The sequence below is a fragment of the Nomascus leucogenys genome, chromosome 3 (assembly GCF_006542625.1).
Source record: "Nomascus leucogenys isolate Asia chromosome 3, Asia_NLE_v1, whole genome shotgun sequence".
NCBI classification, from domain to species: Eukaryota; Metazoa; Chordata; class Mammalia; order Primates; family Hylobatidae; genus Nomascus; species Nomascus leucogenys.
This window is the reverse complement of record NC_044383.1, coordinates 37,122,537-37,366,662: the sequence shown is the minus strand read 5'-3', so window position 1 is coordinate 37,366,662 and position 244,126 is coordinate 37,122,537. Positions and strand designations below refer to the sequence as shown.

The 244,126-nt window shown below is 44.9% G+C and overlaps 3 protein-coding genes across 11 annotated transcripts; 1 reads left to right on the top strand and 2 right to left on the bottom strand.

Annotated features, from left to right (window-relative positions):
- Nucleotides 1-30,423: 30,423 nt before the first annotated feature.
- On the top strand, nt 30,424-66,295 carry DNTT (DNA nucleotidylexotransferase). 2 transcript variants are annotated; one of them, XM_003255265.4, is made up of 11 exons: nt 30,424-30,728; nt 44,286-44,460; nt 45,197-45,325; nt 46,544-46,714; nt 48,589-48,660; nt 50,217-50,340; nt 53,719-53,851; nt 54,955-55,060; nt 60,084-60,329; nt 63,622-63,705; nt 65,869-66,295. In XM_003255265.4, exons 1-11 carry the CDS (start codon nt 30,526-30,528, stop codon nt 65,953-65,955), a joined length of 1,530 nt encoding a protein of 509 aa, XP_003255313.1. In that variant the 5' UTR covers nt 30,424-30,525; the 3' UTR covers nt 65,956-66,295. The 2 variants fall into 2 exon arrangements, with proteins under 2 accessions (XP_003255313.1, XP_012361266.1); XM_012505812.2 differs by having other exon boundaries at nt 30,462-30,728; nt 63,625-63,705.
- A 4,645-nt stretch (nt 66,296-70,940) lies between these two features.
- OPALIN (oligodendrocytic myelin paranodal and inner loop protein) lies at nt 70,941-87,080 on the bottom strand. 8 transcript variants are annotated; one of them, XM_003255266.3, is made up of 6 exons: nt 86,607-87,050; nt 82,956-82,991; nt 79,115-79,147; nt 77,461-77,580; nt 75,991-76,047; nt 70,941-73,820 (listed from the first exon to the last, which is right to left on the bottom strand). In XM_003255266.3, exons 1-6 carry the CDS (start codon nt 86,607-86,609, stop codon nt 73,644-73,646), a joined length of 426 nt encoding a protein of 141 aa, XP_003255314.1. In that variant the 5' UTR covers nt 86,610-87,050; the 3' UTR covers nt 70,941-73,643. The 8 variants fall into 8 exon arrangements, with proteins under 8 accessions (XP_003255314.1, XP_030664944.1, XP_030664953.1 ...); XM_030809084.1 differs by having other exon boundaries at nt 77,461-77,623; nt 86,607-87,006; XM_030809093.1 differs by having other exon boundaries at nt 79,129-79,147; nt 86,607-87,006.
- Nucleotides 87,081-94,042: 6,962 nt separating this feature from the next.
- On the bottom strand, nt 94,043-242,163 carry TLL2 (tolloid like 2). Its single transcript, XM_003255270.4, has 21 exons — nt 241,748-242,163; nt 208,719-208,829; nt 174,270-174,347; nt 159,821-159,973; nt 155,651-155,768; nt 149,644-149,822; nt 148,057-148,162; nt 140,433-140,557; nt 137,614-137,729; nt 132,444-132,546; nt 125,119-125,235; nt 123,804-123,949; nt 123,116-123,311; nt 114,587-114,712; nt 113,709-113,869; nt 112,232-112,412; nt 106,430-106,555; nt 104,154-104,281; nt 101,107-101,320; nt 97,586-97,836; nt 94,043-95,762 (listed from the first exon to the last, which is right to left on the bottom strand). The coding sequence occupies exons 1-21, from the start codon at nt 241,920-241,922 to the stop codon at nt 95,628-95,630; spliced, it is 3,045 nt and encodes a 1,014-aa protein (XP_003255318.2). The 5' UTR covers nt 241,923-242,163; the 3' UTR covers nt 94,043-95,627.
- Nucleotides 242,164-244,126: the final 1,963 nt, after the last annotated feature.

Sequence of the window (244,126 nt, the reverse complement as noted above, 5' to 3'; positions counted from 1 at the left end):
GCCTCGGCCTCCCAAAGTGCTGGGATTACAGGTGTGAGCCACCACGCCCGGCTGGGGAAAACCTTTTTAAGCAAAACACAAAAAGGAAAAACAGTGATAAATCTAGATATATATAAATTTAAACTTTTATGTGACAAATGCACCATAAACGAAAGTCAAAATACAAATGACAGGCCACCATAACTGGATTACCAAAAAGGTTAATGCAAAGATGGAAACTGATGATACCAAGTCTTAGTTGGTAACTTATGAAAGGAATGAGACCACACAATGTGGTTCCACAGCACACACAGAACAATATACCATGATAAGCCTTCAAGGTAGGTCTACATAGCGCAGTGGACATGGAAATTAATGAATCACTAGATTCACAGATGAGAAATTGACAATCCCAACCTTAAAGAAAATTTGGAGTGCCTATACACTGTTGCTAAAAGTATAAGGTGCAATCACTTTGAAAACAGTTTGGTATTTTCCAATAAATTTGATGGCATACATACCTATGACCCAGCATGGACCACAGATGTTGCGGAGCACTCCTAACTGTGTATATCAAAGGCATGTGCTAGAATTTTCACTGAAGCACCATTTCTTTACTTTTCTTCTCCTTCTTCTTTTTTTTTTTTTTTTAGACAGAGTCTCGCTCTGTTGCCCAGGCTGGAGTGCAATGGTGTAGTCTTGGGTTACTGCAACCTCCGCCTCCCAGGTTCAAGCAATTCTCCTGTCTCAGCCCCCCTAGTAGCTGGGAATAGAGTTGCATGCCACCATGTCTGGCTAAGTTTTGTATTTTTAGTAGAAACAGGGTTTCACCATATTGGTCAGGCTGGTCTCGAACTCCTGACCTCAGGTGATCCACCCGCCTCAGCCTCCCAAAGTGCTGGGATTATAGGCATGAGCCACCGTGTCCAGCCTAGCCACCGTGCCCAGCCACCATTTCTAATAGGAGAAAAAAATGGCCCTGGAAATAATCCAATTGTCCATCAACTGGAGAACAAATAAATTAATTGTGACATCTTTTCATAATGGAGTACTATTCAACAGTGAAAATGAGTGAACTCCAATTGCATCAGTATGGATAAATAACAAAAATAATTTGAGCAATAAAGGCAAGCTAAAGAAGTGTATGATCCCATTTATATTAAGGTTAAAGACATGTAAAACTAAGTAATATGTTATTTAGGATAAGTACATCTATGGTAAAACCAAGCAAGGGAATGAAAAATGAATAAGTCACCAGGGAGCAGGATTGGAGCAAAGGGACATGCAGGGCTTCCAAGCAATTGTAGTATATTTCTTAAGTTGAATGGTGGGTATAAATGTTCATTTTATTGTTATTCTTTATATCTTATACATATTGTAGGTATTATATACTTAACACAAATTTTAAAAGATCTGATCTATCTTTGAACTTGTGTTGTAATAACAACAAAAAAAAAAAGAAAGAAAAAGAAAAAATATCTGGTCTAGAATTATGGCGCAAAGTCAAGACAGCATGCCTAAACCTAAGTCAGATGGTGGTGATCCACCATCTCTGTGAGATGATGAGACTTGAGAACAAGAAGTCGGATTGTACTGCTTCTTGGGGTTGAGACCCAACCAGCCCTGGTTTTTCATGGGCTCTTTGCCTTGCATCTGTGGATGACAACTACAGCACCATGTTTATTGAATGCTTTCTGTGTTTCCTTTAGTATGATGACATTCATTTTACATGTGAAAAAATTGATTCTGAGAGAGGCTAAGTAAACTGGTCTAAAGTTGCACCACTCATCAACGAAAAACCTGGGATTCAAACCCCAGTCTGTTTCCATAGTCTAAGCTACTAATCATAGACTCTGCCACTGCAAGAGAGATTTTCTGTGATTCAGCAGACAGCCCTGCTCTGGCATCAGGCACCAACTTAACCATGACCTTGGGCAAGTCTTTTAGTCTCCCTCACCTCAACTTCTTACCTCTAGAGCAAGGGATTCAAAGAGGGGCTGGGGATCCATCTGACTTGGAATGTGGACGTTGCCAATGTGCACAGAAACTGGTTAGTGCCAGTGAAACATTCTCAGAGTTTTTAGAAGAGAAGTCTTGAATTCTCTTTACTAGACTGCTTCCCAAAGAAGGGCTCAGTGGCTGTGGAGTTTACAGTGCCTTGGAGGGAGTCCAAGTCCTCACTGGGACTGGAAAGTCAGGCACAGTTCACTATCTTCTCTGCTACCCACGCACTGATGGCTTTTCCCTTGCCCTGTTTAGGCAAACTGCCACAGGAAGTTGGCAAGGTGTGATGTTGGTGCTATGCAGTCTGGTTCTGTGCAGAACTATAACCTGTTTCCAAGAGGCTCAGCTTCACAACAACTCCATGGGGGCAAAGGGTACTATGGTCATTCCCGTTTTATGATGTGAAGTCTGATCCTCAGAAGGGTGACAAAACTTACTCAAGGCTGCCCATCTTCTTGACATCTGAGCTAGGGCCTTTAGCCCCCAAACCATTCACCCTCCTTTCCTTTCTTGTGCTGGCCTCCTTTCTCAGGGTTGGGACAGGGATGCATCCTGCAGCAACCACAGACCCAGTAGCTTTCTCACACATGCGGGCCAAAGTGGCAGGAGCTTGCGGATGGTCAGGCCCATGCCTGGTTTTCTCAGCCAGTGCCAGTGAAGAGCCAGAGGGAAAAAGGTTGGGAGGAAGCTAAGGAGCCTGGGTAAACCAGTGGAGGAAAACAGCAGAAGAGACTAGGGAAAGGCAAAGACAGACAAGGAAGTGTGGCAGATGCTGGCAGTGGTTTTTCTGTTCTTCTTTTTTGTGGAGACAAGGGGTAGGAAGGGAGAAAGAAGGAAGAAGAGAAGACATCTGAGACTTGAGCAAATGGGCAAAGGCCCTTTTAGGCTCAAGGCTTTACTTTCTGTGAGACAAACTGGTTCCCTATTTTATCTGTTCAGTAAACTCAACATTCCATACATCAGATTGGCATGGAGTGAGCATCTGTTTTATTAAGAGAATGGCTCAGATAAAAACACCGTTTACTCACTGCATCCAGCCCAGCCTCTATTGGCAAGAACATTACAATAGCCTAATATTGGGATGGACAACTCCTGGCCTGTGTGTCATCTCTACCTCCTCCCTTGCCTTCTGTCCTCAGAGCCAATCTGCCAACAAGATTCTCCTTGGAAATATTTCCACATTGACTCTGCTCTCACTATAGCCCAGGCCCCCACTTGGTTCATTGATCAGCCTCTTGCTACTTCTCGGTAGTGAGATCCACCCCCAATCTCATCCCCATGCCTCCAGCTACTGACCCTTCTTAAGGACCTCAGAGGAATTTCCTTTCTTCTAGAACCAAGTACCAATGTCATTCATGCCTCACTGTGACTGAGTCTCCTCGATGGTCCATCTTATTCCTCACTAATTCCCAGCAGGTGACCATCCCTTTAGTCAGACGGGTCATCAAACACTCTTTTCTCCTCATCAGTCACATGGCCCAGCCGCTAGTCAGAACCACCACCCAGAAGTGAAGAAGCAGATACACAAGGCCTTACGAAATCAGGAGTCCAGGTAATTTCCATCAGTCAGGGCCATTATGGAGCCAAAGAGCAGGCAAGGGTGGAGAGGCAGTTTTCGGTCCAAGGAATGGGTGTATCAGAGATGAGGAAAGCTGAGATAACACTCGTGGCCTCCAAGAGGTGAGGGTCTATGATATGGTTTGTCTGTGTCTCCACCAAAATCTCAACTTGAATTATATCTCTCACAATTCCCACGTGTTGTGGGTGAGACCCGGGGAAAGTAACTGAATCATGGGAGCTAGTCTTTCTCATGCTATTCTTGCGGTAGGGAATAAGTCTCATTAGATGTGGTGGGTTTATCAGGGGTTTCCACTTTTGCTTCTTCCTCATTCTCTCTTGCTGCTGCCATGTAGGAAGTGCCTTTCGCCCCCTGCCATTATTATGAGACCTCCCCAGCCATGTGGAATTATAAGTTAAATTAAACCTCCTTTTCTTCCCAGTCTCAGGTATGTCTTTATCAGCAGTGTAAAAATGGACTAATACACTCTATCTGCCCTATGTCCTCAGTAGCAAATGCTGTGGCTGTTGATTATCATTTTCTGTTACCTTTTATTTGATGAAGCTTGACTAGTCTCCCAGTCTTTCTACTTAGGCAGTCCATCTGGATTCAAAGGGCCCCCAAACAAAAGCAGAGCAGGCTTGAGCAAATACTTTATGTTCTTAAAGATTCCATTGTCTCCAATTCAATATATATTTGTGATCCCAATCCCATCATAAAGATATCATAAAGATTTCCCTTATTTCCAGTTCAATATGTAAATTTAACGTGATCCCAATAAAAACACCAAGAGGATCCTCTCCCTCCTCCCAAGCCAGATCTAGACAACTTGGTTCTAATGTTTCTGTATAAAAATAAACAAGCAAGAATAGCCCAGAAACCCTTGAAAAACAAAATCAAGGAATGGGAAGGGACTAGCCTTCCTAGACATTAAAGTACAATATGAAGCCTCTCTAATAAAAACAGCATGGTATTGCTGCATGACCAATGGAAGTAATGAGAAAATATGTAGATAAATAGAAGATTATAAGCAAATTAAGTATATTATGAATGTGGCATATCTAATGGAGAAAAATAGGCTTTTCAATAAACAGTACAATTGCACAGCCATTGGGAAAAGTACAAAACTTAGATTCATACCTCAAATCACTTCCAAGAGTGAACTGAACTCCCAATGGATCAAAAATCTAAATGTAAAACATGAAGCCATAATATACCTGAAGAAAACACAGTTAAATTTCTTTATAACCTTATCTATGATTTAAAATCTTAATAAATTTAACCGGAGAAACATAAAAATTTTTTCATAGCAAAAAACACCATAAGCAGTATCAAAAGATAAAAGATAAATTGGGAGTCAAGAGTTGCATCATATATCACAGAACCAAAGGCTAATATCTCCTTAATAGAGATCCTAAAATTTGAGATTAAAAAAAAAAACCGACTAGACAAAAAGTGGGCAAAACCATGAACATGAAAGGCAGGAGGCCTTTAAATGGATGAAAAGTATGCTTAACCACACTCCTATTAAGAGAAAGATTATTATAATCATGCTGAAGAAATATTTCAGATAAGCAAAAATCTAAAAGTCTGATGACGCTGTTGTTAAGGCTGTGAGGAAAAGACACCCTTTGCTTGCAAACTGTTATACTCCCCTAGGAGGGGATTTGGCAATGAAGTAGGAGGTGGGGCTTGGACACCAGACCAAATTGAGGACTAAAACAAGTCAGGCTGGAAGCACCTCCCCATAAGACACACCCACCAGTGTGCCATGTCAGTTTACCATTGCCATGGCAACACCCAGAAGTTACCACCCTTTTCTGTGGCAATGACCTGACAACCTGGAAGTTACCATCCTTTTCCTAGAAATTTCTGCATAAACTACCCCTTAATTTACATCTAATTAAAAGTGGGTAGAAATATGAGTGTAGCTCTGCCTGTCAGCTGCTACTCTGTGCACACGGTCTATAAGTAGTCCTGCTCTGCAAGGAGCAGTACTTCTGCTGCTGCTGTAGGCTGCCGCTTCAGTACAAGTTGCTGTTTAACACTATTGCTGGCCCTTGAATTCTTTCCTGGACAAAGCCAAGGACCCTCTGGAGCTAAGCCACAATTCTGGGCTTGTCTGTCCTACATCAGCAATACCTAATAAAATTACTTGAATTTACCTTATAACCCAAGCAACCTCAATTCTAAGAACCTATCCTGAAGATACAACTACATATGCAACATCTGCACACATTTATTGCAGTTTTATTGGCAAGAGCAAAAGATCAGAAACACCTAAATGTCTAGCAATGGGAGACTGGTTGAATACATTTTGTGTATTCACACACACACATACACAGGCATTTGTTATTACAACAATAAACACCAGAAGGGTAAATCAGAAGCTAATGAAAGTAGTCACTCATGGGAGGCAGAAGGGAGCTGGAAATAGTGGGGACGTGATAGGGATTAGATAGATTCTCTGGATCTATCTGGATCTATCTTTTTTTTTTTTTGAGACAGAGTCTCATTTGTCACTCTGGCTGGAGTGCATCAGGCTCACTGCAGCCTCAACCTCCTGGATTCAAGCGATCTTCCTACCTCAGTGCCGGAGTAGCTGGGACCACAGGCAGACACCACCATGCCCAGCTACTAGTTTGTGATTTTTGTAGAGATTGGGTCTCACCACTCTGCCCAGGCTTGTCTCAAATTCCTGGGCTTAAGTGATCTGCCCGCCTTGGCCTCCCAAAGGTGTGATTACAGGCATGAGCCACCGTGCCCTGCCTGGATCTATCTTTTTATTAAGTTTTGTCTTTTAAACTAGGTAACCGGTTGACATAAACTAAAAAAAAAAAAAAAAATTAAGGCAAAGAAAAAAAGGCAAATCTTAAAGACAAAAATGAATTTAGATGGTAACATATCACAGAGGAGAGAATTATTTCAAGTGACTCTTGAACACAGTCCTGTGAGCATTCTCTGTGAGACTTATTCTAAGAATAAAAATAACTGCAAAGAAATCTTGAACTTTACTCAGTATTTTTATTTTTAGTAGTAAAACTGAGTTTTGCTGTTTGAAGTGAAATTTTATATATGGTATGAAAAATTAGTAGGAATGAAGATTTTTGGTATAGGAGAAAAAAGTAAAAATATAAAATTAAAGAAGAAAAAAAGTGGTAATTTCAAATTTAATGGAAAATGTCAATCTGAACTTATGATTTTTCTAGCACTAGACACTGAAAAGTCCTAGAAGTAATGATGGTCCAAATTTTACATACATCAAATATGTTCAATTACAAATATAGTAAGAAAAGGATTCTCCACTAAAAGGAACCAGGTTCTCCTTGAAGAAAGGGTTGACTTCAGGGAAAATAGAAGGTGAACCTGGACTACCTTGTGCCATAAAAGTAATCACTCATGGGAGGGAAAAGGAGCTGGAAATAGTGGAGAAGTGATAGGGATTAGATAGATTCCCTGGAATTTTTTTTTCTTTTTTTTTTCTTTTTTTATTTTGAGACAAGTTCTCACTTGTCACTCTGGCTGGAGTGCAGTGGCGCCATCATGACTCACTGCAGCCTCAATCTCAATCTCCTGGGCTCAAGCAATCCTCCCACCTCAGTAGCTGAGTAGCTGGCACCACAGGCACACACCACTATGCCCAGCTAATGTGGTGCAGATCTTTGAAAGAGGCACATAGGAGCAGATCCTCGAAAGAGGGTCCAGTAGACAATTTGGGGACAATTTGAGCATTTATAAAAAATGACTGTAATTTATTTTAAAACATGGAACAAATAAAAATCCACCAGTCCATAAAAACATAACCCAAAACCAAAGTCATTTGCCAACACTGAAGGTCACTATTCCATCAACTTTTTAATTGAAAATTTAAAAAATTAAACCAGTTGGAAATTAATGAATAAAGCAATTTTCTGATGTTTTTAGGAGAAATTAAAAATCCTCAATTTTCACAGAATACTAGCTAATAAATGTAGAATGAATGATAGAATTAGAAAACTACCATTTTGCAACCCCAAATGAAGAATTTGTTTAGGCAAGTATCATCAATTAATGCTAAAACCAGTAGGTAAAATGTTGTTGGGGAGCATCATATCCTTATGACATCACAAGGTATCAAAGTCCCATGCCCGAGGCTGCTGGCTGATTGCAAAGCTGACCTTTACAGAGTTGACAGCTGACTGGTACTCACGTGATCAAATTCAGCATTGTCCATATTGCTTCCTGATGCAAAATGAAGTACATCTCATCTATGAAATATGTCAATTTAATCAACTTTTAAGTCTAACTTCCAACTTATACAGAGTGAACATATAATGAATCATCCAAAGTAGGGCATCTCTGGGAGTGAAAGAAGACTCAACCAACAATTATAGCAGGACCGCAGGTGTAAACAGAGAGGACATTCCTAGGCAAACTGGAATGTGAGATCCTGCCAGGTTTATAGGAAATAAAGGGGACACAGGAACAGTTTGAACAGCATTAAGAGAAAACAATTCTAATAATTTGAAAATCCAGATGTAGAAATTCTACAAGACTACCACTTGGTCTTCTTAATGTTAGAAGATCAAGAATGCTAGATGGTATTAGGGAATTGTTAATGTTCTTACGTATGGTAATGGTACTATGGCAATGTAGAGGAAGATCCTTATTTGGATACTTTTGGGAGGTGCACACTGATGAATGTAAGGTTTAAGTGTCATGATGTCTACAACTTATTTTCAAATGGTTCAAAACAATGTTAGCAATGATCAAAGTTGGGTGATGAGTGTATGGGTATTCATTGTACCAGTCTTTCAACTTCGCTACATATTTGAAAATTTCATGTAAGAGTTTTAAAAATGGCAGGACTTGAAATGTCTCTAACCTTCAACCCTTTCTAGAGAGCCATCTGGGATATTGGAACTGCCTGGTGCCCCAGGCCTCCTCATCAATGCTGTTTCCATCAAGGAAGAATCCTGGCTGGGGCTCTCGTGTCATAGTCATCTCATCTCCCAAATATTGTTCCAATCTTGACCATTTTTTTATATCTCATGGAAATCTCACTCACCATCAAGGCCCACTCTCTTTTGGAAGCTTTTCCTGTTTCCTTCTAGTCCACTTGGGCCTCTACTCTGATCTCCTCTATCTCCCTGTCTTTTCCATAGTTTTGACTTATTTTTCATAAGTATATATCCTGTTACCATGATAAAATTATAAACATCCCTGCGAAACGACTATATTCTATTTCTTTGGTCTTTCTCTATGGCAAGCACAAAACTAGACCATTCTTTGTATAGAATAAATATTTTCTGAATTAAATGTGGAAGTTATTAAAAGACATCAACAAAAAAAAATAGTTGTGAGATGCAACTACTTTTCAAACTCAGGAACTGAATTGATGTTGAAAATCATTGAAGTTCTAATAGTTTACCTATGCCGAATGGGGAGCTACATGGCCATGGAAGCCCTGCTTTCCAATCACAGTGTTTCTTTCAACTGAGCCTGATCATAAACTAAGAGTGCTTTTCAAAACGTATTCAGGAAGTCACTGCTAAGTTCTCAGAGCAGACAGTCCAGCAGAAATGTATTTGTCAGACTGTCCAAAGAGAAGAGTAAGGAATCAAACTTCCATCTCCTAGAACTCATCATCTGTCATTAACGCCAGTACTATGGTCTCTTTCATATTGTCTTTCTGACTCCACTTGCACGTCTTACCTACCTCCAAACTCTACTTCTAGTTCCCTAACTGTCCAAACGGATCCCTGGACTCTCCAGGCTTCATCAGCATTTCCTTTGCTATCATCCCTGGAACAGTCTCCATTGGACGATGGTATCCCCTGCAGTATGGGACCCAGATTCCCTCGGCTTCAAAGTGCTGTGATATTGGACTACATTTTATGCCCAGCATTCAGTCATAATTTGACAGATCTGGAAGAGGCCTTTGAGAGAAAGCTGCCAGATTTAGCAAATAAGAATACAGGATGCCTAGTTACACTTTAGATAAACAATGCTTGTTCAGTAAAAGCACATCCCAAATATTGCATGATGTCCTGTCCTTTATCTGGCAAATCCGAGATGAGAAAACCAAGGCCCAGAGAGTGAACCGACTTTCAAAAGTCCATTTTAGAGAAAAACCCCAAGCCAGAAAAAAACAAGAGCAGAAAGAACTAAGATCTCCTTACTCCTGACCCATGTATAATGTTTTTTTGTGTGTGTCTGTGTAAAAACAACAACGTCTGTGGTCAAGATGTGTTGAATCAGTACAAGGAAGCAAATTTCTCATGAAAAAAATTTGTACATGTTTTCTATTAATTATTTAGCCAAATAATTTGGGCCCGTAGGATGAAATGGCTTAAGGAAATTCTCAGATCTCCAACCTGAGATTATCTGAGTGGAATAATTCAAATTCCTTCTTAAGAAATGGCAAACCAAAGACTGGACAGACTGGAAATATCAAAGAATGTATGGGGAGCTGGAGTGAGGGAACTGAATGCGTCACTACCATCCTTCCAGACCACAACTGCCAATCTGTGTGATTTCAACGTTCTGCTTTTTTACAAATGAGAAGACCCGGTATATAAAGTGTAACAAGTGTTTATAGAAAACCACTTTTTATGAAGAAATCTTTTTAGATATTCTATAACATTACTGTCTTTCAAATCAGTAAGTAACTGGCTAATATTCCAACAGAAAAATGAGCAAAGAACACAAAAGGTTAATTCACAAGAGAAGAGATCCAGATGGCTGATAAAAATATAAACTAGCTCACAATCCCACTAAACCAAAGAAACACAAATTAAACCAAGTATAAAATATCACTGATTTTTTAACCTACCAAAGTAAGCTTTTAAAAAGTTATAAAATTCAGGTTTGGCGAAGGCATCGTTAAATGGGTGCTCTTGCCACTGACAGGACAATAAATTGATAGAAACTTCCCAGAAGGCAGTTCGGTTCTAGGTATCAGGATTCTTAAAATGTTCATATGCTTAAAAGAAAAATATAAAATTTTATTAATTTTTCCTAAGTGTAGAATTATTTATACCAGTATAGAATTAGAAACGATGTAAACATTCAACAATAACTTCATAAATTATGATATAGCCATAAGTGGAATGTTCTGCAGCCATTAAAAACAGTGTTTTCAAATAATCTATAACCATATAGGAAAATCTTTACAATGGACAAAAAAAAAAAAAAAAAGGGCAGGGCCTGAAACTGTCCATATAGTTTGATTCAGGTTTTATAATCACACACAAACACAAAGGAAAACACACTGATATATTAAGTCTAAGTGTGATTCTCTCTGGGTGATTATCATATCCACTTAAAAAATGTTCCAAATTTAAAGAATCTTATAATCTTAAGATCTTTGGATTTATTTTTAAATTACAGTAAAAATGCGAAACATACTCTGTGTACAGGTAAAATGTAACTGCTTTGTATAAGTTCCTTACAGCTGCCATAACAAATGACCACAGATTTGGTGACTTAAAGAAACAGAAATTTGTTGTCTCACAGTTCTGGAGACCAGAAGTCTGAAATCAAGGTGTCAGTAGGGCCATGCTTCCTCCAAAGGCTCTGGAGAAGAATTCTTCTTTGTCTCTTCCAGCTCCTGTGGCTCCAGCCACTCCTTGTCTTGTGGCTGCATACCTCAAATCCCTGCCTCGGTCTTCACATGGTCTTCTCACTTCTTTCCAAGTCTCTCCTCTGTTGCTTATCAGGACACTTGTTATTGAATTTAGGGCCCACCCACTTAATCCAGGATAATCTCAAATTGGCATCCTTAATATAATCAAATCTGCAAATACTCACTTTCCAAAAAATGTCACATTCACAGGTTCTAAGGGTTAGGCAGTAGACTTATTTTTTGGAGGACTGTCATTCAACCTGGGGTGGGAAGTGAGACTGGACTCTGGAGGCGGGGCTCTGACACCAGACCAAATTGAGCGACTAGCTAAAACAGGTCCGTGGCAAAAGCACCACCCGCTAAGGCACGCCCAACAGTGTGCTGTGTCAGTTTACCATTGCCATGGCAACACTCAGAGGTTACTGCTCCTTTCCATGGCAATGACCTGACAACCTGGAAGTTACCATCCTCATCCTAGAAATTTCTGCACAAATCGCCCCTAAAAGTGGGCATAAATATGAATGCTGCCCTATCTCTGAGCTGATGCTCTCGGCACACTGCCTATGGGGTAGAACCTCTGCTGCTGCTGTACACCGCTGCTGCTGCTGCTGTACACCGCTGCTTCAATAAAAGTTGCAGTTTAACACCACTGGCTCACCCTTGAATTCTTTCCTAGGTGATGCCAAGAAGGCTCCCAGGCTAAGCCCCAATTTGAGGGCTTGCCTGTCCTGCATCAAACCCACTATATACCATAAGATGGTAGTTTTACTTACAAATGTCAAATATATAAAAAATATTTGTGTTTCATTTAGGACTCTTTTAACTGCAAGTAACAGAAAGCCCAACTCAGGCTGGATTAAAAAAGAAAGGAAATGGTTGGTATATCCAAAAAATGTGCTGCATGTGAGCAGGCTGCAGCAGGACCCAAACGCTATGGCTAGGACCATTTTTTTCACTCTCTGTGAGTCTTAGCTAATTTATTCCTTAAAGGTGGCCAGCTGGCTCCGGCTCAATGGGCTGCTGGATCTAGCTCATATCAACTATTCAGAGAAAATTGTTAAATTTTCAGAAATTTTGTGAATCTATTGTTAACACAGCCATTATTTGTAAACAATAAATTATATGATTACAATTCAATAAATTATATTTTTAAAATGTAATAAATACTCAAAATTCATGTCTTCCTATTTTACATTTTATATTTTCTATGCTCTTGAGGTGAGTTTCATCTATTGTACCTATGTCTACAATGGAAAGACTATAATGGTTGGCAATATTATGTTAGAGCTTGAAATCAGCATGGTGGAGGTGTTTCCACCACACGAATTGGCAAATGCTACAAATCAGAGCTGTTTTTTGAGAGCCAGTTGTTAAATATTCACCACCACACCACCATTCCAGCTGCCCCAGACTCAACAGCTCCTCAGGTTCAAGTACAGCAGGATAAAGACAGCACCCTCAAAAGTAATGAGATTCACCCTGATTGGATATTTTGTCCATCTTTCCATCTCTGAGCCAAACACCAAAGCCAGAGGGAAAGTGATACCCTGTCCTCCATCCTGGAGCTAGGTTAGCACACACCCAAGCCTATATATTTAGGGTGATCACTATCAGGAGATGTCACTGGAAGAAGGGAAAAATGGCTGCTGGGGAAACGTCAAAGTATATCCACCAGAGTTGTCAAGCAGTAGCTTACACATGGTCTCAAGGTCTCCTTCTTTCATTCCTCACTGATAAGAGGTACATGGTTCTGGACCAATGAAGCTCTGGTAAATGGGGTGAGATGGGCAGGTTCTGGTGCAAGATCTCTTCCCCATAACCCCCAAACCTCTCTTTTTGGTGGGATGATGTCCCCACTCTCTTCTCCCTCAGGCCTGTTTTTTTAATGCTCACAGCCTGGCTCCAACTTAGATGAATGGAGCATGCATTTACAGGTTGTGTAGGTTCCCGAGATTTTTTAAAAAATGAATTTATTTCTTCCTTTTGAGGGGTTCCTAGTCAAATGGAGGAGACATATACAAATAAATAATGACCAAATGATATAAAGTGTGCTTTCACAGACATATGAAAAGCCTGCACTGAGGAAGTTCAGAAAATTAGGGACAGACTCCCAGAGAAGAGGACATGTGTGAGCTGGACCTTTACATCCAAATAGGAGGTTTCCTGTGTGGCTAGAGGAGCACAGAGAAGACGTTCCATTCCAAAGGAACACAGAGAGCTAAGGTACCACAAGGTCACCTGGGTTCCTTTACTCCCCCCTTTTTCCAACACCCTAGACACTCCAGAAAGATTTCCCTTCCTCTCTCACTCTTTTTACCATTCTGAGCCAAAAATGGAACCCAAACATGGGAGTGACACAAAAGCACTGCTGGATGCAGACTGGCGTGGAGGATGAAGAACACGCCTAGGCTTTAAACTGAACACGCAAAGAGCCTGGGCCATTGGAAAGACCCACAGGCACGTTGGAAATCTCCAGGTGCCTCCACCACCACATCAGGTGAAATCCATTCCTCTTCCAGCGTAAGCACTCAAGGCCAACCATTCCTTGCTTTGTTAGCTTTTCTTTTTGGCTCAATTACTGTATCAGCACAGAATCATTTTCTATTTTCATCTCCAGGGCAGACGTTTCTCCAACAGTCTTTTGAGCCTGGGGACCAAAGCACCATTTATAGCTTTGCTTCTATGGGAAAAAGTGCTTTTAAGTACCAAACAACTGACTTACAAATAAATGATTAAACTCAACTGCCCTTAAGCAATGAGCTTCCTGTAATGTTTTGCACAGTTCAGTGCCAAAGGCTAATGTGTGTGTGCATGTATGTGTGTGTGTTTTAACATTTCTAAATATGGGCGCCAGGTGTTGCATTTTCACACTGACCGGGTGTAACTTCTTTCTTCTTAAAGCAACAGAGTCTTTTTTTCGTGAACGTGTATCTGTTTAAAAGAAAAGGTGAAAGAAACGGCAGGGGCCACAAAAGAAAAGCAACACTGAAACTTTAGTGGAGAAAGATATATTTGCACAATATAAGAAAAGAGGTCAACTTATTTTTAAAACTTTATTATTACAGATTAAGGCAAGCCTCCAAGCATAGGGAAAGTTCAGAGATGAAAGCCTCCTGCACAGCTTGGTTTTACTTTGAGTCCAGCAACCTAAAGAGATCTCCCCAATGAGGTTTCTAGTCTCTTTCAAAGCAAGCCCAGATGAACAAAAATTTTAAAAGCACACAGTGAAGATAGTACATAAACTGTGTCCCTGATAAATCAGTACAGGGTGACCCCATCAGAAGGAGTGACCATGCAAATTGCTTTTTTGCATCAGACGACAGGGCTTAGTGCTTGATTCATTTCAATCTCCCACTCCTTGATTCCTCTCTATTTCTTTTCTACACCCTTGACTGATCTTCTGTTCTCAGTCTTTTCTTTTCTCTCTCACTTCCTCTAACAAGAGGGTATGATATAGTGAGAATTAATACCCCCAAACAAAAAAAAATTAACTATAGTTTTTTTTTTTCCTTTCAAAACAAAACCATTTCTTTACTGCTGTTCTTTCAAGATTCATGACCTTTGTGTATACTGACATGATGAAGCATTTTTCCCTGTATGCATTGGTATATGATTTTTCTATATCCCTGAATGGTAGGTATTTTAATAATACTGATAACTATCAAATTTTTTAAAACTTGCTTGTGGCCAGGCATGGTGGCTCACGCCTGTAATCCCAGCACTTTGGGAGGCCGAGGTGGGTGGATCACCTGAGGTTAGGAGTTCGAGACCAGCCTGGCCAACAGGATGAAACCCCATCTTTACTAAAAATACAAAAAATAAGCCGGGCCTGGTGGCAGGCGCCTATAATCCCAGCTACTCGGGAGGCTGAGGCAGGAGAATCACTTGAACCCGGGAGGCAGAGGTTGCAGTGAGCCGAGATCAGGCCACTGCACTCCACAGTGAAACTTCATCTCTAAATAAATAAATTAATTAATTAATTAAATTAAACCATAAAAACTTGCTTGTGCTTTTGAACAAAGTCCAATATTTCATGGAGAGCAGGACCGGCTATGTATGTTGTAAGATCCAGTGCAAAATGAAGACGTGAGTCCCCTTCTTCGAATTGTGAGACAAGGCGAGAGTCTTCTGAATGTAGGGCCCTCTGTGACTGCACAGGTCCAGGTCCATGGAGCGGGCTCTGTGGATGAGTTTTTATTCATGAGAGCACATACACATGGACACATGTACAATTCTCTAAACTAGTATAGAATTAACCAAACTTCACCGTGAAAATTAAATCACGTGACCCCCATCAAAAAGGCCAAAGTATCCTGTGCTGGTTTCTAGTACACTTCCTGAGAATTCCCTTACCATCACTGACAGAGAGAAAATATTGTTGTAATTCGTTACAGCACTGGGACCAACTGATGAGTGGGGTGTTTTGGGTAACTTGTTTTCAAATTTTTAAAACTTAATAAACATATGCAAAATGTGCTCAACAGAAAAGGAATTTTAGAGCCACCTTTCCCTCAGGGCTGGGAGCATTTGTAATACTGTGTGTGGAGGGCTCCAGCTCAGGGAACCATGATTGACAGCAGCCACCATGTGATGGATGGATGACCAGATTGATGTATTGATAAGGCCAGGCTTGCAGAAGAGAACTCTGAAGAGCAGGTTTTTCTGGTTCCAACAAATTAAATTACAGTCACATTTTTCTTCAATTAGTGACCCATATCTGTTTTCACTTTCTCCCAGTCCTTCTGCTGGTCCCATGGATGCCCCCTCCCCCTTAAGCCCCCACTCATTGTCCCCACCCCTTGTCATCTGGACACTTTTCCTTCCCATCATCCCATGTCCTTTCTTGCAAACTTGACAGGGTATTAGAGGAATCTTCTTCCTCCCAGGCTTCTGTTGCCTTCGAAGTGGGGTGGAGCATTTGTCTATGGGACGGGGAAGAGTGAGTGTCCGGATTCCAGTTGCACCTCTCAATTGCAGATGGCTTCTACTGCATCTCCCAAGGGCAAACACAAGTCACCATCATGAATTTACACTTTGTTCTCAATTGCCCATTCCAACCTCCTATCTAGAGTCACATGAGCATGAGAAATGAATGTTGTCTCATTCAGTCTTTATAATCCCTTGGGCACAGATGAGAAAAAGGCTTTGGAGAGGTTAAACAACTATTAATAAGAAGAGGGATTGTGATTCGATCACTGCATTAACTGACTCTCACCATTGTTCTGTACTGTCCACAAAACTTTGCTATAAAGTAAATTATAAAACAAAAGTTTAACTAGGTAATCATTATATATACAAGATTCTAAATAAGCTAATTCATTCTCCCTATGGTTTCCTATTTTCTACCTCCTTCCAGATTATTCTTCCAGGTGCAGCCTCAGCTACGTCTCCCTCGAAACCCAGTGGATGATTCTAACTTCCCAGTCACCTCTTCCTTTCCTACCAACCCCCCACTGCCACTCAGATGCTGTCAGAAAACACATTTAACCAAACTAAAAATAGCAAACCCAGAATACTCCCCAGCAAGGAGAAAGAAGCTAACCATCTTCAAAGAAGCTGAAAGGATTTCAAGATTGGTGAAACATTCACAAACCTAGAATTGTGTTGTATAAGTTAACTGGAACTGCTGTACCACCTTGTAAAAATTCAAATAACAACTCATGTGCCTGTAGCCCTGTATAGTTTATAAAGCACTAACGCACTTTAACTGCACAGCGTATTATGGCATAGATGCCATTATTAGGTCCATTTTTACAGAGGCGAAAGCTGAGGCACACAGCAGTTGCATAACTTCCCCACAATTAGTCAATATGAGAAGTGAAGTCAGGTTTTCTAACTTAAGAGCCTGTGTTCTTTCCACTCTCCCACACAGCTATTTGTTGAATTAAATATTCAGATCAATGCACTTTTATTTCTTCTTTTTCCAAATAACAAGAGACACAATTCAGAAAGAGCTAAGAGCCTCGTCTAACATTCTGCAGCTTAGACATCCTCCTGCTGCCAAATTTAGAAGTCATGGACCTTCGTGTATTCTTTCAAAAGTTAACTAGGTTTTAAATAAGTGGAGAAAATATAGATTATTTAATAAAAGAATCTAGGACAAGTAGGAAGCTACTTGGGGGAAGAGAAACTTGGATCCAATACCTCACTTGATACACACAAAAAAAATTCCAGTGGATTAAAGATTTAAATGTGAAAATAAATCCCTAAAAAACCTAGAAGAGAACATCATTCCCATCCCTCACCATCCCACTCCACCCCATCCCACCCGCTGCTGCTTAGGGTTTAGAATCTCTGAGTGGGAAAGGGCTAAGTATGACACAAACAGAGAAGCCACAAAGAATAAGATTGATATTTTTGACTACATTTAAAAGATCTGCATGTTTAAAAGTCACCACCATTAACCAAGTCAGAAGTCAGAAAACAAATTGGGGGAAGTATTTGAAACCTATACGCAGGAAGAAGACTAATTTTGTCATATATAAGCAAATCACACAAATCAATAAGGAAACACCACACACTCAATAAAAAATATGCAAAAGATAGAAAGGATGGTTTATAGAAATACCCATAGCCCTTAAATAGATGAAAAGATGCACAACCTCACTCATATTGAAGAAAAAGCAAATGAAAACTCCACTGGGATAGCTTCTTCTACATTTCATATTTGCAAACAACCCAAAGTTTGACAGTACACCGTGTGTGATGAGCGTGAGACAACGGGCCCATCACCTCTCCAGTGTGTAATCTGAGTGTAAACTGGTACATTGTCAATGGAGAGCAATTTGCAGACTGGCAATAGCTATACAAATTTAAACGCACATATAGAGGATTTAAGCAAATTATCTGTCATAATTGTGTAAATGATGTGTAAATGATGGAACTTAGATTTGACTCCAATCCCCATGCTATTGGCACAGCCCAGAGCTGGAAGACTACACAACCAGAGCAGCCTCTACCTACACATTAAACAGCTATTTAATATGTACCTATGAATGCAAGTAACATTTTCCATTTTTAATGTTTAAATTTTTCTATAGATTTAGGGGGTATAAGTGTTGTTTTATTACATGGATATAATGCATAGTTATAAAAAGTCCAGGCTTTTAGTGTAGCCATTACCTGAATACTATATATTGTACTCATTCAGTAATTTTATAATATCTCCCCCTCTGTCCCACACCCTTCCAAGTCTCCAATGTCTATTATTCCACTCTTTAGGTCCATGTGTACACATGATTTAGCTCCCACTTATAAGTGAGAACATGCAGTATCTGACTTTCTGTTTCTGAGTTATTCACTTAAGATAGTGGCTTCCAGTTCCATCCATGTTGCTGCAAGAGACATAATTTCATTCTTTTTTTCATGGCTGAGTAGTATTCCATTGTATGTATTATATATATCACATTTTCTTTATCCAGTCATCCGTTGATGAACACTTAGGTTGATTTCATATCTTTCCTGTTGTGAATAGTTCTGCAACAAACATACCGTTGTAACACCTTCAGTTTTTTAAAACAGACTTATTTTTTAGAGCAGTTTTAGGTTCACAGCAAAATTGAGCAGAAGGTAAAGAGCTATCTCACACACCTTGTGCCCTCACAAATGCATAGCCTCCCCCATTCTCAACATCCCCCACCAGAGTGGTACATTTGTTACAGTCGGTGAACCTACGCTGATACATCATTGTCACCCAAAGTCCGTAGTTTACACGGGAGGGTTCGCTTTTGGTGTACGCTCTACGGGTTTGGGTAAATGTATAATGACCGTTATAAGTGTCATACAGAGTAGCTTCACTGCCCTAAACATCCCCTGTGCTCTGCCTAGGCATCCGTCAACATCTTTAATTTTCATGATAAAATTGGAAGAAAAGTGTTTATTATGTATGTTTTATGTATGAAGAGACTGCAGCTCAGAGAGGTTAAGTTTATTGCCCACAGCCACATAGCTGCTAAGTGGCAAAACCAGGCTCAAAGCCACGGCTAGCCTTTCTTTCTAAAGAATTGCTGCCTCCAACAGCTGCCTCTGCCCTGAGCATGCTGCCCTCTAGAATCCGAAAACCTCTGTAGGCGGAGGGACTTGTGTTACAAGATACTGTCCTCAAGATTTGTTGGTCAAATGAATGAATCATGTAATTCTGATGTTCGCCTTTGCAGATAAAGAGAACGCTGCCTTTTTTCTGCACAAAGAAAAACAATTACAAAGCAGAAAACAAAGCAGTGAAGGCTAAAAGGAATATTAAAATCTTCTGAAATAAAGTTATTATTCACAGTAAAATACTCCAGACTTTCTCCAACAGGGCCTTTGCTTTATAACCCAGAGGCCTTTTAGGATAGAAAATACTGACACCAAATGGTGACAAGTAGAACTCCCATGTCTGGGACAATAGAAACATCGGAAATGAACTCTGCTCTCTGGCCAGCTCACTGAATGACTGCACTAGTTCCCAGAAAAATTGTCTTGTCAACAGCGCCCAGCGAGTTTCATTTTGCAGCATTTCCCACATGTGTATGTCAGGATTTGCTCCCAAGAATCCGATATTCCTTCTCTTCCACCAGAATCCCAGAACATGCCAGGTGCGGCCGACTGTTGGCTGCACTCCTAAGTCCTAGTTTTCTCTGCCTTAGTCTACAGTGCATGGATGTGCATATCCGCATATGCACATGCAGATGGATGTATGCATGTGTATATTCATAAACTCATGTTTCAGGTCCAAAATCCCTTACCTTTCCTTATGTATACAGAGAAAATGTGAGCTTTGTTATTTTGTCTGTAGAAGAGCTGATTTACTTTCTTCTTGCTGGGATGTGGGAAAAGAACTAAAGCTTAGTTCCATCTTGCCATTTCAGTCCAATCCAATAATTTTAACTGTCCCATCAGATAATTCAGTTTTCTCTGCTTTGATAACTTCAGGAAATGTAATATCTTTCAAAGTTCTGTCCCCTCCCTTCAAGATGGTATCTGGGTACATGGGAGACGCATGTGGCTATTTGTCTTTGTGGCATTGTAGAACACTGTCTCATGGGTTGGCTGGTGAAGTGGAGCTGGTACTCAACGGGGAGGCAATACCTTCCAATGCCCTGCTTTCTGCCAACTGGCAAGGGCTTGGTGGTGCAAGTTTGAGTTGTCCAGACTATAGAGGAAAATGCCCCACCAATTAACAGTAGTTGTTTCATTTAACAAACCCAAATATCAATAGAGAGTAGGGGAGGAGTCTATGCCTCTCTATCTTTTTAGCTTTACATGAAGGAGGACAAGTGGAGTTATCCATCTCAGCCCTGCTCAACAAATATTCTAAACCAGTGGTTTTTCAAGGTTGGTGGCACAGGAGGATAACTACGGAGTTTGTAAAAAACATGGATTCCCCCCCATCCCCACCCTTTGGGATTCAGATTCTATTAGTGTGCAGTGGAGCCTGTTCACTGATATTTAAAAAACTCAGGTAGTTTATTGTGTAGCCAGCGTTGTGAACCAAAGTTCTACATAGAGAACAAATATTTATGTAACAATGTATTCATGTAACAGGCAAACTGGTTTTTTGTTTGTTTGCTTTTGCTTTGTATCCATTGCTCTGGACTGAATGTTTGTTTCATCCACAAATTCACGTGTTGTTGCCTTAATCCCCCATGTGAGATTAGGAGTATTTGGAGTTATGCCTTTGGGAGTAATTAGGACATGATTATGGAGCCCTCCTGAATGGGATTAGTGCCCTTAAAGGAAGAAACACGAGAGAGATGATCTCTTTCCCCACCATGTGAGGATACAGCAAGAAGGTGGCCATCTGCAAAGCAGAGCCAGAGCCCTCACCAGGAAATTTATCAGCTGGCACCTTGATGTTGGATTTCCCAGACTCTAGAATGGAGAGAAATAAACTTCTATGGTAATTTTGTTACAGCATCCCGAAGTGATTAAGACACCCTGGTGATCTAGGAGACTCCAATATGTGGAATTCACCTAGTTTTCCTCTAAGAGCTGCCAGCCTCCTCTTGGATTTTCCCGGCACTCTTCCCCTTCTCTCCCTGTGCCCTCCTCCTAAGTTGTCTAAGGCAAACCTCTTCCTCCAGTAGAAGTTCTTTCTGTTGGACACTCTTCTGCCCTTTCTAATAGAACTGAGATTTACTAGTATTACATAGGTTTACTTCCTCTGTGAATAAGTAACTTGCTCTCTCAGAAGCTTTGGAAAGGAGCTAGGCCCTTTTTTACCAAGTTAAAACATTTTGGTTAAATATAATCACACAATTTAGCACCTAATTATAAACTATTACCTCCACAATTTAAAAATATTGAATATGAGATTTTGTTATTTTTAAAAAGTGAACAATTACTCACAGAGCTTTATAAAAACAGATTACTATGTTGAAAGTGAGTCCCCACATCCCCCTACCCCCATCAAATTATTCTCTCTGAGAAACACAGGTTTAAAATAAATCTCAAATTCGTTACATTGAGAGCTGAGTTTGGTACCAAATTCAGGATGTGACATTGTTTCTGCTGGCCGTTGAACCCCTTTTTCCTCCCAGGTGGTGATGAAAGACTTTCACTTCCTGGCAAAGAATAAGAGAGAGTTTTGGCTGCATCCCCAGCAAAACCAGCGTTAGATAAATGGTTTGGCACAAATACTTGTGGGCCTGAGCTCTCCCCTTCTAAGCATTAGGGGTGTGTCATTGACAGAATTCTCACTGGTCTCTCTGGATGGAAGAGGAATGCTGTTCACAGCCTACACTTTGGGCCGGTCATCCATGTACAAAGACACGTGCTAAGCCCTAGAAGGCATACAAAGAAGGTTACACTCTGAATGGGAAGACGAGCCATACTTGTCTACATAAAGGAAGGTGGTCAGGGGCAGAAGGCAATTAAAATAGGGTAAGCATCAACAATGTGTAATTAGAGTGAGTTCCCAGGAAGCGGCCCTGAGATAGGAGTTTGTGTGGAGAAGTCTATTGGGGATGCCCTTGGGATCATCATCTATGGGGGCATGAAGGAGTAGATTGGGCAGAGAAAGAATTGAACCACGATTTGATTATAGTATAGATTTCAGCCAATCTAATAGGATGCTCTAGAGTCAGGCTGGCCCTTCAGAGTTGTCACCCCTTGAAATGAGATGACCTGGCCTTTGTAACCTTCCCCCAATCATTGACCAATAAGTGGAGGGGCCTGTCCTTAGGCAGATGTCTCTCTTTGTCAGTGAGCCATCAGCTCTGCCATTGTCGGTGGCAGAAGGAATGGTGACTCCATCCTGAAGGGGTCTCTGGGCAGCTCACCACAGCATCCACTACAGTGGGAGATCTGTGACCTTAAGGATAAATGTGGTTTTTTGTTGTTGTTGTTTTGTTTTTTGTTCTTTGAGACGGAGTCTTGCTCTGTTGCTCAGACTGGAGTACTGCAGTGCGATCTCAGCTCAGTGAAACCTCTGCCTCCTGGGTTCAAGTGATTCTCCTGCCTCAGCCTTCTGAGTAGCTGAGATTACAGGTGTGTGCCACCATGCTCAGCTTATTTTTGTATTTTTAATAGAGACAGGGTTTCACCATGTTGCCCAGGCTGGTCTCAAACTCCTGACCTCAATTGATCCTCCTGCCTCGGCCTCCCAAAGTGCTGGGATTACAGGTGTGAGCTACCATGACTGGGCCAAGGATAAATGTTTATAGCACGAGGGGAAAAAAGTACATTACTAAGGCACTGGGAGTAACTGGGGAATCTAAAGCATATTGTTATGATCAGTCTCTATTTGCTATTCATTTCACTCTGATAAGACCATCTCAATCCCCTAGTGTTATAAACACTACAAATACTACTATAGCATAAAATGTCCTCCATAAGATCCAGTAAAGAATAGCTGAAATATTTAACTGATTCCTTTCAAACCATAAAGGTCAAACACATTTCAGGTTTGGTTTAATTCTATTTTGCAGTTTTGGTTTTATAACCCAAAACTATTGTTTTCCAATTCACTGCCTAAATAATTGTGAGATTCTCTCTGTCTCTGTCTTTATTTATTTATTTATGAAATAGGATCTGGCTCTGTTGCCCAGGCTGGAGTGCAGTGGCGCAGTCATGGCTCACTACAGCCTCAACCTCCTGGGTTCAAGCAATCCTCCTGCCTCAGCCTTCTGAGTAGCTGGGAAGACAGGCATGCACCACCACACTCAACTAATTTTTTTACTTTTATTTTTGTAGAGATGGGGTCCTGTTTTGTTGCCCAGGTTGGTCACGAACTCCTGATCTCAAATGATCCTCCTACCTCAACCTCCCAAAATGCTGGGATTACAGGCATGAGCCTGGCCTCAATTTTTTTTTTAAGGTAGACTTTTTTTTTTCCAGTAGTTTTTGGGGAACAAGTGGTGTTTGGTTAAATGGATAAGTTCTTTAGGTGTGATTTCTGAGATTTTTGATGTACCCATCCTCTCTCCTTTTACAATGATTTCTTTATGATGTGCCTCCTTGGTCTGGCACATTTATGCCTGTTTCCATAGCTACCATCATTAGTTTCTTTCAGATCTTTGCTAAAATGTCACCTCCTCAATAAAGCCTAATTGGGTAATCTTAGACTGCCACCCAACCCTGTCATGGCATGCCCTGTCCCCTTTATTTCTCTCTACAGCGTTTATCACCATCTGGCCTGCTTGAGATTCTTAAATAATTTTATTTATTGTCTGTTTCCTTCTAGTAACAGACAAGTATGTAAGTCCCATGAGGCAGGGGTTGTTTTATTCACTCTGTATTACGAACGCCTAGAAGTGCCTGGCACATAGTAGGCGCACAGTCAATATGCGTTGAATGAATGAATGGTCCCAGCTGAGGCTTCCATGGTTCTCTTCTGGCCATTTGCAATAGTGACCCAGCTGGAGTAGCAATTTCAGCTCTCTGCACCTTCAAGGCGTCCCATTTTGGACCATGGTACATACACATCACTACAGGGCTGCCCCTCTGTGGCCCTGCCTCGGGCCTACCACTGTCCTGCTTAGAAGCTCCCATGACTTCTCAGTGCCAGCTCAGGCTCTGGGTGGTCTCCGAGTTCTGCTCCAAACCTAGCTTCTCTCGGTTTCCCCCATCTGCTCAAATCCTTCTAGCCCTCCTGGTCCTTGACAGGGTCCCTCCCCCGTGAGTGCCGTTCCTGCCACCCTTTCCCGCCCTCCTCTGAATTCCTCCAGCAGATGAGTGTAAGGGGGCAAGTTAAACATCTTCCAGGGCCTTCTGAGGAAGGTGAGGATAAATGGTAAAGCATTTCACAAAGCCTAACGTCTTTAGAGATGACTATTATTACCAGTATGTCGTGATAGTATTATTGTATCATAAACTTCTCAATTCAGTAATACATGTCTGGAAGGTTGGAGCTAAAGCATCAAGCCAGATTCTCCAGTTTACCATTAATAAAGCTGATCTTGTGACTCTGGTCACAGTGGTGTGCTGGAGTCAGCTCATGCCAGCTCACAAGAACCCATGGCTAAATGTTCTGGAACTCTGCGAGCCGGCTGCTAAACATTCACATGCACCCCACTGCCAACTGACCCCTGCTTGTTTTGCAGTCAGTTCATAAGCCGCAGGAGAGAAAGATGTGTTTAACTGCTTACCTTAGCGACATAATCGGTCAAGAAAAAGAATTAAAAGGATCTGGTGACAGAAGTGAAGGAGCAGTTTGGGGAGTGATGATGAGTAGTTCTGTTTCAGGCATTTTGAATATTTTTCAGTGGAATGTAAATGGGCCTGGTGCTCAAGAGAGAGAAATGGGCTAGAGACAAAGATTTGGAAGTTATGGGGTATTGGCAGGACTGGAGGATTTTACCCCCGGATACCCAGGACCCATGGCCCCAACCACTGATCCACAGCACAATGTCTATCATCTCACCCAGGCTCTGTTCTCATTCTCTCCAGGGGCCCCAAGTCACATCTTATTATAATTGTCTCCTGATTCCTTCCCTTCTTTCTCCCTCTTCAATTCACCCCATTCATTATTGCCTGATTAATTTCCCTAAGGCACCATTTTGATCACTTTCTGTGTTTGCTTAAACACCTACAGCAGCTCCTAACTCTTTGCAGATAAAATCCCAACTCCCCTATTCAAATTTGTCCTTGAGGCAAATCCCTGTACTTTCTCCCCTCCATGGCTGATATTCCTGCTCTCACCCATAATTTTGTATACAGCTAAGTTTAATAAACATTTTGGAATAAAGACTAGAAGTCACAAATAAGCTGCTGTTGTCCATCAATTCCATTGTTCTATCACTTCTCACGTTGTAGATGAAGGTGAACCCCTGTTATAACTAAAATATAGAATTTCTTGTACTTGTTAGGCACCCAATGTATATAGCCATCAAATGCTTCTTAATGGCAATAAAACAAATTTTCCAAGGTTTATTTTTCATTCAAGACACTCTACACATGTTCCTGGCAAGGCAGTTCTAAGCTCCAGAAGACACTTGCTGCCAAGAACCAAACACAGCTGTTCAGGCAACAGAGGAAGCTGGTGCTCGGTGAAAAACCAAAACAAAACAAAACCCTGCCCGCACATTTGAGGATGGCACAGGTCCCAGATCTACACCTTGAAATGAAGAGATGATACAAGATATTTGAAATAAAAGAAAATAAAAGTGCCGGAAACAGAAGTTTTCTCTCCCAAACTGACTTCCTCCAGTGTGCACAGAGAATAACAACAGGACTCCTAAGGATGAAAATAATGTTTGCTGATGGGAAGAGGCCTGCTTCTCCACTGAACCATGGAAAACCTGAAATCCTCCCCATTGTTTCCTGCCCCATACACTTGTACTCCATAAAGATCTCTAAGAATGATCATGTGGAGACTAAATATTACCCAAAATGGAAAAAATTTAAAAACAATCCCGAACAAAGGGGAGAAGCAGCTGCCTGGGAGCATCAGTATGGAAGCCAGTGAGCAGCTGTGTTCTTTGTTTCCTCATAGCCATCATCACCTGAACAGGCAGGAGCATTGGTCACATCTGCCAGCATCATGGGAGTGGCAGCATGAAGGGGAGGACAGAACAGTGGCCCAGCTCCTATGTGGACCAGGCAGGCAGTTGTCATGCTATCTTATTCATCACTTATAATGTGAAGAAGTTGGCACTATGACTGCTATTTTACATGTTGGAAGCTGTGAACCCCCCATGGGGTAAGGGAATGGCCCAAGCTCATACATCTGGTAAGTAGCAGGTGGTTCAGGCTTGTGTAGCTCCTGAGGCACCAATACTTCCAGTTGCATTCAAAAGGGTGCTGTAGGTGTTCTACAAAACAAACAAAGAAAAGCCAAGCATGTTGAGAATACAGTGGGTGAACACAGTTTATTACAAACCTTTAATGTTCTAACACACATTGTATAGAGTTTCTCTGGTTTCCCTACACTTAATTCACTACAGAATTTTTGTTTTGCCTGGAACACTTCATGGGACCAGTGTTCTCATGAATCATTGCAGGACACCCCTCTGGTCTCATTAGTCTTGGGTCTGTTTTTTTTTTTTTTTTTTTGTCTTGTTTTGTTTCCTTTTTTGAGACAGGGTCTCACTCTGTTACCCAGGCTGGAGAGCAGTGGCATGGACAGGGCTCTCTGCAGCCTCGACCTTCTGGGCTCAAGTGATCCTCCTGTGTCAGCTGTTTCTAAGCAGGCTGGCACCACTTTTGGAAGAGTCTAGGGAAAGCAAAAGACCATTGGGAAGGACTGTGACAGGATTACCTACAAAGTATATGGGAACACAGGGAAGGGAAGGGGGAACAAGGAGAAACCTGCACTATTACAATAGCAATGGACAGTTCTTGGAACTTGCATGCCAGTGGTCTTTGAAGTGCTTTAGTCCTCATAGCCACCTGTAAGGTAGAAATCATTCTAACCTCCATTGCAGAGATAAGGGAAATGAAGCAAAGAAAGGTTAGGTTTTGAATTCAGGTAGTCTGGCTCCTAACACCTGTATTCGACTTGCTCATATTGAAGAGTCTTAAATGGAGCAGAATTCTCCACCAAGTAGCATAACAAATAAACTTTTGTTAAGACACTGAGATTTGGAGATTATTGACCAATCTAGTAGATCAAGGAGAGTGCTCAACATCTGATGCAAAGAGCTTCAGAAAATTATAGTATAGTAAGAAGAAATCAATTCCTGCTATTGGCAGCAATACCAAAGAGGATAAGAGAACTCTGTATAGTGTTGTATTATTTTCAAGGCACTTCATGAGCACGATTTAATTTAGTTCCTGAAAAGGCAATGAGACATCTGTGCTCTCAGACCTTATTTCACACCTCCCTTCACCACAGGGGATTGGTTTAACAGACATTAATGGCTGAAAAAGCAAAAAGAGGACATTGAGGTAACTCAGAGAAAGAAACTGCAAGAAGCACACTACACCACTGGGCTGGAGCAACAAAGGGATGGAGCTGGAATTGTTGAAAACTGGAAGTTTGGAGCAGGGCTCCCATGGAGCTGGAACACAGATCTTTAACAAGGAAGTGCTGCCTGTTGCCCCTGGTGCCATAGAAGTTCATAGGGAAACCTCTGCAGAGCTGGGACTCAGATCTTGGAGGAGATGTCACCTAACTGGTATTGATACCTCTGAAGGGTACAGTAAGGCTAGGTCTGGTTGTGCAGAAAAGAAAAAAAGAAAAAGAAAAAAGCTAAAGACTGGAACCAACCACTGCTGTCTCAGTAGAGAACCATTACTGCGAAGACCCTGACCTTTGTAGCAGCAAGCAAACAAAAAAGGTCACCTCTTTCCTCTTATCCAGCCTTTCGGTCTCCCTCTGGTTTCACCATTGGCAGAGCCTGACATAAAGTCAGCCGGCAAAGGAGAAAGAGAATTTGCTCAGTCCTGGCCTCAACCTCATGGAATCCACCAGAAAAAAAGGTAGATTTGCAGCTGAGAGATGATAGCCTGATAACCAGACAGGCATCAGTACATTTGAAATTTTTGTTGATAATCTTCTCAATACCAGTGACTCAAAGCAAATTAAATATGACATTGGTTAATATGATATTTTGATGATTTAGTAGTTTTACAAAACATATATATCCGATTTCAGATTGAACTGGAATGTCTCTAAAAACAAAACATAAATTACTACTAACTGACATTTATTGAGTGCTACCTTTGTGTCAAGCACTCCGCCCAGCAGGTTATGTGGGCTATCTCAGTCCTCATTTTACAGATGAGGTAAAGCTGAGGCTTAAAGAAGTTAAGCAACTTGCTTTGAAGCTTCAAAGCAATAGAGACAGAATTTTTATGGGCAGTCTGACGAAGCCTGAGCCGTTACCCACATCTCAGTACTACCTCCCCATTCTCTTTACTGCTTAGGTGGCGCACCTTTACCATTAGGTGGCTATACCTTGGGAATGAACACAACAATCCCAGACTCTTGCTAGAATCATTTACTTACTCCCTGCTGCAGCACCATTTGGTAGCTAAGACTGCATTCTAACATGAAGCATTCAGCTCTTCAGTAACCAAATACCTAATAGTGATTGTCAAAATGAACTTTCATCTTCCAGTTGATCTCTAGCAAACAGTCATAGCATCCGGGAATTTCAGAGCTGCATTATAGGCCCTTACCAAATGTCTGAATTCCCTTCTGTTACAGCTCAATAAACAGTTATCCAGCATCTGTTGAATACTTTTCATGACTTGTAACATACAACTGTATAAAGCTGCTCTCTGTATATTTTTAGACAGCTGAGTTACTAAACGATTCTTACTTGCAGAGAACTGGAATCTATTACTCTACAATTTCCATCTGAAGATTTCTGATTTTGCTTTCTTGAGCAACACAGAGTGCTTTGCCCATGCCTTAAGGCAGCTGTCACATCACTCTTCCCCTAATATGGTGGTGAGGTGCCCGCGTGCTTTTGGAGATAGCAAAAGCCTCAAATAATATGGCACAGTTGGCCAGGCATGGTGGCTCACACCTGTAATCCCAGCACTTTGGGAGGCTGAGGTGGCCCAGTCACCTGAGGTCAGGAGTTCGAGACCAGCCTGACCAACATGGTGAAACCCCATCTCTACTAAAAATACAAAAATTAGCCAGGCGTGGTGGCATGCGTCTGTAATCCCAGCTATTCAGCAGGCTGAGGTAGGAGGATCGCTTGAACCCAGGAGGCGGAGGTTGCAGTGAGCTGAAATTGTGTCACTGCACTCTAGCCTGGGCAGCAAGAGCAAAACTCTGTCTCAAAAAAAAAAGGACAAAAGGTAAGCAGAGCTCAGATTAGTTATTGGAGAAGACAATACAGAGGAAGGCTCCTTGGTGGTTAAGAGTATGTCTTTTAAAATCAGACAAATCTGAGTCCAAATCCTAGCTCAATGATTTCTCAGTTGTGAAAATTCAGTAGCTCTGTGACCTTGGGCAAATTGTTTAGCCAAATGAGAGAGGTAGGACCACCTGATTGTGGTATTATGAGGATCCTGTCAGCTAAGGCTGGTAGGTGCTTGCCTTGGCCATGTAGTAGCTGCTCAGGAAATGAGATCTATAGAGTGTATTAATGAAAGACAAATTTAATTTTGCACATAAAGTTATGAAAATGTCTCCTTATGGTAGTGATTCTCATCTAAAAGTCATACCATCCCACTGAAGAAGATCTATTTTAGGGTTTATTACAGACTACTCTCTGGACAACTTTAATCCACTTAAAAAACTAATATATGTATACAGCATTTGGAATCCAAAGAACTAAATTCAAGATCTGGCTTGGCCCCTTATTCTGTGATCTTGAATAACTGAGCCTTGGTTCTCTTGTTTATAAAATGTACCTATGTAAGTGAACAGGTGGTAATACCCACCATGAAATACTATGGAGCAGTTAGAAGCAACAGAGCAATTAGAATACGGACCTGGAAAACATAGTTCAAAGTGAAATAAAAAGGTGATTGGCAGAATGAGAAATGTAACAATGCCATTTATGTAAAATCAAAACAACCACAAGCAGAATGTAATACCCATACAAATTACAGACATCCAGTACAGTGTAATGATTGTCTACAAAAGGAGGAGAATGCAAGTGAGTTGGGAGGTTTAAAAGGCATCAACAAATAAAGACCACAGAGGGGCCTCAGTACATTTAGTAATAAATAACATGCAAACAATGATGCTTCCCTACCTTCCTCACAAGGTTACTCTGAGGAGCTAATGAGATTGTGTGTATGAAAACAAAAGTAGATTGACTGTCCTCATTGTGATCTCCATATTGGACAAATGAACTGAACAGAGATAAAAATTCCCCATCATACTTTGGCAGGAAGCTGTTGCCAGAGCAGCACCCGTGAAGCCCTGCCCTGGCTTCAGAGTCTGGCGGTGAGATGACATCAAAACCCTTCGTGTAGGAGGGTGGCAGTCTCCCTCCCTTCTGGAGACACCACCTGATGGGCCAGCAAGAGGCAGCAGCAGCCTCTTCCCATGGATCCACCACAAGCGTCCCACTTGAGCCCTCGGAAGAAGAGACCCCGGCAGACAGGTGCCTTGATGGCCTCCTCTCCTGAAGATATCAAATTTCAAGATTTGGTCGTCTTCATTTTGGAGAAGAAAATGGGAACCACCCGCAGAGCGTTCCTCATGGAGCTGGCCCGCAGGAAAGGGTTCAGGGTTGAAAATGAGCTCAGGTAGGACAGCATCGATCTCGCTTTGTAAATAAGCAGGGGCTTTGTGAACAGCTTCTTGGGAACCCAAGGAACCTGTGTTTTCTTCCACGTGAGGAAGAGGTGATCTTCCCACTGGGAGAACAGCCGATTTGAAATCAAAGAACAACTAGTTAAGGAAAATGAGATAAGTGGGGACTGAATACAATTATATTGAAACTAGTTGACACCAAAAATGGGATAAATTTTTTGTTTTTTGCTTTTCACTCCTATGAGATGCGTTATTTAGGGATGATAAGCAGAACACTAATTGGAAAATTTAATGCTGAACCACTCAATTCTATTCTTGACCAAATTGAACAAAGTATCACTGAGTTCAATAAAAAAGTTTTGGCTACTTTGATGCAGAAAGCATGATTTGGTTGCTTGGTTCTTACCTATACATCTGGGCGTGCTAAGGCAACTAGCATCTGTGGTGGGCTAGGATGACTAGCCAGCTTACCACAGGCACCCAGATGTGGCCTTGATCACATTTTTCCAAAGAGTGGTCCTAGTGGGGTTCTTAGAAAGAGAGATGCTAGGTAAAGATGTATTCACTGTTAAGACAGCTCTGTCCAGGGGTGACAGACATCACGCTGAGTGAGATGTAATCAGAGCCCAGGCAAGGAGGCAATAGAAGCATTTGGACCACCTAGATTGGTTCACTCACTAATCTACTCACCTTGAACAGCAATTATTCTTGTTGTTTTTCTAACTGCTATATAAGCTCTTCATTGGTCTCAAATGGAGAGAAAACAAACAAAATCCAGAAACAAATGGTATTAGAACCTTGACATAAGTGATGGTTCTGGATTAAACTGTTAAGGGGCTTGCAATGAAGGAGTAACCATTTATGCAATTGACTGCTTTGACTGTGCAAGGAATAAATTGACCACAAATTTTCAGGCAACACTATAAAAATGTTATGTGAAGACATTTTGATTGTAAAAATAGTCTTTGATATTTGAAAATAAAACTGACAAGCATGTCATGCAGAAGAAAATGTCAGCTCCCAAGTGTTGAGGAGACATATTTCAAAAGTCAATTTTCAGATATGTTAATGTTCACAACACCATGATTCATATGACATTGGCTTTTCATTCATTTTTTGCTAAAATGCCCCATTCAGAAATTCCTGAGTTTCCTATGGCCTTTCTTCCACCTGATTTCTCTTTGCAAGGCCTCCTTTTCTCTCTTGCTGCCTCTTCGTAACCTCCTACAGCCACTCTGAATCTCATTTTCTAACATCCTTTCCAAGAAAATCCTAGATTTCATCTAACTGTTAAGCCTGCCTAATCTTACAGACTTACATAGAAGGCTAGAGTTGGAGAAGACAGGAAGATTATATAGGTAAAGAAGCCAAAAAAAATAGATTTTTTTTTTTGAGACAGAGTCTTGCTCTGTTGCCCAGGCTAGAGTGCAGTGGCACAATCTTGGCTCACTGCAACCTCCACCTCCTGGGTGCAAGTGATTCTCCTGCCTTAGCCTCCCGCGTAGCTGGGACTAGAGGCACGTGCCACCACAACCGGCTAATTTTTGTGTTTTTAGTAGAGACGGGGTTTCACTATGTTGATCAGGATGGTCTCTATCTCTTGACTTTGTGATCTGCCCCCCTTGGCCTCCCAAAGTGCTGGGATTACAGGCATGAGCCACCATGTCTGGCCAAAAATAGATTTTTAAAAAAGAAATTAAAAGCCTTAGCAAATATGGAACTGCTTTTCATGGTAAAGAAATTTGGCAAGGGTTAGGCAGGAAGGAAAGAACCAGAAGCACCACTAACTGGAAAGCTCTCCATTGAAACGTCCAAGCTTCCAGCAAGGACCAGCAATGAATACATACATGGTGGCTGAGGCAGGCACTCAGGGAGATGATGGGAGGTAAGTTTCTTCTGTTGGCAGGACAGCTGAAGAGGCAGCTACATGCCGCAGATGCCTGCTGCCAGGGACCAAGCCCAGGTGGTCAGGCGGCAGAGGAAGCTAACTGGTGCATGGTGAGCAAACTGCTGCTGTGCATGTGATGATGGCAAAGTTCCCAGGCTGGTAGCTCAGAAGACACATTAAATACAAATGTGCTCTATGGCGCAAAAATAAACCACAGGAAGTAGAAGTCCTAGGTCTCAAACGGAATTTCTGTGCATAGATATATAGACTTCAATTGGATAGAAAAATAAAAAGTATTGTTGGGGAAAAATCTCTAGATAAGAAATTCAGAAACCTCAAATCCTGGCTCTGAGCCTCCCCAGCCATGGGGTATGGGACAAGGTCCCCTCTCCCCCCATTGATCTTAATATCCTGATAAATGGCCTATCTGATGTGATCACCAAATGAGATAATGCATGTCAATGTGCTTTGATAAATTAAAACAATTAAACAAATGTAAAGTGTAATTATTTTCTTGTGAATTGCTGGATCCATTGACCTTTACAGCAAAACCCTAAGGAATGGGCTCTCCCTCCACAATATGAGCTAGGTCAAATGATATCAACAAATAGAACAAAGACAGGAAGGAAACCCGTCAACATGTTGTAAGTGGTTTTTTGGGGGTGGGGGTTAGTAGGGAGAGATTATGACTGTTTTTTATTTTCTATGTTTTCCAATATATTTATTTATTTATTTGATACGGAGTCTCGCTCTGTCCCAGGCTGGAGTGCAGTGGCACAATCTCGGCTCACTGCAACCTCCACCTCCCAGGTTCAAGCGATACTCCTGCCTAAGCCTCCTGAACAGCTGGGACTACAGGCGCGTGTCAGCACACCCAGATAATCTTTTTTTATTTTTAATAGAGATGGGGTTTCACAATGTTGGCCAGGATGGTCTCGATCTCTTGATCTCGTGATCCGTCCGCCTCAGCCTCCCAAAATGCTGGGATTACAAGCGTGAGCACCGTGCCCGGCCTCCAATATATTTTTTATAATAAGCATATATATATATATATATGCATATGTGTGTGTGTGCATATATATATAGTTGTTGTTGTTGTTTTTGAGACAGGGTCTTGTTCTGTCACCCAGGCTGGAGCGCAGTGGTGCCATCTCGGCTCACTGCAACCTTCGTCTCCCAGACTCAAGGGATCCTCCCACCTCAGCCTCCCAAGTAGCTGGGACTACAGATGCAGGCCACCATGCCCGGCTAATTTTTGTAAAGATGGGGTTCCGCCATGTTGCCCAGGCTGGTCTCGGACTCCTAGCTCCCGCCTTCACCTCCCAAAGGATTACAGGTGTGAGCCACTGTGCCCAGGCTACAATAAGCATGTATTTTAAAAATAAAAATAACAAAGAAAGCTGTTTTTTCAGCAGATAGGCAACAGTTTTCATTGTTCCTAACACATTCTTTGGCTACCAGGAGGATTAAATTAGAGAAAAAACCTGATTCCTGCTTTACCTGGGCCTGAACACACAAATTAGAAATGGTGTACCTCAAAGTATTGCACTGTCTGGAGCTATTTCATTCTGCAACATGCATGCAACATAATTGGGTGGAGCTTCGCTAACATTTATGCTATATTGCAAAATACGTGCCATTCAATGTGCCATAGGAAGCTGGTCTTAAAATGTAGATCAGGGAAAGTATTAAAACCCTTGAGGCATTTTTGCATATTTATGAAAAGAATAGTGAATTTTATTCCATGGCTAATTTAGAGCAATTTGTCACCCAGGTCAAGCTGGAGAAGGATCAGAACCTACTGCTTGTCACTTTCTTATTTCATCCTGGGTTCCAATACATGGAGCTATTTTAAAATTTCATTCTGTCATCAACCCTCCTCCATAAACACATTAGTGTCACGCGAGTCCATGTGAAGAGACCACCAAACAGGCATTGTGTGAGCGACAAGGCTGTTTATTTCACCTGGGTGCAGGCGGGCTGAGTCTGAAAAGAGAGTCAGCAAAGGGTGGTGGGATTATCATTAGTTCTTATAGGTTTTGGGATAGGCGGAGGAGTTAGGAGCAATGTTTTGTGGGCACGGGGCGGATCTCACAAAGTACATTCTCAAAGGTGGGGAGAATTACAAAGAACCTTTTTAAGGGTGGGGGAGATTACAAAGAACATTCTTAAGGGTGGGGGAGATTACAAAGTGCATTGATTGGTTAGAGTGGGGCAGAAACAAATCACAATGGTGGAATGTCATCAGTTAAGGCTATTTTCACTACTTTTGTGTATCTTTAGTTGCTTAAGGCCATCTGGATGTACACATGCAAGTCACAGGGGATATGATGGCTTAGCTTGGGCTCAGAGGCCTGACAATTAGTTAAGCTTACTCTCTGTGTCTAGACCTAAATCATTGATGTTGAGGAAGAAAATGCACGGCCAGGAAGGTTGGCTCTCCACCTTTGCATCTACCTAGCTGTTTAACACAAGTTCCATTGTTCAAGCAGCTTGACACCCACCAGAGGATGACAATCCTTCCTAGACTTCCATAGTTTATCTACAAGGGTGCCACTCGAAGGCATTGTCTTCAGTGAAAGCAAGATGCAGCATCACGACATCACCAATAAAGGGCTTTGTTAGTACCCACTCTGTGCAGTATTTGTCAGGTTGTGGAGACACAAAATAGTGGAAGACATGAGTCCTGCAAACAAGGAGTTTACAGTCAGACAGGGAAGTCAGGAATTGTACCTTTGTTGTCACCTGGAATTAAAAAAGTAACATAGCATATATTCCAAGTTTGAACAAGTTTTCTCTAAAAAAAAAATAAAATAGAATTTACCTGCTCATTTTTTACTTTTAGTCTTCTAGTATTATTTTGGTCTAGTTTTATCTAAACTGGCTGCTTGCCCTTCCCATACAGTCATTATATAATGTTTGACATGTGGATTCTGTCTCACTCATTATCTCAAAACCATTGCCTCCAAAAGTCCCTGGCAATCTCATGGTAGTAAAATGCATTATTTTTTTCCACCTGAATGTTGGTAAAGACTCTCTCCTTGACCAAACTGTAGCATGGCTTCTAGCAGTTAAGGCCATGTGCCTAGGATGGCCCCCTTTAAAATGCCTGCCTGAGAAAGTTCATCACTGCCGGGAGAATGTCCTGTTTATTCTAGCCAAACGCTGGCAATAGGCAGCTGGCCCGTGAACCCTCTCTTAAAGCAGTTACTTTAGAAAGTTGCAATGATAAATCCTTTCTCTGTCCCTTTGAGATGTAAATCTTCTAACCATCCAGAACTGTCTTCCAAGGGTCTGAGAAAAGCAACCCTTCAAGGAGATAACTCTGACTTTCAGATTCTGTGGGAGGGAGGGCCTAACTTCAGAGGACTTTGCTCTAATTTACACCACAAAAGTTTGCTTCTCCTCCAGATAAGCTCCAATTAACAAACCCAGATGGCCTAGTCACAGGGACCATCCCCCCTACTACCCCTCAGGGGCACACCCTTCCCCTAGCAGCATACCCCAGTTTTTAAAAGTCTCATGTCTTTTGTTCCCATAAAGTTGAGTTCACTGCACACTGGAGCCTCTTTCCTATTGCCATCATTATGACTGAATATAACCATCCTTCCCACTTTAACTAGTGTCCAGCTTTGTTAATCTTTGGCAATGTTCTATTCTACACTTCAAATTTATGGTGTCTGAAATCAAAATATTCAAAGTCATTGCAAAATAAACAGAACATCAGTTGAAGGAGGTCAGTTACCTGCTCTAGAAAATAAAAGTTGAACTGGCCACTCTCCAGGCCAGGCCCAGAATCCAAATACAGATTCCCTGGTTTTCTTTACAGTTTTTCTTGCTTTTTCCCCACCACCTTGAATGCCTTCTCCCTTTACCTCTCTGCTTCCCAGACCTCAGACTCCTGAAAGCCCCCAGAGAGAAGCCTTCCTCCGTAGAATGCTGGTGGGAGTCACTGCCTAGGATGGGCTCCCAGCTTTTCCTTTTGATGAGCAAAGGCTCTTAATCTCATCCAATTACCCCTCTCTGACTCCACAAGGCCACGTGTAGACCTCATCTACAGACTTAGACAATTTTCTTTCACATAAGAGGCCTCAAGAAATATTTGCTCAGAGAATGATTTATCTGGTGAATATAAAACCAGCCCAAGGAACTTGTGTTTACCAAGAATAATTTTTGTAATGAATTTTTTTTCTGCAATGCGTGAGTATTACTTTTGTCATCAGCAACATAATAAATATTTTATTTTTATAAATTCAAGAGCATGAGCATGGGATGTAAACTTTTTTCTTGCTCTGATCCAAATTACTTTGTATTTCAAAATTTGTGGCTTTAAATTAATAAAAATTTTCTTAATCCCATTTAAGGTGGGCCTCCGTCTCAGTCATAAGTACAGCAGGGCTGGAGACAGAAACCTGTCCTTAGTGGTGCTAGGTGCTAGTAAGAGTTTGCGATTAAAACCAAACAAAACTGCATGATCTTTCTGTTCCAAGGATCCTGAAACAGATCAGTTGCTACGTGAAATTGGTAGAAGGGTTTTTAAACTGTAAACAGGTCAGTTTAACTGTAAATGACCACTGAAGACATTGTTTACAAATAAGTTCTATCTTAGATGGGAAGAATCAGGAATGACCTCTCCCTGGGAAGAAAACAGCAGGTGACCAACCATGAGGATCCAGAAAGTCAGACAGAGGGTGGGAAGGAGTCTATACCCAGGCAAATAAAAATAGCTGCCACTTTCCTCGTGGAGGGTTTTTCTAATTATACTTCGTGAGAGGCAGGACCAACTAGGAAAAGAAAGACAGGAAGAACAGGGAAATTGTTGCCTGAAGAAAAAAATGCAGAACTGAAGTCTGTGAGTTAATTCCATAACCCAGGGCTTCTCAGACATCTGAGTGCCACAGTCACGATTCTCGTAATATCTTTTACCACATCTGTTATTATAATATATACGTAATCTGTTTCTTCTGTTTGTTTTTGTTTGTTTGGGGGGAGACAAGGACTTGCTCTATCACCCAGGCTGGAGTGCAGTGGCGGGATCTCAGCTCACTGCAATCTCCACCTCCTGGGTTCAAGCGATTCTCATGCCTCAGCCTCCCGAGTAGCTGAGATTACAGGCGTGGGCCACCAAACCCAGCTAATTTTTGTATTTTTAGTAGAGACGGGCTTTCACCATGTTAGCCAGTCTGGTCTTGAACTCTTGACCTCAAGTGATTCGCCCACCTGGGCCTCCCAGAGTGCTGGGATTACAGGCATAAGCCACCACACCTGGCCAGTGTGTTTCTTTTAATTGTCCCTAAACTGAGTCATTTCAAATAAAATTAGCCTTGTTCTAAGGAATAATATCCGTAAAAACTATGATCTGAGATGCATAATTTAAAATATAGATATAAATAAACACATAGGCCTTTTAAATGTTCAGTTGTATACCTCCTAAAATTATGTCACGTACCTGCAGAGAAATGAGTACCATTTGGAAAACACAGCTGCCATTGAGGCCAAAGACTCGAGTGGGAGTCAAATCTAGGCTGGGGCAGTTCAATAGAAAAGATCTTTCTCTACACTGGTGTTTCTCAAAGTGGAGTTCTTGGACTGTGGGGTGGTTTTAAAACATAGGTCCTCCTGTGGAGAGGGAGGGGCGATTTCCCTGTCCTTTGCGTCTGAGAGGGCTGGTGACTGATTCAACCAGTAAGGTACAGTGGAAGTGACACTGTGTGACTTTCTCTGGAACACAAGCTCTGGGACCCCAGAGACTCATGTAAGACATTGGTGTCTCCTCTTAGACCACATAAAGTTGCTTGGGTCCCCAGTCCCTAGCTGCACTGAGCCCAGCTTTCCAGCCATCCTCACCAAGGTGGCAAAATGTAGAACCACAGGGAACATCAGCACCTCAGCAGAACAATGCAGGGCAGAGAGATCACCCAGCCAAGCCTGCCTGAAGTCCTGACCCACAAAATTGTGAGATATAATAAAGTAGATGCCTTTTTAAGCCATTACATTTTGGGATCACTGGTTATGCAACAGTAGATAATGAAAACAGACTGACTATATCAGAATCACCAATGGAGCTTGTCAAAATGCATATTCCTGGGCCCCAGGTGCAATTCCCCAGGGATTCTGAAGTCTGGTAATGGGACCCAGTAATCTGAATTTTAACCTAGCTTCCTGGATGTCTCTGGTAGACACTAGAGTTTGAGAGACATTCCTTTAGAGCTATTCATTCATTCATTCATCTATCCAGTCTACCATCATCTTTTTACCATTACTATAAATCTGGCCATGTGCTGGGCTTCAGGCATAACCCAGAGACCGTGCCACTGTCCCTGCTCTCAGGGACACCAAGGACCAAGCTGGGCACCTGACAGTCAAGCACTAGTTGAAGGAGGAGACCCTGAATCTTCTTCCCTGTAGGAGGCTGAGGGACCAATGCCACTTCCCTCAGAATTGCTATAATTGGTTCAAGACCTCCCGAACTTAGTCCAAAGCACTAACAATTGGTCGTGGCCAAGAAATTAGGAGAAGATTGAATTCATTGATATTTCGGAAATAGCCATCTCAGTAGAACCTTGGAATCTCTGAGGTTGAGGTTGGCTGCTGGAGGGTTTCTGTCATCTTTTATTATAAGAAGGAAGCCAAGGTCTCTGTGGGCAAGGCAGAAACAACTTCAGCCACAATCACAGATTTATTTGCCCTTGAAAATGACATTCATGTATATTTTCCCCCAACTAGAAAAGTGACCATAGATAGTTCATTACAGAAAATGAGAAAATAAAGAAAAGCATTTCAAACACGCAAACAAAGCCCCCCTCAGGCAGCTAACCACAGTCTAGCAGAACGTTAAGAGGTTGCTTGAGTCAGGCACACCTGGGTTTGAATCCCGGCTTCATGTAAGCTCCCCCAGGCTTAGTTTTCCCCTCTGTGATTATACTGCCTACTGTGCAAGACTGTTGTGAGGATTAAGTAAGAATATCTGCACATGGGTGTATGTCGTTATCATTATCTTTGCTAATAGTCACGAGTATTTCTTTCTAGTCTGATTCCCTTTATATGCCAGTATTTATTGTTGGTTACTTAATAGTGCCTTGAGCCCCCACCCCTCTGTACCCCCCAGCATTCTAATGTTCCCATCAGAGGCAGGGCTGTGTCCAGAGGAATCCTAGGTGAAGAGATGGTGGCGATGGAGCCGGGGGGTAGGAGTGGATGGTGACAGGCCAGAATTTGGACGATGAGTCCAGGGCTCCCCCTTGGCACATCCATCTCCCTCAGAGGTTTAGGGAAAAGCCAGAGCCCAGAGAGCCTGACAGCCCCCCTGTGGCTGCTCCGTCTTGATGTGTGGCTATGGCAACTATTCTTTGAGGTTTTCTGGGGCAGTTCTGCATGTCCTGTAGTCTAGTTTAGTCCATATAATATTGTACATAAAATAGCAAAACACAAATTCTATGTGGCAGCAGCAAGGCAATACATTTACTGGTGTTACATAGGAGGTGCTATTCCATCTGTATTTCTGCCCTTGGGAGGAAATCGGTTTTCTTCTTATTATGATACCCATCCAGATGTTACTCCCTCTGCAACAAGAGGAAGTGAGCAGCTCCCTCCTTTTCCAAAGAACACAAAGTCATGGATGGCCAAGCACATAGACTTTGATAAGAACAGCCATAAGATCAAATCCCTGCTCCACCAACTAATTATTCACTGGGTGAAATTTTTAACGTCTCCAAGGCTGTCTCTTCCCTTTTTTTTTTTTTTGAGACGGAGTTTCACTCTGTCGCCCAAGCTGGAGTGCAGTGGCACAATCTCAATTCACTGCAACCTCCGCCTCCCAGGTTCAAGCTATTCTTCTGCCTCAGCCTCCCGAGTAGCTGGGACTACAGGTGTGTTCCACCACGCCCAGCTAATTTTTTGTATTTTTAGTAGAGACAGGGTTTCACTGTGTTAGCCAGGATGGTCTCGATCTCCTGACCTCATGATCTGCCTGCCTCAGCCTCCCAAAGTGCTGGGATTACAGGCGTGAGCCACCGCGCCCGGCCTCTCTTCCCATTTTTAGATGGGAATGATCATATCTATCTCATGGCATTATTGATAATTAAATGATGTATAAAGTGTGCCTACCAGAGTATCTAGCACATAGTAATATTCTAACATTGTTAACATTTTCAGTATTGGAGGGTTCAGAGCAGAGAAAAAACCACTGTACCAGCAAATAGACAAACAGCTGCCACAAGACAGTGATAAGAAAGTATCAGTAGAGCACACTAGAGGCCGTGGGTCTCCTTAGTAATACTGCTCGGTAAGGGCTCGGAGCTGAAAGTGAACAAAACACAGAGACTGTGAATTGTCTGTGAGGGGCCGATGGCAACCCCGACACAAGGAAGCACATCACAGCCCAGATCTAGCTGGCCACATGCAGAGGATCAGCTGAACTCAGGCAACACAAGACGATGGGAAATACAGTCTGGGCCACAACAGAGATTATTCTCTCAACAAAATTCTTGAAATCATTTTTGGCAAAGGACCAATTTTCAAAAAATGTTTTGAAGACCAATGCTGCTTCTTTTTATTTTTTAAGCCACAATAAAACTATTTTGGTGATGTCAAATTACAATTAAAGTTCCTAAATGCTGACTTACAATTTCTGAACTTACCTTGTTGGGAACTAGTGGCAACCAATATTGAGCTCTGAGTAGCATTGGCTTAAGAGGTTTTGTTTGACTTTTTGGTTTTTGTGTGTGCTTAAGATTATTGTTGCTATTTTGTTTTGTTTGCTAGTTGCTTAATGAGCAGGAAGTGGGCGTTTGAATCAGAGTCTTCTTTCATATGACGTACAGCCTGTCATCCACAAATTTGCTTGTATTAATTAAGAAATGCATATGGTTCTCACCCAACAATGTGAGCGCGGACATTCCCACACTGTCTCAGAGAATCCTAGGAGAAGAGGCAGTAGGGGACGTGGTAAGAGTGTAGGTGGTTAGGGGTCCCAGGGTTCCTCTTTAACATGCCCTTCTCCCTCTCAGGGTTAGGTAAAACTCTATTTATTGTAATAACATTATAATAAATAATAATGTATCATAAGTATAATAATATAATAATAATTTTTCCCTCCAAAGGGCAGAAATATAGATGGAAAATATAGATGGAATAACACTTCCTATTAATCTTTGATCCAAAGAATCCTTCAGGAATTTTATTATAAATAAATTTTGAAATAATATGGATCTACAATAGGGAAGTGGTTATCCGTCTTCCTTTAATCCTTGTAGAATGTTGCTTTGCCATGACTTATTTCTGCTTGGGCCTGCTGCACATCCTGCCGTCCAGATGGTCTCAGCTCTGACCCCAGCCCCACACCTCTCTCCGAGCACCAACCTCAGATCCCAACTGTCAACCAGATAGTTTAACTTGGATCTCCTGCTGTCCTTCAAATGCAGCATGCCTGAAATAAACTTCAATTCCACTGCTCCACCCCTTCCCTCAAAGAGACACAACTCCCTAAATCTCGATTTCTACCAAAAGTGCCATTACTTTACTGTGATTAATACGCTGGAGTAATATTTGACTCCCTCCCTGACTTCATCTTTCATAGATGAGCTGATGCAGATGTCCACCATGTTTCTCCTCTGCCTTTCTGTGCCAGACTGGGTTAAAATCATCTCACACTTACACTATCGTTTCATCTTCCTAAGTAGCTCCCCAACCCTCCCTATCCCATTATGCTCCCCTCCAAATCATTGTAGGTACCAGACTTGTCTTTTAAAATAACACTGTAATGCTATCAATGTTCTGCTCACAAAAGCCTTTACTGGCTCCACAACCCCAGAAAAGAAGATCAAACCTCCTCAACAGGCTTCTAAGACCCTCTAGAATGTAGTTGTCCCTACGAATTCAGCCACATCTACAATTACTTCCCAATATAAACTCTCCACTCCAACCCAGGCCATTCTCCTCCCTGTCCTTCTGGCCCCTGACCCTTTTCTTCCAGGAGAACCCTAAGTTCTGCCTTTTAAGTGTGTCATTCAGGACTAGACACGATCCCAGCTCTTCCACCAACCAGCTGCCTCTCCCAGCTCACACCATGTTCTTTTTCCTTCTCTGAACACGGCAGATCTTCATGCCTCATGTCTTGTCATAATTCACATCATAAGCCATCTGTTTTGTGTAACATACTAATGTCCAGGAACTTCCTTTTTCTTCTTTGGTACCCAACCTCCTACTACCATCACCACCACCACTATCACAAGGAATCTAGGGTTGTGCATATAATAGTAAATAAAAAAATACCTCATGAATCAGATTCTATCAAAAAAAGATGGAGAAAGACGAAATCAAGGAAACGAAATAGGAGGAGGAAGAGAAAATATTGCTATGTTTTCTATTCAGTGCTTGGGTATGTTGTGTGCTCATGCTATTGCTCAGATTTATAGACTATTTGAACTGAAAGGATCTTAAAAATCACTGGGTCCAATAATATAATGCTGACCGTGAAGATTTATTAAAAACTAGAAATAACATACCTGGCCCAGAGAAAACAATAAAAAAAGATGAGTATCATTTACCAGCTGTGTGACCTTTAGAATGTCACTTGACCTCTCTGTTCCTCAGTTTCCTCATTTTTGAAGTGTGAATGATGTCATACTCATTGAGGAGCTAAATGCGATGATGTAGGTAAAGCACTTGGCCAATGCCTTAAACATGGTAAGTGCTCAGTACCTGCTAAGAAAAAGATCCCTGTCCATGCTTTGAAAACATGTAAAGCAAAATTTCTTGAAGGCTGGTTATAAATAATTAATTTATTATTAATAATAAACAGTGAAATCATTTAATGGGGTGTTTCTATGGTCTGAATATTTGTGTCACCCAAAATTCATAAATTGAAACCTAATCCCCAAGCCGATGATATTAGAAAGTGGGGCCTTTGGGAGGTGAGTAGGTTACGAGGGCTCCACCTAATGAATGAGATTAATGTCCTTAAAAAAGAGGCCAGAGAGCTGCCTTCTCCTTCTGCTATGTGAGGACACATAGCGGGTGCCATCTATGAAGAATGGGCCTTCACAGGACACCAAATCTGCCGACCCCTTGATCGTGGACTTCCCAGCCTCCAGAACTGTGAGCAATAAGTTTCTGTTGTTTATAAATTACTCAGTCTAAGGTATTTTGTTATAGCAGCCTAAATGGATTAAGACAGTTGCTTAACCCATATAAGCATAGCTATATCTGTACCTATTTCTATGTCTACTTTGGATCATGATATAAAATGTATTTCTAACTGTGGGTCACAGTCAAACAAGTTTGAAAGCCATTAGATTATTAAAGTCCTCCACTAGTAAAAATGGAGCAGCATGCCAAAACCTCATGTGAAATGCTAGGTGCTACTTTAAGAGCAATTTCATCTTCCATCTTCTCTGGACCTTGGTTTTCCACCAACACCTCAGTCCTGCTAATGTTGTCTTTATTTTTCACGCATCTGACATGTAACCCCCAGACCACTGTTGCCATACTAATTAATGTAGAGAGAATTCCCTTGCATGGAGGCCTAAATTCTCCACACCTATGGTTAGGTCTAGCATGTGTCTTTTTCCATCAGATGGAATGCTCGGAAACCTTGAGGAAAGAGGGGAGCTTCTGATTTTGAAAGATGCTTCAGCTGGTAACTCTGTCTAGCATTTTGCAGTGATTCCGTCACCCACATCGTAGCAGAGAACAACTCGGGTTCGGATGTTCTGGAGTGGCTTCAAGTACAGAAAATACAAGTCAGCTCACAACCAGAGCTCCTTGATGTCTCCTGGCTGATAGAATGTATAGGAGCAGGGAAACCAGTGGAGATGACAGGAAAACACCAGCTTGTTGTAAGTGTCATGGATGTGATTTTCGCTGTTCTTTGCTTGATGGTTAAGAACATAGGCTTAGAATCAACGGAGGTGGGGTAAACCCTAGATTCTCTGCTTACTTCCTGTGTGACCTTGGGCAAGTCACTTAGCTTTACTGAGCTTCAGTTTCTTCCTTTATAATATGACATAACAATAATGCCAGCCTCACAAAATGGTCATGAAGATTAGAATAACATACACGTAAAGCACTTAACACAGTGTGTTAAGTATAGTAGGCATCTAATGAGTGGTAGCTATTTTCCTGAACACACTTATACACAAATATTTCAAAATATTTAAGCCTTGATACTCTGGCAGCCAGAAAAGCAGGAGATTCCTTTTTTTCTCTCACTGTGATCGTTCAGAAAACAAAACAAAACAAAATAAACAAAACAAAAAGTTAAGCTCTCAATTCCAAATATTTGAGCAATTGTGCTAGAATCTTTGGGAAGAGGGATTGGACCATAACTACATAAGTTCATAGAAAAGGAAGATGATATTTAATTGATAGGTCTTTTCATGTTATTTTTCTGATTTCAAAAATAATACATGTTGATAATAGCAAGTTCAAATATTAGAGATGTATATAACATAAATTTTGAGTCTCCTATAATTTTATCCTCCAACCACAGACAACTACTTCCAAATTTTTTCCATACATATCTATTATTACTATTAATTTTTATTGAAAATGGATGCTTATGCATTTGTCTAGGTGAGAAGAGACTATTCAGATAGCACCAACCCAGGCCCCCCGAAGACTCCACCAATTGCTGTACAAAAGATCTCCCAGTATGCGTGTCAGAGAAGAACCACTTTAAACAACTGTAACCAGATATTCACGGTAACGAGACTTTACATCAACACCCAGGGCAAACGAAGGGCTTGCAGCTTCTTTCTGTGGACCGCAAATTAAACTATAAATTTTTCTGAAAACCTGGGAAAGTTTTCCTCCCACCTACCCACAGCCCTAGCCTGATCTCTGATCCTTCTATCCTTCTTTCTATCGAGAATGGGTCTCCTTCCTTCCTGGAAATGGACAAATACATTTAAGTTATATTCTTTAGAGACAGCGGATTACTATTTACAGAGAGTTGTCATTAATGGGCACAACACTTGTCAAAGGCAAATATTCTGAAAAACCAAGTACTGGAATTAGTCCAAAACATAGTAAGAGCAAATTACATAGAAATGGTAACAATGCATCAACAGCCTTTGCGGAGAAACCAAAAAATTGAACAAACCTAGCCTTTCTGATATTCGCTAGTTTGGGCAAGTCAATTTCTCTCTCTGAGCCTGTTTCCTCATCTATTCAAAAAAAAAATTGGAAGGATCATATCTAAAGCTCCACTCAGCCCTCAGATTGGTGATTGTGTTTTGAATGGCCCTAAAACCCACAACTGCTTGTCTGCTAGCCTAGAGTCAGTGGTTAGCTGGATGAAACATGTAGTAGTAGATCAATACAGAGCTTCTCATTTCTAGACTTCCAGCTCCACGTCTGTGTTGGAAAGACCAGGAAATTGTAGCTACTGGATATGCTGAGCATGAGATCATGCAGCTACAGCTGCTTCCTCCCCTGCTAGAAATACAAACATGCCCTACCTTAAATAATCTTGGCTCTGGGTCTGTGTGACCTAGGACTACACTCATTCATTCAACAAGCCTGTGTTAAGTGCTGTGTTTTATGGGGATACTCAGTGATCAAGGCAGAATTCTAGCCACAGGCTAGTGGGAAGATACTACAGAAGGAGGGATTATGCTGAGTCATGACTAGCAAGATGCTGTGAGCACCAAAGCATTTTTTAGTTAAATCATCTGTGAATGTTTAATAGCAGTGTACTCCAAGTTTCCGTATAATGCACTCTGGTACCTGTCTTTTCAATTCAACTCTACTCCATGCCACCAGAGAGGAATACAAGGGTATGGGAGACCCCCTCCTGACCTAGATGGAAACATGCAAGTGGTATTCCAATATTTAAAGAAGGGCAAGAGGCGTTTGTGAGTGACCACTGTCTCAGGGGCTTGGAAGCAGATCTCTTGCTTATCTGGTTTTATCCTTCAGGATGCCTTTGATATATTGGCTGAAAATTGTGAGTTTAGAGAAAATGAAGACTCCTGTGTGGCATTTATGAGAGCAGCTTCTGTATTGAAATCTCTGCCATTCACAATCATCAGTATGAAGGACACAGAAGGAATTCCCTGCCTGGGGTCCAAGGAGAAGGGTATCATAGAGGTAAGTGTGAAATGGGATTTGTCCCACTTCCCAATGGGTAGGTGGGGATGGGGGAGAGAGAGATGTAGCTAACAGATTTTCCTGTCAACTATGTAGATGTGGTGTACATCACAAATTTTCCTTTATACATATTCCTCTCTCTCTCCTCTGTCTCTCTCTCTCTCTCTCTGTGTTTATTTATATATACACACACACACACACACACACACACACACACACATATATATATGTTAGGGGTTGTGAATATCCTAGTCACATGGCACCAAAATACGTTAGTGGTGGCAGGTGTCAGAGTTACTGATAGTGAATCCGTTGGGGTCTGCAGCAACCCCAATTATTGCTTCCCCAGAAGAAAGAATTCGACTGAGGGGCATAAGGCAGAAAAAGAGACTGAGGCAAGTTTCAGAGCAGGAGTGGAAGTTTATTAAAAAGCTTTAGAGCAGGAAAGAAACGAAAGCACACTTGGAAGAGACCCAAGTGGGCAACTTGGAGGACAAGTGCAGCGTTTGACCTTTTGACTTGGGGTTTTATACGCTGGCATACTTCCGGGGTCCTGCGCCACTTTTCCCATGATTCTTCCCTTAGGGTGAGCCACCCGCATGCACAGTGCCCGCCTTGTGCTTGGGAGGGGAGCATGCCCAGTGTGTCTACTGGAGTTGTATGCATGCTCACCTGAGGCATTCTTCCCTTTTCCCGTGGAATGCTCTGGAAAGTTATACTCTGCCATTTTGTTTCTTAATGTGCACGCTCATGCCCACTCGCCCAATTCCTGAGATTTTAATGGAAGCTGCTGATTACCAATTTCAAGTGTTTTCATCTATTGGGAAATTGCCTCTCCCTGGCACCTGCTGCGACTAATCATTTTATAGGGTGACAACTGCCAGACCATCAAGGAATTGCCTCTCTCTAGCACTAGCTGCAACTAATTATCATTTTAGAGAGATACTGTGATAACTGCTGGACCATCACCTGATGGTCGCCTGACATTCCTGGTTTGGAGGGGGAGCCCTCTCCTGCCCCGCTCATGCCTGACTAGCTACCTACTGTAACATATAAATAGATAAAGGCATGTTATTTATAATCCATACCCTAATATTATCACAGCTGGAGCTACATGGAACCAGCTAGTAGAAGGAGAACTCTCCCATATTGTTACTAATCATAGTGAAAGTTTCAAGTGGCCTAAATCTTGACAGCAGGGAAATGGTCTGATTTCCGTCAGTTCCACCTGGGGGCGCCACCTTAGAGCAGTGGTGCGTTTGACATGAAGTGGAGGTGGTTCTACAGCTCTGCAGGGAGAGCGCCAGAGGTTGTGCTTATTTAATGAACGGTGTTTAGGGATTCCCCAGGAAAGCAAGTTGGTCATCTGGTAGTAAGTTTCTGTATAGTCAAGTGCAAGGTATATTATTCAAGGACAATCATCCCAACTCTACTCAGAGGAAGGGGGCTCTGAGCTAGACATCACAAGAGCTTGAATGTAGATTGGCTTTTTTGTGGGTCCAAAATTAACCTTCTCAATGGAAAAGTCTTCTTATTTCAGTAAGGTCATATTCACTGAAGAGAAAATTATCACTAATATTTGGACATACATTTTTCAGTGAATATTTTGGTTTGGGATTCTATAGATCTGGATCCTAACCATTTGTATCTTTGTTCATAAGGATCGTAAAGGGGTCCTTGGATATATGATGAGCTAGCATTTTCAAGATTATAGGGAAATGTCTTGTTTTCTCCAGATCAATTGGGGAAATACCCCTGCATATGATGCATGCACATTTCATGAGAAACCAAACTACTAGGTCCATGAATTTGAGAGTCTTGGACAGTAATTGTCCAACATCACTAATTTAAAATATTTTTCAACTGTCCATTAGGAGATTATTGAAGACGGAGAAAGTTCTGAAGTTAAAGCTGTGTTAAATGATGAACGATATCAATCCTTCAAAGTAAGTGATTTTACATATATTTATTGAAAATGGTTTTTCAGTTAATCTTATTACTTATTCTGGCTGGTTGTATTAGTCAGCTTGGGCTGTGATAATAAAATACAGAGATGGGGTGGCTTAAACAACAGAAATTTATTTTCTCACCATTCTGGAGGCTAAAAGTTCTGGATCAAGATGTCAGCAGGGTCAGTTTCTGGTGAGGATTCTCTTTCTGTCTTCTTGCTGTGTCCTCACATGCTCCCCTGCTCACGTGGTGAGAGAGAGACAGAGAGAACAAGCAATCTTTCTGGTGTCATAAAGACACTAATCCTGGGCCAGGCACCATAGCTCATGCCTGTAATCCAAGCACTTTGGGAGGCAAAGGCGGGTGCACTTGAAGCCAGGAATTCGACCAGCTTGGCCAACATGGTGAAACCCCATCTTTTTACAAAAATATAAAAATTAGGTGTGGTGGGGCATGCCTGTAATTCCAGCTCCTTGGGAGATTGAGACATGGGAATCGCTTGAGTCTGGGAGGCAGAGGTTGCAGTGAGCTGAGATCACACCACTGTACTCCAGCCTGGGTGATAGAGTGAGACTGTCTCAAAAACAAAACAAACAAAAAGACACTAATGCCATCATGAGAGCCCCACTCTCATGACCTCAAAAGCCCTGTCTTAAATGCCGTCATACTGGGGATTAGGACTTCAACATACAAATTGGGTTGGGAGGGGGAATTCCATCCATAGCTTTGGTCTAGGAAGAAAATGCCTAAATAAATTCACGTGCCCAGATTATTGCCATGCTGTCGTGATGTACAAATTGCCTTACCCTCCAAGAGTCTGTCACTCATGGGTACAAACATCATGGGACATGAGGACCATGGGGGGGTTGTTGGGGACAGGACGGAACTGCTCTTAAAGAGCAGATTTGTGTCTGAAAATCTCCTTACTGCATCTCCATTTACTTGGAAGCAGGGTTTATTACCTCCCAATTTTCCCTACCTTAGACTTGCAAGTGGAAGGGACTTCCACCAGTCCCTTCAAAGCAAAAGTGATGTACAGGCCTAAAATATGGCCATGAGCAGGAGCACGGGCTTGGAGTGTAAATAGACCGGGGTTTAAGTTTGGGCTGTGCCACTTCCCACCTGTGTGATGGTGGAGAAACTATATAACCTACATGAGCATCTCTTTTCAAAATGTGAGGGTACCTATGCAGAGCATGAGTGTCTGTAAGAGACCCAGCAAAGGGGAGAGCCCTATAGAGATAGCATATCACTCACGGACAGTACAGGCAGGCCGTCAATTAGACTATACCTAAGCCCTGCACAGGTGCCAGAACCTGCTTGTTACTTCCGGGTTTCATTTTGTAATGCCACATGTCAAGAAAGGACTCACCTGAAATAAAAACTGCCCTTAAAAATAACCATCACACACCTGCTCGTCATACTCAGGAGAAACTAGGTCAAAGATTTGCTTATACTTTCTCTTCCTTGCCTGAGACCTGGAAAGCGTCATGACTCGGATGTCATAATGATTATCTTAGAGACTGATGGCATGCCTTTCTCCCCATTTTAGCTCTTTACTTCTGTATTTGGAGTGGGGTTGAAGACTTCTGAGAAGTGGTTCAGGATGGGTTTCAGAACTCTGAGTAAAGTAAGGTCGGACAAAAGCCTGAAATTTACACAAATGCAGAAAGCAGGTAAATTGTCTCTCCTAAAAGTCATTGTTGCTATGGGCTGGTCAGGTCGTGGTGGAGCTCTAAGTCAGTTACACTGCAATTCCAATCTGGGAGAGCTGGGACACTTCTTTGAGGTCCGTTGATGCTTGGATCTAAATCTTAGCTCCAGCAGTTTCAGCTGTGTGATCTTGAGCAAGTTGGTTAAAATCTTTGAACCTTAGTTACCTAATCTATGAAAGGGAGATAACATTGATACTTAGCTGAGAAGTCAATCAGATAATGCAGGCAATGCCTCAGCACTGTGTCTGGCACTGAGCAAAGGCGCCCTCCATGGTGGCTGTTGGTGGTTCTTCACCCAAATGTCAAGCCAGGTTGTGCTGCTGATCTGGTCCTTACTGACTCTTCTGGACATTGGGTCCTGGCTGTCTCCCTGGGTAAGAGTTGTGGGTGAAGAGTCAAAGACAGAAGGGTTGGCTGCTAAAGAATACTTGAACAAACTAGAGTTGTTGCCTGGCACAAATGTGAAGATGCTCTAGAAACTGTAAAACACCAGGAAAATAGAAGGGAAATGGTGGAAATCTAGGCACAGGGTTGATATACCCAACCAGGACTCTTTAGCCTAAGAGAAGACCGTGGTGGGACACGAGTGCTGTCGTCACCCACCTGAAAGCCTGGCACGGCCTCTCAGAGATTGAAGGTAGCCTGGTCACTTCCATTTATGAGGCTCCCAGTAAGTTTTTTAAAAATGAAGGAATGGCAATACAGTGTGAAAAAAATTGTGTGTTTAAAAAAATGTTTACTTTTAACAAGCAATAAAAATACAATACAGTTGTGATTCAAAAGTGAATCACAGCCACAGTCCCTACTCATTTTTTGTAAAGTTGCTAATCTTTGAACGATTGCTAATAATACAATGCCACATAGGAAATAAAAGAGTCTAAGAAAAAAAGATCCAGTATTTATATTCCAGGACCCTGAAAGCACACGTTTAATAAGCATGATTTACACCAGTTCTCAAGATGCCATTCAAAAGAAATTTAAATAAGTATTAAACATAAGTAGCAAGTAAATGGTTTGGAATGATGAGTAAAGACTCAATGCTTACAGAGAAATTGGGAGGCAATATAGTGTTTCATTTGGATGAAACCCTTATCAAATGACGTCCAGTGCTCTCAGGATCTAAGGGCTTCCAATTCCCTAGCTTTGTAAACTGGATTTTTGCTCTTCCTGTTGAGCTTTTCCAACCCTTTGAATGAAGCAGCTTTATTCATTTAGTCAATCGGTGATTTCCATCGAACTGTTTAATGCTACCAGTTCTATGCAGAAATCAAGGAATGCCCTCCCATTATACTTATACCCCCACAAGTAGTTATAGGCACCCCTTGGAGCAACACTACAATGAATGGAATTGCCAATGGGAATAGCTTAGAATACTATGAAGGGTAAGCTAATTGAACATACTGAAAGGACAATTCATGAGTCAGATGGATAACCTGATTCGGTTTTACTTATATTTGCACTTGATTGCAGTTCCCTGAGGCTTGAGCATGCACATGCCACGTTTGCCTTGAAAAGTCAATTTATGAACTATAGCAGCACATATTTAACCCTATACTGTGCGACAAGTTTCCTGTAATAAGTTAGTCGCCCTGCCATACCAAAAAGGAAAGCCAATTAAATTACTTTCATGGATGTCAACAAATCATCATAGTCTTACATGTTCATTCTTGATAGTTGCATATCTTCTTAAAGAAATAGTTGTGAGGCCGGGTGCGGTGGCTCACACTTGTAATCCCAGCACTTTGGGAGGCCGAGGCGGGCGGATCACGAGGTCAGGAGATCGAGACCACGGTGAAACTCCGTCTCCACTAAAAATACAAAAAATTAGCCGGGCATGGTGGTGGGCGCCTGTAGTCCCAGCTACTCGGAGAGGCTGAGGCAGGAGAATGGCGTGAACCCGGGAGGCGGAGCTTGCAGTGAGCCGAGATTGCGCCACTGCACTCCAGCCTGGGCGACAGAGCAAGACTCCGTCTCAAAAAAAAAAAAAAAGAAATAGTTGTGAATCCTGACTTTTGGATCATGTATATCACTGCATAAGCACCGCGTTTGTGGTTACCCAGTGAGTTGTACTTTGAATATTAGTCATGATGACAGTTTCTGTATTAGAGCCTAATAGAGCATTGCTTCTTAGATCAAACTCCTCATGCTCACAAAAATGGCCATGTTGCAATAATTTTTAGAAATGTGGCTTTTTAATAAAAATAAAAAATAAGTATCATATTGAAATAAAGAAAGTAGTGTTCCACAAGTGGTGTGGTTTGGTATTGGACACAGTTTATAGGTGTATTCATATGAATACCGTTTTCTCTTGGTCTTGCCAGCATGTTTCTGTGACTGTCCCCATTAGAGATAACATGGGAAATTTGGCAGGGTGTGCAAGCCAAATGCAACCCTGCTGCCTCCCTTCCACAATCCCAGGGTGAGAAACAAGGACCAATGGATGTACTCTTGTCATTTCAGAGGGCCAGTGGTAGGTGAGATCGCAAAGAAGTAGACTTAGGCTTTTCGAAAGAAAGAACTGGAGCAACAGAGTTTACAATTAGGAAACAGGCTCCTCTGGAGGTATCAGAGTTCCCCATTATTAGAGTCCAGCAGAGTTTGAATGGCCCCCTCTTGGAGACCCTATACAGGAGAGCAGTGATGCTGAAGCATGATTTGATGTCCCTCAGGCTCTATGGATCTAATCACCAGGCTCATCTCCTCGCCAATACTTCACCCCAATCCTTGGAGATAAGCCTCCCTTCTCCTTTGCTCTTTCCCTCCAAATCTCCCTCCACACCGCTCTGTGGGAACCACCAAGTTAGCTTTTCATCATAACAACTCTGAACTTTCATTAATTCATGCTGGTCGGGCAAAGAAGCAACAAGCTAAACCACCTAAGATATTTCCTGCCTTGCTTCAGACACACATCCACCGTGCTCCTATTCTTGACTTTAATTTTTGAATGGATCCATCACCTTCCAACTCTAAACCTCCTCATCCCAAATCTTTATGCTTTACCTTTTGAAAAATAGTAGGACACAGCTTATTGATCAAGAACGCTGGTTCTTCAGTAGGACGTCAGATCTGAACAGTTTGGATTCCAGAAGGATGTGATATATTGTCTCCTTCTTAGGAAATTGTAAGCCTCTGGGTTAGAAAACAAAGAACCATTGTTACCCTGAAAAATTCACAACCAGGAAAACCACATGGATTATTCTGTCTCTATGGGAATGGAGTTTGGTGTTGATGCTTGTAGTCATGTTAGCTCTATTGTGGGGACAGAATCCCCTTCTACTGAGGGCTGGTTGTTTCACACATGCATCACTCTCTCCATTGACCTGTCATATGGCCTCTCAGGATTTCTGTATTATGAAGACCTTGTCAGCTGTGTGACCAGGGCAGAAGCAGAGGCCGTCAGTGTGCTGGTTAAAGAGGCTGTCTGGGCATTTCTTCCGGATGCTTCCATCACCATGACCGGAGGGTTCCGGAGGTAAATAACTTGGGTGGCTTTGCCTCCTCTGCCCTAATACTTCAGTGGCTCCCTGACTCGGACAGGCATCTGAAATGGCACAAAAGGCTTTTTGTGATCTGGTGCCAGCTTCTTTCTGCAGCTTTATCTCCTGCCCCCCACATTTCATTTCGGCAACCCCAAATGGCTTGTCATCCCCTGCACATTCAGAGCTGTTTCTTGCCTTGTTGCTTTGCTTACTCAGACTTTTCTGCTTTGACTGCGTTCCTCAAACTTTCGCTTGGCTGACTTCCCCTCATTCTTTAAGACTCAATTTAGATGGCACCTCCTCCAGAAAGCCTTCCTTGACTCCCTCCTTCTCCATGCTGAATTAGTGCCCCCTCTTCCATGCTCCCCGAATACCTGCAAAGCCCTTGATCCACAGAGTTACAGTGATTTGTTCCTGTGTATGGTTTCTCCACTAAGTTTGTAGAGCTTAGTTCTCAGCAAGACTAGTGCATGATGCCTAGCACAAAGAAATCTTGAGTCAATAAATGACTGACTGAATGAGTTCATGAATGAGTGAACACTTCACAGGGATGTGTGTGTGTTCTGACCTACATTTCAGAAAGGGATTTCTTTCCTCCAACAGCCTCCTCCACCTCTTTCTCCAGCCCTCCTACCTGGTGGCTGTTGGCCATTCTAACAAAATAGGTTTGGGGCAAGGAAGAAAGTAAGAGAAGATCAAATCTAAGATAACGCCTTTACTCCATGTCATAATTCCAAGAACACTACCTTGTATTATGTGAATACAATTCTTGGTTTGCTTGTTGTCATGCTTGTCTCCATGTGTGTATGTGTGGGTGCATGTAGGTTTGTGTGAGTGTGTAGAATAAATAATTTTTTGTTATTTTTTGCCCAGATATACATAATCACATACATGCTATATATGACTTTTTCTGTGTCATAAATTTATTTTGTAAGGAATAGAGATGTGTAACCAAGGATATTTTGTTTCTTAAAAAAAGGTCAAGATCCTTCTATGTTGCAAATCTTAAGCATAAGGCATAGAAACAAAGGTGATTTTTTAAAAATGAAGACTAAAATCTAATTGATTTCCATTTTATACTGCTTTTGAAAATTAGGGGTAAGAAGATGGGGCATGATGTAGATTTTTTAATTACCAGCCCAGGATCAACAGAGGACGAAGAGCAACTTTTACAGAAAGTGATGAACTTATGGGAAAAAAAGGTGAGAAGAAGAAAGATGAAAAATACATGCACACTCAAACATTATGTTAACACTTGAATTTTGCACATTACTTGCCTTATATTTGTGTAATGACCATCTAATCAATTGCAGCAGCTTATACAAGGCCATATGACCTACAATAAGACTTTCCTGTTTTGGGTCCCAGAGTACATGTTATGAATATGTCCTGTATTCTTGTTTATTTATACTTATCCTATTGCCAACAGGGCCAAGGGTGGCTATGCATTTGTGTTTGACATGCAGAGGCATTAAAGTACCCAAACAAAGTGAAAAGTATGCACTGTGAAGACCTGGGAAATGTGAGCCGGAAAGCTGCAAGCTTGAGTGAGGGGGCAGGACTGCAAAGACTGGGATAAAATCAGTCTAAAAGGTGTTGATAGTGCCTCGAATTCTATGCTGGTCAATTACCACCTTGACTTTGTGCTGAGATGGAATGAAGGAAACTAATGAGGGCAAGCTGAGCCCTGCAGAGGTCATGGCTCAGAAGCCCCCATAAATTGCAGAGATCAGACTTGTGACAGGCCTATTGCCTGGTGGAGGAAACCAAAGTAAGCTAAGCTAAACCTGCAGCCAGAGCCACATGCAGGCCCTGACTCCTGTCCAACTCTAGTGAGAGCCTCACTTCCTAGAGAGACCAGAGGGTCCTACCCTTGGGACCTGTAGATAGGTCTGGGTGGGCTGGTGTTTCTCCTCACAGCTTCATCCTTCCTGAGTAGTTTGCATCTGTTGGGTGTGGACCAAGCTTACTGATATCCCAGAAAAGGAAAACCTCAGATAAAGTGAAAATAAAAGCTAGAAACACAAACCTAGGGCCAGGGGCACTGGAAGTGAAGACTCAACTTTAGAACCAGATCCAAATTCATCTCTGAAGCCATCCCCAACTCACTCTGTCCCTCTCAGGAGAATGAACACAAGGCAGCCTGTGGCCCTAGGAGTGAACATAATAGACAAAGCCAGGGGATGGCAGCACAAGGAAGGGTCAGCAAAGTGGCCCACTGGTCTGCTCAAGATTTCATTTATAATCTTTCTTATCAACGAAAGATTCTCACTGATAGACAAGGGAGCATGGCCTGTGGACCCTGCTAGCTGAGGCCTGGTGGAAAGTGGGCTGTCTGGCTCCTTACGTGGAGGCCCTGCAAAAATGGACCTATCTGACCTTGGCTTATAGGCACCCTCCCCTCCCCAGGCCAACACTATTAAAGACTGGAATGGGGTAGAGATAGCAGCAGAGAGTCCTCTTTCCATTGGTCTTTCCTTAGTTTCAACGAAGTCATGCTTACTGCTGGTCCCCAAGCAGGGATGGGCATTTTACATGCAGGTGCCACAGCAGAGGCTGATGTCAATGTAAGCACGTGGGTTTTAGATTTGGGATTTTAAAAGCACGGCCCCACCATTCACTAGCTATATGAGTTGGGATGGGTTACTTAATCTTTCCAAGTTTCACTTTCCTTATCTGTAAAACAGAGGTAACAAGCTTCTTTCATTCATTAAAGGAGCAGATTAAATGAAAGAATTAGATAAAGCACTTGGTGAAGTACCTGATGAATGGTAAAAGCCTAGCAAATGGTGCTGACTGTTATCATGATCTTTTATGCACAATTGTTTATTGAACTCGGCCTGAAAGCCTGGCACTGGGCCAGGCAGGGAGGCTCAAGAATGGGTAGGGGCTTACCCTTCCCCTTCACTCACTGACAAACATTGACAGCAGAGAGAAGCTGTTTGCAATTTGGTGTCTCAGCCCTGACTAGATCCCTGCAGCTCCAGGCCTGCCCACAAAACCTCGGTTGTGAAATCGGCAGATGAGTTCTTCTTATTTAATTTCCCCCTCTGCCTCACTCCCATGCCCTGCCATGCTTACCAAAAGCTGCACTTTCCAAATTATAAAGTCTATGCAGGTACACACATGCACATTCTGTCACAACATGCACAACATGTGCATCCAATGTTTCAAAACACCTGCGGAGCATAGTGAATAACCAATGGTATCTGGTCGAGTCACCCATCAGATAACTCTGAATGTGATCTTTGTAGGAAACCCCTTGGTCAGGGGTGGGAGACAGGGAAGCAAAAATCTTGGAAATATTGATCTTGAGGGGAGGGCTGCCATCCCCAAAGACTCCATTAGCCTGAGTTCTCAATAGCACCAGTGTTTCCACCCAAAGAGAGGAGGTTAAATGACTCTGGTCTTGGTTCCCACCCAGTGGGTGAGACCTTGGGTATAGGACCCTAACTGTTCCGTGTGGCCACATCTCCAGTTCATGGAACTGCTGGGAGGTGGAATGTATTGACAGACATTAGAGGGTAAAGAGTATATTCACTTTGAGAAACTGACATGAGTTTGAATACTGGGCATCGAGTCTTCCCAGAAGGAGTTGGAGGGAATTAGAAGCGAAGGGCAGGGAAGGGATCCTGGCTAGGGAGCCTCACACTCAGCCTTGCAACACTCCTCAGAAGGCACCTGAAACTAAATTTGGATGGAGCCTTCCTGTGGGAGTTGAAGCTGAGTGCATCTCCCTCCTGCCCCACAGCTCTCTTCCTGAGAACTGGCCGCTCTGTACCCTGGGGAGGATGGGAGGGACGGAGAGGCAGCGAAATGCCTCCTCCTAGTCAGGAGTTCCTCAGTGTCCAGTAGGAAAAATAAAAGAACATGCTGATGTAAATATTCAGTCAACGAGTGGGTATTGATGGGGAAGCCAGAGTCCAGAGGGCTGCCCTGTAGATAGCCAGGGCTGGAGATCTAGAGGTGGCATCAGGGGTTATGTGCATGTTTGACAACTGTGGCCTGTTGCAGACAACCTTCTGAATATGCAGACAGGAGCATTTTGTTCAAGGATGCATTCTCAAACACCTTGCAAAATTCAAGACAAAACCCAATAAAGAATGGCCCATTTCTCTCTTAGCCACCAAGTGACTCCACCATGTGGCAATAGCACAAGCACAGTTTACTGTAAGGAATCCAGCTTTGTGGGCTTTTTTTTTTTTACGGGAAGGTGTGTTATTACAAATTTGGCTTTCATGTGAGACTTGTTCATATTTTTTATATCTCCTTTTTCAAATTTACATAATTGAAATTTACACAAAAAGCTGCTATTCTGTACTAGTTTTAGCAAGTTTCCTTAAAAAGTGGAATTGTGTTTTCCTGAGCTGGTAATTAGAGGTTAACTATGGCAACATCTACCACCTCCTCCAGAGGTTCTTCCTAACACTAGTGCTTCCCCCTTCAAATGGTGTTTTTTCTTCAAGGCGGTGAAGGGTGAAGAATTCCCTCTATTGAGGTCAACAAAATAAAAATTATCTTTTTTAATTGAAATAATGTCTTGTGCAGGTTTGTAGAAGAAAGGCAAAGCATGATTCCTAACAATAATCAATTTACCAATGATGCTCAAAGTGTGGTCCCTGGCCCAGGAACACCAGCATTGCCTGGGAACCTGTCAGAAATGCCCTCCCTGCCCCTCCTGCATCACTCTGGGGACAGAGCCCTGCAAACTGCGCTTTAGCAAACCTTCCAAATGCTTCTGATGATAGAGCTTTTAAACATCTAACCTAAAGAGTACATGGTAACAAATCACACATCCCAGTAGCTTGATGACATTATTTGAGGGTTACTTGCTGTTTTTGTTGCCAGATTTAGTGGTTGCTAGCATGTTTCTCTCTGCCGTCCCCACATCTGCCCTGTGCCATCAGGAACTCCCACCAAGAATGGCAATCCGATTGGGCACGTCTTAGAATCACTTGTCCACTTTCTGGATAGGCAACTTTAGGTGAAACATGTGTGGTTAACTTTATCCCACTTTCTCCAAGGCAGGTGGAGTAACACTCTCATGAGAAAGAGCCTCCCAAGTGCTACCTAGAAATAGCAAGTCATCCTGCCCCAAAGTTAGACTCAGCCTCCAGCCACAACACTTTCAGCTTGTTAAACCTGGTCATCAGTATAATATAAAGGGACACTGCCTTTGTCCATTTACATTGCTATAAAGGAACACCTGAGGCTGGGTAATTTATAAAGAAAAGACGTTTACTTGGCCCATGGTTCTGCAGGCTGAGTAAGAAGCATGACACCAAGCATCTGCTTCTGGTGTGGCCTCAGGGGGCTTACACTTATGGCAGAAGGCAAGGAAGAGCTGGCAGGTGCAGAGCTCACAGGGTGAGAGAGAAAGCAAGGCAGAGTGGGGAGGGGCCAGGCTCTTTGCAACCCCCAGCTTTCATGGGAGCTAACAAAGTGAGAACTCACTCATTACCATGAGGATGAGGACGGCATCAAGTCATTCATGAGAGATCTTCCCTTGTGACCCAAAGACCTCCCATTAGGCCCCACCTCCAACATTGGGGATCAAATTTCTACAAGAGGTTTAGGGGGACAAACATCCAAACTATAGCAGACACTAACTCAAAGCTGCCCCCCCAGAAACAATATGATTTTTTAAATTTTATTATTTATTTATTTTTGAAACAGGGTCTTGCTCTGTCTCCCAGGCTAGTGTGCACTGGTGTGATTATAGCTCACTTAAGCCTCAACCTCCCAGGCTCCAGGGATCCTTCCACCTCAACCTCCTGAGTAGCTGGGACTATAGACGCATGCCATCATACCTGGCTAATTTTAAAATTTTATGTAGAGATGAGGTCTCATTATGTCACCCAGGCTGGTCTCAAATTCCTGCAGCATGGCTTTTTTGTTTATGGTTGGTTTGTTTTTAAAGGACTGAGGAGAGCCCAGAGCACTAGCTGAGGTGGAGAAGTGGAGAGGGAGATTTTCTTGCAGTTTTGTCATTAAGTGGCTTTGCCTCAGCCTCTCTCATCGCTAAATTCCTATTCCGTAAAGGGAAGATAATGCAACCACTTTCTTAGTGTTTTCTCCTAGTGTTTGCAGGTGGGCCTTTAATGCAAGCCCAAACACATATCCATGTTCTGCTCAAATCTGTGAAGATTTCATTAAGAATCCAGTGTTAAATCATAGATCCTCTTCATCAGGGCCTTTTCCTGACACCATTCTGTTTCTTTCCAGGGATTACTTCTATATTATGACCTTGTGGAGTCAACATTTGAAAAGCTCCGGTTGCCTAGCAGGAAGGTTGATGCTTTGGATCATTTTCAAAAGTGCTTTCTGATTTTCAAATTGCCTCGTCAAAGAGTAGACGGTGACCAGTCCAGCTGGCAGGAGGGAAAGACCTGGAAGGCCATCCGTGTGGATTTAGTACTGTGCCCCTATGAGCGTCGTGCCTTCGCCCTGTTGGGATGGACTGGCTCCCGGGTAAGTGCTACATGGACCCATGGGATGACGTTAGCTTTCTGAAAGACGTAAGTCGAGTCTACCTGGGCCCAGGGGAGAGATGATGGCAACAGGGGCCGGGTGACAGGGGAGGGGCCAGTACCAGAAAACTCTAACTCAAGGCGTCCTGTCCACACATGGTCAAGTATGACAGATTGATTTAGAACAGTTATTCCCAGTGTGTGGTCCCCAACACCAGCAGCAGCAGCCTTACCCAGGAACAGGTTAGACATGGAAATTCTTCACCCCACTCCAAACCTATGGAATCATATCAGCATCTCTGGGGATTTCAGCCCAGAAATTTGTGTTTGGAAATGGCCTCTAGGTGTTTCTGATGCAGCTCAAGTAGGAGAATCACTGAAGTACAGAAACCAGAAAGGGGTTGAAATAGGAAACAATTAATAAAGTGGGGAGGCAACTCACAGATTGGGAAAAAATATCTGCACATCATACATCAGATAAGGGCCATAATCCAGCACATACAAGGAAACCAAAAGACTCAATAACAAGAAAACAAATAACCCTATTTAAAAATGGGCAAAGGACTTGAATAGATATTTCTCAAAAGAAGACATATAAATGGCAAACAGATAGTGCCATCTTGCTTAACATCTCTAATCATCAGAGAAATGCAAATTAAAACCACAATAAGATGTCATCTCACATCTGTCAGATTGGCTATTTTCAAAAACATGAAAGACAACAGGTGTTGGTGAGGCTGTGGAGAAAAGGGAACCCTCTTATATTGTTGGTGGTGTTGTAAATTACATATTTTGGAAAATAGTATGGAAGTTCCTCAAAAAACTAAAAATAGGGCTACCATATGATCCAGCAATCTTACTTCTGGGTATATATCCAAAGGAAATGAACTCAGTGTGTCAGAGAGGTCTGCACTCCCGTGTTCATTGCAGCATGATACACAATAGCCAAGATATTATATAAAAACAACCTAAGCATCCGCAACAGATGAATGGATTTTTAAAACGTGGTATATACACAGCGGAGTATGACACAGCCTTTCAAAAACAGGACATTCTGTCATTTGAGATAGCATGGTTGAACCTAGAGGACATTATGTTAAGTGGAATAAGTCAGGCACAGAGAGACAAATACTGTATGATCTCATTTCTGTATATGTAGAATCTAAAACAGTCAAACTCGTAGAAGTAGAGAATAGAATGTAGGATGGTGGTTAGCAGAGGCTGGGGGTTGAGGGCAGAAAATGGACAGGGAAAAGAGTCAATAAGTACAAAGTTCCAGTCAGACAGGTGGAATAAACTCTGTTCTATTGCACAGTATGGTGACCATAGTTAATAAAAATGTATATTTCAAAGTAGCTAAAAGAGAGGATTTTTAATGTTCTTACCACAAAAAAATGGTAGATGTTTGAGGTGATGGACATGCTAATTAGTCTGATTTTATCATTCTGCAATGTATATAGATGTATCAAAATATCATATTATAACCCACAAATGCATACAATTATTATATGTTAATTAAAAATAAAATCAAGCTATAAAATTTTTCTGAAAGAGCACAAGTTGAGTTCATCCCAGACCTGGTTGCAAGCTCCTGCTCTGCTTCTTACTGTTGGGTGATCTTGGACAAGTTCCCTATATCCTGTAAAACTCAATTTTCCCATCAGGAAAATGAGGACGATGACCTTAGCTACTTCCCTGGGTTGCAGAGACATTAGGTGACATGATGTTCTCAAAGCCTCAGCACCAAGCCAGCACGTGGCCAGTACTGGATAAGCAGTAGCTCCTATCTCCTGTCACTCACAGGAGAGGACACCTGTGATTTGAGTCCCATTCACATGTGTTCCACCCTCCCAACTAAACACCTCACCCTGTTTCTCCTGTTTTCCCAGGTAGCTGGTTGTTGCTTTGAGTGAAATGAGTTCGTAGAGGGTTTTTTATACAGATGAATGACACAACACAAATTAATTGTTCTCAGCCTTGGGTTAAATGTCAGGTGTCTTTGCTTTGGACTGGAACTAATTCAGCACAGCATCTTAGCACTGGGATTTCTTACTCTAATCGCAAATGTTGACTGACAACTAAATGCTTCTTTCATTCTTAAAAAAGGGGGAAGAAAAGAAAACATATATCATAAATGCAACTTGTCTGATAGACATAAATCTTTGGGAACACATAGTTGACTGAGAAAGGGGAAAGTTCCAGAAAGAAGTCCTTGGTTATGCAATGTCATGCCAGTTAAGCATCACTGGCTGAAGCGGTTGACCTTTGCCCATTTTATTTTTAAGATGGACATGTTTTCAGCACATTCGAGTCTCTTTTCTCCAAGTTCCCAGAAATTGTTGCTGTTGATTCTGCAAGGCACTGGCAGAGCACTAAGCTCTTTTGCTTTTTAGCTGGGTGACTTTAAACAAATAAAGGACTTCTGATTGCAAAGTCCATCTCCTCACCCATCCAGGGTTAGCTTTCCTAAAATAGCAAATTGTTCCTTACCACTAGAGGGCACCAGTATCCCAGGCTTGCTCCCTAATCCCACATGAAGAGGACAAAATTTCTAGATTGTGTTTCTCTCAGGAAAACTAGTCTTGATGACAATTCATTGCCCTCCTTTCCCAAGGTGTTCCTGTCCTCTGTCTTAGGCTTCATGTATTGCTCCCTTCAGTCTCAGCGCCCATTCCTGACTGTGGGAGATGTCATCCAAGAGCAGTTGACTTAGATGATCAGTTTCATGGCATCTCAGTGTGAAAGGATGTTAAAGCCAGAGGGAGTCTTAATCATGTCCTTCCTCCATCCTTTCATTCACTCAACCAAGATTCAGGGAGTCTGGATGACTTGACAGGAGATGCACAGCCAGGTAAGGACAAAATCCAGGCTGGAATGGGTTCCCTGACTCCTCCATTCTCTTTTACAATAATAATATTCCAAATCATTCAAAACCCACCAAACTAGTATTTATCCAGCATTCACTCTGGACCAGGCATTATTCTGGTACAATGCTCACGCTATTTATTTATTCATTCAATAAAACATTTGCTATACATCTTCTACATGCGAGGCACTATTTGAGGGAATATGGTTGTGGACAGAACAAACCAGGTTTCTGCTCTCACAGAGCTTACATTCTGGTGTGCTCATGGGAGCACGGACTTCTGTCACCAGAGAACTTGGCCCTGGGGGAGGAAAATCACTTTGAGAATGTTTAGTGGAGTTAGATATTTCACTAGAGGGATGTAGCCACCTAATACTGAAGACATTCTAGATGTGTTAATAATTTATTTTAACTATCTCCTGTTCAGCAGTTTGAGAGAGACCTCCGGCGCTATGCCACACATGAGCGGAAGATGATTCTGGATAACCATGCTTTATATGACAAGACCAAGGTACAGTTCTCTTCCTAAAATGGGCTACTTTGATCCTCATCCCCAAGGCTGGCCCCTGAGCTCTTTTCATGAACTGATTTTAGTATCCAGGTATGGTTTCCTTTGTTATGCGTGTTCTATTTCCAGTTGATCGTAGTTGAGGGCAGCAGGAAAGATTTCCACAGATTCATAGTTTCCACCCGGCCCAGAATGCACTTCGAGAGCTTTTGGCTGAAAGATGATGAGCTAATTGGGCTTCCAGAACGAGTCCAGCAGTGAACATTAACTGGGTTTGGTATATCCTTGGTATTGGCAATGAGTAACTCCAAAGTAAACCAGGGATCCCCAGAAATCACAAATACTACTTGTGTACCCCTCAAATGCAGGGGGCAGTGGCATTTTGAGTGGCCATGTAGGCCATTAACAACAGTCTCCTGCAAGAAAGAGAGCAACAGAGCTACCCTGAGACATAAATGAGTATCCAGCTAGTCTCATTCACTAGCCATGTCACTCATTTGGCGTGCTAGTCTTACCGTGGTCATGATCCAATTCATCCCTCAGCAAAACGATAGATGCCTGTCGAAGTTATGAAGAGTTAAATATCCAACTGCTAAAACCACAGTACTAAGGGCTACTCTTCTTACAGTGATCAAGGACACCAAAATAGGCTCCGGGGGGAAGAAAACTCAAAATAACTAGAAGTAATGGTACTGGCCAGGCGCAGTGGCTCACGTCTGTAATCCCAACACTTTAGGAGGCCGAGGTGGGTGGATCACTTGAGGTCAGGAGTTCAAGATCAGCCAACATGGTGAAACCCCGTCTCTACTAAAAATACAAAAAATAACAAGGTGTGGTGGCTCTCACCAGTAATCCCAGCTACTTGGGAGGCTGAGGCAGGAGAATCACTTGAACCCGGGAGGCGGAGGCTGCAGTGAGCCCAGATCACACCACTGCACTCCAGCCTGGGCAACAGAGTGAGAATCTGTGCCAGAAAAAAAAAAAAAGTAACGGTCCTTTCCCTCTAGGAGCTTGTAGTCTAAATGAGGTGTATTCAGTTAGAGTTGTCTCAGTTACAAATATCAGAAATCAAATCTAAAGTGACACAAATGAAAAAGGGAACTTGGGTTATATACTGCAATACCTAAGGGTTCAGGGGCAGCCGAATATGGGTGCTCAGGGAGGCTTCCTGCAGTATTGCCTTTATTCTCAGGCAGGTTTTCCCATAAGTCCCACTCTTCTAGTTACTTCAACAGAGAAGAGCCTGTTTCCTAATAATTCCCCCAAGAATCCTACCTGATGCTCATTGGCCAGGCCTGGGTCATGTGCCTATCCCTGAACCCATTACTGTGGCTCTGATTGGCCAGACTTGGGTCATGTGCTTCTTCTTGGAATTGGGAGCAGCTCCACCTAACCCTCCTGGACTAAGAGTCAAGAGGAGTGGTTTGCCATAGGAAAATCCAGGTGCTGCTCACAGAAGAGGGGGCTGTGGATGCTGACAGGAAAGCTTCGGATGCTAAGCGTGTGGGTGAAGGCAGATTCACAAAGTACAATGAAGGAACACTTACAAATTAATACATTCTAAATAGTTCAATGTAAGCAAGTACCTTCTCTGTGCCTAGCACTGTGCTATGTACAAGAAGGGATGGAGGAGAAGAGCTGCTTGGTCTTAAAGAGATCACAGGGTGGGATCCTGCCGGGGTTAGAGGCAAGCATGGAAAGCTAGAGGAAAACCCAACACATGCAAGTATCCTGTAATTACCAGCAGTACATAATTATGACTGCATGTTAGAATTACCCAGTGTGTTCAAATAGATTGATTACAAGACCTCTCCTGAGCTTCTGACTTCACTGGGCTGGGATATGGCTCAAGCTTCAATGTTTATTTTTTAAACTCCATCAGGTTGTTTTAATAAACAGCTGTGGTTCAGAACTACAGCCCGTAGAAAAAATATCCAAATGGCCTTTGCTGAATATGTTAAAGCTGTTATGATTTTACTTTAATTCATTTAGTACCATATTTTGGAAAGTCAGTTAAAATGACTTTTCATACTCAGAAGCAGGGAATTATGTTTGGGCTGTAATTCATTCTGACAAGGCAGTTTTATAAGTAACACTTTCACTGTGTCCACACCATGGTGCTTATGAAAAATATCTGAATGCAGATATTTCTTGTTATGTTTTCAGAGGATATTCCTCAAAGCAGAAAGTGAAGAAGAAATTTTTGCGCATCTGGGATTGGATTATATTGAACCATGGGAAAGAAATGCCTAGGAAAGTGTTGTCAACATTTTTTTCCTATTCTTTTCAAGTTAAATAAATTATGCATCATATTAGTAAAAGATGCCATAGGAGGGTTTGGGGTTATTTAGGTCTTATTGAAATGCAGATTGCTACTAGAAATATACAGCTTTGGAAACATGGGAAGGCAACACTGGTAATGGGTAAGGTTCTAATAGGCCATGTTTATGACTGTTGCATAGAATTCACAATGCATTTTTCAAGAGAAACGATGTTGTCATTGGTGGCTCATTCAGGGAAGCTCATCAAAGCCCACTTTGTTCACAGTGTAGCTGAAATACTGTCTATCTCTAATAAAAACACGCGGAAACAAGATGATGGAATCTGTTTTTCTTCACTCAAATATTATAAACTATTTTAAAACACAAGTGTAACTAAGTGGAAGAATAAAGAGCTTACAGTTTGTCTTAAGGGGACAAACAGGTTTAATTAGAAGATGCAGAGATTCCAGAGGGGATTTGGGTCCCTTCTGGAGCTTGTGGAGGAGGAGTGCTGCCTCTGGACTGGCTCAGCTCGGCTCAGTGCCTGCTCCTTCCTGGCCATTGTACAGCTGGTTCCCTAAGCATCCCAGCGCAGGACCACATAAAGGATGTATTCTCCCTGCCATCATGCTGAAGGAAAGACAATGTCCTAAACCACCAAAGAAACATCTCCCTCTTTTTTCCATCTTGGAGCTTCTGTCTACACCTTATGGCTCAGTCTCTCTCAGGAAGTCAATCTCTCTTGGCTTCTTCATCTGAGGGCACCCAAGGGAAGGGAGGGAGCCCTGGCTGAGGGAAATTTTGGAACTCCCAGACTCCAGACCCGTTCTTTCCTCCTGCCTCCTCCAGGTGGCATAGACCCTTTGCCTTGAAGGGAATTAACAGGTCATCTGTTCCAGCTGCATCATGTCTTCAGCCTGCTAAAGAGCTGGGAGGCCCAGGACAACCCTTTTCCCTTCCTTCCAGTCCCTCTGGGAAGAGGATATTGGGAGATACAATACCTTTTGGCTATTGTGACTAATGCTGCTGCGAACATTGGCCTACAAGTATCTGTTTGAGTCCCTGCTTTCAATCCTTTTGGTAGGCACCTAGTAATAAAATTGCTAGATGCAATGGTTATTCTTACTATGTTTAACTCTTTGTGGAACCACTGTACTGTTTTCTATAACAACTGCACCATATTACATTCTTAACCAACAGTGCTCAAGCGTTCCAATTTCTCCACATCCTCAACACTTGTTATCTTCTGCATTATCTGTTTTATAATAATAGCTATCTTAATGAGTCTGAAGTGGCAGGTGAAAACTTTTGCCCATCCTGGAACCCAAAGACAGTCCAGGCTGAAACTAACACACTGAAAGGGCCTCAGGTTGTGCTTGTGTGTGTGTGTCACATCTTGCGTTGATGGCTAAAAAAAACTGGGAACAACAAGAGGGTGGACAGCAGCCACCCCCACTGGCCTCAAATCCCAAAATCCACAAAGTATTCTAGTCTTTTCTGCTGCCCAGTGTTTCCCAGTTATGATATTCAGGATTATTCTAGGTGGTAAGTAGATGAATATTTTCATACTGATATGATCAATAAATATTTATTGAGTGCTTACCATGTCAGTCATTTTTCCAGGCACAGGGCATAGAAAAGATAACAAAACTGTCAAAAATCTCTGCCTGTATGATTATAAGCATAAAGCTTATGTTCTAGAAAGGTGTTTATTTGTGTTCGAAAGGTGTTAAGAAAATGGTTCCTTATTGACGGTAGTGATATAAAGCTTCCTTTTTGGAGTAGGCTTATTTATATAAGAAAAGCGACTGAAGGTCAGGGAAATCATTTAGGAAATATTACCAGTGGAATGGGGGGTGTGGCAAGAATGAGGAGAGAGGGACGCAGGTGGCTGACATTTGGGAAATGTGCAGGTGGCCTTGTCACCTTCACTGAGCAACTCCCCAGCCCTGTTCTCTGGAGGTCCCCACCACACAATAGCCCCAGGAGGTCCACGCCAGAGGAGTTTCCCCATCAGAGAACCTCACAGATTCTAAATGCTGCTTTCCTTATTTGAAAAGGCCTGTTGGAGATTTCACAAATGCCCACGTCTTTTTTTTTTCTTTTTTGCTGTAGGCCAGAATTTTTATCAGTTCTGGACATGTTTTTTTTTTGCTGTAGGCCTAATTTTTTTTCAATTATTGTGACTAGTTACCAGAACTCAGCCTTCGCCAGTGCTTCCTACTTTGGGAGTAGAGCGCCCTCTGATGGCTGACAGAAGAACCCTTGGAGGCAAGCACAGTATGATATAGCAGATCAAGTAGGAAGCAGATTATCTGTTAAAAACATTGGAACTATATGTAAGAAGCCATGGATTACCGATGCTCTATGTGTTCACTTTTTTCCCAGCCTTTTAAATCTGTGTTTTATTTGGGGTAGTTTTTATTGCTGTATCTTCAAGTTTACTAATATTTTCTTCTGCAATGTCTAGTTTCATTAATCCTCTCCAGTATTTTATCTCACACATTATAGTTTTCATCTTTAGATGTATGAGTTAGGTTTTAAAAACTATCTTCCATGCTTCTATTTAACATATTCAATTTTTCCTCTAGCTTATTAAATACATGGAATATAGTGTAACTGTTTCAATGTCCTTGTCTACTAATGATATCATCTGTGTCAATTTTGAGTCAGTTTCTATTAACTGAGTATTCTCCTCATTATGGGTCACGTTTTCCTCCCTCTTTGCAAGTTTGATAATTTTATATTGGATTCTAGACATTGTGAATATTGTGATTTTTTTCCTGGATATTTTTGTATTCCTGTTAATATTCTTTAACTTTGTTCCAGGATGTGATTAATTTACTTGGAAACAGTTTGATGTGTCCTCATCTTGCTTTTGAGCTTTGTTAGGCAGGACTCGTCTTACTTTGGAGCTTTGTTAGGCAGCACTAATGTAGTCTAATCCGGGGTTAATATTCTTCCCCACTACTGAGGCAATACTTTTCTCAGTGTTCTGCCTGATGCCTGGTGAATCACGATGTTTTCTACTCTGGCTGTTTGGGAACAGGCACTGTTTCTGGCCTCCCACTGAGAGGCCTGGCCCATTAGAGCTTAGGGTATTGTTCCCTCTAATCCCTTTGTGTGGTTCTTTCTCCAGCCTTGGGTAGTTTTCTCACATGCATATGCTGATCAATAGAATAATCAAGAGGTCTCCTCTGTCTCTGTGCAACTCTCTCTCCAGTACTCTGCCCTGCAAATTCTATTCACCTTGGCCTCCATGGACTTCCAGCTCTGTCTCACTAACAGCATGTGCAAAGGCCATGTGGTGCAAGGACCATGGTGTCAGAGAAAAGGCCCACATGGCAGGAGGGCCATGGCATAAAATGAGCAGAGAGAAAGCTCTTGCAGCTGGAGGTTCCCACGTGTCTGAGTTGCAGAGAGAAAGCCTATATTTGTGAACAGACCATGGCATCTGAAGGGCAGAGAGGAGGCCTAAGTGGTTGCGGCAGAGAAACTAGAAGAGGTGGGACACAAGACTAGGCTCTCCCCAGCTCTCAGAACAAAGACCCATATCCTTACCTTGGCTTGCATAAGTGGGTAATCCCTGGCCAGGTGAGTCAACAGTAATCACTGTTTGACTCTTCATGACAAAATCAGTCACATTTATGGTAGAATTTTGTCAACATGGTTTGTTCTCGCTCACAATCAAATCTTTCAAATCATTTTAGCCTGGAAATGAAAGTCTATGATAAATTGATTCTCTGTCATTACAAATCAGATTTTAAGCCCCAGGTTACACTCAGCCTGTCCTCCAGAGGCCCCCTTCAGTTTTAGAAATAGTTCTACAGCCTATTGGACAGACTCAGCCAACTTCCAAAATGTTCCCCAGTCTCACCTGTCCAGTTTTAGTATTTTTCACCCCTTAACTTATTGGAGTTCAGGTAGCCTCTCTATAGGATGGAGGAGAGAGGTTTTTTTCTGAGTTTTACTTGGAGGTACAGCACTTTAATATACGCCCTGACATAACCAGACTTTTCAGCCATTTGGAATTCTCAGAGGATTGCAGTGCTATGCCCATTTCTTCTTCTCCTCTAACTTCAGGTAAAGGAAAAAGAAGGAGAGTATAGATTCTTATCTCATTTGAGCCCGAGAGAGAGAGTTTTATGTCTTTGAGCTTAGAGGCAAAGCACCTGTATAAAAGCTTTCCTGATATTATTTCCTTGGATGGAGAGTCACATTCAATTGGGTAGAGAAACGTTTCCACAAACACCCAGTTTAGCATTTTCATTATGCCCCCAACATTGTCTTAGGACCTGGCAGACTGTCTGACATTGGAAGGAAGCCAGTGCACATTTGTTAAATCAATTCACGCATTAAGCAGTAATTCTCATCAAGATGGTGGGAGTGCGAAGATTATATGACTTTGCAATCTTTCAAAAACTAGTTATCACTTTTTTGTCTTCGATTAACATCGCAATGTTGCAGGGATAAACGCCTTAAGCAAAATTAATAATTGTTATTTCTTGGCAAAATAAAGAAGAAGTGAGTATCTCTCTCCACCAGCAAAGTCAGGAACTGAGAAGAATCATAGAGTGTATAGAAGGCTGTGCTGATGGGAGTGAGGAACAGGCAGGCAGAAGGAGTGCTTTGCAGGGTTTGGGGAAAATCAAAGTAGAATGTTTGGACTGGATGGATGTAACATTAGCGATAAACCAATTCAGACACCAGATGATACAGGAGGAAATGAGACCCACACACATCATGCAACCTGCCTAAGGTCACTCTTAACTTACCAGCAGCCCTGGGTTAGGGAAGCAGAGCTTCTGACTTTGGGTCTCATCATTTTGCTTACCACACAGGGCTGCCCTCCATGAAAGACTGAACGTCTTCTAGCCTGGCAGAGAAAGTGCCAATATTGGGAATATCCCTGGGATAATCTTGCTTCCAAGGACAGGGCCAATGTTCTCTAATATAAGCAAAGAAAAGCCACAAACATTTTGTAGGTTCATAAGAATGGCCATTTTACTTTTCACTTCATTCCAACATAAGTTCTTGTGTATCATAGCAGAAGTAAATGACAGAAATGCTGGGCCTTTCTAGTTTAATAGAAACAATGTTTAAATAAAGATTCTAAGCCATGGATTATAAGTAGAATTAAAATAACTGACCTAAAATACAAATCGTCCCTCACGTTATAGCTACATGGCTTAGTCACACGCATATTTCAATCCAGCTTCACAACCACCCCATGGGCTAGGAGGATGAGAACTGCTGTCTCCACTTTACAAGTACAGAACTGAGGCTCTGGATGATCAACAATCAGCCCAAGGGCTGACATCTATAAGTATCAAAGCCAAGGCCACGGCTGAGTTCTCAGTAAATCCAAGGTCTGTCATGACATGTAGGAGAAGTACAAGCACCAGGATGACTGGGAGCATCTGTTTAAAAAGGGCTAAATCTGCTTGTTTAAGGTAATTAGATCCAGAGGACTTGGCACAAAACTGAGTTTCAAAAGGGGCTTTGAAGAGCAGGTGTTGACATGTGGCAGAGATTGGATTTATAGAACATGTTCTTGGTTATTCAGGGAAGAGGGGCATGTTTCTGAGTAATCAGAAGCCCTGTGTGAGAAAGGAATATTTTCTAGGATATCTGTGTGGCTCATGGAGCTGGTGGATGAACTTAAGATGCCCTGGACCCAGGCCTTCCCACTGGGAGGCCTGGCCTGCTCGAGGGCAATGGCTATACGTGGGGGAACCAGGCTGCCTGGAAGCCTCCTCATGGGAGTGAAAGTGAAAGCTTGTCCCAAGCTGGCTGAATGGCAGGCACATTGGTCCTTGGCCCATTCCTGTGGTCCTGTCTCCATCCACTTGGGTCCTCTTGATTTTTCTTTCTGCCAAACAGCTTTCCCCATGATATCCAAGGACTTGGTTCTTTTCTCCATTCCCACAGAGTAGATACAGCCCTCATTTCTAATAATCTCTTGGGGAAACTCTTGCCTTCCCCGCTCCCCCCATCTTTACTTTCAACACACACACAGTCCATCGCAGAACTGCCCTCCTTAAATACTCTCTGATTACAGACACAAGTAGGAGCAATGAATGATGCGTCTCCTAGGCCAGGTGGGTGGTAGGGTAGCTGACACATGCTAGAAGGAAGTCTGCCCAAAGTCACTGAGGAAATGAAATTCATATTGAAGGCAAAAGAAGAGTACAGAAAAAAAAAAAAAAAAGGCTGGGGACGGATTGGAAAATGGGAAGAGGAGTTACTGGGATAAGAGAAAGCTGGAAGGTGGCCTATCCTGGAGTAATCCACACAAAATATGGCAACCTGGTTATAGTTTGCCCAATAGGCTCAACGGGCCAACACCACTTGAAGTGGCCTCTCGTTTTCCATTTGGCCTCCTTGGAGAGAGTCCTCAGCAAGATGAAGCGGCAATGCTATGCATGGGCTTAAGGGCTCTTGTTTAATCTGAAGCCTTTAAAAAATTAAAATAAAAGAAGCTGTAACTTTAACAGCTATCCCTAAAGCACAAAAGTTAAAGTTATTTGAGGAACTGCCATCAGAGGTATCATAATGTCTTACTTTAAAAATTAAGCAAAATGTTTCATTGTAAAGACAAAGTGTTGTTTTAATATGAAACATGAATTTCCATCAATATTAACATCTTTAAGGTTAAATGTAACACCACCAGTCTCTGTATTTGGAATTTGGAACTTGTAAGAACATGCCTTTTCCTGATTCATATGAGGACACGATCACACCGAGATTGGAAGATTCACATACTACCAGCAACACCCAGAATCATCTTTAGATAACAATTTGGATCACAGGCCATGGAGAAAATTTGCCCTAAATGTTCCCTTTTGTGACCCTGTGACTATGGGGAACAAATGCTGGTGATTAGCTATTTTATGAGGCAAGCAATATGGGAAGAGGTAGGAGGAAGGGGGTAGAGAGAGAGAACTAACATTTTGACTGGCAACTAAGTAGCAGACACTTCCCTTTATTTCTTATTTAATCTTTTCAATTATGACATGAGGCAAATATTTCCCTCCTTTAAAAAAGCAAAAACTGAGGCTTGGAAATGTTAAACAACTTCTCCAAAGTCGTACAGCTGCTCAGTGGTAGCTGTGACTTAAGAGTCCATATTCTTTCCGCTGCTGTGTGGCATGATTGAGCCATGTGCTTCCCTGTGGTCAGGAATGTGTGGCTCCACATGATTTCTACCCTGAGATATTCAGAAACAATTAACTGCTTCCTCTCACACATCCTGCGTAAGTTTCATTTGTATCCCAACTTGCACCAGGCTGACCTCGGTAACACTTCCATGAAAGTCAGATCTGATGGCTTTTTTTAGAAAAAGGATATGAAAAAAAAAGATGAGAAGGCAAAACACTCAGAAACCAAGCCCCTTTCCCAAAATGACAAAGAAAAGCAAATTCCCATTGGGAGCTGGAACAGGATCTAAGGACCCCATCTGGTGAGTTACATGTACTAACTAAAGCACAAGATCTGAGAGTTGGAATTAACCGTGTTGGCGATGTCCCCTAAAGAGACAAATCAGCCCCAAAGTGTTCCAGAGCTGTAAATGAAATTTGGATTGATTAAGAAGCAGCTTGGCATCTCTCCTCTCCAAGTACAAAACCCTGGGTTTTCAACCCTGTTCCAGTGCCAGGTCTGCTCCTTGACTGAGCTGCATCATTCCAGGCTCAGTCTGGGCACAAGCCACCACAATCCCCTCCTTCTTTCCATTTCTATAGTAGGACGGTAAGGGTCATGCACAGGTTCCTCTCTTCCTGCTACTGTCTTCACATATATGTGGGCCTCTTGTGCTCCCATTGTATTCTTCTCATGTGTGGGTGATCTCCTAGGATTCTTAAGGAAACAAATAGGTTTTTTAAAAACTACAACAGAGAATTCTTCCATACAAGATGGACTAACAGCAACCACATTGACCCTCCCACCTGAAATAACCAAAATCAGACACAACATTTGAAGCAATAGTTTTCAAGACACTAGACAACAGGCAAGGAGGGACAATGGTCCTGGAGAGACAGAAAACAAATGAGGAGAGACCCACAGTTGCCTGATCTTACTGCTTTGGGAGAGCTTTCAGGCCACTCAACTATCTTTTGTTTATTGTTAACAAAGTTTTTCATTTTTTGTCTTTTAACTTTTAATCTATTTGTGTATTTATATTTAAAGTGAGTTTTGTAGGCATCATATGATTGGACCTTGTTTTTATAGCCAATGTGAATGTCTCTTCCTGCTAATTCGGGTATCTAGACCATTTACATTTAATGTGATCATTGATATGGTTGGGTTTAAATCTACCATCTTGCTATTTGTTTTCTGTTTGTTCTACCTATCTGTTTGCTGTGTCTTTTTAACTCTTTTTCTACTTTATTTCATATAGATTTTAGAAGAACCTCATTAAGTTCCATGAAAAAAATTGATTGGGATTTATATTGAAATTACATCTGTTATATAGATCAACATTGTTTGACATCGTTATGTTATTAACACTTTCTATCCAGGAGCATGGTATGTAACCCCATTATTTAGGTATTATTTACTGGGTTTTTTAACCAAAGTTTTATTATTTTCCATAAAGGTATTACCTATTTTTGTTAGATTTATTCCACAGCATTCTACATATTTTAATACCAATTACCATCACAAATGGTAATTTTTAAAATCACTTTTTCTAATTGTTGTTGATGTTGAAAGTGTAAATTACTTTTGTATATTGATTTTTGTATCCAGTAAACTTGTTAAAATTTCTTGTTAATTCAAGTAATTTGTCTGTAGATTTAGCTTTTCTTTTCTTTCTTTCTTTCTTCCTTTCTTTCTTTCTCTTTTTTTTTTTTAGACGAAGTCTCGCTCTTGTCCCCCAGGCTGGAGTGTGATGGCGTGATCTCGGCTCACTGCAACCTCCACCTCCCAGGTTCAAGTGATTCTCCTGCCTCAGCCCCCCACCAAGTAGCTGGGATTACAGGCACCTGCCACCACACCTGGCTAATTTTTGTGTTTTTAGTAGAGATGGGGTTTCACCATGTTGGCCAGGCTGGTCTAGAACTCCTGACCTCAGGTGATCCACCCACTTTGGCCTCCCAAAGTGCTGAGATTACAGGCGTGAGCCACCGCACCCAGCCAGATTTAGCTTTTCTATGTCGACAATCATACCATCTGAAATAATGACAATTTTGTTTCCTCCTTTTCAGTGTTACACTTTCTAATTTTTTTTTTGAGATGGAGTCTTGCTCTTGTCACCCAGGCTGGAGTGCAATGATGTGATCTCAGCTCACTGCAACCGCCACCTCCCGGGTTCAAGCAATTCTCTTCCCTCAGCCTCCCAAGTAGCTGGGATTACAGACGACCACCACCACACCCAGCTAATTTTTTGTATTTTTAGTAGACACAGGGTTTCACCATGTTGGCCAGGCTGGTCTCAAACTCCTGACCTCAGATGATTCACCCACCTCAGCCTCCCAAAGTGCTGGGCTTACAGGTGTGAGCCACTGCACCGGACCTATACTTTCTAATTTTTTAAAATCCTACTTCATTAACTAGGATCTAAAGTATAATATTGAATAGAAGTGGTGTTAGTGAAGATCCTTGTTTTATTTCTGATCTAAAGAGAATGCTTTCAACATTTTACTGTTAGGTATGATGTTAGCTGTAATTTTTTGAAAAAGACGTCTTTCAAGTCAAGGAAGTTCCCATTCTATTTTTAGTTTGCTGAGAGTTCATATCACTGTTAAATTTTTTTGAACTTTCTTCCCCTATTGAGATGGTCACATGAGTTTTCCATTTTAGTCAGTAAAATAAATTACATTAAATTGATTGTCTAATATTAAAGGGAGCTTGAATTTCTGTTCAGCCAATAAAAATGCACTGAGAACCTCCTTTGTGCTTGAGCTTCCTCTTGGTCATCTCTTTTCCACATGTGCTCATATTGTGCTTCTTTTGGTGAAAGGCTTTCAAACACTTAGCTTGTTTACTGTGTGAATGGTATATAGAGAGTATAACCAAGAGTTCTTACCTCAGATATCTTGGGATTGTCATCAATTTCTGAAATTTCACATGGTCTGTCACTTTCCTAAATTGGAAAAAATATAATAATAAAAGAAAGAAAGAAAAAGAAGTGAAGGGTTATAGCATTTGACCGTAACTATGATTAAAATCAGTGGTTTTAAAATCTGAGTGTACATTAGAACAAACAAAACAAACACCGAGGCATCTAATAACATCCCCCCTCAAACCAAACCAAACCCATACCTAAGCCAAGAAATATCATTGTGAGTTATCAAAAATAATCCAGGGTGAGAGTAGAGGTGAAACGATATTGGCCATGAGTTAATAATTGGGTTCATTACACTATCCTCTCTACTTTAGTATATGTTTGAAATTATAATTAAAAAGTTGTTTTTGTTTTTTCAAGATCAGTGCCACAGCTTTGTCATCCAGAAATTCTGATTTAATTGGCTATGGTGATTGAAAATTTTGAGCTTCCTAAATAATTTTAAAGTGCACTAGAGGTTGAGAAACTATTACTTAAACAATACCACCACTAACCACAATACTTCTTGATGTGTTTAAAATTTACAGCTTGTCAACACGTCTTCACATGTAAAGATGTTCATCATCCATTATCTCATTTCATCCTTATAACTTTCCCTACTTCTTAAAATAGGGAGGGTAGTTTCCATGACTCCTGTTTTGGAGTTGAACTAACCAAGACATATTAAATGTTAAGTCACTTGTCCAGGATCATATAAATCATAAAGTGGCAGAGTCAGGTTTAGAACCTCAATTTTCCATCTCTTAATTAATGTTTACCCATATGATAACAACCATGAATGTCAATAAATAGAGAATGGAATTAGAACCCAGAGTCCACATGACACAGTTGTGTCACAACCATGGAACCTTGTTGGATATGGGTCTAGGTGGCCTTTGAATTCTAAGCACAGTCCCCAGAACAGTCTGGCATTGGAGGGGTGGATTGGATGGGGAGGATATAGATTCCCTTGTGAATTATACATTTTCAGATGTGTGAAAAAGACAAAGACAGATAGAGCCACGTACTTCTGGATACCTCCCTACCATGGACACCTCAGCCCCTCTTCATCTCCTATCTTTCTTAACGTTATCTCCATCCTCTCTTTGTGAAGCTTGTGTGCTTTTGTTTCTCAACTTTAGAAAGCACACCCACTGTACAGACATGTGTTTGCCATGGCAACAGACATCCCTCTCCACTGCTACTTTTTGTTACCCCAAATACCATCCTTGCCAGGAATTCCTCAACTGACCTGAAGGTTTTATGACAAATCAGCTCTGTCTCGTGCCTAATGTCGTGTCTGCAGTAGAAATTATGACCCAGAAACTTCCAGCATCCTGTCCTCAGGAAATAGACATGGGCCCTGAATTCTGACACCCTTAGTCCAAAAGCCAGTTCACTGAAATACTGATGCCTGCCTATACATCTGGACCCAAAGAAGCTGGTAATCACCTCCATGGCCTCAATGTTGCTTCTTCTTCGGTGAATCAAAGTAAATAGTAAAGCCACCAGCAGGGCTGTGGCCACCAGGGATGGGATGCCCGCCGCTAATCCAAGAGAGGGCCCGCAATCCTGGCACAGAATGAAAAGCACAGGGTCAGGGGAAGCCCAGAGTCTTCAAGAATAAAGGAAAAGTTCAATAGAATAAAAATAAAACAAAAAATCTGCATAGATCATAAACATCACATACGAAATCATAAGGGTAATGAAATACTGTGCAAAAATGTTTGTAACACGCATGACAAATGACTTACTTTCATAGGACTTAATTTAAACAGTTTAAATCTATTGGAAAGGGTAATGATCAAGTAGAAAAATCCACAAAGGATATGAACAGGTATTCTTTAGAACAGAAATACAAATGTCTCCTCAACATAGGAAAAGCTGAGATACAATTCAAAGCAAGAATTAGATGCCATTTTCACCTGTTTGACTAAAAATAAAAACTTTTATTGCATAACACATTTTTTTTTTTTTTTGAGATGGAGTCTTGCTCTGTCGCCCAATCTGGAGTGCGATGGCACAGTCGGCTCACTGCAACCTCCGCCTTCTGGATTCAAACGATTCTCCTGCCTCAGCCTCCCGAGTAGCTGGGACTACAGGTGCGTGCCACCATACCCAGCTAATTTTTGTATTTTTAGTAGAGATGGGGTTTCACTATGTTGGCCAGGCTGGTCTCTAACTCCTGACCTCGTGATGTGCCTGCCTTGGCCTCCCAAAGTGCTGGGATTACAGGCTTGAGCCACCGTGCCTGGCCATACCATACTATTTTAATATGAATTTTAAAAAATTTATTTGCACTTAATGTAAATGACGAGTTAATAGGTGCGCATACCAACACGGCACATGTATACACATGTAACAAACCTGCACGTTGTGCACATGTACCCTAGAACTTGAAGTATAATAAAAAAAAAAGGAACTTTACCCTTTCAAAAAAAATGTATTTGCACTAAATGCATTAACCAATTAATTTTCAAATTCCTATTTTGCTTTGATCAGAGTGGAAATAGTCATGATTTTAGTCACATAAGTTTTCAGATTTGCAGACTATCTGGAAATATTGAAGATAATCAGCAGAATCCCTATAAAAATGCAACTCCTATTTAATAATGGATTCACCTCCACTTTTGGGGGGAATTGATTTTATTGAAGAATAATAAAAGTATATGAATCATAAATATATAAGTTGATGAGTTTTCACATGAGGAATACACCCATAAGATCAACACCCAGATCAAGAAACAGAACATTAGCAGCATCTCAGGATCCCCCTCAAATCCCTTCCAGCCAACTTGTGTGTGACCATTATTCTGAAATCTATTGCTGTAGAGTAGTTTTGTCTGTTTTTCAGCATCATATAGATGCAAATATAAGATATGCACTCTTTGTGTCTGGCTTCTTTTGCTCAACACTTTGTGAAATCCATCTGTGATTTTGCATGTTCTCCCTCACTTTTGAGCTGAGCTGGTCAAGAATAATTGTTGAGCCAGGTTCTGTGCTTAGTGACAGTTCACCTATCAAACTTTAAAGCTCAAAACAAACGCACAAGATGGATGGAGCATTATTATTATCCCCATTTTATAAATTTAAGTGATATAGTTACCGTTTCTTTCCCACCTGTAACAGGAGAGGAAGTCTGCATGGAAAAAGAAAATATATTGTAAAAGAACAAAAAGTCTATAGAATACACATTATACAAGACAATCTGACAAAGGTTAGGCTATAAGGCCTAAAGTTTATCCCTTTGCTAAACTTTCTGTTAACAACTACCAAACAGAACCTAACTTGATTGCCTCCCAGGTAAGAATTGGAATAAAATTTGGCTACAAGGAGAAAAGAATTAGGAAATTCAGGCAATGTCTTCATTATTCACCCTATGGATGTGCCGTGACACATTTTACAACTCAAAAGGGCTTCCTCCTGTCCCTAGTCAGCACAGCTGGCACACTTTGGGCCTACTTGTCCCCATTGCTAGAAGGGAAACACATATAAATACTGGTGGAAGCAAGGCTGTTTAAGGAAGCCTTGCTTGTTTTCAAGTAAGTATGTGATGAAACAAATGGAGGAAGTTATCAAATATCCATGCTCCCGGGGATAATTCCACATGAAATAAATGTATTACATGTTTCTGGTCCACCTTTTAAGCAAGGTTATTGGATTTCACTCATCAATAAGATATTTCAGGCAAGAGTTTACCTTGATTAAGAAATCTAAAGGAACAAAGTTCTGCATGAGAAACTATGTGAACTACACTAAGTGGTATGCTGTGGGATTAAGAGCACAGGTCCTGGGCTCACACTGCCTGCCATAGAACAGCCTTTTCTCCATTCACAAGCTAAGAGGCTGCATGTCTCCATCTACACAATGTCTACAGGGATAGTAGTAGCTGCCTCTAGGGTTATTAGGAGGATCGAATGAGGAGCAGAAGTATGAACTCTTGATATCCCTTTACACTTTGCAAAGCTCTGTCCAGATCTGTTATTTATTTAATACTCTCAGCAATCTCATCGAGTATATTGGAGTCCTGGGGCTTGGACTTTTGACAATTATTAACTCCATTTTACCAAAAAAAAAAAAATTAATAGATCTCAGAGAAGTTATGGGACTTGTCCAAGGTTTCATAGATAATCATATCTCTAATCTGAACTTGGGTATTTGACTTCCAAGCCCAGACCTCTTTCCCAGAGAGCTCCCATCAAAAGAAGTTCCGATGACCAGGCACTGGTACTTGGTACTTAAATGGTTGTATTTTGACCTAATCACAATCTCCCCCACCCCCACCCCCACATTACTTTAATCCTACATTTCCCTAAGGTGTTCTGTTTCTAAGGGTAGTAGGAAGAATCAGCCATTGTTTCAGGTAAGGCTCCCTGTCTTCAGAGTATAGAAATATACTTAAGGTGGCTTTGACTAAAAAAAAAAAAAAAAGGAAGGCGTTAACTCTAAGAATATGGGAGTGTCCCATGGAGCCCAAGGACAGGTGGGAAGCTGGTTTCTCCAGGGACTGGAGCTCGGAATGGGGAACTTGTGTGAACCGAAGGCACCCTCCTTTCTCCTTCACTCCAGAGCAGCATAGCCTCTGCCTGTACTGTTCTCTGATGTTTGCTTCTCTCTTTCTCTCCAGATGGATTTTTCTGCCCTCATAAACTCCTGTTAATTGTACCAGCTAATGCCATGGAGCACTTAGGATGTGCCAGGCTGTTCAAGAATTTTTCCCATATTGACTTATTTATTGTATACAACTGCCAGTGAATAGTAATGGGACTATGATGATCTCATTTTACAGATGAGAGGAGCAAGGCACAGAGAAGTGAAGTAACTTGTATAAGGTCACACAGCCCTAGGTGACACCCACCCAGGCAGTCTGGCTCTGGGATCCATGCTGTTAACCACTGTGCTACATGGCCTCCATGGCCTAATGCAGTCTTAGCCCCATTTTTCATACTTGACAGTTCAGTATAGACTGAACTGACAAATTGACTGAACTTGACATTTCAGTCCTCAGCAGGGACTGGCCAGCAGGGAGCCCTGTTCCAAACTCTCCGCAGAGAGAGATCCAGGTGCCCACCTCTGTCCCACTTCCCAGGGCACTGGCATTCCCAGGCTACCCGGCTGCACTGAAGTGGAAGGGTTATGCAGCTGAAACGTGACTTCCAGGCAGGATGACCTACCACCCCATTGTCCAGAGAGCTGCCCAGGACTTTCAGTGCTAAAAACAGACAACATCAGGCAAAGCAAGATGGTTGGTTGCTCTACACAGGATCAAAGGGGTGAAGAGACAGTTCTCAGAGAAACGAGCTATTAACCAAGAGAGTACTCCAAACGGTGATGACTGGCCACATAAGGGCCCTCTTCCACCCCACTCACCCCCACTCCCCAAGAAATGGCGTCTTGCTTCTCTGCATTCTCTTGATGTGATGGGCCAACATAACACAGAACCTGGAGTGTCTATGGACCTGCAGGGTTCCAAGAGCCAGAGGAAAGTTCCAGCAGTGATTGAAGGAAAAGGTTTTGACAGGAAAAAGAGGAAGAATTAAGGAATTTGCCTGAAGCCAACAGGCAGAAGCTGAAGCAGGGAAGCAGAGCAAGTTGGGGAGGTTCAGAAGTGTCCCCCACCAGACGCTGGAGCAGGTGCCAGTGTATTCATTTCACAGAGGTCTGGGCAGACAATGGTGGGCACCACAGGTCCAGCCATAAGTCACAAGGTTCTAACTTTATGCTACTCTCTAGAACTAGACCCCCATGTTTCAGTAAAATGAGCACTGGCTTAGGAGTCCTCTTACGAGTAAGATTCAGTTTATTCTCTTTGAATAACCATAAAACTTATCAGAAAAACGTGGCACAGGCAAGCCCACTAAAAAACTGGGCCAGAAAAATGCCTTGCTCAACCATAGCAGCACTACTGATCAGATAACAACCTTGGCTCTTAGTGTTATCTATACACAATGTGCAAACAGAAGGAGGATCAACTGTGGATTGAAACTCTACCATTGACGATTGAAAACCTCAATTTTGTCTTGCAACTAAATGCCATAATCAAGAGCCATAAAATGTTCATTCTTGTTGACCCACTCATTCCCGTTTTAGAATACATACAAGGAAATTATCTTAAATGCAGATAAGGATTCTCTAAGATGCCATGTATCACAAAGTTATTCCTAATGATAGTTAATCCACTAAAGAAATAATTAACTTGAAAAAATATTATGCGATCATAATATGATCACATGATTATGTGATCAACCATATAACAGTTATAGTTATAAAGACTAGTGGAAGACATTTAGATATAAAATTATATGTAGAGTAAGAAAACAATAGTACAAAGGCAACAAAAGTCAAAATTTATGTAACGCCAAACAGGACAGGAAGGGGTTACACCAGTTTTCTGCTGATGAGAGTTTAGGTGTTTTGTTGTTGCTGTTGTTTTCCTATTTTCCTTTTCAAAATGTGTATTTATAAGTTTTACAATGGAAATAAATTCTCTCAGCATCTCTCAACTATTCCTGAGTGCATTTTGAAAGTCTATGTAAATGGCCGGGCACGGTGGCTCACACCTATAATCCCAGCACTTTGGGAGGCCAAGGTGGGCAGATCACCTGAGGTCAGGAGTTTGAGACCAGCCTGGCCAACATGGCAAAACCCTGTCTCTACTAAAAAGTGCAAAAATTAGCCGGGCGTGGTGGTGCACACCTGTAATCCCAGCTACTCAGGAGGCTGAGGCAGGAGAATCGCTTGAACCCAGGAGGTGGAAGTTGCAGTGAGTCGAGATCATGCCACTGCACTCCAGCCTGGGTAACAGAGCAAGACCTTGTCTCAAAAAAAAAAAAAAGTCTGTGTAACTTATCACCGTGTGTGAGGTTTATGTGAGTTCTGGAGACCTACTGTAAATTCTGCACTGGTCTTCTCTGCGTTGCCTGGTGAATGGGGGCTGCTGTACTTACTGTGTTCGCCGGCAGGGTGAAGTTCAGTGAAAAACTCTGCAAGATAGAAGTAAACATTAAAGCTCCCAGGGACAGTCAGCCAGCTCCTGACTTCCTCAAACTCACTGACCCTGGTGGATTCCGAGAGGTCATTGATCCTATACACTCAGCCAGCCCCCATCATCATGCACAGTCTTGGTCCCAAAAGAAGGAAGGGGAGACAAGGAGCCTGTCATGAGTTCCTCCCTCAGCATCAAGTCAGTCTTGCCACCGCCCCCAGCCAGGTGCCCGACCAGGATCAGATGAAGAGGCAGCCTGCAAGGCTATTGCCTGAGGGGTCCCATTCACAAGGGCAGCAAACACATTACTAGAGATTCAGCAAAAGGTTAAAATTATGTTTATTTCCCCTAGAACTCCCCTGAGAGAGAAAACTGTTGAATTTAGAAGTATTTTGTGTTTTCTCCTTGGAGTAGAAGGTAAGACCCCCAAAGGGCATGGTCTAACGAGAACACCTGATCCTTACCTGGGAAAGGCAAGGCTTCTGTTTTTGCTGCAACTGAGGCAGAGGTTCTAGGCTGCTGGAGCTGAAGTGGCCAGGAGGACAGGGGAGCAGCAAACCCTTCTCTTTCCTCCCCTCACTTAGTAGCTGGTCTCACCTCTCCCGCAGATATGGAGTCCAAATTTAAAGATCGTGGGCTCAATGGAGCACCAAGTAGCTTGCCCAGGGTCTCAGGTGGCTCCTTTCTCCTCCCTGTCCCCAGCCCCTGTTACTCCAGCCTTCCCAGGCTGCTCCTTACCAAGTCCCTTCCCTACCTAGATTGGAATGATGGGTGGACCTGTTCTGACTCAGCCGGTGAAACTATTTTCCCTCTTTCCCTGGGTGGAAGTTGTCTTGTTCCCACTTTCTGAACTCTCAGCCCCTTGGGTCCAGCCACCCTGGATTAATGCCTCCTGGCTGGGCCCTCCTTCAGCCTCGGTCTCCCTGACCCCCAGATATTTCCCTGGGCTTGGTCTACACCACAGCTTCCCATCTTTCCAGCATCCCAAGACCAGATTCTGTCATTCTAGAAACAATGCATTTACTAAGTTTTAAAACTAAATGTTATCCAACAATAGGAATGTTGTGAAACATTAAAGAATCCAAAAGAATCATGTTTCACACCTGAATTACCTGAAAGATCATCTCTCTCAAAACCCTCATTTTCCAGCAGAGGAGACTGAAACCCAGGGACTCATCAGAAATCACCTCATGGACAAATGAGAACAGTTGGAGCCTATGTCTCAAAACTGGCCAATGGGCCCCGGTCTGTGACTCAACCCCAACCCGAAAGATGGTAACAGAGGAGCTCGTCCCGACATATGCAAACTAACAAAACACCTATTTCAGCTGACTTACTGATGGATTGGAATTCAGATGGGTTAATGAACAAGAAAATCTTTTGTGAACCAGAAGTGTTTTAAGCACCTAGAATGTGTAAGTCCCCCTAGCTTTTGCCCCAAATATTATGTCCTTCAATCAAGGTGGCCCTGCTCGGCCAGCACGCTTCAGTGGTGACTCTGCTCATTTCTCTGTCTCTTGGCAATAGGACACCCACATTTTATAGAGAATAAATCAAGCCTCAAGAATTTGAACAGGTTTCCCAAGTCCAAACAACTACTTAGCTGTCACCAGAACCTGAGTGTCCTGGTGACAATCTCTTTCCACCACTCTGCAGGGCTTCCAAGCAACTCCAGTAGTCTCTGTGGATGAATCAGAGCACCTAGGCAGACAGCATGTGCACCTCTGCTTCTGGGATGACGGTGGAACACAGGGATGTCTGGGCCTCTTAGATCAGGGTCCTCTTGCTCAAGGGACCTAACCACTGCTCTTCACGCTAGCACCAGACCAACAGGTGCTGCAAGGACACTGGATGGTCGCTGCACTGAATGCAGCTGCCCAGAACCTTATCTCATCAGTGGGCACTGAGGACTGATGTCAGCAGCCCTAAGACAAAGCTTCCTTTGGGAGGACAGTAGAAGAGGGGGTGCAGCAACAAGTGGACCATTGCATGTGTTGTTTATCAAGATTTGGATGACGGAGATTTTGGCCAATTTTAGAAAGACACTCATATTTTGTAGAAACACAGTACAGTGCTCTCATGGAGAGAAAAACATCTCACAAATTGGGGTGGAGAAGAATCTGATGTAGTGCCCTTCAGAGACACAGCTGAGTGGGGTGATGCAACCCTGAGCTTGGAGCCACCTGATCTAAATTCGAGCCCAGACTTAGCCACTTAGGAGCTGTGTAGTCTTGGATAAGTCACTCAAACCCTCTCGTCTCCATTTTCTCACAACAAATCTATTCTCCAAGGCTCAGTTTTCCCATTCTCAAAATGGGATACTATTAACTTGCCTTGCCCACTTCACAAGGGAATACCGTAATGTCATCTGCGGCAGCTCCTTTCTCCCAAACTGTAAAACACCCTCTGTGTTTTAGGGATCACGTGGTAGCATATTCTTTATGGCCTGGCCAGCGCAGGGCTAAGGATAAGAAAGTTCTTGTGGAATGGAATTGCAAGCATGAGTTAGCGATAATCAAAGTACTAGAATTTAATACAATGCAATTATTGCTTACTGCTAATCTGAGCACTATGCAGTATCTACACAATAACTCTGAAGGCATTTTGGGATCTCAGTGGCTGAACGTCCTTCATTGTAAGTTTGCAGTTTGTGAGAGGAAGGAGGAAGAGACAGGATAAAAACTTACTGCTATTGAAGGTGTGCTGGGTATAAGACCCCATACTCACAACCTCCCCATGAAGGGAGCACTATTATTCCTATATTATACCTGTGGAAACTGAGACCAAGATAGGTTTTTGCTCACCAGCTTATAAGTGGTAGAGATCAGGTTAGATCACAGATCTTCCTAACTCCAAAGACCAAGCTCTACTACTTTTAATAATCCTTTTTGTAAAAAATAAACATAAAAAAATAAAAATAAACAAATTTTAAAAAAAGATTCCACAAGAAAGTGAGATTATGCAATATTTTTCTTTTTGTGTCTGGCTTATTTCACTTAGCATAATGTCCTCCAGGTCCAAACAGGACAAACGTGGCAAATGGCAGGGTTTCCTCCTATTCTAAAGCTAATATTCAGTTGTATATATACATATAAACCACAGTCCCTTTATCCATTCATCCACTGATAGACACCTAGGCCGTTTCCATAATTCTTTGGTAAATCACAGAACCCTCTTCTGTTTTCTAACTTAGCAAACTTCATTTGATTGAGTCACAACCAAATATATATCACAAGTAAACAAGAAAGATGGAAAATTTCTGATCAATGATGACCATCCATGCTGCTGATAATGGAGCAAAAACCCAGATTAAACAAGTAAGACAGATAAAATCATTGATTAGATCCATTGCTTCAACTAGAAAGTGAACACAGCTGAAACATCTACTCTGTACTCTTGTATGTGGGGGTTTAAAAACAAACCTTAATATCAAAATAAAACACAAGATCAGCAAACATTAGGTGAGAAGTTTAAAAAATTATTAGTATTTTGCATATAGGAAAATAATTTAAAATCAAGTCCCTTTACTTCATTGTACATTTAATTGAATTTGGAGGTTTTTTATAGTAAGAAATGAAAGTTCGATTGAGAAGAGATGCCAGCTCTCACTCACCATTTCTGACAGTCTCCCAAGAACCTTCTTCGTACACTGCCTTTGGCAAGCTCCTTTCTCACTGGCTTTATTGGCTTGCGTCTTTCATTTGTAGGAACAGTTAGCTGACAAAGCTGCAGAGGCAGGCTGAGAGGTGGCTCCAAGAGAACCCTGGCCAAGCCATTTATGGTCAGGGGTGTAGCCAGCCCTCAGTCCATCCCTCGGGAAAGATGGGCTGCTGCTCCATGGCCACCGTGTATGGCCTGGTTCACCCACCCTCTTTGCCTTGATTTTCTGTCCTTCTTACTTTTCGGGCTGCTTTCTTGGCTATACCTCCATCTCAGCAAAGAAGCCACAGCTGGCCTGAGAGCTTGGGGGCTTCTGCAGCCTGCAGCCCTTTGGAAACAATGGGTTACACAAGGCTGAGGCTGGCCACTCCATCCCCAGCTGACAGGAGTCCACATTAACCATGTTACTGATCATGATGGAGTCATTGTGTTACATGGACAGCATGGACATTCAGGATGTCTGGAGGAGGGGTGGGGGTCCATTCTGTTGCGGGAGTCACACTGCTGGGGGCTCCAGCCACCACGAGGTGCTGCACTCACTGGACGATGAGCTGCCTGGTGTGAGTTTGGCCTCACCCCCTGTTTTTGTATTTTGGGTGGGAAGCTCTCTAGACCTGGAGGAAGCCATGGACTTGGGCTGCTTTGTAACTTACAATTTCCCTGTTAGGGATTTGCCTCTTTAAAATGGTGAATGAGTTGCTAATAAAACAACAGAATTAAACCAATAATTTGGCCATTGAAATGAAAACCACTGTGAGAGGAGCAGATAGGAGTGTAAGGAGAGGGCGACTCAAGTGACAGAAAAGGCCATTGCTTTAGATGACTCTGGGAGATGGCACTGAAGCTGTGCATGAAAGATGAGAAGAGGGCAGACATGTGAAGGGTTGAGGGAGGAGAGTCCCAGGCAGAAGCCACAGCAAATGCTAAGCCCTGCAATCTCGATGCACTCGCAGAACCGGAAGGAGGCCGGTTGGCTGGAGCAACATAAACCAGGGAGTGAGCCCAGAAGGGGCTAAGGACGGAGTGAGTTTGAGCCCTTTTGATGCGGCATGGAAGGGCATGGTAAGATTTTCATCCTTAGAGCCTTTCCCAAGGGTTTTTCAGTGGGAGAGATGCATGATGTAATTGCTGGTGACCAGGATTGCTAGGGCTTCTCTGCGGAGCGAAGATTACAGGGGAAGAGAGTGGAAGCAGGTGGCTGGCTAGTGGAGTCCAGGTGAGCGATGAAGGTGGCTGCTGTAGGAAGAGAGCAGTGAATGAGTGTGCGACTTACTGCGGAGGTGGAGCCGCTGGGATTTGATGATGAAAAAAATATGGGGCAGGGGAAGGGAGAGGTGAGGGAAAGAGAAGAATAAAGCCAACTCCTGGGTTTGGGGCTTGACTAACAAAAATAGAGACACTATTGGCTTAGGCAGGTAATACTGGGGAAACAGATTGCCCTTACACCTGAGTAGCCTAGGGGCTGTCCAAATGTAGGTGCCAAGTAGGCGATTGGATAAAGGGGATCTGGGGCTGAAGACGTCCGTTTGGGAGTGGCCGGCCTGTGGATGGTTTTAAAGCCACCGGCATGCATGAGCAGGTAGACAGGGCAGAGGGCCAGGACAGCTGCCAGGGGTTCACAGACATTTAGCAGCCTGCAAGAGGGGGTGTCACTAGCAAGGAGAGTTGAGTGAGGCAGGAAAATCAGAGAAGTTTGGGGGTCACAGGAAAGAAATTTGATTCAAGAAGGGGAGTGGATGTTGGTTAATTGTATCAACTGCTGCTGAGAGGTAGCCTCCGAAGAGGTCAGAAGAGCCTTCTGATTCCCAGTATGGGGGGTTGCTGGTGGGCCTTGACAAGAGCAGTTTAGTGGCACAGTGGAGACCAGATTGCCTTTAATCAGGTGGTTCTTCCATCCTGGTTGCATACCTGAATTACCTAGGTGGTGGTAGGGGGCTGGTTATAAAAACTCTTGATGCCTAGAATCTGCCCCCAGAGACTCTGACTTAATTGATCAGAGTGAGGCAGGGGCATCCCCAGGAGATGCTAGTGAGCAGTCAGGGGTAATAGCTGCTGTTCTAATCAGTTCTCAGACTGTGGTAATCAGCCACCTGCAACATGGCAGACACTGATGCTATCCTAAACAAGACCAATGTGGCCTCTGCCTCGTGGGCTTCCAGTTTCCAAGACTCCACAGTGACAGCCTAAACTGAACCTACTGGTGACAACATGGTCTAGAGAGACCTCTGTTTAGAGCCACAGCTGCCCTACTGGAAGCTGCATGGTTTTAGGCAAGTGAAATAACTTCTTCCATTCTGAGTCTTAATCTACAAAGCGGGGATGATACAATTTACAGCAATTAGACTACTTGAATCAGCACAGCTCGTACAAGTGATGCTTTTAATTTTCCTTGACTGGTGTAGAATCAACCTGGACCACAGAACTCCAGTTTATGACCCCAGCACTCTCTGGCAAGGCTGTTTGTGGATGGGGAGGGCCATTGAGGTCCTTTTTGGCACTTTTGTTTGCTGTGCATCCACTGATCCATAACTCTGCCTTCTGATGGACACATTATCTCTTTAGAAGAACTGTTGACATCTTCAGGCAAGTGGTACCCCTGCCTAAGTGTCCATCAGTCATGATTGCCCAGTCACAAGCATCAAAACCAGACTCTGCTTAATTTTTTAGAAACGAAAATTTGGCCGGGCACAGTGGCTCACACCTGTAATCCCAACACTTTGAGAGGCCTAGGCGGGTGGATCACCTGAGGTCAGGAGTTCGAGAACAGCCTGGCCAACATGGCGAAACCCCATCTCTACTAAAAATACAAAAATTATCTGGGCATGGTGGCACATGCCTGTAATCCCAGCTACTCAGGAGGCTGAGGCAGGAGAATTTCTTGAACCTGGGAGGCGGAGGTTGCAGTGAGCCAAGATCATGCATTGCACTCCAGCCTGGGTGACAGAGCAAGACTCCATCTCAAAATACAATACAAAATACAATACAATACAATACAATACAATACAATACAATACAATACAATACAATACAATACAGGAGAATTTATTGACTGGGTATAGTGGAGCTCTCAGAAAGGAGAGAGGGCTAGAGAACCAGGCTCTGGAAAGACAGAGTGAGGTTGCTCCCAAACCTTCAGCAGCAGCAACTCCCAGACAGTCTTTTGGAGGTGTCCTTCCAGGGAAACTGAGCTCCAAAATATCTCAGCCCTTTTGCCTCTCTGATCAGGACTCCAGTCCCAGGAAGAGGATTTGGTTGGTCTGGCTTGGTTCATATGGCCAAGGATGATGTACCACCTGGCTAACAGTCCCCCCAGTGAGGGTCCCTCCAATGGAAGAAGAGGTGGTTCTGCAAAATGAATTTGGCAGTTACCTAAAGGAGAAGAAATGGATGAAGTGAGTAAACTCTCCTTCTTTGGAAGTTGGGCCTGAGAATCATCTCCTTAGAAACCATAGATGGAATGTCCTTAGTGGGTGAAAGATTGGGGCCACCAACTCTGAGAATCTCGGATCATTTATATTTTGTCACCATTTAAATTTGTACAAGCCCAATCACATGGATGGTCTTCCCTGCAACAACTGGTCAGCTTAAAAAGCTGGACCATTCTAAATGACAGGTGGCTGTCTTAGTCCGTTTGGGATGCTAAAACAGAGCACCACAGACCAAGTGGCTTATAAGCAACAGAAAGTTATTTATCACAGTTCTGGGGGCTGGGAAGTCCAAGATCAAGGTGACAGGAGATTCAGTGTCTGGTGAGGGCCTGCTTCCAGTTCCTAGGCAGCTGTCCTCTGTCTGTGTCCTCACATGGAGGCTGAGGGATCTCTCTGGAGCCTCATAACCTAATTACGTCCCAAAGCCCCCACCTCTCAATACTATTACGTGGGGGGCTGGGATTTCAATATATGAATTTTGTGGGTATACAAACATTGTTGTGGTGGCCTTGTTCTAATTTTTAGAAATCTTTATCTAAAATGTTAATAATAAGGTAGGGATAAAGTGAAATTTTAGAACAAACAGAAGAATTATAGTCATTTTCCTATCTACAAATGTCACACGTGAGAGTCATTACTGCTGCCCACCAATGTTGCTAGTTTGCTTTGTTCTTGTCATGAAGTTAAGGACATCCATGTGACTTGCTGTGATCAATGAAATGAGTAGAAATAATATATCATTTCCAGGCAGTTTTAAGAGCCAGTGTGTCCTGTGCCACCCTTTCTTTCCCTGTATTATAAAACCCAGCAATGTTCTGATGCTGCTGCTTCATCAGTCTGGTCCTGACTGAGGATGATATGGAAGAGTTTCCAGATGACCAGAAATGAATGTGTAGTGTGGACAAGAAATAAATCTTATGTAAAGCCCCTGAGATTTGGGGGATAGTTGTTGCAGCATAAGCTAGGCTATGCTGACTGATATACCAGCATTCATACCCTTGCACCACTGGGACTCACTGTTAGGTACAGAAGATAAACCTTGCTGAAGATCTATGGCTTTCTTTCTTTCTTTCTCTTTCTTTCTTCCTTTCTCTTTCTTTCATTCTTTCTTCTTTCGTTCTTTGTCTCTTTGTCTTTCTTTTTCTTTTTCTTTCTATCATCTATCTACCTATCTACCTATATCATCTATTTATCATCTATCAATCATCTATCTATCATCTCTATGTAATTGGTGACTGCAAATGGGCAGAAAAGTCATAAAATCTTGAGACTATGTATAGCACAAAACAACTGCATGTGTTAAAGGATTTTGCATTGAGAGCAATCTGAGTGCTTCTAAAAACCCAGTTGTATAATTACCCTTCTGTAATATAACCCACAAAACTCCAAACATACCCCAAAGCCTCTTCATCTAATCAACCTGAAGAGGGTGTCCTTTATCAGATGGAGTCCCTGTCTTTGTGTCAGAAATAACCCTGTATCAGTCAGCTTCCCTGCAGGAGACAAGTAATGTACACTCATTACTACATTCGAAAAGGGTTTATAAAAATGACTCCCTATAAAGGTTTCCCTTGGGGGTTAGACAAGCAGGGTGTCATTACCACCCCTAAGCCTGAAGTGGCAAGTGGAAGGAGGAACTTCCAGGGCTCCCACTGGGGAGGGGAGTGTTCACCTACTGGGAGCCATGACCTTCAGTCTTGGGTGTCAGATGTAGTCCTCAGACACATGTCCAGATAGAGGAGGGTGGCGATGGGAGCTGAGGGGCAAATGGAAGATGTCTACCACATCTGGATGGTTTTGGCAGCAGACATCTTCACAATTAGGTTGTAAGATTTTCAGCTTGTTTTGGTGTAAGAAAGGGAACAAATTTGAAAGCCATCTTTAGCTTTGCTCATGACTTTCTGGGTCCATTAGTGAACCCTGTTCTGGAGTACTTGGGTACTAACCAGAGAGTGGAAGGCTGTAGAGAAGGGCCCCCTTTTAGTACTCTCTCCCAAGCTCTTGTGATATTGGAGAAAACTACCACTAAAAGGACGCATCTGGTCTGAATTAGCAATACAAACCCAAGACACATCAATAAATCCACATTCTTTAATGAAACCATCCTTTCTAGGTAGAGACATATGTTAGGTCCTCTCCACTTTCTCTTTGAAACTGACATCATTTCAAGAAATGTAAAATTACACAAAATAAAAAATACCCATATGTTTACATATAATACTTAAAACAGTTTTCCTTTTTACAAAGAAAACTTTTAGGCATTTGGGATTACTGTTCAGAAGTTCGGTCTACAAAAGAAACTCTAAAAACATCTGCTAAAGCCAAGGGAACATTCGTTCACAAATGGAACGCTAACAATACCACTCTGAAAGCTATCAAAGGGACCCAATCAGTAGAAAATCTCAATGTGAATTTGCTAGTTAGCAGGATTTTACAAATTATTTAAATCAGCTGAGCAATTCGTGAGTGACATGAAACTTTACAGCAGGGGTGTCCCATCGTTTGGCTTCCCTGGGCCACACTGGAAGAAGAATTATCTTGGGCCACACATAAAATACACTAATGATAGCTGATGAGAAAAAAAAAATCACAAAAAGAATCTTAGAATGTTTTTTAAAAAGTTTACGAATTTGTGTCGGGCCATATTCAAAGCCGTCCTGGGCCAAGGGTTGGACAAGCTTGCTTTAGAGAGAAATTGTAAAATAGAAATAGAGAAGAAACTGCACCTTACAGGTAAATACCGCTAAATATTTACCTTAGAGGAAAATAGAGGGAATAGTGGATCAATGAACAGCCTCTCTTTCTCAGTTTGAAGAAATTCCACTGGCTAAAGTTAATTCCAGATTTTTTCCTGCCCTGCAATCCAGGCTTAGCTTTTGCTAGACCAGGTTACACCAGAACGGAGCCAGGCTAAAAACCCAGACCCCAAATCCTTCATTAGCCTGTTGTCCTAGACAATTCTCTGAACTAAAACTATTCTTGCAACTCATTGTCATCCCCAAAGTTTGGTACCCAATTAAAGCACAAAGCAGGCTGCAGCGATATCTTCTACCTCCGTTGTTTGCTTCTGGGGATGCTTGCAGGCAGATCACTGAGCAATGGGAAGCACCAAGGCAGAGGCCTGGGTCTTTCTGCTGAATGGACTCTCTCTAGTGAAGCCAGCCTCTAGTTTCTTTGCAAGAACTTGTGTCAGGCCCAAGTCCCCACAAGTGTGGGCTTCCAGAGGAACGGCCCAGCTAGCCCCAGCTGAATCAGAGCTTCTCTTTTCTGCAGATACGTCACACAGAAGGCCTAAATAAAGGTTTTTCATAGGAGTCCCATTGTTGCAAATTGGCCATATGGTGACAATTGTTGAAGCTGTGTGTTTTTGAAAATGTTCATACTAAAGAGATAAAAAGAAGTATCATTGTTTCACTGTCCGGCTGAGCAGCACCAACTCTGTTTCTGACTCCATCCCACTTTTCTATGAAATTTGTTAATTTTGCTTAGACTTCTAAAGGTTAAAACTGCAGAATTTTTATTTCCTTGGAGAAAGAACCATAACACCCATTTTAGGTATCCCATTTCCAGTTTCAACTCTCATAGACAAGATGAGACCAAATAAAACCTCAGAAAGTACAAAAATCAGATAAATGGAATCTACCCTAACAGGCAGGTGGGATTGGAGCCATGAAGTCAGCTGCTCCATTTGCCGTATCAAAGCGCACGCTGGGCAGGGTCTGCCATATGCACAGTATGAGCGTGTAGGCTGAGCCTCAGTCCAGGGCCGAGAAAGGCCAAAACAGAGCTTGGTGAATGGAGAGGCAGGAAATGGAGAGCCAGTCCTGCAGGGCCCACAGTAAAGCGAGGACCAGGGGTTGGCATTTTCCACACTGCATTGATTAAGGCTTTGACAGCTGATCTTTTACATACATACATATATACAGACATATATTATTAATAATACTTTAATTTTTTTCTGTTTTAAGGAAAAAATATTCCCATGCATTTCTCTGACCTTTCTTTGTATCATTCTAGTTTTTGCTCCCAGCAATCACTTTAATGAGACACAGTCCTCTGGTGCCATATTCTGATCTGTAAAAAATATAACCTTTCACCTTTTACAGATATTTTGTCTAAAATGATGCTGATTCATCCCAAAGGAATTCTGGAGCATGGGAGCTATCTTGGCTCTAACCAAAAACACTCATGTGTTGCCCTGCGTCCAACACCAACCAAACAGGACTTACAGTTATGTAAACATTATTTAAAAATTATTCCAACATAAATACTCTTTTAAAGCTAACATACCACAGCTTTTAGCTCATAATGCCCATAGATGCCTTAATGAAATGCCATTCAAAACTACCTCACTGTTTAAATTATACCTTGAGGTGCTAAAATTATGTAAACATCATCTTCTACACTTCTCTAGAACAAGTGCCAAGTGTTATGAATTCTGATTGCAAGTTGGGGATTGAATACTAGTCAATCGGAGCAAAGTTACCAACGCACTCTTTAACCTGATTGGCTACAGGAAGCTAGTCGCTGATTGACTTGTTCCACAAGGCGATGATTCTTACAGACCTTATAATTAACCAGTCTTCAACAGTGTTCACCCCATAAGGGACCTGAATTGGTCCCTTATGTCTTTGCACATTTTGCAAATGCAGTTTGAATTGGATGTCAAGGAGTCCAGGTGTGCCACGGCAAGTGCATCCAAAGCTAAAAGAAGAAATGTTCTTCGAAGCCCTTGGAATTCCAAGCACAGGTGGAGTCTTCTCAAAGTCAATGAATGAAAAAATATCAGGACGAGCCACAATATTGTCTTCTCAGCAGACAGGACTCTCGCCAGCAAATGTTCTGCTGTATTCATAATGGATGCCTTAGCCCCCACTGCAATTAGGCAAGGGGGGAAACCAAAGGGACAAGGAGAGCGAATGACTCTGAGAAATGGCTTTGTGGTCTCCTAACTTCATGACAATGATTCTTATACTCGAAACTCCCTCTGTGCTCACTGCTCACTGTGATGCCTTTTTTAGTCCTGACATCCATCCATATTTTCAGGTTTCTTGGTTGACATGTCCCTGGCAGAGAGAAAGAAAATGATTCCAGCCAAAGCTGTGAGCCACACATTAGTCTCGGCTAAGCTTTCATCCCTTATGCCCAACATAGACAGAAGACAGCCTGGCACCTTTGCAAACAAGTCCAGATCAGAGGAACGGCCAACCCCAAGGCTGGCCTTTTGCCACATAGGAGCAAGGGACAAGGAGAATAGGTATGAACAAGCATAGCTTGAATGGTCAGTGACTTCAATCCAAATCTTTAAGATTTCAACAGTTCATGAGTGATAACATTGCAGACAGAAGCAAAAGAACATTTTCTCTCCACCTTGTTGGCCAAACTTACATGACTTTCATTCAAATATATACCTCTAAGGCTGGATTCTGAGTTTTTGTTTGAGAAAAATACTGTACACTGTTTTAGGGCAGATTTTCAAGGTGCTGTTGTTGTAAAAAACAAAACAAAACAACATTCTCAGTTTCTGTCTTTCAAGAACATCAGCACTATTTCTTCATGTGCAGGGCATCCTGGAACTTGGTGCTGGTGTATCGGGCATGAAAGCCTTTCTTGTTGATGGTGTCATCTGTGTGGAATCGAATCATCAGGGAATCGCCTGCAGAGTAGATTTCTTCTAATGGCTGAGGAAAGAAGAAAGGGAAATGAGAAGGACTTTCGCTGTGATTGGAGTTGAAAATGAGGAGGATGGGACAGGATCTTATGCAAGGACACAGGATGTGTCCCTGGTACCAGAGACTCTGAAGGGCATCCAAACAAGCTCCTTTTCAAAAGAAAACATTGCAAATTCTGCTCCAGGGAGCTTTGCAGGCCCTGCTCTTCCAAAGATGATCCTAGGTGCATAGCTCATATAGAATCTATTAAGTACGCAGGTGGGTCAGGTGCTGCACTAGACAATTCCAGATCTTATGTGAACTTTACAGCAACCTTATAAGGCAGGTACTATCCCCATTTTTCACTTCAGGAAACTGAGACTCAAGTTCTCGCAGGTAGGCGGGACCCAAGCTTAGGTCCTTCTGACAGTAAAGGATGCACCATGAATCACCGAGCTCCAGGGTCATCATTGTGATGTGTCTCCCAGGAGACCTGAAACAAAGACCATGGTTCAGGCCTCTGCCCCGTCCAAGGACAAAAAAATGGGATGGAGCCACCACATTGGTCAGAAAGGTTTTGCCAGGTGGTCTGTGAATGGGAGCCACATTCCAAGGCTGTTGCCTGCGAGGTTCTAGCGGAGCCAAAGTGGGCTCCCCCACAGTTAACTGCTCAGGAACCTCCGAGGGGTTCCTTTCCACAGACCCCACAGTTTGAAAGATTTTATCAAAGGCAGTGTATTGGTTAAGTGCCACTTTGTCATTCTTCCTTTTTTAGAGGGTGAAAGAAGATGAAGGGAATTATTCAAAGAAATATAAATGCCAATTTGAGTTTCTGTTTAGCACAAGGAGCACTGGTGACTCAAAAATGATGTGATATAAGTCCAGCCAATAGCAAAGAAGCTTGAGCGACCAGGCCTGGAGGCAGCAGAAAGGAGGGGGCTGGTGCCCAGTATGGGCAGTGTGCAGTGCGGTGCAGCCAGGGGAGTGACCGGGACACTGTACTGGCCAGTGCACAAACTCCCGCCAAGCCCCAACTATATGCCAAGCCCTATGTCGGGTGCTGGAGAAACAGCAAACACAATAGGCCCACTAAAAAAGTCAATAATGAGAACATTGATAATGACCTTGAGCACAACTGTTGTGTGTATAGTAAGTGACTTGTAATTTTCATAGTCATTTGGTTTTGCTTGAGGAGAGAAATGTGAATATAAGAAATATATAAAAGCATAATTAAATATTTTTAAAGCCTGAAGGCCAAATAAAAATGGAGGAGAGCGGCTGTGCATGGTGGCTCACGCCTGTAGTCCCAGCACTTTGGGAGGCTGAGGCAGGTGGATCAGGAGCTTGAGGTCAGGAGTTCAAGACCAGCCTGACCAACATGGTGAAACCCTGTCTCTACTGAAAATACAAAAATTAGGTGGGCGTGGTGGCACATGCCTGTAATCCCAGCTACTTGGGAGGCTGAGGCAGGAGAATTGCTTGAACTCAGGAGGCAGAGGTTGCAGTGAGCTGAGATCCAGCCTGGACAACACAGCAAGACTCTGTCTCGGAAAAAAAAAAAAAAAAAGAGGGGAGAGGGAAAGCCCTTGCAAAAATAGGGGAAAGTCCCAAAAGGAAAAGTGCTCTTCCATGGCTGGCCTCAGTAAGGGGCCTTCAAGGACTGGTCCCTGGCTGCCTCCGAACCTCCTCCCTGACAGTTCTCCCGCTTCCCACTCCACTTCTGCAGAACGTGCCTCTTCGCCATTGCTCCTAAGTGGAGGAGGTGGCCAGGACTGAAACCTGGGTGTGTCTGACTCCACAACTCATGCTGTGAATCATCACACTGCCCCGGCCCCAGCGTCTCCGGGACTCACCCCAGAGCCACAGAAGCGGCCGAGCCTGGGCGCTGAGCTGTCGTAGCCGTCGTAGGCTTCCAGGTAGTCGTAGCCGCAGTCGGCCTCCTCCTCAACCTCAAAGGTCCGGAATGTCAGCTCCACGCCGTAGCCGTCCTCTGCCACGATCACCCAGTCACAGTGGGCCTGGCTCGGGTAGTTGTTGTCCCCAAACTGGGCATGGGAATAGAGCTCTTTGGTCTGCACTTCAGCCTTCAGCCTGCCCCCGCACTCTGGAGCAGAGACAAAGGAGATGTTCCCTCAGCACAAGACACCCTCGTGCCTCCCGCCTGCGTCTGCTCAGTTTTCTCTACAGAGCCTGGTGCGTGCCTGACAGGAGAGGCCAGGTAGTCTCGTCACCCCATTTGATGGAGGAGTACACAGAGGCCCCTGGCTCCCAGGTCAGGGCTCCCTCGGGGGTGCAAAGTGGCCCTCACAAGCCAAGGTCTCCTGTTCCCAGCTTGAGAATACGTGAGCATGCCATTGAAAAGAGTTGGCTGCTTTTTGCTTTTTCCGGTTATGGAGACATGGAGCCAATGGATGGTTCTCCTGACTGGTCGCTGGGATGTGGGTGGATCTATTTGCCCTGGAAGTGTTGGATGCATCTAAGAAGGGCTCACACTCGCCCCACCGACTGACTGTAATTTGTCATTTCTGCCAATAGAGGGCGATAAAAGCACATAGGAACCGCGGGTAAGCTCTCAACCCTGGAAACTTCTTCAGACCCTAATTAACTGGTTTTTGCATTTGAGGGCATTGACTATCAGCCAACTTTGAGGTCCTGTGGGTGTCACAGGTGAGCTGCACCTCAGGCTCTGGGCTTGTATTCTGTAGCCTTTGTTTCTGGGTTTTTTTAATTATACAAGGACAGTAACTCTGGTTGGCCCTGGTCCTATATATAGTACCACTTAAGCCCACATAAAATAAAATGGATATTGGCCAGGCGCAGTGGCTCACGCCTGTAATCCCGACATTTTGGGAGGCCGAGACGGGTGGATCACTTGAGGTCAGGAGTTTGCGACCAGCCTGGCCAACATGGTGAAACCCCGTCTCTACTGAAAATACAAAATTAGCCAGGTGGAGTGGTGGGCGCCTGTAATCCTAGCTACTCAGGAGGCTGAGGCAGGAGAATCTCTTGAACCTGGGAGGTGGAGGTTGCAGTGAACTGAGATTGTGCCACTGCACTCCAGCCTGGGCCACAGAGCAAAACTCCATCTCAAAAAAAAAAAAAAAGGTAAATAAATAAATAAATAAAATAGATTGATAAGACTGGTCTAGATTAGCAAGCACCAGAAATTCTTGCACGGCCCCTCCCCCAAGTGCTCCATGCCCCGAGGGGCCCAGGCAAATGCTGTTGTAGATTCTGGGCCGCCCGGCTGCTAACACTCCTAGGCCCTGCTGGAGCTCCACGCCCTGCCTGGCCCCAGTCCTGTCTGACTGACCATTCTGAGTCCTGTGTTAGCTCTGGCTTAGAATGTCTTACAGGTCTAACCTGTCTTTGGGAAATTTCAAATTCCTGAGAGCTGGGTGGTCATGAAATGAGCACAGAGCAGGGCGGGACACCTCCCCTCCATCCCGTCGGACGCCCCCACTCTCCCCACCTGCCTGGGCCCCGTGAGGCAGACCCCTGGCCTACATCAATGACCCCCGTGCCTTCTGCTGCAGGTTCAGCCATGGGGAGCCCCAGCAGATCAGAGGGAGCGAGGAGAGAGAGGCCAGGGTATTTAGTCCCCTGATTGCCACAGCTTTTCTTCCACTTAGGTCACAGTTGCAGCCAGAGGGTCTCTGCATGCAGCCCTTTCTGTCTCCAGCTTCCGGGAACTGCTCCCCCATCTCATCCTCTGGGTCTGGAGTTGCAGTTCCTAGCTCTGGTGGCTTCGCTGTCCTACGGTGTCCCATACTCTCCCACCCCTTTGTAACCTGTCTCTTTATTAACTTCTCCTCAAATAATGACTCTGAATGTGCCCCCATTTCCTGCCGGGGCCCTGAAGCACCTATGTTCTTCCTGGTCTCTATCTGCAGGGACAAGAGGGCTTTTAAACTTCCCTGGGGGAAGCTAGAACTAGAAGCTAGAACTCCTCAGGGAGTTTGACAGGGTTCAACAAACCATGCAGTGTTTTCTGCTGTGCAAGGGGAGGCTGAACTGCCTCAGGATGCTGGTTGCCATTTTGTTTGACCTGGTTTATATTTTCTGGTACTGAAAAAAAAAACTGGAGTTAGGGGCTGTTAAAAGGATCACAGGGTCCCATGATCGTGAGCTCAGACTCAGCATTACAGAAGCAGAGTGGGCTTTGGGTGGTCACCAGTTCTGACAAAGGACACAATTGTACATCAGGATCAAAGGGTCAGATTTGCTTCCGTGGGCACTAGTCCCAGGTGGTAACATTTTAATGGCTAAAGAGCAGAGCCGGATTTCTTCTTGACATTCTTCTACTTAACGAAGTAGATAATATAAGTTATAAGCGCATACATTTCCTACCAAAGGACCTAATAGTGCTATTTACATTTTGAGTGGAAGAAAAAATCACGGGGAACAGAAACATTTTTCACTTTCCAGAAGTGGTCCTTACAGGAATAAAAGGGCTGTTTTCACCACTCAGTTACCCAACTTCTGGACTTCATAGACCAGCAAAATACCCGGGCCGGAGTGCAGTGGCGTGATCAGAGCTCACCGAAGCTTTGAACTCCTGGGCCCCAGTGATTCTTCTGCTTCAGCCTCCCGGGTAGCTGGGACTACCACACCTCGCTATGTTTTCTAGTTTTATTTTGTAGAGATGGCGGGGAGGGGGTGTGTGACCATCTTGCCCTGGCAGGTCTTGAACTCCTGGGCTCAAGCAATCCTCCCCACTCAGCCTCCCAAAGTTCTGGGATTACAGGTGTGAGCCACCGTGCCCAGCCAAAGTATATTTTTAAAAGAGAGGAAGAAAGGAAGGAAAGAAGGAGGCAGGAAAAAATGGGGCACTAACAAAGGGTTGTCCATTTCAAATTGTGTCAATTAAGGATATTGAAAGAAGATGGCCCTTTTCCCTATGGTTGCTGATGCTTCATTTTATTTTTTTATTTTTTTAGAGACAAAGTCTCACTCTATCGTCCAGGTTGGAGTGCAATGACACGATCTTGGCTCACCGCAATCTCTGCCTCCAGGTTCAAGCAATTCTCCTGCCTCAGCCTCCTGAGTAGCTGGAATTACAGGCACCAACCACCATACCCAGCTAATTTTGTACTTTTAGTATAGACGGGGTTTCACCGTGTTGCCCAGGCTGGTCTCGAACTCCTGACCTCAGATGATCCGCCTGCCTCGGCCTCCCAAAGTGCTGGGATTACAGGCATGAGCCACCGTGCCCAGCTTGATGCTTCATTTTAATAGGACATTTTATCACGCACCTTCCTCCCCTCGCCCTCCCCCAGTCAGAATAAATGGCAGTCCTTGTCCTGCCTTCACCATCTCTCTGTCTCCTGTCCAAGTGCTCATCAACTGGAAGCCAGTGTCCCACCCCAGGTACCTGTGCTGTGCACTGCCTGGAAGCCTGTCCTCTGCACTGAGGCATCCGAATAAAACCTGAGAAACATACTGCTGCCGGAAGCCACCGTGGGGTCTGGTTTCTTGCTGCCGCAGAAACGGCCCAGGATGGGGGCCAGGCTGTCGGGCCCGTCGTACATTTCCAGGTGGTCATAGGCACATTCCTGGTGCTGCTCGATCTCAAACTCATTAAAGGTCTGGGGACAGAAGAGCAGAAAGTAAGGCAAGGGCCTGACGTTCAGCGGGGTGGGGGCCTCCTTTCCAGTTCTGGGAGAGGAAGGGGCGAGGCAGTGCAGGGAGACGTCCAGCTGGCTGTGTAGGGGGTGTGTGGCCATGATGATGCCTGGGGACATCTGTGGAGAGGGTCTCAACCTCCGCCTTGCTTTTGGTCCAGCAAGTGGCCCTATGTAGTTACTTGAGATATTGCTACAATGACCACACTGCAGATGAGAGAGCAGGGGTTCAGAGATTAAATACTTGACATTTTGACAGCCATTAAGCGACAGAACCAGGCTTTACACAGCCCAAATCTGTCTTCCTTCCATCCCATCACACAGCTTCTCTCTCACTTACGGCTAAGAGCCAGCAACGGCTGAGTGCCCACTCTGTCGGCAGCTGTTTTAACTGCTTTACAAGTATTGCCTCATTTAATCTTTACACTCTTGTGATGTGTCTAATCCCCGCTTTACAGGTGAGGAAAATGAGGCTCATCGCTGTCAGATGACTTGCCCAAGGTCACATACTGAGAGTTGGGCCATGATCTGGTGCTCTGGCATCAGAGACCCTGCTGTTGACCTGTGCACTCCGCTGCACAATCCTTCAGTACAAATGACTAGTGAGGTTGTATGAGGTGCATGCTGCTCCGGGCAGCACCCTCATGGTGGCTGACACTCACTGAGTGTTTATTCCATGCCAAGCATTTATGGGCATTTTCTCACTTACTTCTGGTGATGCTGTGAAGGAAGAGCTATTGTTATTTCCAACATGCAGCAGGGGAAAATGAGTCTTAGAGAAGCTGGCTGGCCTGCCCAAGCTCACACGGCTGAAGACAGATGAAGCTGAACTTGACCCTAGCCAGCCTTCTCCAGCCCCCACTGCTATCAATCACCAGGTTATGCTGCCTCACTTCTCCCTGATCCCCCTAAGCACGGTCCCCTAATGCTGGCCAGGGGAGCCCCACCATTCCAGGCATTTCAGCCCTGAATGCAGGTGCTGGGTAGATGGCCGACTGATGGCAGCCCCAGCGTCAAGGGAGATGGGATAAGGTGAGCGGGGACGGTGTTAGATGAAGACTTGGACCAAATGACAGAGCAGGGAGACAGGACATTAGTTGGCCGGTGGGGAGGGGGGGATTCAATTCAAAAGAGCGGTACTGGCCTGGCAGCGCTGAGATGGAGGTTGGGAGGGGGAAACGGGACCAGCATGGCAATGCAGGCTTTCAGAAGAATGACTCCCACACACTAACGCACTTGGGCAAAGCTCTCCCGCCTGTGAGATAGGGAGCGCTGGGGCCAAAGTGGTGGGTAGAGACACGGGACAGGGGAGCAGTGGCACCAGGACGGCCATGCAGTGGAAGGGAGCCTTAGGCTCAGCAGGCAGGGAGCTCCCAGGAGGTCCATGGGCGCCCTGTCGCCATCCCCATGCAGTGAACACCACCAGCTTCCTTGAGAAGTATTCAACTCACATTTTATGGTAGCGAAAAGAGCGCAATCAGTATATCCACCATCCGTTTCCCATATGAGCCTCGGGCAAACGCTTCCCGTTGTGCGTTTGCGTGCTCCCAACGCCAGAGGGAGCCTCCCCCGAGGTCCTCGGGGCTCTATGTTGCCATTGCGAACATTTCCCAGCAGATGGCGGTCTTGGAGAAGCAATGCCTGTCCCTAAGGCACTCTCCAGTTCATCCTCACCCAGATTCAAGGCTGACCCGGGACAGCCGCTCTTAGCAGAGCAGCAGTTTCCCCACGGGCAGCCCAGCATGTGAACTGCCCGCTGGGAGCACCCTGTGGTCAGAGGCCCTGTCTTCACCCCTCGACACCCTGGGGGCCCATTCGCCTCTTCTGCTCCTCACTCACGGCTCTCACCAATAAACATGCTGCAAGTCCCTGCGCCATAGTCCATTGATCATGGACTTCTCCCTCTCTGTTCTCTTCCATTCTCCCTGAGTTATCGTCCACAGTTCATAGGGTCAATCCTACTTACCTCTACAGTCAGAAAAACCCATTTAAAAAATGTCCGTCTGCCTGAAGTACAATACATTCTCCAGCTGGCAAAAGGGTTTCTTTATTTTCCAAAGTGTGGGAGTCCCTGGGGGTTGAGAAATGAGACTCCTAGGAGATTCAACTCTCCTTTGAAATAACTGTGCAAACCACACATCATATACGTGAAAAAGACTTTAAATAAAGGCTTGGGGAAAAAATTTTAATTCAAGAGGGAATTTGCATAAAGAACTTAGTCTCCTATTACTAATGGGGAAAAAAAAGTAAGTTGTAGAAAAATTACGAATGGGATTTTATTAGAGGAATTTGAGTAACAAAAACATATATATTTCCCTGTGCACTGACAGTCATGATTGTGCACAGAAAATTTCTGGAAGGATCCATGTGTTTAGAGTGGTCATTTCTAGAGTGGAAATGGGAGCTCTGGGGTCTTTTGATTTCTATTTCCTACCTCCTGTACTGATTCATCTTGTTTTTGATTGTGAGACTGTATTGTCTTGTAAAAAATTAAAACTAGAAACAAGTGAATCTCAAACAGCACTGCAGATGTGGGTGGTGGATGCCGCCTCCTGCTGGTCCCACTGTGCCCAGGTGTGACCTATAGAGCTTTTGTGCGTTGTCTCTTTTAATCTGCACAACAGCCCGATGAAGTAGGCTTCATTAGTACCCATGTTTTCCAGATAATGAAACTAAGGCCTGGAAATGTTGAGTAACCTCCAAGTTACAGAGCTGGGAAGTGGAAGAGCAGACACTCAAACGCACATCTGCCTGATACTCAAGTCCACATTCTCAGTAAACTACAAAAATGACTCACGAGTTTCACTCTGTGGCCTGCAGTCGAAGAGATGTTCCAAGTGCACTCCCTCCGACTGGGGTATTTGTCAGGCCAGTTGGGGCTCGTCAGGGTCCCCTCTGCACTGCTGATCTTGTGTGCACAGCCAGCTGGGGATGGCAGGGGGACACATACAGAGAGAGAAGTCATTCACTGTGGGCAGCACAAGAGGGATTCTAGGGGGGTCTCCTCCCCTCTCTCCTAATTGTCTCAGGGTCTTTATCAAATGTGGGGGTGGGGTATCCTGAATCAGGTGTCTCCTGGCTCAGGGATGTGCTGGTTTACTTGCACTGGCTTTTCTGCCTTCCTGGCTGTGGCTCGGGGGCCAGGCTATCTTTCTATTCCTATCCACATCGCAATTATCCTTGCAAATATGTTAAAAGCACTGGCAGTGGGGTCAGGTGGGCCTTGGCCCATGTCCTGGTTCTACCACCTACAATCTGTGGGACTTGAGGCTCTTATGTAAGCTTCAGTGTCCTTATTTGTAAAAGGGTGCCACTCTAGTCAGGGTGATATGTGATCGAATGAGATAATGCATGGGAAAGGCTTAGGGCATGCCAGCCCATGGTAAGTGCTCAGGGCATCTTGGCTAACAGAGGTCTCCTTCATCATCCATCCATAAGCTTCTTTTAGTTTTTCAAAGTGGCTTTATTTGGAGTCTACCAAGTTTGTCCTGGTTACAGTGCTATTTCCCAAGAGTGGTCCCACAACTTGTTCAATGCCTGGCATCTTGGCCAATAGCTGGCATTTCTCTTCTTCTGTGTTGGGCACTGTGGTCAGCATTTTCCATGCATCCTCTCTTTTAGTCCTCCTCACTTCCCAAATAAGAAAATAGGTTTGGAGAGGGTCAGTGCCTTGCTGATAGGGGGCAGAGCTGGGGCTCGAACCTGGCCTGCCTGGCTTTGAGGCCAGTGCTACCACTGCTTAGAAAGCACAGTGGACTGTATCACAGACACGGAGGCTCCACACTGAAGAAGCTGGAGAGACAGGTGAGGAGGGCCGGGAGGAGGACGGGGAGGAAGCAGCTTCGAGGACATTCCAAAGAGATTTGCCTCTGCTCAGTGCTACATCTGCTCTGCAGCCACACAGGGAACAGGTGCTCAAAGGGGCAGTGGCTCGGCTCCTGGGACATTTGCTCGGCTCCTGAGATGTTTGCTCTGACACCCCCTGCCCTTGGGGTCAACTCACATGAACGCTGCCACTATTCAGGGGTGGGACCTTGGGAGAGTTGACATGACTCCTGTCCTCTCCCACGCTGCAGGAGGCAAGCCTGGTCCTGGCTCTGGCCCATCTCACAGGGGCTTGACTGTTCCTTCCCAGCTTGGTTCTTCCAGCAGCCTCCCACCCAGCCTCTCCGCCACCTGTGACCATGCCCTAGGGCTGGGCTTGGAGTGTGGCCACCTCCTCCTGAAGATGTGCCAGCGCCTCCTTTAACATTCTAGGCAGATCCTGACCAGACTCTGCGGCACCCAGCCAAATCTCCTAACTCCAGACTGTTTATTCCAGAGATCAGGGCGTGTGTCTTCCACATCTTCCTCCACCCTTGACTTCCTTTGCAGGGTTCCATGGCTGGAGCCAAGGCCTGGAAGCCTGTGTGTTTGTCATAAATGTTCAAACTCCCTTCACTGGGCAGGGTAAGAACAGAAGGAAGGCTTTTTCCAGAATGACTGGACAGTAAAAGCCACCTGGCCCTGAAGAATTCCCCACAGTGAATGGAGAAAGGAGCAAAGCTTTCCCCAAATCCTATTTTCCAATGGGACCTGCATATGGTAATTAATATATGACAAAGACATAAATGGCTGATCTTTACTGACATTTGAGGACATAGTATGTGTCAGAGAGTCTGAAATACTTTCTAGGCATTCTTTTAATCCTCACGAAAACTTTAAGAAGGAGGTATGTTTAGACCCTTTTAACCAAAGAAAAAACTGAGGCTCAGAGAGGTTAAATAGCTTGCCCAAGGTCACACAGCTAGGGAACGGCAGAGCCAGGATTTAGACCTAGGTAGTTGGATTCCAGAGCCTGCAGGCTTAATCACTTACAAAAATAACAGCCTAGAGCGCCTGAGGCCCCCAGGTGCCTCCTGAAGGAGCGAGATGCCCTGGGGAAAACTCTCCCACAAGGACGCAGTTGCTGGGCCTCAGCTCAGAAGGTGGAAGAGCTCCTCGCCGCACCCCCTTACTCGTGCACATGCACACAGGGGCATGGGGTGCGGCGAAGGGCAGCCTGCCCCCCAACCACTGGAGGTCCAGCCTCACCCTCTTTGCAGTCATGCCCGTTATCGTGGAGCCGGTAGCCGTTTCTGCACCTGCACAGGTAGCTCCCGAAGGTGTTGACGCACTCATGCTGACACCCGCCGTTGTCCTTGGCACACTCGTCCTTATCTGGGGAGATCAATGAACTCTTCTAAGAGGAACCGCCAACTTGCGAAAGTCCCTCAGGGCTCAGAATCCCACTTAAAAGCGGTCTCCTCTGGGAAGCCTCTCTGATTGCTCCCCTTCCCCCTCTGATTGTTCCCTCACTGGGGGAGTGAAGCAGGAAGCACCTTCACCTCAGGTTTCGTGGGTATGTACTTGTTTAATTTCCAAGCACTTGGCCCTGGTATGTGTTGAATTCTCCAAATACTTTATGTATGTTCTCTGCCCCTGCTCCCTGCTCAAAACAAGGAGCTCCCTAAAGGACAGGCTAGTATTAATCACAACAGTAACAATAATAACAGTAATTCCCACTTACTGAGTGTTTGCTATGGAACAGGCACAGCCCCAAGCATTCTATGCATTATCTAAGTTAATTCTCATCCAACCTTAGGAGGGAGCTGTCTATCTGCCAGTCTCTACAAGTAAGGAAACTGGCCAGGCATAGTGGCTCATGCCTGTAATCCCAGCACTTTGGGAGGCCGAGGCGGGTGGATCACCTGAGGTCGGGAGTTTGAGACCAGCCTGGCCAACATGGAGAAACCCTGTCTCTACTAAAAATACAAAAATTAGCTGGGCGTGGTGGCGCATGCCTGTAATCCCAGCTACTCAGGAGGCTGAGGCAGGAGAATTGCTTGAACCGGGGAGGCAGAGGTTGCGGTGAGCGGAGATCGCGCCCGTGCACTCCAGCCTGGGCAGCAAGAGCGAAACTCCATCTCAAAAACAAAACAAAACAAAACAAAACAAAACAAAACAAAAACAAGTAAGGAAACTGACACTGAGAATGGCTAATGTGATCAAGGTCACTCAGTGAGCAAGCATCCTCTGTGGCCTGGGCTCAAGTGCCGCGACTCCACTCCGCCCTCTGCACGTGGAGCAGCTGAGTGTTGGGGACACACAGCAGAGGGCCAGCCCTACCGCACCACTTCCAGCCCTTGTGGCCATGGGCAGTTCCTGCCCTCTGTGCCTCAGTTGCCTCGCTTGTAAAATGGAGACAATAATGGTATCCTCATTTCACAGGTTGTTGGGAGGGGTAAATTAATTAGAGCAGCATCCAGCCCACGGTGTTAGCTGTGTAATTATTATGTGAGAACTCAAGTGCTGGCCCTTGTTAAACTTGTGGTCCTTGTATGCAGCCCTATCCTAAGCCAACTTGTTCCTGCATTTACTGAAGATCAGCCTCCCTCCCCTGCTTCCCTGCCGTCACCAGAATGACTTTAGGGGTCAGCCCTGTCTTTCTCCCCTCTCTACATCCTCTTGTTGACCACGGTTAATGTCTCCTTGAACACTGTATTTCACCTGCTTATGTTATCTGGACAACTAAGAGCCCTTTAAGACCCTTTGCTTTGGGAGGCCGAGGCAGGCGGATCACGAGATCAGGAGATTGAGACCATCCTAGCTAACACAGTGAAACCTTGTCTCTACTAAAAATACAAAAAGTAATAATAATTAGCCGGGCGTGGTGACGGGCGCCTGTAGTCCCAGCTACTCGGGAGGCTGAGGCAGGAGAATGGCGTGAACCCAGGAGGCGGAGCTTGCAGTGAGCGGAGATTGCACCACTGCACTCCAGCCTGGGCAACAGAGTTAGACTCTATCTCAAAAAAAAAAAAAAGAAAAAGAAAAAAATGCAGAAGAGAGGCCAGGTGCGGTGGCTCACGTCTGTAATCCCAGCACTTTGGGAGGCCGAGGTGGGTGGATCACCTGAGGTCCAGAGTTCGAGACCAGCCTGACCAACATAAAGATACCCCGTCTCTACTAAAAATACAAAATTAGCTGGGCATGGTGGCACATGCTTGTAATCCCAGCTACTCAGGAGGCTGAGGCAGGAGAATCACTTGAAGCCAGGAGGCGGTGGTTGCAGTGAGCAGAGATTGCACCATTGCACTCCAGCCTGGACAACAAGAGTGACACTCTGTCTCAAAAAAAAAAAAGAATGCAAAAGAGATGAAGCCACCCAACACCCAGCACTGACCCACCTCTCTCCCTTCCTTCCTCTGAGTCCTTCTGCAGATGATTCACAGGTCCTCACCCCTGCCCTGACCCTCTCCCCTGTGCTCTGGTTTCCTATTGCAAATGTGGAGCTGCCCTGCCTGTGAGGCTCTGCTACATCCTCCTCTGAGGTGGCTCCTGCCCACCCTGCTGGCCTGGTCCTCCAGCCACCTGGCCCTCCCAGCTTCACACTGCCTGGTGTGGCTTGGTCAGATGACAAGTTTAGGCTTCCCCCGCTCAGGAACCTGCAAACAGTCCCCCTCCCTGTTTCATCAGGTCTCTACCCTTTAGCCCAGCGTTTAAGGTCCCTCATGACCTGGCTTTCTCCAGCTTGGCCCATCTCATGCCGTTGGCTTCCCAGCATGGATCAGGGCTCCATGCAGGCCCATCTCATCTCTGTCTCTGTGCTCTGTTGAGACCTTAACCTGTGCTCACACTGCCTCCCCTACTGGGGACCCTGATTACTTTCTCTCTAATCATCCTATCTCCACCTCCATGTCTTCCATCCCTTAAAACCTGGCTTAGACCACCCCAAATCCTGCAAAAAGTCTTCACCCACTGCTCCAGGCAACCATGGGCTTCTCTTCTTCAAAGACGGGGTTTCTGCATGTTGGTCAGGCTGGTCTCGAACTCCAGACCTCAGGTGATCCACCTACCTCGGCTTCCCAAAGTCCTGGGATTACAGACGTGAGCCACCGCGCCTGGCCTCTCTTTTGCATTCTATTTTTTTTAGCCCTTGTTGCACCAGCCAACCCCACAGTGCTCCAGGCTGGGACTTAGCAAGGTGTGTATCCCTGGCCTCCCTAGCTGGCATGTAAGCTTGTCCGGGGTTGGGGTCACTTTCCTGGCAACAGCTCTGAGCCTAGTAGTGTACTGTGCCCACAGCAGACACTCAAAACAAAAAAAAAAACATGACTTGCTCAATGAGAGACTGCCAAAAAAAAACCCCATGAAGATGGAACTCTGGGTATCTATAAAATCAACAAATAATTGGGTCGTTTCTATGCGAAGCATTAAGACTATAAAGATAACCAAAGTACAGTTCCTGCTTGTAAACAGCTCACACTCTAATATGACGTGACACGCAGACCTGCTACACAATTTGCAAGGCTCAGCGCAAGATTTGAACTTTGTTCAAACACTATTATGAATTTTTTTTTCTTTTTTTTTTTTTTGAGATGGCATCTTGCTCTGTCACCCAGGCTGGAGTGCAGTGGTGCAATCTCGGCTCACTGCAACCTCCACCTCCCTGGTTCAAGCGATTCTCCTGCCTTAGCCTCCTGAGTAGCTGGGACTACAGGCACGCGCCATCGCGCCCAGCTTATTTTTTGCATTTTTAGTAGAGATGGGGTTTCACCATGTTGGGCAGGATGGTCTCAATCTCTTGACCTCATGATCCACCCGCCTCGGCCTCCCAAAGTGCTGGAATTACAGGCGTGAGCCACCATGCCCGGCCATGAATTTCAAGATGATGACAACAGAACCTTAAACTAGTGTGGGGCTTCTGAGAACAGGCTCTGTGCTATTGCACAGGCCACAGGCCCATGGAGCTGGCCCTAGTGATAAGAGCCCTAATAGAAGGGAAGGAGACAGTGCTATGGGAATACTGGTGAAAGAATAATCAATGTGCTAAGAGGGTGCTATGGTTTGAATGGGTCCCCCAAAGTTCATGTGTTATAAACTTAATCCCCAATGCAACAGTGTTGAGAGATGAGGCCCTTAAATGTGATTAGGTCATGAGAGCTCATTATTGCAGGAGTGGGGTCCTGATAAAGGATGAGTTTGACCCCCTTGCCGCTCTTTCTCACCCATGTGGTGCCTTTCACCTTGTTATGACACAGCAAGAAGGCATTTGCCAGATGTTCCCCCTTGATTTTGGACTTCCCAGCCTCCAGACTCATGAGCCAAATACATTTCTGTTCACTATAAATTACCTAGTCTGTGGTACTCTGTGATAGCAGCACAAAATGGACTAAGATAGAGGAATAAGAGGAAGCCAGAGAATGTTACAGATAGTGACACTGTGGTCTTCAGGTTGAAGTAGGAGTTTCCTAAGTAGGGAAGGAAGAAAGATATTCCAGGGAGAGGGAATGCCACAGGCAGGGGGCATGAAGACAGAATGGGATGGGGGTTTAGGAGTAGAAGGTGATGGCGTGGGTGAACAGTGGGGGGATTATTTGTGATCAGAGCACGGGGCACCTGCAGAGGGAATGTGGCTGGCAGGACAGGTGAGCCAAGGCAGTGTCCAGCACCAGATGCCATGCTAAGGAGAACGGGCTTTTTCTACAGCTGCTGTACTGGCCCTGAGGGTTCATGGCCTTCAGTTTGAGAAGTAGGGTCCAATGTACTGCTGTAGTGGGTTTAGTAGTGTCTTCCCAAAATTCCTGTTCATATGTGATATGGTTTGGCTGTGTCCCTACCGAAATCTCATCTTGAATTATAGCTCCCATAATTCCCACGTGTTATGGGAGGAACGCGGTAGGAGAGAATTCAATCATGGAGGCAGTTTCCCCCATACTGTTCTTGTGGTGGTGAATAAGTCTCACAAGATCTGATTATTTTATAGGGGGTTTCCCCCTTCACTTGGCTCTCGTTCTCTATTGTCTGCAGCCAAGTAAGATATGCCTTTGCCTTCTGCCATGATTGTGACGCTTCCCCAGCCATGTGAAACTGTGAGTCCATTAAACATCTTTTTCTTTTCTTTTTTTGCCCCAAGATGGAGTCTTGCTCTGTTACCCAGGCTGGAGTGCCATGGAGCGATCTTGGCTCACTGCAACCTCCACCTCCTGTGTTCAAGTGATTCTCCTGCCTCAGCCTCGCCAGTAGCTGGGATTACAGGCACACATCACCATGCCCAGCTAATTTTTTTTTTTTTTTTGTATTTTTAGTAGAGATGGGGTTTCACCATGTTGGCCAGGCTGGTCTAGAACTCCTGACCTAGTGATCTGCCCGCCTCGGCCTCCCAAAGTGCTGGGATTACAGGCGTGAGCCACCACGCCCGGCCTAAACCTCTTTTTCTTTATCAATTACTCAGTCTCAGGTATGTTGTGAAAACAGACTAATACAATGTGGAACCTTAGAATGTGATCTTACTTGGAAATAGGGTCCTGCAGAAGTATTAGTTAAGAATCTTGAGATGAAATCATCTTGGATTTAGGATCAACCCTAAATCCAATGACTGGAGTCCTTCTAGGAAAAGGAGGGAACACAGAGACCCAGAGAAGAAGGAAGGGCATGTGAAGATGGAGACAGAGATCAGGATGATGTAGCTACAAGGCAAGGAATGCCGAGGACTGCTGGGAGCCACCACAGACTAGGAAGAGGCAGGGAGGGATTCTGCCCTAGAACCTTCCGAGGCAGCATGGCCCTGCGAACACCTGGATTTTGGAATTCTGGCCCCAAGAACTGTAAGAATAAGATTCTGTTGTGTTAAACCAACCAGTTTGTGGTAATTTGTTATGGCAGCCCTAGGAAACCAACACAGCCACCAACAGATATATAAAAACCCTGGATCCGGCATGCCCCATCCAAGGCAGCCATACCTGGAGGGATGCAGGAGCAAGCAGAGAGAGAGGAGGGGGCCAGGGACCCCAGAGCCTGGAGTCTGCAAAGCCGCCTCACTCGCACTGCATCAGCCTCACCTCCGAACCCGCATACCTGAGAAGAAGTGGGCCCTGAAGCCGCGCTTGGAGACAGTGTTGTCGGACTTGAACTCCACGCGCATGTTGTTGCTCTGCGAGGTGATGACCTCGGGCGTCTCAGAGCCGCAGAACTTGCCGTGCAGCTTGGCTTCGGGGGACAGGCCGCTGCGCACCTCTACAAAGTCATACTTACAGACCTGCAAGGGAGCACGATGGGGAGCTACCCAGTGTCCCTGTCCCCACCCCAGACCGCCAGCACACTGCTGCACCTGCTTCCTGAGTGCCTCACCCTGCCATGTGTGTGTGCGGGGGGGGGGGTCCCTTGACTCTTGCTACGCCGGTTATTTGAATGAGCTCCAGAGGGCACAGGAGGACCCCTGGCTCTCCCACTGAGGCTCTGTGGGGGTGCCATCACCTGGCACAAGAGCACAGGGCTCCCAAACCTGCACCCCCACAATTGTAGCCTTGCTTTAATTTATTTTATATATCAGGCTTCCACATGAAATTTTACTTGAAGAAAGGGCCCCACTGCTAGAAGGAGAAGGAAAAGAAGGAGAAGAGGAGGAGGAGGGAAAAGCAAGAGGAAGAGGAGGAGGAAAAACCCGCAAACCACCGACAGAATCTGACTCCATTTTCAGGCAGGGAAACAAGCTCAGAGGAGGAAAGACATTTGTCTGAAGTCACATAGCTCAGCAGTGGTGGAGCTAGGACTAGAATTCATGTTCCCTGCTGTAGCAATGATTTTTCTTAAAAAGAACTTCACTGCTAAGGAGTCTTATCAATTGCTTTCAAGGATTATTTTTTTCTGCACAATATTCACTTTGGGGTCACACCCTCATGGGCACCATGGCCTCCATGTATTGGGGTCATCAGCACTGAGGTCTCCTTCCAGTACCCCAAAGGCCTGATCAGGTGAAAGCTACACCAGTACTATTCTCAGGGTGAGACCCCCAGCTCAGCTGGGGTGGGGAGGGAGTCTCAGGAATGGCTTGTGTGCCCCAGGGTGTCCCTCCAGCCTAAGGTGCAGACGTAAGCATGCCTGACTAGCACTCCAGCTGTAGGGCGCTGCCTGGACCTCAACTGACTTGATCATCCATGATCACTGCCCGAAAGAGGAAACGGGCTGTCTGTAGCTTCCTTGTCCTTAGCTGATCCTCACCCCCTTTATTCGTCTCAGCTGCACACCAGCTCCCCAGATTCACAGCCCAGTCCTGACACGTCCCATCCCCAATATCTGCCTCCTCCACTCTTGCCCTGATTCTCCTTGGATGTATCAGCGACAAGAGGGCTGGAGGTGCTCTATCTGCAGAGGGCGTGTGGCTGAAACTGCTGAAGAAAACATTCCCCCAGATTCTGCTAGCGCAGGTCCTAAAACTGTCCAACGCTTCAGTTTCAACACAAGCCATCTCCCTGCCCTCCCAGCCCCTCACTGGTTTCCAGCTCCGAGTCACCCCTCAATACAGTCCCCAATCAATTAGAGCATGGAAACATACGTCATTGCCTTCCAGTTCAAACACTTCAAACTGAAGGGAGATCCGGTACTGAGCGGGGGCCACCACCTGCCAGACACAGTTTTTGTTTGTGGGATACTCCTTCGGCCACCCAGGGCTGGTGATGGTTCCATTCAGCTTGGTAATGAAACCGCCACAGGCCACTGCACGGGGGAAACAGAAACAGGATTCATCTGGCTTTGGATCCAGGTGACTGTGATTTCCCACCAGGAGCAATAGAGCCCTGCTGTTCTGTAATAATAATTTTAAAATGTTAGACAATCTGAACTGATTAATTCGGTATCCTTTGTTCAAAACTACTGGTTTCAACTGAATATCTGAAGGAACAAAATTGGGGATAAATCTTTACTGCTTTTAAAAACAATGAATGCATTTGTGCTTTCCTCTCACCCAGTGGCAGAGCTAGGGGGGCCCAAGGAGAATTAGAAATGTTTGCAGCATACCAAGCTTGCATGAACAAGCAGATTCATGCACGTGGACAAGGAAGACGGAACACAAGCCAGGTAGAAATAGGATGGATGAACAGTGCTATCGGTTGAGTCACTGGAGTGCTCATGGTTTTTCTTTGCTTTTGTTTCCTACTTTAATAATCATGTCAATTTCACACAATCATAGAAGAAAATAAACCATGACCTTGATTTCAGTCTCTAGGGCAGAGTCTATGTAATTTGGGCAGTTTTCTGACATTTGTGATAGCTGTCAGGCTGTTTCTCCTTCTAGGAAGTAGGTGGGTCTTCCACCATGTCTGCCCATCGCCCATCGTTCCTACACAGCCAGCTGGTTGCCCCATCTCTGCCCCACTTCCCCAAAGACTTGTCCCATATCCCCTCTCATTCCAGCTTGGCAGGTCCCACACCAACCTTCACACATCTTCTTATCGGCGGCCAGCTCGTAGCCAGGGTCACAGGCACACTTGTAGCTGCCCAGCGTGTTCACGCAGCGATGCTCGCACCCACCGTGATCTGGCCAGGAACACTCATCCACCTCTGGTGGGGAAGGAAGGTAACCCCGGTTACATTGTCATGAAGCCTCCTGGCTGTTCCCAACCCTTCCACATCCCAGTGTCACCAGCAAGTGTCCTCTAAGAAACAGGAGCCACTCCTGGTGACCACCTCCCAAAGAGTGCCATGTCCACCTCTGAAAACCAGGCAGCAGCTACAGTGAAGGCAGGACACTGACAACACGAGCAGGAACACCTTGTTAGCTGGGGTGGGCTCTGCCAAGAGAAGGCCAGGCCTGGAGAAGTGAATTCTTTAAGGTGTTCGGTCATCGGCCATTTGAGACTTCAAAAAATCTCACAACATTCCATACCAAAGACTTCATCCATTTTAAACCCATGGAATTGAGGACTTCCCCTGCCCCCATAAATATGCAACTTCTCAGAGATATTAAACAAAGGGTGAAGACAAAGAACACGTTGCTAGATGAAAATGTGTCAGTATTCTCTAGACATTAGAGACAGAATCTGTTATTTAGGAATTTTAGAAATACTCTTAAGAGAGGTATGCACAGGGAGATATTCAAGGTTACAGAAAACACGGGCTGTTAGGTTAGCCAATGCTCCCAGGAAAACCTGCAGGAAGAGGCCATAATGAGGCTGAATTAGCAGGGGTGTTGGATGGGATTCAGCACCAAATGCCTAGTGATGCGTTTGGGGTGACTAAGTAACAGCACATAGCATGCCATCGGTGCTGTTCAGAGGGAGAACCTGGAAGTCATTAGAGACGCTCCCCAGACACATTAACCCATGTGCCACTGAAAAAAGGAAAAACCAAAACAAATATTAGAAATAAAAGGAAAAATATGATTACCTGTTGCCAGCTATGCTAGCCCTGAAAGAGCATGTGGGATGTGGCCTAGCAGACCTAGAGAGGAGTCTAGTGAAGGGACAACTAAACGCTGAGACATCTTTTTCAAAAAAGTTGAACCTAGGAAGAAGAAAGGATATGGGGAGAAGCGGGAAGGAGAGTTCTGGTCCACAGCACCACGGAAGATAGGAACACAGTAAGTATAAAGTTGTTGGCCGGGCACGGTGGCTCACTCCTGTAATCACAGCATTTTGGGAGGCCAAGGCAGGTGGATCACAAGGTCACAAGTTCGAGACCAGCCTGGGCAACATGGTGAAACCCCATCTCTACTAAAAATACAAAATTAGCCGGGAGTGGTGGTGCATGCCTGTAATCCCAGCTACTCGGGAGGCTGAGGCAGGAGAATCGCTTGAATCCAGGAGGCGGAGGTTGCAGTGAGCTGAGATCGCGCCACTGCACTCCAGCCTGGGCGACGGAGCAAGACTCTGTCTCAACGACAACAAAAAAAGTTGGTCACCAAATCTTGAAATAACTCTTTACACATAAACTGAAAGAAATTAAGAACATCTATGAGTTGGTAAAGACCTGAAAAGTTACCCAGTCATGCCCTCTCAGGCAGGAATCCTTTCAATAACGTTCTGGAGAGATGGCTCTTCAGACCCTGCTTGAAAACTCCCAGAGACAGGACTCTCACTACTTTTCAAAGGTATTTATTGGGTCAAAAGTCTGACTCCTTACAACTTCCAATCCACTGGTCCTCAGAAAACACAAACCCTCCAATCATCCAGCTTCCCTCTACCCTGCCCTTTTCCAACTCAAATATACCCCTTTCCTTCCAGTCGTCCTTGTCTGTGATGCACAGACTCCTCATTAACCTGGTTGCACTTCACTGGGTAAAGGAGGGTTTGTAAATATCCCATCGTTTCACATAGTGGACAGTGAACTTGGGTAACTCTAATGGTGATGTACTCTTGGGCTCAATAAAAACTTATATAAATTAATTGCTTATTAGGGGAGATTGGGTTTAGAGAGACAATCCAGGCAGGGAGCTGAAGTTGCCCATCGCCTCAAATAAATGTAAGTAATAAGTATGCTAAAATAGTAACAAGTGTGCAGTTACTTTTTTATCACCTTACCATATTGAAAGTATTTTCTTAGACATTTGCTAAAAGGTATAGAAAGAAGAAAATAGTTGATAAAAAGTAGTGGAAAGAGTCCAGGCTTTAAAGTGAGTCAGACCTGGGGTGGATCCTCCAGTGGATCTTCCTCCAATAAATTGGGTGACTGCTTGTGATTTAGCCTCACTGAGCCTCCCTCCTGCTTTAAAGTGAGAATGATAATATTTACTTTTAGGGTTGTGACGACTGAAAACGATGCATGTGAAGTACCCGGTATACAGACCATTGACACACAGAAGCCATCATAATAGACAGCAGCAGAGTTGCTCTCAAATTTCCAGTGAGTAGAGAGACACAATGATGGGGCAGTGAAAAGATAAGGTTCCCTGGGCATACCTGGACCAGGTGGGAGTGGAGCAGTGCAGGCCTGAGAAGGGAAGGGAGATAAGGCAAGAACAGAAAGAAGGAAAATGCTTCAAGGATGGGCCAGTGGAGGAAGATGGATGGGCAGGAGGGCAGCACAGCAGAAGAACTCAAGACACTGGCTGGGGGACCTAGGGAGGAGGCAGAAGGAAACCGAGGAAAGAGCCCATTGGGAGAGACAGATAGACAAAGGACCAAGGCTGGGGTCTGCAGGAGACTCTGATACCAGAAGATGCTGTGGCTATAGGCAGGACACATAGGCAAGAAATAGGCGCACAGAGGAGCAAGTCTCTTGGCGCCATCTTAGCCAGGTGAAGGGAGAGAGCCCAGTGGATGGACTTGGGGGGAAAGCAAAGAAAATATAATTCCTCCAGCGACTAGAAGGTAAGGTGCTTGGCCTTGGGAGGTAGATGAAAGGCATGCTTTTACACCTGAGCTCTCTCTAGCAAGAGCCGTGAGATGTTTGGCCGGTTACAGCCCTGCTTCAGCTTGGCTGGGTGGCACAGAGGTGCATGGGGCCTCCCACTGCGGTAAAGCAGCACCTGCTCCAAGCCCACTGGCTCGTGCTTGCTCTGGGCTGCAGAGGCCAAGGCCAAGCCTCCCCGAAAAATCTGGGAGGGCGTGGCAGTTGAAGAGACTGGAAGCAGGGCTTAGCTTAGCATAGCAGGAGCTCTGGAGTCGTCTCATGGTCCAGGTGGAATTAGCGAAAGGAAGAAGTAGTTAGATGATGAGATGGCTCAGGCAGGATCCCAAAAATTGTTTCAGAGAAAGTTAAGGAAAGGGAAGGCAGGGCATATTCTTAGGCTCTTGAAGAAATCCCTTGAGGGAAGCCAGTCCCCCTACCAAGCCCTTCCTGGTGACCTATCAGCACTGGGATAGGGGGACGGAGGGATCGAGGTGGGAATCCTTTAATTCTTTATGTGGGGGCATAGGACCAAAATGGCCCTGCCAGCCCTTGAGTGCTGCTGCCTTCTCCCAAAGTAACCAGAATTGTAAGGTGCTCTGCTTGCTGCCAGCCAGTATGCTCTGAGAGGGGCTGCCATCTGGCACCAGAATCAGGTGCAGAGGCCAACTGGCACCCTGACCAGGATCAGGTGCCAGCTGGGCCCTGGGCAGAGCACCTGCCAACTGGCACCAAGGCAAGAGCTTCTTTGGCTTGCTCCAGCTCTTCTGCTGGGCCTTTGAGCTCCTCTTCCAGCTTCTTTCACTGGAGAAGTTCTGACACACGCGCTAGGTACTTTGTGTTCACAGGACATCTGACTGATGGCCTTGTTGGGAAAAGGCTGGGCTGGGGAAGCTGGCTGGGTACAGTCTCCTGTCCTGCACTGTCTGATACGGCAGCCCCCGGCCACACGTGACTACTGAGCACCTGAAATGCAGCTGGTCCAAGTGGAGATGTGCCATGAGCATAAAACACACACTGGATTTCCAAGACTTCGTATGAAAAACATAAGATCTCTCATTAATATTGTGTATATTGATTACATATTAAAATGATATTATTTTGTACATTAAATAAAAATATCATTGAAATCAATGTCACTGGTTTCTCCTTTTTTGTAAGGCAGCTGCCAGCAAATTCAAGGCCACCTATGTGACTTCTGGTTGTGCCTCACATCCCATTTCTGCTGCACAGTGTTGCACAAGGCTGTGGTCTCTCACCCACTCTTCTTCCGGAGAGTCTTGCAAGGGAGGCAGAGCAGGCAGCAGGATGCCCACTCCACCGACAGGGAAACTGAGCCCCATTCATTCATTGATCTATCCATTCTTTCATTGCTCACTAGGTATTTACTGAGCCTACTGTGTGCCAAGCACTGGGACCACAGTGAGGAGCAAAGCAGATATGGGCCGGTCGTAGAAAGGAAAGCCGATCTGCAAGAGAGTGAATAGCTAGTAGGGAACACGGGACCAGCGCCTCAAACTCCACTTGCCACGTCCAGAGCCCTTTTGCCTACACCCCTGTGGTATCGGGAAGGTAGAAAGGTGACCAGTGTCAGAATTAATCACAAACACTAAGGAAAAATTCCACCCCCTTCACATTCCGTCCCTGTGGCTTTCAGGTCTCCTTAGTGGAAAGAGAGTGGATTGTGGAATCCTACAGATCCAGGTTCTAGTTCCAGCCCAGCCATGTTAGGAATTCAGCTTCCTCAACTGGAAAACGGGGACAATAATAATTCCTACCAGGGGATTGTAATGAAGACAAGTGAGATAACCTAGATCCTGGCATGTGGCCAGCATTCAGTAGATGTCCGTTCCCTGATTTAATAGGTCTAGATGAGGTTTCTGTTAATCCTGATTCCTACTTTAAGATTCATGGTCAAGGTCAATGTTGTATATTTCTTCTTTTCTAAATGTTGTTCTCTGCAGTTGTTTTAACCATAAAAAAGTCAAGCTGGGTCTGTTCACTAAGTTACTTTGGGTGGGCCTTAGTCCACACTTTGACGGGCATCTGAAAAGATGTTTACGGCCGGGCGCGGTGGCTCACGCTTGTAATCCCAGCACTTTGGGAGGCCGAGGCGGGCGGATCACGAGGTCAGGAGATCGAGACCATCCTGGCTAACACGGTGAAACCCCGGCTCTACTAAAAATACAAAAAAAAAAAAAAAAAAAAAAAAAATTTAGCCGGGCGTGGTGGTGGGCGCCTGTGGTCCCGGCTGCTCGGGAGGCTGAGGCAGGAGAATGGCGCAAAACCTGGGAGGCGGAGCTTGCAGTGAGCCGAGATCCCGCCACTGCACTCCAGCCTGGACGACAGAGCGAGACTCCGTCTCAAAAAAAAAAAAAGATGTTTGCAAATTGAAATGCCCTCCAAGTAGGACACTGGGTAACCTGGGCTCCGTCGCAGACTGAGTCTCAGAGCCTCCACCGAGGTCCACACCCACACGGCAATGTCATCGCACATTTGCTGCTGATCTCCACCACCTTGAGCACTTGAGGATAACCACTGTGTGCTTTCCGCGGCGTCTCCAGCCCCAGCACCAACACACAGACTGATGAATGTTGAATGCACACGAGATGAAGAGGAGGGAGAAGGTGACGTCTTCTAACCAGCAAATGGAGCCGCCTATCACGGTTACTTGAGCAGGTCCAGGCACTTCCTCGGTCTCTTACAAACCAGTTTAGCATCAGAGAAATACCTTCCATTGCCCTGACTGGCATCTCCGGTAAGTTTTCCATAAAAAATTCAGGAGGTCCAGTTAAATTTGACTTTCAGATAAACCAGCAATCACTTCTCAGCACAGTATGTGATATTTGGGACACATACTAAAAAAACATCATTCTGTATCTAAAATTCAAATGTAACTCGGCATCCTGTTTTTTTTTTTTTAATTTCCTAAACCTGACAAGCCTAACCTCCAGCTTTAGCTGGTACTCTTAAAACTCTGCATTGCTGATCACCAGCAGCATCAGCAGTGAGGTGTGGATGGTCAGTGGTTACCAGTTATCCCCCTGGAATGGAGCCCCAGCACCCAACTTACAGAACCTGGGGTGAAAGTCAGGGGAGGAGAAGGCCAAGAGGACTAGAATAAACAGAATTAGAATGACAACCTCATAATCGTTCATGACGTGGTAGGCAGAATAAGGCCTTCCAAAGCTGTCTACAGCTTGGCCTCTGCAACCTGTGAATCTGTTACCTTAATGTAAGATTCTGCAAGTGTGGTTAAATTAAGGATCTTAATTAGGTGAAAGAAGGACTCTGCAGGTGTGGTTAAATGAAGGATCTTAGAGATGAGGAGATGCTCCCGGATTATCTGGGTGGGCTCAATGTCAACACCAGGTCCGTGTGAGGGAAAAAGGTACAAGGAAGTTAGGGTCAGAAGGAGGAGATGTGCTGACAGGAGCAGAGGTCTGTGATGCAGCAGAGAGAATGTGGCATGAGAATGACACACTGGCCATTACTGGCTTTGACCATGGAAGAGGACCATGAGCCAAGGAATTCAGGCAGCTCCTAGAAGCTGGAAAAGGCAAAGAAATAGATTCTCCCTTAGAACCTCAAGAAGGAATGCAGCCCTGCCATCCCCTTGATTTTATCCCAGTGAGACCCATGTTAGACTTCTGACCTCCACAACTGTAGGATAATAAGTGTGCGTTGTTTTAAGCCACCAAGCCTGTAGTAAATTGCTACAGCAAGAATAGGAAACCAGCCCATCACAATAGCAAGAAGAGATTGTTGCATCGGTTTTTCCAGAAAGAATAACCACCTCAAAGATTCCTTCCCTAGCAAAGACAATGAATGGGACTAAACACTACACTGGGTGTATTGACTTGCACTATTCCATTTCCTCCTGATGACAATCTTGCAATCACCTGGCAGCATTGTCTCTCCAGGTAGAGAGACTGGAGCTTGTGCAACAGAAGCTGTGCAACTGGAGAAATCGTGCAACTTGCTTGAGGCCACCCAGCTGGTGTCACTGCTGCCAAGTCAGACAGGGGCCACTCCAGGCTGGGAGACACCAAGCATGTGCAGGCTGGGCCAGGGTGGGGTGGGGGCTGTGAATTTCCAGGCATCTCAACTAAGGCTGTCATATCTTCCCTATGCAATCACAAGCTGACCTGCTTTCAAAATACACTTGCTATGGCCTGGCTTTTTTTTTTTTTTTTTTTTGCCTTGAGAAAGAAGCAACTCAATTTTGTCTCCAATCCTTCAGCGCCATCATGATTCTTCCTCTGCTGCTGTTTGGGTTTTGCTCTTCCCCGATGCCTCAAAATAGGAAAAAATAACAGCCCCACCCCTTGTTTGTCACTTGCCAGCTTTTAAGTGACTCCACAGCCGTCCTTTCTTTGGGCCTTCACAATAATTGCTTAGATACAATGGGCAGATGTCCTTCTTCCTATTTTACAGAGAGGAAAACTGAGGCTTCAGTAAGGACGAATGGCTGCCTGCTCTGGGTGACACTGCAGAAGTGGGTTGTTTTGACACCCAGGCTGTTCACGTAGAACCTGGGAGGAGGTCTAAGATGGGGCAGAAGGGGAGAATGGAAGCAAGGGAGGGACTGGGATTTCTGTGCTGGCTCAGCCAGGAGTCCTAGGAGAGGAGGGAAGAGGAGAAAGCAGGTTCTGGGCAAGCACAAGTTGTAGGGGGGCTGGGGGAGTGGGGTCACTGATTAAGGGGCCACAGCAGCAGAGGACCGAATGTCTCTACTCAAAGGCTGCTGCTGTGCTCCTGGGCACCCAGGCCCGATGCAGTGGGACGCAGCCATGCTTCCCTCTTAGGGTGTGGTCTTCAGGGCTTTCAGGGGCCTGACGGCAGAGGAGGAGGACCTGCCCATTCAAAGGAGGCTTGGAAGCTGGCTCTTCTGGGGCCAGGAAAGCTGGGTCTGCCCATGCCGTTCTGGGCCTGGTTCCATCAGAACCCTACAGAGCAGCAGGTCCCCAGGGCAACACGGAAATTTGTTCCCAGAGTGCCACCCCTTATTCTCCTCCCGACTCCCATCACGTGGGGGTAAGCATGTAGTCTAGGGGCACTGATGTTCCAGGAGCTGAACACCTGGGTTGCCTCTCTGGCCCACATCAAGGAATAGTGGCAATGTTGTAGAAAGAGTTTGAGCTTAGGAATTAGGCCGACTGAATTAGATCCCTGATCTGCCGCTTAACTACCTGCATGATACTGAGAAGCCCTTCCCAGCCCTGATCCAAATCTAACTCACAGGGTTATTTGGGGAATTAAATGACATTATGTAAGTCAAGTACCTTACACAGTTCTTGGTACACAGTAGGTGATCAATTAATGATAGCTGCTATCCAAATATTTGCTGTTATTCCATGCTCAGTTTCACTACCGTGTAGTTTGCCCTTGTAAACTTACTAGATCTAATTTCCAAGTATAGAACTTTCTATCGTGTGGAAGCGAAGGCTGAGCCTGCTCCTGATCAGTTGGGAACTCTGCTGGGGGCTCACACCCAGCTCTAAAATGCATCGCTGCCTTTTCTCTGCAGGGAGCCTTGTTTGGTGGTAAGCTTCCATATAGTTTTGTGTGTCTTAGGCCAGGGGGAGCAATATTTCTTCTTGTGCCTGAAAGTGGAAACAAACTGCTAATTCATACCCTTGAAAAAATTGGCCGCAAAGCCCGCTTTATTGATAGAGCCATCGGACACAAACTTCATCCACAGTCTGTTGGAGCTCGATTTCACATCCTCCGGCTTCTCATAGCCACAAAAGTGGCCAATCAGGGCACTCTCTTCCGTGGGGCCATCCCGGACTTCCAGGTAGTCATATGCACAGCTGTCGTGCCTTTCAATCTAAAAGAAGAAACAGAGGCAAGGTGGATGGCAGATGGTTCTGCTTTAAGGTTTTTGATTTAAGAAGAGAACCCAAATATCACTTTCAAAATCTAACCAAGAGGCCAAAGGACCCAAGTGTGTCCCAGGTCTCTCCATGCTGCTTCCTAGTTCGCTCCTTACTTGCAGAAGTCAAGGGTGAATCAAGCTGAGAAGAGTCTAAGAGGATAAACAGAGAAGAACAATTCTACCAAACTTCCCTGGATCTCATCCTGAATTTTCACTTTGATTATTATTTTCAATCTCTCTTACTGCCCTCAGAAAGGTGGCGAACCCCATTTCAAAGCCTGCATAGATGTTGATGTCAGATGTCCAGGCACAATTCACCATGGGCTTGAGAATGGCCTCTTAGGTTCCTGTTTTTAGCCAAAAATGAAAACCCATCTTTACAGAGTGGAGGGTGTCTAGCAAAAGTTGTCGTTTCCTTGGGAAGCCGGTCTGAGCAGCACTCACCTCAAAAGCTTGGAAGGTAAGTCCCACGTGAAACCCCTCCGAAACCGTAATCCTCCAGACACATTCCTTGGAAGGTCTGTAGTCATCCGGATAGTTGGGAGATTGAATCTGACCGGCATCTTTGTTAATGTCTCCCCCGCAGGTAGCTTTAGAAAGAGACATCAGGAGAGGAAGACGGGGGCCCTGGTCAGATCTTAGGAAGGAAGGTTGGCGCGGGGGAGGAGGGAAAGCAGCGCTTGCCACCACTAGGTGGCTCCGCTCACCAACATTTTCATCTCCACCCCACAAACACCGTGCCTCCAGAAAGGCACGACTGCATTTGCCTTTAACTGTGAATTTTTTTTCATATAAAGAAAAAACCACGTAAAGCAGTGGTTCTCTACCTTCGCTGTGCATCAAAATCGCCTGGGGGAGTTTGCAAACTGTGGAAGCTGGGGCCACACCCCCCAGAGGTTCTGATTCCAGTGGCTGTGGGGGAGCCCTGCGCAGCCGCGAAGTTCCCCAGGTGATTCAAGGTAGAAAGTACAGGATCGCTGGCAGGAAGGGACCCGTGCGCACACACGTGCACACACGCGCACACACGCGCACACATGCACATTACTTACTTTACAAAGACAAAACTTTGGCCTCTCTAAAATTGTAATAATTTAAGGCCAAAGGACCCTTGGTAATGTAAGGCCAAAGGACCCTTGGTAATTTTCTGGTAGTTTCCCTTTTTTTTTTTTTTTTTTGGCAGAGGGTACGGTGGGGTGGGGAATGAGCCAGAGAAGCTCAAGACATAGAAGAAATAGAAGCACCATCGCCTGGTGGCAGCTGCCTAGAGCCCAGACCTATTGGTTCCCTCTACTCAGCCACCAGGGTGGCCTCAGAGGCCCTTCAAAGAAACGCAGTTGGAAATTCCTTGATGTTGCCCAAAGTCTTCTTTTCACAAAGGAAACAAACAGAGGCCCAGAGAGGTCAGATTCTTTGCTTAGGCTCACACAGCAATTCAGAGGCTGCTATCATTTCCACAGGGTTCTAGATCCCCCCAATACCATCCTGTATGGGGGAAGCCGACTCCTCAGCTGGCCTGGAATGAGGGTTGAGCGGGATGGCGTCAGAAGGATGGCACTACTTCTGAAGTGGGCACAGCCGGCCTCTGCTTCCAGAATGTTGCGGGAGGGGCTGTGGAATCCTCAGCTTGCCCCCTGCAGTGGCTGCCCCCACCCCCATGGCTCTGGCTTGGAGTGTTTGGCTGGGAGAGGGACAGTGGGCTGCCTGGGAAGGACAGAGTTTATGAGGGGCCACTGAGCGGCTGCTTTCACCACGCACAAACCTTCGTACACTGCAAAGAAGCCCTTGCCCAAGATGTTGCTGCTGCTGCGGAACTCCACCCAGAGCCGGCTGTCCGTGGAGACAAGGGGCTCTGGGATCTTATCGCCACAAAACCTGCCTGGAAAGTGGAAAAAGAAGCAGTTAGGAGGCCTGGGGACAGCAAGAAGACACTGGCTTCAGGCTAGGAGGAAGCCGAGGTTCTTCTTCACACATGGTTTGAAATGAGCAATAACCTTGGCTGGGACAACGTATCCTGTAGCACACAAAGAATCAAAAGATGGGATTGGAAGAGTCACACAATAATGTGTGACTTAATTCTTTTTCAGGCTGACTTCAGAATTCCAGATTCCCATCAAAGCATACAGAGAAGAGCCCAGGCAACCTCTCCCCTGCCGAGGGGTGATGCTGAGGCTCTGAAGGTGAGGCGGGGGAAGAATGGTGAGAGAGTAGCGCAGATTTCCTTTCCTGGTATTTCCTGTTGCATGTATACCCTTCCCTTTTGGGGGCATTAGACATTCTGCTTTCCTTGCCTTGGGAAGGGATGCCAGGGAATACACAGCAAAGAAATAAAACCATCTTGGCGTTTACATTTCACAAGCCTAGTTGCAATAGCAAAGATTTGGAAGGATGCAGCATATTTTCCCCCATCCTGGTAGCTGTAGGAGGGTTCCTAGGATGGAGGAGTGACAGGACTAGCGGGAGTGCACCAGGGAGCCCCTAAAAGGACCCATTCCCCAACTCACCTTGAGAAAGAGATCCCAGGTAGGTTTAAGAATCTAAGAGAAGCAGAAAACTGTGTCCTCAGTCCCTGGGCAGAGTCCAGAGTGGCAGCAAAACCCTGGATTCCCCTGCTGTGCCGACCCCCGAAGGTCAGCATAGAAGTGTTTATGTGATTGTCCAGACATTTGGCCATGAGACAGGCATGCAGAGCTCTTCAGGCAAAGTGTGGCAGGATGGCAGCAACATGATTCCAGACCCAAGAGGGGGATGGAAGTGACTTTCCCATAGCCGAGAGGATTAGGGGAGCCATAGAATGTCTCCCAAGCTTCTAGGGGAATATAGACCTGCACCATTCTGAACAGGTCTAGGGTTGATACAAGGAGGAAGCCCAGTAGCTTCTATCTGGACAGAGGACTCATTGGTTGGGGATGAGGACATCCCAGCAATGCCAGTCAGGGTGACAGGATAGATGCCCCCCGCCACCACCACGCCTTGGCATAAACTATGTCCCCAACTAGGACATACAAATTGACCAAAACTGAAAACACAAATTGACCAAAATCAAGTCCCTACTACCTGATGGAAAGGGGGATCATCATAGACAAACTTTTGTTATTGGGAAAAAAAATACATTTGTATTTCTTAGACACTTGGGTGCATGGTCTGAAATCTGGAGCCTCCACAGAGGCCTGGTCTTCCCAGTACCTGGTCATTCTTGGCCATCTAATCCCTACTGCCAAGTCAGGATGGCAGCCCAGGGCGAGGTGGGAGATGGATTCATCTTTACTGACTGGTTCAGAACACAGGCCAGCCATGGTCCATTTGAACTGGAAGACCATGGTTCTACCAAGCACCTACCGCATGAGTCACTCAGAGAATGTATTTAGCTTTGGGGGGCAATGGGCAATGGGAAGTGGCTGCTAATGAGTATGGGTCTTCTTTTGGAGTGATGAAAATATTCTTTTTTTTTTTTTTTTTGAGACAGAGTCTTGCTCTGTCACCCAGGCTGGAACACAGTGGCGTGATTTCAGCTTACTGCAGCCTCCGCCTCCCAGGTTCAAGGGATACTCCTGCCTCACCCTCCCAAGTAGCTGGGACTACAGGCACATGCCACCACGCCCAGCTAATTTTTTATATTTTTAGTAGAGATGGGGTTTCACCATGTTAGCCAGGATGGTCTCAATCTCCTGACCTCATGATCTGCCCGCCTCAGCTTCCCAAAGTGCTGGGTTTACAGGCATGAGCCAGTGCACCCGGCTGTGATGAAAATATTCTAAAATTGATTGTGGTGACACAACTCTGAGCATGCTAAAAACCATTGACTGGTATACTTTAAATGGTGAATTGTATGGTCCAGAAATTATATCTGAATTTTTTTTTTTTTTTTTTTTTTTGAGACGGAGTCTCGCTCTTTCACCCAGGCTGGAGTGCAGTGGCGCGATCTCGGCTCACTGCAGGCTCCCCCACCCGGGGTTCACGCCATTCTCCTGCCTCAGCCTCCCGCGTAGCTGGGACTACAGGCGCCCGCCACCTCGCCCGGCTAGTTTTTTTGTATTTTTAGTAGAGACGGGGTTTCACCGTGTTAGCCAGGATGGTCTCGATCTCCTGACCTCGTGATCCGCCCACCTCGGCCTCCCAAAGTGCTGGGATTACAGGCGTGAGCCACCGCGCCCGGCCATCTGAATTTTTTTTAAAGTCCATTTAACAGATATGTCGTGGGTACTCTTACTGCCAGTGCTATGTTAGGCAGTGGACAAGCCACTTGAGGCTATGAGCAGGTGAGATTAGGGGAGGAGTAAAGGCCACTGTAGGCATCTCCTAAGGGCCAGCTGTGTTGTACATGTTTTGGGGAAACATGGGGTAAAGGCTGCTAATCTCCTCTGCTTCCTTCCAATTCTGACCACCTGTAGCCTTTTGGATTTGGGGAGATTAATATTAAGTGAGATGAGATGAAACTCCTGCCAAGAATTTGGCAAGAAAAAAATCCACCAGAAGCCTCTAAATTTTCAGTAATGGTTTCTCTGGCACGGCCAATTAGTGTCAAGTGATTTTTGGAAAATTACAGGCAAGCCTGGGGAAGTACTGCTTACCAATGAGGACACGGAGCAATTAGACAGTGCCGGTTCACAAAAGGAATTCCTTCTTAGCCTAGCCCAAGTTCCAAATCCAAGTTTCTCCTTTTAAAACCCAGCTGTCACAGCCACTGAGGCTTGTTTCCAAAAGACAGGGAGACTTTGACTGCCTCGCCTCCTAAGGACCTAAGCAGATGAGATGAACCACCCACCACCCAAGGGCCATTAGACAGCCTGTCTCTGCTGAGTACTCGACAGGAGGCAGGAATTGCAGCCTGAGGTATATCTTACTGCCTTGGCAAAACTAGACTTCGTAGAACAAATTACAAATTATTCCTAGGCACTCTCCCCAAATCACTTTGTCACTCTTAACTAGAATCCTCTACTTTGTCCCTTAACTGATGTCTCCGTGTTCTCATCTTCACCATAATGGTTCCAATAAAAGCCCCTTTTTTATTGACTATGTCTATGCCAGACACCGTCCTAAGCACTTTACATGGTTTATCTCATTTCATCCCAATACTCTCTGAATTAGGTACTATTATTAATCCCATTTCACAGACGAGAAAACTGAGGGTCAGAGAATTTAAGTCTCAAAGCTATAAGTAAGAGCAGGATTTGAACCGGAGCAGTCTGAGACCTTCATCATCAGTATCACCTTCTTCATCATCACCACCACTACTAACAAAAAAAAAAAAAAAACCTTCACTGACTGAGGTACAGTTCTGAACACTGTACAATTTTGGATAGACAGACATCACATCTACTCTCTAGTAATGTAGATGTCATCCCCATTTCCCAGTTTGGAAACAGACAAGTAGGAATGAAGACCAAAGCCTCAAACCGTAAAGCAATTCTGTGGAAATGCCAGGCTTGGCTGTTTGACTCACTGCATCATTTCTGCTCATTTGGGAGGCTGCCCCTGGCTAGGGAGCCTGAGTAGCCAGGCCACACGACACTGATTGGCCAGCCTGGCCTTTCTGAACTTCCCTCTCCCTATTTCAGGGAAAGAGGGAAAAAGGGCTTTTGTGTGCATTGTGGTGATACAGAATGCCCAAAGACAGTTCTGCATACAAAAGTGCATTGTTAGAGTAATTCCTCTAACAGAAATAAGGGAGGGAATCCAATTTACAGGACGGAATTTAAGATCACTGGATGAGTTCTCTCTGCAGCCAACTTCCTCCCCTCTTTAGGTGCAATATCATAAGTGACCCCCAAAACTGACAAAACAATTTGATATCTTTAACCAGCCATGAAATGTTCTCAATCGACTTTTCCCTTTAATCACTAGGTGAAAACCTGGGTCTCAAAAAATAGCCTCCTTCCAAGGAGACTAAACAGGCTGGAGAGAAACTGGACTAGAGAAAAGGTGTCAGATTCCTGCACTGAAATCCGGTTCCTGGATTTAGAGGAGGAGTTTAATAAGGATATCAAGAAGGGGAAATGCAGATGAGGACACTACAAGTGGGCTCCATGGGGAGTCATAAAGGGTTCATTCATAAAAAGTTATGCATCCATTATGCCTGGATTTTCACACACTGCCCTGGGAAAAAATGCGATGCACAGTTTTCAGAGCAAGATGCATACTTTCACAATCCACCCTAATCCGCTCTCCCTCCTGCCAAAGGGGCATTGACCTGCCTCCTCCCAGCAGATTTCATGGCACTGACCCCTCCCAGGGACCAGCTCGGCCGACACAATGCACTTGTTCCAAACACAAAAGTTCACTAACAACTGCATTTGGAAACATCAGAGCAGGCCAAATAGTTGGCAAAGGAGAACTGCAAATGAAGAATGACGGTTACAGGCGCTGGCACTCCACACACACACACACACACACACACACACACACACACAGTAAAAGTGGGTAAAATATGAGCCAAAAAAACCCACCTCAAAACAAAAAACAAAACAAAACAAACCATCACCACCACCAACAAACGGCAAAAGTCCCAATTCATTAATGAAATGTAGCCAGAAATACCAGGATCTATAATGAGAAAATCTTGTTTCAAGTTCAAGAAAAAGGAACTCCTGGAAATCTCTCTGCCTGTGCCCATTCTCAGGAACGTGCCTTGGCCCTCTCTGGGGAACTTCAGTAACAGACAGCTTCCTCCTCTTAAGCCTTTAAATCTATCCCATTCCTAGAGAGTTGCCAGATTTAGCAAACAAAACTCAAGGAAGCCCAGTACATTTGAATTTCAGATAAACAACAAATAATGTATTTTATCTGGCACCCCCTTGGTTCAGCAGTCACCTCTCCCCTTCGCCAGGACATCAGAATTCTGGTCTGATCTCAGCCACTAGCTGTGTGGCCTTTGAGTTAGTCCACACTTGGGGAGCTTGGTTTTCTCATAAAAGTGTGGGATTAAGTGACTGTAAGGTCTCTGCCAGGTTGCAGGGTCTGTGATCCGATGTTCTCACGAAACTCTTCCCACATAGCTCTTTTTACTATTTCATTATAGATTGACACCTGAATGTGTTCTTACAAAAGATTCAAACAATGGAGAAGTATACAAAACAAACTTCGAAGCTGCCCACCACCTCCGCGCTTCCTTCCTCAGAGGTAATCACCTTCAGCAGTTAGATGGGCATATTTGTGGTTCTTTCTACATTTGTGGTACTAGATTTGGGCACATGCCCTTTTATGTAAAGGTAAATAGGATCATTCTCTGACCCAACTTGTGGGGATTCCAATTGATGGTCTCCCAGGAATCTGTATTCATAGAAATCTTCCCAGGAGGTTCTGATGTCCAGCCAGGTTTGGGAACCTCTGCTACTGGGAATCCAGCCCTCTGTCTTTTGCCACAAGCAAACAGTGCTACCTGTAAATCCAGACCCTCCTTCTGGCTGCTAGAGAGCACCATGCCTGCTCATGGTAGGCAGGAAGCAGAAATCCAGGCAGGCATCCTCCGCCCTGCCACTGTGGGCGGTCTCCACTGGTCCTGCAGTAGACGCTCTCCTGTCCGTGCTTGGCCTGGGGATCACTTTCTTCGCTTGTCTACCTGGACAGCTGACTACCTGACTGACTTCTCCTAATGCTGGCAGCCTGGGACCCCTCAGTCATACGAAAGATTAATGTCTGCCAGGCTACCTTGAGTCCAGCCAACCCCTCTGTCCAGCCTCTTCTGACCTACCTCAGCCTTGGCTCCCCAGAATCTGGCATGAAGTCAGGGCTCGGTCTAGCAGTGACACCCCACAGCTTAGCCCTCTCCCTTCTTTCCTGTCTCCATCTCGGCCAACCACCCGATACGAGCTCACTCTCAGGCTCGTCAGTTGCAGCATAACAAGTTGGGCTTTCTGCTCACATGAATATGTACCAGGGACAAAGTCCTCCCTGAGCGCTTAGACTTGTCCAAGCCAGAGCCCACCCTACAGACCCCTCTACGAGTAAGGACAATACACTCTCAGCTGAGACCCTCCCATCTGGCTCCCGGTCACTTCTGCCTCTCTCACCAGCTCCACCACGGCTGTCATTCTTGGGCTGAATGAGTCCCAGTGTCTACTCCCGAGACACTGGAGCCACTGGTCCTCTAGGCAAGGCTAACCTCCCCTGTCATCCACAAGAGCTCTCTCTGGGGTGAACTAACCTTTCTTTCTTGTTACACCACCTGCCCACTGTGTCTCACTCAAAGCTCCAAGCTAACTTTCCATGGGTGAGTTCATGCCCTATTCATCTCACCAAAACAATACACGCTCATCATAGAAAAATTGGAAATATAGTTAACCAAGAACAACAGAATACATTTAAAAAATACTCTATCACCCTGAAATAATCAGTGTGTTATGTATCTTTATAATTTTACTTGAGATTTATATTGCAGATCACAAAGTGGTGTCTTCTAGTTAATTCAGCCTGTACACATGTTTTAAGTCATTTTGGTTTGAATAATTTTGGACAGAAATTCAGTGTTCAGTTCACCACACTCCCCCCACCATTCCTTATTTTATTACACAAATCCCATCTCCTTCATTTACATGTTATCCTTGAAGCCATCTACATTTGCAATGCCTGCATTATATATATATATATATAAAATACATAAATATATTTTTTAATCAAAATGGAATCCTACTGCTTATTCTGTTTTTGTCCCATACTTTTTTGTGTGTAACAGTGTACTATGAACACCATTCCATATCAGTAGTCAACTACAACTTCATTTTTAATGGCTGGGAAGTTTTCCGTTAAAAAGATGGATTATAATTTATTCAGCCAAACCCTACTGTTGAACATTTAAATTGCTTGCAATTTTTCCTGCTTCAGTGAACATCCCTGTAGCTAGAGCTTTGCACACTTCCTTAATTAGTTCCCTAGGATGAATTCCAAAAAGTGGAATTGCTGGGTCAAAGGGTATTTGCAGTTTTAAAAGCTTTTAACATGTGTGGCCAAATGGAGTGCTCAGAGTTTTACAATGACAGAGGCCCTTGAGAGTTTCCTGTGACCGCTGTCAAGGTGGACCTTCCAGACATTAACAGCATCCCGGGGAACATCCCATCACTCCCCTCTTAACGGTGTCTAAAGTCCACTTACCCAAAAGGGGGGCTTTTCTCCAGTAACCATCCCGGACCTCCACGTAATCATACCAGCACAGCCGGCTTTTAAATAAATCCATGGATGTGAAGTTTAATACAATCTGTAAAGAATTACCATAAAGTGAGTTTTGGCAGCAAAGCCTGAGGAGTTTGGGAAGATATATCTTGCATACTGGTGTTCTCACGTTACCCTTTAGCATGCAGAACTCTCAGACCACAGTAGGAGTGCTGTCTCAAAAGCATGCTCACAGGAAACCTAAGGACATTAAATAATAAACCTTAAGCAGGATGGGGAGTAAACAGAAGGAGATGGGTCCTTCGCTTCTGTCTGGGGAATCACTTGAGCTTTTGAAGTCACTAGGTGGTTTACAGAAAGCGAGATGCATTAAAAACACTGGCCAGGGCGCATGGAGACTGGGGATTTGGAAGGAGGTAAGGGGTCAGCGAAGTTCAGAGATACAAGAAGATCTTATAACATCATCAATCATTCCAAAGGGTCTGGGGTTAGCCCGAGTGCATCCGAACATCTCTGTGATCAACCTTCCCTCAGCCATGACCTCACTCTCCTGAGGTGTGGTGTGTCTAATGACCTTCCTACAGTTAGTCCATTCATTCATTCACTCCACCATTGCTTGTTGACCACCTTCTGAGTGTCAGCCTGTGCTGGCCAATTGAGATAGAAAGATCAGTAAGACAGGGTCCTTTGCCTTTGGGGAGCCCAGAGAAGGGGGGAAAGGCAGATGGGCCAAGCCAGTGGGAATACTATGGTATAAACACTGAAAAGAGAGGGATTGTCATGAGGAGCATCTTGGCAGCCCTGTCTGGACATCCCTAAGGTCAGGTAGTGGATGCTCCCATGGCCAAACAGTGACTACTTAGTAGGGGGAAGGGGAGGGCTGGGTGGTCCCACGGGCTGGGCCTCAGCACACAGGTGCTGTACCCATGAACTGGCTGCTCTGGTCCGCCTGCAGCCCACCAGCTCGGGGCTCCCCTGGCAGATGGCCCAGAGGAGAGTTCAGATTTCCCCTGGCCTTTCACCCCCATGCAAGTTCCACTAAACCAGGTGCCTGTGGCTCCTCCCACTGTCCTGAGGCGCGGTGGCTTGTCTGGCCCAGGCTCACCTTTCCTCATGCCCCACACACCTCTGCTCCATTACGTCTCCACTCTTCCTGATCTCCAGCCCTGACCCAGCCCCTGCACCCCTGACTCTATTCCTTTCCCAAACCCGGGGGACCTTGCTCTCAGTGGTTCCTCTCTCTCCAGCATCTCCAATCGCTGCCCCTCCACTAGCCACTTCTTTATATTCAAACAGCCCCAGGGGCCCTCTAGCTCTAAGTAAACCCTTAGGCTGGAAGGCTTCCTCAAAGGTTCCCATTCCCTCCCCATCAAATCTAAAGGACTGTTATTTGTCCTTGTGCCCCATGACCCCTCTGCCCAGAGCTTATCCTTTCTGGTTTTCACCACACTGGCCTATCTTCTCCCAACTGCTCTTGCTCCTCTGCCCTTCCTGCTCCCTACTAGGTGAGAGAACCTCCAAACAAAGCCTTTCCTTTCCAGCCCCCTCCACTATAGGAGATGCCATTGCCCCGATGGCCAAGGAGCCAAGCTTTGGTATTATCTTTCCTTCATCCTTACTGTTGATCCCCCATATCTGTTCTGCATCCATGCTGCAGCTCTTTTTAAGCTATCCGCATCCCTCCCCTCTAACTCCATCTCGCTCCTCCTGCCTCACCCCCTCCTGGATGGCTCCCACACGATTCCTGGACTGCTCCCTCCTGTGGCCCCATTTTTTCTACACACTGGGGCTTCTAGATCAATCTTCCACTCATATCTCATGTTTACCAGACCCCTCCCAATCTTCCACTCATATATCATGTTGACCAACCCCCTCAGGAAACCTCAGCGGCTCCCTGTGTCCCCATCTCATGAATTAAATTTTGCTTACTTTCCACACCCCCAGAGTCTGTCCTGTGCAACCTGTCCAGTGTTCCCTGATAGTCCCCTGTCAGGGAAACCCTCCCCAGGCCTGCTCAAGTGTCCCCCTCCTCGAGCCTGTGTCTAATTGCCCTGATGAACACGATTGATCTTTGCCTCTTTGGAATGCCCCACCCTCTGTCTTATAATGATTCTAGAGTCGGTGTCTTTAGATCTGCCTAGATCTGGATTTGCTTCTCAGCTCCATCTACTAGCTCTGGAGTCTTGGGAAATACTTGCCCTCTAGTTTCCTCATCTGTAACACAATATACACATCACTGTGCTATTGAGGGGACTGTGCGAGAAACCATATATAGAGTGTATATTGCTATGCCTGGCACATCATGGGCACTCGATAAATAGCAACTTAAAATACCAGGCAGTCCACATTGAGTGTACACTTAGCATACCACAACTGACACTAACCACACCTCGCAGGCTGCCCATCTTGATTATTGTTGAGTGCCCATCCCTTCCCTTGGGCCCATCCCACCCAGTGCTTTGTCTCAGGACAAATCACATCTTCCACAAAGCCCTGTGATCTCCTAGGAAATGAAGAGTCAGTGCTAGGAAAAAACAGGTCAGCTCACCTTCTGTCATTGTGTGTGTGCGCGCGTGCGCAGGTGCGTGCATGCATGTGTGAGCAGGTGCGTGCATGCATGTGTGAGCATGTGTGTGCATGTGTGTGCGCGCACATATGTGTGCGTGTGTGAGTGTGTGTGCATGTGTGTGCACACGCTGTCACTCCTCTTTCAAACTAGACTGTGTTTTTCGACCCTACTTGCACATTAAAATCACCTTTGAAGCTTTGAAAAGAGCTCGTACCAAGCAAACACCCTTCCTTCTATTAAATCAGATTCCCTGGGAGTGGGGGGAGGGGGACCCAAAATAAACACTCAGTCTTAAGACAGGGGTGTGCCTTAGATTTCTGTCCTATCCCACACCGTGCTCATATTCAGGTGGTAGAGCTTAGTAACACCTGTAAGCTGGTTGCACAATAATTCTTTAGCCTTTGCTTTTTTAAAATTACAGAAAGGAAATGTTAGTACAACTTCCTTGGTAACACATTCATGATCTGAATGAATGGGATAATTATTCAGGCTAATTATTTTAAGTACGTTAGTGAACCATAAAGACCACAGGGGAAAGAGGTGGTGAACAAGAGGTGATGCTCAAATCAATCAAGTTTGCTAATTACTTGCAGCTCTGGGGAAGGCTGGGTGAAGCAGAAATGGAAATAATTTGGTGCAAAAATTTCAATGACGTATATTCTCTCTGTCCCCAGTTAGCACTAATAATTAAGGCTTGATGAAGTTTACACAGTTCAAACATATCACACACCCAATTCAATAATTTAGAAATTACCAGACCAGACCTCTTTCTCTTCCCCCTTTCTGCTTCCCTCCTGTTAGCCTCCAGCAGGCACACGGATTTCACATCTACCTAAGGCAGACAGGTCTGGGGTCTCAGACACAAGATGACAGCCATACTTAATGTCTTAAATGCTTAGAGCCAAAGGAAGGATGTATACATGTGTGCCCATACATGTGCATTCACGTATGTGTATAAAGGCACATTCAGATGTCTATCTACTAGCCTGGCCCCTTTGTGTAATAATATAAGATGATGGTCAAGCATTCAGGCTGTCAGAGTCCAATTGCCTGGGTTCAAACCCCAACTCTGCAACAAACTTAGAAGCCTTGGGCAAGTCCAATTCCTTACCTGTAAATAAGTATGGTAACAGCACCGATTTCACGAAGTTGATGTGAGGACTAAATTAGATGATCCACATGATATGCTAAGGATCGTATCCGGTCCACAGAAAATGCTCACAATGGTTCCTAGCCATTTGTCTCTAGTTAGCACACTATGCTTAACTTGACATTTAGATGGACACTTTAAAAAGTTATACATTAGAAATACCTGAAGTTTGGCTACAGGTGCTTGAAAAATTCCATCACACCCACTGCTAACTGCCAGTGAAAAACCCTAGCTGCAGGTTTTTCACTCAGCCCCTCATCCATCCACATATCCATTCAACAAATACTTATCAGGTGACCAGTCTGTGCCACAGACTGTGGAGTGCTGGGGCCCTGGGGGTGAATGATCTCCAACCTTAATGAGCTTAAGATTTAGAAGGGGGACAAATAAACCAGTAGTGACAACACCGTGAGACATGCTACAACAGGTATGATTATTATAGAGAGCTCTGGGGGCACTGGGGGTATCCCCTAACCTAGACCTAGGGAAATGAGTTTCTCTAAGATAGTTGCATCTAATCTGAGACAACTTGAACAACACTCAGATCTGTAGAGACATGTAGCAAAAAGATAAGCTTTGGAGAGCAAAACCTCAGTTCTCAGTTTCTAGTTCTATATCTTACCTTGGACTTTTGGCACTTTCCTTAATGTTCAAGCCTCAAATTCCTTATCCAGATAATGGATATAAGAGTACGTGCCCTGCAGTAGGGTTGAAAACATACCACCCTTGGACCAGAGTGAAAGAGATCCTTGCCCTGGGCTCAGCTCTAGGGGGTCATGGAATCTTCAAGACTAAAGGGATGTGTCCACCCAGAGCTTGCCCAGCTCCTACGCCACACTCCAGGAACCCAGGAATTCCCTGTCCACACAGCTCTGAGCCCACTGCCAGGTCATGCAAGGGCCTCTGCCCTGGATCTATCTTCTTGAGTATAGACTGCACACCTGGCCAGTCCATCCCGCTGGAGGGGCAGCCAAGGAGTGGCTGTTTGCAAAAGAGGAGTGGAAGATGCTCAGGGAAGTGGGCTAGGGTGTCAACAGGGATGTTCTTTAAGCCCCAAATAGTGAGATGGAGGCTGGGGGGAAGAAAAGCCAGCTGTGGGCTCCCCGTGTCAATTGTCCAGAGCAGCAATCTGAGGTGTCACAGAATTCTAAATTCCAGGATATTATAATAGTGTATTTATTAAGGTTGGGAGGAACTGTGAGCTTGATTTGTAACTCAGTGGATATTTAGTACATGCCAGCCTTCATTTGTATGGGTGAAACTGGTTGAGAAGTCCAGAAATAATGAACGTACAGCAAGCAGCACCATGCCTGGCACACAGTGGGTGCTCATAACCAAACAGCTGTTATTTTTACCATTGACAATAAGAATTCCTCCCACCTCACACAACTCAAGGAGTGCTGTCCCGTTTGCCGAAGGGGTTTCCCACCTACCTTTTCCCCTGGGGTGACCGAGATCCTCCAGACGCAGTGGGAGTAAGATGGGTACCCATTTGGGAAACCAGGTGCAGAAAAGTTTCCCGTTGTGTCCTGCAGGGTCTCCCCACACGCTGCACAAGCAAAATCACAACTGTGATGTGGCATATGCACCTCTCCTGGCCCAAGCAGCTCCCGCACAGGGCAGCGGAGCAAACATACCCCTTTACCAGACAAAGCCCTCGGAACAGGTTGGTGAGAAGTGTAGCAAGCAGATTGATGTTTTCTGGCTAACAAAAGCACAAGTAGGACCTGGGAGCCAAAAAGGAATGCCCAGGAATTTCTTCTGAGGCTCTCAGGACTAAGCATGGCCTAGAGGTCATGAATCTTAGCTCTCTGGCCAGCTGTGTGGCTTGGGCAAGTTTCCTAGACTTGCTGGACCTTCATTTTCTTATCTGTAAGATGGGCAGGACATACCTGAGAGGTTTAGTGAAATCGTGTGCATTACATAAAATGGATCAGCTCAGTGCTTGGCACATAGTGAGTGCTTCATATATAGTAGCCATTATTATTGCTAATAATAATATCGGTGGCAGAGAGAACATGAAAGTGCAAGTAGAGGCCAGGGATGGTGGCTCACACCTGCAATCTCAGCACTTTGGGAGGCCAAGGCAGGTGGATCATTTGAGGTCAGGAGTTCGAGACCAGCCTGGCCAACATGGTGAAACCCCATCTCTACTAAAAATACAAAAATTAGCTGGGTGGTAGTGGGGTGCACCTGTAATCCCAGCTACTTGGGAGGCTGAGGCAGGAGAATCGGTTGAGCCTGGGAGGCTGGGAGGTGGAAAGTGCGGTGAGCCAAGACTATGCCACTACACTCCAGTCTCCAGTCTGGGTGACAGAGTGAGACCGTGTCTCAAAAAAAAAAAAAAAAAAAAAGTGCAAGTAGGTAAGACGAAAAGAAAAAAATGCTTTGAAACTTATTTCAGCTATTAGTTTAAATCTTTCCTCTTCTTTTTCTGCTACTCACTTCTGAAAGAACTATCAAGCAGTCAAGAAAACAAAAAAATGCAGAGGCACAGGGAGCTGGAATCTTCTATAGCAGGCTATTCTGCCCGTGAATGTTTGAGGGTCGGTTACGAGTCTAGAACCTAGTCTTTATGTATGTGAAAAGCATTTCCCCTAATTTGTCCTCACAAATGAAGGGTACCTGTATGAATCCTTGGAAACTACAGGTTTTGTATTTCTCTAATGCCTGGGGATTCAGACTCCAAAGACAAACACACTGGTTTGCTGAGAGCCCCTCCTCTTATGTGGCCAACCCTAACATGTGGAGATTCAGCATCCTTAGGTATCTTTTCCTTACATGCAGTTCAACCTTTGCATGGCGACTGACTGAGCTTTCAGTTACTACTCGGAACTACTGGAAGCTCCATATTTTTTGGACCTGCAGGAAGGGATATGTGGAGAACCGCCCATTATCGGCCTCAGGAAATCCTGGATGTTGGGGCTTCAGTATCACGTTACTGAACAACTGCCAGGCATCATGAGGATTATGCCTGGCAGTCAACACCCCCAAGGGTTCCATGGAAATTATTTTAGAATAATCATCAACATTCTGCAAGAACAGATACATTACTGTGTGGCTCCACGGTATTTTGCTGTGAATCCTTTTGGGAAGTGAGCAGCATAAATGTTATAACTGAATAAATATGATGGCATTTCCCAGGGTATGCTATAAGGTTTCCCATTCGATTCAGCAAGGTTATATGATATGTGTGTCCTGTATTTCAGCCCTAACACGACCCCAGATGACTAATAGCTGGATGGACATATTTTCTAAAGTTTCTTGAGGAAGCAAGCCCCACACAGCCCTTTGCATCCCTCAGGTCCTGCTTAGTAAGGTAATGTGACAGCCCAGATTTTCTAAGATGGTCCTCACTTCAAATACCTCATCCCATGATCAAACTCTGTGTCTGGTTTGGAAGTTTGGGAAAGGCTATTGGTAATGGAACTTCCTTCTATCCTCCTAAAACCACTGAAATGGATTCTGACCCATCACTAGTAAAAACTCAGCTGCCCTAACCAGTGCTTTACATTGAGGCTCAAGAGCTGAAAGGGGTCTAGAAGAGCTCAGACGGTGTGTGTATGATGATGATGCTGAAGCCAAGGGGATGGAAGACAAATGGGACAAATCCAAGGGGCAGGAACGCTTCCAAACGGGCTGGGGAATAGGCATTTGCTCCAATTCCAGTGTATTGTCCCATCTTCAATGGCAGACTCCTGGCCACTGACCAGCACCTTGGATGGCCAGGAAAGCCCCAAGACCAAAGCAACAAGCTCGTTAATAGCACTGAGACTCCCTCCACCTTGTAGCATTTGGGAAACTGACCCCCATCCTCCCAAAAGCATTCTCCCTCACTCTTTGTCTTCCTGCAAAATCCAGCTTGGTTCTTGTTTTTCCAAACCCACATCCCCTAGTCCCAAAGATAGGAGAGGTGCTCTTACTGTTATGGGGCACACACTGAAGTACACTCCTGTTTACTGTTGTTCTGTTATGCCTTCTTCCCCTTCTGGACACAAAGCTTTGCCAGAGAAGTCTGAAGCCTCTCATGAAATTGCCTATGGACTCTAAGACCTATTATTCTCTTCACTGCCTGCCACCATGTCACCATTTCACCTTTCTGTACTGCCTAGTACCTCCTACCAGAGGGACACCAGAAATTACAGCTGCCAAGGAATTGTCCCTTTAGGTCCCCCAAGTTGTTTTCCCAGCACAGGGACTGTGCTTTGGAGATGCTAGGTAGGTGCTGGCAGTCCCCACGGCTCATAGTTACCTGGGCATTTGTACAGCTTCCGGGCTTGAGCTATGTCTCCCTGACTGAGCCGCACGCGCTGGCCAATGGTTGGCCTGACGCCATTGTCATCTCGACGGGGAAGGATGGTGTCTAAGAAAACTCCTCTACAGGAAGGAAAAAAAGAGAGAGAGAAAGAAAAGTCAAGGCCATTAGGCTGTCCGTGCTGGGATTTCCAGGCTTCATGCCCTTGCCCATAACCCTAACAACATTCCTGCCCCCTGGCCTGCCTCCCCCGGGCTGGCATGACTGAAGAGGTTTCCTTCGCTCATGCTAGCATTTTCACATTCCATCTCATCAGCTGCCTACTCGCTTTCCAGTGGGAAGATGATTCTGCCAAGTGTAAAAATATGCCCTAGTGCAGTAGCCACGGGGCTTCCTTAGGGATGTGTCCTGAGCATTTTCATGAAGCCCCGACAGGTCCAGGCCCCAGAGCCACCATGCTGCACAACTGCAGGGAGCTCCACTTAGAGAGATCATGGTGTGAGTGGCGCCCCCTGCAGTTGTGCATTGGGAAGTACTTAAGTAGGTAAGTCCTGGAGCCACCCCAGGTAGAGCTTGGGAACTGGTCAAATGTGAGACTCTCAGGGGCTGGTCAGCAAGTACAGGTTGATGAACTGGTGGTCAGAGTTTGGAGGCCCTGCTGGTAAGAGGGAAATCAGATGGAAAATGAGATAAATGCAGAGAATAAGAGTAGTGAAAAGAGCCCTGGACTAGAGATTTCTACACTAGGCCTGCGTGTGCTTGGACAAGACCCTCCCCCTCTCTGAGCCTCTCTAAGTCTCAGTTTACCCCACTAAACAATAAGAAATCTGTTGAGATGGTCATGGCAGCCCCTTCTATCTCTAACATCTTATTCTACTCCTACTTGACTGAAATCTAAAATGACAATTTCATTTCTAAACTAGACAAGTGGAAACCAGGTTGCCAGCTGGCCCTGTTGTGGGCATGGTTTACACCCCGCCTGCTGCCTTGTCTGCTGCCAGCTCTGAGCCTCCTCTTCTGCTTCCAGACTCTCTATCTGGGGCCTCTCCTGGATGTTAGGCCTCTCCTTGAATCAGCACCTCCTCCAGTCACCACCTTGTTTCTTTCCCTCCCTTCTTAACCAAGTTTCTAGAAAGTATTGTCTCCAATCCCCAACTGCTCACCTCTGATTCATTCCTCAATCCAACTGTGATCTGACCCCATCAGCAATGGTCACCACTCATCTGCCAGTGGACACCTTCCAATCTCCGTCTGCCCTCTCTCCAGCACTGGGACTTCCGATGCCCTCCTTCCTCCTCACTGTCTTCTCCCTGGGTCCAGACCACGGCTCTTTCTGAGCAGTGAGACAAGAACCACTTCTGCTTCTCCTTCAATGATGCCCCTTGGGTTTCTGCCCTCTCCCTCTGTCCTCTCTTTCCACGTTCCATCTGCTCCTATGGCTTTTAACCATCATCTGCAGCCTCACAGCTAATCCTCTGTTTCCAGCCCAGGATCCTCTGCTGAGCCCCAGATGCCTCGTAACACCTCCCCTGGGCTGTCCTATGGGCCTCTTATATCCAACATGCTCAAAACCAAATTTATCACAATTCCATCCTTCTCCTGCTCATTCCATAATCCTTGTCTCCTGAGCCTGAATCTGAGGGCATTCTCAGCTCCTCCCTCTCCCTCACACTCTCCTACCAAACCAGGAGCCAGGTCCTGCCCACTATACCTTTTTTGCACCCCTTGAACCCATACCCTCCTCCTTGTTCCCAGACCATTGCCATAGCTCAAGTGATCAACACCCCATTCCTGAACTCTTTCCAGTAGCTTCTTAACTGGCCTCCCTCCCTGTAGACTCAGCCACTTCTACTCTACTGCTCCCCTTGGCCACAATGCTGCAATGGAGTCATCCCCAAATGCAAGGGGAGGCATGTGCCTTCTTTGCTTAGAATGCTTCACCAACTTCCAGTCACCACTTGGATCTCTAGGCTGTTTGCTCACTGACTTCTGCCTTCCTCTCCAGCCTGACTTTTTAATCCCATAACCAAAAGAATACTTAACACAAATAAAGCATATGTCATTATTTTAAGCAACACTAAGCTCCTTGTAGGCCCCAAATATGCCCTCTCACATGCTATCCACTCCCTAGGCTGCCCATGCCCTCTGTTTTTTTGTCTATTTGTAAACTCCTATTCATTCTCCAAAACCCCATCAGATGTCTTTCTCTATTAAAAGTCTTCCCCAAGCCTTTTCTACTCCTCCCATCTGGAGTTTGTCATTCCCTGCTCTGGGTCTTATCCATTTGTGTAGTCTCTTCTTATCATACTGTATTGTCTTTTTTAAGGAGTGATGGTATTTGTCTTCTTTGCTAAAAGTAAGTTCCTCAAGCAGAGAGACTGGGTGTTTTATCTCTGTCCTTAGAAATTAGAGCACAGCAGACCTCAAAAAAATGCTTCTTGAATTAAATTATGCAACCAGGATAAAGCACTGTCTTTTAAAAACTTTGCAAAATAGTTATTTACATCCAAAATGGAAGCAAAAATGTACGTACGTCACCTAGCTATTAGCTGTGCATGCTTGCTCTCTCTCTCTCTCTTTCTCTCTCTCTCTCTCTGTCTCTTTCAAGCACTGTTTCTATTTCCCTAAATTCTGCACTACATTAGAAAATACCTATTACCCCTGGTTCTTCCTGGTTACATCACTTCATTATCTTTTTGTTTTTGTGCAGACTTTTTTTTTTCTAAATCAGATTTCAAGCTCACTTTCCAACCTTAGCCTGTGGGAGTCGAGATCATCTGCTGATTTCCTTTTCAGCATCTCTGTACCCAACATGTAACCCTTGACCTGTCTTTCTCTAGCTCCCATAGCCTCATTTTTGAGTCTGGACTCCTGTAGAGAAACTTTAGTGGAATGCTTGGCCTCCCTCACTGACTTTACCATATTTTAAACCACAAGTGATGACTCTGCGGAAAATCCTAAATTCAATCATTAGCTACTCCAAAAACAGGCACTTCTGCCCTAATGAAAGGTGTGTCCTTTTGTAATTATTTTCTTGGTTCCCCTGCAGAAAGGAATTCTGCAGCACAAGCATAGGGATCACACAGTCTCTTAGCACCCCATGCTACCTGGCCACATCACGTAGATGACTTTGCCAGTGGGCCTGGGGCATAGAGGCCATGTTCTTGCACTTACTCATCGTTCATAGGACTTTCCGATGTGCCAGGCCCTGCACTGGGCACTTTCCTTGCACCATCTCATTTCATCTTCATAACACCCTAGGAGTCAGGTGCCATTATCACAAGAGCTCTCACTCTACAGGGGAGAAGACTGAGCCTGCAGAGCTTAAGTGACTTTCCCAGGGCACAGAGCTAGTCATGGAGAGGCAGGCCTGGAGCTCACCTCTGGGAATCCTCCTCCTTCCAGCCAGTGTTTCCTGCTGCCCAAGGAACAGTAGGCCTTATGATGCATTAAATTAGAGAGCTAAGAACATTGCAGACTTCAAAAACCAAAACATTAGGAACAACATTGGCTCACACTCAGACCGCTCTTTGGTGCTGGACGTCCTCCCTTGCATATCGCAAGCTGCCAGCAAGAGCTTCCAGCTGTTTACTACAAGAGCCGTCCCCTGTGTAAACCACAGCGGTGACGTTCCTTCCCTCTTTCATGTAGGACAACTCTTAGCACTGACATTCTGCTAAGCTAAGACAGAGTTCAGCAGATGCCTCCGGGAATAAAACTGTCAGCTCTGAGTTCTGAAACAAAGAGGCCCCTGTACAAGAGAACTGTCTCCTCATCTCCTGGATCTTTGCCCAGCAAAACCTCCAAAGAGACCGCTCCCCACAGCTTGGGTCCAACCAAGGGGGAGGGGAGAAGAACTGCAATAAACTAGAGAGAATAAAGTTGGAAGGAGACAGCTCAATCATAAAGAAACACAAAGATTGAGTTTCCCATCAGCAGGGTATAGCATTTGCCCACCTCCCCAGATCAGCATATGTTCCATGGGCTCTATTCTGCTCTTTTACAGAATCCAACATGAGGTACAGGTCAGCTTCAGGGTCTTTGTGACCAGAAGTAATGACATGGAGTTGGGAGTGGGGAAACTATTGACAAAATGCCAATAGAAAAGCCCCCAGTAAAAACCCAGTGAACAAAATTGTTTTCTGAAAATCCAGGTAAAAAGTTGGCAGAAAGGACAATGCAATTATCCACCTGCAACAAAACGGATTTGCTGAAACCATTCTGAACTCTGGGGCAGAGGTGAGAAGGCAGCAGTGGCAGATTGTTAAAATAAAAAGTCACTCCTCCTAATAGCCATATCCTACTGCAACGTGAAGCTGCCATACCTCCCAGTAAGAGGTGGAGTCTATTTCTCCACTCGCTTGAGTTTGGGGCTGGCCTTGTGGCTTGCTTTGACCAATAGAATGTGGTAGAAGTGATGTCATGCAAGTTCCAGAGCTGGGGCCTTAAGAGGCTTGCAGCTTCCCCGCTTGCCCTCTTGGAACTCTGAGTCCCCATGCATTGTAAGGCCTGGTCTAGCCTACTGGAGGATGAGAGGCCACGTGAAGGAGAACCAAGGGGCTCCCAGAGAGAACAGAGGGCATGAACAGGCAGCACCAAGTGCCAGGCGTGTGACTGGTCATCCAGGACTCCCCAGCCCAATCAATCTGTCAGATGACTGTTGCTGTGAGTGATCCCAGGAAAGACCAGAGAAGAACAAGCCTGACTAACTAACCCACAGCATCATCAAAAATAATAAGCTACTGTTTTAAGTCACTAAGCTTGGGGGTCAGTTGCTCTGCAGCAGTAGCTAATGTAACAGTAGCAGGAGGGGCCGCCTGCCCTCGGCGAGCTGCTCTGCTCCTAGCTGCCCATCCTCCCGTGTGCTGCCCATGCTGATCTCCCTCCTAGAGATTCTGGGGACTTTTGATGAGGAATTTTTATTTCATGGGTTTGGCCCATGGATTTCCGCTGGTCTGGGCTGATGGTTCACATTGACAATAGCATTAGAAATGGTTATCCCCTGAGGGACAAAAGGCATGGCATTATGAGCTAGCAATCCTAGAAAAAAAAAATACATATATATATTTCAAAAAGAAAGACAAGAAAAGAAACGCTGGTGCTGGAAGATCCTCTGCCTGCATCCTGTCCTGGCCTCTGGCTCCAGAGCTTGTGCAGTGCCTGGCACGGAGCAGGCGGTGAGAAGGCAGTACAGTTCCTATAGCACACAAATGCCCTACGTGGCACAGACTTATAGATTCACCTTAATAAAGTAGCCATCGCATTGTGAGCACATGGAAAGAACTGCAGTGAGCATAATGGAAATTTCTACCCTCACCTATTCCCCAAAATTGCAGGTCCTCCTGGCCCCTTTGAACTCATTCATTAATTTATTCATTTAGCAAATGCCTATTGAATACCTACTAGGTGCAAGGCACTATGTTGGGTGCTGGGGACTAGAAAAGAATGAGATAGTCTCTGTCCTCAAGGATCTCAGTCTACTGCCGGAGAAGAGAATACAACAGATACATATGAATATATAAATTAATAATTATTAATAGATAAATTAAAAAGCAATATGAAGAGTTATGGCAGCTACAGAAACAAGACCCAAGGAAAAACTTCTCCCTTGGGCCAACTTAACATAGATTCCCTGACAAAATTGATACTTGGTCTCTAGTAGCAGCTTGTAACTCCTGGATGATGAGGTGGGCCTTTGGCTATTCCCTGCACCATTTCCCAAACAGGTGAATCAGCCCACCCCAAGACCCAAGCATTGCCTCCCCCTTGGATATCTGCACACTGCACTGGCGTCCTGAGACTCCCTGCCTACAGCCTCAGGGTGGATCCCTCAATGTCTTAGTTTCCTAATCTGGAAGAGGAGGCCCTTCCAGTTTCGGATTTCCTGTATGGCAGTGAATGAGATCATATCTGTCAACCCCTCACCCATCTGCACCAGATTGAGAAATTGCAACATGAAAGGTTGGAGCTGGAAGGGGCTCAGAGAACATCTAGTCCAACCCTCTCACAAGGAAACCAAGGCCTGTGGAGGTGGAGATTTAACCATCACACAGCTGCCCCTAATTACTGTCTGCCTCCCTCAAAGGTAAGGGTCACAGGAGAACTAGGACTAGAACCTGGCTTCTGCCTCTCAGTTTGGTGGTCTCTTCATCACACCATGTTTCTTCTACTATCTTTGGAAAAGAGCCAGGAGAAGGTCAAAGAGGCCAAGAAGGCTCAATTTCATGCCACTCCCAAGTGCTGTCAAAGATGCCAGCTTTAACACAACTCCACCCACTAGAGCTCATATCTAGGTGCAGGATAGAGATCATGACTAAAGCAGCTGTGTGGCCAGAGGAACAGTACCCCTTGAGAACTTGGGATGCTGAGATTTAGAGGATTTCTCCCATAGTCCTATCAACAAACTCATCAACCGGATGCTTTCGGCAGCCTTACCCAAGAACCAAAGAGCCCTTGGCAAACAGTTTCCCTTTCACTCCCAAGAGCCATATGTTTTCTGAGCAAATGAATTCCTTTCATCTTTATGGACATGGAGACTCATGGAATGGATTATTTCCCTCTTTGCTGTGACTGCTAGGAAGCACAGGGCAGGATTTGCTGCCAACTCCAACCAAGTGTACATGACCTCACAGCATATACTCTGAGCACTAAACTTATTCTGGGCCTCAACTTAGCTTTCTAGCCGTATTTTTTCCTTTTCCTTTCCCCCAGTTTTCTCACCTATTATTTATCTTTGTTATCTCATGTGTATATTGGAAGTCACCACAGATCCTTTTGGGGAAATGATTAAATAAATAAACAAGCAAACAGCTGGTTTTAACAGGAGACTGAAGAGAAAGTACCAAGAGAGAAAATAGTTGTTCTCTGTGCCTCCTTTAACTCAAGGGTAGAAGAACTACAAAACTGGGAAAAGTAGGGAAAAACTTCTGCACACAAAGCACTTACAGGGTCTAGAAGCAGGGACAATACTGAAAATCTTCAATGTCTGCTAGGCACAGCATATCAGAACAGCTCATCAGAACAGACCCTGCCTATGCCAGCCATAAATAAATGGCCCAGCCCTACTTGAATACAGCAGCTTCCATCATCTGTGACCTCCAGGTGGGAACCTGGGTCCTTGCTCTCACTCCAGTCCTCAGCTACCTGTGCATCTGAGAGCTGGCTGGAGCCTCATTGTCTTCACCTCTAAAATGAATCGATGATTTACAGCCCTCCCAGCCCTGACACCGCCTAGTTTCCAATTAAACCAAACCTCTGCTAGGAGAATTGGTGAGCACCACCATGCTTCTATAAAAGACTCCCCCCACCCACTGGAAATTTGACACAGAGCCTCTAAGTTATTATCCCAGCCAACCTCTCGATAATTTCCCTTTTCCAGTTTGCTGCTTGTGACATTAGGGCATGATGGAATGCCAGCTTCACAATGGGATTCAATCTTATTAACAGGAACCTGATTAGATTATATTTCACTGCAGCCCAGAGGCCACTGTATTTCAAGGACAGACAGGCCAGCCGTGCTAGGAGCATGCAGAGACCCACTCTCCACAGACCTCCAGGAATCCAACCCAAGCCTGCCGCAGGCACAGTAAAACACAGACGAGGCATAAGCATAGATTCCGACCTTGAGAAGGTGTTCCGGGCGTAGTGCATGATGCTGTCAAAGTCGTATGTCTCTCCCAGAGAGCTCACTTCCCCAGCTTCCATTTTTAAGAAATTATACTCCTGACCTGTGACACAACACTGTGTTAAGCCCTTTGAAAACCAAGTTGGGCACCTGAAAGGAGGCAGAGGAAGGAGAAGGAGGGCCCATAACAACTTCCCAGGGCTCTCTTGGCCCAATCAGTCAAATAACAGGGCTTGTAGTGGTTCTTGTTGTTTTTAATACTTAGAAATTTGAAACTTCCAGCAAGCCCTGTGTTCTCCCAACCTCACCACCCAAGACCTATCCCCAAATGCCACTCAAACCTCTTAAAGTAAGTTTGCAGACAGATTAGTTATCAACTTGCTTGCCCCCACAAAAAATAAAAAATAAAAATAAAAAACTCTGGGCCAGGTGCCATGGCTCACGCCTGTAATTCCAGCACTTTGGGAGGCCAAGGTGGGTGGATCGCCTGAAGTCAGGAGTTTGAGACCAGCCTGGCCAACATGGCAAAACCCCGTCTCTACTAAAAATACAAAAAATTAGCCAGGCGTGGTGGCGGGCACCTGTAGTCCCAGCTACTTGGGAGGCTGAGGCAAGAGAATGGCATGAACCCAGGAGACAGAGCTTGCAGTGAGCCGAGATTGCACCACTGCACTCCAGCCTGGGTGACAGAGCAAGACTCCGTCTCAAAAAAAAAAAAAAAGGACAAAAATTAGCTGGGCATGGTGGCGGGCGACTGTAATCCCAGCTACTCAGGAGGCTGAGGCAGGAGAATCGCTTGAACCCAGGAGGCGGAGGTTGCAGTAAGCCAAGATCACGCTGCTGCACTCCAGCCTGGGCAGCAAGAGCGAGACTCTGTCTCAAACAAACAAACAAACAAAAAAACAAAACAAACAAACAAAAACCTGATCTTGCAATTTGAAGAAACAAAAGAAAATGAATCAGAGAGTTAAGTTCAATCCTAAATAGCTCACAATTTAGATTCTCTAAAGCATTTGTAAGGCAATCATACTCTTCAACTAGCTACTTTCATGCTCAATATTAACTTCCATATAAAATTATTTGACATAAGAAAGTATTTTTTTTTATCTAGACACTTTATCTGCCTTGGGGCAGAATGCTTCTAGGCAGAAACACTGTTTTTACATGTGTTCATGTCCTAATTGTATTTCAGTTTCAGAAAATATGTTGCCTAAGTCAGCAAAAATAACTCATAAAAACAGCCAGGAGAACTCTTTTTTTTTTTTGGCTTATCAGCGCTGATGCTGTAACAGTGTTCTGGTCGACTGTGTTCCTTTCAGGAAATGGAGTTAGATTTCCATGTCCTTTAAAACACGGAAAATTCTGCTCCAACCTACAAGCTATGGCAGATGACCTCCCAGGAGGCCACAGATGGACAGTGGTCAGACTGGTGAGAAGGGCCTGCACAATACAGTCATTGCTCCATATTCGGCAATTAGCATTGCTCAGCTCCCAGCAAGTCCCCTCCTTCCTTCCCTCCCTCCTTTCCCTGAGGTTGCCACCTTCTCGACCAGTGCCTTCCAGACTCCACACAGGCCTCCTTACCTGGCTGGATGTTTTCCCTGATGATGGTGACATGTTGGTCTCTGTCTGGCCGGGTGTGTTCATGCCAAAACCCAACCACATGGCCCAGCTCGTGAGCCACAATGCCAAACTTGTCACAGTTCTTCCCAATGGATATGGCCTGTGGGCCTCCTCCTCGGCGCCCAACATAGGAGCAACAGCTGGACAATTGCGGGAATACCCAGGTCAGCAGGTCAGAAGACATTCAGAGCAAGAGGCAAGTCCCCCCTCCCACTCTGTATGTGTGTGCGTGTATGCATGTAAAAGAAACAGAATTTCAGGTCGGGTGCAGTGGCTTACGCCTGTAATCCCAGAACTTTGGGAGGCCGAGGTGGGCGGATCACCTGAGGTCAAGAGTTTGAGACCTGCCTGGCCAACATGGTGAAACCCTGTCTCTACTGAAAATACAAAAATTAGCCAGGTGTGGTGGTGTGTGCCTGTAATCCCAGCTACTGGGGAGGTTGAGGCAGGAGAACTGCTTGAACCCCGGAGGCAGAGGTTGCAGTGAGCCAAGATCACGCCACTGCACTCTAGCCTAGATAACAAGAGTGAAACACCATCTCAAAAAAAAAAAAAAGAAAAGAAAAGAAACAGAATTTCAGAGGTGAAAGTGCTCTCATTGTCCAACTTCCCACCCAATGACCCAATGCAGAAATTCCCTCCAAAAATGGTTCTTGAGCTTTTTGTGGTTATGAATCTTCTTGAAAAGCCGACAAAAGATATGGTCTGTCTCTGACATAAAGTCCATACCATACTCCACCCCTCCACCTGCAAGGTGCTGGAGTTCCTGCTGGGCCATTTTTAATGAAAAGGAGAAGAGTCAGGGGAAGAAGGCAGATGAGTGTCTATAACGCATGCAACTTGGTGTCATTATCAGAGGAGCCTTAGAGATGACTCCCTTCTGGGCACGATCATTTTTTTCAAATAATATTTATATATATTTTTGTAATACTAAAATTTATTTCATCAGTCTTCTACTAATGTACATCTGGGCTGTAACTCTAGTTTTTGCTATTTTAACAAGGCCTCGGGGGAGAGGATGACAAGCAAAACAAATAAAAACAGCAAATGAAACAAAGAAATGGTAGCGTAAATTTCTACCAATGGGATTCATGGATAAAAGGATATGTGCATTTGAAATTTTAATAGATACTGTCAAATTGCACTCCCAAAATGTTGTCTGTTTATATACTCACTAGTAAGATATTAAAAGCCCCTTTCTCTTTACCTAAAAGAAAGGAAATCAGTCTATTGAAGAGATATCCGCACTCTCATGTTTGTTGCAGCACTGTTCATGATAGCTAAGATTTGGAAGCAACGTAAGTGTCCATCAGCAGTTGAATGGATAAAGAAAATGTGTACACACAGAAAATATGTACAAGCACACAATGGAGTACTATTCAGCCATAAAAAAGAATGAGATCCTGTCATTTGCAACAACAGGAATGGAACTGGAGATCATTAGGTTAAGTGAAATACGCCGGGCACAGAAAGACAAACATCATATGTTCTTACTTATTTGTGGTAGCTAAAACTTAAAACAATTGAACTCATGCAGATAGAGACTAGAAGGACGGTTACTGGAGGCTGGAAAAATAGTGGGGGACTGGTGGGGAAGGTGGAGATGGTTAATGGGTAAAGAAAAAAAAATGAAAGCATGAATAATATATATCATTTGACCAAAAAACAGAGTGACTATAGTCAATAATAACTTAATTGTACATTTAAAAATAACTAAAAGAGTGTAACTGGATTGTTTGTAAGACAAAGGATAAATGCTTGAGGGGAGAGATACCCCATTCTCCATGATGTGATTATTTCACATTGCATGCCTGTATCGAAACATCTCGGGTACCCAACAAATATATACACCTACTGTTTACTCACAGAAGCTAAAAAAATGTTGAAGTCCTATTTCCCTCATCCTGGCCAACATTGGTTTTATCAAACTATTTTTGCCAATTGGATAGGTAAAAAATGGGATTTCACTGCATTGAGGCTGGATAGTTTTTCACATATTTTAAGTGACATTTTTATTTTTTTTCTGTGAACTATGTGATCACCTCTTACCCCTGTTTTCTTCTGGGTTGTCCATTTTTTTATGATTGACATTTAAGAACGCTTTGTAAATTAGGGAAACTAGTCAAGGGTGTTGCAAGTATTTTGCTCACTTTGTTAGTTTTCATTTGACTTTGTTTTTGTGTATTGCTTTGTTTTCTTTTTGCATTATAAAAGTTTTTAATATTAGTATTATAAAATGTCTTCATTTTCTTATGTGCTGCTTAGAAAGGTCATCCATATTTCAAGATTATAAATAAAATCTACTCTTGTTTCCTTCTTATACTCTTGGATTTTTTCTTTCTTCCAGTTTTTTTTTTTTTTCACAGAGTTATCTAAATTACCCCAATATTCAAATATCCCAATTGACTAATTGATCTTTCTCCCACTCATTTAAAATGTTACCCAAATTTGTGTATAGGTATATTCATTTTGGACCCTTTTTTGTATATATCTATTTTTCCCTTAAGTTTCAAACTGTTTTGTTATTATCTTCCCTTTGCATTTTAATATTCTGCATGTTTGGTTAGACCATTAGATAGCTACCTCTGTCATTACTGTTTTCTCTCTCTCTCTGTCTCTCTCTCTCTCTCTCTCTCTCATTATTTCTACATGGTTGTTCCTCCAGATAAACTCTAGTATCATTTGTTCAAGTTCTAAAAATATGTATGCATACATACACATGTACGTATATATCTATAAATGTTGGTGTTTAAATCAGAAAGGCATGAATGTACAGCTTATTTTAGGGAGTTCTGACATCATTACTATGTTGAGTATCCCTACACCAGGAAGCAATATGCTTTCTATTTTTACTTTTTTTTTTTTAGGTTCCTGAGAGTTTTAGCATTTTCTTCCTATAGGTCTGGCACATTTATGTTTAGTCTTAGATATAGTATCTATTATGTTTCTATTAAAGTTGTGATTTTTTCCCCTCATAAAAGTGTATCAAACTATTTCATGTATAAAGAACAGCAGTCACCTATTTTTGTTAATTAATTAATTTTGTGGTCACTTAATAGAGTCTCCTTGTTTTTCTAACAGCTTTTCAATTGATATTCTGGGGTTTCTAGACAGACAATCACATTACCTCCCATCAGTGCAAACATTGCCTTGTTCCTGCCAATATTCACAGTGTTTCTTTCTTTCTCTTGTCTAATTTATATTAATTAGTAATTCCAAAACAATGCTAAATAATTGTGGTAACCCTAAACATCTTAAACTTGTTCATGATTTTAACTAAAATTAAATGCTTCTAGAAGTATCATCGACAAACATGATACTGGCTTTTGGTTGGAAGTTATTTATATAAATGTATATTTATACTTATATATATATAATGCAAGAATCTATCCTTGACATCTATTTCTGTGCTACCTTGGTTACTTCTTTAAAACAAAAACTGCATGTTGTATTGTACAGGTGCCTTTTAGCATCTATTGAGGTATGAATATAGCTTCTCTTCTTTGACCAATCAATCTTGGGAATAGATTTCCTAATGTTGAACTAATCTTGTATTCCCCAGATAAATGTATTTGGCAGCCTCCTCTTCTTTTCTTCTACTGCTGAATTCTACATGCTAACATTTTATTTAGGATTTTGCATGGCTATTCACATGTGAGATGAGTCTATAATTTTTTCTTTCTTATCTTTTTTATGATGTTTTCCTTTCTTTCTCTATTTATTTGGTGCCATCCTTTTCATTTCAAGGTAGCAATGCCATAACAGTTCCTCAAAAGTAATTTGAAAGCATTCATCTTTCTCTATGCTCTAAAAAGTTTAAGTATACCAGAATAATCTGTTTTTGAAGTTTTGAAAGAATTCACCTGTGAAACTCTGGTCTGGTGCTTTGTGGGGGATGGCTTTTTCCCTCCGTTCTTCAATTTCATTCAAAGTTCTTGGTCTGTACCAGTACTTTATTTTTACGTTGAAGACTTTCACATTATCCACATTTTCACCCTTCTTGCCCTAGAGTTTTGCAAACTACTCCTTTGTGATTCTGCTGAATCTGTGGCTATTTCTCCCATTTTCATTTCTAATCTTATGTATTTCTATGTGATCATATTTTGTCTCAATTAAACTAACAAGTGGTTTATCTATTGTTTTCTGTTTGTTTGTTTATTCAAATAATTTACTCTTGAATTTGTTAGCCCTATAATGTTTCACCTTGTCTGTTTCCTTATGCTCTCCTTAGGTTTATTTTGTTGTGGTGGTGGTGGTGGGTTGTATTTATTTTTACTAGCTTCTTTGAATTGAATATTTCATTGTCACTATTGTCAACGGGTGATGTGGATATTTAAGTCTGTGGGTTTTTGTCCGGACATAGCTTTAGCTATATCTCTTTTATTTTGAACCATAGGGCTTTCATTATCTAGACATTCTGCAATTTTAATCTTGCTGTTTTTATGACCTAAGAGCCATAAAAATGGAAGCATGGGGGGACTTTTAACTTACCAGCTAATGTTTATTCTATTTTTGTTATTATGTTATGTCCAGTTTCACTGCTTTGCAATCAGAAAATATCTTAATGCTATTTCTGCCTTTTAGAATTCGTTAAGATGTTCTTAATGCTTAATAGATGGGCATTTAAAAAATGTGTTATGAGGTTATAGAATCTGATAGACCTATAGAATCAACTCTATTAACTGTATTTTTCAAATCCTCTGTGAATCTCTACTTATTTTTTGGTCAACATGACACTGACTTACTTGGGCTGACAGAAATGAATTAAGTCTCGGGCTACTGAGCATTTCTGTCAATTTCCCCTTGAATTCCCTGGGGCTTGTTTTATGACCTTGATGCTATGCTATTTGGTGCAAGAAGATTTATGACAGTTATATTCTCACCATCGCTTATACCCTTTCTCATTATAAAGTGTCTCAGCTTTTGTTTTAACATTTTCTGACTTTAAAAACAAAAACAACAAAACAATGAAAACCTAGTCAATGACTAAAATTGTGATCCCAGCTTTCTTTTTGTTAGCATTTACCTGTATGGCTTCTTTCCCTTTACTTTTAAACCTCTCTAGGTTGTTTTCTTCAGTAATCATCTTACATATAGACCATGTAGTTGGGTTTGGTTTTTTGTTTTGTTTTGGTTTTTTTTTTTTGAGATGGAGTTTTGCTCTTGTTGCCCAGGCTGGAGTGCAATGGCGAGATCTTGGCTCACTGCAACCTCTGATTCCCAGCTCCAAGCGATTCTCCTGTCTCAGCCTCCCAAGTAGCTGGGATTACAGGCATGTGCCACCACAGCCGGCTAATTTTGTATTTTTAGTAGAGACGGGGTTTCACCATGTTGGTCAGGCTGTTCTGGAACTCCCGACCTCAGGTGATCTGCCCGTGTCGGCCTCCCAAACTGCTGGGATTACAGGCGTGAGCCACCACTCCCGGCCGGGTTTGGGTTTTTGATCCAACATGAGAACCTTTTTCTTTCAGTAGGAAAGTATATCATACATATTTATTAACGTAACAGGTAACTTTAGTCATAAGCCAGTCATTTTATTATATATTATGTTTTCTGAAGGAAGTTTGTAAGCCTGTAGAGTCCCTCAAATTAAATGCAAAATTTTACATACATATTCATCTATTCTTGAAGAAGGAAAGCCCACCGCTTCATCAGATTCCAAATGGGGACACAAACCCCAAGAGGTTAAGAACCACTGCCTTAAGTCTTCACGTGACACACCACCAGTTCTTCTGTTGCTCTCCTAGGGGCAGGACCCCTCGTCTTCATGGAGTCTCCTGGAATCTTCCTTTTGATCCACCAGCTTTGCCACTGGATTGTAATTTCACCGAGGGCAGAAAGTTTCTAGCAAACCCTGGACACCTCTAAATAACAGCTCATTGGAAATACTTAGGTTTACAGAGAAAACTCAAGACTCATGAGCCATCCGACTGATTCTGCAGAGGTGGCCTCGCTTTCGTTTACTTACCCACAGGTTCTGTAACTGAATACAATAAAGCTTTCCTCATCGGTCCTTTCTATGAAGGTCACACAGGTGTGCTTCTCCCAGTGTCTCATGGCCTGCTTAAAAATGGCCCTCTGGCTCCCTGAAACAACAGGGCAAGCACTCGACTTCAATGATGGGTCCATACTTTCTTTAGATGCTTTTTTTTTTTTTTTTTTTTGAGACGGAGTTTTGCCTTTGTTGCCCAGGCTGGAGTGCAATGGCATGATCTCGGCTCACTGCAACTTCTGCCTCTCGGGTTCAAGCGATTCTCTTGCCTCAGCCTCCCCAGCAGCTGAAATTACAGGCATGTGCCACCACGCCTGGCTAATTTTGTATTTTTAGTAGAGATGGGGTTTCTCCATGTTGGTCAGGCTGGTCTCGACTCCTGACCTCAGGTGATCTGCCAGCCTTGGCCTCCCAAAGTGCTGGGATTACAGGCGTGAGCCAGGACACCCAGCCTCCTTAGACGCTTTAAAGCATGCTGAGTTAAGACAAAGGATGTTCCAACAATTAAAAAAAAAAAGATTGTTAATAATACTGTATTGTTTACTTGAAATTTGATAAAAGAACAGATTTTGTGTTCTCACCAGCCCCCCAGTGTAAGCATGGGTGGTGATGGATGTGTTAATTAATTTGATTATGGTGATCGAGACATAATATATCATATCTTCATGTTGTATACCTTGAATATATACAATTTTTATTTGTCAATTAAATATTTTCAAAAAAAAAAAAAGCTTGTTCAGAATAGAAATACTCCAGGAATTTTCAGGAATCAGGATTTCCCTTGCTAAAAACACAATATAACTTTTCTGAGTTGCCAAACCTAGAGAGTAGGAGTTTGTGGATTGGAAGGGAGGGTAAAAATAGATTTTCAAAATATCCTGGGCTTCCCAAATTTTCCTTTGTATTGAAAGTATTTTCCAAACTTTTACAAAACCTTATCCAGGTTTTTCGATTTGGAAACTGCAGGCTTTTGAAGTAGGGGGGAGTCAACTCCAGCTCACCAGCACTGCACTTCACCCCCTCATTTTCTTTTAGACCTGTAGGAGGGTGCTCCCATGCACTCTAAAATTTCCATTTGCATATATATCTGTGTACTTTTGCACGGGGTTTCAGTGTCTTGTGGGGAATCCTTGAGCCTAATTTTTCTTCCAGGCCTTTGAAAATAGGTGAATTTCATACTTTCTCTGAACCTGTCTTGGTATTTCCTTGAGTGGAAATTTGCTGAATAATAAAACTCCAGGCTGACAGTTACATATAGTCAGTCAGTTCTTTTCAAAATCTAGAAGGAAGACTGTTTAAATTTTCCTAGAAGCAATGAGAAGGATCTAGGAAAAAACAGTTGTCTGGGAAGTATGAAGGATGGTGGGAGTTGGAGGTCTGAGTTCTACAGGGCTCTCATTGCAAAACAAAAACAAAATTACAAGCAAAACAAAACAGCTGACATCACTTGCATGTTTGTCCCCTTCAAATCTCATTTTGAAACATAATCTCCAGTGTTGGAGGTGGGCCGGTGGGAGGTGTTTGGGTCATGGGGGTGGGTCCCTCAAGAAGGGCTTAGCGCCATCCCCTTGGTGAATGAGCTCTCGCTCTTGAGTTCATGAGAGATTTGGTTGTTTAAAAGTGTGTGGCACCTCCCCCACCTCTCTCTTGCTCCCACCCACCATGTGATGTTCTGGCTTCCTGTTGCCTTCCGCCATGATTGCAAGCTTCCTGAGGCCTCACCAGGAGCAGATGCTGCCACCATGCTTGTCAGACAGCCTGCAGAGCCGTGAGCCAAAACAAACTTCTTTTCCTTAGAAACTACCCAGCCTCAGGTATTCCTTTAGAGCAACACAAATGGACTAGCACAACAGTACTGGGGGAGGCTCCCATCATTGTCTACAGAATGTGGGGATGGTATCATATTGTTGTCCCCAAAAACATTCATATAGAATAAAGAATAACAACTGGGCATGGTGATTCATGTCTGTAATCCCAGCATTTTGGAAGGCCAAGGCAGGTGGATCCCTTAAGCTCAGGAGTTTGAGACCAGCCTGGGCAACTGGTGAAACCCTGTCTCTACAAACAATTAAGAAAAAAAAATTAGCTGGGTTTGGTGGCACGGGCTGTAGTCTCAGCTACTCAGGAGGCTAAAGTGGGAGGATCGCTTGAGCCTGGAAGGTTGAGGCTGCAGTGAGGCGTGATCATGCCACCGCACTGCAGCCTGGGCAGCAGAGTAAGACCCTGTCTCAAAAAAATAAAAGAAAGAAAGAAGAAACAAACAACAACAAAAAAAAATAGAATAACTTAGCTGTCCATTTTTTTCTGACATCTTGACATTTTTTGCTCAAATTGTTTATAGCTCAATCACTCACCAAAAATAGCAACCCTACTAATTACCTAATAACATGAAATACTTGGGTCAACAAAATTCCTATGTTAACTTTGATGAAAGTAATATAAATCTTTGGTCAGAAAAGCACACCAGATATGAAAGAACACAGTTAGGATACCAAGGAACAAAAGTCTGTAGCGGTTTATCATTTCTATTTTTTTCTTTAGACACTCACCTTTCTCTGCTGTGAGAACAGACCTCCTTGAGGGAAGGATGAAATCTTAGTCATCTTTTTTACCACCAATCCCTAATTAAGCACCTGGCACTAGGAAACCGTGGGTTAATGCTGCGGGAGCGAAAGGGAACTGCAGGAATTCCGCTGCCCTGCGGCTGAGGTCTTCACCGTTCCCTAACTTACTCATCAGCGATTCTCAGTGGCTTTGGCAAATCCTCAGGGAATCTGCCTTCATCAGCCACCTCTCAGAGTAGAGGTCACAGAGCCACAGGGAGGGGAAGGACTTGTAAGTGGCACTGAGAGCCTGGGAAAGTCTCTCGGTGTGGCTTGTCACCCAGGCTTTCCATTGACATTGGCTGCAGATACACAGTGGGCATATTTGCTACCTGCCTAGGATGTGCCGGGCCCTGGTCTAGGTGTTGGAGACATGGAAGCAGAAATGAGACAAAAAAAAAAAAAGACTGCTGCTCCCACAGAGCTTAGACAGAGACAAAAATAAATGAAACAGAAATAGAAGTAAAGAGTTCAGGTCATGGTAAGTGCTGCCAATGTTATAAAGCAGGGTTTGGGGACAGGGAGGCGCTGGCAGGGGGAGGGCGGAAGGCCTTCCTGTGATGTGTCCCTTGACATAAGACTCAAATGATAAGAAGAAGACAGCCATGCAAAGACCTAGGGAAAGGGCATCCAAGGGAGACAGAAAGCAAGTTCAAGTGTGAGTGCTCAGGGGCCTATGAGGTGGGCACGTCTTGGGATGGGCACATGGCTGGTGAGGCCAGGGCATAGAGATGAAGGATGGGAGAAGGGTAGAGAGGGTCAAAGGTCAGGCAGGAGAGGGACGGTGGGGTACTCGAGGGAGGGCATTACAGGCCCATGGTCAGGAATTTCATTCTAGTGGCAATGGGAAGCTGGGGATGATTCACATATTTTAAAGATAATATTAATATCAGATAATTACTAATTACTGTGTGCCAGGCACCACTCTAAGCGCTTTATCTATAGTAATCCATTTGATTCTCAAAACAACCAGATGGGGTAGAAGATATTATCATCCCCATATACAGAAGAGGGAACTGAGGCACAGAGAGGCTAATTTCCTCAGGGCATTTTGCTGGCAAGTGCTGGAGCTGAGATTTGGACCCAGGGAGTCGAGCCATGTCCACTGGTCCCTTTGGTCACTGAATGGAACACTGCTTGTGGGTAGTGGCAGGGAACCTCTGAGTCCAGGACGCTCATCCGGGCAGAGGACAGGGAAGCTAACCATGTGCAGTTGCTCAGGGACTTTCTTCTATGCGGAGGGCTTGTCCTCAAACAGTCATCATGCAAACCCCGCTTATCCTTCAAGGTCCTTCCAGGTCACTCCCCACATGAAGCATCGGGAGCAAGGTAACCAACTTTGAGGACATAGCCCCAACAGAGATTGCAATTTCCCCAGGACTGGTGGGCCAGGCCTTGCCAGCAAGAGGTGGGTACTATCTATAGGCCTGCTGCGGTCCCAAACATCTGCTCCATCCCACCCGGGTCCTTCCTAGAAAGACTGTCTCAACCCAGGGAGACAAAGCACCCTGACCCAAAGCAGGCCTTGTCTGTGGCTACTGACCAGTGAAGTTCCCTCCAATGACGTAGGGGATGACTCCTCCAGGCCATATCCTCTCTGTCCTTGAGGTTGTGGCTCTTCGGACCCGGGGAGAGGTCTCGGCTGCGGCATGTGAGGTCCCAGGGCTGTGCAAGAGTGTGGTATTCTCCTGGCCATCTGCAAGACAGTCAGGTTAATATTGACTTTGCCGTTTGATTCCTCCTGTGAATTATGGCTGAGGTTGTATTATCCATGATTCCAAAAAGGGGGTATTAAAACATGTTCCAAAGGGGCTATTTCATCAGTTCAGGGTTTGGAAGCCCTGGGTGGCAGTTTTCCAGATGGGGGAAGAGTACGCGTAGTAAACGTACCGGGCTGTGAAGGGAGTGGGTTTGGCTTGTCTGAGGCCTTGAGAGAGGTCACATGGGGCCACAGAATCAAATGGGTAGGGATACTTCACAGCTCTTCGGGTGGGGCTGAGGTTGGGGTGCACTTTCTGCTCAGAATCACAAGCATTTGGGGAACAAACTGGGTCAATCTCTTGCCTTGATCCAATATGGTCAGTGTTGCATATTTCGAAATAATTTGGCCAGTATAACAAGGAGAGTGAACCTGTCTATGACACTGGAAAAATTATGTATAAGAAAAACTCTGGAAAAAGCAGACCCTCTTAAAACCCCCAACTCTTGGCATCTGTACCCTTAAGACAGGAGTGTGGGAAACACAAGGAGGTTCGATGGAAGGTTCTGAGTCCACGCATTGGGCCTCCTGCAATGGCAGAGGTAGGTAGGTGGAATAGAACGCTGAAATCCATGGACACCAGTCACTGAATCTGCATGCATTTCATTCACCAGTCAGATAATTTAAAATTTTGTTTTCAGTCGGCTTGCTTAGAATCCCTCATTATTCTAACTTGGAGCATTTTCACTCTGGTTTTTATACTTTTTCCCCTAAAAATCAGGTTTTGTTTTTGCAGACTCTTTTCTTTGTTTTTGTTTATTTATTTATTTATTTATTTATTTATTTATTGAGATGGAGTCTCACTCTATCACCCAGGTTGCAGTGGTGTGATCTCAGCTCACTGCAACTTCCACCTCCTGGGTTCAAGCGATTCTCCTGCTTCAGCCTCCTGAGTAGCTGGTGTAACAGGTGGAAGCCACCATGCCTGGCTAATTTTTGTATTTTACTAGAGATGGGGTTTCATCATGTTGACCAGGCTGGTCTCAAACTCCAGACCTCAAGTGATCCGCCCGCCTAGGCCTCCCAAAGTGCTAGGATTACAGGTGTGAGCCACCATGCCTGGCCAATTCTTTTCACTTTTCTTTATCACATTAATGTTATTTACTTTACTACTTCCTTCTATTTTCACTTGTTTTATGCTGACATTTCCTTCCTAGCTTTTTTCTCTCTTATTTAAAAAAATTGAGATAGAATTCACTCACCATATTTAGCCTTTTAAAGTATACCATTCAGTGGCTTTTAGTATTTTCACAAAGTCGTGAAACCATCACCATTATCTAATTCTACAGTATTTTCATCACTCCAAAGAGAAACTTTGTACTCATTAACAGTCACTCCCCATCTCTCCCTTCCCCGAGACCTTGGCAACCAGTAATCAACTTTGTTTCTATGAATTTGCCTATTCTGGATATTTCCTAGAGATGGAATCACACCGCATGTGGCCTTTTGTGTCTGGCTTCTTTCACTTGGCATGTTTTCAAGGATCACTCATGTTGTAGTATGAATCAGTTCTTCATTTTATGGGTGAGTAATATTCCATTGTATGCACATACCACATTTTGTTTATCTGTTCTTCAGTGGGTGAACATTTAGGTTATTTCCACTCTTTGGCTGTTAGGAATAATGTTTCTATGAACATTCATGTACACATTTTTGTGGACATAGTTTTTTCATTTCTCTTGGGTACATGCCTAGGGGTGGAATTGCTTGGTCATACGGTAACTCTATGTTGAACCTTTTGAGAAACTACCAGACTGTTTTTCAAAACATTGGCAACATTTTACATTCCCACCAGCAATACACCAGGTTCCAATGTCTCCACATCCTCGTTAACACTTGTGATTGTCAATCTTTTTTATTATAGTCATCCTAATGGTGTGAAGCAGAATCTCATTTTGGTTTTGATTTTCATTTCCCCAATGACTAATGATGTTGAACATCTCTTCCATGTACTTGGTGGTCATTTGTGTATCTTCTTCAGAGAAATATCTATTCAAATTATTTATTCATTTCCTTTTTTTTTCTTTTTTTTTTTTTTTGAGACGGAGTCTTGCTCTGTTGCCCAGGCTGGAGTACAGTGGCATGATCTCAGCTCACTGCAACCTCTGCCTCCCGGGTTCATGCCATTCTCCTGCCTCAGCCTCCCGAGTAGCTGGGACTACAGGTGCCCACCACCACGCCCAGCTAATTTTTTGTATTTTTAGTAGAAATGAGGTTTCACCGTGTTCACCAGGATGGTCTCAATCTCCTGACCTCGTGATCTGCCTGCCTCAGCCTCCCAAAATGCTGGGATTACAGGCATGAGCCTCTTTTATTGTTGTGTTATGATTAGTCTTTATATATTCTAGATACCAGGCTCTTGTCAGATACATAATTTCCAAATCTTTCTTCCATTCTGTAGGTTGTCTTTTCACTTTTATAATAGTGTCCTTTGAAGCACAAATGTTTTGAATGAAGTCCAATTTATCTATGATCTTCTTTTGTTGCTTGTGCTTTTGGTGTCATATCTTAGAAACCATAGCCTAATTCAAGATCACAAAGATTTATACATATGTTTTATTCCGACAGTTTTACAGTTTTAGCTCTTATATCTAGGTCTTTGATCCATTTTTAGTTAATTTTTGTATATGGTGTGAGGTAGGGCTCCAACTTCACTCTTTAGTATGTAAACATCTAACTGTCCTAGGACCATTTGTAGAAAAGACTAGTTTTTCTCCATGGAATTGTCTTGGTGCTCTTGTCCAAAATCAACTGGCTATCCTTTCCTAGCTTCTCGAGTTGAATACTTGGCACATTAATTTTACATCTCTCTTATAAATATTAACATTTTCAAGGCTAAATTTCTCTCTGACGTCTTTTCCTGTGTCTCACATTTTGAAATGTACATTTTCAATGTTAGATATTGATACATTCTTTAAGTTCCATTTAGACTTTCTTCTTTGACCTCTGAATTATTTCAAAGTATGGGTTTTAATTTCTAAACATTTGTTTCTCTGTGTGTGTTATTGATTTCTAACACTGCACTGTGTTCTAATAACCTATTCTTCATGGCAGGGGTTAGCAATTTTTCTATAAAAGGCCATATAGTAAATATTTTAAGCTTTGTGGGTCATATATTCTTTGTTACAACTACTCAACTCTGCCATTGTAGTGTGAAAGCAGCCATAGATAATATGTCAATACATGGACATGGCTGTGTGCCAATAAAACTTTATTTGCAAAAACAGCAGGTTGGATTTGGCCTACTGATCATCGATGGCTAGCCCTTGCTCTAAAGTATCAGTTCTTTGGTATTTAGGCCTTCCTTGGTAAGCTAATACAAGATTGATTTTTATAAATGTTCCATGTTTTCTTATAATAATGTGTGATGTCTAATTGATGGGTTTCATATGTTGTTCAAATATTCTACTTACGAAAATTTTTGGCTGCTTAATATATCAGTTACTAAGAAAAGTGCTTTAAGCAAAACCTCCAGAACTAAGATTATGAATTGTCATTTTCTCTATCCTTAACTTTTGCTCTAGATCGTTCAAGGCCATGTTGGTTAAGTAAGACAAGTTTAGAATTGTTAAACATTCCAGATAAATTTTTCTTTTATCATTAATAATCCTTTTTATAATAATAACATTCATTCATAATAATGATTGTTTTGTCTGATATAAATATTGCTATATCTTTTTTTTTTCTGAGTCAGGGTCTGGCTGTGTCACCCAGGCTGGAGTGCGGTGGCACGATCTCAGCTCACTGCAACCTCTGCCTCCTGGGTTCAAGCCATCCTCCCACCTCACCCTCCCAAGTAGCTGGGACCACAGGCATATGCCACCACCCCCGGCTAATTTTTATACTTTTTGTAGAGACATGGTTTCATCATGTTGCCCAGACTGGTCTCAAACTCCTGAGCTAAAGCGACTGCCCACCTTGGCCTCCCAGAAAGCTGGGATTACAGGCATGCACCACCACACCTGGCCTGCTATACATTTTTTAATTTTGGTTAGTGTTTGCCTCATATAGCTTTTTTCTATCCATTTTCAATATTTTTGTATAATTATTTTTGTTAAAGTGAGTCATTGAATGGGTGTTATTCTCTGAGCTAATTGCATTTCCCACAACAAACAATACATCAAGCTTTGCAATTATCATAATATTGAGGTTCAATATTATCTTTTCTGGTATATAAAGTAGCTTTTTGTAAACTGAAATTTTTATTTAGATAATTGTAGATTCACATGCAGTTGTAATAAATAATACAGAGATTTCAACCTTCCTTTCAGAGATTTCATTTCCTCTAATGGTAACATTTTGTAAAACTACAGTACAATAACACAACTAGGATATGGGCATTGATACAAGCCACTGATCTCACTCAGATATCTCCAGCATTACTTGTACTCATTTGTGTGTGTATGTGTGTAAGACAATTTTATCACACTTACAGTTTTGTGTATCTACCACCACATTCATGATACTGAATAGTTTCAACACCATAAGTATCCCTCATGTTGTTATTTTATAACAATATCTACCCCCCTTTCCCCTTTCCTCCATCCATTCCAAAATTCTGGCAACCACCAGTCTGTTTCCATTTCTAAAATTCTGTCATTTGATGAATATCATATAAATAGAATCATACAGCATATAATAGGGATAATAATTATGCTCTTCTCACTCGGCATAATTTCCTGGAGATTCATCTAAGTTGTTGCCTGTATGAATAGTTTATTTTTTTTGCTGAGTAGTAGTCCATGGTATGGATGAACCACAGTTTGTTTACCCATTCACCTGTTGAAGGATATCTGGATTGTTTCCTGCTATTACAAATAAAGCCATTATGAACATTCATGTACAGATTTTTGTGTAAAGGTAAGTTTTCATTTCTCTGGGATACATATCCAAGAGTGGAATTACTGGGTCATATAGTAATTGGGTCTATTTCTGGGTTCTCTATTCCATTGGTCTACATGTTTATCACTCTGCCAATGCCATACCATCTTGATTACTGTAGCTACAGAGTAAGCCTTATATGGGGTAGAGTGATTACGCACCTTCAGTCTTCTTTTTCATAATTGTTTTAGTTATCTTTCCATATAAATTTTAGAATAAGCTTGTCTATGCCTGCAGAAAGTGAAAATAAAAAACCATGTTGAGATAGAAATTGCATTAAATCTATAGAACAATCTGGAGAGAACTTGGCACCTCTACTCTATGCATCTTCCAATCCAGGGATGCAGCATGTCTCTCCACTGACTTAGGTCTGTCTTGATTTTTTTCATTAGCATTGTTTAATTTTCATCACACAAATCCTGTACGAATCTTGTTAACTGTATATCCAAGTATTTCATCTTCTTTGGAGTGATTGTGTATATGGCATTGTGTTTTTAATTTTGGTTTCTGCATGTTCATTGTTAGAATATAGAAATGTGAGCCATTATAGAATTTTATATTTCCAATATAGAAATGTGCTGGCCTTGTATTTCTGAAATTTTGTTGAACTCATTGGTTCTAGGAGGTTTTTGGGCTTTTCTTTTTTCTTAATAGATTTCTTAGGATCTTCTATGTGGACAAACATGTCATTTACAAACAGGGACAGTTTTATTTTTTCCTTTCCAACTTGTTTCCCTTTTCTTTGTTTTTCATGCTTTACTGCAGTGTCTGGAACTTCCAGAACTACGCTGAATGAGAGTATGAAAGCAGACATCCTTGCCTTGTTCTTGGTCTTGGGAAAAGGCGTTTGGTCTTTCAACCACTGAGTATAATGTAAGCTGTAGGTTTTTTTCTAGACATTCTGTATCAAGTTAAGATAATTCCTCTCTATTCCTAATTTGTTGAGTTTTTATCATGAATAGGTGTTAGATTTTGTTAAATATGTTTTCTTCATCAATTGCTGTGATAATAGGATTCTTCTTTACTAGCTTGTTGATGTAGCAGGTTCTATAGATTGATTTTCAAATGTTGAATCAGCCTTGCATACCTGGAACAAATCCCACTGGGTTAAGCTGTATAATTCTTTTTTATACATTGTTGGATTTCATTTGCTAATTTTTTTAAGGATTTCTGCATGTAAGTTTAATTAGGTTTCAGGGGTGTCTCTTTTTTTTTGAGACGGAGTCTCGCTCTGTTGCCCAGGCTGGAGTGCAGTAGCACAATCTCAGCTCACTGCAAGCTCCACCTTCCAGGTTCACACCATTCTCCTGCCTCAGCCTCCCGAATAGCTGGGACTACCGGCACCCGCCACCATGCCTGGCTAATTTTTTGTATTTTTAGTACAGACGGGGTTTCACCGTGTTAGCCAGGATGCTCTTGATCTCCTGACCTCGTGATCTGCCCGCCTTGGCCTCCCAAAGTGCTGGGATTACAGGCATGGGCCACCACGCCCAGCCTTAGGGGTGTCTCTTACAAGCAGCAAACAGCTAGATTTTTTTCTTGTTCAACCTGAGAATCTTCTAATGGATGAATTACATTTATTTTATAATTGATATACCTGGACTTATTCCCTTCCTTTTGTTTTATGCTTTCTTTTATTCTTTTGTTTTCTTTTTCTCCTTTTATTCTCCTTTCCTGCTTTCTATTAGATTAAGAAATTTTTCTATATTTACTTTTTATTTCCATTATGTGCTTTCTATTCTTTAATATCGCCTTTCATGTTTAACATTCATACTTGACTTTTTAAAGTATAAAGAATTAGTGAACTAAGAAGACAGATCTGGGCTGGGTGCAGTGGCTCATGCCTGTAATCCCAGCACTTTGGGAGGCCGAGGCAGGAAGATCACGAGGTCAGGAGATCGAGACCATCCTGACTAACACAGTGAAACCGCATCTCTACTAAAAAATACAAAAAATTAGCCAGGCATGGTGGCAGGTGCCTGTAGTCCCAGCTACTTGGGAGGCTGAGGCAGAAGAATGGCGTGAACCCAGGAGGCGGAGCTCACAGTGAGACGAGATCACACCACTGCACTCCAGCCTGAGCAACAGAGCAAGACTCCGTCTCAAAAAAAAAAAAAAAGAAGACAGATCTGAAGAAACCAGAAACCACAGCCTCATTCTAAGAAATACAGGTTTTTAAAATATTTTAATTTGTAAGACACCCTCCAACTTTTCATGTTATTATTTGCTTCCTTTCAAGACCCCAAATTAGTCACCATTATTGATGGCTTATTTGTGTTTGTTTGCAATACAGATTGATATCTGCCTTCATATCCACCCATTCCCTTGCTCACTGGTATTTCGTACATCTCACTTCTCCCTCCTGGAAGTGCTTTTGAGTCTTGCTCTGTCGCCCAGGCTGGAGTGCAGTGCGATCTCGGCTCACTGCAACCTCCACCTCCCACGTTCAAGAGATTCTCCTGCCTCAGCCTCCCGAGTAACTGGGGTTACAGACATGTGCAACCATGCCCAGCTAATTTTTGTGTTTTTAGTAGAGATGGGGTTTCACTATGTTGGCCAGGCTGGTTTTAAACTCCTGGCCTCAAGTGATCCACCCCATCTGGCCTCCCAAAGTGCTGGGATTACAGGTGTCTAAAACTTTTTAATAAACTTTCACTCCTGCTCTGAAACTTGCCTGGCTCTCTCTGCCTTATGCCCCTTGGCTGAATTCTTTCCTCCGAGGAGGCAAGAATCAAATTGCTGCAGACCTGTACGGATTTGCTGCTGCTAACATCACCAGCATCTGAGGCTTCCTTCTGTGAGTTATGTTCCTTATTCTCTTCTGATCATGGCCATTCACCTCTCTTTCCTTTGAACTCAACTCTGTATTTTTCGTTTGGGGTGGGGAAAAGGTAATATTTTTTTCAGTGTTCCTCTACTTGTATAAGGGGTTGGTCTAGTTGGTCATATTTCCAGACCCAGAAAGTTGGTATGTAATACATTGTTAAACCTGAAAATAATTGTCTTACCACCAGAATTTCTAGAACAGAAGTCATACACTTGCAGTGTTGGGATAAACCCAACCCACAGATGTGTTTCTGTTTGGCCTGGACACTTTTGGACCACACTATGTTTTTTTTAAAATCTCCCTGTAGGAGCCAACTTTTAAAAATCAAGGGATTTCACATAAGAATCCAGATTTTCTAGTTTTTCTTTAAAAACTGAAAGATTTGGCAACAGCAGGCCCATCTTCCATCATAGTACAACCGGCTGGAGTTTAGAAGCACCTGCTCTCCATAGTCAGAGCACATGTTCTGTTTGCTGGAATCTCTCTCCCCCTTCACATTGTCCTATTCCGCTTACTTCACCTTTTAGATGACCTGCCTGCCCTCTACGGAAGATATTCTAATTTGCTCTTCCAGCCCTAAACTACAAATTGCATCAAGATGTCAAATGTGAATTGTTCTGGTAGACTGGAAGCTCCATGAGGGCAAGAACTGTTGCCAGCTTGTTCTCCACTTCATTCTCCACACTCTGCACGGTGCCTGACTGGTGGTGAGCATTCATTATTTTTATATTTTGAATGAACGAATTAAAGAAGGGATGAGCTGTTCTAAAAATAAACAGCCCAACAGTCCAAACAACTCTGTGTTGGAAACCTCTCCAAAATGTTGGCAACACTGAAGCCCTTAATGTTTACATCCTGAGAATTATCCAGTCTTAAGTAATCACAGGCAGCAATGTAGCAAGTGGAAGTTTGTTACTCATTTCCCATATGGTTTTCAACAAGTCTCTTAATTTTCCTCTGTCGCCAACTCTCCTTTGGAGAATGGGCAAAAATACTTCTCTATTCAAGTAAATAACACTAAGATATTCCATGTTTCTCAGACAAGCTGTGCTGCATATACATGTGACCTGGTATTATAAGGGTCGGTTTTATGCAGCCAAGTCAGCATGGGAAAATCTTAAGTGCACCTGGAAAGAAGCTAGGGTGTAATTTCCAGAAATGGGTTATTGAATGACAGCTTCCCCTTTGGTCCAGTGAGAAATTTAATTTGCTAAGGACTCAACACAGGAAGCATTTGCCGATTAAAAATATGTCTAAACAGATGTTCTGCTTAGCCTGGAAGAAGGATCTTAATGCAACTGTCATTATTGGATTTTCTTGGATTACTACTATCTGGACTCGGAGTCCAAATAGAAGGATGTAATTATTTATTATGGCCAAGAGTCCTGCATTTGAAGCGGAGCTCAGGGCGTCTGACAGGATTTAACACGCTGGGGGTAGGGTTGAGGGGGGATAAAGCCCATTTAAATTCTCTGGCTCCGGGAGCGAGCCCTGTCCTCTCTGAAAGAGCAAAGCGGTTGTTACTTTTCAATCTTCTATTTCCAGCTGAAGGCACAGCCATGTCATAAACAGAACCAGGCCTGAGCCAGCCTTCTCCAGTGAGGAAGTGCAATTTTTAGATTAGTCAATTGGTCATTCCCACACTGGAAGTAAACACGCTGACAGCCCAGCCATCTGCATAACCCTCACCCCAAAGGTGATGGGTGAATTTGCACCTCACCTGCAGCAATCTCGAGAGGCTGAAGGCCCCAGTAAAGGGGAGTCTAGATCATTCTGCACCATGGTTCTCAAACCTGGCTGCACATTAGATTCAACTGGGGAGCTTTTAAAAAATTCTGGTGTCTGCCTCCCTGCTCTGAGATTGAGAATCAATTGGCCTTAGAGTGGAGTCAAGGCACCTGCAGTTTCTAAAGCTCCCCAGGTGATTACAAAGCTCAGTGAAGTTTGGGAACCACTGATACAGCCCAAAGGTTAAGATCAAGGGGTTTGGGGGTCAGGGGGACTTAAGCTCAAGATAAATGCTGCCATTTGCTACCTACGTGGCTTTGGACAAATCACTTCCCCTTCGGAGCCTCACTTCCTGCTGCAGGGCGGTGGTGACCCAGGTAATGAATGTCAAATGCCTGCGGTGAGTAAGGCCTCAGTGTGAGCTGCCACAATGGCTATGAAAGTCTGCATTTGAGACGGGCTAAAAAGGAGGGCCTGAAGTTTGTGGGGCTCAGTTGTTACACCCAAGTAAACTGACATAAGTGATGTTAGGAATTCCAGCGTTGAGTGCTGTTTTGCACCCAAGTTTGTGGGATGCCTGTCCTCTGGTTCAACCAGATTCCATTATTATTTGCTTTCACAAAAAGCCCCTAGGAAATGTTACTGAAAGTGAAAGGTCCATTCTCTTTCATGAATATGGTTCTGGAAATCAGGCTCTATCAAAACAGTCACAGCTTCATTCACAGAGCAGTTGCACACTCCATTTCATTAATCCCATTATCAGCCCTGAAATGCATGCTGAGCTCTCATCTCCAGAGGAGGGAGAGCCTTCTGACCAAAGGGTCTGCCGGAGGGGATGTTGAGTGAGCATTTCAGCCTTTTCTCCCTCCCCAAAGCTGGAGGCACAAATCCCCACCGTCAGGGCTGAGGGGAGCCACATAATGCCAGGAAATAAACCTGCTGCCGAAACTGGGCGCTTCCCTCAGATCCTTTCTCCTGCCTGGGCGGTCTCTTTTCCTGGGGGTGGTGGAAGTGGGGCAAGTTGTGATTAAAGGGAACCTGAGATTGACACAACGTGTCTTATCTTTCATTCAAATAAAAGCAAGAGGCATCCAGGGCTGGCGCTGACAGCATCCTGAGGGATGGGATGGGAAGGATAGAGGGACTGGTTAGAACGGCCCGCCCTCACCTCACTTCGAGATTTCCTTCCTCCTCAGGACTGCCCTGGATGCTTAAAGACATGCTTGTCTGCTGCTGTAATGCAGAGTGGAGGGACTGGCCTAGCCTGCACATTCCTTATCCTCTTCAAACAAACCAGGGCCATTTGGGGGAACTGCAGACTAGGGGACTGCTATCATCACCCTCCCTGAAAAGCCCAAGATTTTCTGTTGCAGTGTGGGTGCTGTGCACAACCCCAACTAGAGGCAGAATTTTAATGGGCCACAGCCGCCGTATTCCTTCCTGTCCTCTGTAATTGTGTTTCTATGCAGCTGTTGCACAGCTGTGGAATCCCAGTCCAGAGGTAGATGATGCACTTTCAATGCTGGATAATATAATTCCTGGAGGTGAAGGTGGGGAGAAGGAAATGGAAGAGCTACATTCTTTGAGCCTCTTCTAAGTTCCAGACACCTGGGTATGTGCTTTACATAAATATTATTTCTAATTCTCTCTAAACCTCATACAAGCAGTTAAATAACATATCCAAAGTCATAGCTACTAAGTGGGTGAGCTGGGATTCAAACCCAAGTGTGTCTGACTGTCCAAGTTTATAGTTGGGTCATTTTACACCCAGCGAACTAGTAAATATCAAAAACTCTGACAATATCTATTGCTGGGGAGCAGAGGCAAGTGGGGAAGGTGGTAGATAGTCTTCAAATATGGCCACCAAGTCCCCTTATCCCTGTGAGGTCATGCTGCTTCTCCCATGAAGGAGTAGAATCTATTTCTCTCTCCTTGAATCTGGTCTGGTCTTTTGGCTTATTTTGTTAATAGAATGTAGCAGAAGTAGCATTCTTGAAGTTTTGAGTCCAGGCCTTAAATGGACTGGCAACTTCTGCTCCGTCCCTCTGGGAAGCCAATCACCATGCTATGAAAAGTTTCTGATTAGACAACTGAACGGTGACAGTCTGCATGGAGAGCAGGGCCACAAGGAGGCACACGGGGGCACTGGAGGTGTAGCTAAAGTTTTTTTGGACTTTCCAGCCCAGTCCACCTGCTAGATAAATTCAGTCAAGTGAGTGACCCCAGATGGCATCAGCCAAAGAACCACCCCACTGAACCCAGTCAACCCCCAGAATCATGAAAATAACAAACCATTGTTTGAAGTCACTAAGTTTGGGTATGGTCTTTATGCAACAATAAATCACACAAATAAGGGAGAAAAAATGAGTGCGGCATCTTTATCACTGCAGTGTGATGACAAACCCTGCTGGATTCATTCACACATGCTCCATTTTTACCACTAAGTGCTGATCATTTGTGGCCAAGTGAAGGACCATTGAGTACCAGATGTCTCGGGAGCCCAAAAATTTATAAGTCGAAATACCCTTAAATAAGCAAAGCAGAACAACACCGATCTGAAAGCAAGCCCTGCACACAGTCCAAACAACAAGCTGTATAGCTAAGAAATAAATGCAGATTAGTTAAATGGGTGACTAAAGGATCTGCCTCTCTCTAAAAGAAGTCCAATTGAAGAGGAAGATCGGCAACCCAATAGGAAAATGGCACAGGACAGGAAGAGGTGATTCCCACTGACAAACATAGGAAAAAGTGTTCAAAGGCACCAGCAGTCAGAGGAGTACAAATTAAACATCAGTAAGCCACAGCTTACTTGTTAAAAACACTGATAATGAGTTCTCCCTACTGCTAGTAAGAATATGGGAAAGGAGTACACTTATAAGTTGCTATGGAAATGTGAATTGTTACACCTTTTGAAACACAACCTAGCAACATCTATTACAAGCACACTACATATGTAAAGATATATGTTCAGAAACGTTTACTGCAGTCATTATTCATGATGGCAAAAGCTTAAAGTGACCTGAATGCTAATTGATAAGGAAAACACTGAATAAATTATGATCCGTCCATACCAGTAATATCTACTCAAAAGAATACATTTAAGTTATAACTAGTGCCTTGGAGGGGTTGTGCCCATGAGGTATTGATGACTAAAGCATGATGCAGAAAAAATGTGTATCAAATATGATTCTATGTTTTAAAACGATGACAAGGCCTGTATCTGTATTTATGTTTAGATGTGTGCTTATATACGTATATCTCTGTATATATATCAATGTATGTGCATGGAGAAAAATACGAAGGCTGTATACAAAGTCACTAGCATGCATAACCTGGGAAAGCGTAGAGGGTTGATATGTGGAAAAAAGAACCCGAAAGGAGGTGGCCACATTAAAGAGAAAAGAAAAAGAAGATAACACTTTTAAAAGTATGATGATATTATCGCATTTATGCATTTGTGTAAAATTACATATATGCAAGTATATATGTAAAAATGTAAAATAGCATGAAAGCTGAAACACAAAATAAATAATGATTTCTATTTCATTCCTACATAGGTGTCCCTGAGACGTAAGATTCTGGCATTTAAAAATTATTCCCTGGCCAGGCGCGGTGGCTCACGCCTGTAATCCCAGCACTTTGGGAGGCCGAGGCGGGCAGATCACCAAGGTCAGTAGACCGAGACCGTCCTGGCTAACACGGTGAAACCCCATCTCTACTAAAAATACAAAAAATTAGCCGGGCATGGTGGTGGGTGCCTGTAGTCCCAGCTACTCGGGAGGCTGAGGCAGGAGAATGGCTTGAACCCAGGAGGCGGAGCTTGCAGTGAGCTAAGATCGCACCACTGCTCTCTAGCCTGGGCGACAGAGCGAGACTCCATCTCAAAAAAAAATAAAAAATAAAAAACTTTTCCTTTTGCTTTGCTGTGAAGTTTGTGTAGAATAAATACCACTGCTGACTGTGAATCATAATTCCTGCAGGATGCAGGCCAGACAGAAGTCCAGCAGCCCTTCTTCTCCAGCACTGCTTCTGAACAGGAGAAGCTTCTCCAAAATAGATGTGTCCAGTGATCTCCAAGCTAGAAACTCTTAAACAACCAGCAGACTACACTCAGGTCTGAGCATCTGCATACAGACAGGCAGTGGCGGTGCTTCTGGGCAGGCTCCTGGCTCCCTACCCACAGCCAACCAGCACCTCACCTGCTTCCCACTTAGTAGCCCATGGAGTCTCTAGTCTACACCTCCCCCACAATCCCCACTCCAGTTTTACTTTTCTTCTTTGCCTCCCTCACCCATTCATTCTCTCAGACACTCAGTTCTCAAAGCCACATTATTTGCCCCTCCCAGGTCTTCAGGGGCTTCGACTCACGATCCATGCACAAGGCAGAAAAGTCCAGCCAAGAGAGCAGAGTTTATCTGAGAGCTATACTGTTCCTGACCACCAAATGCTGCCCTTCCATCCCTTTCGCCAGCAGCAAGCCAGCCCCGCTCACGTCCACAGACTTCAATGCTTCTAGTCCATCTCAGCTGGTGAGATAGGAAAAGATTCCATAAGAGCTATCCAAGGCCATGGACTAGGGAAGGGAGAATGGGAGTGACTGCTTAATGAGTACAGAGTCTGCTTTGGGGGTGATGAAAAAGTTCTGGAACTCAATAGGGGTAATGGTTACATAGCATTGTGAATGTACTTAATGCCACTAAAGGGTATGCTTTAAAATGGTAAGTCTTATGTCATGTGTATTTTTCCACAACTGAAAGAGAACAAGGTACCCAAAGACCTGGTGAGGGCTCACATTACCCTTTCCAGCTTCCTTGGTGCCAGTGTCCATGGCGGTGGTGTCTGGGCTGCTCTCAGATGCCTGCTCTTCAAGCCCACCTAGAGGAATGGAGAAGAAAGAGGCGTGAGAACACATCAGCCTTCTCTGCATCAGCACCAAGGGATGAGGGAGCAAACCTGGTCACCTGGGGATGATCAGAATCACCGTGGATTCGTAAGCTTCATTCCACAAATCAACTGAGCCCTTACCACATGGCCCCACACTATTCTAGATGTGAGGGCAAAAACAAACCTGCTTTGTTTAATAACCACACACGTCAGTCACAAATTAATAAAAGGATAACTCTTCTGGATCATTTCAAGGCACCCAGAATCAAATTTACAAAGTTACCAGGCAACCCCAAAATCAGCTTCCTCACCCCTCCCCACCTCCATAAGAAAGGCCAAATGCAAATAGGCTCCTCTCTGGGCCTGGAGTCCGCCTGGTGCAGAACGCAGGGAGATGTGCCCGGTGCTGCCGAATACTCGATGTGTCCCGTGACTGCTGCCGTTGTTACCCTGTGTACTCTCTCAGTATTCGGGTTTCCTCTGTGGGGTAAGTCTCCGTGTAGGAACCTACTGTGTTGACCTTATAAATTAGACTCCGTAGACACTCTGTTCACGAAGGACAGTGATGCTTGTACGTGTTTGCTAGTACCATCATTTATAAACTGTGTTAACATTTGTCTCTACCAGGAATGTGGCCAATCACCAAACATCTGTTTGACCTACTATGGGCCAGGTGCAGTTCCAGGCACCGTGGATCCAGCAGTGAACGAGGCAGGTGAGTTCCCGCTCTCAAGAGGTGTCCATTCTAATTGGAAAGCTGGACCATAAACCGCAGGTAAGTAAATTCATGAATGAGATCATTGCAGGTTTGGAAAATGCTCTGAGGAAGATCAAAACCAGTGTGTGATAGAACGTGATGGCAGGAGCTGCTTATCTGATCTGGTGGTTGGAGAGGGGCCTCAGGGAGGTGGGATGGCAGTGAGATCTGAAAGGCAAGAAGGATCTGGCCATGTGGAGATGTGGCCAGAGCATCCTCCACAGGGGAAGGATCCAGAAGGAGCCTAAATGGGGATTGAGCTTGTCATGAGAGGGACAGCCACAGTGGGCAAGTGGGAACAGGGCCAGAGAGAGAAGCAGGCTCACAGGGCCTTGCCAACCAGGCTGTGTTTTGTGACTTTATTCTCTTTGTTACAGGAACCCTGCAGAGGGTTTAAAGCATGAGAGGAATGTGTTTTTACCTGTGTTTTACCAAGAATGCCCTGGGACACAGGCAGACAAAAACAGAAGCGGGGTGAACAGTTAGGAGCCTTGCAAGTGTCCAGGTGAGACAGGGTGGTGGCGTGGACCAGACACTGCAGTGGAGGTGCTGGGACCTGTCGTGTTAGGGAGCAGTCATAGGCAGAACTCGCAGGTAGGGCTAGTGGATTCGATCTGAGGAAAGATAGGGGCCACCAATGCCACCTGCCATTGGAGTTTGAATAACTCGGTGGGTAGTGACACCAGGGAGCAGATTTGAGGACAAAGACTATGTCCAGGAGAGACTATTACACACACGAAACCACATCAAAGCAACGGAAGGACAATCTATTCTTAAACAAAAAAATTATTCCTTGCATTTATTTAGAAACTTACAGCTTACAAGTCAGCTTCCCAGTCTCCCCTTTAACCCTGATCAGAACACTTTATGTGTAACCCCATTTTCCAGAGAGAGAACTGAGGCACAAAATGTTTAACCCAGGGTTGCCCAGCCCATCAGGGAAGCTGGGGGCTCGGGACACAGTCTCCTGGTCAGACACCCAGTGGTCTTCCCTGTCCCCACAGATAAAGGCTTCCCACACTGCTCAACCAAGGCTCACATGGCACCACAAGCCCAACCCCTGGGCCTGTATAACCCTGGAGACAGCCACGTGGTCCCGCTCCCAACTCCTCACATGCAGGCCATCACTTTCCCTCTCTGTGACCGTGACCTGGGCAGTGGCTGCAGCTGCCAGGTCTCCTGTAGAGAAGGTCCCACTACAGCCAGGCGGAGATGGGAGGTTCCGCGACTGCATCCTGCTCGTTCCGCTGCCTCCTGGCCAACCCGGAATCCACTCACACACTCCCTGCAGCTGCCGGGTGTTCGCTGCCAGCTCCTGGCCCTCTGGGTATTCATCCAGTTGCAGCAATATCATTTCCTCTCGGGCTAAAGGTCAGGGGAAATCCTGATGGTATGAAATCTCTCAGCAGCAGAGGAATGTACCACCTGTGGCGTGGAGGCGAGCTGGGGCCAACGCTCTGGGTCTAGCTCAGCCTCACTCAGCTGTGCAACTGCGGTGAGGAACTCGGGTGTTAGTATTTTTCATCTGTCAAATGGGCTATTGCGAGGACCAAATGAGGTAATAGGTTTGTTTAGGCATTCGTTCATTCAACAAATATTTATCCAACACCTGCTACAGGCCAGACGCTGTGTCTGCTGCTTGGGATACGATGCAGAAGAAACTGTACCCTGACTTCATGGAAATTATATTCTGATGAAGGGTGGGGGAAAAAATGACAAAGAAATAGCGAACCAGATATTTACGTCTGGAGAATGTAGGTGGATATCTGGAGAGAAGCATTTCAAACTATGGGAACAGCAAGTGCAAAGGCCCCGGAGTGGGAGTGTGCTTGGCCGGGGGGAGGTGGGTACGACTGGAATGGAATGAGTGAGGAAGAGAGAAGGAGATGATGAGGTCAGCAGGCAGTGGAGGGTCTGGAGGATCTGCTCATATGGGGCCTTGCAGGCCATTCAGGATTTTGGCTTTTATTCCGAGTGAACTAGATGGGAACCAGAGGACATGAAAGGGCTTTGTAACTGCACTGGTTTTGTATATGACAGGGATAATATGTAGTGAATAGGTGGGGAGACCAAGTGCCCCCCAGTGATGGAGGGGGGAAAGAATTAGTGTTTACTAAGTCCCAATTATGGTGCAAACCCTGTGCTAAGAACAGTGCCAAGTGCTTTTCCTCACCTTCAGTTTTATATGTGCAGTCTCATGAAGACCCAATAACAAAAGGACCATGAACAGATGAGGAAACAAGGCTCCAAGGGGTGAAATGACTTGCTTGTCTTGAGGAAGCAGAGAGAGTTAGTAAAGGTGATGGCTGGAGGTGGGTCCTGTCTGACCCCCAAGCCTGTACTCCTTCTCTTCAGCCTCAGTCACAGAAAGAATGAAGAGAACAAGCGAGGTGCCTGGTAGAGGCTGCTTATTCCCAGGGATACAGGGCATTGCCCATCCAGGAGGTCTGTAAGAAGACATACGAAGTCATGGGTCTAGCTCAGCTTGAGATAAGGCTGGAGCCATGGCAGTTAAGAATATAGAGCCCTCCTCTGTCCTTATCAACAAGAGATGGAAGGTTCTGTCTTTTATCTCAGAAAGGAAGCAAATCTCATGCTTCCAGCACTGTCTACCGGGGACCTACCTGGAGTTAATGTGGCTTGGCCACATTTCATCTCCTGATGAAAACCCTTCCATGGCTCCCCCCCTGCCCTTGGGATAGATTCCACCTCCTAACACCACTGATGAGGCCCTTAGTGATATGGCCCTGCCAGCCTCCTCCACCAGGTACCTCAAGCCTCCTCTCCTTCTACTCCTTCCACTGCCACTCTGTGCTCAGCTGCATTAAGTGACTTAGAGTGACTTGGCTTTCTATTTTCTTCTTATTGCACACTTTCCTCAACCACACCCACCTCTTCATCTGGCCAAACCCTACTGGTCCTTCAAGTCTCCATGTAGACACCACTTCCTCTGATCATCTGCCCCCCTGCTCCTCTTGGGGTAAAAGTCATTCTCTCTGTTCCCACAGCCCCTGGCCTTATTCACCACCCTCTCCACAAGGTACTGGGATCCATTTCCTCAGCTGAATCCCCCATGATTTAGCTTTTCACATCTTGAAGGAAGGGATTTTGTTATGTCTAACAATGAATACCCAGCACCAGGCCTGGCACATGGCAGGTACTGAGTAAAATACGGAACGGATGGATGAAGGGATGGATGGATGGGTAGGTGGGTGAATGAATGCATGGATGGATGGACGGATGGATGGATGGATGAATGGATGGATGGACATACGAGTCATGTAGGCAGTGTTTAAAAAGAGAAATCAATCATTTCTAACTCAGCTTAACTGTTGGAAAAAAAAATTGTCTTTATCAGCTTTTATGGAGAGAAGGAGGCAGCTATTCTTGGAACAATGGCTCTCAAATTTGGCTGCGATTTGAATCACCTGGGAAGCCTTTAAAAAAATACTGGCATCTGGGTCCCACCTGCACCCCCCCCCCCACCCCCACCCCGGGAGGTTCTTATTTAATTGGTCTGGGGCATGGCCTGGGAATGGGAAGTTTAAAGAGTTCCCCAGGTGATTCTATGGTACAGCCAAGGTTTAGATTTGCCACTCAGAGCACCCTGTAAGAGGAAGCCTCACCTTGTGCTATTTTCTTACTCCCAACCTCTCTTCTCCTGAGCTCACCAGGAATGGAAGACATGGACTTGGAGACAGACACTTTGAACACTAGAAAAAGCCATGTCTCACACCGAAATCGATGAAAAGTGTTTCTCCGTTTCAATAAAAACTGGCAAATGAGTACGACAGGTGTGGCTCTGGCTATAACTGCAGCTGCAGGCACCATAGAACAAGGAAGAGAGAAACAGCCTGATGCAGACAAAGACTGAGGGCAGGGAGGGGAGAGCTTTCAGGGTATGGGGATGTATTTTTCCTTGGGTGTGACTGCAAGACAAAAAAAAATGTTTGAAAAAAATACATATATATCCCCATATTTGATCTTTGCTTAATTACCTCTTCGGTGAGAGGATATGCAAAGACCTTGTAGATTTCATTAGTCACAGAGGTTTATTCAAACGTCTCCTTTGCATAAGAAACCCAGGCTTACAGCTGGTCTCTGGGAAAGAATGCCCTCCAGGCCTTGAAAAGAGAGCTCCCGGCCTGTTCAAGCTCTCACTGAAACACAGCAGAGGTCAGCGGCCCGTGATGCATGGGCCCGGCTGAAATGTTTCTATCCAGCATTTGCAATTCAATCCCACAGTTTCCTTTATGGAACAATTCACTAAATTCAGAGTTGTTCTTTTTTCTAATTCACCATATAATTCACCTCCCAAGTTCAATTAAGAAGCAATCTGTTAGCAACTTTGGGAGCAAGCTGCTTTTCTTTGGGAAAGCCCAATTTTCTTCCGCTCTCAACAAAAAGTGCCTTAATTAGATGCATCATATGAGACATTGATGTACACACAACGCCCCTCCACCATAATTAATGAAATATTAACTGTATACACCCAAAGACATCTAGGCAGAAAGAGATGGACTTTTCCAAAGCCTTAGGGGCAAAGCCTTGTGCCATAGATTAATATTGCCCATCTGAACAACAGTGACTATGAATTCATATTCATTAATATAATTCATAAACAAAACTCTGTGTTAATTATTCCTTTCATCTCTTATTCTTAAAGACTAACATTACTTGGTCCTTGGTTCTCTTGAACACGAGAATACCTACCATGTTTTAACTGCCAGCATTTAACTTTAAATACCAGTTCTTTGCACGTACTTCACGTATGTTCTCTATTTAATCCCCAAGCCAATCCTCTAAGGTGGGTATTATTCCCATTTTATATGCAGGGTAACTGAGGCTTAGAGCAGTTAAGACATCACTAGGGACACACCGCCATTGGGTGGAGAAGTTGAGATTCTCTCCATATCGGTCTGATATCAAAGCCCTTCATAGATATTACATACTAAAGAAACCTTGCAGGACAGCAGCCTTAGCTCTCATGTTTACTCATTTTTTAATACTGTATTTACAGCTTTGACCCATGAGAGCTATATCTATCATAAAACTGCAGTGCTTTACTTTAAGAAAAAGAAAAAATATATATCCAGCACAAGATCCTAAAAATCACTTTATTCCTACTCCATTCATTTAGTACGCCTTGGTGGAGCACCTGCTTTGGGCAGCACTGTGCTGGGTTCCTGCAGGCAGTGCCTGCCCTCTTGCTGCCTGCGTTCTCATGGAGAGGATGGAAATTAACAATAAATAATGAGATCATTTCGTGGGATTAAGCACTTTGAGGAAATTAAAACAGAGTTGTATGTCAGAGCAGTGGGGGATGGGAGTCCTAGGAGGGTCTCTCAGAGTCGGTGACATTTGAGCTAAGTGATGAGAGATGGATATCCATCTAGGGACAGTATTCTAGCAAAAAACAAACAAATGAAAACTGCAAGGAAAAAACTCCTGAGGAGGGAAAGTAAGAGTCCAATGTGGCTGGAGCTGGGGCTGGCGAGCAAGATACGAACTGTCACCTGCGAGGGACACAGGTCCAGCTCAGGGCCAGCTAGAGCAAGGCCCTTGAGTCTTACCTTTCTGACCATGTCTTAGGCCTTCTTAATTTGCTGGGCCCTTAGGTCACATGTAATCTGCACAGCAATCCTGTAAATAAGTACTGTTATTCCTCTTTTAAGGAGGAGAAAACTGAGGCTCATGAATAAGTTGTTCAAGGTCACCCAGCTAGTCAATGACTGAATGTGCATTTCAAGGAGGGCCCGTCTGACTCCAGAATCCATGCTCACAAAGCCTGTCCTCTACCCTAGACGGGTACAGGTGTGGCCTGAGCAAGCATCCCGGGGAAGGGCAATGAATGAATGAATGAAACATCTGCACAACTTTGTTGGAAAATTACCTGCAAGACACATCAATCAGGTGAAGTATTCATTATTTATTAGAAAAAAATTAAAAGGCAAAGCCCTTTTAAAAGGTTGATTCAGGAATGAACAAGGCAGTCGCTACAGCACTAAAGCAATCAATGTGTAATCTTAAGCAATTCAATGCCAAGTAACTTTTATATCCATGCCAAATTTCATATGCTACAGAAGAGAAAGGGAAAATGAGTTAAAAGATCATTGCCGGATTTTGTTTGTGAAATGATTTAATATTGGCAAGTGTATAATAAAATGGGAATGCTTATACACTTCTGGTGAAGGAGGACTATAAATTGGTAACACTTCATGAGGTAATTTCAGAGGATTAATCAAAATCTTTTAAAACAGGCAATAAGGCTGGGTGCAGTGGCTCACACCTGTAATCCCAGCACTTTGGGAGGCTGAGGCAGGCGGATCACATGAGGTCAGGAGTTCAAGACCAGCCTGCTCAACATGGCGAAACCCCGTCTCTACTAAGAATACAAAAATTAGCCAGGTGTGGTGGTGCGCACCTGTAATTACAGCTACTCAGGAGGCTGAGGCAGGAGAAACATTTGAGCCCAGGAGGTGGAGGTGGCAGTGAGCTGAGATCACACCACTGCCCTCCAGCCTGGATGATGAAATGAGACTCTGTCTCAAAAAAATAAAATAAAAATATATAAAACAGGCAATAATATGACTTCTAGACACCTGTATTAAGGAATTAATTGGCAATGAAGTCAAAGGATGTTCATCTCAACATTTTGTATAATAAAAAAGGCTATAGCAACTACACCCCCAACGGGGGTGGTGAAATAAATTATGACATAATAGGACACTACGTAACCTTTTAAACTGTTTTAGAAGGATATTTACTAGGTGAGAAAGTGCTCAGATTATAAGTCAAAAAACAGGTTAGGAAATATAATTCAATATAAATTCAGTATAAATTCAATAGAATCCAGTATGATTCCATCTTTTCTTTAAAAACATATGTAAAAAACATGCCAAAAAAATGCTGGATGGAAATCACCACACCATCCTTTGTGATTATCTCTGGTTGGTGACTCTGGGGTGAATTTTATTTTCTTATATACTTTTGTAATTTCCAAATTTTGTTCAACATATTACTTTATAATCAGGAAACAGAGGCTTATTTTTTAAGAGAACTAGCTTACATCATACACTGTGCCTGCACTTTGTAGTGTGCGCCTGCACACACACACACAGTTGTCAGGGGAACCTTTCTCTGATGAGAAGGAAACACAGTTGTGTTTATGCAGATGGAAAGTTGTAGCCCAATCTTTTTTTTTCTGCTTTTCTGCTCTGATCACAGAAAGAAAAAATACCGAGTCCACACCTTGGCAAGATGGAGGAAAGAAAAGCTTCTGAGGGCGAATGAGACGGGACCTGCCAGGGCTTTCTCTCAGACAGTGCTGGGAGGGCTCTTCTGAGACCCCGTCTCCCATTCTCCAGTCAAGATCACTGGCTCCTGCCTGGGGCCTGGCACTGGCTGATGAAGTCTCAGAATTTGCTCCTGCCCCCAGGCAGAGGCCTTCATGCAAATTTGGGCTGTTTCCAGTGCCTTCAGCCAGAAGTCCATTTTGCTTGGTGTTGGACCCTCCTCTCCTCCTGCATGCCCGCGTCTGCATTCTCCCTGTTCTCTGGTTGTTGGATGAGTGACTGCCAGACCTTCCCCTTAGGCATGCTCTTAGAGAACCTCTGTTGCTCACCTGGCATCAAACCTCCAGTTCTCCCCTGGCCCCTGGACTCCAGGTATCCTTGTCTACCTGGTCCATATCTATTACATCTTTTATGGCCTTGGCTTCTTGGCTGTACCCATTATTTATTGCTGTATATCAAACCATCCCTCCTCATAGGGTTGTTATGAAGATTGAGAGAGAGAATACATGCAAGGCAGAAAACAATGCCTGGCCTGTAATCAGCACTCACTGAGTTAGTGATCATAGCTATTATTATATCCTTATTGACTCTAACTGTTCTGAAGTCCGAAGGAGCAGAATAGATTGAAACAATAAGCCATATTTTATACATGAAGCACCACAAGCTGAGGAAGAAGTTCAAGTTCTCCTCAAAGCAGATTTAACAAAACCAAGTTTAGGCTGAGAACCCATGTACAGTCATTGACAGTGAAAGGAAGGCATCCCACTGTTCCCCAGGCATGGTATTTCCTTAAACCTTTCTCCATATGGTGCTTGCCCATAACAATGTGAGATATCAAATAGCAGTAAAAAAATTAACTAAAGATAAATTAGCCGGGCATGGTGGCAGGTGCCTGTAGTCCCAGCTACTTGGGAGGCTGGCGTGAACCCGGGAGGCAGAGCTTGCAGTGAGCCAAGATCGTGCCACTGCACTCCAGCCTGGGTGACAGAGCGAGACTCCATCTCAAAAATAAATAAATAAATAAATAAATAATGTATTAAAGACATAATCTAAGAAAGGACTCAAGTGACTAGGTTATATGGAGTCATCCTGTTATCCCTGGGACAGTGGAGCTGATTGGCCAAGACACACTGGGTAACTGTCAGAGGCGTTTGGATCAGAGCAACTCCATCTCAAATAGGGGATGGGTAAAATAAGGCTGAGACCTACTGGGCTGCATTCCCAGGAGGTTACGGCATTCTTAGTCACAGGATGAGATAGGAGGTCAGCACAAGATACAGCTCATAAAGACCTTGCTGATAAAACAGGTTGTGGGAAAGAAGCCGGCCCAAACCTACCAAAACCAAGATGGCCACAAGAGTGACCTCTGGTCGTCCTCATTGCTACACTCCCACCAGCACCATGAGAATTTACAAATGCCATGGCAACATCAGGAAGTTACCCTATATGGTCTAAAACGGGGAGGCATGAATAATCCACCCCTTGTTTAGCATATTATCAAGAAATAATCATAAGAATGGGCAACCAGCAGCCCGTTTGGGCTTCTCTGCCTATGGAGTAGCCATTCTTTCATTCCTTTACTTTCCTAATAAACTTGCTTTCACTTTATGGATTCACCTCAAATTCTTTCTTGTGCAAGATCCAAGAACCCTCTCTTGGGGTCTGGATCGGCACCCTTTTCCAGTAATGGCTTCCAAATTGCAGGCTAGAGCTTCAGTGAGGAAACTGATCGTGTTTATTGGTTATTTTGTATGTGCCAAGGACTGTGCTTGCTACCTTATGAGCATTTCCTCATTTAGTTCTTAGCACAGTCCTGTGAGGTAGAGTCTATCACTAGCTTAGTTACAAATGAGAGAAGTGAGGATTAGAAAACTTTCAATAACTCACCAATAGGCACACAAGTAGTAAGAGGCAAAACCCAGATTCAATCCCAGGCCCATCTGACTCTACTGATAGCCTTTATAATACAAGGCTAGGTATTCCAGCCTCAATCCTTGATAGTAAATATCCCAATAGGAAAGGTCAGGAAAATCCTAGCTCCTTGCTCCCTGGGCAAGACAAAAGGTCACCTTCACAAGGAGATCTTTCAGAGTGCATATCTCAGGGACGATTCTGAAGGCTCACAGACCAGACACGTGTGTATTCTGAGGTGTGAAGTTCCCAGGAGACAGGGGCAGGGCCTCTGGGGAAGAGGAGAAGAGAGGAGCTAGCAAGGAGAAGAAGACAGATGACAAATGAGGCCTGAGTCTGCAGGGAAGCTGTCCCTGGTAACCTGCTCTCTGCCTCCCCAGGGTAACCCCATTCCACCAGGGAGCTGCCCTAAGGGCACTGACAGTCAGACCTCTCAGCCCCCAAACCAGGAATCAGACCAGAAGTCCTTGAAGACTGAGCAGTCTTTCTATTCAAGTCGGAATAGAAAGTTGTCCCCTCCAAACATAAAGGAGGGCCCCTTCATGTCCCGCTGAGCTCAGAACCACTGGACGCCCTCAGAGCCATTCAAGGTGCAGACCTCTGGCCAGGGCTTACCACCTGCCTCAAATCAAATCAGATCCACAATGTGCCAGGGTATGTGGGAGACACAGCTGTGACCCAGGCACTGCCCGCCTGCAGGAGCCACAAGGCACAAAGAACAGTGCAAGCAACCTGGTGAAGGAACTCGTACTCCCAACCTGGTCCCCAGGGGAGCTTGCTGGAGGCAGCATTAAGGACAAGAAGGTTTTCAACAAACGGGGATGGGAGGGAGTCAGTTAGGATAGAACATAGAAGGGAAACAACAGGTCCAATTTGGTAGCACAGCCTTTCTGACCCCAGTGGTTTTGGAAAGATACCTAATTTCTCTGAGCCTCAATTTTCTCATCCATACAAATGGGTATAATAGGTGCTAACTTTTCAGGTTGCGAGCAGCACCTAATGCTGTGTCTGGCACATTGTAGGGACGCAGACATACCCTTACTGATGATTGTTTTTGGGTCCCCTTGGAAGGCCTCAACCTCCTGTATCTTGGTGACCACACTGCAGCCTAGGCTGTGGCCAGGACCACGGCTGAACCAGCCTCCCTGCCTCCTCAGGGAAAGCTCTTCCCAGGCCCCAGCCTGCTGCACCACAGCCTCCCTCTATGCAGGACTGCCCAGAACTCACCTGGCTGAATGACAGCTTGTCTCTGTCCTACCCCATGGTCCAGACTTCAGCAGGGTGTTCAGAGCACATTCTGTTTTCATTTAGTCGGAGGAAAGGGAGAGAGGGAAGGGAAGGCAGACACGAAGGAAGTGGCTGCTCCTTCCTTCACAGAAACAACTGTCAGCCGAACAGCCACTGGGGCCTGGCTCTTTTTGGTTCAGTGAAATTGTAGAGGGAAACTCCTTTTCCTCAAGGGCTCTCAGGGGATTCTTAAGGGGCCTCTCGTTCATGCAGACTTCCAGAAGTTTCTAAGGGGGGTGCTTTCTGAAGCAGGAAGGAGTTGGGTATGGTGGCTGTGGAGCCATAGAAATGCTTGGGGGTAGGGTGGGGAGATCAGACCACAGCCTTCACGGCTGAGGGTGAAGAGGAAGGGACAGCAGGGATCTGGGCGCACAGCAGGACACCAGTTAAATTCTTCCCAGAGATGCTGAAGGCCAAAAATTGGACTGGAGGCTAAAAGCCTAAGAGGAAGATTCTAGAATAAACTTCTCAGCCTCCATTTGTTTCCTTCATGCCCACTAAGCATCATCGGCAATGATCTCATTTATTCGCTTATGTTTTTATTGTCTGCCTCCCCAATACCTTCTAAAATGCAAGCTCCATCTCCTTTGCTGATGTCTCCCCAGCTCTGGGATGGTGCCTGGCCTATAAGAGGTGGTGGCTGCTGGGGGTTGGGGTGGGAGGATTGGGGGGCAGGGGAATAGAGAAAAGGGAGGCTGTAGGATGTGAGGCCAGCAGGATGTGGATGTTGCTTGCCAGGCAGGAAACCATGATGTTCTGAGGTGTGGAGAGGGTGAGGAGAGCTGCTTAGGTGATGAGACGACCACTACCCTGCTGGATGGGAGGAGATGAAGGGAAAGCCTTGCTCTGCTCTCAGAGACCTGACAAAGGCACCCACTTGGCCATTCTTCACACTAAAATTTGTCTGCCAGGTGCAGTGGCTCACGCCTATAATCCCAGCACTTTGGGAGGCCGAGGCAGGCGGATCACCTGAGGTCACGAGTTCGAGACCAGCCTACCCAACATGGAGAAACACTGTCTCTACTAAAAATACAAAAATTAGCCGGGCTTGGTGGCGGGCGCCTGTAATCCCAGCTACTTGGGAGGCTGAGGCAGGAGAATCGCTTGAACCTGGGAGGAGGAGGTTGCAGTGAGCTGAGATTGCGCCATTGCACTCCAGCCTGGGGAACAAGAGCGAGACTTCGTCTCAAAAAAAAAAAATCAGCCAGGCGTGGTGGCACACACCTATAGTCCCAGCTACTAAGGAGTCTGAGGTGGGAGAATTGCTTGAACCCAGGAGGCAGAGGTTGCAGTGAGCCGAAATCGTGCCACTGCACTCCAGCCTGGGCAACAGAGCAAGACTCTGTCAAAAAAGAAAAAAAAAAAGAAATCTGTCAATAGAAAGGAAAATTTGGCCAGGAGCAGTGGCTCACACCTATAATTCCAGCACTTTGGGAGGTCAAGGTGGGAGGATTACTTGAGGCCAAGAGTTCAACACCAGCCTGGGCAACATTACAAGACCCTTGTCTCCACAAAAAAATTTAAAAACAAAGAAAAAAACAAGGAAAAAAGAGAGCCCAATCAGAGTGATCAACATGAGACTTGAAATAACTTTAATAGGAAATGTGTATAACTGCAAGAGGAGAATTATGCATTTTTATTGCAATTTATGAAAATGATAAATAAGTAACAGAGAGAGATTCCATGTTCCTCAATGGAAGGGGTAAATGCTATGAATGTGTCATTTTCCCCAAATGAAGTTATGGGTTTAATGCAATCATGACCTAAATTCTAAGAGGATTTTGCTGGAATCCTCTCATGCTTTTGTAGAAAATGTTCCTCAAATTCATCAAGAAGAATAAATGAGTGAGACTCTTCAAGAAATTTCAAAAAATCAAGAGCAAGGGCAGTGAAGAAGGATGTACCCACCAAATATTAAAACATATAAGGCCGGGTGCAGTTGCTCATGCCTGTAATCCCAGAACTTTGGGAGGTTGAGGCAGGCAGATCACTTGAGATCAGGAGTTTGAGACCAGTCTGGCCAACATGGTGAAACCCCGTCTCCACTGAAAATACAAAAATCAGCCAGCACCCCTGTAATCCCAGCTACTCGGGAGGCTGAGGCAAAGGAGAATCACTTGAGTCTGTGAGGCAGAGGTTGCAGTCAGCCAAAATTGTGCCACTGCACTCCAGCCTGAGTGACAGAGCAAGATCCTATTTAAAAAAAAAAAAAAAAAAAAAAAAAATATATATATATATATAGCAGCTAAAATGAAAAGACACATGGATGGCTGGATATAAATGCTAACCCTATACATAAAAACACACTCTCTGATAGAGGAGACATCACAGACACAGGGAAAATATGAAATAGATGGTATTGAGATTATTATTTAGAAACTGGGGGGTATCAATCCTACCCCAAAATAAAACCCAAATTGATTGAAAGGAAGTATAAGAAAGAAATTTCAAGTACAAATAAACCATAAGGAAAAACTCTACCAAAAAATAAATTATTTCCCAAAGCTTCAGTAAGAATAATTTTTTTAAGTTTAGAAGTTTAAGAAAATTTGGTTTGACATATTTAACTTCAAAAGCCTTAAAAGTTTGTATAAAATTTCAAAACCTTTGTATGTGTTGAGTAATTCTGCAAAATGAAAACAAACCACTCATACAAGGGAAAATACCTGCATTGAAGATAATAAATGATTACTATCCATATTATATAATTTGCCCGTGCAAATCAATGAGAAAAACTTTGTATCCAATAGACACATGGAGAGGGGAAATTGGCAAACACATCACAGAAGAAATTCTAATTTAGTAGATGCTATATATAGACTGAATGTTTTTGTGCCCCCTCAAAATTCATATGTTGAAATTGTAACCCTCCAATGTGATGGTATCTGGAGGTGGGACCTTTGAGAGGTTACAAGGGATCAGTCCTCATGAATGGGCTCATGCCTGATATGGTTTGGCTTTGTGTCCCTTCCCAAATCTCATGTAAACTTGTAATGTCCAGTGTTGGAGGAGGGGCCTGGTGGGGTGTGATTGGATCATGGGAGCAGACTTCCCCCTTGCTGTTCTCATGATAGTGAGTGAGTTTTCACAAGATCTGATTAAGTGTGTAGCACTTCCCCCTTCTTTCACTCTCTCCTGCCACCATGTGAAGATGTGACTGTTTTCTCTTCGCCTTCCTTGTAAGTTTCCTGAGGACTCCCCAGCCATGCTTCCTGTACAGCCTGTGGAACTATGAGTCAATTAAGCCTCTTTTCTTCATAAATCACCCAGTCTCAGATAGTTCCTTATAGCAATGTGAGAACAGACTAATACAGTGCCCTTATAAAAGAGACCCCAGAGAACTCTCTCATCCCTTCTGCCATGTGAAAACACCATAAGAAGATACCATCTATGAATCAGGAAGCAGGCGCTCCCCAGAAACTGAACCTGCCAGCACCTTGATCTTGGACTTCCCAGCCTCCAGAACTGTGAGAAATCAATTTCTGTCATTTATCAGCCACCTAGTCTATGACATTCTGTTACCGCAGCCCAAGCCAACTAAGAGAGTAGATAATCATATAGAAGACGTTTAGCCTTGAGAAATGAAGATAAAAGCAAAAACAAGATACCACTTTCCAGCTGTTAAATTAGCAAAATAAAAAATTTAATGGTATGGCTCAATCATGAAGAGTCTGGTGAAAGTAGACTTTTCATTGTGTGAGCAGTTTATTCAGCAAGTTTGTTATGCATCTAAAAGGTGCCCAACACAGGACTAGGCACTGGGAATGCACCAATACATAAGAATTCACATACCTCAGGCAGAGTCCATGGTCCAGTGTGGGAGAAAGAGGAAACAATGTGGGCATCCAGAGGCTGCCCAGAGAAGGGTTGACTGATCTGGATGGAAAGGCAGGAGGGGAGTGGCAAAGACCTTCCACACATGGAGGTGGAGATGAGGGCAGCCTATAGTGGGGAGGCACAAGGCCTCAGCCCAAGCTCTGCCTGAGTCTGATCCCAGCACGTCTTTCCAACTTCTCTCCCCAACTCCCAGGTCCCATCCTCCTGCCAGCCACCCTGGACTCTACACTTCCTGTGCTGCTCAGTTCTCACTGCCAAGTTCTCACCTCCATGCCTTTGTTCAGCCTCTGCCTTCCACCTGCAATGACTCCCCTGTACTGCAACCCTGATGAAAATCCTTCAAGGCCCACCTCAATGTCTTCCATGAATCCATCTCTGCCCTCTGTGCTTCTTTTACATCTCTTCTATGGCCTTATGCTCATGCATTAATTCCCTCATTCGACAAGCTTCCATAGGGCACCTCTCTCTGCCAGGCACCATCCCAGGTGCCAGAGAGACAAAAGCGAATCAGATACAGTCATCACCCCCAAGGAGCTCCTGACACTCACCATATCAGGCCCGTAGTATAATTGTGTGCGACCCCATCTATCACCCCTATAAGACGCTCTACTCCTTAAGAACTGGAGCAACATCTTCTGCATCTCCACCCACATGGTGTTCACAGCAGATGCTTACAAAATACATCCAGGTGAAGTGGACTGAATTGGATTGACCGGTACTTGCATATATTACCTCAGTTAACTCTCACTGCATCTGTGTGGGCCATTATTATTGTGAGGTATTATTATCTGTAAGTTTTTATTATTGTTATCCCCATTTTACAGATGAGGAGACTGAGGCTCAGTGAGGTAAAGTCCTTGGCCTGTGGTCACTGCGGTGTTTAGCACAGCTGAGGGGGTCTGCCTCCCTGCCCAGCCCTTTGCCTCATTGCTCCTTCCCCTAGTGTTCTAACAGGAGCAGAGATGGAGGATGAAAACCTCCAGACAGTGCAGAATATTCAGTGAGGTACTTTTGTCTTGCAGAAATAATACACTGCCAATTCTCATTACTTGAAGTAGTTATGTTCTTTAAAGTTGTTGTGTATAAATATCAGTGGCTGATAAATGACAGAAATTGATTTCTCATAGTTCTGGAGACTGGGAAGTCCAAGTTCACTAAACTAGTGAACACCTAACCATTGCTCCCAGGAGATCAACAAACAATCTAGTATAAATTATAGTACTGTCTACTATATACTGCACAACATGTAGTACTCTATACTATACTGGTCACAACATTTTCATCAACCGATAGATACATAACCTTGTTTTATGTGTGTTTCTGTTTAAAGACACCTACTTGAATATCTATCATTAGGTCATTAACATTGGATTCCCAGCCAACAGCACTATATTTATAACACATGCCTGAATGAAATTTATCTAACAGAGGGATTTTCTCCATAAGACACATCACAGCCGTCTTGCAATTAGGAACATCGCTAGTCAGCACTTCAGCACTATACTTGGGGGCCATGTTAAATAGCAAAATCACCAACAAAAAGCACAAAAATGCTTAAAATATGGCACTAAATATAGCACAAGAAGGACACTTGTTTACAGTATGTGAGTTGAAACAAGAAGGCAGATCATCCGGCCTCAGCTGGGAACATGCAAATTGGGAGACTCAAATTTTTCGTTGCTTTGCACATGTCTGTGAATAACCAAAAAAGTGCCATGAATATTGATTTTTAGGGTTACAAATAAATGTTTGCAAGTAGGCAAATTCACGAATATGGAATCTGTGAGGATCAACTGTACCTCACTAAAGTAAACAGAAGGGAGAGGTATTCGATTTGATGGGTCCAAGGACCCCCATGTGGTTCCCGAAGCCAGCACTGATGGGCTCCTTATGGCCATGTCTTCCGAGGCATTGAGCCTGCAGCTTCCCACTGCATCAGAGCAGGAAAGCAAACGAACTCAGCAAATGAAGCCAGCTCTCAAGACGCAACGTTCATTTCAGAGTAATAAAGGGGAGCCCCTGAGAAAGGGGCCGGTCCTGGCCCATCAGCAGCAGGTAGTCAGGTATCGGGAAGGACCTGAAGCTGGGGCTCGTGATCTTTGTTCTCCCAGCATGATGGACCAGACTTCGGGACCTCAGGCAAACCAGGCACTCCTCTGGGTCTCCATGTCCTCAACTGTGAAAGGGCAGAAGGATCCTGTTTGGTTCCACAACTGACACAAATTAGAGTTGTGAAGGGGATTCAAGCACCACCCAAATGTAAAATGCCTTTGCCAGGCTCCTGGGCAGGGGGAGGGGGACACTGGGGGTGATCCTCAGTGGCTGTGACAAGTCCATGCTGAGCCACCCGTGCACCCAGCTCCAGCTCCCTCGGGACCTTGGTCTACACATACAGGATGCATCTAGCAGGGCAGACGCAGCTCACGGCCCCACGTGGGAAGTGAACCTGTCACCTGGCCTCATTAGTTTATCAGTTTGACCAAATGAGTAAAAACTAATAAATGGAAAACAGTCATCTACTAATAAGTGGGCCAGCCAGGGCAGCAGAGCTGAGTCCTGTCAGGGCTAAACCGGGACAGTGAAGTGGAGATCAGGACTCAGAGCCAACCAGGAACTCAAAGAAAGAAACGAAGAGTGGAATAAAACACCCAAGCCCTCTCTCAGGGCACTGGAGGAGCCCAGAGCTTTGAGGCAGGAGCCCAGAGCCTGCTGAATGGAGACCTTTTCTGTAGAAGCTGCCAGAACAGGCCAGGTACGGTGGCTGACACCTGTAATCCCAACACTTTGGGAGGCCGAGGCAGGAGAATTGCTTGAGTCAGGAGTATGATTACTTGAGTCAGGAGTTCGAGACCAGCCTGGCCAACATGGTGAAACCCCATCTCTGCTAAAAATACAAAAATTAGCCAGGTGTGGTGGTGTGTACCTGTAATCCCAGGTACTTGGGAAGCTGGGGCAAGAGAATCACGTGATCCTGGGAGGTGGAGGTTGCAGTGAGCCGAGATTGTGCCGCTGTACTCCAGTCTGTGTGACAGAGCCAGATTCCATCTCAAAAATAAATAAATAAATAAACAAACATAAAAAAAAAAAAGAAGAAACTGCCAGAACATGGAAAGATTCAATCTGTGAGCAGTCACAACTCTGGCTCCCCTACACCCTAGAATGTTGGCCTTGTGAGCGGCAGCAGTACAGGCAGGGATGGATTGCTCACTTAGCACACGCCAGCCCGAGGCAGGAAGCAGAGTGGCCAGATGGCAATTAATCCAACAACTGTAAGCTCCCTGGAGGCAGAAATGGTATATTCCACCAAGGGTCTTGCACAGTGCTTAACATGATACTGCTTCTGTATCAATAGTGTCTAAACCACCTGCTTTCAAACAAGCTTGCAATTCCTTTTAAGAGAAGACATATCCATAATACATGTTTTCAAATAGAAATAAAAATTCTTAAATGTAAACAGAAATGCAAATAAATGTACCCCAAAATAAAGTTATACAGTTTGAGGACTGAACACTGAATTTAAATCTGAGCTCTGAAAAGCAGAAAGGGTTGCCTGCCCTCATGGATTAAGTCTTTCTCACTGCCTGATTTGTCCTTACAAAAAAATCTTAGGATTTTATCACATGGTCTTTGCATAAATGCAATAGATCCAGTGAAGATCTACAGATGTCTCAGAAGGCAAGCCAGACTCATTAGGTCATAGAAAGAATAGCAAGGAACTCAGAAGATCAAAGAAAGGAAGAGACCAACTCCAGTCCTCTCTCGGGGAACTGGAGGAGAGAGGCAGAAAGAGTAACAAGGAACTCCACCTCCTGTCCTTGACCTTTGTGGGACAGATGTCAACTCTGTTCAAGAAGAACTGCAGAGCAGTGACCTTAACTTTAACAGACAATGTTGGTAAATAGAGGTTAAGGTAACCAGTGCTTTCTTGGGGGCTGGCATTTGTCAGTAAAATGCAATGGCCCCTTTGTTTTAGAGAAGTTAATATCTACTAATGTGGTCCCACCTCACTGATTTACTGGGGCAGGAAGAATCTGTCTGATGCTAGCACATGTGCAGGGCCATAAACCTTCCCATGCAAAACACTGAGTGTGTCTTCTGTTTGCCTTTTCTGTGTCCCATCCTACCCCAGTTCCATCCCCTGACCGGGACATGAGCATCTATATTACAACAGGTGACAGAGACTGAACCCTCAAGAAAAGGAAGAAAAGAGGCACCAGAAGGATCTTCTTCCAGACTAACCAGCAATAGCTGAAGCTCTAGGATTCTCCTCCTTTAATGAAGAAGGGAAAAGCAGCCTTGACCAATGTCATGGGACCTGAATTAGGACCCAAAAGGTGGTGCCTCTTACCCACTGGCCTGGTATGCACACTCAAATACCTAGAGCTGGCAGGGGGAGAGGCAGGCAGGGAGCACTGAAGTGAACGGGGTTGGGTGTGAAGATGAATAGGGAGTGGTGGGGACTGTGGCTCACCATGGAGGGCAACCCGTTGTTGCGCAACTCTGTTGATCATTGCCATGTGGGATTACTGGACCAGTGTGGCCAAATCTTCCAGCTTTTCAAGAGAAGCCAGAGTTCCGGATTTTTATGAGAAATCTGATTTTTAAATGTTGGCAGTAAATTAAAAAGATGTAAGCACTACAAACAAAACACATCTGCAGACAAGATTTGGCTGGCCAGTTGACCACACAGGACCTCTCGCTTGAAGGTGAATGGGAAAGTCATGCCTATAGGTAATGGCAATGTCAGAGGAGAGAGGGATTCCTTGGGCAATGGCAGCTAAGGTCCAAGGATGAAAGAAGAGACAGAGAACCTGGGAAGCAGAAAGCAAGGAGCGGCGGGAGCTAGAGGTGAGTGGGACCAAGTCCACCAGCTCAGTGCCAAGGCCAGCTGGGCCTTTCCTCAGTGTTTGTGGGCAAACAAGTTTCCTTAAAGAGGACCACAGAGAAATAGGATGACCAGAACACAGAAGAAGATTCCAATGGCAACTCTACCACTATCATCACCTTCTCTCTCTGGATCTCCTTGGAAACCACAGAAATAATGACCTACAGACCTTGGTATAAACAGCTCCAGCAGAAATGCAGCTTTGTCTGGGCCATCATGCACTGGGTACCAGGATGGGGAGCCTCATCCCAGACTCACATCAGCAGGGTCCCACTGAGGCTCTTCAGGTTGTGTCCTCAGCCCTCATGGCCGGGCCCACTTGTTGGGTGCTCAGTTTCACACCCTTCATGCAGCCTGGGCTTTCTCCACTTCCTCTCTCCAGCCCACTGTTGTCTGTTATTTCTAAGAAGGGATAAAGGAAGCTCACAGCCACATCACTACCAACACCTCTGGGAGCCCACTAGTGGGTCTCTGCAAGGTTCCTGGCTAGATATGATCTAAGCAGACTATTCTGAAGTTCACGAGGCATCAAAGGAAGGAGAACCAAGACATTGTGGTTATCTAATCAGTAATGCATGCAGCAGACACCATGTATCCAGTCCCCATTACACTCAGGGAATTTGGCAAAAGAACCAAAGGACTCATTCTTGGACCTCAGGAAGCTTAGAGTCCAGCACTCCATTTTATAGATGAGGAAACCGAGGTCCCCCAAGGTGAAGTAACATCTTCAAGGTCTGTCATGTCACAGGTAACCCTAAGAATGGTGGCACTGGTTTTATAAAAAAATTAGTTTAGTTCATTATCATGCCCAGTAAGAACATGTTTGAGCAGCAAATGCATTTGCAACAAAGGTCAGTTTCCAGCTGTAACAAAATAGACCCATCTAAAAAGAGGCTAGGGAATACAAGAGCAAATATATATAGCTTTACAAAAACTAAAATGCTGAGTTCAAAAATTTAGGGATTTGGGGGAGGTTTTTTTTTTTTAGAAACAGGGTCTTGCTTTGTCACCCAGGCTGCAGAGCAGTGGTTTACCGCAGCCTGGAATTCCTGGGCTCAAGCAATCCTCCCACCTCAGCCTCCCAAGTAGCTGAGATTACAGGTATATGCCACCACACCTGGCTATTTACTTTTACTTTTTTATTTTTGTCAAGACAGAGTCTTGCTATGTTCCCCAGGCTGGTCTCAAACTCCTGGCCTCAAGTGATCCTTCTGCCTCAGCCTCCCAAAGTGCTGGGATTACAGCTGTGAGCCACCATGCCTGGCCATAAAAGATCCTTTATTTTGTCAATAAGAATTTACCACAGTGTTCTTATAAGTCATGGTGAGAAACATTTTTTCTATATATGACACTATACTGGAAAAATGTATTGGAGGCTACACAAGTAAAAAGCCTTTAGTAGGATTTATTTCATTTCATTCTGCTTTAGATATCAACTACTATTTAAGACCAAGAAACATAGAATTCCATTCAATAAATACAAACAAAAATATATACACAGTTTAAAAAAGGAAGAGTGGAATCAGATTAAGAAAAACCAAAAGAGGAGTGCTTGAGAGGCTGAGACACAGTCTTTCTGTTGGTCAAAGCTGAGAGGCCAAAGACTGAATCCTCAACTGATACATATGATACACGTGATCCCCAGCACTCAAGACACTGTGTCCCCAAGTTCCACGCATTAAGATGGCTGGTGAGAACTCAAAGTATTTTTCCATGACAATGGCATTATAAATGGCCATGTGGGGGTGGTACTCCCAGGCTTGGTCCTTAAAGCCAGGTGAACTCAAAAGGAAGCTGGGCTACCCTGGGGGTCAGTTCACTAGCCCATCACCTCCCCAAACCAGAAGTGTCTCCCTCATTCATTCGTTCTCTTGGGCCACAGATGTGGACCTACCATCTGCCCCCATTATTACTTCATTTCCACATCCTCCCTCCCCAGCACGCCTTGTCAGCCTTGTGCTTCGCTCATTTTATAACCCTCTCCCTTAGAGATCTCTTCCATTCTCAGAACTCCCAAAGTGCCTTACACAGGTAGCCGCCAGAGGCATTCAGTAGGGGACACTGCAGCCAAGGGATCATGACAGAGGCTCCAGCAGGCTGGCCATGGGGGGCAGGTGCAAGAAGAGGAGACAAAACAAAAATGAGAGGTACTTCTTGGCCCCTGAGAAGAGAGATCAGCCTTGCTCCTTTCTCTCCAATTCCTAGTCCAGTCCCCAAGAGGCCAATTCTACTCGGCCTCTGTTCTTATAGGGCCACGAGAATATACTCTTAAAAGACGCTCTTCTATTTGAGCTATCTTGAGTGGGATTCTGTATCTCACAACTAAAAGAGCCTTGGCTAGAATGTCAGGTACTAAACTCTTGTTTGTCCCAATTTCTTAAGCTCATCTCCCAATTTTGATTCAGGCTCTCAGATTCATGGTTCATGAGGATACCCACTCCCTGGATGGACACTTAAGAGGAGGCACCACCCTTGCTCCACCTGGCCCTGCACCCCACCGTGGCCCCAGGTGGAGTCCCAGCCCAGCTTCTCCAAATCCTGACAAACGCGCTCATAATAAAAATTAACTTAAAGGTGAATTTGCTTTTCCCAACACTTTAAGCTCTCAGTGAATTCTGGCTTCAATCCAAGGTATAAGTCAGCCCCTGAATGGGGCCCTGGAGGATGAGATGATCAACTCCTTATGCTGCATTCTTTTTCCTTCCCAAAGAGCAGATGTGCACGTCATCAGATGCCTCCTTATCATCTCAAATCATCTCACTAAATTCAAAACTTTATGGGTGGAATAACTGCCAGACTGTCCCTGGTTCCTGTGCTGACATCCCCCTCCTTTCCAGCTAGCACCTGCTGATGGCTTTCTGCGGGCTGAGCCCAGCCCTGGCTCTGGGGCCAGCCCTCTCCTCTGTCAGAGGGATTTCAGGGGTTTGGACTCAACACACGAGAGTCTCAGCAGCACACCACCCTTCCCTCCGGTCTGACTCTGACCTGGGCTCCAATTTTGACTTGTGGATTTCTGTATTATTTCTGACTCTTGCTGCCATCTTATTCTCTCAGGCCAGCTCTCTGCTTTCCTCCCTAATCCTTACTTCCTACAAGAACCAGTCGCTCTTGCCTTGTTCTTTCGAGCTCCCAGCATGGAAGAAGAAGCCTGCTTACAGCCTCTCTGATGGGATTTGCCTGGGTCTCTGGCCCACACACCCCAGCCTCCCTGTGCCTCTGCTCTGCCTCTGGTGGGGCCCTGTGCACCCAGGCTGGACCTCCCACCACCAGCCTCCTGCCTGGGTGACAGCTGTCACCTGGGGCCTTCTCCATAGGTGTGGGGGAAGCCTGCCATGAGAGGGCAGTGGCTCCCCCAACCCAGTGGGGGCTTTGATCCCGATCCCACCCTCCAATCCTACCCATTCCTCCAGTGCTCCCAGAGCACGACAATCATCACTCCCATCTTAAAAACACAATCTCCTTAATGGTGGGAGAAAAAGTGGTTACTGCTGTATCCTTGGTGCTGAGCACAGAAGAGATCCTCAATTAGCATATTTTACATGAGGAAGGAGAGACAGAGAGAAAGCAATTCTAATCATGAATTTGGCATCAGAGAGGCAGCAGAACTGTGGGGTCGATCCCAGGGAAGAGTGTGGGGAATGACAGGCTAGGAGGGCATCATGTGAAGATCAAGTTCTGACCTGTGGGAGCCAAGAAGTCTTGTGGGTGGGGCAGGGTGATGATGAGGGCCAGCTGGACACCCCCAAAGGTCTGAGAAAGAAAGGCTGAAAGTGCATGGGGACCCCAGCAAGCTCTCCCCGGCTTGCAGACCTAAGGACCACATTTTCCATCTGAGAGTCTGTACAAAGGGCCCTGTAAAGAGAAGCTAATGACCACGTGGCTGAAGGGTCTCCTTTCCAGACACTCCCTGCAAGGTGATATGGGCCTGCCCAGCTCCATCCCTGAGCCTGAGAATTTCTCTTGCTGCTGGTACCCCCATCCCCAGCAGGGGGTCGGAGGCATCACACATTCAAACAATCCATCCTACCCCTGACAGCCTCATGGGGGAGCAGGAGAGCAGGCAAGGCCATCAGGCAGTCTTGGGCCTCCTGGCTCCATCCACAGTTCACACGTGTTTGTCTGGCACCACTGATGTGCCCAGCCTGATGCTGGAACAAAAGAAGAAAGGCCAGACTGTCACTGCTGTTGACAGTCTGGTTGATGGGTCGGGCAGATGCTGAATAAATAATAGCAGGCAGGATGAGGTTTAGCACCCGTAAGCCTGCAGAACACATCCTGTGCACCCCAAGCACCTCTCTAGGGGAGCGATGGAGAGCCTAAGTCTTCAGCAGCTCAAGAGAACGGGGTTAGAAGTGATGCCAGTGGTTGTTTCTAGAAGCAATGGAGTGTAGGAGCTAAACACAGGGCCTCTGACACTTCAAAGACTACAGTCCCAATCTTCGCTCTGCCAATGATTAGCTGTGTGCTCACCGACAGCTTACTTACCTCTCTGAAAATTCATTTCCACAGCTACACGTACTAATAGTACCTACCACATAGAACTGTTGTGTGAAGATTAAATAAAATCATGTCTATAAAGAATTTAGCCCATAAATGACATAAGAAATGGTAGTTGTTCTCATTCTTTTATTGTCACTACTAAAGAGGAACCAGCATTGAATCCATTCTCAGATCCCTCTCAGGCCAACTTTTTGATGACCCCAGAGTGTGGCTCAGGACAACTCGGGAAGTCTTTTATTTGAGGGGGGGATGAAGTTTTGCTCTGTTGCCTAGGCTGGAGTGCAGTGGTGCGATCTCGGCTCACTGCAGCCTCTGCCTGCCACGTTCTAGTGATTCTCCTGCCTCAGCCTCCCAGGTAGCTGGGATTACAGGTGTGTGCCACCACACCTGGCTAACTTTTTTTGTATTTTCAGCAGAGATGGGGTTTCACTATGTTGGTCAGGCTGGTCTGGAACTCCTGACCTCAAGCAATCCACCTGCCTTGGCCTCCCAAAGTGCTAGGATTACAGGCGTGAGCCACCGCGCCCGGCCACTTGGGAAGTCTTTATGTTGGAGATTGATTCAGAGATTTCCCATGTGCTGGTTGGAATCCAAATCCAAGCATCCGATAGAGCACACTGATACAGGCCCCGCTCCAGAGTCCCCTGCAGGTTCCAGAAGAGTGCTAAAATGAAGAACTCCAAGAGACTTGGACATTTAGGGAGCATGGGGTTTGGTACACAGAAGTTGGGGGTCGCAGAGAGAAGAGAAGACAAGACAGCCAGCAAAGGGCCACCCTGTGGGTATTAACTGTTATTATTTTTGGTGTCAGACCCTGGAATAAGTGCCTTACCTATCATACTTATTTAATCCCCGCTGTGAGGTAAGTATTATTATTCCATCTTACAAACAAGGAATGAGTTGCCGTAAGTCCCACAGCGAATCAGTACAGAGCCAGAGATGCAAACTCAGGCCTGCTGGGCTCTGACACCCATGTCTTCCCACACTGCAGCCCTCCAAGGTCCTGATGCCCATGGTCACAGATCCAACAGTGGGGAGGCACACCAAAGACAGGACTGGGGTCAGAATTTCATAACTTGAGATCCATGGATCTCAATCTGAAAACTGCAAGCACAACTGTGTGTGTGTGTGTGTGTGTGTGTGTGCGTGCATGTGTGTGTGTGTGTACCTATGAGAAGGTTCATAATGTTCATCAGATTCTCAAAGGAGTCTGTGAATCTCAAAATGTCATGCACAACATACTTAAAGAAAAGAAGCCCCCAGGACCTTCTTCTCTGGACCCCCTCCTCACCTAGCTTTGGAGGAGACAGTGGAAAGATAGGGATGTGTAAGAGAGCTCCCTGATGGGCTGCTGTGACTCTTCAGATTTCCAAACCTGTGGCCCTGGCAGCAGAGGCCCTGAGATTTCTCAGAGATGGCACTTGGCAATGCATGACGTTAGAGAAGACAGACTTGAATCCAGTGAACTGGCCCAGCAAGAGTCCAGACTGACGTTCATTCACAAAATCGAGACATCGTCCCTTCTGTAGGATATCACAGGGAGCCCCCCACTGACCCATTCTCATTTGGACACTTGGCAGTCAGTAGCACTTCTACCCCAACAAATAAAACTAGTGAAATGATGAAGCCATGTCTACAAAGCTTGGGGAATGTCTCCACAGGGGTAGAGGCTGAAAAATCACAGCCCCATCTATAAGCTCTCTCAAGAGCCTCACAGTTGGGCCGAGTGCAGTGGCTCACACTTATAATCCCAATACTTTGGGAGGCTGAGGCAGGAGGATTGCTTGAGCTCAGGAGTTCAAGACCAGCCTGGGAAACAACATGACATCTCGTCTCCACAAAAAATACAATAATTAGCTAGGCACGGTGGCATGTGCCTGTGGTTCCAGCTACTCAGGAGGCTGAGGTGAGAGGATGGATGGCTTGAACCCAGGAGGTTGAGGCTGCGGTGCACCACTGCACTCCAGCCTGAGTGACAGAGCAAAATCCTGTCTCAAAAAAAAAAAAGAAAGAAAGAAAATAAAAAAACCTTCGAAGTTAAAAATATGTTGGGAACAGAAACATGTTGGATCTCTTTTTAGAGCCTCAAACCTTGGAAAGCAGAGCCCAGAAACCCTAAATCCAAGTCCTCTGATTCTGGACATTGGGTATCTCTTGGGTATGCATTGGTGTTCAATGCTTACCTTTAGCCCTGTAATGCCTGATAGCCTTTGGTTCCCCTCTTTTCTTTAGCCTGAAACACCAGCACTGAAATCCAGAGCTCAAACTGGCTTGAAGGAAGTTAGAATGTGGTTCCATCAGCCCCCCGATCAGATGGGAACACTGAGACCAGGTGAGAGTAATGTGTGCCACTCAAAGTCATGGGCAGAGTACGGATAGGAACTCTAGGAACCAAAGAGTGTGTGGGTAAAGAAAGAATCCAAGGCTGGGCGTGGTGGCTCACGCCTGTAATCCCAGCATTTTGGGAGGCCGAGGCAGGTGAATCACTTGAGATCAGGAGTTCGAGACCAGCCTGGCCAACATGGTGAAACCCTGTCTCTACTAAAAATACAAAAATTAGCTGGGCATGGTCGTGGGCGCCTGAAATCCCAGCTACTCTAGAGGCTGAGGCAGGAGAATCGCTTGAACCCAAGGTCATGCCACTGCATTCCAGCCTGGGCAACTGTCTCAAAAAATAAAATAAATATAATGAAAAAAAGAAAGTGTCCCCATAATTCAGAGACATGGGCCAGAAAGGGGACATGTCTCAGAGTCTCTCCTGCTAATGTATTATTTTGAACTTGATGCCCAAACCGTTGGGGTTATGCAGACATCCTACACAGATGGCAGGAATTTAGGAAGTGAGGATTTAGAGCAAGGCTGATTTCTTAAATAGAGATGGACATGGCCCAGTGGCTCAGAATAGATGAGGCGGGAAACATCAACTTCCATCCGAGCCAATAAGTAATTAAAACCATTTCCCCTTTCAAAGTCCTCATTACAAACATCAAGAAAACAGATCCAGATTTCCTCTTCAGGTACATTTGCAAAGATGGACGTGCCCAACGCAGACTTCCTGGACTCTTTAGGGCACAAACAAACAAACAGAAAGTTCAAAGCATCAGCCACACAGGCTTCTCCTCCACACCTCGTGTGGCTAACAGGAGAGGTATCTAAGAACTCAGGAATGGGGCTGTCAGGTTCAGCCACTCTCCTATCGAAGAGGGTGCAGGAGGGTCGGAAAGTGTGTGCACGCCTGTGTGCGTGTCTGTGTGTGTCTCCTGCTAAGTACTTCCTTCACTACACAGCTAATCCGATTAGCAGCTTTAGGAAACCCTGTAATGTTAATTCAAGGGCCCCATTCATAGAACAGCTCGGCCAATGCCTGCCCAGGACTCCCATTCTTCTCACTGCAAATAAAATGCACACAGAAGACTTTCTCTCCCTGAAGAATCCTTTCTTGCCGCCTTGCCCCCACACACATCCAAAATGCGGCTGCCACATCCTCCAGCAGCCCCATGACAAGGAAATGGGCCCATCAGAGAATGGGGGAGAAATAGCAGCTCTCTCCATCCCAAGCACAAAATGAGGCCAATTTTAACAGCACCATCTACCCAGGCCATCTCCCCAAGCTGGGAGGTGTGCAGAGCAAAGAGGCATCATGAATGCAGCTGGGTAGAGATGGATAAAGAGGTTTGAATGGGTCATCCAACCTTTCTGGGGGCCTTCATTTCCTTATGTGTAGAATGGGGACTTTGAGCAGAGGGAGCAGCTAGAACAGAGGCTGTAAGGAAGGAAACTGGGGGCCTGCACAGGCACACCATTGCATTTGGCTGGAGGACCAGGAGCGGGAAGAGAGGCTGGATACGTAGGTTGTGGACATAGCGTGAAGGGCCTTAAGAGTCCGACCAAGGAACGTTTCTAATAAGCAAGGGGGAGCTATTGAAGGTTCTAAAGAGCACAGCTGTATTCGTTTCCTAGGATTGCCATACAAATTACAACTGAGTGGCTTACAACAGAACTCCATTCTCTCACAATCCTGGAGGCTAGAAGTCTGAAGGCCAGGTGTTGGCAGCATTCTCCCCGAATGCTCGAGGGGAGAATCCACCTTTGTCTCTGCTTAGCTTGTGGTGGCTCCTGGCAACCCTGGTGTTCTTGGCTTGTGGCTGCATCACTTCAATCTCTGCCTCTGTCTTCACATGGCCTTCTCTCTCTGTCCTCTTCTTTTCCTATAAGCACGTCAGTCAATGGATTTAGGATCCACCCTAAATCCAGGATGATCTCATCTCAAGATCCTTAACTAATTAGATCTGCAAAGATTCTATTTGCAAATAAGACTACATTCTGAGGTTCCAGGTAGACATGGGTTTTGGGAGGACCCACTACAGTGGTCACAAGGTTGCCAGAAAGATAAGCTAGAAGCAGAATGGAATAAGAGAGACTAGAGGCAGGAAGACAAATTGGCATGAAATCAACACAGCTCGTGGCCCCAGGTGAACAGAAGACATGCTCCCTGCTGTGAATCCTAAAGCTGTCAGTGGCTTTTTGTGGACACTGCAGTACGCTAAGTGGGCTCTTAAGCCAACCCAGGCATAAGGTCTTGGCTCACCATTGGCACAGAAAGACTCCAGCCTACTTTCCAAGTGACAACAAAGGAATAACCACCTGCGCTCTTGTTCTCAGCTCCTCTAGCTGGCAATATGATGGGCAGGTTGGTAAAGTAGAAGACACAGCAACCCTGGAATTGACAAACTTGGGTTCTAGTCCTGATTCTGCTACTGAATAAATTTGGGCACATCTAGCAAATGAGGCTGACTAGGTCACCTCTAGGGCAACTGACATGGTTTCCTTCTGCAGCCAAAAAAGCAGTGCCAAGATCACAAGATAAACAGGCAAAGGAGGCCTCTGGGGTTGCACTGCAGTGTTCTGGGCCCTTCCCCCCATGTCTCCCTCCAGGGACCTCAGACCTCTCCCCTTGAGCCCTCTCCCTACCCTCCAACAAGAGAAACAGGATGGCTCTGTGTCCCCACCCAAATCTCATCTTACAGCTCCTGTAATTCCAAGTGTTGTGGGAGGGACCCAAAGGGAGATGATTGAATTATGGGACGGGTCTTTCCCATGCTGTTCTCATGATAGTAAGTGGGTCTCACGAGATCTGACGGGTTTAAAAATGGAAGTTTCCCTGCACAAGCTCTCCTTGCCTACTGCCATCCACACAAGATGTGACTTGCTCCCCCTTGCCTTCCACCATGATTGTGAGGACTCCCCAGCCATGTGGAACGGTAAGTCCAATTAACCCTCTCTCTTTTGTAAATTGCCCAGTCTCGGGTACAGCTTAATCCGCAGAGTGAAAATAGACTAATACACAGAGGCACTTACCAAAGCTTGGAAATGAGATTAACTTGCATCTAAGAATACATCTTCCCACACATTTGGAAGTAGGAAAAGAGGGTAAAGGTGTGGTTCCTTTTTAATGATATATATATATATATATATATATATATTTTTTTTTTTTTTTTTTTGAGACGGAGTCTCACTCTGTTACTCAGATGTAGTGCAGTGGTACGATCTTGACTAGTGAGATCGTACTAGCAACCTCTGCCTCCCGGGTTCAAGCAATTCTCCTGCCTCAGCCTCCCAAGTAGCTGGGACTATAGGCACCCACCACCATGCCCGGCTAATTTTTGTATTTTTTAGTAGAGACAGGGTTTCACCATGTTGGCCAGGCTGGTCTTGAACTCCTGACTTCAAGTGATCTGCCTGCCTCAGTCTCCCAAAGTGCTGGGATTACAGGTGTGAGTCACCGCACCCGGCCTATGATTTTTAAAATTAAAACAAATGTTTAAAGATATATGCAGAAAGTTATTTATAGAAACATTGCTTCTAAGAGGAAAAAAAATACAGAAAAAAATGGGAAACAATCTTCACATTTATCTATAAGGGCTTAGTTAGGTAAATCATGGCAGAGTTGCACATTGAATCACTACTGCCGTTAAAATAAGAGAGACCACAACGTGCTGCATGACAAGATGTCCATGATAAAGTGTTAAGTAAAAAATGCAGACAACGCCAGAGCACATTGAGTAAAATCCCTAATCCCTTTTATGTTACACACACACACACACACACACACACGCACACACACAGCCCGAGCACATTAAGTCTGGAAAGAATCCAGCAAACTGGTAATGCCAGGGATCTTTGGGGCTGGCATGGATCTTTGGGGCTGCCAGGGGTAACAGGGGATTTTCACCTTCCACTTTATACAATTATGAGCTACTGGACTTTTTTTTTTTTTTTTTTACAACAAGAAGCATTAGTTTAATCAACAAAAACAATAAAAAATATTCCCATTCTGACGATAAAATGAACTATTCATACTATTCTAGGTAGACGCAAAGTACTATTGGACCTCAGAGAAAAATGATCAGGATAAAAATCACTTTGCCATAAAAACACACCAGAAAAAAAAAATCAAGCTTGGGAAGGAAGAAACACCAAGTATGATATATATTTCAAAGGCCTCATTCCTAAGCCCCCACATTCCCTACGTACACAGCAAATTTCCCTCATTCTCCACTTGTTTTAATTTTAATTTTAATTATTATTATTTTTTTTGAGATGGAGTCTCGCTCTGTCGCCCAGGCTGGAGTGCAGTGGCGCGATCTCGGCTCACTGCAATCTCCACCTCCCGGGTTCACGCCACTCTCCTGCCTCAGCCTCCCGAGTAGCTGGGACTACAGGCACCTGCCACCATGCCCAGCTAATTTTTTTTTTTTTTTTTTTTTTTGTATTTTTAGTAGAGACAGGGTTTCACTGTGTTAGCCAGGATGGTCTCAATCTCCTGACCTCGTGATCCGCCCACCTCGGCTTCTCAAAGTGCTGGGATTACAGGCGTGAGCCACCACGCCTGGCCAATTTTAATTTTTTTTAGAGACAAGGTTTCACTCTGTTGCCCAGGCTAGAGTGCAGTGGCGTGATCTTGCTCACTGCAGCCTCGATCTCCCAGGCTCAAGCGATCCTCCCACCTCAGCCTCTCAAGTAGCTGGGACCACAGGGGTGAATGCCCAGCTCCCCATTCTCCACTTTAATCGTAAACCCTCCCAGGTCAGTCTTCTCTCTGCAAATATTAATAATAATGAGGAGGAAGCAGATGAAATTTATTAAGCATTTGTTATGTGCCAGGCACTGTGCTAAGCACTTTGCACATATTCTTTCTTTTCATCCTCACAGCATTACTCTGAGGTAAGGACTATTGATATTTGCATTTGACAGATGAAGAAACTGAGGCCCAGCTTAAGGATGAAAGCCCAGGCAGTCTGACCCAAAGCCTGTGACCATGGTCAATGCTCTCACCACCCTTCTGGGAGCAAAGCCCTGCTGAGGCTCTGGATCTCTAAGGCCCTGGGAGATGGCTCCAGGGTCTGCCGTCTTCATCTGCCTCCGTCTCCTCTCTGCTGATGTTGGCCAGCACCTTCTGGGTACAAGGTCCTGGCCCAGACTCTGGGGGATCTAAATCCAGGCAGGATGTAGGCTGTGTGCTCTATCAGCTCACAGGACAGAAGGGAGAAGACAGGCCTCCAAGTTCTTAGGTCATGTCCACCTTGAGCAAGTGGCATGAGGGAGAAGGCAGGGCTGCTGGGCTTCCTCCACCGCAGCATCCTCAGGCAGCCTTCCCTCAACACAACCCTCTAGCAGCTGGGTGTGCAGCTGGCGTGGTGGCTGGCCACTGCCCTGCCTCTCTTTGGGGTCTCTCACTCTCATATGCCAACCTTGGGCCCCCAAGGACAGCAGGAGAGCTGAGAGAGGCAACCCTCAGCATTCTTGATGGTGGGCCAGCGTCAAGTCAGTGAGACCCAAAACGGGGAGACCAAGACTCAAAGGCCTTACTGGATCCTGCACAGACACCACTCCTGTCTTCTAAATGAGTATGCACCCACTTAGAGCGTAAAGTGGTACAACCACTTTGGAGAACTCTTTGACAGTACCTACTAATGCTGAACTGTGTGTGCCCTATGACCCAGCACCCCCACTCCTGGGCACAGGCCCAGTGGAAATGAGTGCTCGTGTTCACCAAAACACTACATCCAAGAATGACGGCAGCAGCTTTATTTATTGTAGCCGAAACCATAAACTGCTCACATGTCTGTCAACTGAAGAACAAATAAACCAGGGTCCGTTCATACAATAGAATACTGCGCAACAATGAAAAAGAGCAACACGGCAACGTGAGTGAATTTCAGTCACAGGCTGCACAAAAGAAACCAGACACAGAGTAATACATACTGTACGACTCCATGCAGGTAAAAGGAATCTGTGGTGATAGAGGTCAGACCAGTGGCTACTTTGGGATGTGTATTAACTGAGAGGGGTGCGAGGAGTCTCTCGGGTCTTGAATGTTCCTTATCTTGGTCTGGGTGGTGGTCCCATGGGCGTGTACATATATAAAAGTTCATCACGCTGTATGTTTGAGATACATGAAGCTCACTATTTTTAAGTCACACCATCAAAAAAGTTTTAAAAATATTTTAACTACACATACAAGATTACAGTCAGGTCAGCTTCTCTAGGCCTCCAGGTAAGAACTGGGGATAAAAGTGTGATTAGACGGAGTGGTAGAATTATGCAAAGATGCTTCCTTTGGCTACAGCTTAAGTAAAGTTCTGAATATATTGGTATTAAAAATAATCAAAAACTCCATTTAAAATGTGAATAGAATTTCAAACCTTATACGAGACCTCAAAAATCCTAAGAAATGACACTCATGAAACAAGACACCAAAAAGAAATCCTAAAGTACATAACTGCCCCACCTTCCTCCCAGCCACTGACGATGAGGTCCCCGTGACCTCCTGGCAATGTCAGCCCTCATCCACCAACCCCTGCAGGGAGCTTTGAAGGCAGGTCCCTGTAGCTGCTCTGGTTCCTCATGAACGAACCGTGGGAGGTGCCCCTGCCCTGGGCATATGCTCACACATTTCCCTCCAGGTTCCAGAGATCTTCCTGGATGTCACCACGTACATGAGCAGCCTGGGAGAGGGGTTGCCTGACACAACCCTCCCCCTCAGCACCATCCCCACTGCCATCAGCATAGTGAAGCTGCCCAAGCAGCCAGCCAGGAACCCAGCACCCCAAGGGCACCTGGTGGGCTGCAGAGAGCAGTGGGAGAGGGGACTCCATCAAGGCACCCTTGATTTCAAGATGAGCAAGTCATGCTCCTGTTCACCAGAACCCCCACAGCCCAGTGGGCAAAGCCCAAGCTCATGAGTTCAACAGGCAAGCCCTTCACCATCTACCCCAGCTAACTTCTCCAGATGCATCTCCTGCCACAGCCCACCCCAAAGGGCTGCCCTCCAGTGACTTGCACCTTACCTCTGTTCCTCAAACAAGGAGAGTCCCCCCATACTTCCTGCTTTGCAAAAGGCTCTCCTTCCACCTGAAATGCCCTTTTTCCCACTCAGGACTCCTATTCACCCTTCAAGACACCACACACAAGTGCCCATTCACATGACACCAGGCAGGCTTCTCCACTCACTCTCTGTCTTCCCACTGCTCTTGGGTTCTCACACACTTGCTATGAGGTGTTATGGTTTTCTGTTTACATTTCACTTGACTCTCCAATCTGGAAAGTGCTGAACCCCGAGGCCAGAGTCCTAAGAACCAACACTGAGCTCCAGCCTGAACCCTCTGATAAAGAGGCAAATGGAGATTTTCTTAGAAGAATCAGCAAACTTGGAAGCCCCAGCTCCACTGGCTCCAGTGGAGAAGGAGAAGTGACTCCTCTGATTTTCCACAGATAGGGGGGCATTGGACTAGCAGGTCAAACACCAATGACTCGTGGTCCACATCTCCCCCTGCTGGAGTCCCTCGTCCCTCCCGTCTGGGCAGGAGAAGGGAGGAAGCAGTACCTACCTGTGCTGTGTCCTGTTGCCCCCACTGTCTGCTTGGTCCAGTCTCTGGCTTTGTCAATGTGAAATAGCTTCAAGTCATCTTCATCTAAGGCAATGTCTCCCCAAAAGACAGCTGGGAAGGAAACACATAAGTGGGTGAATTTATGCTAGAAGTCAAGAAAAATGGATTCACTAATGCCCCAAAGGGCATTGGGTGTTGGGTGGTAAACTTTGGAAAAGACAGCCCATCCAATAAAATTTCTCCTTGAGCCTAAGAGATAGGGCTGGTGGAGGCAGAGGAACAGCAGGTATTAGTTCTGTGCAGCCTGGGGCTGTGCCAACCACCATGAAAATCCAAATCCTAAGTCTGTAAGGTATTTTGAAAGGTCACCTGTCTTGTCCTCGCTCTAGGCAGCTCTGAGCAAAACTACCGCAAAAAGACAGCTGCTTCTTTCTTCTTTATGGTCCCCAAGATATAGAAGAAAACGAATAATGTGATAAATTATACTGTTGTTCATAATTTTTGTTGCCCTTCCCTGGGGAAAGATCATAGTTCCCTGCCCCATTGGTGTCAGGATTGGCCAGACAGCCTGCTCTAATTCAGTGTGAGCAGAAGCTTTAAGAGCTAGTGCATGATTCACTGCATCCTCTTTGCCCTGTCCCAGAAGACAAGCAATGTTCCAGATGGGGTTCATCTGGGTTCATGGGGATCACCCTAGGTTCTGGAGTAAAGACGATGTATAGCACACTGTGGCTTATCAGGATGGATATGCAGCATGGATTAAAAAATGAAAACACTGTTTTTTTGTTCTGGGGGGAGGATGGATTTTTTTTTTTTTTTTTTAAGAGAGACAGAGTCTTGCTCTGTAGCCCAGCCTGGAGTGCAGTGTCATGATCATAGCTCACTGCAACCTTGAAAGCCTGGGCTCAAGCAATCCTCCCACCTCAGCTGCCCAAGTAGCTAGGACTCCAGGCATGGGACACCACACCTGGCTAATTTTTAAATTGTTTTTTTTTGTACAGACAGGGTCTTGCTATGTTGTGCAGTCTCAAATAATTCTCCTGCCTCGGCCTCTCAAAACACTGGGATTACAGGTGTGATGTTGTTTTCATAATCTTCTGAGATTCACGGGCATTCATTACTGGAGCACAATCTCTTTATCCTCACTAATACAGAAATTGCTATCAGAAATAGTATGTTCTGTAACAAAAATCCATTGTCTTTGGGCCAGGTGTCAAGGAAACTGTTACTAGAGGCTGAAAGAAAGTCATCTCTATGTTATGCAGTGACAGTGATGAAGCATTCAGTCAAAGTGTTGCCTGCCTTCACTCGGAAGGAAGATGATGAACTGAATGCGTTATGGTTTCAAATGAAGACATGCAGTAAGAATGTTGATAGCATGCCTTGGTTGTTATTAACTATGTTTGACAAGGTTCTGCAAGAAAGAAATGGGCTCGAAAAATGACAATTTTTGTAAGAATGACAAACAATAGAGAGTCCAAAACTTCAGAGTCTTAGAAAGTTGGAAGAGCTAACCTATCCTCATAACTACAGAAAAAAAGAAAGCTGAGAACTTTGAGTAACAGAGGTTGATGACAATTCAGCATTGTAGTGTCAAGAACAGCCTTTATGGAAAACTGGAAGGTTCTCTAAAAAGTAACTTAGCTGGGCGCGGTGGCTCACGCCTGTAATCCCAGCACTTTGGGAGGCTGAGGCGGGTGGATCACGAGGTCAGGAGATCGAGACCATCCTGGCTAACACGGTGAAACTCCATCTCTATTAAAAATAGAAAAAAATTAGCCGGGCGTGGTGGCGGGTGCCTGTAGTCCCAGCTACTCTGGAGGCTGAGGCAGGAGAATGGCGTGAACCCGGGAGGCGGAGCTTGCAGTGAGCCGAGATCGCGCCACTGCACTCCAGCCTGGGTGACAGAGCAAGACTCCCTCTCAAAAAAAAAAATAAATAAAAACTTAAATTTATCATAAGACCCAGCAATTCAACTCCTAGGGATCTTCCCAAAATAAATGAAAACATATATTCACACAAAGACATGCTCAAATGTTTATGGCAGCCTTCTTTCTAATAGCCCTAATCTTGAAACAACTTACATGTCTATTAGCTGTTGAATGGATGAACACAACGTGGCATATCTATACAACAGAACTATGTAGCAATTAAAAGGAACAAACTATAGACACAGGCTTCAACATGTATGAATCTCAAAAACATCATACGAAATGAAATAACTGTTGCCAAACACTACATATTATATGATTCAATTGATACGAAATGTCTACAAAAGGCTAATTTATAGAAGTAGAAATATTTGTAATTGTTTAGGACTGGGGGCAGCAACAAGGATTGACTGTAAATGAACATGCAGAAATTTGGGGGTTGCTGGAAATGCTCTAGAACTGGATTGTAGTTATGGTTACACAATTATAAATTTACTAAAATCACACGTACACTTACAATAAGTGAATTACACAGCATGTAAATTATGGTCAAGATGTCTGTTAAAGAAAAAAAATTCAACCTTGTAGCAAGGACCAACCAAGATGGTACCTGGTAAATCCCTTCAGTTGAGAAAGAATTGTTCAGATAAAGAAAACTAAGAATGTGTTTCTCTCTCAGAAGCTTCATAAGTGCAAGGTAGCAATAATTAAGTCTGGAGAGAGATAGACATGTTTAGAAAATAATTGTATGTGGCTATGGCACACACAGCTGAACCAAACAGATAAGAAGATGATTAATGTTGTAGAAAAGCATAGGACCAAAAAACGTCATTAGCAAGACCCATAAGAGGCTGCCAATGTTTGACACTTAAAATGACACAAAATGACCCTTGGGCCTCCATCTTTGTATGGGAAAGAAACAGGCTGAAAAAGCTGCCCCCATGAAGGGCATATTCTCTGATGCCCTTTCCAGATGTGGCTAAGAATAAGGGAAAAGGAAGGGCAGGACCTCCCAGAGTGTGGAGCTCAAAGCCACACAGGGAAAATGAATGGTGAGCTACTGGCAGGAGGTTGTGTCAGGGCCTCATGAAGGAACCGTCCCCATCCTAGGTGCCCCTTGCAACATGTGTCCAGCCTGATTTCGGAACTGTTATGGATCAGTGACTGTTGTGCCTCCCAATCTTCCTCTTTCCAAATGGAAGTGTTTGTTATGGTTATCCTGTCCCTTATCTATCATTGTATATTGAGTATGTATTTTGGTAGTGGGGTGGGGAAGTATATGATTGTTTTAATGTTCACAAGTCTCTGGATGAAGAGGAGTCACATCCTGACTTAGTATAGAGATGATCACAAGATCCTGGACTTGGAGCCTGGTACCATGACTGGACAGGACTTTGGGGAAAGGTAAGTATGTTGTATATACAGGAGGAGAAGGAAAGCAAGTATTTGTTACAAGAGGGGAGGAGACCTGTGACAGAGTCTATTATTGCTCATCATTTTTGCTGCTTCTCCTGGGTACAAATTATACTTCCCCCTCTCTCAGATGTCAGGCTTCACCATGTGATTTATTTTATTTATTTATTCTTTGAGATGGAGTCTCTCTCTGTTGCCCAGGCTGGAGTGCAGTGGCACGATCTCAGCTCACTGCAATCTCTGCCTCCCAGATTCAAGCAATTCTCGTTCCTCTACCTCCCATGTAGCTGGGATTACAGGCATGCGCCACCATGCTGGCTAATATTTTTGTATTTTTAGTAGAGATGGGGTTTCACCATGTTGGCCAGGCTGGTCTGGAACTCCTGACCTCAAGTCATCCTCCTGCCTCGGCCTCCGAAAGTGCTGGGATTACAGGCATGAGCCACTTTGTCTGGCCCACCATGATTTTTTTCTGGCTAATGAAAGTGAGGGGAAGTGACATGTGTCACTTCCAAGCAGAACCTGTAAGACCCAGCATATGGTTCGCCATGTTCTCTTTTCCCAAAGCCATAAGACAAAGGATATTCCGGAAACAGGCCACTCTATCAGGCTGAGACATAGAGTGAAGATGATATGATCCAGGCTGAATATGTAACATGAGACAAAAACTTCTGTGGTTATAAAGCATGGATACTTAAGGATTATTTATTCCTGTATCACAATCTAGATTATAATGATTGACACATACAGCCTTTGCAAAATGATCTGTATTCATATTCTGGCTCTGGCAACCTCGCAAATATTACTCAACTGAGCCACAAATGATTCATCTATAGAGATATTATTGCCTATTCTGGAAATCTGTTGAGAAAATTAAATGAGATCATGTACACATAAGTACACACACACACACACACACACACACCATGGCTTTCTTTTTTTTCTTCCATAGATATAATCTTTCTTCAGTAGATGCAATCTATTGAAGGAAGAAAAATAAAATTTGTGGAGCAATGAAGAACCAAGCCCTGTACTTGACACATAGATGCTTTCCCTGCAGAGATCAAAATAATTTGAAATTTGAAACCCAAGTAATCCATCCAAGCTGGCCATATTACAAAATCTATAAACTGGCTCATGCTTCTCCCTGTTCTTGGCACATAGTAGGTGATTTCCCCGCAGAGGTCAAATATAGCTTTCGAAACTTTGAAACCCATGTCATCCATCCACGCTGTCCATACTGTGAAATCTATGAGTTGAGACTCATGCTCCTCACAGCATTCATTTTTATATTTCTAGGTCAGAGTTTCCCAGATCTCCATCTCCCTTTCTTATTTAGCCACAAGCCACCAGAGGCTTTTAAAAGAAACAAATGTGCAAAAGAATAAAGTTGAATTCCTACTTCACGCCATACACAAAATTTAACTCCAAGTGAATCAATGATCTAAATGTAGGAGCTAAAACCATAAAACTATTAGAAGGAAACATCAGCATAAATCTTCATTATCTTGATTTGGCAATGGCACAGATATAACATCAAAGCATGAGCAACAAAAGAAAAAATAAATAAATTAGATTTAATCAAATTTATAAATTTTTGTGCATTGTGACATTATCAGAAAAGGAGGACGTTATCAAGAAAGTGAAAAGACAACTTACAGAATGGGAGAAAATTTGTGCAAGTCATATATCTTATAAGAGCCTAGAATCCAGAATATAAAATGAACTCTTACAATTCAACAACTAAAAGGCAACCCAGTTAAAAATAAGCAAAGGATTTGAAAAAACACGTCTGTAAGGAAAAGATATAAATGGCCAACACGTGAAAAGATGCTCAAAAGCATCAGTCATTAGGAAAATGCAAATCAAAACCACAGTGAAGTACCACTTCACAGCCATTCAGATGGCTAGAATAAAAAATTAGAAAATAAAAAGTGTTGACTGAATACAATAAATGTCTCTCAATTTAAAGCTTTTCTTGGGGACCCAAACTTTGTACAAGGCAGTCTATCTGACAATTCCTTGAATTCTGACTGTCATCTAGAACTCCCTTGAAATGTGTGACAAGGTTGGTTTGGTCAAAGATGGTTTCCAGCTGCCTGCACTGAGCCCTTCAGCTTCCCACTTTCCTGAAGATTTGGCACAAAACAGTCCACAGTGCAGCGCCATTTTTCCCCCAAAGAAAAAGTGTCCGATGTCAATTATGGCAATGGCAATGGCAGGCAATCAGGAATACTTCTCAAACATTCTAAGAGAAGAAAGAGAGAAGCAAGGGGGTGGCAGAAGGGTACAGATGAACAGGCACTGGGAAAACCACCCATGCCAAGGAAGTAACATAGTGGTCTTCCAACTTCTGTGCTCACGTGTTCCTAAATCATTTTGAAAAGCTACATAGCCCTTTCTTAGTCTGACACTTCAGATTTTTCACGATAAGTTTAAATACTTATTTTGCTCATGAGAAGAAAATAATAAATGTTTTATAAGATGAGGATTGACTATATGTGGAATAAATGTTTCATGATATGGTTTGGTAAAATAGGTTTAACTACCTTTTGGAAGAGCATGCTGAAACTGAAAGAAAACAAGAAAAATGTTCATCCTGGGTTTTATCCACATAGCTTGAAAAATTTAGAGGTCCAGGGAGCATTCTAGTTATACTTAAAAGAATCACTATCATTAACTACCCTACTTCAGTTGTTCTGAAATCAAAATATTCCTCCCTGCCCCAAGCATTTCCCTTAATAGAAATTCCTATAGATGAGAAGAGACAGAAGAGCTGCAGGTCTAAGATACTCTGGCTCCTCATTGAAGAATGCTGCTCTATAACCAACCATTTCTCATTTTTCCCTTGACACTCGGGGCTTTTGTACACAGTGGGATTCCAGATGGGTGACAGGTAAGCCTCTCCCGTGAAGTGCAGGAAGGGCCACGTGCCCAGCATCCTCCTGCTGTCTTAGTATAGAATCCCAGATGCATGTTTCAGAACCTGGAAGTTCACTCCCTTGAACCATCCGTAGAGAGCACCCCTGGGAAGTCCAATGCCCCTGCACACTGCAGTTTGAAGGCGGAGCATAGCAGAGGGGCCAAGCAGGGCACAGCAAGGGGGGCCGCTCTGCAGCAGCCCCTTCCCAAAGTCACAGGGCTGCTGGGAAACTCCTCCCACACTGTCCCCTGGGCCTGCTCAGCTGGCATGGTCTCCACCTCCTCATGTCCAGTGCTCAGGCATCTTCCTGACACCAAAGAGTGGGAGCCCCAGGCTGATTCTCTTGCAGGGGAATCCTTTACGAAGGCACTTTCTGCGTGCAGTCTTCGTATTGTTCACCTGGGAGGCAGGCTCATTAAAAGCATGTACTTTTAAGCCAGAAAGACCTGGGTTCCAATCCCAGTGCCATCACTGAAGAGCTGTGTGACCTCGGGTAACTCACTTGGTCTCTCTGAGCCATGGTTTCCTATCTGGAAATAGAGGTGCCTACCTGGTAGAAGTGTATGAGAATTAAACAACATGAAGCCTGTTAAGCAGCCGATGCCAGGCCTGGCCTGTGGCAAGCATGCAGTGAAGAGTGGTGCCACTCCAACCTCCACTTTGCTCCTCCTGGTTCCTGTCTCTCTCCCTCCTCCACCTGTCCTCATCCAGAAGACCCCACCCTGCAAAACTCAACTCAGCTTCCATCACCAGTATTTGCCCTCCCACCCCGACACACTCTTTCCTTTCTCTGTATTCCTTTAGGACAAATGGTCTCAACCAGACAATATTAACCAGACAGCCGGGACTAAATCATGCTGCTATACTCATCTAACACTTACTGAGGCAGCACACGCCAGGCATTGGCAGGGGTAGGGGTGGGGGTTGAAGTAGGTGGAGTTGGGGGAGGGAGAGGAGATCATGTTTTCTGTAATGCTTTACAGTTAACACTGGATTGTACATAGGCATCGCTTCTTTTAATTTTTGCATCAACCCATATTGGTCTCGTTCCACTTTTACCGATTAAGAACCTGAGACTCAGAAAAGAGAATGACTTGCTTGGGGTCACAGGGCCAGCAAGGAGCAGAGCCAGAACCCCCAAGCCAGGGTTCTTCCCAGTCCCCCAGTGGCTTCCTAAGCTCTTAGCATCTACTCAACTTCCCAGATTGTGCCAGAGTCTAAACGCCATGACGACAGGCTCCCATGTACATTTCAATGTGAAATCCCATTTTATAGTCGCCAAGGAAAGTCATCACACGGTGCAGTATGGGCCTAGTGGCTGATGGTGAAGGAACCGAATCAGATAGCCCCCAGCTCACGTCCTGCCTGGGAAGCCTTGGACAAATAACTTCACCTCTCTAAGCCTCAGTTTCTTCATCTTCCAAGTGGGAATAAAGAGTCATAATATCTTCCACATGAGGTTGTTGCGAGCATCAACTGAGATAATGTGGATCCAGCACAGAACTGGCACCAGGCCCCACTCAGCAAATATGAGATGGAGGAGCTGCACCCTGCAAGCACTGAGGTCACTGGCCATGGCCCACATCAATGTGATGTGCAGTGAGCTAAGAGACGTTTTTACAGGTTTGATCCCTTTGGGAGGCATTGACTTAGCGCTTGCGTGCCCAGCCCAGGGCAGCCCTTACCCACAACAGCTGCAAGAGGGCATGGCCTGGCCCTTCCGCAGCACCTGCAGGAAGCCCCCATGGTGTGGGACTGGATCCTAGCCCACCTCAAGGCCCAGAGAGCCCCTTCCCACGCTAGCCCAGGCTCCCATGCTGCGGTCCTGCAGACTCTTCCCTTGGGTTCTACAGATCCTGCCCCAGGATCCCATTGACAGTTCCTGTGGATCAAAGACAGTCCAAGAAGGCCACCTGCCCTTCACTTAGAGGGGACGCAGCCCATAGCATGAGTCCTCAGCGCTGCCCCTTAGGCTCACACATACAGCCTTCAAGCAAGAGTGGCTGCACCCAAGAACACAGGTCCAGAATGTCAGCTGGAGTCTCCAAGCCACCACCGCCTTCCATAGAGAGCAGCATGTTCTGCAGGGGGTCTGAGTGATTCATTCAAGGTCACATAGTGAGTCATTTGGCAGAGTGAAGACTCAAGTCCAGGACCACTCATAACAATGGGGTCTGAACCAGCAGGGCCCACATGTATCTGGGAGCCAGTGATGGAAACCCCTGTGTGGAAGGAAGAAGAAACTGCCTTTGATACTCGAAATAAACCAAAGGCTGCTGTGGGAAACTAGACTCCTGACACAATGCGTTCTTCATAGCAGAGGTCCTTCCATTACATGAAATGTGTGTCTTCAGAGAGAAAAGCAGGGCACTAAGGGGTAAGTTCAAAACCAACATAGCCCAAGAACAGCAAAGAGCGCTGTGACTAATTGTGATGTGTGCCATGGGCATGAGTGCATAGGGCAACCCTCATGGCACACATTTGCCATCCTTGCCTTCCTCATTAAGAAGGAAATCAGGGTAATGCTGCTGCAGGAGAGAAACCAGGAGCTTGGTATCAAAGCAGCTGCTCTCCTAGATAACCTAAAAGAATAAACTGAAGTGATCCCAAGCCAGGTGCAGTGGCTCACCTGTAATCCCAGCACTTTGGGAGGCCAAGGTGGGAACATCACCTGAGCACAGGAGTTTGAGACCAGCCTGGGCAACAAAGTGAGACCCCTGTCTCTACCAAAAAATCAAAACATTAGCTGGGCGTGGTGGCACACACCAGTGGCCCCAGGTACATGGGAGGCTGAGGCAGGAGGATCACTTGAATCCAGGAGGTCGAGACTGCAGTGAGCCATGATGGTGTCAGTCCACTCCAGCCTGGGCAACAGAGCGAAACTTTGTCGAAAGAAAGAAGAGAGAGAGAGAGAGAGAAAGAGAGAAAGCGATCCCATCAACATGGTACCCGCTAACTACATGTGGTTATTGGGCATTGAAATGTAAGGCCGGGCGTGGTGGCTCAAGCCTGTAATCCCAGCACTTTGGGAGGCTGAGGCGGGCAGATCACGAGGTCAGGAGATCGAGACCATCCTGGCTAACACTGTGAAACCCCGTCTCTACTAAAAATACAAAAAATTAGCCGGGCGAGGTGGCGGGCGCCTGTAGTCCCAGCTACTTGGGAGGCTGAGGCAGGAGAATGGCATGAACCCGGGAGGCAGAGCTTGCAGTGAGCCGAGATTGCGCCACTGCACTCCAGCCTGGGGGACAGAGAAAGACTCCGTCTCAAAAAAAAAAAAAGAAAAAAAAAGAAAAAAAGAAATGTGATTAATATGATTGAGGAACTGAATTTTACATTTTATTTCCTTTTAATTAATTTAAGTTTAAATTGCCACATGTGGCTAGCTATATATAAACATAACATAAATAATATAAATTATAAATGACACAATACAAACTACTATATATTACTTATAAAATAAAATAATATAAAAATTGTATTTAAAATAACATATCTAAGCCGGGCACGGTGGCTCATACCTGTAATCCTAGCACTTTGGGACACCGAGGCGGGTGGATCACGTGAGGTCAGGAGTTCGAGACCAGCCCGGCCAACATGGTGACACCCTGTCTCTACTAAAAATACAAAAATTAGCCAAGCATGGTTGCGCGCGCCTGTAGTCCCAGCTACTTGGGAGGCTGAGGTAGGAGAATCACTTGAACCCAGGAGGTGGAGGTTACAGTGACCTGAGATTTGCACCACTGCACTCCAGCCTGGGTGACAGAGTGAGACTCTGTCTCAAAAAAATAAAAACAATTGGAAAAAATTAAAATAACATAGCTAGGAACAACCTTGATGACAAAAATGTGTTACTAACTCAAGAAATGTAAAATCCTATTAAAAGCTATGAAAAGTGACTGACAAGACATGTTTCTGGTAAGAAAGACTATAGTAAAGAACCGTTAAGACTTTCCAAATGAATGTGTGCGTTTAATGCACTTCAATCGAAACCCCAATTTTTTTTATTACTGGCAAGATGATATTAATGTTAATCTGCACAATCAGGTGAGAACAGCCGAGAAAAAGAGTACCAAAGGAGGACTGGCTTCATTAGACAGCCTGCAACGTAGAATCATTTGAAAGCAGCCCCTAGGTTATATCTAAGAAAACTTATATAGGATAAAACAGGTCTTGCACATTTGTGAAAAGTAGGGAACTAAGCAATGAATGATGTTGAAGCAAACAGGTTAGCTATTCGAGGAAAAGTCAGTTGGTTTTGAACCTTATACTATACACCAAAATTAATGTCAAATAAATAATTAAATCAACAAGTGGACTGAACTATACTTAGAAGCAAATGAGTTATGTCTATGGATTCAATGCACAAAGCTATTGAATTCTTACTGAAAGGCAAAGAGAAGACTTTCAAAGTATTCTCATCACCTCTTCCACTACCAATCCCAGCTACTCAAGGTGTAATCCATAGACCAGCAGCATCAACATTATCTTGGAGCTCGACAGAAATACAGAATTTCAGAGCCCACCTCAGACCTGCTCAGTCAAAATCTGCATGTTAACATCCCTCAAGGAAATCGGGTGCACCCTGGAGTTTGAGAAGCACTGACCGACGGCACCAGGCACTCTGTTTCCAACTATGACCCTGGGGTCATGGGCTCCCCTCCACCTCTCTGTGTTCAACATGGCTGTAGTGAAGAGGGTAGGCAGGGCAATTCCTCACAGAGATGTAGAACTTGAACGTATGGGCTGCAGGAAGCATTTAAAATGCACATCCGGCTGGGCGTGGTGTCTCTTGCCTATAATCCCAGCACTTTGGGAGGCCAGGGCAGGCGGATCGCCTGAGGTCAGGAGTTCAAGACCAGCCTGGCCAACACGGTGAAACCCCATCTCTACTAAAAATACAAAAAATTAGCTGGGCGTGGTGGCAGGCATCTGTAATCCCAGCTACTCGGGAGGCTGAGGCAGGAAAATTTCTTGAATCCAGGAGGCGGAGGTTGCAGTGAACTGAGATTGCACCATTGCACTCTAGCCTGAGCAACAAGAGCAAAACTCGGTCTCAAAAAAAAAAAAGCACATCCACGAAAATGCCCTCAGCTCCAGTCTTGGCTGACCTCACCAGAGCTTCCACCTGCAACTGAGGGACTCATCACCAGGTGGTAGTGTTTCCTTATGAAGCTCTGGCTAGTAAATGTTTCAGGAATAGATTATGAAGTGCAATAGGAAAAATGTTTTTTGGAAATTAAAAATTTAAATCTTTACAAATTAGTCAAATACAGTTTTAAAGCTGTTATGTAATAAATTTGGAAATGTAAAAGGACTAGCTTTAAAGACATGCTTTCTAATGATATCTAATCCATCAGTGGTGTGCTGCTATTTAACAATTGGTTGGGGTCGGGGAGAGCCTTGGTTTGTGGTGTTTGCTGATTTCCCTGTGTAAATGTTCCCACTGTGGCTGATTTCAGGTCACTGAACATGGAGTTGGGAAAAGGTGTGCACAGTAGGGCGTTGCAAGGAGGTAACAGCCAGCTCCGGGCCACTGCAGTAATGAGAGTAAGTACCTGTAAAGTACCTCACAGTTTCTGAAGTTCTGTTATGTTCCCCATCTGATGCCATGTGTGTGCCTGATTTTGGGGGCTGCAAAACATGACCATGATCTGAGCCTTGCAGGGAAAGGCTCATCCCTGCAGCTCCCATCCAGGATTTGCACAGCACAGATCTTGCCCTGGCTGTCTTTTCCCCATTGACAGCAGAAGCAAGCAGCACTCACTGTGCCCCTAGGACCAGGCCGAATGCCCTCTACATATTACCACAATCTGTCCTCTCACCAGTTTCAAGAGGAGGCCATTTTGTCCCCTTTCTATAGAAGGGAGAGGGAAAAAAGGCCATGAGGGAGGTAGGAATTGGCCAAGGTCATGCAGGCAGGAAGAAGCTGCACAGGTTTTCTGAGTCAATACAAGTCTCTCTGATTCCAAAATCAGATCCCTGCTAGGCACCGTGGCTCATGCCTGTAATCCCAGCACTTTGGGAGGCCGAGGTGGGTGGGTCACCTGAGGTCAGGGGTTTGAGACCAGCCTGACCAACATGGTGAAAACCCGTCTCTACTAAAAATACTAAAATTAGCTGGGCATGGTGGCGGGCACCTGTAATCCCAGCTATTCAGGAGGCTGAGGCAGTGAAATCGCTTGAACCCAGGAGGCAGAGGTTGCAGTGAGCCAAGATCTCTCCATTGCACTCCAACCTGGGCAACAAGAGCAAAAATCCGTCTTAAACAAACAAACAAAAATCAGATCTCTTATCCAATTCTCCCCAAAGTTCCACATTCTAAAAAGTTACTAAGAAATGCTGTTAAACCACCTTCTTTACTGCAGGACTTCCCAGAGCCTTTATAATTCTAACAAATATCACAGCTCTCCAAGAGAAAGACTGGGAATGCAGCATTTCCCAACATAGTTGCCTCTGAGACTCCTTTCACTGAGTCTCCTGACCTAAGGAACACATTTTGGAGACTGTTGCACTGCTCCACTGTCCTCCAGGAATGACAAACTTCTAGGACTTGAAGGGGCCATACAGGTCACTGGGTCCAACACTCCACCCAGAGACAGGGAGCTCACGCCCTTCCATCACGTCCCCATTGATCTTTGAACAGCAATCTCTATTTCTTCCAAATCTGGTGTTTTAGCTCTCCTCTCAGGACCAGCGCAGTGAAGAGAAAGGGACTGATGGTTCTGCAGCACCCACACCGTGCAGGCTCCTCTCACTCCTCTAGCCCTCAGGACAGCAAACCCATGCAATGTGCATCATCATACCCAGTGTCAGGTGAGGACTGTAGGCACAGAGAGATTTAGGCAAACTCCTCCAGGCCCCCTCTCAATTCTAACTCTTAACTGCCATGCATCTTTGGCTCCCTTTGTAAGATGGAAGCATGGAGAGGAGGAATGACTAACTTACAGCCTTGAAATGTAGAATCAGGAAAGCCTCACAAAGGGGATGAGTGGGAGGATGATGAGTGAGCTGAAGTTTGGCAGGTGGATAACAAGAGGAAAGGGCATGCTGGCTAAAGGGACAGCATGTGCAAAGGCCCTGGGGTGGGAAAGAGCAAGGCACTGTCAGGGCAGGAGCAGGAGGGGTGCAGTGAGGATAAGCCAGCTGCAGTGGGGGGCCCAGCCATGTGGACCGCTGTAGACAGTGAGGGTAAGGCAGGACAGGAAGCCAGGGGATCTGAGAGGCTCAGCAGGGGCAAAAAAGGAGGCTGAGAATTGGGGAATGGGATCCTGGGGCTGTTAAAGCACCCAGGGTGGAGAGGGTAATCTGGAGTCCCTCATTCTGGTATAGCACTTTACAGTAGCCACCCCTTCCATGCACACATCCTCCTCTCCTGCAAACACCCCCCACACCCAAAACCCCAGCATCCAGCACAGGGCCTGGCACTGACCTTCAGAACATTCTCAACCCTGAATCCGTGAGTGAACAAATACCTCCTTGCAGAAGGCCTAGAAGAAGGCAGGAAGGCCATCAGCCCAATCTTACGGGGAAAAGTGAGACTTCAGAAAGTTAATGACTAGCCCAAGTTGACAATCTGTAAGAAGGGGACAGGACTTGAATTCAGACCTTTTGGCTCCAAGACTCAGAGCTCGGTTCACTGCCCTGCACAGGACGCTGGTCCCAGCATTGGGATTCAGGGTGAGGACTGACCTCAGGGTCAGCAGGAAGTGCTCTGCCAACACAGGAACCACCAGCCTGGCCAGCCGGGGGCAGCCCAAGCGGCTGCTTTCAAGGGACAGATTGCAGGAGGGGTTGGGCCTGGAGGAGTCCTCACACCCCTCCGCACCGAAGATTCCAAGAGTCTGGTGGGGGCATTTTGGGGGTGGTGAACGGCCCCTGAGTTGGGGTCTGCAGAGCTGGGGAGACTTCGAGCCAGGCAGCAGCCAACCAGTCAGAGGGAGACCCCTCCACTCTGCTGCCACCTTCTATCACCAACTGCACTATCCCCAAGACTCTGTTCCCTGGCCCCCAGAGAATGGCAGGCCCAGGGCAGCCCCCTGACCTTCCTGGTCCATCCTGGCCATATGCCCTGCCCTGCTCCAGGGCTTGCTCCAAACCAAAAAAGACCTGGGTTTTATCCGAGAAGAGTGGCCTGCAGGAGGTACCCACCTTACCTCATCTCACCTTCATCAACCAGGACACTTCCTGATTTTCATTTCTACACTTAGACCTCAGGGCTACACTAAGGCATGGTTTATTGTTCAGTCAGCTTCCTACCCGTGGACCTAATCACAAATATTCTGCAGTGGCTCTGTATCTTGGGACATGAATCATGGTCTACACGGGGGAAGAGACGTGGTCTGCATCTCCACGGTCTGTACTGGAAGCTGTGTGCTTCCCCTTTGAAGCGTTTTCTTCACTCACACAATGAGACAGCTGAACCAGCTCAGTGTTTCTGGAGGCATGGTCCACAAACCACTTACATCAGAAGTGTCAAAGGAGAGTGTTGACATGCAGATCCCCAGGCCCCAACCCAGATCTATGAAATCAGAATCTCTGAAGTCAGCACCCAGCAATATGCATTTTAATTCATGCCCTGCCCCACCCACTCAGGTGACTCAGATGGACACTGCAGTTTGGAAACCAATGGAGTCCATGGTCTCTGACCTAACGTTTGATTTCACTACATTTTCTTTTAGAGAAACATAGGGTATTTGCTTGGGGGCTGCTATTTGTCCACTCCAATAACTTCCTCACTCAGGAAGCGAGGAAGACTTCATAGATGTTCCATAAGATAGTCACCTAGAGATAAGCCCAGGTTATTGGAGGAACTAAATATGTAGAATTCAAACCATTGGAATTCCTCTCAGGAAACAGGCTGAGGTGGGATGGAGGGGCCAGAGGCGGGGAGCGTTACAGGGAAATCCTACCCACAGATGCATTTAGTTCATTGCAAGTTTCCAGCGGAGGGATTTAACAGGTTTAAAGCAGTTTTCTGTGAATCTTTGTCAAGGGAGTGTATGTACAAACAAACAGGGAGGGTTTTTTTTAGTAAAAAGTTAATCGGCTTAAAGTGTGCAACTAAATAAGCAAAGCTTACATTAAAGTGACCCACAGAGAAAGGACCCCTAGAAAGAAAGTTCTAGGAAATACAATATGGTCTCTATGTTCTTTTGTAGTTCCACGCTATAAATATTCATGGGACGGTGTTAATGGGGTCTACAGCTCTATGCAACCACAATAGTTTTTTTGTTTATTCTCAGGACCATGAACTTTGAAACCATGACCCTAAATTTCAGGACTCTGCATTCAGGCGCATTTGCAGAACAGGAGGGGAGAGGTTCGGGCTCTCGGAGGAGAGGCAACAGGCGAGATGTGAATCACGCCTCCTGGATCTTTTGGTTGAGATTAAAGGGTAGGGTCTGTTTAATATGAGAAGCCTCCTGTCTCCAGGGTCCCCAGCTGCTCCTGCCCGGGGAGATGGCCTTCTCTAGGAATAGATGGCTCAGTTGCTCAAGCATACGGCAGAGAGGGGTGGAGAGCTGTAAATGTTTTAATGGGATCAAACAGATTTGGTGCAAGTTTTACACTGAAGACTTGGAAAACTTTAAAATTGAAGAATTTCTAAGACAGAAAATTTGAAAGTCATCTAAGTGATGTCCTTGTTTTCCATATGAGGAAACTGGGGTCCAAGAAGGTCAAATGACCTGCTTAAAATATTGCATCTAGAAGCCATGTTTGGGACTCCCAACCATGGGCTTTCCCTACACCAGAAATGGCAAATAAGAGACAAGCATGTGCCTCCCCTTACCCACTCTTGCTCAGGACAGATATTCCTAATTGATCACAGTTCTCCTGTCCATTGAGCCTGGACACAGTCTCTGAATCCATCTCAACACAGTGCTACAGAGGGCCAACAGAAATGGACAGAAATGGCACATGAGTTGAAACCTATTTGACACCTATGCCCTACAGCATGCTGGCAACATTCATAATCCATTACCCATTTGTTCCAGCTAAAGATTTTCCATTTTCTAACTCTCCATGTTAAAGGTCAGTCAGGACCTAGGAGAGCGCCCTACACAGCTAGGTCCTCCGCAGCCACTCTGAAAGCTGACTGCTCCTCAAGAGAACACACAGCCCTGCCCTCTGCTTTGGCTGGCATCATCCTACTTAACAGATGAGCCAAGAGGGTCTGGCTGGTGCCTGGGCTGGCGACCACCTTGCTTAAAGCAGATACAGTCTCCTGCCTTGCCTCCTCATCTATATCATAATATGGTTGCATCAATACATTTCAGAAATGTCACAGCTTGGCTTTCCCAGCAGGGCTCAGTTGAATCAACAAACACACCTGCTCAGCTAATTTCCAAAAAAGAAAAACTAGCCACAAGATTGGTTTGGGCAGGCAGGCCATATCTGCAAGGCTGTTTAAGTTTTATAGCTCCAAATAGGTTTCATCTCACATGCCACCCCACTCAATGGGTGGTGTTTCTTTGAGCACTGTAAGGTGACTTCTTGGACCCATAGGAAAGAGAGCCATGATCAATTAGTAATATCTGCCATTAGCAGGGGTGTGGGGTGGGGAGGGGGTTGCATGTGCCACACATTTGCCATTCACAAATTACATTGTAAGGATACTAAAAATGGCCGGGTGTGGTGGCTCATGCCTGTAATCCCAGCACTTTGGGAGGCCGAGGCCGGTGGATCACTTGAGGTCAGGAGTTTAAAACTAGCCTGGGAAACATAGCGAAACCCTGTCTCTACTAAAAAAACACAAAAATTAGCCCGTCATTGTGGTGCACGCCTGTAATCCCAGCTACTCGAGAAGCTGAGGCAGGAGAATTGCTTGAACCTGGGAGGCAAAGGTTGCAGTAAGCTAAGATCGCACTCCAGTCTGGGCAACAGAATGAGACTCTGTCTCAAAAAACAAAAACAAAACAACAACAACAACAACAAAAATACAGATACTAAAAATATTTCAGTCCAGGTAATAGCTGGGGCAAGGCCTGAACTACGATTAACGTTATACTTTGTACACTTATTCTTCACCCTCTCCACTCTGCTCTGTGTCCAGGAAGCCTGCTTCTGTGGATGGCATCCTCCAGTTTCCCCTCGGGTTTCTGGTTGCTTTCAACCAGGAAGAGATCTTGGCAGACCCTAGGGAAGAGGAGAGAGGCTGTGCATTTCTTCCCTGCTAGATGCTACAGGTCTAGCCGTAGACACATCCCTCCGCAACTTCCCCTCCTACCCAGTTCCAGCTCCAGTAGCACTGCTCCCTCCCCTGCCCCTCACCACAGGGATAATGGGCTCATCTCTGGGTGTCTCACCTCTCCTGTTTGTTCCCTTAACCCTGCATCTCTAATTAGCCCCTTCATGAAGCTCTCTTCATCTGAAACATCCGGGATAAATTCTGTTTCCTGCTGGGACTCTGACTTGTAGAGCTTTGCTAAGAAAATCTTTCCATTATTTCCATAGCCAAATAGGAAGATGGGATTCTGGCTGGTAATAGGGATGACTACTTTGGCCTACGCCGACACCTTTCACTGCTTAATTGGGCAGAATATGACTCACTGCTATCTCATGCCTGCTGCGTTCCCACAGCATGAGCTCACATGGGCTCCATTAGGTAATGGAGAGAAGATGCAGTTTAGGTCCTAATAACCCAAAGCTTCTTGGGCTCTAATTTTACATCTTATGTGCTTGATTTGAGGACCAGGCACATCTCATAAGCCCTAATATCTTCACTGTGAAATGATCTTTTGCAGAGCCATAAGTTGCAATTTAATTATGCAGGACTCATTCTGAAGACAATGGCCATGGGAAACCCTAAGTCGCAGAGGATGGAAAGACACACTAGGTGGAGAGAGAAGGAGGACTGGGATCCACCTACGGCCACTCCAAGAGCTACTCAGATGGCCTTGGACAAGTTACTGCCCCTCCCAGGCCTTCAGAGTTCTCACGGGAAACATTAAAAGCTTAGAATAAATAATCCTTAAGGTTCCTTCCAGCTTTAACATTCTAGAAGATTTGACTCAAAGATCTTGCTTGGTGTAGCTGGCTAACTTTCAGTCATGGTAGTGGGCATGTTGCCATTTTGACTACATTTTCTTCATAAAGGTCCAGCCAGTTTAGCTTATTGTGGCAGAGATTGCTCATTGTCCACCAACACTTCTCTCCCTTCTTCCATTTTAAGAGAACCCCTGATTTTTAGCTCCAGGTCCTCCAAAATAAAGCTTTTCCAGATTCCCAAATAGCTGTCTGTGGCCAAGTGACTAAGTTCTGTCCAAGGACATGAAGCGGAAGTGACAAATGACAGCTCCCAAGAAGCTGGTTCTCACACATTCTTTGTCCCTTTTTCTTTTCCACCCCTCCCATATCCAAACCAGGCCCGTGATGATTTGAGCTCTGCATACCATGCATACCATCTTGACCATGAGGACAAGGACCTCAACTGAGGGAGAGTGGAGTGGCAGACTGGAAGGAGCTTGGATCTTAGATCTTGAAGGACTTCCTGAGGCAGAACTGCCATATCAGCCCAGAATGGAGACCTCCAGATTTTGATGTGAGAAAAAAACAGACTTCTAGCTTGTTTAAGCCAACGTCCGAGATATCAATATATTGCCTCTTGGCTGCAAATCTATCCTTCTTTGTCTTGCTTTGTGACACTGGAGCTGGGCCCTGTAAACATTGCTCCTTCACCAGTTGACACCATGTTAGACTTTATCAGTAAAAGACACTGGAAGGATACTGCAAATTGAAGAGGGGATTGCTCTTCCTGGTTCCAGTGGTCTCACCTTGCACCCATGGGAGGGGCTGCCAGTAGTGTTCAGGAAAACCACTGGCACCAACCCTCCAGAGTTTTGCCAGTTTCCACTGGGTAATTCCCTGCTGGTCAGTATCTCAGTGAACTCCCCAATTCCAGTGGGCCATAGCCACTCTCTCTTAAGAAGTCAGAATTTCAGCCTGGGATGGGTGGAGGTGGCGGTGGCTTCCTCCTTCCCTAGTAGTTGCTCCTTGCATCTGCTATTTTTGTTTTCTTTAGTGTTCTCTTTACCTCTTTTGGTAGTCAATCGCCTTTTCCTAGTTGATAATTATATTACATTTTCTAATTACTGTTCAAATTACTGGTGTGGTTTCAGTCTCCTAACTGGACCCTGATGGACACAGCAAATTAACTTGGGTCTGTTACTAGCAATTTAACTTAATCTGAACTGATACAACCATACAAACATCTCTACGGGAAAGTCAATGATATGGTGCAGAATAAGCCTTCTGCTTTTTAAAAATCCTCTCTCCAAAAATTTGTTTGTGGCAAATATGACAGAAAAATAATGAAAGTCCTTAATTCAGTAGGAAAAGGGTTCCCACTAAATGTTTTTTAAAATTATCTAATTAGAAAAATGAGCAGGAACAGAAGAAAAGGTGCATAATAGGAATCGCAATTAGCAGAATACAGTCAAAATGTATTTTAAAAGGTTCAAAATTACTGAAAAAAATACAAATTACAATATAAGTGCAAGTTGAAGAAATAGAAAAATACTTTTCTCCAACCAGCAACGGTTTTTTAAAAGTAGAATATAAACTATTAATCCTAATGGGAGTGTAAAGGAATAAAAAACTTTTAGCTGGGCACAATGCCTCACGCCTGTAATCCCAGCACTTTGGGAAGCTCACGTAGGTAGGTCACTTGAGCCCAGGAGTTTGAGACCAGCCTGGCCAACATGACAAAAAAAAAAAAATACCTCTCTACAAAAAAACAAAAAAACAAAAATTAGCCAGGTGTTGTGGTGCGCACCTATAGTCCCAGCTACTCAGAAGGCCGAGGTGGGAGGATCACTTGAGCCCTAGGGTTCAAGGCTACAGTGAGCTGTGATTGCGCTGTCTCAAAACACAAAAACAAAAAACAAACAAAAAAAGCTTTTGAAGGGTTGTTTGAAAAGGAGAATCAGAAGGCCTAAACACATTGGTACTTTTGACCCAGCAATTCTACTTCTAGAAATTTATTCTAAAGAGATAATTCACGATGTATATAAACATCTAGCTACAGAGATGATTCCAGCATCACTGTTTATAAAAGCAAAACAAAAAGATTGAGGCCAGGTGCAGTGGTTCATGCCTGTAATCCCAGCACATTGGGAGGCCAAGGCGGGCGGATCACCTGAGGTCAGGAGTTCAGCACCAGCCTAGGCAAAATGGCGAAACCCTGTCTCTACGACACATACAAAAATTAGGTGGTGCATGTGCCTATAGTCCCAGGTACTCAGGAGGTTAAGTGGGAGGATCACCTGAGCCTGGAAGGCGGAGGCTGCAGTGAGTAGTGACTGTGTCATTGCACTCGAGTCTGGGTGACAAAGCAAGATAAGGAAGGAAGGAGGGAAGGAAGGAAGGAAGGGAGGGAGGGAGGGAGGGAGGGAATGAGTGAGTGAGGAAGGAAGGAAGGGGGAGAGGGAGGGAGGGAGGGAGGGAGGGGAGGGACTGAGAAAAAAATCTGTATGTCCAACAATAGGAGACTGCTTAAATAAATTATGGTGCATCTATACAACAGTGTATAAAACAACTTAAATTGGTTTTGTATAAGAATGTTTATTACATAAGCATCTTTACTGTCATAGAGAGGGGTTCATGGTACCAAGTGAAATTCAAATAGAAGCAGGTTCAAGCCAGTATGTATAGCATTTTCAGAAGAAAAATGTTACAAACATGCCTAGAAAAGGTGTGGGAATATCATACAACAGAATATTCACAACAATTACTTCTAGGCAATGGGATTACTGGACATTTTTACTTCTACTTGCTGTATACATTTTCTAAACGGTTTCCAGTGAATGGGAATTAGCTGTGTAGTTAAGGAAAACATTTCATGTTAAACCATTATCTCCCTTTTCACCACCTCAAGGGCACCCCGGTGCCTGCTGAATATGTTTGAATAAACTCATAAATGTTTCAACCACGACCTTGGGGCACATCTCAGCTCAGGACCCCTCCCACCCACAGAGCCACTATCTCTTCCCACCTTCCTTCCCTTCCCATTCTCAAGGCCATAGCCTGCATCCTCATGCTCCAGGCCTCGAACTCTGGGAGGTCCCCCTGCTTCCTGCTTCTACAGATCCTAAGCATCACAGGTCTTCACTGTAACAGTCCTCTGCTGAGAAAACATCAATAGCTCCCCATTTCCTTACGGATATGTTTCAAATGTCTCAGCTTGACTTCCACTGTTCCAAGCTTATTTCAATCTTGTCATTACCATTCTGCAAAGTAAACCAGAGTAAACCTCCAACTCCAGACATATCACAAACATTCCTCACCTTTGCTGACACTGTTCATTCTACCTGAAATACCTTCTCTTGCATCCCAGCTTCTGCAAATCCAAGGCATCCTTCCAGACGCACCTCAGAGCTTACCAACTCCCTCACCAGGAAGTCTTCCTTGAGTTGACTGCTACCCTTTCTGAATCCCTCTGGTATCTCATTGACTCAGTTTTCCATTTGACAAATAGTGGTTGGGTACCCACTATGTGCTGGCACTGTGCTCGTGACTGTGAAGCAAAATCAGTCTCGTTTATACTCCTTGGAGCTCACTGTCCAATGCAGAGACAGTCATTGAACAATAATACATCAGTAATAGACCCAGTTATAGATTGTAAAGAGTGCTTTTCAGAAAAATAAAGGTGATGAGAAACCTGAAAGGGGACCTGATTGAGACTGGGGGCTGGGAAGGCCTCATGGGGGAAATGACATGTAAGCTGAGTCCTGGAGGATGAGTCAGAGTTGACCACATATAGAGTCCAGAGACATTTCCAGGCAGGAAGAAGAACCGATGTGAGCTGGAGCCTGGCAGGTAAGGGGAGGGAGGCTGAGTCAGAGGGACAAGCAATGACCAGAGCACCCCGGGGCCTGCTGGTTGCTCTTATCCCAAGTGCAATGGGGTGACATTAAAGGATCCTAAGCAGGTCTGATCTTGCAAACATGATCACACATGAGTTTGAGAAAGATCACTCTGCAACGTGGAAAACAGATTTTGGGAGGCAAGAGCAGCGTCAAGGAGACCAGTTCAGCCACTACTGCAGCAGCTCAAGTGTGAACTTCGACCAGTGGCAGTGAGGATGGAGAGAAGTGGATAGGCTCAATTTGGAAATAGAATTGACAGCACTTGGGTTGGGTGGGGTGAAAAGAAGAGGGAAGTCAGGTGTCCAGGTAGCAACTGGGTTTCTGGTTTAGGGACCTGGGTGGACTGTGGTACCAGTGTGGTATCTGCACCCATGGGGTCCAGTCCTTAATGAGCGAAGGAGGAGAGGACAGCAAACCAGCACTGACTCCACAGGGAGGAGAGGCGACCCTGCGACCTGAAAAAGAGTTAAGAAGGAAGGTAGCTTGAGGCTGTTGCTGTGGGAAGCCAGCTCACAGGACTCACATCAACTCCAGGCCAGTAACCCGGGTGGGAGGCAGGGAAAAGAGGCTGGGTGCAAACTGCAGGATGAGACAGAAGATAAGTGGCCCAGCTGGCAGAGCAGGCAAAGACTCAGGCCTGAACATCTCCACTCAAGTGCTCATGCGGGCGAGCTTGAGAATAGTTATTGGTAATTGGCAGAAGTGGTTAGAGGTGGTGTGATCACAGATAGGTCTGTAACCAATCAGCAGGAAAGCTCTGTTCCTGTTGCTATGTTTGCATCCAAGCAGAACCGTATTATGAGCAGGCTGAGAGGGTACCATGAGAAACTTGCTTCTACACATTTGGTTTATGTGTCATCCTCTCCCTGCTTCATGGATGAGAGCAAGTGAGCTGTGGAGCAACAAATTATCACTTGCCACATGCTATGCATCCCAGGAGAACTCTTAGCAGCCCTGAGAGGGAGAGATTAGCATTCACAGGCCAGTGAGGTTGTTACTTACAGGGAAATTCTAAAATAGGGAGTAATACTATAAGTAATAATAATAGTAGCAAGGAGAAGAGCCAACAATTAATGACTGCTTGCTAAACACTTCGTGTTCACTGCCTCATTTAATCCTCAAACAAGATTATATGATGGGTTTCAATATCATTATTTTCCAAATGAGGAAACTGAGGCTCAAAGAGATTAAGAGACTTGGTCAAAACTGCACAGGAAATAAGGGGGGCAGAGGCAGGTTTAAAGCCATGGGCTGCATGATGCCAAAAAGAATCTCTACAACAGGATGCTCACTGCTTCTGCTCTTTACCAGCCAGAGCCTCCTTGGGAAAGATTGGCCATCGAAGTCTTCTCCCTGTGGAGGTGAGGAGAGTGGTTGGACCCATCACCCTCAACTGACCTGATATCCATGCACCGACCCTGGGCCTTCTGGAAGAGGGGTAGAGGAAACGAGACGGGGACAGGTGCATTTTGACACCTGGTATTATTCATTTATTCTTCCCTATGCTTTAGGACAGAGAGTACTTGTAAAGCCAGAATTCTCTCATCCTTGTCAGATTCCTAGACAAGGATAAAGAAAAAGATAGGGAGACGGTCATGGGCTTTGGTGCTCAGGGAACAAATACACAAATGTGGCCTTCAGACTGGGCAGCATGGAGAAGCTTGTTCACTGGGGGTAGAGGCAGCCAGGCAAAGCTGGAGGCCCCAGGGTTGAAGAGGTCACATGGTGTAGAGGGGAGAACAGGGATTAGAGGTCTCAATGTCGTGTGCCGGTCCTAGCCCAGGCTCTCCCCTATGCAAGCACCCTGACCATGGCCTGTAATGCCCCTGAGGTCATGTGAGCCCAGGCCATCTCCTGTGAGTGCTCACATCAACTCCTAGGGGTTGGGAGAAGCCATCAGATGAATGGAGGCTCAGGCCCAAAGCCACTTATACGTCTCCAAATAGCCAGGGGCTGGTTTCTTCGGTAGGGTTCAGACGTCTGGTTGGCTTGCAGGGAACCAAATGCCTTAGCCTAATGCCATCCTCACTGAGGCCATTGAGATTCATGGAAGATTTAATTTTAGGTCAAAGTCTCTGGGTATAGCTGGGCATGGGGGCTCAGGCCTGTAATCACAGCACTTTGGGAGGCTGAGGTGGGCAGATCACTTGAGGCCAGGAGTTCGAAACCAGCCTGGCCGATATGGCGAAACTCCATCTCTACTAAAAATACAAAAATTACCCTGGTGTGGTGGTGCCTGCCTGTAATCCCAGCTACTCAGGAGGCTGAGGCACAGGAATCACTTGAACCCAGGAGGCAGAAGTTGCAGTGAGCTGGGATCCCACCACTGCACACACACAAAAATTCTCTGAGTATAGAGGAGCTATCAGAATTGGCACCATCAGAAAACATAAATCCCTTAAAAATCACCAGGCTTTGTGTATTAGTCCATTCTCACACTACTGTAAAGATACTACCTCAGGGACAGGAGCGGTGGCTCACGCCTGTAATCCCAGCACTTTGGGAGGCCAAAGTGAGCAGATCACGAAGTCAGGAGATCGAGACCACTCTGGCTAACATGGTGAAACCCCATCTCTACTAAAAACACAAAAAAGTAGCCGGGCGTGGTGGCAGGCACCTGTGGTCCCAGCTACTCGGGAGGCTGAGGCAGGAGAATGGCATGAACCCGGGAGGCGGAGCTTGCAGTGAGCTGAGATCGCGCCACTGCACTCCAGCCTGGGCGACAGAGTGAGACTCCGTCTCAAAAAAATAAACAAATACATAAATAAAAGATACTACCTGTGACTGGGTAATTTATAAGCAAAAGAGGCTTAATTGACTCGCAGTTCTGCATGGATGAAGAAGCCTCAGGAAACTTACAATCATGGTGGAAGGTAAAGGGGAAGCAGGCACATCTTACATGGCAACAGGAGAAAGAGAGTGCACAGGGGAAACGGCCACTTTTAAACCATCAGGTCTTGCGAGAACTCGCTCAATATCACGAGAACAGCATGAAGGAAACCACCCCCATGATCCAATCACCTCCCACCAGGTCTCTCCTTTGACACATGGGGATTACAATTCCAGATGAGGTTTAGGTGGGGACACAAAGCCAGATCACTTTGGTTGTTCAGATGTTTAGTTTCCTGCCACTTGGAAACCTTGCTGGATTTCTGTGGGATGATAATAATTTTAAAAACAGTATTTACTGGAAGCTTACCATGTCCAGACATGATTCTAAGTGCTTTCTCTGTATTAATCACTAAATCCTCGTAATAACCCTATGTGGGTAGATATTAGTAACCACATTCATAGATAAGGACAGAGTCCCAGCAAGCCTAAGCAGGTTTGCCTATAGCCGTGAAGTGGTAGAGCCAGTATCTGAACCCAGGAAATTTGCCTCTAGCACTTGCTGCTTTGCCCCCAGGCTGTCTCAGAAGTATGGAAAGCAGTGCTGTTCATATAATTCAGTTCACTCCACACACTTGTTGGGGCATAACAGGTTCTTTAAGGGCCACATAACTCTAGCACTATATATTTCATATTTATTGAGTGCTTCTGTTTTCTAGGCACGGTACCAAGTGCCTTCATATACAAGCCTGTTAATCAGAGTTTCTATTAACGGCGTGATACACAAACGGACACTGAGGCTTTGAAGGCTGAGGGACTTGCTCCAGGTCTTACCGTTAGAAAGTGACAGAGCTGAGGATGGGTGCGGTGGCTCGTGCCTGTAATCCTAACACTTTGGGAGGCTGAGGCGGGTGGATCACGAGGTCAGGAGTTTGAGACAAGCCTAGCCAACCTGGGGAAACCCTGTCTCTACTAAAAATACAAAAATTAGCCAGGCATGGTGGCGGGCGTCTGTAATCCCAGCTACTTGGGAGGCTGAGGCAGGACAATCAATTGAATCCGGGAAGTGGAGGTTGTAGTGAGCTGACATCGTGCCACTGCACTCAGGCCTGGATGACAGTGCGAGACCCCATTTCAAAAAAAAAAAAAGAAAAGAAAAAAAAGGAAAGTGACAAAGCTGAGAAGAAAAACCTAAGTCAGCCCAATTCCAAAGCATGGGTACAGAACCACAACATGTCAGCAAGGTCTTTGTTCTCCAGTCTGGGGAGGGGCCAGGTGCTCAAACAACCATAGTCCAGGCTGGGGAGTGCCCTGAGAATGGCCGGAGAAGCAGTGGTCAGCTGGACGGCCAGAGCTGAGGTGCTGCTGCATGAGATGCCCTGCTGACCTGTCTATAATCAGCTTCCATCTAGGAGCCTCTTCTGCTGAGCAGGCTGAGCCCAGCCCTGGGTAGGAGGCTCCCCAAGGGCAGGGTTGAGTCTAACCAGCACTTAGACCATTAGCACCCATGCCAGGCCCACATGCCAGGTGCACTGCATATCTGGGGCTCTGTGGATGGCTCGGTGGCATCATGCCTGTCCCCACTCCTCTCCTCTCACTGTGCGGGACAGCAGAAGAAAGGACGCTTTCCCAACACACATGCCACCCTGAGGGAAGGGTATGCTGCACTGATCACTACACTACTAGGCGGGAGAGAAAAGGAAAAAACGAGTTTCACTGATGTAAGACTTGGAGACCTACCTTTGATTATGTTGTTGTGGACTTTTCTGTCTACCAAATATGGGCTCTGTCCACAGAGGCATCAAAGGACCAGCAAGGTCAGGGAGAAAGTCTGGGCCTGAAGCTCAGTTTCCTCATATACAAAATGGCAGCCACTGCAGCTGCCTGTCTGCTCTGGGGGCTGTGCTGAGGGTCAGTGGGTGGTGTTCTTGCTGTCATTCAGCTCCCAGAGCAGCCCCCTCCAAGAGAGGCCTGATGCATCTTCCTTCCTGGTCCCCCCTTTCCCAGACTCTGGGAAAGGTCCCAGTATGAGACCTGGCCACTGTTGAGAACTCTAGGCTCTGCTTGGCATTGGATGGCCACACACTCCACACCTGCTTGGCTGAGCTGAATTCTCAGCTCGAGCAGCTGTGCCAGCCAGCCAACTGTTCCTCAGGAGCTAAGGCCATGAGCTTCCTCCCCCAGCTCTGCCCCTGGCCCTGCCCTCATCTGCATTTACTTGAAATCTTTATTGAGATATAACTCACATGCCATAAAATTCACCCTTCACTTACTTTTGAGACTCTGTTTAACCACAATGATCAGGTCTGAAATTAAGAATCTCTAACCTTAACTATACTAGATGAAATAAATTATTCATTTATTGCAAAAATTCAATTTCCTCTACAGCATTTCAACAAAAGAGTTCAAGAAGTGCTGTGAGCACCTGCTTTGTACTCTGATAACATATATATCATTATATACTTGCCTTGTGCCAGATACTGTGCTCAGCACTTGACAACCATTGTATTATTTAATCCTTATAGCAATCCTGAAAAGTGGATATTACTAATTCTGTTTTTCCCTGAGGCTCAGGGAAGTTGAGTAACATACTCAAGGTCACACAGCCTTGCCTAGGTGGCAGATTTGGAACCTAGGTCTGGCCCGCATCAGAGCCTGTGCTCTTAACTGGCTCACACCCTGCCCCATTGCATGGTGGAGTGTGAAATTGTGTAGAGAAGGTGGACTAGATTCTGCTCCTGTATCATCCGGAGAAACAAAAAAGACAAACATTTAACTCCAATATGGCCCTGAAATATTTTAATTCCATCAGATCAGTACCTGCCCATCAGCAAGGACATCATAACAAGTTAGAATGAAAATAAAGATGTAAAAATATCAGCCACCCTTACCTAGGTGTGGCCCATGGTGTGGGAGTCTGATGGGGGGCAGGTGGAGTACCAGAGAGATGGCAGCTCACATTCTGGGGATGGGTCATGCCAGGGGAGACAAGCTTCCAGGAGGCACCATGTGAGCCTCATCTCTGCTTAAAAACCAGGATGCCCGCCCTGCCATGAAGGTTGGCAACTCCAGAGGAGCACTGCCCAGGACTCTACAATCATCCCAGTGCCACTCTGGGCACTTTTAGGAGTCCCTGGCACACTGGCCCAGGGCTGCTTCAGTTTCTAGGCTGACAGTAACATGAGGGCTGCTGGCAACAGCTGCCCCAGAGAGGGCTCTCAGTGAGCCCCAAAATGAACCTGATTGGTAAGATGTCTTGGAGAGAATGGCAGAGTGAGGTGAAACACCAAATTCCAGGCAGAAGTAAAGTCTGAAGTGTGGGCTTACCCTCACTACTGGTTCCTGAGCCATAAGACACGAGCGACCACCAGCTATATTTAGCCTATCCTAACATGGGACCCACAGCGGTGAAGAAGGCCCTGGTATTTACCAAGCCATCCACTGAAAAGTGAAGCTGGCTATAAGGCAGTTCCCTTAGATTTAATAAACCCAAAAGGCTATACAGCATTTTCATATCATTTGAGCCTCATGTAGACAATTTTTGAGTCACATACCCTCAGCTCACCTCTGGGCAGTTCCATGAATCTACCACATGTCTCCCCACCTTTCTGCTTGGGAACTTTTTCTAAATCTGTAGAGCCCTCTATTCCTGGATATTCAGGGAAATTAATGCCTCGGGGAATGTGGTAAGTCATCTTTTCCAAAACTGGCTGCAACAACATCTCTCATTTCATGTGCCCTTTTAACAACATGATATTGACATGCCTCCCACTGGAAAGGTGGTTCTATGCTCTCCCACCTTGAATCTGGGAGGGCTTGTGGCCGTGATGGAAGTGACAATGTGTGACTCTGAGGCAAAGCCATCAAAGGTAACACAGTTTACATTTGGTTCTCTTGAGATGCTTGCACTTAGAATCCAGCTGCCATGCTTCGAGGACGCCCACATAGAGAGACCACATGGAGAAGCCACCTACAAGTGTTCTGGCCAACAGGTCCCAGGCAACAGACAGCCTCAACAGCCAGACACATGAGTGAATGAGCCTTCAGATAACTTCAGAACCCACTTGTTGAGTCACCCCAGCCTGTAAGTCTTCCTAGCTGAGGCTCAGCCATCATGGAACAAAGACAAGCCTCCCCTGCTGTGTCTTTTCTACATTCCTAATCAACAGAATCTTGAACATAATAAAACAGAGGTTGTTCTACCCCACTGGTCTGGAATGCTTTCTTACACAGGAATAGAAACTACAGCAAGGAGCAGACAGTGAAGGGCACCAGGCTTTGGATAAATGCTGCAGCCTCCTATTCTCTGGGCAGATAATTTGGGAGGCATTCTGTAAGCTCCTCAAAGGAGCTCCCAGTGGGGTCGGGGCCCATTGCCAAAAGCAGCTACCTTGATTCCACTCCCTTCGTTGGGTTTCCTTCCTCCCTGTCTCATTCCTCCTGCTCCCTCAACCCTGCTTCCTGGGATCACCTTCCACATGAACTATCTACACCAAAGTCCTTGTGTAAGGCTCTTCTTTCTGAAGAATCCAACTAAAACTGGCCTTTTGTCTACCCTGCAAGGCAAGCATTTTTGCTCCCACTCCCATTTTGTAGATGAGCAGACTGAGACATGGAAAGGTAAAACGACTTGCTCAAGGCCACACGGTGAGTAAGGGGGGCAGGGTCAAGATAAGAACCTAGGCCCTCTGACTTGAAATCGGCTTAAAACTTGTGGGTGAGGATAGGCAGGCAGGCAGGCAGGAACAGGCCTCCCAAGCTTTGCTCTCAGAGGCATGGTGGTTGTAAGAATGCCTTGTGATTTACTGCCAGTTGAATCCTTAGCTGTATTGACAGTATCAGAAGAAAAACAACTGGCAGAGCTATGGACGACCAGACAGAGAACATCCCCCAGAAGCCCCATGCCCCTCACCAGCCCCAGGCCAGGAGGGCTTCACAGACTAACTTCCACTCCCCCGTCACTTGATTTAAAAGTCATCCCTTTTTACAGCATCAAATAGATTGTCTATTAGCAAATTTAAATTTTCCAGCTTAAAACCTGCTTTAAGGTAAGCATGAAGATATTCTTTCCATCAGTGTCTAGAAAATCCATTTATAAAAAGTATCTAACTATATTTCAAGCACTGTTCTAAGTACTTTATCAGTAATCATCCCCATTTACAAATGAGGAAGCTAATGCCCAGAGAAATCAAGTGATTTGCCCAAGGATACACAGCTTGTAAGTGGCAAATGGTAAAAATGGTATTAAAAATTGCAAAAGTAGTGAAATGGTAAAATTACCAGTTTGTTCAGCTTCTGAGAGGTTGAGCTAGAACCAAAAATCATAGACTCATAGAACACTGGATAGGAAGCAGCCAGGGGGCTCACACTGAAGTGCCTGCAAGGTATGAAGTAGGCCCACGGCAAGATGGTTGATGTGGACCAAGAGCACAAGCTCTCTGGACATGTCACTTTGTAATTCTAACAAGGCAGACATTTTCATTCTTCATTTCATTCTGCAGGTAAGGAACTGCAGAATGAAGGGGCCCAGAGAAGAGGGGAATAGTCCAGGTAACACAGATCCTGAGAAGCCAGGAATAGATTCAAGACCCTCCCCTCTGCATTCTGAGTCCACAGTAGGAATGGAGACCCACACCAAGAAGGGAGAGTGGGAGGTGTTTTAGCTCTGCAGCCCTGAGGCAGGTCCTAAAAGGAGAGCTTCTGGCCAGAAGAGTCAGGGAGTTAGGATTTCACTGAGATAGAATGGGAGGCTGCCCCTAAAGGTTTGCATTAAATATGCAACCAGGAAGTGCAGTGTCCCCCTAGCCAAGAGGCAAGTCCTTTCTCTGCGACTTCAGTACACTGATGAACTGCTTGCTGGCCTTCCAGACAGCTGTTCTCCAGGTCAGGCAATTTCCAAGAGGATGGGCTGACTGAGATGTTACCTTTTCCCCCAGGTTGTGCTTACCATCGCCCTCTTCTGGCCACTCTTAGCATCAGTGTAGCCCAGGGAGAGGCCAATGGGTTGGGAGAATTCAAGGAGTCTGAGGAGGGTGCCTGCAGCTGGCTGAAGCCACAATGGCCAGATCCTCTGCCTTCCAGCCCTGCCTGTACATCCCATACTGTCTGTGAAGAATCACAGATTATGCGTGCCCTTGGTTATCTTGCATTTTCTCTAAAACTACTGGGGAAAATGAGGCTGTAACAGGCAAGCCTGCCTCAGGGTTATCCTCCAAGGCTGAGACCAGGAGCTGGGATGCCTCTTTCACATCTGGATTCACAAGTGCCCAGACCAGCACCCAGCATACTGGAGATGCACAATACATTCCTGAGCAAATCAATCACTTCCCCACTCCAGGCCTCAGCTGCCCACACTGCCTCCCAGCGTCCCCAGCTCACACCCAGCAGGGTCTAGGATCTGACAAGTGCGGGAGGTGGTCCAGCCACTCCCTTTATCCCACACCTATTTTCCCACCTTCAGTGGCCCTCTTTCCAGGGCCAGGCTGCCATTCCAATAGTGCTCTGGAGCCTCTTCTCCCTGGCCTTGAATTAGGTCCCATGAGGAACTCATGGTACCTGGGCCAGGCATGCTACCTGCTGAGGTTTTCTCCAGTTGTCCAGGAACCAACTCCGCTGCCCACCTTCCTAACTCAGAAGCCCCACGAGGTACAGCAGTAGGTGGATATTTTGCAGGAAACTTTCCTTACTAAGACCAGGCCCCTCAAGACTAGTTTGATCTTAAACCTTCACAAGATTCCCAAGTCTCACAAACTCCTCCTGCCTCCTAGTAACCTGGTCTTTCCCAGACTTTACCCAGTCCTGACCCTCCCAACCCCTAGCCTAGACTCGAGCCACTGCAGTGATAGTAACAATAAAAAATAACGACAATGCCATCATTTCACTTGCAGAGAATTTTCCCACAAATCACCTGAGTCCTCCTATAATTACTGCCATCAATTTAGAGATGCGGAACCTGGAACTGACAGAGGTTTCCAGGGCGTGAAGGGGCTACCACTGGCCCACAGGCCCAGCAGAGACCTGGCAGGCCACAGCCCCGGGAAGGAGCACCTGCCCTGCCGAGGGTGGAGGTCGCGCTCTTCCCTCCCCATTCTTCTCTGCCGACCGCCAAGTGAAACGGAGCCCCACAAAGCCAGAGATAAACACCACTACCCGCGGGCCACTGGCCATGGGCCAGGAGCGTCTGTGCGAGCCTCTGAGCCCAGCATCTCCCTGGGAGCGTGAGCACCCCTCTGCCCGTGCTGGAACTGACCCACACTAATCAGCTTGCTGGAACATGCGCTTGGGCCCTTCGGAGGCTAACGCTTCAACGACTCCAGCTCGGAAGCCGCTCCCCTCAGGACTCACGAGCCTGTCAGTGGCCCCGAGGAAGCGGGAGCTGCAGCGCCCGGGCGGCGATTGCGCCTGAAAGGCCCGTACGTCCCGGGGCGCCGCTTCCTGGCGGGATTAGAGCACCTGTCGGCTTCCATTTCCGCCCGCCCAGAGCGACCCTCAGGCCGGTACCGCTACAGGGAAGTTTCCGGCTATTCGAATCTTGCTCATTCTCCCTCGGCGACCCCTTTCCTTTTGCCCGCTGTGACGCTTTTCTTTTAAAAATCTCCTCCCGAGTAACCACGGATCTTGGGAAACTTTGCGCGAAACTTACAAATGTTGTGAAATCGGAGCCAGGAACTCCATCTGAGCCTCAGAGCGCCGCGCCCAGCCCGGCTCTTCTGCTCCGGCCCGGAGCGTCCGGCGGTGGCCAGTGCTGCCCACTCGCTGTCAGGCGGCCCTGGCACCCGCCCCGGCCCCTGGGGGCCCTCTCAGCCTCGGGCACCCGCCCCGATTCGCTTTGGAAACGCGCTGGCTGTCGCCCCCCGGTGCGCACCACAAACCTGGGGCCGGGACGTCCCAGCCTCGGAGTGGTTTTTAAGCAATTCCTCGGAGACATTGTCTTCCCGGGGAGCCGGGGATCTCAGGGGAGGGGAGAGGAGACCCGCCCCACAGACGGTAGCGCAGGCTTGCCCACCACCTCATTTGCATTTCAAAGGCAAACTTCTGCGGGACTTCCCCGGCGGCGGCACCTACCGGCTTTGCAAGGGTCGTGGTAATGCTCCAGCTGCTGCTCCGTGCCCTCCTCGCCGTCCAGCTCTGAGTAGTCTGCAGTGGCGTCCGGGCGCTCCCCGAGTCCCCCGGCGCCGCGAGGCAGCGGCAGCAGTAGTAGCAGTGACACCAGGGCCCCAAGTGCAGTCGCCCGGGGCATGGTGGCGCGGGGCTGGCTGGGGCAGAGGGAGTTGCGTGCACGAAAGCTCAGCTCGGCCGAAAGACGGTGCACACTGGGTCGGTCGGCTCCGGCCGGGACTCAGTGGTTACACAGGGCTGCTGGACATGGCTCGGGCGCGGAGCAAGCGGAGCGCGGCGCCCCCTGTCTTCGTCGAGGCAACCGGGAAGCAGCCGCTCGGAGCTACTTACCCGGCGGCCGAGGCTGTGGCGGCTGCGACTGTGGCGGTGGCGGCGGTGGTTGGAGCAGTGGCCGCTCCGCCCCTCTCCACCAGGGCTGGACCACACAGCCTTCGCCAGGGGCCCTGGGCAGCCAATCACTCGGGCGCCCTAGGCGAGGCCCCTCCTCTTCCCGGCACCTCCGCAACTTCGGAGGAAGGCGAGCGAGGTGAAGATGCTGAAGCCGAAGGCCGGGGCCAGCTCCGCTCCCACCCAGCCGAAGGCGCCTGCCCCGGGGCGCCACCTCGGCCTCTGGCTCCCGAGAATGCTGCTCCTGAAGATCGGGGCTGGGCTTCTCTCCTTGTTTTATTTCCATAACTCACTTTACAACTCCCCGATGCACACGTGGCCAGAGTGGTTAGAACTCGGAGCGCTGGACCAGGAGCCCTATGTACGCGATTCATGTCACTACCAACTGGCTATGTGCATTCGGGCAGCTGCTTCTCTGCAGGGATGAGTGAATGTCTCTCAGCAAAGAAAAAAAAAATCGAGGATTTCGATTCTCTCAGCTCTCTCCACATCCCGTAGTCGAGCCATGAACGGAGCCTGCTGGCGGCACGTAACCTAACCTAGTGGCCGGCGATAGGTAAGGAAAAAAGATTTAAGTCCACAGATTTCCCCTCTCGGTGACCCTATCTTTCAGTAAAACCGTCTAAGATGCTTCATACAGTCAAAAAGACACAAATGAACAGCTGTACGTGCTATTTGTGTTAAATTACAGACATGGTTTTATTAAATAAGCCACTCACCGTTAACTTGATGGAATAAAAATAACCAATTTCTGAAGTCTATTTCTTTTTGCCAATTAAAAACATACGCCCAAATAATTTAGGAGACTAATCAAGAGCTATTTTAAACCCACTTCTATTTTGTACCTAAAATGTAAAAATTGTCAGAACTGAGCCATTTTGATTTAGAGATATAAAAAGTATTATTACTGAGGCTTTTCAAAGATCTTTTTATGTAAAATGGCCCTGTCAAGTATAACACACAAACGTGTTATGTGTAGAAATGTTTTGCATCATGCCCAATAGAATCTTTTTTCAATTTAAACTGCAAGCAGAAAGACAACTTTCCTTTTGGATTTCCACATGGTTTCACATACATCAACGACAAAATAGTCAACAGGGAGCCCAGAGCTGGGCTTCACATCAAACTCTGAATTTCTTGCACTTATGGTCATCTGTCTTCTCATCTATCAACTAGGATAACAAGTCCTTCACACAAGTAAAGGGCTAAAAGTTAACTACTGGAAGGATGCCACTCATATTTTGTCCTCGTTCTTAGAAAGAAATGCAATGTTGACCCTGCCTCATGCTGTTTTCATCAAATGGGCACATAACATACAGAATGGAGCCAGACAGGGCAAGATCTGGTTAGAAACTGGCAGGTGGGAGGAAGGAATTTGAGGGGATAAGTGCCACCAAATGGCAGGAAGGCCAAGTGGCCAGTGCATAGGCAAAGGAGTGGGAGGGGGCTGAATGGCATGCATTTCTGCCTGAATGCCAGAAGGAGTCAAACCCAACGCCATAGCTCTCTGCATTCACCCCCATGAAGGTCACCACCTCTCAGTAGACAAGTCCAAAGAGTCAACATCTAAAAGGCTTAACAAACTTCTGTGACACTTCCAGGTCTCCAGATGGCATTAGGCAAACCACCAACTGGCTTCCTTCTTAGAAGGGAATTCCTCTGGAAAATAGACATGAGAGGCTACCTCTTGTGCAAGCAATGAGGTTGTGAGCTTTTATGACCTCCAGTCCCCACCTGGTGAGTAGTGGCCACGTCTTCTCACCAACACCCTTTGTCTAAATATTTTGAAGACAGTGGTGTTAAAGAATGAACAAGCTGCGCAGTTTTATGTTATTAAAGTAGAAGACCAGTTTAGTTGCTACTTTGGCTATCAACCAATAAATGGCAACAAAATATTTGGTTCACTAGAAAGATTAGAAAAGAATAATTGAAAAGGGA

Excerpts from the sequence above, each read along its gene's own strand:
- TLL2 (XM_003255270.4), bottom strand. The coding sequence starts at position 241,922 with ATGCCCCGGGCGACTGCACTTGGGGCCCTGGTGTCACTGCTACTACTG. Across the intron at positions 159,974-174,269 it reads CACCAAGGAAGCTGGAAAGG|ATGGCCAGGAGAATACCACA; the intron begins GTAATGTGAGCC and ends ACTGTCTTGCAG. Across the intron at positions 125,236-132,443 it reads GAGAAAAGCCCCCCTTTTGG|GCAGGTTTTGTGGCGATAAG; the intron begins GTAAGTGGACTT and ends TCCACTTTCCAG.
- DNTT (XM_003255265.4), top strand. The coding sequence starts at position 30,526 with ATGGATCCACCACAAGCGTCCCACTTGAGCCCTCGGAAGAAGAGACCC. Across the intron at positions 45,326-46,543 it reads ACTGTAACCAGATATTCACG|GATGCCTTTGATATATTGGC; the intron begins GTAACGAGACTT and ends TTTATCCTTCAG. Across the intron at positions 46,715-48,588 it reads AGGAGAAGGGTATCATAGAG|GAGATTATTGAAGACGGAGA; the intron begins GTAAGTGTGAAA and ends ACTGTCCATTAG.
- OPALIN (XM_003255266.3), bottom strand. Across the intron at positions 77,581-79,114 it reads TTACAGGTGGGAAAGAAACG|GATTGCGGGCCCTCTCTTGG; the intron begins GTAACTATATCA and ends ATTCTGTGCCAG. Across the intron at positions 76,048-77,460 it reads GCAACATTGAGGCCATGGAG|GAAAGTGACAGACCATGTGA; the intron begins GTGATTACCAGC and ends TTTCCAATTTAG.